The sequence below is a fragment of the Panthera onca genome, chromosome D3 (assembly GCF_046562875.1).
Source record: "Panthera onca isolate mPanOnc1 chromosome D3, mPanOnc1 haplotype 2, whole genome shotgun sequence".
NCBI classification, from domain to species: Eukaryota; Metazoa; Chordata; class Mammalia; order Carnivora; family Felidae; genus Panthera; species Panthera onca.
In genome coordinates, this window is record NC_138350.1 from 28108375 (window position 1) to 28340570 (window position 232196).

General features: G+C 50.3%; 8 protein-coding genes across 28 annotated transcripts; 3 read left to right on the forward strand and 5 right to left on the reverse strand.

Annotated features, from left to right (window-relative positions):
• Positions 1 to 7650: 7650 nt before the first annotated feature.
• Positions 7651 to 48741, reverse strand: LOC132665669 (kelch-like protein 22). The gene is made up of 7 exons (XM_060613020.2): positions 48654 to 48741; positions 41931 to 42196; positions 31817 to 31982; positions 26066 to 26784; positions 18816 to 19008; positions 11476 to 11709; positions 7651 to 8612 (listed from the first exon to the last, which is right to left on the reverse strand). Exons 2-7 carry the CDS (start codon positions 42155 to 42157, stop codon positions 8247 to 8249), a joined length of 1905 nt encoding a protein of 634 aa, XP_060469003.1. The 5' UTR covers positions 42158 to 42196; positions 48654 to 48741; the 3' UTR covers positions 7651 to 8246.
• Positions 48742 to 59974: 11233 nt separating this feature from the next.
• On the forward strand, positions 59975 to 127787 carry LOC132665670 (mediator of RNA polymerase II transcription subunit 15). Of its 5 annotated transcripts, XM_060613026.3 has the most exons (18): positions 59975 to 60138; positions 83382 to 83469; positions 97360 to 97411; positions 99155 to 99184; positions 100680 to 100892; positions 109451 to 109698; positions 110798 to 111124; positions 112202 to 112327; positions 114623 to 114747; positions 122729 to 122881; positions 122979 to 123106; positions 123325 to 123459; positions 123552 to 123615; positions 124493 to 124559; positions 125081 to 125241; positions 125340 to 125506; positions 125966 to 126064; positions 126750 to 127787. In XM_060613026.3, the coding sequence occupies exons 1-18, from the start codon at positions 60071 to 60073 to the stop codon at positions 126884 to 126886; spliced, it is 2388 nt and encodes a 795-aa protein (XP_060469009.1). In that variant the 5' UTR covers positions 59975 to 60070; the 3' UTR covers positions 126887 to 127787. The 5 variants fall into 5 exon arrangements, with proteins under 5 accessions (XP_060469009.1, XP_060469006.1, XP_060469005.1 ...); XM_060613022.3 differs by lacking the exon at positions 114623 to 114747 and having other exon boundaries at positions 59977 to 60138; positions 122745 to 122881; XM_060613023.3 differs by lacking the exons at positions 114623 to 114747; positions 125966 to 126064 and having other exon boundaries at positions 59976 to 60138; positions 122745 to 122881.
• A 713-nt stretch (positions 127788 to 128500) lies between these two features.
• On the reverse strand, positions 128501 to 134324 carry LOC144613864 (coiled-coil domain-containing protein 74B-like). 5 transcript variants are annotated; one of them, XM_078435510.2, is made up of 7 exons: positions 133966 to 134324; positions 132713 to 132754; positions 130402 to 130564; positions 129398 to 129575; positions 129241 to 129323; positions 129088 to 129159; positions 128501 to 128934 (listed from the first exon to the last, which is right to left on the reverse strand). In XM_078435510.2, the coding sequence occupies exons 1-7, from the start codon at positions 134213 to 134215 to the stop codon at positions 128796 to 128798; spliced, it is 927 nt and encodes a 308-aa protein (XP_078291636.2). In that variant the 5' UTR covers positions 134216 to 134324; the 3' UTR covers positions 128501 to 128795. The 5 variants fall into 5 exon arrangements, with proteins under 5 accessions (XP_078291636.2, XP_078291635.2, XP_078291634.2 ...); XM_078435509.2 differs by having other exon boundaries at positions 129398 to 129608; XM_078435511.2 differs by having other exon boundaries at positions 128808 to 128905; positions 129398 to 129608.
• A 15791-nt stretch (positions 134325 to 150115) lies between these two features.
• Positions 150116 to 173050, reverse strand: LOC132665673 (sphingomyelin phosphodiesterase 4). Of its 8 annotated transcripts, none has more exons than XM_060613036.2 (20): positions 172902 to 173050; positions 170543 to 170626; positions 169011 to 169097; positions 168012 to 168154; positions 167786 to 167861; positions 167085 to 167193; positions 166924 to 166976; positions 166271 to 166422; positions 164213 to 164345; positions 162589 to 162660; positions 159250 to 159336; positions 156541 to 156686; positions 155666 to 155756; positions 154940 to 155040; positions 154180 to 154343; positions 153478 to 153683; positions 152401 to 152634; positions 152047 to 152178; positions 151722 to 151850; positions 150116 to 151607 (listed from the first exon to the last, which is right to left on the reverse strand). In XM_060613036.2, exons 1-20 carry the CDS (start codon positions 172974 to 172976, stop codon positions 151278 to 151280), a joined length of 2604 nt encoding a protein of 867 aa, XP_060469019.1. In that variant the 5' UTR covers positions 172977 to 173050; the 3' UTR covers positions 150116 to 151277. The 8 variants fall into 8 exon arrangements, 7 of the variants coding, with proteins under 7 accessions (XP_060469019.1, XP_060469020.1, XP_060469023.1 ...); XM_060613037.3 differs by lacking the exon at positions 172902 to 173050 and adding an exon at positions 172660 to 172817; XM_060613040.2 differs by lacking the exon at positions 172902 to 173050 and adding an exon at positions 172314 to 172634.
• LOC132665675 (mitotic-spindle organizing protein 2B) lies at positions 173023 to 181477 on the forward strand. 2 transcript variants are annotated; one of them, XM_060613044.3, is made up of 4 exons: positions 173023 to 173490; positions 173843 to 174235; positions 174449 to 174597; positions 175516 to 177775. In XM_060613044.3, exons 2-4 carry the CDS (start codon positions 174072 to 174074, stop codon positions 175959 to 175961), a joined length of 759 nt encoding a protein of 252 aa, XP_060469027.1. In that variant the 5' UTR covers positions 173023 to 173490; positions 173843 to 174071; the 3' UTR covers positions 175962 to 177775. The 2 variants fall into 2 exon arrangements, with proteins under 2 accessions (XP_060469027.1, XP_078291621.1); XM_078435495.2 differs by lacking the exons at positions 173023 to 173490; positions 175516 to 177775 and adding an exon at positions 181217 to 181477 and having other exon boundaries at positions 173998 to 174235.
• A 1383-nt stretch (positions 181478 to 182860) lies between these two features.
• LOC144613862 (tubulin alpha-3 chain) lies at positions 182861 to 191404 on the reverse strand. The gene is made up of 5 exons (XM_078435494.1): positions 191312 to 191404; positions 187087 to 187309; positions 186057 to 186205; positions 185063 to 185743; positions 182861 to 183258 (listed from the first exon to the last, which is right to left on the reverse strand). The coding sequence occupies exons 1-5, from the start codon at positions 191312 to 191314 to the stop codon at positions 182962 to 182964; spliced, it is 1353 nt and encodes a 450-aa protein (XP_078291620.1). The 5' UTR covers positions 191315 to 191404; the 3' UTR covers positions 182861 to 182961.
• Positions 191405 to 194071: 2667 nt separating this feature from the next.
• Positions 194072 to 211238, reverse strand: LOC132664968 (leucine-rich repeat-containing protein 74B). The gene is given in 10 exon segments (XM_078435315.2): positions 194072 to 195978; positions 195980 to 196077; positions 198304 to 198399; positions 200430 to 200508; positions 201271 to 201386; positions 202373 to 202482; positions 207786 to 207992; positions 208921 to 209053; positions 209487 to 209629; positions 211010 to 211238. Coding segments are annotated over 10 exon segments (1251 nt in total). The 5' UTR covers positions 211224 to 211238; the 3' UTR covers positions 194072 to 195923.
• A 961-nt stretch (positions 211239 to 212199) lies between these two features.
• On the forward strand, positions 212200 to 221558 carry LOC144613863 (P2X purinoceptor 6-like). Of its 5 annotated transcripts, none has more exons than XM_078435497.2 (12): positions 212201 to 212543; positions 213279 to 213429; positions 214757 to 214828; positions 218446 to 218521; positions 218721 to 218814; positions 218898 to 218978; positions 219068 to 219209; positions 219304 to 219413; positions 220775 to 220868; positions 220958 to 221023; positions 221212 to 221289; positions 221378 to 221558. In XM_078435497.2, the coding sequence occupies exons 1-12, from the start codon at positions 212410 to 212412 to the stop codon at positions 221459 to 221461; spliced, it is 1182 nt and encodes a 393-aa protein (XP_078291623.1). In that variant the 5' UTR covers positions 212201 to 212409; the 3' UTR covers positions 221462 to 221558. The 5 variants fall into 5 exon arrangements, with proteins under 5 accessions (XP_078291624.1, XP_078291623.1, XP_078291622.1 ...); XM_078435496.2 differs by having other exon boundaries at positions 212202 to 212543; positions 218895 to 218978; XM_078435500.2 differs by having other exon boundaries at positions 212202 to 212465.
• Positions 221559 to 232196: the final 10638 nt, after the last annotated feature.

The following is a 232196-nucleotide window of genomic DNA, read 5'->3' on the forward strand; positions in this document are numbered from 1 at the left end:
TTCCCGCACCCCTCACCAGGCTTTTCCACCCACCCAGCCTGGCCGCAGGATGCATACATGCCCATCTTCAGGGGAGAGCCAGGTCTGCCAGCCTATCACCCTCCTGCCTTTTCTGCCAGTTCTGAGCCCAGGTTTCTGGGTGGGGAGCCTCCGTAGGTGTCCCTTGTGTAGGCGGCCTTGCCAGCTGGCCAGCTGGGATGGTGATGGCCCTGGAAGCACTGACCACTTTCTGCCCTGGCCACATGGCTCTGTGGCTAGGAGTCTGGTGTTAGGGCCACACTAAGCTGGATTTGATGCCTGTGTGACTTTGGGCACAGAACTTAACCTCTCTGACCTTCAGACTCCTTATTTATAGAAAGGGGCCCATGGATCTGGCTGGAGTATTCGGAAAGCACAAACTAAGAGCTCAGCCAAGGCTGTAGTCTGCTCTCCAGTCCATGCTGTGCAGGCTCCAGGAAGCCCCCTGAGTTCACCTAAGTTCACCCCCACCATGGGAGGCACCCAGGTCCCACCCCAGCAGAGCTAACACCCTCTACCCCAGCAAGGAGGGAGCCCCATGGGAATTCAGCAAGAGCATGAGGAGGAGCCTAAGGGATAGCTGCTTTTCCTTCTGGGACGGGTTGGCAGACAAGACAGGTGGCAAGCCCACCCTCTCAAGAACTTACAAAACTGAGATGAGGAGAAAAATGGCCTGGTGCAGGGGACAGTTCCCACACTCAAACTGTAAGTTGGTGAGACCCTCAGGAGCCAGGCTGCAGGTCGGGCCAGGCCCCTTAGCAAGCACGCCTTGCTTCGGGCTGCCCCCTCTAGAGATCACAGTCACTGTAAACAAAACTGCCATGATTCAAACCGTGTGATCTTGAACCCACAGCAAAGCACCCGTTTCAAAGAACTGAACTGCTTGCTCACTGTGCCAATGTCTGTCCTCATTCTCTCTCCAATCCAGCCTGGAGGCTCCTCTGCCCACCATCACCTGGAATCCCATACTCCCCTGCTTTCCACCTGCCCCGTGGACACCCCTCCTCTGGTTTCTGTCCCCCTCCTTGGCTTTGTCCTTACCTCTCCTCTGTCCACTCCCTCAGGATGCTCCCCTGGGTCACATCTAGATGAGGCACTGCAAATGCTCAGAGCCCTCTTTCCAGTGGGGCCCACCTCCCCAGACTGAACTCCTAGCCTCCCCCCAGAGGAGACTTCCCCATCTCAGGTAGCTCCATCCTTGCAGGTGGGGAGGCTGAAACCCCAGAGCACCCACTCTGTGGTGACTGAGACTCCACTCACAGCACACACCTGATTCATAGGGAACCATGCCGCTCTATTCTCCAAACTGGATCTAAGAAGGGATGAGCCACTTCTCCCTGCTCTGCCCAAGCCTTGTGAGAGCCCACCTCGCTCTCCCTGGTTTCTCCTGGATGACTTCCTAACTGGTTCTCCCTTTTACCCGCCTAAGTAAGCCCTGTTCATCTGCCACCTGGCAGCTGAACATGGTCAGATCCCACCCCTCCTGGGTGTAAAGCCCCTGGGGGCTCTCGTGTCCCTCAGAGAAAAAGACCCACTGTGGCCTGCCCATCCTCATTCTTCCTCTGCTTCTCCTCCACCATCCTCCTCCGAGGTTCTGCCCCGCCCCCATGGCTCTTTTCTGCACTTCCAACAAGCCCTTTGCACTTAGAGCCTTGCCCCAGGCACTGCAGGGCTCCACCTCCTCTCCTGCAAACCTCTGACTACTCATCACCTCCCCATGGGTCTCCCTAGATCACCCTAAAGAACACAGCGCTCCCCAACTGAACACCTCCTACCCAGCACTTGCTAAATATCAGATGACTTTCTGTAAGTCTCCTCCACTGCGAGGACAGTGACATTTGTCCTGGCTGCTGTATGGCTGCTCCAATCACAGTAGGTGCATGGGATTATACTGGCTGCCCATCCGCTCCCCTCTTCAGGTTCTCCTGCCTCTGGGGAAAAGGAACCGCGGGTGGGAGCCTTGGAAGGGTATTGAAAGAGATGGCCCAGACCCTGAGTGGACAGTGCCCAGAGTGGCCGTCCTTCCCATTAACCAGCTCCACACAAAATCAGTCTTCCCCTCTCCACCCCATGAGGGGGACACCACCACTAACCCCATTTGACAGGGTCAGAGTCAGGCTCAGAGAGGTTAAGCGATTTGTTCCCAGTCCACACAGGTGGGGAGAGGTGGCATCTGGCTCCGAAATTCAACTCCGGGCTCCGGGCTACTGAAACAGGCCGCCTCATGGGGAGGCGTCCAGGCAACCGGACATGGAGCGAAGGGCTCAGGCTCCCGACAGCTTGAGCCTGCCACCGGATCCCCCAGCACGGAGCCCCATCGGGGAAGGAGGACTGAGGCGGAGAGACAAGGCCGTCAGCGATCGCGCCCTCCCCCTCTCCAGGCACGGCCCCGCCCGCCACTGCCACTGCATTCCTGGGGCCGGGGAGGCCCGGGAGGCGGCGGCGGCGGCGGCGGCGGCGTCGATGTGAAGCAGATGGCGGGCCAGGCCGGCCCCCGCCCCGGAGGCGGGGCTCACAGTGGGGAGGGGTCTGTGCGCCGCGGGATCCGAGCTCGGAAACCCCGCGCGGCCCCCTTGCAGCCCCTTGTCTGCGGCGACTGCCAAGCCCCCGGACGCGGCCTCCCATAGCCCTGCGGCTCAGGGCCCCCCGACGGAACCCAGACCGGAGTCCCGAGGCCGCCTCTCCAGCTTCCCACCCGCGCGGCGCCCCCCAACTTGCACCAAGGCACCCCCATACGCCAGCTCCTTGATCCCGAGAGCGGAGTTGTTCTTGACCTCGCTGTGGCCCCTGACCGGCCGACCAAGTCCTCTGACCTCTGCGCCCACTCCTAGCGTCTGTCCTCCGCTCTTTTCCCTCCAGGCAAGATCTTCGGCCCGCCGCTTTTCCGCGGGGCCTGCCCATTGCCTGTCCCACGCTGGCTTCCCCAACCGACACCTCGTGGCGTCCCGTCTGCGCGGCCCTTCCGCGCACCCAGAATCCCCACCGGGATTTCCACATCTTTCCGACCGTGGTGCACGTCATTGTCTTTTTGAATCCCGCTTCTGGTCCACTCTGAGCGCAGGCTCCTCAGTGCGAGCTCCATCACCATCCTCCTCCCACCCGCGCCTGCCTCTAAGATACAAATCTGTCCTTCCGAGTCCTGCCAGCCTCAAGATGCGTCGGCTCCCACCTCTCAGGAGTGCTGCTCCATCTCCACTCGGCCCTCACCCTCCCTCCCGCCTCGAGCCACACTCGTGCCTGGGGCCTTTGCACTTTGCACATACTCTTCCATCTGCTTGGAATGCCCTTCCCCGACTTCTCCCTATGGCCTTCACAACCCGGCCCAAGGGTTCCTTTTTCAAGGTCTGAAATCTCAGACACCGTCTGTCACCCTTCGGGGCGCCTACTGCACTCCGTTCTCCCATCGACTGACTTCTCGTCTGGGGTATCCTCGGATGCACCGTTGTGGCCCGGTGCCCAGGCTCGGCCTGGAGAGGAGTCTGCGTCGGCGAGGGCGGCGAAAAGGTCTAGAGCGTTTAGCTTAGGAAGGTCCCGGGTGCCCCCTCCCCTCGGCCCCTAGCGTCCCCCTCGACCCCCTCCCCCAGCCAGGCCGGGCTCCTACCCGGGAGCACGGCACACGTTGCGGCCGCGCGGGTTCAGCTCCTGGGACGCCGCGGGGCCGGGCAGCAGCCAGAGCAGCAGCAGCAGCAGCAGCGGTGGCAGCAGCGGCGACGGCGGCCCCCCGGCTCCCCGGCGCCGCGCCGGCCCGGCCCCCCGGGGCCCTGCGCCCTCCATGCGGCGCGGGGCAGGCGCGGGGCGGGCGCGGGTGCGGCCGCAGCGAGAGCGGCCGGAAGCGGAGTGCGCGGCCGGGCGGGGGGCGGCAGGAGGGGCGCCGGGCCGGGCAGGAAATTCCACATCGGCTCCCTGATCCCGGGCCAGCCGCGGCCGGCCAGGCGGCAGCGCCCGCCCCGCGCGCCAGACCCCACCCTCCGGCCGCGCCACCGCCCCTCCGCGCGGCCCCCGCCCCCACGCGGCCGCTAGCAAACTTGGGGGCGAACTTGGAGGAGGCCCGCGGAGCTTTGAAAGAGGGAGGGGCCAGCGCGAGGGAGGGGGGGCGCCCAAGGAATCCCCTGTCCGCGAGCCTTTCCGCTCCCTCTCCAACCACCCACCAGAGAAGCTGCCCCTGCGCGTTCAATGCGCAGCCAGGCCCGGGGTGGGAAAGGGGGTGGGGATGAGGACGCAACTCACGGAAGCTCCCTCGTCCCCCAGGACCTCGGAACCGGCCGGGGGAGGGCGGCCCAAAGAGTGCCCGGGTCAAGGCCGCAAGCCGGCCTCTGCTCCCCGACGCAAAGCCCTTGTAGAGCTGGGTTGTTCTGTCGGCTCCTTCTGCTCACTTCGTGCAAACCTTGCAGAGGACAGCCGAACAGGATGCTTGAGGCCTATGGGTCAACTCGCTCTGGACTTGAGGCCTGGGCAACGGGTGTCTTCGTAGGTACGGACTGCACACGTACCTGGACGGTAGCATGGCCCAACAGTGGGCTCGGATAGAAGGTGGAGGTAAATGCAGGTGGGGGCAAAGGCAGAGGGAGGAGACGGGAGTATTCCAGGACTGAGACCCTGTAATCCTGTCCAGGGGTGAAAGGTGAGCCTGGTTGAAGAATTCTAGTTGAGAAGGCTATTGGATCACCAGCGGAAAAGTCCAAAAGATGGAGTCAAGGGTGGAGGCCTGGGGGTTCCTGCATCAGGAAGAATGGGGGTGACAGCATAGAACGGAGCAGGGGCAGTTGGGTGGAGGGGGTGAGTTGAGAGGAACAGGGCCTAGGGGGACAGGGAGGAAGAGGAAATCTGGGCCCAGGAAGCAGAGGGGTGGCCAGTGCTCTGGGGCACAGACCCAATCACAGGACCCATGGAACAGGAAAGGTAGACAGGCCTGGGGGTGGAATAAAAGGGGGGCATCCTGGTCCCAGCAAAGATGAGCTTGTCTTTTGCAGACTTGGGAGTTGGTGGGAGGACCTGTGCAGGAGGGGGCACCTGTCTTCTCTTGAAGAGCAGGCTGAATACAGACTCCCTGAGGAGGGAGAGGCAGTGTCCTTCCTCACTTATGTGGAGGTGATCCAAGTAGAAGGTGGCCCAAAGGAGGGACTTGGAAACATGGCCATTGGAAGGCCCAAGACTGTGGGCATCACCAAGCTGGCTGGAAGGGAGACCTGTCCAGGGCAGGTCAGAGGAGGGTGAGATGGGAAGAGCAGGGTAGGGAGCTTCAGGGGTTGGGGCCCTTCCCTCAGCCTTGCTGGTGAAGGAGGGAAGCCAGAGGCAGGTGAGCTGGGTGGACTGGAAGGGGAAGTTGCACCCCTGAGATCACAAACACTTCTTGGAGACAAGTAAACAGGCTGACCACTTGTGGGCAGCTCCGCCTGGGCACGGCCCTGACCTCAGAAGCACCCTCCCAGTGCTAGGGCCCTTCCCATGGAGGCCCCTGTAGCCTGCCAGCAACAGAGGCCAAAAGAGGCCCATGTGGCTGCAGGGTCTACCCAGCAGCTTGTGGTAGCCCAGCTCCTGGCTTTAGAGGCACAGGCCCCAGGGCTTTGGGCATTCACCCCAGCTGGGCTGAGTTCATGTACAGATATCTCAAACTCCATCCTCTTCTTTCCCTTCCCTCAGAACTGCTTGCCACCCCCAAATTCCCACCTCTGGGAAGGGCACCAGCTGGATGATGCCCCCAATCCATGCCATCAGCAAGACTTCATGAATGTTTCAAATCTCTACCTACCCATCAGTTTATGACCCAGAATAGTCTTTCTAATCACATCTGACTGCCCCCCACTGCCCGCAGAACTGTCCCTAGCCTCATCTCACTCAAGACCCACAGTCCCCTACATGTGTCCCATCATGGCCACCTCCTAGTCGATGCCAAATTCAGGTGTCAAGTGCAAAGCCCATGTCTGTCCCAGCCACCACATCCCTATCAGGAGATGGAGAAATGCGGGTGAGTGATCATCCCTATGGCTGGCCTGGTGCCCTGTGGAAGCTGTGGGTTCACAGGCACCCACAGACTAACAACCACACAAGACACACCATGGGGTCCAGAGCCTGGGCCTACCCATTCCAGCCAGGATGGCTTCCCTGGGGTACTTGAGAGGGTGAGGATTTTGCAGACAGAGAGGGATGAGCATTGAGCTGAGTGAAGGTATGAATGCTGGGCCTGAGAGCCTGCCAAGCTGGAGAGCCCAGGCTGCCTAGGTCCTCAGACAGGAGGTGGGGGGGTGGTGGGGGGTGGTGGTGGATAGCCATGAATGCCTCCACATGGGACAGTGGCAAGACTCCTTTCAGGACTTGCGTCTACCCCATCCCATGTTCCACAGGGCCTCACAGATCCTCCTTTCCTCCCCTGAAGAGCAGAGGTCTCTTATAAAGCTGTGGCCGCACCTTGATGGCTCTGGGTAGGGGGATGGAACCAGCAAGCCCGGGGGACAGCAGAGGGGGGTTGGCATTTCTGGTGCTTCTCCTTCCCAGAAACTCTGGGGTCTGTAGGAACTGCCTCCCTGGCCTGCAAGGTAGTGGCAGAGACAGGAAATGCTGGGTTCCTACTGTGAGCCCCTAAAGGAGCAGGGGAGAGGACACTGAAGGATGTGGCCATCCTGTCCCATTAGAAGTGACCCATTAGGGTCAACACTAGGATTGCCACCCGAAGCGTAAGGGCATGAGATCATGTTGTGGTCAGGGATTGGGGGCATATTTGCACAGGAGTACCCGAGCCCCAAGAGACAGCTATGAAGATCATACATATGGTGTTGAGCAGCACAGCAATTCCCACTGGCCTCACCCCACACCCCAAAGTCTTTAGGGTACCTGGATCCTACCCTCTTCCTTCCATCAAGTAGCACACACTGCCTCTCTGCTCTCTTCCATCCACGACAGGGTGCCAGCTGCCTCAGGCTCTGGGCAAGGCACCGGGGTACAGAAAGAAGCCCCAGTTGTCCCCATGCTCTGCCCGGGAGACTTGGGAAGTCACAGATCACCAGCAGGGTGTTGCTGGCAGGGAGGCCTGCCGTTGGGAGTTTGCAAGTACAGAAACTACAGCAGGAGGGAAGGATGTTCAGGTAGAAGCTCAGCTGTGGAGAAGCCAGGTTGGTGCTGGAAGCTCAGCCCATTCGCTGGTGGCCCAGAGAGGTTCCCATCCACTGTAGCAGCATGACCCTTGAGACGGTGTGCTAAGAACTCAGCTAGCTAGTGAACCTACAGGAAATGCAGCTCTCCCGTTCCTATCCCGGCCACACTCAGATCCAGCAAGCTGGGGGAAGCCTATCGTGACTGGGCTTCCCTCCCCAGGCATGGGGCAGTTTTCTCAATGTCAGGCTGGGCTTTACTTGGGGCCAAGAGATTGCTAATCGAGGTGGACCCAGGTTCAGAGAAGAGCACTTCACCAGAGAAGGTGCTCCAGCAGGCCAAGCGACCACTTGTCAGCAGACCAGGGTAGGTTTCCAGGTTTCCCAGTAACAGCCTCTCTAGCTGGGGGTGTACTGTGCTTCTCCCTCAGAGGGGGGCTCCTGGCTTCCCACTGCCACTCAGCAGCTCTGACCCTGGGAAGCCCGGTGGGGCAGGCTTGCACAGGCTATGAAAGGAGTGTGGCCATGGCCATAGAAAAACAATTCACACCTTTTGTAAGAGGATTTATTTCATTTGTCAACAACATAGGGTCAGAAAAGCCCAGCTGTAGGGGATCTTTTTTATTACTAGAACCAGTCTCGGGCAATTCTATGTATCTCTGTTCTCTCTCCAGGGAGCTTGCAATAGCTCAAACCCCCAGATGCCAGGCAGGCAACGGGCTCACTCCACCCCCTCCCTGCCCACGGAAGGGGGCGCAATGTGCCCGGGCCCCCTCACCCGTGAGGCCAGTTCCCAGGTCCCTTTGGAGAAGGGTGCCTTCTCAGCCCAGCAGGGACTAGAACCAGGGACTGGGGAGGCCAAGACAGCTGGTGACGCCACACCCTGTCCGAGCTGAGGAGGAGTGGGCCCAGTCAACTCCTCCAGAGAACCAGAGCCCTCTGTAAGCATTCCCCAACGTAGGGTAATTACAGCCACAGATCTGCAGAGCTCCCCAAATAACTGCTATGGGCCGGCAGGCAGGCTGGTGTGAAGGATAGGTGGCAGGAGCCAGCAAGCAGGCGGTGCCAGCAGGAAGGACCACTTGAGGACCCGCTGCCCTCAGAGCTCCTGCCACCTTCCCTCTGACACCAGGTGCCGGAGCCCTAGTCCTCACTCGAGTTGTCAAACTCCTCCCAGTCAGACACACTCATCACCTCGGAAGCAAAGTCCGGGTCGGCCTGGCTGCGGTCAGGGGTCCCACGAGGCGGCTCGAGGAGCAGGGAGCGGGGCAGGGTGAGCACACAGGCTGCCAGGCCCGAGATGGAGTTGTCCAGCTGCGGCCCCTCCTCCCAGCAGTCCTTCTCCACATCGTAGATGTGCACATAGCCTGTGCGGCTGCCACGGTTGTGAGAGCGGCCACCCAGCACGTAGATCCTGGTGTCCAGCACAGCGATGCCAGGCTCACCGTGTCCAGCTGGGAGCGGGCAGACGGACGACCACTGCCCAGACGTGCAGCTGTAGCAGGCCACCTGCAAAGCCAAGGTCAGAGTAAAGCTGGACACCTGCTGGGACAGAGCTGCCAGCCTGTCCTGGGCCAGCTGGGCAGGGCGGCACTCTCAGCCAGGCCCTGGATTCAGACCAAGGCTGAGGGATGCAGCCAGGCTATGTGTAAACCCGGCTCCCCTGGAGGAAGAATTTGGGGCCAGCGTCAAAATGTCCTGTCCATGGACCAGGCTCTGCCCTGCCTCCAGGGCCCTCAGCCAGCCTGTGGCCCCAGGTGTGTGGGCATCTCCCAGTTGGCACACTGGCATGCTGTTCTTCTCCAAGGTCTTGGGTTCTCTCCCCTCCATAAGACTGAAACTGACTGAGGACAGGGACCCTAAGTAACTGCCCCACAAAGTACCCAACACAGAGGGAAGTGCAGATAAAATGTGGAAATAGTTAACTTGATGACTAGAGATGACCATCAACGTTCTCATGTCTCCAAAATTACCCCAAACAGTAAACAAATACATGGGAAAATGTTCAACCTATTAATAATCCAAAAAATGTAAAATAGGAGTTAAATTTGTCCCTGACAACAGGCAGCCACTGGGGGAAGAAAAATCACAAGATCCAGTGCTAGCAAATGTGTAATGAAGCCATACTACTGCGCATTTGACACTCCACGACAGCTATTTGGCAATGTGTACTAAGAGCCACAAAAATCTTACTTTTTGACTTAATAATCACACTCGGTTCTCCAGCTGTGGTCGGCAGAAAAGTGACCCTCCAAAGATGTCTATGCCCTAAATCTCTAAAATCTGTGTTACTTTACATGGCAAAAGGGACTTTGCCAACGTGCTTAAGGGTTTGGATCTAGAGATGGGGAGGTTATCCTGGATATTGTGGGTGGACCCACCTAATTGCACAAGTCCTTGAAAGGAGAGGGGAGAAAGTCTAACACGAGAGAAGTCAAAGGACAACCTGCCATTGCTGGCTGAGGATGAAGCGGTCCCATGCCAGGGAATGCAGAGGCGACCAGAAGCCAAGAAGGACCTTTAGCCGACAGCCAGAAAAGAAACAGGGACCTCAGTTCTACAAACGCGGGTAACTGAATTCTGATAACCTGAGTGAGCAAGGAGCAGATTCTTCCCAAGGGCCTCTATAAAGGACAGATACCCTGATAACACCTGGATTTTAGCCCAGTGAGACCGCATCAGACTTAGGACCTACAAACTGTAAGAATACACTTGCTTATGTTGTTTTAAGTGATTAAGTTGGTGGTGATTTGTCATGGCAGCAATAGGAAACTAATCCACTATAGCCCAGGGGTTCTTACCACTCAAGACCTATTAAAACAGATTTGCTCAGGGGCACCTGAGTGGCTCAGTCAGTTAAGCATCTGACTTTGGCTCAGGTCATGATCTCACAGCTTGTGAGTTCGAGCCCTGCGTCGGGCTCTGTGCTAACGGCTCAGAGCCTGGAGCCTGCTTTGAATTCTGTGTCTCCCTCTCTCTCTTCCCCTCCCCGGCTTGCACTCTGTCTCTCTCAAAAAAAATAAATAAACATTAAAAATAAATAAATAAATAAATAAATAAAAACAGATTTGCTGAGCCCTGCCCCCAGAGTTTCCAATTCAGTGGGTCGGGCATGGGTCTGGCGTGGGTCCTGAGAACCTACATTGCTAACAAGTTCCCAGGTGATTGGATGCTGGTAGTCTGGGACCACGCTTTGAGAAGAATGGCTCTCACCTAAGGAAATAATCCAAAATACCTGAAAAGTTCTACAAAGCAAGTATTACTTATGTTACTTGAAATAGTTAAAACTTGAACCAATCCAAATGATGCATCAACGTGACAGAATTCTGCAGAGCCACTGAGGTAGAAGAGGTGGCTATGGAGATCAAGAATTAAACTGGAAAACAGCCATAACAAACTTTAGCCAGAAGCAGAATGGAATGCTCTTTACCTACAATTAGGTGGAAACTATGCACGGGTAGGACTAAAAAATAGTGGCACTGATCTGGATTATGGGTGCTTTTCCTCACCCTTATCCATTATTCAAACATTTTGCAAGGTGGTTATATTAATTTTATAATTAATGTTTTTAATAATAAAAACAAATGAAAGTACCCTGTACGATACTATAATGGTGGATACATGTCATTTTTCCAAACCCATAGAATGTACACCACCAAGAGTGAGCCCTAATGTAAACTTTGGACTTGGGGTAACAACACGTCACCGTAGGTTCACTGACTGTAACAAAGGTCTCACTCTGGTGGGGGATGTTGATAGTGAGGAGACCATGTGTGCGGGGGTGGGGGTATATGGGAAATCTCTGTACCTTCTGCTCAATTTTGCCAAGAATCTAAAACTGCTATAAAAAATAAAGTCTAGGGGTGCCAGGGCGGCTCAGTCATTAAGTGTCTGACTGGCTCAGGTCATGCTCTCACAGTTCATGGGTTCAAGCCCCACGTCGGGCTCTGTGCTCACAGCTTAGAGCCTGGAGCCTGCTTTGAGTTCTGTGTCTCCCTCTCTCTCTGCCCCTCCCCTGCTCAAACTCTGTCTCTCTCTCAAAAATAAGTAAACATAAAAAAAAAAAAAACGTCTATTGGGCACCTGGGTGGTTTTAAGTGTCCGACTCTTGATCTCAGCTCAGGTATGATCTCACAGTTCATGAATTCGAGCCCTGAGTCTGGCTCTGCACTAATAGCACAGAGCCTGCTTGGGATTCTGTCTCTCCCTCTCACTACCCCTTCCCCACATCCACTCTCTCTCTCAAAATACATAAACTTTAGTAAATAAAGTCTATTTTTTAAAAAGGCATACACATTACAATTAATTTTTCATCCATAACAATTAAAAGGGATGGGAATAATGTGTAGGTGGGCAGCCCAGCTCTGCTCACCTGATGCACGTCCCTCCTGTAGCCAGCATCATTGTTGCTGCCCCCAATCACATACAGCTTGTCCAGGAGAGTGGCCATGCCGTGCCAGGCCCGCCGCACAGGTCCGTCCGCCAGGCTGTGCCAGGTGTTGCTGTCTGGGTCATAGCAGTGTGTCTCCTTTAGGTAGTCCTCCCCTCTGCGGCCGCAGGTAATGTACATCTTCCCCTCCAGCGAGGCGCCCGCGTGGGCATACACCTGCTCAGGGCCACCAAGAGAACCGGGACAGTGGGAAGGGGGCAAGAGGGCCATGAGGGAGGGCAACCAGGAGCCCTTGCCAAGGCCACTCATACCCCCAAAGCTGCCCCATGCCTCATGGCATCCCAACTTCCACCTCACGTTCTGCAAGCATATTCCCTGATACAGTCCAAGTCATCCACCCCGACCTTACTCCAACAGGGGACAGTCTGTGGACCCAGAGGTAACTCTGAGTTTCTACAAGGTGGAGAATGGAATCTCTCTTTCCCTTGCCCCTAAAGGAGATGTCTGCATGGGGGGCCCAAAGCAGTCAAAGCACAGCTTTCAGAGCCAGACACAGGAGAATAGATAGCACTTCTGGGACTGCCTGACCCACGCTCAGTGCCCTCCACCTCCCCCCACAACCCCACACCCCCACTCCCAATGGCCAGCCAATCCTCCAGGACTGCTGACCCCACTTTCAAAATCTGTTCACAAATAATATATAATGACATGATGAGGAAAAAAGTGAGATGCAAAATCAACACCAAGAATAATGCCATTTTAGTGATACTTATGTGTGGAGGAGGAAAATACACCACCCTGCTTTTGATTTTGGTCTTCAGCCTTATGCATGCACCCTGGCAGAGGATCTCCTCCCTGCCCTGCCAGCTGGACTCCTCACACTGGTCCCTACCACATCCTCCTCTCTCCTACCCACTCACTCCACCCACCCTGAGCAAGGCCCTTCATGCTGGGCCCATGGGCCCCAAGGCAGAGCACTGTGTGTTTTAGGGGTAGAGGAGCCCCATGGGGTGTGGAAGCTCCAGAGTTGTGTTACAGAGCCAGTCACTAACATTCAGGTTGTGTGGAGACACAGTAAAGGGCTGGAGAGGTGGACAGGGTGGAGAACAGGGGAGAGAGCACTGGGCAGGACATATACCAAGGGTCTGGGTCTTCTCCCATCAGTGGTAGGGGTTGGGAGGTTTTGGTGCTTTTTTAAATTAAACTTTTCATTTTGAAGTGTAGATTCACATGTAGTTGTAAGAAATAATACAGACCATATGTACCCTTTACCCAGACTCCCCAGTAGTAAGAGCTAGTATAACTGTAGCACAATAAACACAACCAGGACACTTATGTTGACATAGTCAAGACACAGGACATTGCCACTTCCACTAGGATTTGCCAATTTGTAATCCTGTTGCCGATTTGTAATCACACCTATGTCCCTCGCCCCGATTTCTGGTTGTTAGCAATAAACCGATATAAATATTTGAGTACAAAATTTTCATTTCTCTGGGGAAAATACCCAAGATATTGGAAGTCAACTTTTTAAAGACACTGTGAAGTTCTTTCCCAGTGTAGCTGTGCCATTTTACATTCCCACCAGCAACGTATGAGAAACCTAGCTTCTCAGCATCCTTGCCAGCACTGGGTGTTGCCATTTTTTAGTCCTCTTTTTTAGTTTCTCTGATAGGTGGTTTTCTCACTATGAATTTAATTTGAGCTTCCCTAATGGCTAATGATGTTGCAAATCTTCTCATGTGCTTGTTTGCCATCTGTACATCCCCTCTGTACTTTTGCTGAAGTCCATTTTATCAATTTTTCTTTTTACGGCTCATCCTTTGGGAAAGGTCAAGTCCAAGTCCTTGTTGCCTAGCCCTAGATCCCAAAGATTTTCTTCTACTTCTCTACTTTCCCCCAATAAATATAGCTCTTTGTTTTACATATAAGCCCATAAGGCATTTGAGTTAATTTTTATATAAACTATGAGACTTGGGTTGATGTTCACTTTCTTTGCCTATGGATGTCCAACTGCTCCAGCATAATTTGTTGAAAGATTATCTTTCCTCCATTCAATTGCTTCTGCATCTTTGTCAAAATTCAGATGGGCATTTTGTGTGGGTCTATTGTGGGTTCTCCATTCTGTTCCACTGATCTATGTGTCTATCCCCCTGCCAATATCATGGTTGTGACTACCATAACTATGTAGTTAAGTGTTGAAATCAGGCAGATTGATTCTTCCCACTTTATTCTTTTACACAATGGAGGTATTCTAGGTCCCATATATTGATATGGGAAGAACTGACATCTTTATTATTTGAGTCCTCCAATCCATATACATGGTATGTCTCCCCACTCATTTACATCTTCTTTTATAACTTTCATTAGTATTTTATAATTTTCAGCATATCAATCCTGTAAGTGTTAAATATATACTTATGTATTTCATTTTTTTGAGCAATTGTAAATAGTATCATCTTCATAATTTCAGTGTCCACGTTTGTTGCTAGTACACAAAAATGCAATTGATTTAAAAAAATTTTTTAATCTTTATTTATTTTTGAGAGACAGAGAGAGAGAGAGACAGAAGGAGCGAGCGAGCATGAGCAGGGGAGGGGCAGAGAGAGGGGGAGACACAGAATCTGAAGCAGGCTCCAGGCTCTGAGCTGTGAACACAGAGCCTGACATGGCGCTTGAACTCACGGACTGCGAGATCATGACCTGAGCCAAAGATGGATGCCTAACTGACTAAGCCACCCAGGCACTGTGCAATTGATTTTTTTATGCTTATATCTTATATGCTTTTATCTTATATCTTGCAATTTTACTGATCTCACTTATTAGTGCTAGGATTTTTTTTTTTTTGTATATTCCTTTAGATTTTTGACAATTTATTGATTTGTAGGGTCAGTTTTATTTCTTTCTTTTCAAGCTGCATGCGTTTATTTTCTTTTCTTGCCATGTTTCCCTGGCTAGACCCTCCAGAACTATGATGAATAAGAGTGGTGAGAACAGACATCCTTGCCCTGCTCCCCAACTTAAGAAAAAAGCATTCAATTCAGTCTTTCACCATTAAACACACTACTAGCAGTAGGATTTTTATAGATGTTCTTCAGCAAGTCGAAGAAAAGCATCTCTATTCTAAGTTCCTGAGTTTAATCACGAATGGATGCAACATATTGTCAAATCCTTTTTCTGCTTTGACTGACATGTGATTTTTTAACATGGTCAAGTATGCGCTGATTAAATTTCAAATACGGAACTAGCCTCCCATCTCTGTAATCAATTCCATTTTGTCATGTATTTATTGGAGGGGGTTAATTGTATTAGCTAACATTCAGTGAAGGATATTATATGTATATGAGAGATATACGTATGAGAGATTTGAGAGATTTGTCTTTTTTTGGTACCATCTTTGTCTGGTTTTGCTATCGATATTAACCCCGTAACATAAATTGGGAAGTATTCCCTCCTTTTCCATTTTCTAGAAAAAAAAATTCATGCAGATTTGGTATTAGCTTTTCTTTCAATGTTTAGAATTCCTCAATACTACTAGGCCTGGACATTTCTTTCTGCGAAGTTTAATTTTCTTACCAGGTATAGGGCTATTCAAGTTATCTATTTACTTTTGAGTCAGTTGTGTTAGGTTGTATTTTGGGGGAATTAGTCCATTTCATCTGTAATCAAGTTTACATGTGTAGAGTTGTTCATAGTATCATCCCCCTTAACATCCTTTTGAAGTTTGCAGGGTTGTAATTATGTCCCGTTATATTCTTGATATTTTAAATTGTGTCTTCTCTTTCTTCTTTCTCAAACTTACTAGAGGTTTGTCAATTTTGTTGATCTTGTTAATAAGATGCCAGTTCTTTATTTTGTTGATTTTCTCTATGATTTTACTGCTTTTAACTTCTAATTTCTGTTCTTTGATATTTCTTTTCTTCTGCTTGGTTTGGCTTTATTTTGCTCCCCCCCCCCCAAATTCTTTTTTTTTTTTAATTTTTTTAACGTTTATTTATTTTTGAGACAGAGAGAGACAGAGCATGAACGGGGGAGGGTCAGAGAGAGAGGGAGACACAGAATCGGAAGCAGGCTCCAGGCTCTGAGCCGTCAGCCCAGAGCCCGACGTGGGGTTTGAACTCGTGGACCGCGAGATCGTGACCTGAGCTGAAGTCGGACGCTTAACCGACTGAGCCACCCAGGCGCCCCTCCCAAATTCTTAAGATAGGAGTTTGTATAAATGATTTGAGATTTACTTCTTCTCTAACATATGCTTTCAGTGCCACAAATTCCCCTCTCAGCACAGCTTTAGCTGGATGCCACAAATTTTGACATGCTGCCTTTCCATTTTCATTCACTTCAAGGTATTTTTATTATTCCCCTCTGACCCATGGATTATTTAGAAGTGTGTTGTTCAGTTTCCAATGATTTGGAGATTTCTGTTGGTGATTGCTAGTTTGAGTCTATTTGAGTAGGAGAACACACTGTAGGATTTCAATTTTTATACATTCATTGAAGTTTGCTTCCCATCGGTGTTACCAGCTGTCAGCGTCTTTACTTACAAGTATGAGATATATGAGGCAAAAAGAAAACCCAGGGAACACATTAGTGTGTGGTGTTGTCCTCAGTTCTTGAGATCTCTAGCTGAACTGCCTTCTCTCAACCATTCCGAGTCTTAAGTTTATGTATAATGCCCAGAGTTTTGAGTTGTACTTAGCACAGAGGAATCAAGAAGAATGTATCTACTCTATCTTCCTAGAAGTGTGAATTCTCTTGGAGGGGTTTTTTAAGTGAGTAGAGATCCCTGCAGAGATCTCCTTTTTCTCCTCTGGAACACAGGAAGGCAACACTCTGCCTGCTGCTGGGGCAGAGAGTTCATGGTCTGTTGGGGGCATGTCAGCAACCAGTTCTTAATGATGCCATGTTGGTGGGACTCAGCATTATGAGGATCCCTAAGAAACAGGTGAGAGGACATGACAAATGGATGGGGTTGTGTGACAGCTTTTTCCTCTCGGCCATTTGCTATGTCTGAATGTGGGTTCTGAGTTGGCAATGTGGACTGCATAGCTGCCTTCTCTGGGACCTGTGGGCCCCCTTTGCTCACAGGAGAAAATCCCCTGTTCTCTGGCAGGCTTCTCGTCTACCTCCTTGGCTGCCCCTCCACAACCTTCTCTTCATCCCTGCTCCTCTGAGCTCATCACAGCTGTTCATGTGCACACCATCATGTCCTGACAAATCCCCCACATTTCTATTTCCCCTGAGCTCACTTTTAATGCCAAACTGACATTTCCAATTGCAATATTTATCGTGTCCTAGATGAAACCTTTCCTTTTCTTTTTCATTCCCAAACTCATTTGTCTTCTTGGTCTGCGGCCTGGTCATCAGCACAGGTGCTCAAACCTGGCACCTGGGCATCTTCCATGATCTATCCCCTTTCATTCTCTAACATCTGATCCATCAGCAAGTCTGGTCAGTTTACTTCCAAACTACACCTCGAACCTGCCCATCTCCCTCCTTCCCCATAGCCTCCACCCTAGCACAAGCCACAGTGGCCCCTACGTGGACCACCTGATGGCTCAGGAGCTGCTCCCCTCTACCCTCATCCCTTCACAATCCCTCCTCATGCCAACCCTCTTTATTCAGAACTGGGAAGTCCCCCTCCTGGCCTGGGAGCTTCTTTTCCCTCTCCCAACAGCTGCTTCCTTTAGACCCTGGTCTAATCAACATCTTGCTTGGGTCTTCCCCAGTCTTTTCGGGTTAGTCCTGCCAAAGACCCCTCCCTGAGCAATGCTGAGCTCAATTCTCTCAATTTCCTTCAACACACTTAGCACAATAGACAGTTACTTTAATGATTTGTTTAGAGGTTAAAAGCAGTCTCTCTTAACATGGGCTGTGAGCGCCATGACCTGTGTGTGTGCGCGCGTGCGAAATCCTTTCTCATTTCTTATCACCACTGGATCCCCAGAACACGGTATATGGTAGGTGCTTAATAAAAAGTAGCTGAAATGAACAAACAGTACGAAGGAAGGAAGGAAGGAAGGAACACTGACATTCTGGGGAGAAGCAGGTTGAAGATCGAGGCTGCCCCTCTGTGGCCACATCGGAGAACTACAGCTTCACCAGGCAGCCCCAGACAAAGAACCCCTGGAGCCCCCCATTCCCACTCACTCCTTTCCAGAACAGAATTCAGGTGTCCATCAGGTCTCAATGACCCCCTGATCTTTCCCATACGAAATATTTTCCTTTTTCCAGAATGAGGATAGTGAGTACCCCACCAAAGGGGGCTTCCTTCCCCAAAGCTGAAGAGCAAGGAGCAGGCTAGCTTCCTACCTGGGAGAACTACAGTGGGAGACCCCAGTCTCAGAGGCCTCATGGGCCCTGGAAAAGAGCTGGGCCCATCAGGAAGACCCTCAGCCCCCTGAGGTCAAAATCTACCCTGAGGGAATTGGGAGAGAGGTGAGAGATAAAGAGGGGAGGTTTGGAAAGAGGTTCAGAAAGGCAGGAGCTCTTATGGCAGAGCCTGGGAAATAGCCCCATGTGTGTCCCCACACCATCCTCTGCCACTAGAGGGCTCAGAGATGCCCAAAAGTAGCCTGGGCCATAGAAGGTGCTCCCCGAGTTATAATGCCAATATGGGAAGGGTGCCTACCCCGCTCTGAGGTAGGACCCAAAACATGGGACCTGGATCACTGAGGCCTCTTCCTTACCCTAGGAACTTGTGCCTGGTTTTACAGCCAGGGTCCTAATATCCCAAGTCCATAAGATAAGACAGGCACATCCCTAAAACACCACCTTTGCACAATGACCATATTTTAAACATCTTCAAATCGGACCAAAGTACTATGCAGGATGCACATGATTTTAAAAAACAAATGAATAAATATGAAATACGACTTCTAAACTGGTTTTCTGGCTTTTCAAAGGCCCCACCCTCCAGGAGGCCTGTGTAAGTCTGAGGCTCCTGAGACCTCCTCTATGGTAGTGTCCCTTCTGTTTAACATTTTTGGACACGTCCCAGCTCAGCTCCACTGTCCTGAAGGACAGACAAGGGGAAGGCTTCTGTCTACATTTGAACTGCAGGGTTAAAGCAGCTTCCTGGGACAAGGTGGCGAGACCCTTGATGGGCAAGACAGAGGTGAAATTCTGGGGAATGGAGTCTGATGCGTGCTTCGGGAGGATCTCCCCGGGGGTGGCTGAACCTCAGGGGTCCCCCGCCCAATCACAGTGCAGAGTCTTTGGAGGTACCCACTGGGCCTAGTTCCCTGGCCTGGCCACACATTCACTCTGCACACCGTCTAAGGAAAGCAGACAGGAGAAGGCCCCACTTGGAGGGGCTTCCTTACCTCCCTCTTGAGCGGAGCCACGTAAGCCCAGGAGTTGGTGGTGGGATCATAACGCTCCACAGCATTCAGATCGTTATGGTAGTCGCGACCCGCCACCGCATAGATGTACCTGCCCACAACACACACACACAGGTCGGCGTGTTCCTGCTGCAGGGACTGGATCTGGAACCAGCGGTTGTGCCTTGGGTCATACCTTTTGAGGGAACATGAAGGCAGTGGATCATTGATAGGCCAGAAAGCCTGCCCAGCAGGCCCACACCTCCTGCTCCATCACTGTACCCCAGCTGCCCTCACACACCAGCACAGGCCTACCCACAGCCACACCAGCAGGCCGCTACATGCCTGAACACGGATATGTCCCCAGCATGGAGCCTGGAAAGCATGACCAGGAACTCGGGTTTCTGCCCATGATGCCATCATATTCTAGGGGTGACCTCATGGGGGGTTTCTAGCCCACCTATCTGTCCACCCCAGGCTGCCCCATCTCACCTATCCAGATCCATGGTCCCCACAGTCCCATCCCCATTGAAGAATGCCCATCCCTGGACAGGCACAACAGCCTCCCGGCCTATGGCCAATGCCAGCACTCCCTCCAGAGTCGTCTGCCAGCATCCTGTCACAGACCACACCTCCATCACTTCAGGTACCTCTCCTAAGCTGTCCTGTTGCCAGCTGGTGGAATGAGAGCCATCTCCCACATCTCTCTTTCTCCATCAACCTTTTTTTAAAGGTTTATTTATCATGAGAGAGCAAGAGAAAGCACAAATGGGGGAGGAGTAGAAAGAGAGGGAGAGAGAGAGAGCGAGATTGGGCGGGGGGAGGGGGGGATCTCAAGCAGGCTCCACACCATCAATGCAGAGTCCCACGTGGGACTCATAAACCACGAGATCATGACCTGGGCCAAGTCTGATGCTTAACCAACTAAGCCACCCAGGCACCCCGGGGATATGATTTTTTAAAAGGCTGATGGAGAGGGGTGCCTGGATGGCTCAGTCGGTTAAGTGTCTGACTTCAGCTCAAATCATGGAGATCAAGATCCGCACTGGGCTCTCTGCTGTCACCGCAGAGCCTGCTTTGGATCCTCTGTACCCCTCTCTGCCCATCGCCCACTCTCTCTCTCAAAAATAAACATTTTTTTAAAAAGTCGTATCCCCAAGCAACTTCATTCTGACCTGCTTTGTGTGGCTGCCCCCCTCCCATAGCCCCCCTGAGGTCGTGCTTCCCCTCATCTGCCTTTGAGGGGCCTCACATGCCCAACCCACGGGATCTCAATCACTCCAGGAGACAAGCTATCACCCCTCACTTCCTCCTCCTGCATGTCAGACCCACACTGCAAAGGCCTCCTAACCATCTCCAGCTGGCTGCTCACCGGTCCTGAACGGAACCCCACACTCCCTCTGCCCACCGATCCTACCCTCAGCAGCAAAGCCCCCACTCACACCAAAATCCTCACTAGCCTAGCAGCTGGGGAGGCCCTTACAGCCCAGTCCACACCAACCTTGCCAGCACTCAGCCCTGCCGCACTCCATGCCCTAGGCCTGGCACTCCGTGGGGCACACTGGCGAGTATGCTACTTGGGTCAATACAGACGATTACAGAACCTTGAGGGACCAGGACCCTGAGAGCCCAAGGGCCAAGCCCACTCTTCCCCTGACCTGCAACTGTCCCCTTCCCTTGGACATCCACTCAGGCACCAGCATCTTGAGTGCCTGCTTCTGAAGCCTCCTTGCTCAATAGCTCATGCATAATTACAGCCGCTTTCAGATAAGTGGTTATTTCTCCACAGAAAGACCAACCCCAAGAAGACAAGCTGAACTTCAACTGGCTCATTAGAGAGTGAGCAAAGTTTGCTTTGGTCTGGGTCTGTGCCCCACACTGGTTGGTGAAGAGATAAGTTTCATCCAGATGCGCTAGGCAGCTGCTTCTTCCTGCCTGCACCTTTTGGCCAGCTCTTCCCTGACAGACAGGAATGACAGGAAACAAGGTGCTCAGGGGTTGGGGCCAACAGGAGAGAAAGAACACGCATGTGGGTCACACAGACCCAGGATGGACAGCTGGTCTGCCCCATCCAGCTGGGTGTGTCTGGGCATTGATTTCCCTCCCTTGACATTCACTCAGTTTCCGCACCTGGCCAACAGGGGGATGCCACCTGCCTCCAAAAGCTATCGTGAGGGCTCAGAAAGGGACTTCGTTAAGACTGACTCAAGTCTGTATTCCTAGACTTCGCTGTAACTCAGGGATCAGTGAATTGAACAAAGATTACCATAGGTGAAATCATTCAGTCACTCTGCAAATATTCACCGGCGACCCAACATGGATCAGGCACGGTGCTCAGTGCTGCGAATCCAGAGGCAAACTCCAGACCAGGACCCTTCTTTCCATTGTAGATGGGAAGCAGGCTAAAGAGAACACGTAAGCAAGCACTCCATATAATGACAAACGCCACAAAGGACAAGAACTGAGGTACAGAGAGGGTGATCTACTCAGAGATCATAATCTATTGGGCAGAGGGGGCCGGGAGGTCAGAGCTCTCTCACGGGGACCAGGAAGGGCCTCCCAAGAAGGTGGCGGTTAAGAACTCAATGACGAGAGGCCCAGCCAGTTGAAGGTCCAGCTGGGGACCGGAGCCCAAGCCAGTCCAGGGGCTCGGCACTCGTGAGGCCCTGCCAACTGACTGGGATGGCGCTTCCCACTGCCTTTCCTGTGTACAACACTCATTCATGTACATGTTCCCCCAACCCCGTTTCTAGTTAAGTGCAAGTCAGCATCATCCACCAGAGTGAGACAAGCAAGACCCACCCGATGCTTCCGCTTGCTTCCTTCCGGCCCTCACAGCTGCCTCAGATGCATTCATTTGGATTTGCAGTTTCAGATTTAACACACACACACGCACGCAATACATACACACACCATACATCAGTAATTTAGACACAATCACAGTTGCTCTCATTTCTTATCTCCCCACTGTGTCCTGTATTCCACATTTCTTTCTTGATTTTCTACTTTGTCAGAATAAGTTCTCAAGTAATATTTTTTCTAATAAAAACTAGCTACAGAAGGATATAAACAGTTCTAGTCACTTTAAGGCAGAATTTAGATCACCCTACTGCAAACTCGGAAGCTCAAGCTACAGTGGATACAAAACGCTCTGGAGTCCTTGTTAAATTGAGCAGACCGTTTTTCTTCTGTATTTCCACAACTTAAGCATTCCCATGGCTATTTTTTTTTTTTAATGTTTATTTACTTCTGAGAGAAAGCATGTGCAAGAGCAGGGAGGGGCAAAGAGAAAGGGGAACAGAGGATCCGAAGTGGGCTCTATGTTGATAGCAGTGAGCCCAATGAAGGGCTCAAAACTTACAAACTGTGAGATCATGACCTGAGCTGAAGTTGGACACTCAATCGACTGACCCACCCAGGTGCCCCAACATTCCTATGACTTTTTTTTTTAATGTTTGTTTATTCTTTGAGAGAGAGAGAGAGAGAGAGAGAGCACGAGCATGAGCAGGGGAGGGGCAGAGAGAGGGAGACACAGAATCTGAAGCTGCTCCAGGCTCTGAGCTGTCAGCACAGAGACTGATGCGGGGCTCAAACTCACAAACCGTGAGATCATGACCTGAGCCGAAGTCAGATGCTTAACCAACTGAGCCACCCAGGCGCTCCAACATTCCTATGACTATTAATGAAGTCCCTTACAATCAAAGAAATGTTTAAAATATATTTTAAAATACAAACAGACATGGGAATGCCCCACGTTAAAAACAAGTGGCTATTCTAAGTAAGGTCAGAGGGCAAAAAGCCACTCCCAGGTAAGGCATATCAGTACAGGCTCTGCCCTCTCCCATCTGAAAGTAGGGTGTTCTTGGAAACCTTTCAGAAGTTGAAATGGCATAAAACAGAGCAATTACAATTAGTTTACATGGAAAAAAATTTGAGCATTCCCAGGCCCAAAAAATAACCGTTCTCAGGGCTTTTCTGATACCTGAAGTCACACCTTGCTAATGAATGCACAAAATAAATGGAGATAAAGCACAGATGCTTACAAATAGAGTTCAAAGCTATGGCCACTTGATGCTGAGATGCTGGGTGTCATTCCTGGGGAAGGCACTTGGAAGGGCCATCTCGCTAAGGGTGCAAGCTCCTCTATAAAGGCTCACTGCTAAACCAATGCTGAACATGATCTTCTCTTTTCGTCTTGTTTTTGTAAAAGTGAAAATCCTCTTTGGAATTCTACTGGTTAGTGAAAATAGGCACTAACATAGGTCTTTCATGAAAGCAAAGTGGAATAATGTGGACTTTTGAAAGCGGGGTGGGGGAGGGGTACAAATAAAATTTGCTCCAAGAGAGTTAACTTCCTATATGCAGCTCCTATACCAGTGTTCTGATATAATCTGTTAAATCCTCAAGCCTCAAAATGCAAACTCTAACTAACTGCAAATTTTGTCTTTTCATATTCTGAGAGTCTGTAGACCCTAAGGCTGGTAAATTAAGGAAGGGGAGAGGGAAGAGAACCTAACTCTTAGACCATTCAAATTAAGACCCATCTGGCAGTTTTAAAAGTCTATGAAGAGATTAAAGGAACTCTCACCCTATAGAGAGAACAGACACCAGGGCCCTCACCACCACCCCATCACCCCAGGCAGATACTGCATCCCAACCCTTCTGAGATACCTCCCCTTGCCAGGTAGGCCTCACCAACCCTACCTGCCACAGTGACCTAACCTTCTCACTGGAGTTTGAGGCCATGGTTATCAAACACTGGTGCTGATACTAGCATTTTCCAGAGTTTGGCTTGGGACTCAGAGCACATGTTCACCAATGGGGAATTTAGACTAGTCTTGAGTGCAACGGACATCAAAGCAGTAAAAGGGCAGACTAAGGGCAGGCAGTGGCCCCAACTGTTGCCGGCATGGCCCTCTGGGAAAGCCCCAGGGCTGGCCTCCCAGTGGGCATACAACCACCCCGTTGTATGCTAAAGGCTGGTGACCATAACACCCTGGAGAGGTCTGTTTTGTAGGTCTGTGGGTTGCCTCAGCAGGGAGATGTGGCTTTGGCCCTCCCACTGTGAAAGAAACAGGCCCCTAAAAAGGAAGCTTTGAGGCTTTTCAAGGGAAGGCTGAACCTGGTGCTGCCACACCCACTGTGGAGGTTATTCTGTTAGAGAGAAAATCAAAGTATTGTTTCCTCCTTTCTGTACTCAGCATGTCCTCCTGTTTAACCTCAACTGAGCTGCCAAGCTTTGCGTCTCATCAGTTTAACAAAGGTGATTTCTTCCCAGCAGAAGTGCTGGGGCCCTCATGGGGCATGGCCAGGCCAGATCCCACCTCCACCCCCAAAGATGGAAACATGAACATGAACTTGGTCAGTACCTCACAGCCATGGAAGCAGCTGGCAATCTCTCTCTCTGCAATGCCAGCTTTCCTTCAGCCTACAGAAGATGGAGACTTCCCACCTGCACCAAATCCCACGATATCAAGCCAAAGCACAGTGGAGGGGCCCTAGACACCTAATGGTAGCTGAGGCTATGGGGATCTGCGTTGGTTTCTTTGTTCTGCCCTCAAAAGTGGATTTGTGAGATCATAGCTCCATAGACTGACAGAGCTGGAAGCATCCTACAGACCATGACAGTCCACAAAACCCCCTCTTTTGGGTTTCTGTACTCAGTTCCAATGCGTGTTGGGGCAGGGCGGTGGCGGGGGGTAGGGGTGGGGGGAACCACAACACTTTCTGCACATTAATAAGCAATTCTTGGAACACCAACTGAGTCCTACAATTCAACTCAATTCTAACACTATCTATCTGGAGAAAGCATCAGATCCCACAGGCTAAGGGCTCAGTCTACAAGATGCCTCCCCACCCCACCTGTCCCCATTTCAGACACTACTCACAAGCTCAGGCTGTTTACTATGCTTCTGACCTACGAGCTACCAGCTGGAGGTTCCAATAACCCCCTCTGGCTCAGAATATCACTCTGAAGCACCAGGTTGTGCCTATGACCAACTGGCTATAAATCAGAGGTTCCCATGAACCCCTACTTGGGTTTCAATTAACCTGCTAGAGCGGCTCACAGAACTCAGAAAAACGTATTTACTAGATTACCTGTTTGTTATAAAAGGATATAAATCAGGAACAGCCATAGCCAGACAGGAAGAGATAGATAGAGCAAGGTCTGGGGAAAGAGTAGGGAGCTTCCTTGCCCCCTCCAGGTGTGCCAATCTCCCAGCACCTCCAACTCGGTGTTCACCAATCCCGAAGCTCTCCCAACCCCCTCTTTTGGGTTTTTATGGAGGCTTCACCATATAGGCACGATTGATTAAATCACTGGCCACTGGCGACTGACTCAGCCACCAGCCCTTCTGCCCTCCCCAAGGTCAGCGGGTAGGCCTGAAATTCCAACCCTCTAAACACAGGGCTGGTTCTCCCAGTAACCAGCACCCCCTTACACTTGGGGTCTTCCAAAGTCACCTCATTAACATAACACAAGACAAAATTAGCACTCTCCTCCCTTAGGAAATTCTGAGTTCTGGGAGCTGTGAACCAGAAACTGTGGATATAGACCTAACATATAGCAAAAACATATATAGTACATCACAATATCCCACTCCTTCTTGAAAAACTGCCTCCTCAGAGGACCTCGGGGGACCCCATGTCCGGCAACACCACTGACGACAGGGCAGGCAAGCGTGGTGAAACCTGGCACGAGGTTCAGCGATGCCTGTCTTTTGGGTCCCGTAGGCTGAGAACTGTACACTGCAGAAGAGGGAGGGACGACCGGAAGCCATCCTCCACCAACGCCTGTGCTTCAGAGGGCAGAGCTGCCTAGCAGAGGGAGCCCTGGACGATACATGTCAAAGCTGGAGAGGGCGAGATGGAAGGAGAAGCTGCCCTGCCCAGTGTTCCTGGCAACTAGGTCCCCTCCCTGTGTTTGGCCAGTCCAAGTGCACAATCACAACCTAGACCCTCACCAACAAGACAGTGGGTATGACCCATGGTGAGTGGGTTTGAGAGGAAAAGAACAGCGAAAGGAAGCATGCTGGGTCCCCTCTTCCTTGCCTCACCACAGCCCTCACTCTCCAAATTAACCTGGACTTTACTCCACAAAACAGACCTACCCGGACGAGCCACAAGATTAATTTAAAAGGCTACAGCCTCGGCCCTTGCAGACCCCACTCCATAAGCAGCCTCCTGGGCCCACAACTCCTGCACCACAGCGTCACCCACAGACCAAGTCTCAGCCAAGCACCCATGCCTACCTCCAGCACCGGGACTCGGCACGAAAGCCCTGGACATTGTTGTCCCCTCCGATCAGGTACACAAAGTTGTTGAGCACCGCAATGCCCTGGTTGGACATGCGGGGGGCCAGGGAGGCGGTAAAGTGCTTCCACTCTCCCAGCAGGGGGTTCAGGTACTTGGCCTGGTCACTCAGGACAGTGGATGGCGTGGAATGAATGCCCCCAAAGCCCACAACACACTGGAAGTCCGACCGCAGCTCTGTCTGAGGGCCCTGCAAGCTGGGCTGCAGGCTCTCATTGCGGTGGTACATGAGGGCATTGGCCACCGTGTCCCTCAGTGGGCTGGGGTCCAGCTTATCGTGCAGCCGCTGGAGGACCTCAGCTTCCATCAGGGGGAAACGCACGGTCTCAAGGAGCTTGGGGGGCTCGTGCAGTGAGATCTGGTCGGCCTGCACCTGCTCCAGGGTGTAATGGTAGAGCAGGGCACCCTCATACACTTCGGTCTCACAGGAGACCTCCAGGCGGTTGCTGCTAAGGAGGGAGTAGACCTTCTCCAGGGGAAGCTGGCGGTACTTGTCAGTCCGAGAGAAGGCCACAAAGTTTTTGAGGATGTAGGTGTCCAGCTGCTCAGTCAGACGGCTCAAGTCAAACAGCTCCGCCAGCCGGTAGACATCAAGGATGTTCTCTTCATCCACCCAGGACATGAGGAAATCACAGCAGAAATGGATGATTTCTGGGATCTGTGAAAAGAACAAGCCCCATTCAAGCCTGGGCTGGGAACAGTGTCTGAGTGAGGGAGACAGAGGATAACAGTGGACGCGAAGCTATTGTTTACAGCTGGCCCCCTTCCACCACCCCTGACCTTTCCCGAAGTGGAGGCCTGGCGCAGCTGCTCTCCCCCAATAGTAGAGATGATTGGGGCTCACTGCAGACTGACTGGGTTTAAACCTGGGCTTCAAAGAGATCTGTAGAACATTCTTAACCTCTCTGAGCCTCAGTTTCCTCATTTATAAGAGAAGCGATTAAAGTAGAGAGCAGTCCTGGATTAGAAGAATAAATATTGTTAAAACATCAATACTACCCAAAGCAATCTACACATTCAATCGATCCCAATCAAAACGCGCTGGCATTCTTCTCAAAGCTAGAACAATCCTAAAGTTTGTATGGAACCACAAGAAGATCCTGAATAGCCAAAGTGATACTGAAAAAGAAAACCAAAGCAGGAGGCATCACAAGCCCAGACTTTACCCTCTACTACAAAGCTGTAAACATCAAGACAGTATGGTATTGGTACAAAAACAGACACATACACCAATGGAATAGAATAGAGAACCCGGAATTAGACCCACAAATGTATGGCCAACTAATCTTTGACAAAGCAGGAAATAGCATCCAATGGAAAAAAGTCTCTTTAGCAAATGGTGCTGGGAGAACTGGACATGTAGAAGAATGAAACTAGATCACTTTCTTACACCATATACAAAAATAAACTCAAAATGGATGAAAGACCTAAATGTGAGACAGGAAACCTTCAAAACCCTAGAGGAGAAAGCAGGCAACAAACCTCTTTGACCTCAGCTGCAGCAATTTCTTACTTGACACATCTCCAAAGGCAAGGGAATTAAAAGCAAAAATGAACTATTGGGACCTCATCAAGATAAAAAGCTTCTGCACTGCAAAGGAAACAATCAACAAAACTAAAAGGCAACCAACGGAATGGGAAAAGATATTTTGCAAATAACATATCGGATAAAGGGCTAGTGTCCAAAATCTATAAAGAACTTACCAAACTCAACACCCAAAAAACAAATAATCCAGTAAAGAAATGGGCAGAAGACATGAATAGACACTTTTCCAAAGAAGACATCCAGATGGCCAACAGACACATGAAAAGATGCTCAATGTCACTCATCATCAGGGAAACACAAATCAAAGCCACACTGAGATACCACCTCACACCAGAGTGGCTAAAATTAACAACTCAGGAAACAATAGATGCTAGCGAGGAAATGGAGAAACAGGAACCCTCTTGCACTGTTGGTGGGAATGCAAACTGGTGCAGCTGCTCTGGAAAAGTGTGGAGGTTCCTGAAAAAATTAAAAATAGAACTACCCTATGACCCAGCAATAGCACTACTAGGAATTTACCCAAGGGATACAAGGGTGCTGATTTATAGGGGCACATGTACCCCAATGTTTATAGCAGTGCTTTCAACAATAGCCAAATTATGGAAAGAGCCTAAATGTTCATCAATCGATGAATGGATAAAGATGTGGTTTATATATATAATGGAATACTATTTGGCAATGAGAAAGAATGAAATCATGCCATTTGCAGCAACATGGATGGAACAGGAAGGTATTATGCTGAATGAAAAAGTCAGTCAGAAAAGGACAGATATCATATGTTTTCACTCATATGTGGATCTTAAGAAACTTAACAGAAGACCACGGGGGAAGGGAAGGGGAAAAAAATAGTTACAAACAGAGAGGGAGGGAGGCAAACTGCAAAAGACTCTTAAATACTGAGAACAAACTGAGGGTGGATGGGGGGGTGGGGGAGAGGGGAAAATGGGTGATGGGCATTGAGGAGGGCACTTGCTGGGATCAGCACTGGGTGTTGTATTTAAGCCAATTTGACAATAAATTATATTAAAAAAAATAAGAAAACCAAAAAAAAAATAATTAACTCAAAAAAAATAAAAATGAAAAAAAATAAAGTGGAGAGCAGTAAGTTGAAGATGAGATGGTACCCAGGAACTACCTGGCACAGAGTAAAACCTTTCAGATCAGAAGTACTGAATCTCCAGAGAATCAGGAAGCAGCACAGTGGCCACTGTATCAATTACCCCTGGTTTGGAAGGCACCTAGGACTCATGCCCCCCCTACCCAGGCTCTCTAGAAACATCCAGCTCTCTTGTCCTGCCACAACCCCCACAACTGCAGGCTCAGCCAAAGATGCAGGCCCAGGGAACCCACCCCCTTCCCCAGGAGATGGCCCTGAAGCACCCACGCGCTAAGAACTGCCAGCAGAGCGTTCCAGACGCTTGCCTAGCACCCATCCTGGGAATCCCACTAAGTTCTTAAAAGGCTGGGAGCCACCCTGACTGGGCAGAGGCCCGCATGACTCCAGCTAGCACAGGGGTCACAGGTGGCTGGCACCTGCCCGTGTCCAATCGTGCAGAAGAACGAATGAGACGGAAGGAGAGCGAGAGACAACACTGCTAAGGTGGGAGCTGAGAAGTGAGCCACAGGCTTAGAGGCCACCTGGTGATTAAACAACCAGAGCAAGGCAGGGCGGAGACAGAGGGGAGGGCTCTGGGGAAAGCTGCCCAAGCATCGCTAAGTTCTTTAGGAAAACAGGATTTTAGAATAGCCCTAAAAGCGGAAATGCCTTGAGGTGCTGGGTGGCTTAGTCGGTAAGCATCCGACTTTGGCTCAGGTCATGATCTCACAGTTCGTGAGTATGAGCCCCACATGGGGCTCTGTGCTGACAGTGTGGAGCCTAGAGCCCGCTTTGAGTTTTGTGTCTCCCTCTCTCTCTGCCCCTCCCCCACCCCCACTCACACTGTTTCTCTCTCTTTCTCTCTTTCAAAAATAAACATTAAAAAAAATTTTAATGTGAATATCTCACTTATCATCAACAAATTAACCATTGCACATACAATAATTCTGCTGGTATGTGAAGCTTATTAATAAACGTTTAAAATCTTTTTACCTTTATTTTTTTCACATTCACAAGATACTCAGTGCTTGCCAGGTCACAAGATGAGAGCTGAAGGAAAACCTGCCAAGTGCCAGGAATGCGTCTGCCCCACATGGAGCATTCCCACTGTGCTTTGTTAAGCCCTAAAAGTTCACTTGACCACCTGTTTTCTCCCTTGGCAGGCACTTCTGCTTTGCCTTGTCTTCCTAAAATACTACTTCTGATCTGTCACGGACCAGGACACTGAGGACCAGTTTCAGGATTGAAAGTGAGAGCAAACAGCTCTCAGTGGGTCGGAGAAGCAGCTCCTGAAGAATCCAGGGGCCATGTCATTGTCTCCTTTCCATCCTCATGGTCACAGCAGTGGACCCTCTGCTGGGGAAGCTCACAGAGGAATCACCCCAGGCTTGCCCAGTGCAGGAGCCCACAAGAGGCTCGGAGAAAGGAGTCCTTGCTAGAGGTTACCCAGTGGTGACAGTCTCACTGAGATTCAAATCCAAGTCTCTGGGGACACCACGAACAGTGTGATCCTGAATTAGTGCAAGGCACAGCGCAAGGGGAGAATGTGGTCACTGGCTACATGAACAAACAGGACCCTGGTGGGCCTATGGACTTGGAACTCTTATGCCAAGTCAAACTTGCTTTAAAAACCACATTGCAAGGCACTTGTTGGGATGAGCACTGGGTGTTATATGTAAGTGATGAATCACTAAATTCTACTCCTGAAACCATTACCACGCTGTATGTTAACTGGCTGGGATTTGAATAAAATTAAAAACAAAACAAAAAACAAAAAAACCCAAAAACACACAAATAAAAAACAAAAAACAAAACTGCAGGGGCACCAGGGATACTCAGTTGGTTGAGCATCTGACTCTTGATTTCGGCTCAGGTCATGATCCCAGAGTTGTGGGATCAAGCCCCTCATTGGGCTCCACATTTACAGTGCCTGTTTGGGATTCTCTTTCCTCTCTCTCTTCCCCTCCCACGTGCTTGTTCTCTCTCAAAATAAATGAGCATTAAAAAAAAAAAAAAAAAAGGAACATTGCATAGAATCCCAATATGTTAAAAATCAAATCCCCAAAAGCCAGGCTGCTCGAGGTGAAGCAGGGATGCCCATCCCGTGCTACCCCTCACAATGACCTCAGAGACACTAAAGTGCTCAGGAGCACTGGCTCTACCCACTCGTGGCATAGGAAGAGCTGTGGTCAAACCAACCCAACAAGTACGGGCCCCCCACCCGCCCATGTGTGAGTGAATGTGCAGGGAACTGCCGGGGCCCTGCCACGCAGGGTGGGGCCTCCTGACACCCCTAAACAGGTTGGTTTTCCAGAACTGCATTCTTTCTGATGGCCCCAAACATGCTCTGACCTGAGAAAAGGTCAGGATAATAAACTCACCATAGCATTTCATTTTCACTTTCAACAAATGTAAGGCGAGAAGTCTCTCCAGCCAGAGGAAACCATCTGATGATGGCTCCTGAGAGCAAAGGCACAGCCAGGCCCACCCCTGAGTGACTGTACCCACACTGCCGAGCTAATACAGCCTTCTAAAATATAAGTCACACTGTCAAAGCCTCAGAAAACTTTCGGCGTTCTGTAGGAAAACAACTATTCAAAGTTCAATGACAAAAAGGAAAGTGGTTTCAAACAGACTGACAAAGCCAAGTGGGGGGACGAGCAGAAAGGGCCTGGGCAACCATGGGAGCTCAGCTTTGTCAGACGCTGGGGCACGAAGGACATCACGTACCCACCTCAGGGTCGGCCCCCGTGTTTACATGCAAGATCTTCTGAGTGGCAGAGAGGCCAGGTAGAAGGAAAGTAACCAGCAGAAGAGCAGAGGGCAAAGGCAGAGAAGGAGCCTGGACCTGGAGGCATTTGGAGCAGCTATGCTTCAGCGCCCAGAACTGGCTGAGCCATGTACCACCCAAGAGCCTCTGCCCGACCTGTAGGCTCTTTTGCTGCCTGGCATCTTCGCCTGCTGATCCTCCTCATACCACTGCCCTGCAGATACCTGCAGAACACCCCTGGGTTTGGGTCTGCCTTGCTGGAGCGAGGGCAGCCTCACCTGCAGCTGGCAGGCAGCAACCAGCGTCTCCTGAACATTGCTCAGGCTGAGCTCCAACTCAGAGGTATAAATGAAATGCAGGATTTGGCACATGGCATTGTAGGACACGCCGTGGATCAGGACTTCTTCCTGCTCCATCTCCTTCAATCCTCCAGCAAACATCCCTCTGCAAAGTAAAAACATGAAACAGTGTTGTCGTATCAATGTATTATCAATCAGAATGCCAGCCCAGGCCGCAAAGAGTGAGAGCATCCAGAACAGGAGGCAGGCTGACCCAGCAGTGACGTGCAATAGAGTATCAGCTCACTCTGTGCTCTGGGCACTGATGCTTGCCACAGAAGGTGCCCACAAACTCCTGACCAAATTTGGACAGCCATCCTAGAAATCACCATCATGGGCTGCAAGGTGTCATGAATGAGCCTCTTAGGGACAGGGACAATGTCCAGCTTGCTTTCTGCTGTATCCATGATATACTTCCTGGATCACAGCAGCAGCCCAGGGCATGTCATGAAAGAATGGATGAATGGGAAACAATAAAACTCATTCCATTCAAAATATATTAACTGAGCGCCTAACTATACCAATCAGAGTCAAAGGTGTAACAGTCAAGTAAAGTGTAAGATTCCTACTTACATGGAGTTTGATGCTAGAGAGAACAGCAATTAAAGAACAAGGCATTTCTGAGTGAGGAAATGCTAGGAAGAAACACAACTGGGCATCTGATCTAGGAGCACCAAGCTGGGAGAGGGGAGCGGTGGAGAGTGATGAGGAGCAGAGACAGGCTAGCTCTCAGGAACCAAGATGGGGCTGGGTGGCACCTCACCAGCCAGCAGACAGCATTCCAGGTAGAGGAGACGGGTGCCAAAGTCCTGGAGCAAGGATGAGTTCAGTAAACAAGGCAGCCAGGCCAGGGCAAGGAAGAACTGAACAGGAAAAACAGGGCCAGGTCCTGCTTCCCCCAGGTCAAGACTGAGCCAGGATTAAAATCCAGGCACTGTCAGGGAACTTTACACAGGAGAGTGGTATGAGTAGACTTTGCAGGAGGGAGGGTTCCTGCAGGCCTGGGAAGGGCCCAGTGGCAGGGAGAATATGCTGAAGAACCAAATCTAGGAGAGCACTGGAAGAATCAGGGCCCTTGGCTGGGTTAGCTGGGCTGATGGGGACTTGGGAGGAATGGGGCCAGAGAGCACAGTTACCATCAGTGAGATGCCTCTGAGGCATCCCAGTGGGGAGCCACTTAATTAGTTGTTCAGAGGGAAGAAGGTTGGGGGAGAAAGGGGAGGCAGCAGGGCTGAAATATGACAGTCAGCAACATACAGAGGACAGAGTAGCTATTTTTTACCTTTTGTTTATTTTTCAACTAGGTAAATTATATGTGCAGTACATGACTTAAAATATACAACAGGGTGAAAGTCTCCCTCTAGCCCTTCCTCCTCTGCTCCAGGCCATCAGTTCCTCTTTCCAGGGCAGCACTATACCCAGAGACACTCCATGTATGCACCTTATATTCTACATCACGTTTTGACTTAGCAATGCATCTTGGAAATGGCTCCTTACTGGTATACATAGGGCTGCCCCTCTTCCTGTAAAGGCTATCATGGTTGATTTAACCCCCTGCTGCTGGGATATACCTGGGTTACTTCTAATCTCCCATTATTTCACCAGACAGATGGTCTTACATTTTGCTTAAGTGCTTGCCAGGATTCTTATGAAAGCAATTGCTGGGACACAGGGTTTATATATATTTATACTTTGATAATACTGCCTACATACTAACAATCTTCTAAGGGAGAAATCTTATAATGAACCAGACAGATAATCTTGTCAAGTGTTTAAGTGCCATTATTATTATTATTATTATTATTATTATTATTTCTCCTTCTCCTTCTCCTTCTCTTCTCCTTCTCCTTCTCCTTCTCCTTCTTCTTCTTTAATAAGCTCTACACCTAATATAGGGCTTGAACTCATGACCTCGAGATCAAGAGTCATGTGCTCTTCTGACTGAGACAGCCAGGTGCTCCTTAAAGTGTCATTTCTATATTCTTTCTGAACAGTCCAGATTCTTTGTCCATTTTCTATTAGACTCTGTCTTGTTAATTTGAAAAATCTGCCCTTTTTTGGATGAGTTGAAATTTTTTCTTCTACCTCAGATCTTTTGATTTTATGATGCCTTTTGTCATGGAGAAGTCTGTCTGTTTTGAATGCAAATTTCTCATTTTCTTTTTTTGCCTGTGAGTTTTATGCCAAACTTAAAACAGCTCTTCCCTATGAGGGAAAAACATCAAAAACATTTATCCAGGGGGCACCTGGGTAGCTCAGTCAAACATCTGACTTTGGCTCAGGTTATGATCTCACAGTTTGTGGGTTTGGGCCCCGCGTTGTGCTCTGAGCTGACAGCTGGGAGCCTGGAGCCTGCTTCCGATTCTGTGTCTCCCTCACTGCCCCTCTCCCATTTGTGCTCCCTCTCTTTCTGAAACAAACAAACAAACAAACATTTAAAAACAAAAAACAAAAAAAACCCAGGGGCACCTGGGTGGCTCAATCGGTTAAGCGTCCAACTTCTGCTCAGGTCATGATCTCGGAGCTCCTGACTTTGAGCCCCACATCAGGCTCTGTGCTAACAGCTCGGAGCCTGGAGCCTGCTTCTGTGTCTCCCTCTCTCTCTGCCCCTCCCCGGCTCACACTCTGTGTCTCCCTCTCAAAAATAAATAAACATAACAAAAATTTTAAAAACAGTCCAACTTTATGTTTTTCAAGAGGACTAACCCATCATCACCTTCCCCCACTTGGGATGCCATCTCTACCACATACAAAGTTTGTGGTAGGCTTGTGTCTGTGTTCAAACCTCTCATCTTTCCCAGTAACATTCCAACATTTCTTCAGGCACCAGGAGCCTGGATTACTGCAGCTCTGTTACATGCATTAACTAACGTAGGGTAGGGCCAGTCTCCTTTCATTACCTTCTCAACAATTTCCTGGCCTTGCTTGCTTTTGAAAATTTGGATTTTGGAATCAGTATGTGCAATTCCCGCCCCCATAAAGTCTCTTGATTTAAAAAAAAATTTTTTTTTATGTTGGGGCGCCTGGTTGGCTCAGTCGGCTGAATGTCTGTCTTCAGCTCAGGTCAAGATCTTATGGTTTGTGAGTTGGAGTCCAGCGTTGGGCTCTGTGCTGATAGCTCAGAGACCGGAGCCTGCTTCAGATTCTGTGTCTCCCTCTCTGCCCCTCCCCTACTCGTGCTCTTTCTCAAAAGTAAACATTAAAAAAATAAAATAAAAAATTTTTAATGTTTATTGACTTTGGGGGGGAGGGAGGGGCAGATAGAGAGAGGGACAGAGGATCTGAAACAGGCTCTGTGCTGATAGCAGAGAACCTGAGGCAGGGCATGAACTCACAAACTGAGATCATAACCTGAGCTGAAGTCAGATGCCCAACCAACTGAGCCACCAGGTGCCTCAAGTCTCTTGATGTTTTTATAGGGAATGCATTACACATCTAGACTCATACAGAGAGAGCTAGCATCTTTGTGATGGACACAATGGACTCTATCTCACAAGCCAGCCTCTGGGTCTCTTTGCAGGTCTTATAGGTCACCTGCTCACAGACTTGACACTCGCACGTTATGTCTAATTCCTAGATATTTTACTCCATGCATACACTCTCAGGGGGTGCTTTCCCACTCTGTGGTACCCTGACTCACTCTTTGGGGTATCCAAGCATTGCATGGACCTTGACTAGATCCTGAATGGGGAGGGGTGGGAGGAGACAGAAAACATTTTGAGGAAAACTAGGGAAATCTAAATATGAACATCAGATAAAATTATGGAATGACTGTAAATGTTCTTAGATTTATAATGGTACTAAAGATATACCAGAGAAGGCCCTTATTCTTAGAAGTGCAATAAAGTATTTCCAGTAAAACTGTCATATCTGCAACTTACTCTGAAGTGAATATGCAAAATGTTAACCAATGAATCTAAGCAAAGGTCACAGGTGTGTTCACTCCACTGATCTTGCAGCTTTTCTATAGGATTGATATCTTTCAAAACAAGAGTTAGGGGGGCGCCTGGGTGGCTTGGTCGGTTAAGCGTCCGACTTCAGCTCAGGTCATGATCTCACGGTCCGTGAGTTCGAGCCCCGCATCGGGCTCTGTGCTGACAGCTCAGAGCCTGGAGCCTGTTTCAGATTCTGTGTCTCCCTCTCTCTCTGTTCCTCACCTGTTCATGCTCTGTCTCTCTCTGTCTCAAAAATAAATAAACGTTAAAAAAAAAACAAAAAAAAAAAAACAAGAGTTAGGGAGGGAAAAAAAGGCCAAAAGAAAAATAAAATATGCAGGCACTCCTTCTGGTTTTGTTGTTTTTAACCAAAAATGGGTGCTTAATTCTTTATCATAGTCTTACCCCTTTTCTGTAACACTGAAATTATGTCAAAATAAAAACTTTAAAAGGGGAAAAACTTTTGAAATGATGTCCATACCTCATACCTATTAGGATGGCCCACTACCAAAAAAAAAAAAAAAAAAAAAACCCAAAAACAAAAACAAAAACAAAGTAACAAGTGTTGGTGAGAATACAGAGAAAATGGAACTCTTCTGCATTGTTGGAGGGAATGTTAAACTGATGGCAGCTGCTGTGGAAAACAGCATGACAATTCCTCAAAAAATTAAACATAGAATTAACATATGACCCAGCAATTCCACTTTTGGGTACATACCCAAAAGAACTGAAAGGAAGGTGTTAAGAAGGTATTTGTACATCCACATTCATAACAGCATCATTCACAATAGCCAAGAGGCAAAACAACCCAAGTATCCATTGAGAAATGAATGGATTAACAAAATGGTATATCCATACAATGAGACATTGTTCAGCCTTAAAGAGGAAGGAAATTCTGACACATGCTACAACGTGAATGAAACTTGAGATTATGCTAAGTGAAAGAAACCAGTCACAAAAGGACAAATACATAGGATTCCACTTATAAAAAGTTCTAGAGGGGTGCCTGGGTGGTTCAGTAAGTTAAGCATCAACTCTTGATTTTGGCTCAGGTCATGATCTCAAGGTTCATGGGGCTCCACGCTCAGTGCGGAGCCTGCTTGGGTTTCTCTCTCTCCCTTGCTCTCTGCCCCTCTCCCCGCTTGCATGTGTATGCACATGCACACATGAGCTCTCAAAATAAATGTTAAAAAAAAAAAAAAAAAAGTTCCTAGGGGCGCCTGGGTGGCGCAGCCGGTTAAGTGTCCGACTTCAGCCAGGTCACGATCTCGCGGTCCGTGAGTTCGAGCCCCGCGTCAGGCTCTGGGCTGATGGCTCGGAGCCTGGAGCCTGTTTCCGATTCTGTGTCTCCCTCTCTCTCTGCCCCTCCCCCGTTCATGCTCTGTCTCTCTCTGTCCCAAAAATAAATAAAAAACGTTGAAAAAAAAATTAAAAAAAAAAAAAAAAAAAAAAGTTCCTAGAAACAGAAAGTGAAATGGTAGGGCTGGGAGGAGGGTATGGAAAGTTGTTGTTTAATGGGTGCAGAATTTCAGTTTTGCGAGATGATACAGTTCTAGAGACCCCTTCCACAACAGTGTGAATACACTTAACACTATTCAGCTGTACTCTTAAAAACTCTGGGTGGCTCAGTTGGTTAAGCGTCTGACTTCAGCTCAGGTCATGATCTCTCAGTTCATGGGTTCAAGCCCCGCGTTGGGCTCTCTGCCGTCAGCTCAGAACCTGCTTCAGACAGTCTCCCTCTCTCTGCCCCTCCCCTGCTTGCACATACATGTGCATACTCTCTCTCTCTCTCTCTCAAAAATAAACATAAAAAAATGGTTAAGATGGTAAATCTTATCGTATATGCTTAAAATCACAGCAGGGGACCAACAAAATAAATGCAGGGCATGACCACCACAGAACACTGCAGAATCATAATGAGGGCTGCCTCTACTGCTAGGATACCATAACCAGATGTCCAGTAAGCTCCCTCTGATGTCCAGTGAGGAACATTCCCAACATGAGCTTGTTCAGGCCCCCAATCCCTGGTCCAAATCCTAGAGGCCCAAGTGTGTTTCAGAATTCAAAAGGCTTCGGGGCGCCTGGGTGGCTCAGTCGGTTGAGCGTCCGACTTCAGCTCAGGTCACGATCTCACGGTCCACGAGTTCGAGCCCCACGTCGGGCTCTGGGCTGATGGCTCAGAGCCTGGAGCTTGCTTCTGATTCTGTGTCTCCCTCTCTCTCTGCCCCTCCCCTGTTCATGCTGTGTCTCTCTCTGTCTCAAAAATAAATAAACGTTAAAAAAAAAAAATTTTTTTTTTAAATAAAAAAATAAAATAAAAAAAAAGAATTCAAAAGGCTTCAACTGGAAAAACACTGCACCCATGCCATGTATGATGTCACACCCCTGAAGGGCCTAGGTCAGTATCTCATATCCAAACTCCTTAATATTTCCAAGTATATTGAGTGGGATAAAAATAAAATAAAATTAGGGAGGGAGCCAAACCATAAGAGACTCTTAAAAACTGAGAATAAACTGAGGGTTGATGGGGGGTGGGAGGGAAGGGAAAGGAGGTGATGGGCACTGAGGAGAGCACCTGTTGGGATGAGCACTGGGTGTTGTATGGAAACCAATTTGACAATAAATTTCATATATTAAAAAAAAAAACAGACTGAGAATAAACTGAGGGTTGATGGGGGGTGGGAGCGAAGGGAAAGGGGGTGATGGGCACTGAGGAGAGCATCTGTTGGGATGAGCACTGGGTGTTGTATGGAAACCAATTTGACAATAAATTTCATATATTAAAAAAAAAAAACTGAGAATAAACTGAGAGTTGATGGGGGGTGGGAGGGAAGGGAAAGGGGGTGATGGGCACTGAGGAGAGCACTGTTGGGATGAGCACTGGGTGTTGTATGGAAACCAATTTGACAACAAATTTCATATTAAAAAATAAAATAAAATAAAATAAAATAAGCCTCCTATGAGTTTAGGGCAGGTTTTGTGGTTCAGTAAATTTATACCAAAATTAAAAAAAAAACAAAAACAAAAAACCTCATAGAAAAAATGGCAATGTGGGAGAACCCACCTTTCCCTATCCCCCACAAAATCAACCACTAGACAGCTACCAACTAACAAAAATAGCTCTAAAGAGACCCCCTGAACACATTTATGACATTTTGGCAATGTGGTACAACAACAAAAAAACAAAACAATTTGTCAATTTCAGGACCAGTATTTGCAAAAATAAACAGTGTACGGATGAATAGGAACTTTTGAAAATAGTTACCATGGGGGGTGAGGGGGAGGTGGGGAGATGATATGGAAGGAAGGGCAGGGGTAAAGTGGTGCTTTCAACTTTTTTCCCACATATTCAAAAAGTATTTTAGCTGTGGGAATGGATGCTGATGTCTGTGGAGGGCTACAGATAAGGTCCCCTTTGAGCGATTAAGGACGACTTGCATTATAAAAAAGATTCTCTGACATGGAAACAAAGCCTCCCTGGGCTAGGGTCTGCTGCTTTGCAAGTAACATTAGGGACAGTGGTGCTCTGGAGCTCTGTACTGAGGTCTCACTGAACACGTCATGCTGTCATTCACAAACAAGCTGAAGTTTTCTTGTGTGTTGGCTAATCTCTCCAATTTTGATACCTGTGTTATATAACTCTCTTTTTTAAAAATTTGGAAACTTCTGGGACGCCTGGGTGGCTCAGACGGTTGAGCATCCAACTTCAGCTCAGGTCATGATCTCGCAGTTTGTGAGTTCGAGCCCCGTGTCGGGCTCTGTGCTGACAGCTCAGAACCTGGAGTCTGCTTTGGGTTCTGTGTCTCCCTCACTCTCTGCCCCTCCCTGCTCGCACTCTCTTTCTCTCAAAAATAAATAAACGTTAAAAAAATTAAAAAAAAAAAAATAATAATTTGGAAACTTCCTTTCTCTTTATCTGCTATGAAAAAGCTTAAATGGCATTACAGTTTGTTCATAAAAGGGATAACTCCCCAGGATGTGTCTGGGCTTCATGCTTTCGTGGAAAACAGAACTTTCTGTTTCAGGCATGAAGTTCTATCAATACACACTTTGTAGAAAATCATCAGTTTTATTCAAATTTTCAAAATCACAGACATTGAGTTGACTGTCTTACAATTCACAGTATGAAAACAGGGAGGGATACATGACCCAGAGAGGCCACATACAGTACAGAACACTTGAGCCACCTGACACAGCCCAGGAGTAGATAGGGCAAAGCAGGAGAGGGTTACAGGAGCCAAAAGATTAGTACAGTGGACAGTTCTTACCACAAACCAAAAAACCAAGACCCAAGATCACGGTTTAGTCAATCCCTAAACCCTGCAGAGTGCATACCAAAGGAGGCTTCCTGTAGGGGGCGCCTCTTAAGAAAACTGCCATCCAGCTCTTTAACCCCAAGAGGTCAGCAGCCGCCTGCAGGGAGGAGCTAGCCCTGAGAGGCAGGGGCTGGGAAAAGGTGCAAGACAAGAAGAGCAAGCTCCCCAGAGGAAGATGCACCTCAGCTGGGCCTGGAAGATATCACTGCAGGGCAGGAAAGGCAGAGAAGGGCAGCACTGCTGAGTAACAGCAAAAACAGGGGCAAGAGAGCCTGCCCATGTCTGCCCTAGGCCACCACTGGTCATGTTCTGTATAAACTCTTTCGGGAAAACAGGAGGCCGACACTTATACCATGAAAAAATATTTCACTCAATCTGGGGCGCCCAGCTAGATCAGTCAGAGGAGCATGTGACTCTTGATCTCAGGGTCATGAGTTCAAGCCTCACATTGGAATAGAGATTACTTAAAAAACAAACAAACAAAAAAACCCAAGAACTATAACCAATACTTGAAGACGAAACAATCAGAATCAGAACTGGAATGGGAATCAGGCAGCCATGGCTGGGGCTCACTCCTGAGCCTCCTCTCACAAGCATCCAATGAGGGCAGTGGCACCAATTCTTCCCAATGTGCCAATGGCTGGGATGGGGTCATGCAGGAAGCCATGAGAAACCCCAAGGGACAAAGAATCCAGGGAGGAAGGAAGAAGGTCAGAGACTTAGGCCCTCAAGATGAGAAGGTGTGGGCCAGAAGGTCGACGGCCAGGGAAGGGGCACAAAAGGCACAATTCCTCACACCACATGGCTATGTGGACACTACATATACAGGACTGACCACTCAGCCTTGGTCTTGGCACCCGCTCGGGTGGGCTTCTAACCAGCCTTACAAGAACACCACTGGGGGAGGGGGGCACTAAAAGACTAAGGTATAAAGTGCCACAATGTCTTAAAAAAGGCGTGTATGGGGGCGCCTGGGTGGCTCAGTCAGTTAAGCACCTGACTCTTGATTCCGGCTTAGGTCATGATCCCAGGGTCATTAGATGGGGCCCTGTTGTCAGGCTCTGCACTGTGTGTGGAGCCTGCTTAAGATTCTCTCCCTCTCCCTCTCTCCTTCTCCCTCTCTCCCTCTCTCCCCCCTCACCCACCCCTCCCTACTGGCATGCACACGAGTGTACTCTCTCAAACAAAAGGGGGAGGCATGTATGTGTGTGTGTCTGTGTGTGTGAAGAGAAAGGAAATATGACAAAATGTCAACAACTGGTATTAAGATGTTCATAATATTCTTTCAACTTTTCCACAGATCTGAAATTTTTCAAAATGAAATATTGGGGAAACCAGAGTAAAATAGAACAAAAATGTGTTTTATACCAAGATATAGAAAATTCATTTTATAAAACACAACAAAGTCTAGCATTGACTTTTTAAAAAAACAGGAAGAAAGGGGGGCGCTTGGCTGGTTCAGTCAGAAAAGCATGCGACTCTTGACCTTGGGGTTGTGAGTTCGAGCCCCTTGTTGGGTATAGAGATTACTTAAAAATAAATAAAAGAGAAATAGGAAAAAAGAGAAGGTGCCCCAAAAACAAGACAGCTGGAAGAAGAACAGATTCAAAAACCCCTCAGTCCCACTCACTGTTGGGGAGTCATCACAACAAGCAGTGGGAGAAGCTCAGGGAGAAGCAAGGGACTTGGCAGCTTCTGGCTGGTCCCTCCCACCAGATCACTGTGGGTGCCAACACAATACCTAGTGGAGCCAGGACTACCTGTTACCTTGCTCGTAAGAACAGAACACGTGACGTAACTCACCTGAAGTAATCGCAGGACGCAGCCAGCAGGATTCGATGGGCCTCAATGTGTCTCCCCTCCACCACCAGGACCACATCAAAGAGGATGCCACTGTCCCGGAGAGCCAGCAGCCCCCGGAGCAGAGCCTGGGAGTGCTGTGCACTCCGGTAAGTGTTGTTGACACAATGAGGGTGTGAGGGCTGCACAGGCAACTTGCACAGCTGAGTGAACTCCTGCTCCTCTGCCATCCTGACCACCACACCAGACCTCACCACTGCGGCTGTCAGCTGGCAAGACAGAGGGGACACAGAATAAGCCAGGGAGGTAACACCACACAATACGCAGACTGGCCAGCTCTTCTCCCAAGTGGCACCTGCTGCTCCTGGCACTTTTGTTCCTCCCACCAGCACACCTGTGCTTCCTCTGTGGGTTTTTTTTTTCTTTTTAAACATTTATTCAGTTTTGAGAGATAGAGAGTGAGAGTGGGGGAGGGGAAGATACAGAGGGAGACACAGAATCCGAAGCAGGCTCCAGGCTCTGAGCTGTCAGCACAGAGCCCGACTCAAGCTGGGCTAGAACTCACCGACAGTTGAGATTGTGACCTGAGCCCAAGTCGGCCATTTAACTGAATGAGCCACACAGGTGCCCTGCCCCTGTGGTCTTAAACCCCTGAATTTCCTCTTCCCTCCCACTGCTCATCTGAACCTGGAGCCTCCTTCCTGATGACCTGCGTGTCCCTTCATCTCTAAGATTCTTCATTAAATTTTATCTCCTTTAGCATCTCTGGGAAACAAAAGGTTGTGGAAACAGACTGACCTTGGTTGGGGCCCTGGCCCTACCACAGATTCACTGCATGACCAACCTGAGTTCAGGATCCTCAAATGAAAAAAGGGAAATAAAATCACCCTTCCTGTTGGGAAAGTCTAAAACTGGTAAACAATGAATATAAAGCATCAGCACAGAACAGGTTCTCAAGAGCTCTTCCTCTCTGCCATTAAGAAAGAACAAACCTTGGGTGCCTGGTGGCTCAGTTGGTTAAGCGTTCAACTTTAGCTCAGGTCTTGATTTCAAAGTTCATAAGTTTGAGCTCCACATCAGGCTCTGTACTCACAGTGAGGAGCCTGCCTGGATCCTCTGTCTCCCTCTCTGTCTGCCCCTCCTGTGGGTATGCTCTCTCTCTTTCAAAAATAATAAACATTAAAAAAAAAGAGCCTGAGTATCACAGCCAGCTAAGCATCTGACTTCAGTTCAGATCATGATCTCAAGGTTCGTGAGTTTGGGCCTTGCTTCAGGCTCTCTGCTGCAGAGCCCGTTTAAGATCCTCCATCTCCTGGTCTCTCTGCCCCTCCCGCAGGTGTGCACCCTCTCTCTCTCTCAAAAATAAAGAAACATTTAAAATAAAATTAAACAAATGAATAGATAAATAAAAGAACAAAACTGGGGTGCCTGGCTGGCTCAGTCAGTAGAGCATGCAACTCTTTAATCTCGGGGTTGTGAGTTCAAGCCCCACATTGGGTACAGAGTTTACTTAAAAAAGAGAGAGAAAGAGAAAGAACAAAATTGGGTTTCATCATGTAGAATGGATGCATAAAAATGACAAGAGACCTGAGTGGTGACCAGGAGACCCAGAGAAGGGTCCAGGACTTGTCTTCTTTTACCAAGATTCTGAGTCAAGCACAGTAACTTCAACTAGACCTGCTGCATTCAAGATATCTGCATCATGTTTTTAATTCAAGGTTACTTTGTAATAATTGAGTCAGCATGTTCAAAACATGCACACAATATGAGTTGGAGCCTCAGAAACCCAGTCAGTAAAACAAACCTACCTCAAACACACTTGGGTCACTCACTCTGAGTTAGGGGATTACCCAGTCCTGCACTGCACTGTGGGACTGAGCTACGCACTCTCCAGGCCACAATACTGTCACACCCAGCCAGCAGGCAATAGCCCAAGGGGCACCTGCCTCACTGCCTGTGAACATCTGCCTCCCCCACCTACCACCATTCCACTATCCCCTCCCCCAAATTAGTTTCTTTTCCAATTCCCTTGGACTGTATCTTTAGGAGAAAAAATTATAGGGGTGCCTGGCTGACTCAGTGGGCAGAGCATGCAACTTTTAATCTCAGGGTTTTCAGTTCAAGCTCCACATTGGGCATGGAGTCTACTTAAAATTAAAAAGAGAGAGACAGAGAGAATAAAAAAGAAAAATAGATTCTACTATAAAACTTGCCAAAAGGAAGAGGCCTCCCTCCTCACTACTAGAGCTCAAGAGCACCCCTTGCTACTGCCTCCCCCTTCCCCTCCCCCTCTTCCCCACTCCACCTGATTGCTTTGGACTCATTGTTGTTTCCCATCCAACATATTCAATTCCCCTCTGTGCTGGCCCCCTCAATGTACCTCCTGGATTTGGGACCTTCACCCATCCACTTCTTCCTTCCCACCCCAGACTGGCTCATACACAGACAGCCGAGGCCAAGGGATATCCCCCACTAACCACTTCTGACCTGATATGGTGCTGCATGGCAATGCCCTCTTTTCTGATCTCTTCCCTTCAGCCAACACACTCTGTCCCAGCCCTCCCCCTCTTTCCCAAGAATCTCCCCTATATTCCCAGATGCAATACTCCAGTTTCTCTTCAGATCATATAAATCTTTTGCCTTTTAGCAAATGCACCTCCAGCTCAATGCCTAATCCAGCCAGCAGCCCTCTCCATTGGTCTAGTTTTCTTATTCACACAGCCACCATTTCCATGTCAGAAACCTCATGGTTTCAATGTTCTCTGATCTCTTTTCCTTTTTATACCTTGTGTCCTATCAGACCCTCTAGTTCTGATTCATTCTCTCCCATCTCAGACGCCCATCCACTTAGTCCTCCATGGCCACCACTCTGGGTCAGAGACCACAGTAGTGACACTCCAACTGGTTTGCTTCCTCCTGTCCCATCCTCCTGAGTTCCCCTGCTGAGGCTGCAGGGAGTCCCCAAATACCCAATGAGTATACCACCTGGCTTCTCAAGCACTAGCTCCCTACTGCCTTCTGCTTAGATCTCCCCGCTATCTGGCTCAAAATGTTCCTTCCCCTATACCATCACTAGCCCTAGGACCAAAAGGGACATGAGTCATCCTCTGAACACCTTCAGACTCCCACCTAGGCCTGTTTCTTTATAACCCCATATTGGTCAAGGTCTAGCTCAATCACTTCTCCCTCTGTCACTGTATCAAGAACATGACAGGTATGCTCCATCAATGCAGCTGTTCTAGCTACTCACCAGCTAAGGCTTTACCTCACCCACATCGCAGAACCCCATGGCTGTCTAATCACAGTCCTGCTAATCACAGGACTCTGGGCACTTAGCTCATCTCCAAGCCTCAGCTTCCTCCTCACTACCATGACCATTAGGGAGTCAAGAGGGCCTCCGTCTCTAGTGGTGGCAATGGCGACTGACTACTCCAACAGACATCAGTCCCCAGTGAGTCCCCACACTCTGTGAGCACATCAGCACTTCTGCCCCTTTGGGAAGGGATCAATGGTAGCTACACTTACTACAAGTCCAGAATACAGTACAATGAGAAGACTGCCTCCTTGGGTAAGCCAAGCACATTCACCAAGCACAATTAAGGAACTAAGCTAGGTGCTGAGTGCAGTGTGAAGAAAAATGAACCGACTTCCTGCTCTGAAGGAGCAAAGCTTGGAGCACAACACATTCACAGCCTTGTTCATATGCTAGCAAGCACTGGCCACGACCAAAATGTCAATCCTCAGAGGAACGGATGCTGCACACAGTGAGCTGACAGAACACTAGATATCAGTTAAAATGAGCAAACTAGAACTCATGCTATAGTCATGACCATGGAGAAATCTCAAAGCCGCACAGAGGAACAAGCACACCACAGAATATAGTACAGGAAGTTTGAAAACACCCAACAAAATGCCGTTCAATTTTACTTATAGATAGGTGTTATGGTATAAGATAGTATAGACACGTTAAAGGAATTCAGGATCATGATTATCTCCAGCACGGAAAAAGGGAATGTTTTCTTTCTTTAAAACAAACAAAAAACGAGTAAGACAAAACATCAGGATCTGATAGGGAGAGGCGGTGAGTAACTTTTCTGTCAGTATGAAATATTTAAAAATTACATTCTCTGGGGCGCCTGGGTGGCTCAGTCGGTTGGGCGTCCAACTTCGGCTCAGGTCATGATCTCACGGTTTGTGAGTTCGAGCCCCGCATCAGGCTCTGTGCTGACAGCTCAGAGCCTGGAGCCTGCTTTGGATTCTGTGTCTCCCTCTCTCTGCCCCTCCCCTGCTCACGGTCTGTCTCTGTCTCTCAAAATAAACAAATGGTAAAAAAATAATAATAATAAAAATAAAAATTACATTCCCAAACTTATTTTTAATATGTTCACATGATTCAAATTCAAAAGGCACAGAAAGGCATATTGTGAAACTTAAGTCTCCCTCCAAATTATGCCCCAACCAGATCCTCTCCCGGAAGAAAACTACTATTCTACCTTCCCTTCAGGGGGCATCTAGATTCGAAGGCAAATCTGTAAATCTACACCATTTCACCCTTTATTAACTTTTGCATATGAAAACTTAATATCCCTCCCACAGTCTATTGTATGGATAAAGCATATTTAACCAGTTCTTTTCAGAGAGACATCTGGGTTTCCTCCAATTGTTTGCTTTTGCAGTTACATACTGAAAATCCTTTAGATGTATGTGCCACACATGCAGCAGTGATCTGAGGAAAATGTTCTAGATACAGAACTGTTGGATCATATTAATTTTAATGTATATTTGTCATTGTAAGGCATATGGTCAAACTGCCCTCTATAGAGGTTATACTAACTTATTCTCCCACCAGCAAAGTATGAGAACCTGATTCCAACCACTGTCTTGCCCACCAACAGCATTTCTTTTCACTCTTTGTTGACTTAGATGAAAACATCATTTCAGGGGTGCCTGGAGTGGCTCTGTAGGTTAAGCACCCAACTTGGGCTCAGATGATCTAGCAGTTTGTGTGTTTGAGCCTCCAGTCAGGCTCTCTGCTGTCCTCTCTTCCCCTCTCTGCCCCTCCCCCACTTGTGTAAGCCCACAGGCGCTCTCACTCTCTCAAAAATAAACATTAAAAAAAGACAAAGAAAAACAGCATTCCATAATATAATTATACTTCAGTAATTGACAAAGCTTCAAAAAATAAAAAATTAGGTCAAATGCAACACTTCTTTTGGGATTCCTTTCCCATGTCATTCTTTATTTGAAATGTTCTTGGGCGCTCACTTGGTGTCACCTTCTTTTTCGATTCATTTTACAGAAGTTATTCTATCATGAAGCTCTTCCCTAGATTAAGTTCCCTCTGGCTCCAGAGCATTTCTGATTCTACTCATCACAAGCAAGGCCCCTCCATTTTGTGTTGTTCAAAGTTTTTGAGGTGAGTAGGAAGGAAGCTTTATGTCCCAAATTGAAAGATGTAAAATGCTTTTTTATGAACTCATGGATGAGAGTCAAAAGCATTTTCAAAGAATTTTCAACTCAATACCATTCAAAAAAAAATTTTTTTTAATGCTTATTTATTTTTGAGAGAGAGAGAGAGGGAGAGCGCGAGAGCGCCGGCCCACCAGCATGCGCCCGCACACACGAGCAGGAAAGGGGCAGGGAGAGTAGGAGACACAATTGGAAGGAAACAGGGTCCAGGCTCCAAGCTGTCAGCACAGAGCCCGACGTTGGGCTCGAACTCACAGAACTGTGAGATCATGACCTAAGCCCAAGTCGGATACTCAACCGACTGAGCCACCCAGGTGCCCCAACTCAACACCATTCATTGTGCAGGCACCCCTCAGGTCTCTGTAGAGCCCCAAAACAGCGTCTGCACTCAATGAACCCCAATCCTTAGCTGCATGAAGCAAGGTCTGCAATACAGGGAAAACGACAGTCGGGAAGAGGAGACGAGGGAGTGGGTAATAATTTCCAGAGTGTGGAGCTATCACAGAGGTGCCAACTGAGGTGCTCTCTGGCATAAGTCTTCCAGAAAGCTGAGTTGGGGCATCTTGGCGCGCCAAACCTACGGCCCAGGCCCGGCCCCACGGACGCCTAGCGCGAAAGGGACCCTGGGCATCAGGCGATGGCAACTCCGCGACTCCAGCCCACCCAGGCTTGGAAATAATTAGAACCCGCAGCCGACGCTTCGGGGCCTGAGATTTTGCAATGACAGCGCGATCTCCGGCTTTTCTTGGGAAACCTCGCCAGCCAGCGAGGTTGGACTCCCTCAGCTGCAACCCGCGGACCCCCGACCCTGGGCCTGGGTGTGCCGCTGAGGAAACTGAGGCAGGCAGGCCGAGGTCCAAGGTCACACCAGGTGGCAGCAGCCCAGCCCCGCCCCGCCCGCCTGTTGCAGAACCCGCCCGCGCGCAGCGCGGAGGGTCGTGGCTAGGAAGGCCCGCCGCAGGTGACAGGCCTTCCCGAGAGCTAGAAGGCCGGCGGGTCCCCGCCTACAAGCGGAGGCCGAGTACTTCTGCGAGCGCCAGCTCCCCACCCCGGGCCGCGCCCGGGGGTCCAGCCCGCCGCGCCCCCGCCACGTCAGGCCGAGGGCTAGCCTCAGGCCGCCACTCCCGCGCCTCCGGCCCGCGCCTGCCCCTGTGTTCCCGCGCCTCCCGAGCTGCTCACCCAGGCCCAGGGGCGCCCGCCGCCTACCACCCGCGCTCTCTGCCGCTTGGCCCGCCCTACCCGCGCTTCGCAGCTCACCTGGTGCCGCCGCAAGCCGAGGCCGCACTCGCGGGAGGCGGGGGCGGGGCGGGCGGGCGGCCGCAGGGCGGGGCCTCAGCGAGTCACATGGCCGCGCTGCGCAGGCGCCGACAGGGTGCGCACGGAGACCAGGGGGCGCCTCACTAGGGGGCTGGGGGAAGGGCGCCCGGCCGGGGCAGGAGGAGGGGCGCCGCCCCAAGCAGCTCTTGTGCGGTTGCGGCTCCGGTCTTGGCTCAGTGGAGAAGGGCTACAGCCGCCCGGGTGAACGTGCGTCTCTGCATCTGGCTTAACTCTTCACACCTAGTGGGGCTGAACAAATGAATAAGTGAATAAATAGAGCAATGCCTTTTGGGGAGGATCGCGCCCGTAAATCTATTTCCTCCTTTCTTCTCTCGTTTCATCTCTCTTTCGCTCTCATTTATTCATCCCTCACTCATTCATTCCTTCGATCCCTTCCCTCCTTTATTCCTTTTCTCCTCATTATCTCTCTCACTCATTCTCATTCAGTCCATCTCTCACTCATTGCTTCCTTCCCTCCTGGTCCCTTTAGGCCACAGTGCCCCTGTTGATCGCCTGCCCTCTGCTGGATCTTGGAGAGAAAAGATGAACACGGTCAGAGTGAACAGGTATTTTCCTGTTTACTAAGATTCTGGAGTAAGTCCAATTCCCATTCCAAAGACCCCAGCAGTCTGCCAGGAGGCTCTTGGCGTTCATTTTTCCACACCTCACCTACAAGAGGATCTTGTCCTCCGAAGCTCGTTTGTAATTGCCCTGTCCAGAGGTTCCAGCCAGCAGAGCCTCCTGATAGATAAAGTTGGGGGTGTTCCACACCGCTGTTGATGAGAGGTGTTATGGAGAGTGGTGGAGCTGTGGTGGAAGGATGTGGCTAGGGATGGCTCCTGGTTAAAAAGAAAGGTGTAGAGGAATGTAGAAGAGGAAGAGAGGCACTGTCCTGGCTGAGCCCACACAGCTGCCCAAGAGTCTAGACAAGGGTCAGGAGAGTAGGACCAGACTCCAGGACCGGAGGTTCCCAATAGGAGTGGACTTCTGGGAAGGCTTTCTGGAGGAGGTGACCCCCTAGCTACACAACAAATTAGAATTTGGGGGGAGTGGGAAAAGCATTCCAGAATGAGGAGTGTCAGCAGAGGCACGAAGATGAGATTCAGAGGAATGAATGGTCCAGAGGCCACCAGGAGTTTCTTACCTGAAGGTAAGACGAAAGCAGACACTACCTCTGGAGGTGCAGGTGGATGTGACTGGGAGGGCAGCCTTCAGCCAGGGATGGCAGATGCCAAGGTGGGTTGCAGACTCTGGACTAGAGGATGGGAGGAGGCCAAGTGTAAGGGCAGCAGTGAAGCTATAGCCTCAGATGGGCAGGGAGTGCAGACAGGTTGGCGCTGGCTGGAAACCCTGGAAGGACACAAGTTCTCCACTGCACATGAATGATGTGGGAGGAAGAGTGAGCCCAAGAGATGGTGCAGAACAATGAGGCTACCCACATCACAAGGACATTGGAGCAAGAGCAGGTTTGGGGGAAGACTAGGCTCACTTTGGCCCCAGGCAGGGTAAGGAAACTACACATGTCCAGCTAAGGACCTTTCAGCCTAGAGGTAAAGTCATGGACATATCATGCGCTTTAGCCAGAGGTGATACACCGAACTAGTATATGTGTGATGAAAGGAGAGTGAGTTGAAGACAGAGCATGAGGTACATTGATGTTCCAGGGGACACCCAGAAAGCAGGAACCCATAGAGGAGACAGGGGAAGAGTAATCTCAAAGGTCCAGGTGTGAGGGTGGCCCCAGAGGGGACAGGAGGCAAAGCCCCTGGATCTGCTACGGGGAGGCCTTTGGTGTGTTTACAGGATCCCTTCCCTTGGCGTGGCAGAAGCCAGCCTTCAGTGACTGAGGTGTGAAAGGAGGAGAGGACTGGGGGCGGGGGAAGACCGGAAGATGGCAGGGATGGGTCTGGCCTCTGACATGAGGACAGATGGGACCACAGCTTGAGAAGAGACTGAAGACAGCACCTTCAGGATGGAGGGAGGAGCTGGAGGGTAGAGAGAATGAGAATGAGTGAAGGGGAGCAGGCTAGGAGCAAAGTGGGATGCTGGCCAGGACTGAGAAGAGAGGACATTCCCAAGTCTTCTCAGAGCTAGAGCGACCATCATCTCAAAATGTACTCAGATCAGGGACTCCTGGATGGCTCAGTTGCTTAAGTGTCCAACTCTTACTTTTGGCTCAGGTCATGATCTTGTGGTTCTTGAGTTAGAGCCCCACATCGGGTACTCCACTGACAGTATGGAGCCTGCTTGGGATTCTTTCTCTCTCCCTCTCTCTGCCCCTTCCGCACTCTCTCTCTCTCTCTGTCAAAATAAATAAATAAAACTTAAAAGTTAAAAACAAAAAGATATTAGGAATTTCCAGTTAAGTGGAAATGGACATGAATGGAGAATACTCAAAAGAGGATAAACAAATCATTTAATGCCTGAGAGAATCATCAACATCAGTGAAAGAAAAAACAAAAACACAAATGATACAATAAATATATCAGTGAATTTTTTTTGCAACATATATAACAGACAAAAGATTATTATCCAGAATAAATAAGGAACTTCTAAAAATTGAGAATGAGAAAGTCAACCAGCCAGAAAAATAGTAAAAGATATTTACTAGAAACTCACAGAAAAAGAAGTCCCGGTGGCTATAAACAAAGGAAGTCAAGTTCAATTTCATTAATAATCAGGAAGTGCAAACAATACACCACGTTTTCATACATTGTTAATGAAAAAATTAATCTGACAGTTGTTAAAACAGTAAGGAAGACTATTCAGGAAGGCTATTGTAATAGGGGTATGTCAATAGGGAAAGAGATCAGGCTCCACCCTGAATACAGCAAAGAGAGCTGGGGATTTATAGCCAAAGAGCAGACTGAGAGGATCAGTAGATGTAAGAGTACTAAAATCAGGCATTAGGATAGGGAGATTCTTGCTAAACTGGCCCACCAGGGTTATCAGAGCTGGGGGATGAAGAACTTGACTAGATATCAAAGGTGGGGGTGCTCCCTAAACTGACTTAGTAGAATTCTTTGCTAAGGCTGAGCTAGGTAGGCCAAGGAGGCCAAGGCTGAGGCCTGGTTGAGAAGAGGGCTCAGAGAAGCCTGACTAAAGTTCGGTCAAGGAGAGTCTCTTTGTCAACATCAGCAAGGCAAATATAAAATAGGATGAGATCCAGTGTTGGTTGGTGTGGGTAAGAATACAAACATTGCTGGGGCGCCTGGGTGGCGCAGTCGGTTAAGCGTCCGACTTCAGCCAGGTCACGATCTCGCGGTCCGTGAGTTCGAGCCCCGCGTCAGGCTCTGGGCTGATGGCTCGGAGCCTGGAGCCTATTTCCGATTCTGTGTCTCCCTCTCTCTCTCTGCCCCTCCCCCGTTCATGCTCTGTCTCTCTCTGTCCCAAAAATAAAAATAAAAAAACGTTGAAAAAAAAAAAAAAAAAAGAATACAAACATTGCTGATAAGAATGTAAATCAGAATGACAAGTTTGGAGCACACGGTGGTTTTAAAATATATCTGCAAATTCTTTGACTCTCCTCCCTTCAAAAAGTAAAGCCCAAACTTCCTCTCCTTGAATATGGGCGGTACTTAGTGACTGCCTTCCAAGAAATGGAATGAGGCAGAAGAAAAAGCCTGTGGTTTTCAAGACCAGGTCTTGCAGCTTCTGTCTTGTTGAGCTTTTGCAGCTTCTGTCTTGTTGAGTCTGCAGCAAGTGAGCCACCATGTCCTGAAGACACTCAAGCACCCCTAAGAAGAGGCCTCCACAGAATGAACACCTCTGTCAAAGCCAGCTACTAGCTTGCTGAACATGAGTGAACTGTATTGGAGGTCGATCCTCCAGTCTCTCTGCCAGACTATAGTCTTCTGAAGTCCCGCATCTACCTGGAACTTCAAGGGAGACTGAGCCAGGACCTGGCTAACCTTCCCCAGAATTCCTGACCCCTAGGGGCGCCTGGGTGGCGCAGTCGGTTAAGCGTCCGACTTCAGCCAGGTCACGATCTCGCGGTCCGTGAGTTCGAGCCCCGCGTCAGGCTCTGGGCTGATGGCTCGGAGCCTGGAGCCTGTTTCCGATTCTGTGTCTCCCTCTCTCTCTCCCCCTCCCCGGTTCATGCTCTGTCTCTCTCTGTCCCAAAAATAAATAAAAAAAAAAAAAAAAAAAAAAAAGTTGAAAAAAAAAAAAAAAACTGAAGGGCGCCTGGGTGGCTCAATTAGCTGAGTGTCCAACTTCAGCTCAGGTCATGAACTCGTGGTTTGTGAGTTCGAGCCCCACATGGGGCTCTGTGCTGACAGCTCAGAGCCTGGAGCCTGCTTCGGATTCTGTGTCTCCCTCTTTCTCTGCCCCTCCCCTGCCCATGCTCTGTCTCTCTCTGTCTCTCAAAAATAAATAAATGTTAAAAAATTTTTAAAAAACCTGTGAAAGATAGTAAATGTTTATCACTGCTGTCATAAGCTGCTTGGCTGTGGAGTAATTTTTTATGCAGTAGCATTAGATAACTAATACCCTAAAACAATTGGCAGCAGCTATTACCATTTAAATAAAATGTAAAGCGGCTCTCTGCAACCAATGATTCCACTTCTGGGTGTCTGTATTGGAGAAATATCCCCAGAACGATGTAAGACAGCATGGCAGAGGATGTTTTCAATTGTGAAAAAGCAGAATCAAAGTGAATGTCCATCAATAAACTATGGTGCATTGGCACTGTGCAATGACCTATAGCAGGCGATCTAGAGGTGGTGATGTAGCAATAACTTTCAGTAAGTGACAAGGACAAATTGTGAAAAGATTCATATCCTAACATTTGTGCAGAAAACAACAAGAGCTTTGAGGATTAAAGCCATCCTAAACTTTAGCTCCTTGTCTCCATCAAGATGACTTCTTATTATGCCACACTGGGTGAACAGGACTTTATCCAGAAGGATGAGGTTGCAAATAACTGTATTGTTTCTTTCAGGAACTTCCTGAGAATCTATTTATCTGAACAATAGGCTATTCAACTAGCCCTAGCCACCATCAGAAGGAATAGTCCCATGTCAGTACAGCAGATAGCTCAATGTGTAGCAGATAGCTCAAGACAGGGTGCCTTCAAGACTTTTTACTCCTCAGGGCTGTTTCCAAACCCTCCTCTAGCTGTGCCCATCACCCCCAAACTATTATATATCAGGAGTTCTGCCCAATTCTACTCTGGCTCCAACACTAAAAGACCTGCCCCCACCAAGCCTTATAAATTCAGTTGACCTTGAAACAACTTGGATTGGAACTGCACAGGTCCACTTACACATGGACTTTTTACAGTAGAGTACTGTAAATGTACTTTCCTCTATGATTTTCTTTTAAATAAATAAATAAATATATTATTTATTTAAGTAGACTCCATGTCCATCGTGGGGCTTGAACTCACGACACATGCTCTACTAACTGAGGCAGCCAGGTGCCCCCTCTTACAATTTTCTTAATAATAGTTTCTTTTCTCTAGTCTACTTTGTTGTAAGAATACAGTATATAATAAGTATATAAAATAGGTGTTAACTGGCCATGTTATCAGTAAGAGTCCCAGCCAATAGTAGGCTATTAGTAGTTAAGTTTGGAGGACTTAGAAATGATTTCCAGATTTTCAGCTTCGTAGGAGTTGGCAACACTAACCTCTGAGTAGCTCAAGGGTCCGCTGTGTAAACATCCTGCCTTTGACCTCTTCCACCCACACAATTCCATTCTCTCACACACACACAATTAACAATAATTTCTTAATATCACCAAGTAGTCAAGGGATCACATTTCCCTATTATCCTATACACGTTCTTCTTTGTTGCTTTTTGAAGTTTATTTGAATCAAGATCCAAACGAGGATCTCATACTCATAGTTCATATAGTTGGGGTACCTCGAAAGTCTCCTTTAATCTTTGAGTTCCCTTTCATGTTGTATTTTTCTTCTTGTTGAAGAAACCAGGTCCTTTGATCCGTAGTTTCACCCAGACTGAATTTTGTAGTCTACAATGTGACAACCGCTGGTGGGCATGCAAAGTGCTTTCTTCTTGGAAAAAAGTAGAAAATTGTAAAAATTATGTGATAGGCACTTAAGGAAAATTCATGCTTCAAGGGGTACTGTGCATTGTGTAGAATACACCCTTCTCATTTATCGGATTCTAGTCTTTCCTTACCCTAGCTGATTTACAACTCTGTCCAATGTAGATAATAGCAAAGCAAAATAATTCTTGTCCGTAGACATGCAAATCATATCAGGTGGAGATTCAAATGGTTTCTCTCGCCCACTGCAGAAGAGGCCAGTTTTATCTCATTTACATATTCAGTGCAATATTCTCAAATACTAAAAAGCTGGTAATATATTACCAGCTTCCTCTTTCTTTCTTTCTTTCTTTCTTCCCTTCCTTCTTCCTTCCTTTCTTTCTTTCTTTCTTTCTTTCTTTCTTTCTTTCTTTCTTTCTTTCTTTCATGTAGCCACCACACCCAACATGGGGCTTGAACTCAGGACCCTGATCAAAAGTTGTATGCTTGGGGGGCGCCTGGGTGGCTCAGTCGGTTAAGCGGCCGACTTCAGCTCAGGTCATGATCTCGTGGTCCATGAGTTCAAGTCCCGCATCAGGCTCTGTGCTGACAGCTCAGAGCCTGGAGCCTTTTTCAGATTCTGTGTCTCCCTCTCTCTGACCCTCCCCCATTCATGCTCTGTCTCTCTCTGTCTCAAAAATAAACGTTAAAAAAAAATTTTCTTTAAAAGTTGTATGCTTGGCAGCTTAGGTGTCTCAGTCCTTTGAGAGTCCGACTCCGGCTCAGGTCATGACCTCATGGTTTGTGGGTTTGAGCCCTGCATCGGGCTCTCTGCATTCATCCAAGAGTCTGCTTCAGATCCTCTGTCTCCCTCTCTCCCTCTCTCTCAAAAATAAATAAACATTAAAAAACAAACAAACAAAAAAGACTTGCATGCTCTACCAACTGAGCCAGCCAGGTGCCCCTAACAGCTTTCTCTTCAATAAGTTAATATCTGCTTGAAAGTTATGATTTTACCTATTTAAAAAAAATATTCTTTAATATGTTTAATGCATGAATTTAGAGCTTACAAATGTATGTCCCCAGGACCCAGGACTCAGGTCTGGGCTGCGGAAATTTTCTGAAACACTAACAGAGATCTGTGCACAAAAATGTTTGTCACACATTATCTGTAATAGGAAATTAAACATCCACAATCTAAAGGTCCAAGAACAGGGGAATGACTAAGATGACAGATTTCATAGTCGGTATATGATACTATTACTAAAATTGTATTTTATACCGGTTACAGTTGATTGTTTATAGGTTTTCCCATGATGTAGTTTTATAATCTAAATTATAATTAGGGACGCCTGGGTGGGTCAGTTGGTTGACCCTGGGTGGGTCAGTTGGTTGAGTCCAGCTTTGGCTCAGGTCATGATCTCATGGTTCATGGGTTTGAGCCCTACGTCGGGCTTTGTGCTGGCAGAACAGAACCTGGAGCCTGCTTCAGATTCTGTATCTCCCTCTTTCTCTGCCCCTCCCCCACTTGCACTCTGTCTCCGTCTTTGTATCTCTCTCTCTCCCAAAAGTAAATAAACTTAAAAAAAGTTTTTTTAAAGAAAAAAACAATAAATAAATAAATTAATAATTAAAATTCCAATTGCTAAATATTTGTTAATCCTTGGGAGATGCTTATTCTACAATGTTAGGTTTACAGCACAGGATCAAAAGGCATCTACACCATGATTTGTTGTATTTTTTAAACTAATAGAGGGAGAGAGAAAGAGAGAAAAGGAAAATTTATCAAAATATAAATAATGGCTGCCTTTGATAGATGGGATTTATGTTTGGTCCTTTCTAAAGTTTTCATGTATTGTTTGTAGAAACAATAATCACCGCCACCTCCCCCCACCCCCATCCACATACAAAGAGGTGATTGGAGGCTCCAGGTTAACACAGTAGAGGGTGCTAGGGTGGAAAGAGGGGCAGCTGAGTACCTTCCATGGATTGAGCACCAAAACAAGGTGGGGAATCAGAGGGGTCCTCACATGAGGCTGAAGGGAGACAGAGACAAATGCTCAAAGATCATGTGCAAGGCTCCCTACAGGGAAGTTTCATCTGCCCCAGAAGCTTCCAGCTCCCAGTTCCTGCAGGGCCCAGGATCATATTCATAAAATGTGTGGCCAGTGACAGAATCCAGCAATGGCAAGGTAGCCTGCAGGAACCAGGAGGGCAGAGACTTTACCTTCAAGTGGTGTGGGATATTGGTCAAGGCTGAGAATGGCTTCAGCTTCCTCCATCATTTCCTTTTCAGGGTCTAAACTACCCACTTTCACACTGAGGTCCCCAGGGGGGTCTGCAGGTGCTGAGAGAGTACAGGTCCATTTCAGGATCCACCTTCCCATGGACTTCCTGTCTCCCTGAGGCTAGGTAGTCTATGGTTGTCTCTACCTCCTCTCCTTCCCTGGCCACGCATCCAGATTCTAACCAAAGACCACTGCCCTAGGAGTTACCACCTCTGGGCCACAAAGGAACAAGTAGAAATAGAGCTCTGGAGCAAACAGCAAAGGGGGTAGCACTTAATTTTATCCCAATGACAAACTCTTGACAAGCTCCCAGTCTCTGTCTGTGAATCTGTGTCTATCAGCCTTCCCAAAACAGAGTGCAGAAGGGGGAGAAATGTCAATGCTGATTTTGGTTAAACATGATAGGAAGTTCACTCTCTACTTTCAGAACCCTAGGGAGTCTCAGTCTCATTTGCCCAAGAATTTGACAGTCAGGACTGGCTTTACCAATGAGGTTATGAGGCCAATGTTTTCCATAAACTGATGAATGGAATGTGCAGGCCCAAGGACATGAAGAACAAATGCAGGGGTGGTTGAGGCACCTGGGTGGCTCAGTCGGTTGAGCGTCCCACTCTTGATTTTGGCTCAGGTCATAATCTCACAGTTTGTGGGATCGAGCCCTACATTGGGCTCTGCACTGACAGTGTGGAGCCTACTTGGGATTCTCTTACTCCCTCTCTCTCTCTCTCTGCCCCTCTCCTGCTCTCTCTCTCAAAATAAATAAATAAAATGCAGAGGTGCTTGGGTGGTTCAGTTAGTTAAGTGTCCACCTCTTTTTTTTTTTAATTTTTAATGTTTATTTTTGAGAGAGAGACAGACAGAGTATGAGCAGGGGAGGGGCAGAGAGAGACACACACACACAGAATTCAAAGCAGGCTGCAGGCTGTGAACTGTCAGCATGCGGGGCTTGAACTTGTGAACTGTGAGATCATGACCTGAGCTGAAGTCGGATGCTTAACTGATTGAGCCACCCAGGTGCCCCAAGTCCAACTCTCGTTCTAAGCTTAGGTTTTGATCTTGGGGTCATGAGTTCAAGCCCTATGTTGGGTTCTGCACTGGGCATGAAACATACTTAAAAAGAAAAAAATGCATTTGGAGCCCATATACAATATAGGATACACTGCAGTCATACCTTTCCAGTGGTGCACAGAAAAGTATTTAAATGTCAACTTAAAAATATGCAAGAGTGGGATACCTGGCTGGCTCAAACAGTAGAGCATGTGACTCTTGATTTCAGGGTCATAAGTTTAAGCCCTATGCTGAGTGTGAAGCCTACTTAAAAAAATTAAAATGTGTAAGAGAGTGGCGATGGTTGTCCAACCTCATGAATGTGTGAATAATACTAAAAAACACTGAATTATACACTTTAAAATGGTGAATTATATGGTATGTGAATTATGTCTCAATTTTTAAAAAGTGCTTATTTATTTTTGAGAGAGAGAGAGAGCACATGCGTGCACACTAGTGGGGGAGGGGCAGAGAGTGAGAGGGAGACAGAATCCTAAGCAGGCTACAGGCTCTGAGCTGGCAGCACGGAGCCTCATGCAGGGCCTAAACCCACAAACTGTGAGATCATGACCTGTGCCAAAGTCGGATGCTTAACCAACTGAGCCACCCAGGTGCTCCAAATTATATGTTTTTTAAAAATGTGCAAGAGGAAAACAAATGTGCAAGAGGGATATAGATAGGGTCATCAACTATGCCAGTTGGCCTAGATTCAGGGAGTTGCAGAGATGCAGGAATCTCAGAACTAAAGTCCACAGAGTCCTAGAGAAACCAGAACAAGTTGATCATCCTAAATACAGAGTTTTAAAACTTATTTTCAGGAGAATGAGCAAAAAAAGTTTGAAGATGTGAAAAGCTTTCTTATAGACTCAAGACCTGAAACCCTGTAGGCAAGAGGGGCCTTTCTGGGAAAACTGTCACGATTTCCTCTCTCAATTTCCACCCCACCCTAAGCTCCTGCCTGGGACACCCAGACAGGGGGTGTACCCAGCCTAGCCTGGGCCTGGCACTCAACAGGCAACAGTAGGTGCCAGCTCATACTCTCTGAGGCTCATGTTGGTGATTGTCCACTTGGCACTTGTGGACCATTTTGGCTCAGAATTTTTGCCACTTATCCTCCCTTCCCTTTGGCACTGACAAGGGCCACATATATCCTACCCAGCAGAACTTTTATCCTTCTAAAAGCGTCCTCAGGCCCTCTCACTCCCTTGCATCCTACCTCCAGCTCACTTGCCTCCACCCAACAAGTCTGTGTGATATCTGGCCACCAGCGAGGATCTGGACTGTGTTCTCCATGAACAGGACATGGCTCTTGGGCCAAGCAAGATTTCCCATGTCTAAAACTTAATAAATGTGATTTAGTTTAGGCTCCTTACATCCCCACCCCTTACAAAATACAGTGGGATATGAAATTCTGCAAGTCTAACAGAAGCAGTAACAAAAGTCTATCTGGTCACGCTTTGCATGTGGCGCTGCAAGGTAGTGGCAGGAAAGCAGAACCTGGATCATGTTGGCACAGTACTCGGCTCACAGTAGGTGCTGATAAATATTTGACAGATAAACAGTCTTTCCATTTCATCTGTAGACTGCTAGCAGCTCTGCCCAAAGGTGCGGATCTCATTGATTTGGTGAGACTAGCACGCAGTAGGGTCGCAAGAAATGCAGGTGGCCAGCGTGGGCCTGCTAAGGGCAGTATCAGGACTACTATGCAGCCATGTTTCCCGCACACCGGCTCTCGTCAGCCCAGAGCATGTGGGCTCAACGTCCCGCGCGACAGCCGCGCTGGGAGAGAGGCCAGCGATTTGGGGTACGCGGGATCGGGCGGGCGCCGAGAAGTTGCCCGGCTGGGCCTTGAAACTCCATTTCCCATAGGCCCTCGCGCGCGACTCCATTTCCCACAATCCCCGTTCGGCTTCCGGCGCGGCAGAGGCGCCTCCAACGGCTTCCGGGTTTAGGCCTGGCGCTGCGGTAGAGGCGGCGGCAGCGGCAGCGGCGGCAGAGCGGGACGCGGGCGGTGGGAGCGGAGGGACCGGCATGGACGTTTCGGGGCAGGAGACCGACTGGCGGAGCGCCGCCTTCCGGCAGAAGTTGGTCAGTCAAATGTGAGTAGGGGCCGGTCTAGAGGCCGAGATCCCCGGACCTTTCCCCCCTCAAGCCCCCCTGCGCGCGGAGGGCGAGGCCGAGCCCGACCCGTGGGAGACTTAGGGCGGCCGGACCCGCGGGGGCTTGGGGGTGCCGGGAGGCCGAAGGCGCCAGGGACTCGCGTGAGCCCCGCCAGGGCGCGGCCGAGCCTTCGGCTGTCCCTTCCGTTCTTCGCTGATACGGACTGTTCGTTAGCTTTCCTGGGGCCGAACTCTGCAAACCAGCGAGTCCTGGGTTATGAGTCATCGTCCTGAGCTTTCTCATTCGTCATTTGTGTGCTTTGGTTGCAGACTTTCCCCTGCTTTGAATCAACACTGAATTCGAAAAAGGAAAGGGGCAGCCCGTGGCGGCTTTAGCAGATCTGGGTGTTTTGTGATTCCTCTTTAAGAAAAGCGCATCAGAATGAGAGAAAGAAATTGGAAGAGGGTGGCTGGAGGATGACGTTCGGAGGCTAGGTGCTTGGGGCTGAGGGCGGTAGGGGATGGAGAATCTAGGGGTAACCTGCCTCCGCCGCCCCCCCAGTCCCGCCCCAGTGTGGATTTCTCGAGGGGTGGCAGGAAGAGGTTGTCAGGAAGCGACCTTTGGTTGGGAGGACGGAATGAAGAGCTGGGGTTAGTGCTTTGTCCCCAGTTTCAGCTGCTGAACCCCTCCATGCTGCCAGTGCGCCCTAGGCTTCACCACCGACTACTTGTTTCGTTTAGCAGTCTTTTGCTGAGCTTACTGGTGCGGTGATAGCCACAAATTTACCTGAGACAGCTTCTGCCCTCAGGGAACGCGCTACCACAAAGGAGTAGTTACAGTGCCGTCTTTCTTCTGGGAGGAATTGTCAGTTTGCGTGAGCAGACCAAGAGCAGTCTGTGGAGTAGGTAACGAATAAACTGAGCCCTAAAAAAACAAGTAGGAGTGTGAAAGGCCATCGTTCCAGGCTGAATAGTGGAGAAGTGTGAATGCTCACTGCATGGAGGACATTGCTGTAGGCTGGTTTCTGGAGTTTGAGGAGTAAGGAGGTTCAGGAGATGGTAATGGAATGAGGGTGAGCAGGTGCTGACATGTTAGTGGTGGGAGTGCTGTGCTAAGGAGTTGAGCCTGTATTTGGCATGTGGCCTGCTTTGAGGTAGTGAAATGCCAAAGTTGGGAAGATTCCCTGAGTCCCTGGAGATGGATCAAGAACAGAGGAGAGAGAGAGAGAGAGAGGCCAATTAGGCCATTATGAGTTTTGAACTCTTGGGGTTTGGGGACCTTTCATTTTTCATCCCTATATTCTTACTGCTAGATCACTGCCTGTCACGTTGCTCCATAAAATGGTTGTGGAATGACCTAGTCGGCAGGAGATTATAAAGGTCTGCAGTAGACAGTGGTGGAAACTGAAAGAGGAAGACCATTCCAGAGATAGGGGAGAGCAAGCATAGACAGTTCTTGATGACTAACTGGAGGGGGTGGAATGCAGCAGTGTGGAAGGAAGGAAGTGGGATGGAATGTTGGGAAGCCTCTTAGTACAGTGGAAGGCATAGGGACTGTAGAGTTAGTGGCTCTGGGCACTGCCATGGAGTAGTCTGGGGACAATTCTGCAGATATTGCAGAATCCGATAATATTGGGGTTTTTTTGTTTTTCGGCTTTTGGGGTTTTTTGGATGCCCTGGAGTTGTCTATAGCTGAAATCTTGATGGATGGTCCACTTCAGAGCTCCTGCAAGAAAAGCCCCCAGGGCAGTGATTTCTCTTTGGGGAGACCAAAGAACCAGAAGGATGAGTTGTCATCAAAGGAAATTGGGGAGGGTGGGGGGAGAGTCAGAGGTTAAGGAGGGCGATTGAAGAGTCTCTGGGTGTCAAGGACTGACTGACTGTATACTTCATAATTCAACTTCCTTCTGCTTCTAGGGAAGTTGGATTCTTTCTTTTCTTTTCCTTTCCTCCCTTCCCTTCCCTTCCCTTCCCTCCCCCTCCCCCTCCCCCTCCCCCTCCCCTCCCCTCCCCTCCCCTCCCCTTCCCTCTCCTCTCCTCCCCTCCCCTCCCCTTTCCTTTCCTTTCCTTTCCACCAGATAGCTGCTTGTGTGTTAGTTTTTCCCTAGTTGCCGTAACAAAATACCACAAATACAGTGGCTTAAAACAACACAAATTTATTACCTGGCAGTTTCTGTAGATCCGAGATCTAGGTGGACTCAGCTGAGTCTTCTGCTTAGGGTCTTACAGAGCTGAAATCAAGACGTTGGTTAGGTGTGCATTTTTTTCCCCCAGAGGCTCTGCAGTAGAATTTGCTTTTCAGGCTCATTCAGGTTGTTGGTCAGATTCAGTCTATGCAGTTGTAGGACTGAGGTGTTCTTGTGCCTTACTATTTGTTAGCCAGTGGTCAGTCTTTGTTCCTGGAAGCGGCCTGTATTCAGTCTCACACTTTGTATTTTGGCCCCCTCCATTAGGTGTGGGTTCTTCTACTGCATCTTTCTGACTTCAGCCAAGAAAATTCTCTAGTAAAGACTCAGATTAGATTGGAGCCGCTCAGATAATCCAGGGTGATGTTCCTATTTTAAAGTGCATAACTTTAATTATCTCTGTAAATATAACGTAGCGTGTTCATGGATTCCCCTGGACATCTTTGGGAGCCCTTCTGCTACCACTGCTGGGATGAGCAGTTTCAGAGGTTGTCTGCCTAGCATGATGTGGTGTTCTGAGTTCACAGATTTGTCTGTTTTATCTCTATGGTTCACTTTGAAAATCATGATTCTTGGTACCTTGATTTGTTGTGTTCATGGGTTTAATTCTGACTTCCTCTGGTGTTCATGCTGTTGGTTGAAGGTGGATATCTTGGGAAATGTTTTGAACCCGAGTAGTTTATAGATGAGTGAGGGAGTAAAGAAAGCATAGTGAAGAGCTGGGGAGTTTCAGCAGAAGGAGAAGCATCTGATAGCTCGTTCACTTTCTCCATCTTGCTCTTGAGTATCTACCAAGAGAACAGTGCTTCAGATCACAGGCCCAATAATCTAGTCTCTTGTCCATCATGAGAAAAAGCAGTTTTGAGTTGGGGCTGGTTAGGAGAGCCCTTGCAGAGACTCTGTAGTATAGCCTCTTCTTAGCCCTCCACCGCCTCTACCTCATTTGGGCCCATTCTGGACTGCACCTCCCCTTGCTCTCTGCTGCCCTGCTGAAAACCTTCTGTGACTTCTCTTAGCATTAATAAGACTCCAGGTGGCCTGGCCTAGCCACCTCTTCTCAAACCCCCCAGCTTGCTCCATTCTCTGTGGTTTTTCAGCTTCTTGAACATTCTAAGGTTTTTTTTTTTTTCTCTTTTTAAACAAGTTATTACCAAGTATTTAGGGTATTTGACAATGGGTAGACTCCCCCCCCCCCCCCCCCCTTATGACCAGTTTCTCTTCCTTTCCTTTAAATGTCTGCTTAAATAACAAATACTCCAGATCCTTCCCTGCCTACCTGGCCAAAGTGGGTCACCTCCTTCGATGTGTTGGATCTCAGCCCCTTGTAGTTTCTAGTGGGACCCCAGTCCTATGAAACATGGCACCTGGCAAATAAAACACTTGTTGAGATGTGCAAGAGTAAGTGTTTTCCTAGAGGCTGCGTGCGCCGCTCTCTCTACAGTGGTCTTCTTTACCTGTGCCAGTGTGCATTGTGAAGCTCTGGAAACCCCATTTTCTCTACTTGTTAGCCCAAATGACCATGCACAGGATACTTAACCTTTCTGGATCATCATCTTTATCTATGAAATGGCTGGAGTCCAGTCTGTCTTAACAGGGAAGGTGGAGGGAAAATAAAAAGACCTCCACCTGAGCCCTAGCAGATGCCTCCTCCTTAGGCTCTTGCAGGAGTAGGAGCCCTGGAAGGTGAAGGTGAAACCCCCAAGGCTGGTTATGGGAGTTGATGACACTTAAAGGAGCTCGTGGGGAGGGTAGTTGTGATGTTGTTGGTGAGTTCAGATCATTTCTTCATTGAACATCTACTGTCCCCGCAGCACTCCAGGAGAAGCCCCCCTTAGAGTTCTCAAGCTGGCCTTTGTGGACCTTGGGCCTTCCTGGGGGAATTATTGGATTAGTGTTGACCATGGGTCTGGTCTGTAGGATCCCAGAGAACAAGCATGTATTTGTAGTTGCCGGCACTGTGCCTGGAATGGAGTAGGTAAGCAGTGAATGAATGAAAGGACCTCGTCAATCACTTCTTCCGGTTCTTCTAAATTTTTCTTCCATCTTATTCTTGAGACTTTTTATGCCTCCCACTTCTTAGTACAGCATGTTGCACATATAGACATGAAATAAATAAATGTCTGTTGGGTTGAACAGATTGCAGAGGGGAGGAGATACGGGTGGTGGGGGAAGGGCAGCGTGTATCAGGGCTCTCTACTCAAGTGCCAGGAGATTAGGGAGCATGAAGCAGACTCAGGGCAGACAAGTCAGCCTCTGAAAGAGATTTGAGCTCCAAGTTGCGACCTAGGAGATGGAGAGCTTTCTGCCTGTACCATAAGGAGAAAGTTGAGTGCTATTTAGCCAGAAACGTAATAAAACAAAGCAAAACAAAACATAAGGAACAAAGAACAAACAACTGAACAGCAACTTCCAAGGTCCTGGAGAGGCCTTAGGAAGAAGGATGGGGAGTGCCCTGAAACTTGCATGTCTAGATTCTGCCTGTGGGTTATGTTTTATCCTCCAAGCAGAAGTGAGCGAGTCTTGGGTGAGCTTTTTCTGTGGCTTATTGCGTTCAGGCATCCCAACAGCCTGGTACCCTCCTGGTGCGATTCTGGCCCTTGTTTTCCAGTGGGGAAGCTCCTGAGCCCCTCTGCTTTCTTGATAGCCTGGTCGGTATCTCAACAACTGGGCTGGCTTGCAGGCTTCTATGTATAAGCCACCACTAAAATGTTCATTCCCTGAGGCCAGGGGCCCATCTGTCTGACCACCTTAAGACTTGCTGCCCCTGACAGCAATCAGGAAGTGATCGTGGAGCCATTGACTTCAAGAGTCTTGACCCTTGGCCCTACTGCCTCTAGACCAGGAGTGACAGTAACCTGAAGGGATGTGAGCCCTCATCTGCTCAGGGGTCCAGGGCTTCCTTAACAGCAGCAACACAGCAGCTGACATGAACCCCTGTTGCAGGAGGTGACCTATGTTAGCCCATTGACTTCATGCCTGCAGAGTCATTCGATGCACTTGTTACTCCTGTTTTTAAGGGGAAGAAACTGAGGTGTAGAGGAGAAGTCACTGCTGCTTATAGTTATGCTCTACATATTACAAATGAATGTTTGCTGAACCATGGCAGGACAGGAGAGGCAAACTGCCTTATAATCTGAAAGAGAGGTCATGCCTTTTTTAGGGGTAGAGGGGAGATGGCAGCTCTGCAAATTAACCCAAGCCAGTGCCAGTGGGCATCCGTTTTAGCAACTCCCTGTGAGTCAGTGCGACCCAAACAGTGGCGGAAGGGCCAGCCAGCAAGCCTCTGATGATCTTTGGCCTCCACACAGGCTGTAGCCAGCCTCCCAGGCTCACCAGCTCCCTTTTGTAAGAGATCCCACCCACCTGCCACACCTGCAGCCCTTAACATCCATTCCTGACCAGAAGTCTTCCGACTCTTACTACCATTTGTGACAAGGTGGGTGGTTAGCCCAGGCTCCATGTTTGGCATTCCCGGTGGTCACATGATCATCATGCCACTGTCATGCAGGGCAGGGGAGTACCCTTTAAAGCATTCCTCAGGGCAATAATGTTGGTTCCATACTAGAGGGCACATTTTTAAAGGAATTCTAATGAATTTTTAAGAATTCAAAATGGAATGTTTAAATCCAGAAACCAAGTAGTATAAAGACCCCATGCCCATGTACCCACATTCAGCTTCAGGCTCAGTCGGTTGAACGTTGACTCTTGAATTTGGCTCAGGTCATGATCCCAGGGTGATGGGATGGAGCCCCACATTGGGCTCTGCGCTGAGCATGGAGCCTGCTTAAGATTCTCTGTCTCCCCCTCTACCCCCTCCCCGGCTTGTATGCTCTCTCTCTCTCTCAAAAATAAATTAAAAAACAAAACCAAACCCTGAGGTCAAGAGTCACATGCTCTGCCCATTGAGCCAGCCAGGCGCCCCAAGTTGGAGAAAGTGAACCATGAACAGGAAGACACAGACAAACCGACATTCCTCACAAGCTGCTGCTGGAGGCACATAAATGAGGCCATTTTTCTGGAAGGCCATTTGGCAATACCGTTTATTCCCGTAAGCTTAAAATGTCTACTTCCTTAGGCATTTCCTCCAAGGCTATAGGGAGGAGAGTATTCAAAATCTGTTGGCAGTGAGGATGCTCATGCCCACATCAAGTCAGGAGTGGGACAGGGGAGATTAGCCAGCAGTGGAGCTGGATTAGATTTGTTGTGGGAGCTGGAGATGGCAGGTTCAGTGCTGCTGTTAAAAATGATATGGGAAGGGCACCTGAGTGGCTCAGGCAGTTAAGCTCCGACTTGGGCTCAGGTCACGATCTCACTGCATGTGGGTTTGAGGCCCGTGTAGGGCTCTGTGCTGACAGCTCAGAGCCTGGAGCCTGCTTCAGATTCTGTCTCCTGCTCTCTGCTCCTTCACCACTCATGCTCTGTTTCTCTCTCTCTCTCTCTCTCTCTCTCTCTCTCAAAAATAAACATTAAAACAATTTTTAAAAAATGACATGGGAGAGGGTGTCTGGGTGGCTCAGTTAAGCGTCAACTTTGGCTCAGGTCATGATCTCATGGTTTATGGGTTCGAGCCTCTGCTGTCAGCACAGAGCCCACTTCGGATCCTCTGTCCCCCTCTCTTCACCTTTCCTCCACTTGTGCGCTTGCGCTCTCTCTCAAAAATAAATAAACATTAAAATTGCTTAAAAAAAATGATATGAGACGGGGCGCCTGGGTGGTTCAGTTGGTTGAGTATCCGACTTCAGCTTAGGTCATGATCTCACAGTTTGAATTTGAGCTCTGCCTCGAGCTCTCTGCTGTAAGTGCAGAGGCCACTTTGGATCCTCTGTCCGCTCTCTCTCTGTCCCTTTCCTGCTCATTCATTTTCTCTTTCTATTTCTCTCCCTCTTCCTGTCACTCCCTCCCTCTCCCCCCCAATGAATAAACTTTATTAAAAAAAAAAAAAAAAGACATGGGAGGGGCACCTGGCTGGCTCAGTCGGTAGAACATGTGACTCTTGATCTTGGGGTTGTAAGTTTGAGTCCCACTTTGGGGTGCAGAGATTACTTAAAAATCTTTTTAAAAAAATGACACGAGAGATGTTCATAACCCAATGATACTGAGAACAGGTTAGCAAGCAGAACATGTGGTCCAGATGAAGTGCCCTGTGTGCACATGAGGAAGATGGAGCCATGGTCACAGATAGCTACCATAAGGTGGAAAGTCACATGTGTTCTGCCTTCAGTGTGGATGTCCTCCCTCATCTGGGCCCTGAGTGCCACCACAGCCTTCCTAAGACGCTTCTTTCCACCCCTTTTAAGAAGCATTCTCCTTTCAATCTGAAACTGTCCTTCCAGATGGCTTTCCCACCATGCTGGTATGAGAGGCCCAGCCAGATGCTCCCTCCTCCATGCCAGGCCCTCTGGTTTCATACTTCTCTGTTCTTTCTCTTCCCTATTGGAGGTTTGGCTTTGGCATCATCCCCTTCTCATGAGCCCTGATGGCTCAGACCATGGCAATTCTTACTTCCTCTTGAGTTTGTAGGGCCCGCACTGGGTGCACCCTGGCATGTACTAAACAGATTAACTCTTTTTTGCTATTTTTACACTCATCATTATTTTTTTTGCCTTGCCAACAGTATTATGAATTCCTAGAGTGTAGGATCTGGTCTTATACCTCTGCATCTCATTGAGCTCCTGGCATGATGCCTTGGCTTAGATAAGAGGTGCATAATAATCAGAGGTAGGATGGTGGAAAGCAGTGCTGGCTTCTCTTCTGATGGCCTTCCAGGGCTTTCTCTCCATCAGTGCTACCTAAACATTGAACCACTTCGCATTCTGAGCCTTTTTTTAAAAATCAAGACATTTATTTAAAGATGGAGAGTTCAGGGGCGCCTGGGTGGCTCAGTTGGTTAAGCATCTGACTTCGGCTCAGGTCATGATCTCGTGGTTTGTGGGTTCAGGCCCTGCGTCGGGCTCTGTGCTGACAGCTCAGAGCCTGGAGCCTGCTTCAGATTCTGTGTCTCCCCCTTTCTCTGCCCCTCCTATGCTCATGCTCTGTCTCTCTCTGTCTCTCAATAATAAACGTTAAAAAAAAAAAAAAATTAAAGATGGAGAGTCCAGGCGGTTAGTAGGTGGTTCTGTTTAACAGATAAACAAATGAGTATCCAATCCTGGAGAACAAAGAAGATACATTAGAAGCCCAGGCATAATAATCTTGAAACCTATACTGTGATGGAGATGCTCCCTTCCATTTTAATAACAAATCACTTGCTAACATGGTGAGGGTTAATAAAGATCACTGATTGAATGAGTTAAGTATCTTGAGGTGGCATAGCTGTTACTTAGAGCAGTGAGCCTTTGGAGAAGACATTTGACCTCTTGAAGTCCCTGTTCTCCTTACTTTGAGCTTTTTATTTTGAGAGTGTTTCAAACATGCAGAATTGTAAGGATAGTATAGAGTGCTTGGGTACACCCTTCCCTCAGGTTTACCCATTTTCTCATTTATACACATCTTGGAGCTCATGCTTGGTGAATAACAGCCAAGTTCTGTCTTGCTCCCTCCTCCTTCTGGACCCTGTTTTCTCTTTGCCCTTGGCCCCACAGTCTTCTCTAAGTTCCCCACCTGGGAATCTGCTGGAGGCGGGGGGGGGGGGGGGTGCGGATAGGGGTGGGTAGGGAATAGGAGTGACCCAGCTGCCTTTGAGCTGACCCACTCGCATCCAGTCCAGGAGAGGGACAGGCAGGTGGGCACATCCAGGCTAAGGGGCCTGGACCAGAACTCCCCCCTCTCCACACCTCCAGAGGCTCATCCTTCTTTTCTGCCCCCTCTCCCCTTTCTGACTCCCTCTCAATCCTCATCAGAGGTGATGTTTTATTGAGTGATCTGGCCACTGTGTGTGGCATGGAGCACCTGTTACAAAGAATGCCAGATTTGCTCTGAGAAGCCCTAATGGAACACTCTGTGCCCTCCAAAAGCCATGGGTCTGCTCTGATTCATGATGGAGGGATTCAGGCCTGTGAAAATGCAGAGCAAATCCTCACCAGGTGCTGTGTACTAGGAACTCAGGCTCAAGGCCAATCCAGTCCAACCTGGGGATGGGGTCAGGGCTTAGGAGCTCTGGTTGTCTCACATGGTGCCTCTCTATATTGAAGTATAACAAACCTACTTCAGTGAATGACACAAGGACACATCTTCAGCATGACGCTACCAGATGAATGTTCACACATGAAAACACCCCCTCAGCCCAGGTCTGCATCTGGAACAGGCCCAGCACCCAGCAGGCTCCCCCCTGTGCTTCAGCCAATGTGCCCCCACTCTTCTGGCTTCCCAGGCCAGGGAGACGTTTGTTCCTAAACTTCCCTGTCATTGGAGTCACACCATGTCTGGCTTCTTTCACTCAGCAGCTTCTTTCAATTAGCATGTCTGTGATGGATGATCAACCTTTTAGGTAGCCATTCTTACTTATGCCATGTGTCATCCATTGTGCAACTCTACCCCAGATCACTTTTCTGTTCTGTTCTACACTCGATGGACGTTGGGGTGCAGTCTGCCAGACAGTTTTCCCAGGTGGTATGTATCCATTTACTTTTCCCACCAGCCACGTGGGGTGTTCCCCTTGTCAGACATCCTTACCAACATCTGACATTGTCAAGGAACCTGCCTTTATAATAAGCATCCTTGTTGATTTTGAATGCATACTCAAATTTGAGACCCACTAGGTGCCACGACAGTGGGAATGGAGAGGATGATTTAGGAGGGAGAGACCCTATATGTAAGGAAGCTTTGAAATTTGGCAACTGTGTGTACATGCAGGAGGAAGGGGAGGAGAAAGACACAGATATGCACCCCTGAGGGAGATGGGCCCTGATTCTGTGCTGCTTCTGACAGGTGGGGTACAAGGTGATGGTGTATAGGGACACCTGGGTGGCTCAGTCAGTTAAGTGTCCAACTTCGGCTCAGGTCATAATCTCTCTGTTCATGGGTTCGAGCCCTGTGTCAGGCTCTGTGCTGACAGCTTAGAGCCTGGAGCCTGCTTGGGATTCTGTGTCTCCCTCTCTCTCTGCCTCTTCCCTGCTCGTGCTCTGTCTGTCTCTCTCTCAAAAATAAATAAACATTAAATAAATGAAAAAATTTAAGGTGATGGTGTGTGGAGTGTGTGGGGTGTCAACCCTTCCAAGGAGAGAGTCTAGCGGCCAGTGGGTGATGCAAGGAACAAACTTGGAAGAGCAGTTAGCTGCAGTTGTGAAGTGGGTGGGAGTGGCAGAGGAGGCCAGGCAGAAGGCTCTGGCGGTGGGTGTGGTGGGCAGAGGAGATGTGCGGAGAGACTGGGGTGGGGCGGTGTGGGCACGGGAAGCCAGTCCCAGCAGCTTGGGCCTGCCTCTGTCTCCTGTTTTGGTCATTGTGTTCAGGACTGATGGGTGCAGTACTTAATTCCCTTTCAGATAACATTGTAGAGGATTTCAAAACAGGAAGATGTTTTCCATACTCTCTCTACCCAGAGATGGCTATTGCTGACAGTTTAATTTTTTCTCTTCAGTCCTGCTTCTGTGGGTGTATGCTTTGATATGTATGTATTTTATTTATTTTTAAAATGTATTTATTTTTTAATTTTTTTAAATTTACATCCAAGTTAGCATATAGTGCAACAATGATTTCAGGAGTAGGTCCCTTAATGCCCCTTACCCATTTAGCCCATTCCCCCTCCCACAACACCTCCAGTAACCCTGTTTGTTCTCCATATTTAAGGGTCTCTTATGTTTTGTCCCCCTCCCTGTTTTTATATTATTTATGTTTCCCTTTATGTTCATCTTTTTTGTATTTTAAAGCCCTCCTATGAGTGAAGTCATATATTTGTCTTTCTCTGACTCATTTCACTTAACATAATACCCTCCAGTTCCATCCACGTAGTTGCAAATGGCAAGATTTCATTCTTTTTGATTGCCGAGTAATACTCCATTGTATATAGATACCACATCTTCTTTATCCATTCATCCATCGATGGACATTTGGGCTCTTTCCATACTTGGGCTATTGTTGATAGTGCTACTATAAACACTGGGGAGCGTGTGTCTCTTTGAAACAGCATACTTGGGGCACCTGGGTGGCTCAGTCGGTTAAGCGGCCGACTTCGGCTCAGGTCATGATCTCGCGGTCCGTGAGTTCGAGCCCCGCGTCGGGCTCTGTGCTGACAGCTCAGAGCCTGGAGCCTGTTTCCGATTCTGTGTCTCCCTCTCTCTGACCCTCCCCCGTTCACGCTCTGTCTCTCTCTGTCTCAAAAATAAATAAACATTAAAAAAAAAATTAAAAAAAAAAAAAAAAAGAAAAAAGAAAAAAAAACAGCATACTTGTATCCTTTGGATAAATACCTAGTAGTGCAATTGCTGGGTCGTAGGGTAGTTCTATTTTTAGTTTTTTGAGAAACCTCCATACTGTTTTCCAGAGTGGTTGCACCAGCTTGCATTCCCACCACCAATGCAAAAGAGATCCTCTTTCTCTGCATCCTCGCCAACATCTGTTGTTGCCTGAGTTGTTAATGTGAGCCATTCTGACAGGTGTGAGGTTGTATCTCATTGTGGTTTTGATTTGTATTTCCCTGATGATGAGTGATGTTGAGCCTTTTTTCATGTGTCGGTTGGCCATCTGGATGTCTTCTTTGGAGAAGTGTCTATGCATGTCTTTTTCCCATTTCTTCACTGGATTATTTGTTTTTTGGGTGTGGAATTTGGTAAGTTCTTTATAGATTTTGGATACTAACTCTACCTGATACGTCATTTGCAAATATCTTCTCCCATTCCGTCGGTTGCCTTTTAGTTTTGCTGATTGTTCTTTTGCTGTGCAGAAGCTTTTTATTTTGACGAGGTCCGAATAGTTCCTTTTTGCTTTTGTTTCCCTTGCCTCTGGATATATGTTGAATAAGAAGTTGCTGCAGCCGAGGTCAAAGAGGTTTTTGCCTGCTTTCTCCTTGAGGATGTTTATGGCTTTCTATCTTAGGTCTTTCATCCATTTTGAGTTTATTTTTGTGTATGGTGTGAGAAAGTGGCCCAGGTTCATTTTTCTGCATGTCGCTATCCAGTTTTCTTGGCACCACTTGCTGAAAAGACTGTCTTTATTCCATCGGATATTCTTTCATGCTTTGTCAAAGATTAGTTGGCCATACATTTGTGGTTCCATTTCTGTCTGGTTCTCTATTCTGTTCCATTGATCTGAGGGTCTGTTTTTGTGCCAAGATATGTATGTATTTTAAATATGTGAGTATATATGTGTGTGTGTGTGTGTGTGTATATATATATATATATACACACACACACACACCTCTGTTTGTTTATTTATACCTGTATATTTTTATACTTGAACTTTTTTTTTTTTAACTTTAATTTTTTTAAAATTTATACTTGAACTCTTGAGTTTGGTTTGAGTTTTGGCTTTTTCACAGCTCAGATTGTGTTCATCTCCTGGGGGTGACTCTGGCTGGGACCTGTGTGCTATGGCCCCATTTTATATGAGGCATGGACAACAGCAAAGCTTCTGGCCAATGGGACTCTTCCCGTGGTTGGGTTGTGAGGAACTGGACTGACCTCTGGTGTGGGAGATTTCTTAAGACATTTATTGGTTGCTGCCTTCTAGAGGGCCATGCTTCCCTAGGCTGAGGGGCACTGTGCAGCCAGGGTGACTCAGAGTGCATGGTCACTCCCTGTGTGACAGCCAAGATGGCCTCACAGTGAGGCAGTCTTGGGAGTAAGCCTTCTCCAAGCTCCTCTGCGCAGTCATCCTGCATGCTTGACATGAGCTTTTTATTTACTATCTTGTTAAAAGTTCCATTATGGCCTTTTCCAAATATTTGCAGAAGTAGAGATAGAAGAATGTTCTCTCAGGTACTTGGAGAGTTAGCAACATATGGCCAGTTTCACCCATCACTCTCCACCCACTTCTGGACTATTTTCAATCACATTCCAGACACCATATGATGTCAACTGCTAGTCCTTGAGTGCAGATCTGTAGACGATAGGGCTTTACTCTCCAAATACCACAAAATCATGTGAGATAAGCATTTTAATAAATTATTGGCTTGGCAGAGAGAATCCTCAGCACGTGGTTGCAGGCCTGGAGCCCAGAGGCCAGTGCCTGAACAGGGATCTCGAGGACTCTCCTGGACCTGTTGAGGCCAAACCAGCAGATTGGAGTAAATGACAAAGGTTGTAGGTCTTCTGAACTAGCTCAAATAACATGCTCTTTTCAGGGCAATGATATTCTCTCTAGGAGTAGTTCTTCTGTTGATCCAGTTCGTTGGGGATTGAGAAATCTTGAGGGCAGAATTTGGAGAGCTTGATCAAACAAACCAAGAGGAATGTGAGAAGAAAGTGCTTTCAGTCTCTTGTGTTTGTATGATTAAGAAATTTCTTTCTGCAAGACTAAAATATTCTTTCCTTACATGTAGGTGGCTGGCTAAATTCTGAAACACAGATTTTTATCTAGTTAGAAAACACTTTATATTTCTTCAAAAAGTCAGAGAACCGGAATGCAGAAGGATGGCAACAAAGAAAAGGAAGCAGTTGTATTCTGCTAATGGCTACCTGTGAGGTCAAGAAGGCCCACTCCCTGTTGAGGCCAGGTGTTTGCATTGGTTACTATTGGTGATTGAACAATTGGTGTCTAGTCATTGCCTGCCTCCTAGACGAAACCACCTGGGGCAGTAAACTGCTGCCACGGAACTGAGAGGAGAGGAGACCAAGAGAGGCACGGGAGGCTGCTCTGGAGCTTCCTAAGGACTTGGTGAAGGTTGAAGACCCAACCGAACAGTCCTGCGCTTTGGGGGTTGGGGTGGACAGGAAGGGGCTTTTTCAGCTGGATGGGAGGATGCAGGGGACTGCTTTGCTCAGGACTTCTCTGACTGAGGGGCTGTGGAATGTGTGGTAGGCTTTTTGGGATGCTCCTGGGGTCAAAATTGGCAATGAAGTGTGAGCATCATGTCTCCGTGTTGTCTGAGTCTGGAAGGATTAGAAAGGTGAAGGAGGACAAGGGGCGCCTGGGTGGCGCAGTCGGTTAAGCGTCCGACTTCAGCCAGGTCACGATCTCGCGGTCTGTGAGTTCGAGCCCCGCGTCAGGCTCTGGGCTGATGGCTCGGAGCCTGGAGCCTGTTTCAGATTCTGTGTCTCCCTCTCTCTCTGCCCCTCCCCCGTTCATGCTCTGTCTCTCTCTGTCCCAAAAATAAATAAAAAACGTTGAAAAAAAAAAAAAAAAAAAAAAAGAAAGAAAGGTGAAGGAGGGACGCCTGGGCGGCTCCGTTGGTTAAGTGTCCAACTCTTGATTTTCAGCTCAGGTCATGATCTCACAGTTTGTGTGTTCGAGCCCTGTGTTGCTACAATGTCAGCATACAGTTTGCTAGGGATTCTGTCTCTCTGCCCCTCCTGAACGCTCATGCTCTCTCTCAAAATAAATAAATGATGATAAAAAAAAGAAAGGTGGAGACCCCCCCCTTTTTTTTTTAAGTAATCTCTATGTCCCACATGGAGCTTGAACTCAAGAGTCACATGCTCTACCCACTGAGCCAAGCAGGTGGCCCGAGGAGACCCTTATTAACAGCTGGTGTTCACTAAGTATTTCTTTGTGGCAGAGTCTGTGGCACACTCTTTATGTGGATTTTGTCATTGAACTTTCAATTCTTATTTTATCAAATAATATATGCACACTCAGTTTTAGAAGTCAAGGAGTGGTAAAAGACAAGAAACCGTGGTGTGTCCCCACTCACTGAGTACTCCCCTGTGACTCTCTGCTCTTCCTTCTGGTATGTGCCCGTGATTCCGTGTAACGTGCATGTGCCTCTATCTCAGGTCATCACGTTTATGAGTTTCATAAATTATCTATTGACTTTCTCTGTAGCTCCCTTTACACAGCCATTATCTGTGCTTCTCCCTCATTCTGCCAGTATTTTACCTTCTGGGTAAATCCGTAAGGAATACTTACGTTTTATGCCTATACAAATGATATCCTACAGATGACCATTATTTTTTTTCTCCAGAATTAAATTGCCTTCTTAAAAATGTGCCCAGTTTTCTGTGTACCTGTGGCTGACTTTTCCTGTATCTTCCAGTCACCGCTCAGTACGGTCATCCCCATGCTCAGTGCTGCCAGGCTGTCTGTCAGCTCTGGCTTTTTCCCTGGACTTCCCTCTGGAGCTCTCATGGGCACAGGCCAGAGGCAGTGCTAGTCTCTTGAGCTGCACAGCTCCATTGTTGGGTTTCTTGTTTCCTGTATCCTGTGGTGTGTTCTTTTTGATTCACTCCCTCATCCCACTAGCTTCTAGAGAAAGAACTCAATTTCTGGAGGCCATGTCCATTTGGGTGCACATGGGCTTCTGGTTTGGAAATACTAAGTCAAGGATTGAGAAGTGCATCCCGCTGTTTTCTTGTTTCTCGTGCTGCTTGTGCGGGCCCAGCACTTCTCCCAGTGAGCTTCGAGGCGACTTGTCTCACTGCCACAACTCATGTCTGGTGCTTCAGGGAAAGTTCCTCCAAATCATGTTGTGTCACGTTCCTTCTTCTCCCTGTGTTCCCTCTGCCCCCCTGTGTCTGAATGTTGGCCCTTTGGTCATCTTGTAATTTATCTTTTATCTTCTATATCCATCTCTTTGTCCTTTTGCTGCGTTCTGTGGGAGATTTCAGTTTTATCTCTGACTTTTCATTGCTAACATGCTTTTAATCCTAAGAACTCTTTGCTTTGCTTTTTGTAACCTGACTTCCTGTTTTATAGACTCCTGTTCTTGTTAAATGGATGCAATGTCTTATCTTTGGATAGTAAAGATAGTTTCTTGGCATTTTTTCTCATGGGGTCTTCATCTGCCACGTAAGGGTGTCTTGGGAAGCCCTTGGTTGGTGGCTCACCTCAAGAGGACAGGGGTACCAGGAAGGCAGGCGGATGCTTTTAGCACGAGGGGCTTGTCCACTGGGAGCTTCCCCAGAGGTTCATGTAGCTTCAGGCTCTGTGTCTTTCCTCCAAAACATGGTCTTCTAAACACTGGGCTGTAGAGTGAAGGCCTGGGTGCTACACTGGAGGAAGCCACGGGTGGGCAGAAGGGAGACAGGTGGGCTTCAACAGTTAGTGTGGATCTAGACACTCAGTGGCCACATAGTTCACTTTTTTCATTATCCTCCCCTTGCCCTCTCACCTGGGTGGGTTGACCCCTCCCAGTCCAGTGACTCTTCTCCAGAGAATAAATCTCTGGTATCTGCTGGTGTGGGAATGGTTACCCAGCAGTGTGAAGTGGAGGAGGGGATGCGGGGAAGGCTTTCACACAGGAATCTTTCCATTTACCCTTGGTTCCTGAGTGCCTGGCACACCCTGTCCTGAGCTTTGCCAAGATCTGGAGCTGTCACTGGGTTGGCCCTCAGCCCTCCTCACTGTCACTTACTTAGGACTCTGCTTTCTTAGCTTGCCGTGTCTATCACCACTGGACCATCGGCTTTCTAGATTCTAAAATCCTGTTGTTGGAGCCATTACTCCTGTCCTTCCTGGCTTTGTGAGTTTGTGTTAAAGAAAAACAAAATCCTCCTTTATCGGTAGTTTTAGTGGGGTTTTAAGACGGAACAAAATTAGACGTGCAGGTTCAGTTCCTTATGCCAGCCTGGAGGTTCATATTTAATTTTATTTTTAAATGAAATTATTGCAGGGAACATGTTTATTTGCACTGTGGCTTAAGCTAGCTTAATTTAAGTCAAAACTGTGTTTCCTGCTCAGGACCAGTGTAGTGATTTGCTTTCCTTCTGGTCTGTCTTCACTTCCTGGCCCTTCTAGGGGTGGGCTCATAGGATTCCTCCTCTGAGGCAGGGCAGAAGGTTTGGGATAGGCCTCAACCATGGGCAATGCTTAGACCCAGCCGGCATTTAGAGAGGGTGGGACAGCTCTCTCTTGTGCTGGCCTGAGCTCTGCTTTACCAAACAGAGCATTCCTGGGCTGTGCCACAAGTGCTGGGAGCTTACCCCCACACATACACGACAATTGCATAGGCATGGGGTGAGGGTGGGGTGGGTGCTGTCCTGAGCACCTGATAGGGAAGCAGGGATGCCAGAGCCTTGCTTCTCTGGTATCAGCGGCGGACTTGAAGTGCCCAGGGTCTGGAGTATCAGGGGCACCTTTTCCTTATCTCTTTGGTAGATGGTTGGTAAAATTGTGGTAGGATTCTTTTTTAACTTGGCAAGATCTTTTTCCCTATATGGTGTCTGCTTTTGATGGTGTGCTTAGGAAAGCCTTCCTCATCCCAGTGTTATGTAAGTATTCTCCTGTTATCTTGAGCTTCGTAAGATTGGGGCTTTTACACAAACAGGGTGAAGGGTCACCCATGTAAACTGCAAGGTCCTAGGTAGTTGAACAGACTCTTTGCACATGCAGGTGCCACTTCATCTGGAGGCTTCTCTTGTAGGGTGGGGAGAGGCGGGGCTGGCAAAATTCCTGCCTTGTGAGAGGTCAGTTGCTTGATGGTTGTGTGGTTCTCAAATGAGGAGAGGTTTCCTCGGGGCAGAACAGAAGCCTCACACAGATAGATGGGCATCCTGTCCACCTGAAGCTAGGAGGGTGAGTGACTGAGAGAGGAAAGAACCTTCCTGCTTTAGACAGCAGCAGGAGACCAGACGGTCTCGCTCTTCTGTGAATGTGAGCACACGTTCAGCAATGGCAGAGGTGGTTGAGTCTGGAGAAGCGTGTGGCATTGAAGAGGGTGCTGTCAGGAGAGGTGGAAAGACCCTTGGGTGTGAACCAGGGCCCTTTGGAATGGAGCATGATGGGAGGGTCAGGCAGCCGGAGAGCAGGGAAGGCCGCTTAATGTTTCTCATCAGCACACCCACTCAAAGCCCCTTCCTGAGAAGTGTGCAGCTGCTGGGGCACACTTCCAGGTGGCTCGGCTTCAGTAGGAGAGCAGCTCTGCCTGAGGGAGACTGCTGTCATCTGCTAGGAAGGGAGCGACACCAGCATCATTGAACGTTGGAGGTATTTTGGGATGCAGTCTTACTGCGCAGTTAGGCAGACTGCTTTCTGATTTCTGTAACACACCCTAGTGCTTCCTGTGTGCCAAGTGCCTGACATCATTACTGTAATCCTCAGACCAGCCCCATGAGGTAAGGACACACCGCGTCTGTATCCAGATGCTGTATCCAGGGTCACCGGCTGGGGGGTGGAGTCGCAAGGGGCAGGCTGGAGCATTAAAACACTTGGAGCTTACATCCATGCATACCTTCCCAGGACACAGTTTGTAGTTTTTTTGCCTTATCCTGCACTGATTTGTGTTACAAAGAATATGAACCAACTCCAGTTGACAAATTGAGTTTCCCAATTTGGGGACAGAAAAAAATGTAGGCCGGATGCTGGACAGGAGCTGTGCAGGCTGTGCCAAGGCTGGGCCTGTCCTCACACCCTGACTCTTCTGTGCACCTGCCTTCATTCTAACCACAGCCCTTTCAGAGAGCTTCTTTATGAGGAGCATGTGTGTGTATGTGTGTGGGGGAGATGGAGTGCCTCTGCCAAGACCCGGAGCTGGCCAGTGGCCAGGTTGGAATTTGAGCCCCCAGTATGTGTGATTTCTGGGTGATTCTGGAGCCCAGGCCCTTCTTCCTCTGTCTGCTTCCTGCAGGTCCAGTGCCCAGCACTTCCACCCATCTTGGCACATACCTTTCCTGTCACCCTGGCTTCTGCTGCCTGGGTGTGCTTATTCGAGGATTGATTTCTCCTGTATCTGCCACACTGATTCTCAATTCTGTATATTGTGACCTGTCAAAATGCATGGCATTACCACTCCTTGTGTTAAAAATAGGCAGTTATGTGGTACTGATTACTGCCTGCTGCATACCAATCTCTGCTCTCAAGGTGTTCATAGGACAAGCAGGGCTGACCGACAGGGAGCTGACAGTTCCCACAGGAGCTGCCTCGGGTGTGGCCAGGGTGACCATGAGGTTTCTCTGAGGCAATGAGTGGGGGTGCCTCGGTAGGAGCATGGTTGGAGGGCCCAACAGGCAGGGCTGGGGGGATGGTTGGCAGTATACTTGGCAGCAGGGCTCTGGGGGGCTGAGGGAGTGGGCTCCACAGCTGTCTGCCTTGCTGGTAAGGAGCGAGGCCCTTGAGGCAGGTGGGGACAGAGCCTGGGTCACTTCCCACTCCCACTGGCAGTCATGTGGCTTGGGAAGCTGGCAGAGGTGGTAGGAGTGGGACCGGGAGACAGAAGCCTATGAAGAAGGACCACCAAAGGTACAGTGAGAGATGGGGTGAGGACTTGGATTTTAAGGAACAGAAGTCAGAATTAGGAAGTGAAGAGGGGGTTCCCAGGTTTCCAGTGTGGGCAATTGGTGGACATAGAGCTGAGGTTACAGGGTTTTTTTTGTTTTGTTTTTTTGTTTTTTGGTGTGTCACTGCCCTCTGCTCAGGCAGGGTCTGGACAGGAAGGGCCTCCTCTGACCTCCTGGTAGGGGAGTTCACAGGGCCTGTGGGGTGGATCAGGTCCTCCCCCAGGAAACTCTGGTCTAAACCAGATACCAGTTGAACCCTGACCAGGCCGACTGGTGTAGCCATGGCAAACAGGAGGAAGCTATACCAGGGGAGCTGTGGAGCCCAGCTTGAAAGGGGGGACTGCTTGCTCCTGAGCCAGTGTCAGTCCTCCATCCATCTCAGAGGCCTGGGCATGCCCAGGCAGTGGCCACCAGACAGGCCCCTCTGTTATGGTGCTGCCACCTTCCTGTCAGCCTCAGGGTTAGGAACGGCTGCCTTGGTATCAGAACTGGGGCAGGACCACCGATTCGGGTCCACCCTTGTGAGCTGATCCTAGTTTTGCTCCCTGACCTCCCCCAGCTGGGCAGGCCCTTGGCTTCCCCGCACTGACCTCAGGCTTGATCGTGTGTGGGTGGAGCTCACTAAGACTTGTTTGTTCTTCTAAGTTGTTTTCTCTGAGGCTGTAACCACCACTCTGTCTTTAGATCTATTTTCTTGTGTGCTAGTTTGACTTTATTGAGTGACAGTTGCTGGAAGGGGTATGTCTTCTGGAGACAGAGGCTGAGGAGTGGCCATCCAGGTTCAGCTGCTTCTGTAGGCATCGTGGGGACAGAGCACAGGGGGCTGTGGAGAGCAGCTGGTCCTGCATCTGCCTGGGGGCTGCCCTGAATGTGGGGCTGGGACCCACGGCAGCCTCATGCAGTGAACACGTTGGTCTTTGGTACAGAAGGAGGAAGGGACACCACCCTTAAGCACTGATGTGAGAAACTGTTCCCTGTGCAGTTAGAACCAGATAATGGACGGCAAGATGCTGAGCTGGCTGAAAAGGAAAGGACAGGGCCTCCTTGGGGAAAGCGTGGGGTGGTAACAGAGAGCAGAACTGCCTGGTTTCTTTTTTGCCTCATCTTCTATTCTGTGGAGCATGATCTGCAGACTAGAAACAGGAGCAAAAACATTTTAAAAAATATGGTTTGCAGAACTGAAAATAGTGCTCAGGGCCCTCTTCACTCTTTAGCCAACAAACATGCAGGGCCTGTTTGGACAGGTGTTGTGTGCAGCAGTGGAAACGACACGTACGTGACATGGGCCCATTGCTGCCTCGCAGAGCCCTGGCTCCCGGCTGAAGAGTGGCCTTCGTCCTTGGCTCCATAGCTGCTCAGCCCCTTTGGTGGACGTTTATTCTAGTTCTGTTTGCTCTTGTTAAGGTGTGTGTTCTAGCTTGTCAAGAGAGGCCTGTTACTGGCCTCCTGTCTTGATGATGCTCGTCAGGTTCTTTGAGTTACAGCCAATGACCACACTGTCCGTGTCCTCAGTGGTGTCGCCCTGACCAGGATGGGGCAGGGCTCCTCCCTCCGCACATCTGGGATCTGGTGCCTTTGGACCTGGCAAGGTCCCCCCCGCTTCAAAGCTATTAAGCTGTTGTCTGTGTCTTGTCTCTGTGGATGGTGCCAGGTGTCTTTGCTGCGGTCAGAGTGCACGGAGTTTGTGTGGGGCCTGTGAGTCTGCTGACTCCATTAAAAGTGGCCAGCCAGCAGCTTGGGAGAATTGCTTTCAGCCAGCCAGGAGCCTGCCTAAGCCCTTGGAGATTGCTTGTCTTGGGCACAGAGCCCATCTGCGTAATCGAGTCCCCCTCTCAGAGCCCTCAGCCCTTCCTCTGCCTTTCTGTGCTTCACACCTTGGTTTCTGGCTCCACCTTCTATCCATGGCCTCTCCACTTCTTCTCAGCCAGCCTCCAGCATGTTCCACTGACCAGCAAGTACCCTCTTGCTGTGTCTACTCCTCTCCCCTCACCTCCTGCGGCTCTGTGGCCCTCAGCCCTGGCAAGTCTCCATGGCAAGGTTTGCCTCACACTGCTATTGGAAGGTGGGGAAGGGAACAGGTATGGCCTTGGGGGCTTGGGGGCACAGGTGAGTTGTCCTTCTGAAAGCGGGTTTGCTCAGTCAGTTCTCTTGTTGGAAATGCTCAGTGACTTAGAGCCTAACTGGGTGACAACTCTTGATCTCCACATATGGATGCCTGCCTCATGCTGGCTCAGTCCTCTGAGCCTGCCACACTCACTTCCCCATGAGTTTGATCTCGTGTTGTCCTTCTGCATTGTTCCTTTTACTCCATTCTTGTGGCCCTGATCACATTGCCCCTCGTGCGTGTGTCTGCTCCATCCTGGCTGCCTTGTTAACAGGAACATGTTGTTGCTTCTTTGCCTCGGTGGAGGTTGGGGAAGCAGATGGGGGTAGGGACTCTGAACCCATGTGTTTAATGAGTTACCCAGCAGTGTAATGGGTCAGTGTCATTTTATGCTTCTTTTACACATTAATACAGATTTGTCCAAGTCTTAGAATCTAGCCTCCTTTCTGAATTTAAGGATCACAAACATGATCCTGCAGCTCCATTTGCATACTCTTCCAGTACCCTGGGGTTTGCTTGTTTGTGTGGAGCAGTCAGTAGGCTTTCTAGCACCACTGGACCGGGCGTGTTTATGTTTATTTTTATTATTTTTTTAATGTTTCATTTATTTTTGAGAGAGAGAGGGAACGTGCACGAGGGGGAGTGGGGGAGGGGAAGAGAGAGGGAGACACAGAATCTGAAGCAGGCTCCAGGCTCTGAGCTATCTGCACAGAGCCTGATGCGGGGCTCAAACTCATGAACCATGAGATTATGACCTGGGCTGAAGTTGGACGCTTAACCAACTGAGCCACTCAGGTGCCTCTGGATCAGGCTTTTTTTTAATTCTCCTGGGGTGAGTCTGCAGAGCCCTGACGTGCTCGTTCATGTGTTTATCAGCATGCCCAACGCTGGGAAAGAGGGCAGGCTCTGAGCAGATGGGCCAGTCCCTGGGACCCAAGCCTAACATGCCCCTTCCTTTCTAACAGACACACACAAATGTTTTCTTAGCTTTGTGTGTGTTCGGCAGGGTGTGTGCTGCCATTCACAGGGAGCTCAAGCTTAGCTGGTGTACGTGGCTCTATCCTAGCAGAGCATTAGCCGGTGAAAACCTATGATAGCATTCTGTCTCTGATTGGGCATGTTTTGGCAAATGTGTTTTTAAGTGTTTGCCACATTTGTGGGGTTTATTTCCTTTGTCCAACCCGGAGAACCTGCACGTCCCACGTACTTTGGGAGGAACTAAGAGTTGACTTTGTGTGCCTCCTTTGTTTTACAGAGGAGGAGACTGGAGCCAGGGCCCCACGGTTCTTAATGCCAAAGTTGAGTGGGGACCCAGGCCACTCAGAGGGTAGGAAATCGAGGGTGCTGGCTACTCAGCCATCTGAATACACTTGATTTTGTGTGGGTTGTGAGTGACTCCTAGGGCCTAGATCCTCTGGTTCTTTGTGCTGGAGGTAGCTGCTTTGCTTTGTGGTGTCTGCCTTTACTGTTTTTTCCTTCTCATGGCTCTGCCCTCTTACTCCCTTGCTCAGCTTGCTTGCCTTTTATCGCTGTGCTGAGAGTCCCTCCCTTGATGCCTCTCCTGGACCTTAGCTAGGCTGGTATGCCATGGGACAGTGCCTCTTCCGTCCAGGGGCAGTTGCTGTGCAGGGCCTGCTGGCCTGGAACCCTGCAGGAGCAGACTTATAGGCACATGTCAATATCTCTTCTTCTTCTTCTTCTGTGTTACAGTGAGGATGCCATGAGAAAAGCTGGTGTGGCCCACAGTAAATCCAGCAAGGATATGGAGAGCCATGTGTTCCTGAAGGCCAAGACCCGGGTAAGGCCTTGGTGGGTGCAGTCACCCTCCCTGGCAGCGAGGCTTAGGAAGGGGAGGGTGCAGGGCAGAATCTGGAAGCTATCTGCCTATGGAGTGGGGGCGGGGTGGTTGCTCACTGATTGACCGTGGGCACTGTCACCTTTACCGTCAGTATGCTGTCAGTCTTCCCACGTGTCCATGGTATACGGGCGGGGGGGTGGGGGGAGACATGCAGGATGTAGGCCTGGCCTGTGACTACAACCCCATTGCCAGTACCATCCATTCATGGTGGGCAGAGCCCAGCTCTTGTAGGGTGTTCAATGGGGTCCAGCTGTTCCTCTGAGTAAGAGTGCTCCCCATGGTGCTCAGCGAAGCTCCACAGGGCCCTGACACGTGGGCCCAGAAGAGTTCTTGTCATCTTTTGTTTAGTGCTAAAGGTGATGCTTGTGGAAGTTGAGGCCTTGAGCTAGGATCCAGGCCGAGGAATGTCACAGGTGGAATAGTTGGGGAGGATTTCCAATGTATGAGCTCTCGTCCTGGGCCAGGTGCCATGGGCTTCATGTGACTACCTCCTTTCAATAGAGTGTTCTCCCCAGGGCAGAGCTGTTTTTGTAGAAATGAAGCAGAACAGGAACAAGGAAGCCAGCGGCTTGTCTAGCGTTACCCAGCTTATGCGAGAAGGGGCTGATGCCCAGCCAGGGCTTTTGTTGCACCACTGCACCTGCCCTGCCTCCCTCTCAAATCCTGATTGTGCAGACCCTCAGCTGCACTGGGTCTGCGTTGAGCACTTTGTTCCTGAGTGTGGTATTGGGAGTTCTAGAACATCGTTTCATGTCAAGAATTAAAAGCAGATGCTGTTAGGGGGGCCTGGGTGGCTCAGTCGGTTGAGCGTCCAACTTTGGCTCAGGTCAGGATCTCGCAATTTGTGAGTTCGAGCCCCACGTCAGGCTCTGTGCTGACAGCTCAGAGCCTGGGGCCTATTTCAGATTCTGTGTCTCCCTCTCTCTGCCCCTTCCCCGCTCATGCTCTGCCTCTCTCTGTCTCTCAAAAATGAATAAACGTTAAAAAAATTAAAAAAAAAAAAGTAGATGCTGTTTGTGGCCCTCAGTGGGATACTGGTTTGGATAAACCAAGTTTTAAGACATAGAGATGTCAGTTCGGGAAATTTGGACATGGTCTGTGTGTTTAGATGAGGTGAATGTTTTTCGAAATGGAAAGATCAAGATTATCGGCTGGAGAAAGCAATTTCCAGAAGAGAAACCACCTGTATGATGTGTTTGTGACCACATGTAAGTGTAAGGAAGAGCTGAGCACTGAGATGTGGAGGGGTCTGCACTCTGGATATACATAATAAACATTTTCTTGGGACACCTGGGTGGCTCAGTTGGTTAAGCATCTGACTTTGGCACCTTTCGTGAGTTCGAGCCTCACATCAGGCTCTGTGCTGACAGCTCAGAGCCTGGAGCCTGCTTCAGATTCTGTGTCTCCCTCTCTCTCTGCCTGTTTGCCCGTGCATGCACGTGTGCGATCTCTCTCTCTCTCTCTCTCTCTCTCTCTCTCAATAACTAAACATTTAGAAAAATGTTTTTAAATAAATAAAAAATAAATAAAATCTTTAGAAAAAAACACACACATTTGTGTAGAAGCTTTCCTGTTGACATACCATTTTCATTTCTCTTGGGTAGATACTGAGGAGTAGAATTGCTGAATCATATGGTAATACTGCCAGGCTGTGGGTTTTGTTTTTTGTTTTTTGTTTTTTGTTTTTTTAAATAAAGATTTTATTTTGGGGGCACCTGGTTGTCTCAGTCAGTTTGTTAGGTGTCTGACTTCGGCTCAGGTCATGATCTCATGGTTCGTGGGTTTGGGCCCCATGTCAGGCTCTGTGCTGACAGTTCAAAGCCTGGAGCCTGCTTTGGATTCTGGTCTCCCTCTCTCTCTGCCCCTTCCCTACACATTCTCTGTCTCTGTCTCTGAAAAATAAATATTAAAAATTTTTTTAAATTTATTTTTAAGTAATCTCTGTACCCAATGTGGGGCTCAAACCCACAACCCTGAGATCAGGAATTTCATGCTCCACCTACTGAGCCAGCAAGGTGCCCCGCCAGACTTTTTGAAAGCAGTTGTGTCATTTTGCGTTCCCATCAACAGGGTATGAGATTCCAATACCTCCACTCCTTATCAACACTTGTTATTGTTTGTCTTTTTTTTATTATTATTATAGCTGTCATAATGAGTGTGAAGCAGTATCTCACAAAAATTGTGGTTTTGATTTGCATTTCCTGGTGACTAATGATATTGAGCATCTTTTCATGTGCTTGTTGGCCGTTTGTATATACTCTTAGGAGAATTGTTTATACAGATCCTTTGCTGATTTTATTTAATTTTATTTTTTTAATTAAAAAAAATTTTTTTTATTACGTTTCTTTATTTTTGAGAGGCAGAGAGAGAGAGAGAGAGTGGGGGAGGGGCAGAGAGAGAGGGAGACACAGAATCTGAAGCAGGCTCCAGGCTCTGAGCTGTCAGTGCAGAGCCTGATGCGGGGCTCGAACTCATGAACTGTGAGATCATGACCTGAGCCGAAGTCGGATGCTTAACCGACTGAGCCACCCAGGCGCCCCAATTTAAAAAAAATTTTTTTAACATTTATGTATTATTGAGAGAGAGAGAGAGAGAGAGAGAGCGAGCATGAGCACAGGAGGGGCAGAGAGAGGAGGAGACACAGAATCCGAAGCAGGCTCCAGGCTCTGAGCTGTCAGCACAGAGCCCAACATGGGGCTCGAATTCACAAACCGTGAGATCATGACCTGAGTCAAAGTCGGATGCTCAACTGTTTGAGCCACCCAGGTGCCCCATCCTTTGCCCATTTTAAAATTGACTTCTGGTGTTTTTTTTTAATTGATTGTTAGAGTTTTTATGTATTTTGGATCTAAGTTTCTTATTAGATGTAGAATTTGCAAATATTTGGGGGGATGGGGTGTTATTACTGGTCTTGTTTGTATTTTCTTTGCATTAAAAGATATTGATTAGGGTTTGTTGAACTATTTCAGCTTTTGAAATGCAGAACTTGTTGGTTCAGTATTGTTTGTTATCTATTGTTTGATAAGGAACTACCCAAAAGCTTAATGATCTAAGCAGTGAGTTATTTCTCCTGATTCTGCGGGTCAGCAGTCAGGGCAATTGGAATTGCCTGGCTGACCATTCTGCTGGTCTCCTGTGTGACCTCTCATACAGCTGTATTCAGCAGGCAGCTGTGCTGACCTGGAAGGTCCATAAAGGCTTTATTCACATTATCTGCACATTGGTTTTCCTGACATGGCCTCCACATGGTGTCTCCAGCAGTATGGCCTGGACTTCCTTACTACGTGGCAGCTAGCTTCTGAGGAGGAGGAAGTAGAAGCTGCCAGTCCTCACAAGTCCTAGAACCTCACTCAGATACAGGAGATCCTGAGGCCAGTGCCAATCCAGGGCAGTGGGAATTGCCTCTGTCTTTTGAAGTGAGCAGTGGCCTGTTTGTACAGGGAAGCCAGGGATTGTTGGTGGCCCTCTTGGAGATTGGCTGTCACAGATATTCTCTGATCATCTGAGGAATAAGCTTTCCATCCCAAAGGGGGTACCTGGCAGCACAAAAGCCCCCTCACCTTCTTAGCCTCTGCCTCACTGCAGCCCACACTCTGGATCTTAACAACAGCAGTCCATTTCCTTTGACCAAGCTTGTCCTAAATCCCTAACTCCAAGAGGAGGCCCCAGCTATTTGGAAGAGGTTTTTTGTTGTTGTTGTTTTTGTTTTTTTAACAGGTGTTGGAAATTTCCTGTCTTTTTTACAGAGACAGACCTGCTCCTTAGGCACTGTTGTCGAGTGGCCAGCTTTTTTCTACTGCTTAGGCTCCTCATAGAGCTGGCGCCAGTCAGTGCAGTGAGGCCCTTCTGTGAGGACTGGTCAGATGGCAGCCGGGGCACTCTTGTTACCTGCACCTCTGACCTGAGATTCCATTAGAACAACTGTGAAAGAATTGAAAAAGTGGAGACCCAGAGCAGAGAGAAGGATGAAGGAGAGTAATTTCTCTGTTTCTGGATTCTAGGAAGGGCTGGGAGGTGGAAGAGGCCACAGAGAAGGGACTGACCTTCCCTGGGAATCCTGACAAGCTGGCCGGTCCAGAGGTGTCCACCCTGAAGGGAACTGGGGCACTAATGGGCACCTCAGGTTGCCTAGTGTATCTCTCAAGGCAAGGAAAATCTTGAGTGCTCTCATTTAGAAGAAGTTACCAGGGACCCTTGGCTGGCTCAGTCAGAGGAGCACGTGACTCTTGATCTCCGGGTTGTGCGTTTGAGCCCCACGTTGGGTGTAGAGATGACTTACATAAATAAATACTTAAAAAAAATAAAAAGAATTCACCAAATTGCCTGGCATGGGCTCGTGCTTCTAGTGTGGATGTTAGCACCCCAAGTTAAAGCCCTGCCCATTCTATCATTGGCTGGATCCAGGTTTAATGGCCAGACTCCATTTGTTCCCTGTAAAGTGGTGTCCCCTTGCAAGGTTCACGTGTGAGCTCATGTGATCCCACATCAGCTCTATGATGCAAATATAGTACCACTGTCCCCAGTTTCAGAGAAGGAGTCTCTGGCATACAGATGCTAGTTAACTTATCTAGGAGGTCACAGATCTAGGTGAGGTAGAGCCAGGAATGGAGCCAGATGGTCTGGTGTCACCACACTCTTAGCCACTTCTCTTACTGCCTCCCATCCGTCAAGGCAAAAGATACCAAACAGCCACTTTAATTCCTTAACACCTTTAATTCCTACAGATGGGACTACTCTCTGCCTAAAGGAGGCTGATGGAAGCAAAAATAATTGTACCCGGGGATGGTGGGTTATTGTGATAGTTTCATCTCCAAACACTTGAACCAGCCTCTGAAGGTTTGGGGAAGATTGGCATCCACTGGATGAGAGCACAGTCAGGGGTCTGGGGACCTCTGTGTCGACACCTACAGCAGCAGCATGTAGAGATGCTTACTACGGCTGGGTGCAGTTCTGAACACTTGCTTGTTATTTGGTTGTTTTTAAATTAGTGTAAAAGTTAAACACTCATTTACTCACTTGCATTTAATATAGTATTATGCAAAAGTAGTCCGTGTTTCTGGTTTACAGTGTAGAAAGGACTAGTACAGAACTAAACCCCCACCGGGAGGCCAAAGTGAAATGCGGGGACCAGGGAGGCTGTGAGCATCAGAAGTGGGAAGCTACCTTAGGAGTAATCAAAGAGGAGGGCCTGAGCTGAACAGCCAACCAGCTGGAATAAATAGGGACGAGCACAGCCTGGGAAATAGAGTCAGGCCCAGTCACACTCCCAGCAAGAGAAGAGGAGGATGCCTATGTACATCTGATAAAAGGAGATGCTTTCCTGCCTTTAGCCTTTTTGAGGGACCTCACAAGCCCAGAGTCTGGCTTTGACTGAATCTGAATATACCTTCTGCTATCCATGGGCACCTGTTGGACTGCCCAAGAATTCAGGCATTAGAAGTGCTGCATCTTAGAGCTCAGAAAAGCACAATTGTGTACATTGAAAAATGTGAACACATGAAAAGACTAGCATTTTCTTCCTTCTTTCCCCCTTTTCCTCCTACCCTTCTTCCCTTCCCCTTTTGCTTCCTCCTTTCCCTCTTCCCTCCCCTCCTTTTCCCCTCCCTTCCCCCCCAGGCTCTACACCCAATGTGGAGCCTGAACTCATGACCCTGGGATCAAGAGTCGCATGCTCTACCAACTAAACCAGCCAGGTGCCCCAAGATAAACATTTTCTTAACAGCTACTGAGATCTGCTAGGAAAGCCTAGCTGGGTGTAGCTGGTTCATGAGGAAGGTCCTGTAGGCAGTGCTCCTTTACTCCATTCTGTCTAAATGCATGATAGTCAGGATTCCTGCACCATCCTTAGTAAACATATTTGTTCAGAAGCTTAACTGTCAATTTTGATTGTTTGATTTTCACCAGATATGTTTGCAATAGCATGTATTGAGGCACTGAGAGAAGTATTCTCTTGGTCTAGTCCGTGTGACATTTTTCTCCAGTTCACCTGTGAAGAAACTGAGATGTAGGGTGAGTCAGTGGTAGCATGGAGAGCTAGCTCATTTGCTTACTTGCTTTTTTTCTGTCTTATTTTTATTTTTTGGTCTGTCTGTATTTATTTTTTAAAGTAGTCTCCACACCCAATGTGGGGCTTGAGCTCATGACCCTAAAAGTGTTTATTTTTGAGAGGGAGAGAGAAATAGAGCGAGTGAGCACACATGTGAGCAGGGGAGGGGCATAGAGGGGGTTGGTACAGAGGCTCCGGAACAGGCTCCATGCTGACAATAGAGAGCCCAACATGGGGCTCAAACTCACAAACCATGAACCATGAGATCATGACTTGAGCCAAAGTCGGATGCTCAACCAACAAAGCCACCCAGGCACCCTTATTTATGTATGTATGTATGTATGTATGTATGTATGTATGTATTTTGAGAGATAGAGCAGGGGAGGGGCAAAATGAGAGAGAGAGAATCTCAAGCAGGGCTCAGTTTCAGGAACTGCAAGATCATGACCTGAGCTGGATGAAACCAGGAGTTAGACACTTAATCAACTGAACCACCCAGGTATCCCCTGTGTCTTATTTTTAAATTTAAGCTAGGTAAGGAGACCACTGGCATTTGTTTAATTTTTCACTTTTTGTACATCTAAAATATTTCAGAATGTATAAAAATAAAATGTTAAAATATATGACTCACAATGCAGTACTTATCAAAGGCTTCCTGTTGCCAAGAACACTGGCTCTGGAGCACCTGCTCTGGGATTTGATACACTTCTTGGTATCTGAGGAAAACTTTCAAACAGACATTGTAGAAGTGGACAGACTGATCCTGTGGAAACTCAAGGGATTCAGAATACCCAAAACAATTTTGGAAAAGAACACAGAAGACTCATACTTCTGAATTTAATTTAATTTACTTTTTAAAGTTTATTTATTTATTTTGGGGGGGGTGTGCACATGCGAGCGAGGGAGGGGAGGGGGGGAAGAGAGGGAGAGAGAATCCCAAGTGGACTCCATGTTTGTTGTCAGTGCAGAGCCCGACATGGGGCTCAACCCCATGGAATGGGAGATAATGACCAGAGCCAAAACCAAGAGTCAGACACTCAACTAACTGAGCTACCCAGGCAGCCCAATACTTCCAGATTTTAAAATGTACTACAAAGCTATAGTAATCAAGACCATGTCATACTAGCATAAGGATAAACTTACAAATCAATGAGGTAGAATTGAGAATCTGTAAGTAAGTCTTTGTGTTTACTGTTAATAGATTTTTTTTTTTTTTTTTTTTTTTTTTTTGGGACATGGGCACTGAAAGATTTCAGTGGGGAAAAACAGTCTTTTCAACAAATGGTGCTGGGACAACTAGATGACTGTATATGAAATATTGAGGTTGGGTCCCATCTTCACACCATACACAAAAATTAGAATGTGTGTGTGAAAGACTTAAATATAAGAGCTAAAACTATAAAACAGAAGAAAACTCAGGCATAAATCTTTGTGACCTTGGATTAGACCACAGTTCCTGACATGTGACACCAAAAGCACATGCAACAAAAGAAAATCTGTTAGTTTGACTCATCAAAATGAAAACTATTAGAAAAAAATTTAAAACTATTGTGCATCAAAGGACACTATCAAGGGAGTGAAAAGACAACACATGGAATGGGGGAAAATATTTGCAAATCATTTATCTGATAAGGGACTGGTATCCAGAGTATATAAAGAATTCCGTCAACTCTAACAAAAAAAACCTAATTCAAAGAAAAAAAAAGGTAAAGGACTTGAGTAGACATTTCTCCGGAGAAGATACACAAATGGCCAAGAAGTACATGAAAAGCTCCTCAGCATCATTAGTCAGAGGGAAATGGAAACCAAAACCGCAGTGAGATACCACTTCACACTCATGATGACTGGAGACATTGGGACCTCCTGCGTTGCTGGATGGAATGTGAAGTGGTGCAGTCACTGTGGAAAACTGTGATGATTCCTCAAAAAATTAAACAGTTACCAAATGTCGACAAAAGCTTGTACATAAGTATTCATAGCATTATTCATAATAGCCCAAAGTAGAAATAATCCAAATGTTTATCAGTTGATGGATGGATAGAGAAAAAGTGGTATCTCCATACAGTGAAATATTATTTGGCCATATAAAAAAATGGAATAACTGAAACATGCTATAACATAGGTGAGCCTATAGAAAGAGTGTATTAGTTTCCTGTAGCTGCTGTAACTAATTACCAGACTTTGGAGACTCCAGTCTCTGGGCTGTTGGCTTTGGCCTCTTGGCCTAAAACTCTGCCCTTGTGGTCATCTTTCCTTTTCTTAAGGAATAGCACATGTTTGCAGCTGAGTGATTTTATCAGGCTATTTTCTGCCTGTAGAATTTTGGGAGTCTGACACCCTTCTTTGATTTCTTCTAGTCTCTCTCCTTTTCAGGCCAACCTGGCACTGTTTTTGCTGGTGTAACACTCAAGTGCCTTCGTGGGTCTCCTGTATGTGTGACAAGATTCACCCCATTAGACCAGGGATTTCTCCACCGGTCTTTCCTGTATGATTTCTTCCCTGGCCTTGGCTTCTGTGAGATAATTGAGGGGATTCGTGAATCCTGTGCCCAGTCTCCTTGGCACTAGCAAAATTTGTGTCAAGCCACACCCTTGGCCTTTTCTCCAGAGCACACCTTCCTAACAGTGAATCTCCTCATTTTAGCAATTTGGGTAGCCTGGGAGTTTCCCAAACCACCAAGTCCAGGTTCCATTTTGCTTGATAGTTCTTCCCTCAGTTTCTTTCTCTTCTCGCATTTTACTCTGAGCAGCAAGAAGAAAGCAGGCCAGAACTTCAACATTTTGCTTGGAAGTCTTCTCAGCCGAATATCCAAATTTGTTGCTTACAAGTTCTGCCTTCCCCACAAGTAGGATACAGCTAAACTTCCTGTCACTAGCTAACAAGGATTCTCTGTTTCTCATTTCCTCTGAGTCCTCCCCAGAAACATCTTTCACATTCATCTACCAACATACTATTTTTGATGATAACGTGTCTTCTCCAAGATGATACAGAGCTTTCTCTGCCAGGTTCCTCACTTCCTTGTGAATCCTAAGTGGCAGAGTCATTGGCATGCGTGTTTGCCTGACTCACTCTTTTTTACCCCTTATTTCTTATAAACGGAGTATTAGATGGAAAGAGCCCAGGGTGCAGTGATTTCATTAGCAAGAATATGTCTGAGATGGTGCCATGTATTTGTATTTCCCCACGAGACAACAGCTGGTCAGGAGTTCAGAGAGTGACAGCCTGACTCTTCTCCTAAAAGTTCCCTATCCACTTATCACCTCATGTTCCACCATTTAACTGGGTATTGCAAAGTGGTAATTGTCCTTAATTCTGGCTTTCCTTACACATTTATTACAAGGAATTTTGCTGCGAAGAAGGGTTTTCTTTCATCAACCAGGGATCCTTGGTTGCTTGAAACACAGCCAATTCTGAACCCCCCAGGGATGCTTTCTAGTCCATTGTCCCTTTGTAACCCAAGGACTTGCTACCCTTGGTTCCCCCCCCCCCCCCACCCTGCCAGGGGGGATGTGATCAATAGGGCTTGGGAATGGGAATGAGGGTAGATTTTCTTCCTGTGACTATTAGGAGCTTGGGGCTGTGCATTTCGTGTATTTCAGTCCATTGCAGTGGTTCATTTTGATGCTTCTGTGTTCCCTTCCTCATGGAGGGGCAGCCCCCAAGCTCCCTCCTGTCCCTCTTAGGGCCCCTTATCATGACTTCTTTCATCTTTTGCAGCTTACTTGCGTCTTGGTCCCGGAATGGGCCGTTCCTCTATGGAGCCCTGGTTCCTTTTTGAGGCTGAAATGGTATTTAGAGCATGCCGTGTGGGCACTGGTGCTGATGGCTTCTGCACCTATTTGTGAAGAGAGCTAAGAAGTAATATGTTTTTGTGGTAACAGCGACAACCTCAAAAACCCCGTAATTTCACACTGATATTTCCCATTCCAGTTTAACCTTACAGGGTTTTACTTTCATTTTAAACATGTATCTTTTCTCTTAATGTGAACATCTTGGCTTCTAATATTAGCATAATTACTTGCTTTACTCTAAAATACTTTTGGGGGCGCCTGGCTGGTTCAGTCGGAGGAGCATGCAACTCTTGATCTCGGGGTTGTGAGTTTGACCCCCATGTTTGGGGTGTAGAGATTACTAAAAAAGTTTTAAAACTTCAAGATAAAATAAAATACCTTTGGAATAAACAGACTAATATTACCACTAATATTGGTAACATAATAACAAAATGTGGAATGAAGTTTAAGATTTCTTTGCAGCTCTGTTTGCCCTTAAAATGTATCCCTTACACTAAGGACATGCAGTTTTTTGTTTTGTTTGCTTTTTCTTTTTTAAAATGATCTCTCAAAAGGTTCTTTTCACTGTATGATTTTGACACCATCTTGATAGTTAACTCATATGTTTCAGTTTATTTTGAATTTTTAGGAATTGTACTTTTTCTTTTGGTTTAGTATTATCTTCAATTTGATTTTTTTTTTTAATGTACATGCTTCCAATGTGAAAACCATATAACAAGGTGTGAAGTCTCATTTCCAGCCCAATCCCTGATACCTCTGGGAGTAACTGTTAATCTTCGATTTTAGTTTATCCTTCCAACATTTCTTTTTGCAGATACAAGCATACATATGTATTCAGATTCCCCATGTCTTATACAAAAGGTAGTGTATAGCGTGTAGGGTGTGGTGTCTGGAATTTTATATGGAGCCTGTGTGTGTCCCTGCTCCTGCTGCTCCCTCCACATCCCTGTTGGGGAGACATCTTTTACCCTTGTCGTTTGGGCCTTCATGCTAGACTTGCATGGGTCAAGCTGGGGTTTGAACTGTATAAAGCTTTTCTCCCCACATTTCTTTTTTTTTTTTTTTTTTTTTTAAATTTTTTTTCAACGTTTTTAATTTATTTTTGGGACAGAGAGAGACAGAGCATGAACGGGGGAGGGGCAGAGAGAGAGGGAGACACAGAATCGGAAACAGGCTCCAGGCTCCGAGCCATCAGCCCAGAGCCTGACGCGGGGCTCGAACTCACAGACTGCGAGATCGTGACCTGGCTGAAGTCGGACGCTTAACCGACTGTGCCACCCAGGCGCCCCTCTCCCCACATTTCTATCTTCTCATTGGCAAACTGGACACCACGCACCTGCCTCAGTAGGTGGTTGGAAGAATTAAAAGCATTGATATATGTAAAGGTTTAGAGCTGTGCCTGGCACCACGTAAATGCCAGGGTATTAGCTGTTACTGCCTTGGTCTGGTAATACCCAGCCTCACGTGCAGCCCTGACACTTAGATTTTTGATGTTGAGCGGGACAGATCATAAAGACTGAGCGAATGTAAGGGACATCACACACTCTTCAGCCCTTTCTCTGTAATAGTCCTGGAGAGGTGGGGTGCTTTGGAGCAGAAGGGAGTAGTAGAATTTGAGAATTCTCACGCCGGGAAGGTCAGTCAGCACCTATGACTTAGGAGCCATGGGAGTAAAATAGCCCACCCTGGGGGACGTGAGCGGTGCAGTCTCAGACCCCAGGGTCTACTGAAGGAGGAACACTGGCAGCAGATGTGCAGCGCTCCACTCCTAGTGGTTCCTGGGTGGCCTGGCTTTGCGAGAAATTTGGAGATGTATTTAACCTGCAAGAAAACCTCTTGGCAGCCGCGTGACTGCTTTCTGTGCCCATGTCTACTGTGAGGTGGCCAGATCTGTGCCCCAGGCCTTCTCAGGCTGGTCTAGTCTGGTCCCCAGAGCCTCCACTCTACTCACTTGGCAGTGAGTGGGGTGGCCTTAGCCAGGAACAGACCACTCTGGCCATGCAGCTCTGGGCCAGGGACTGCAGTAGGGCTTTGAGTACCCAGTCCTGGTTCTGTATTCAAGGCTTTGGGGACATGCTCCTGAGCCCCATTTTTATTGTATCTTGTGTCTGAGTAAAGTATCTAGTTGCTTTTTCAACCTGCTTCCTCATTTTATCTTTTCTTTTTTAATACTTATTTTTGAGAGAAAGAGTGAGAGTGCATACAGGTGGGGGAGGGGCGGGGAGAGAGGGGAGACAGGATCTGAAGTGGGCTCTGTGTGGGCAGCTTCAGCACTGACGGCAACGAGCCCAATGCAGGGCTCGAACTCACAAACTGCGAGACCGTGACCAGAGCCAAAGTTGGACATTCAGCCGATTGAGCCACCCGGTCACCCTTTGTTTTATCTTTTATGGAAATAGATAAAACTCAGCAAGTTCTTTTAAGGTATCCCCAATTTAACAGATGGCCCAAGGCCCTAACAAGATGTCAGACATTGACCTGGCAACCTCCCAATTTTTGTCCCCTTGTACTTGGCCGCCTTACTTCCTGAGCTTCCTTCAGGCCCGCCACCTCCTTGCTCCCTGCTCACCACACTGCTGTCCTTCAAGGACCAGGTGATCCATAGGCAGGAGTTCCCGGCTCTAGGGGGGCTCCCTTTACCCTCGGCATATTGTCTTTCCTACTGGAAATTGGTGGGAGGAGTTGGAAATTGGGAGTGTTGACAACACCCGCTAAATGTCCCTTTGCTCCAGGAGAGGCTCACTGTCCCTCTCTTTGTACCTGCCCCCCTTTGCACGTTCTTATCCCAACTTTGCCTTTCCCCCAGGCCTTTTCCCCTCGTGTTTGCCTCTGCTGATTCCCCTGGCCAAAAAAGAGTGGTGGGGTGAAGTTTGGGGGTGAGTGAGGAGTAATGAAGATTTAGAAAGTGTGCTTATATTTTTTCATTCACCTGAGACCACTTTTCCCCAAAGGTGTTCTTAAGACAGTGGGTTTACTCTTGTGCCTGAGTTCACTGGCATGTGTTCCCAGGGTAGTACCTCCACAGGTGCTGCGCGCAGCTGGGTTCTGGGTTGTGTGGATGTCATCCCATCAGCCTGCTGTCTAGTGGCCTCTCTGTGTCACAGTGACTTAGGAGGGTCGTGCAAGCAGGATGGAGAATGAAGGCTTTGCCTTATTGGGGCTGCCTTGCCAGAGGAACGGGTATTTCAAGGAGGGGAAGGATGGGACAGCTTCGCTGAAATAAGAATTTAACTCAGACATTCCTTTGTTGACCACAGGACAAACTCACAGTAGTGATTTCCCCAAAACACCTGGGAGCGAGTGTCCTTAGTCGCAAAGAGGTCAATCAGTAGAAGGCAGGCTCTGCTGTGCAGTTCCAGAAACCCGGCAGCTGGCAAAAAGCGGGCCCTCGGCAGTGGCCTTCACCTGCCACCCTTGAGTGGCACTGTGCCTTCTCCCTTGCCTGTGCAGTAAATTCAGATTAACACAGCTTCTCTGAAAAGTGCAGCCAGGGGCGCACAGCCAGATTTGCATGCAAGCACGTCAGCAGTGAAAGAGCAACAGGCCGGGTATTAAAAGCGAAAGTACTTGGATACAAATAGTGCAAAGACAAAAGCGGCCTGCCTATGTCGACTGCTGATGTGCCTTGTGACCTCAAGCTGGCCCCTCATCCCCTCTGGACTTGCCGTCCCCCCTGTGAGAGGAGGGGCGCCTGAGCTGGCTGGCCGTCCTCTCCGTTGAGCCTTTGCAGCAGAGTGGAAGGAGCAGCGGTTTGACGCCTCTCGGTATCCCTCTTGGCTTTTTCTTTGTGCTTTTTGTTGGCCCGCCATAGCTGAGCATTGACAGCTCTTCTCTGAGAGATGGATTCCAGAGGAGGCCGCGCCAGGCGAGAGCCGGCAGCCTTTCAGGAAGAACCCTCAACTCAGTGACACAGCAGTGTAGGGGGTGGGAAGGGGCGTCACATGACTTCACTTCTTCACCTGGGATTAAACTGCTTCCTGTTTTTGCTTTTAGGACGAATACCTTTCTCTCGTGGCCAGGCTTATTATCCATTTTCGAGACATTCGTAAGTAAAATTTTACATTTCTGGGTGGTTTTGATTGCCAGGAGAGGCTGGCCCTTTCCTGGGGTGGTGGGGGCTTTCTTGGCCACAGTGCCTGAGGCAGAATGCCTGTGTAAAAAGCTCCTGCTTTCTGGGAAGTTCGACATTGCTTTGCATTTGATTCCGTCTCCCATCCTCTTCAGAGCTTCAACCTCAAAAATGCTGATTTTGGCATAATGGAAATGTTAGCCTCCAAGTGGTCTGGACTGCTATTTTTGCTTGTCCATTTAATCTTCTTTTTCAAAAGACTGTGGCTTTTGTCTCTAGGCAGTTCTTAAAGAAGCCAGGTTTACCCTGGAAAAGAAACTTCCTTCCCTAGGAGTTGGCTTTATTGGCCCATGGGGGTCTGACCCAAATGTGTGTTCCTGTCAGGCAGGAACTTCATAAGTCTTGCCTCTGGCTCCCTGCCCTGGTGAGGGTCGCCTGGTGCCTGCTGCCTTCCACCCGCTCTGCTTCCCAGGGTCCTGCTAGGGTCCTGTCAGCCCAGCCTGGCAGCAGCCATGGCTCTTTAAAAGTGTGTGTCCTCGCAGACTGGGCTCAGGGGTCTTGGTGGTCTTTTGTGTGTTATGCATAAGCATGGAGGACAGTGACTGTTCCTGGATGGTCACCATATCTAAAGTCTCTAAAGGAAACCAGGCTGGTTCAGCGCTCTGAGGTTTCAGCCAGCAGTGCCTCCTACCTGCCTGCAGTTGTGTGACCACAGGAGATGGGCTCCTCTTGACACAGCTTGTCTTTGCAGCACACAGTTGGCACGTCTAGTGGCTTCTCTTCGTGCTTGTAGAGGTGGCTATGGTGTTAGTAATCTCAGAAAAAAGGAGATGTTGTGAACCCCAGAGCCCCTGTGTGGCCCGTAGATTTTGCTTCTTTCCACACTTTTTCCCAGAATGGCCGGCCAGATGAACTTCACTTGATTCCACTTTCTTTGCTGTGTTTGGGAAGGCCCTCTGTTGTTTAGAACAAGCTGTTGGAACCAGAAGCCTGGGGAATGAGCAGTCTGGATGAGATGCCTTGGTCTGTCCTGGCAAGCGGCTCTGCTTGTCGGGACTGGGCTGGCCTGGCCTGTTTGGGAGGCAGCCTGGCATAGCAGCACACAGCCCTGGGGCCAGGCGTGTCCCTGGCCCACTCGCCCGCTCCTGCCTCACCCAGAGAGGGTAGCCCTGTTGCAGTGCTTTCCCCCTGGTGCTAGGGCCAGCTAGGTGGGGCTTTTAGCCAGCCTTGGCCAGACGCAGTTTCCTCATAGTAGAAAGTGGAGATGCTGTCTCCTCATCAGGGCAGGCTGAAAAAGGAGGTGTTGTGGAGGTCTGGATACCATTCTGGGCCCATTGTGGATCCCTACAGTTCTTGTGTTTGTTGCTCAGGGGCCCAGCTGAGACCCTGATCCCGGGAAGGATGGAGGACCAGAGTAGGCCCAGGGCAAGCTTCTACTGGGGGCGGGGGGGAGGGTGGAGGACAGTTCTCTGAGGCCCCAGGTTGACCATGGGCAGTTCTATACCTTCTTCCCTCAGACCCCCTTGAGTGTCAGCTCTGCCTGGAGTGGATACAGACATGCACACACAAACACACGTGTGCTCTGAGGTATCTTATCTTCTGTTTAGTTTCAGCAAATGACCTCTGGGCAAATGCCTACAAAGCTGGCTTACTGTGGAAATATGTGGTTATGTAAAATTTTGTTTACTTTGTTTTTTGTTTTTGTTTTCTTAAATACAGATAACAAAAAATCTCAAGCTTCCGTCAGTGGTAAGAGTTTTTCCTGTTTCAATTAAAGTTTTATCCCAACCTTGGGTTTGGGGGAGCAAGAATGCAGTTGTGGATGCTGCGTGGGTCTGGGTTAAGCTGTTATGAGAGGAGAAAATTCACAGAAAGAACTCTGGCTGGCCGTGAGAACTTTGAGCCACGCCCGCCCCTCCTCCATGCTTCCTCTTCCTAGCAGACTGCAGTCAGATGAGACCTTCCCATCCCATGTCACTCAAATACTGTTTTTGTCCAGCAAAAAGATGTTTAAAAACTCACACAATAATGGACACATTACCTAAAATGTTGAGCTCTCTGGAAGAAGACTATTATGGTATATCTAGTATAATAATCGGTAGTATATTTTTTAGAGAATAGCTATGAATTCACTTCCTTTACAAAGTTTCATGGGAACTGTATTGCGTCAGCCCTGGTCTTGCCGACTGAGCTGCCAGTGAAGGGGTTTAGCGAATCCATGATGGCCGACGGAGCTCTGATCTGTCACAAAGGGAGCCAGCCTGGCATGCTATTTGTCTTACTGCAGGCAGTACAGCTGTAAATGCTGGGTGCCCATGCTTGCCTCAGCCAAGCTGGCTGCACCTGTCTGTGTGGGCCCTGTTTCCCTGCTGGGCTACCCCTCCTGGCATGTGCAGTGATTCTCAGCCACCCAGGGCTAGATGGGATGAAGAGCATGTGGCCAGGAGAATGTCTCAGTTCTTGGCATCAGAGCATAGGGTTCTTTGGCATTCAGTTCTGCGCAGGCTGACCTGGCTGGGGCATACCTGTCTGTAGGTAGTTGTTTGCTGTGAGTCTATACTGTTCTGACAAGAGCCCTGGGCTCCTTGTTCCAGGTCATAGCATTGCTCACTGAGCTGAGTCCCCTGCCTACTGGCAAGCATCACTGTGCCTGGTGGCACTCTGTGGATTCTTCCTGCACGCCTCCCTCACACCTTAGCTTGTTTTAGTGTGGTGTCCTGAGAACTCCTTAGTGGGGTTTCTGCACAGACTTAGTAGAGGTGGACTTCTGGTGTGCAAGGAGACTTGTAATCTCCCTGGGAGAACATCTGTCTGTGCCCCCCCTCAGTTCTCTGGCCCCCAGGCTCTTTCTTACTGTGAAGAAGGGCCTGCTGTCCTTTGCTGTCTTTGGAGTTCCCAGCTGTGTCTCACCCAGCAGTAGGGGTATACAGCCAGGAGGGGTGGGGACTGCTATATACCTTAAAGGGCTTGTTTATCCCTCAACAATAGGACCCTGGCACAAGCCAGGCTAGGGTTTGAGATGTGCTCCCTGTTCAAGAGCAGTGACAGAGATACTGATATTTTGGCCCCTCCGCGGTTGGAGGCCTAGAGGCTCCCAGGACTCTGGCCTTTCACTGCTTGGGGCTTCGAGGGAGTTGTGCCTGGAGGTGGGAGGAAGTGTGTGCTCTGTGAGGCCTCATAACCTTCGGAGACTTGCGTTTCAGCAGGCACTTGGCTGAGACGCTGTGCCCTTGTGTTCCCACAGACCCTATGAATGCACTACAGAGCCTGACTGGTGGGCCTGCTGCGGGAGCAGCTGGAATCGGCATGCCTTCTCGGGGCCCAGGACAATCCCTGGGCGGGATGGGTGGCCTTGGCACCATGGGGCAGCCGATGCCCCTCTCAGGGCAGCCGCCCCCTGGCACCTCGGGGATGGCCCCCCACGGCATGGCTGTTGTGTCTACAGCAGCTCCACAGAGTGAGTACTGTGCTTCTCAGAGAATCTGCCACCTTCTTTGCAGGCGATGTACATTTTTATCCCTTTGCTTAGGATGGTATTGAGGAAAGCGTGGAGAAACTCCCCAAGTAGCTCTGTCTTTTTATCTTTGTTGTGTATGGAGAGAAAAAGTTCCAAAACTTTTTCAGACTATCAAAAGGGTTAAGTGACACTGAGGCCCTCCTCCTACCCCTGGGCAGGAGTGGAGGACTCAGAAGAGGTCGGGGTAGTCTGGGACTCCACCCGGGGGGATTGTGTTTTGTAGCTGAAATAGACACAGTTATGTCTCAGGCTGTTCTCAGCCACAAAGTGGTGCTTTCGGCACCCCACAACCCCCAGAAGACCTCCATCTCAAGAGCCATCCCTTCCAGTATTGCCCTTGCCCTCCTTCCCTGAAGGATGTACCTTGCCCTCCTGGCGCTTCTCTACAGAACACAGCCCCTTGTCCCCTCCATGCAGCTACTCCAGCTGGGAATGGGTGCGTAGTGCGGGTCTCCCTCCTCTTTCCAGGGCCTGTCTTGTTGGACGTTTGATTTTCATAACCAGTAATTCAGTATGCAGAGTGTACTTCAGTACTGCAAAGTGCTTTGTTAATTTTTTCCTTTTTTATTTTTGAAATAGTCTAAGAATCATAGGAAGTTGCAGAATGACACAGAGAGTGCCTGTGTGCCCTTCACCCAGCTTCCCCAATGCTGACATCTTAGTACATTGTCAAAACCAAGAAATGAATCTTGGGACAATGCTGCTAACTCAGGTGGCCTTTTTTCTGACATCTCCAGTTTTTACATGCATTCTTGCCCGCGAGCTTATGTGCGTGTAGTTCTATGAGACTTTATCATGTGTGATATCACTACCAGGGTCAGCATGCAAGGCTGTTCCATCACCAGTAGCAAGCTATTGTGTTATCTCTTAATAATCACACCCTTCCTCCAGCTTCAAGCCCTGGCAACCGCTGATCTGTTCCCTATCTCTATAGTTATGTCACTTCGCAAGTGTTACATCGATGGAATCGCACAATGTTTGACATTTTGAGACTGACTTTTTTCCCCTCAGCGTAATGCCTTTGAGATTCTCCCAAGTTGCCTCAGTAAGTCGTTCCTGTTCATTACTGAATTGTATTCCATGGACTGGGTGTACCACGGGTTGCTTATCCATTCACCCTTGAAGGGTGTTCAGGTTGTTTCCAGGTTTGGCTGTTGCAAATAAAGCTTCTGTGACCCTGATTCATGTACAGGTTGTGATGTGTCGATGTATTTTTCTCATGCATCACTCATAGTAACCCTCAAAGAGGGCAGTGTCCCTGCTTCTGCTTTGCCCACTAGAGCTGGGGTCGAGCCCAGGCTGCCTGACCCGAGCACCCCCATTCTTTGTTCAAGTTTCCTGTACGAGCATCACTTTGCTCTTCACAGATGCCATGTGGAGGCTCATTCTGCCCACTCTTGGACTGGAACCTTCCATCCCCAGACATCCCCTTCTTTCTTGGATCATTGTTCTGTTCCCCTTATTGACACCTTGCCATCTGACTCTTAGCTCTTTGCTTGATTCTTCTTCTCCAGCTTCCGTGTCCCCTCTTGTCTTGTCAGCATACCTGGTACGTACATGGGGCGGCTTATGGAAGGATGCTCAGGAGAAGTACTGGTTCTGACTCCTTTTTATATGTTACAGAGTGGTTGATTTCTTTTTATCACAGCTTACATTTTATAATAAAAAATCATTTTTAATGTGTAGGAGTTTAGAATGCTACCATTATTTGCCTTGCAGTTTCACTCCTAAGACTTTGTCAGTTCACTGGCAAAGTTTGGGTATCCTGCCCACACCCTCCCCAGTCTGACCTTGGCCCACATCCTGTTTTCAGCTTCAGAGGGACCTGGTCTTTCATGTGGGTTGATGTGATGTGAGTTCTCTACTTTCATGTCCTGCTGCTGCCTGTCAGCATCCCTCTCTCTCTGCCTTTGACCTCTTGTCTGCCTGGTCTACGCAAAATAGGTGTTGTGGCCCAATGGACATTTGTTAATTCCTTTCTCACAGTTTCTCCAAATGGCACTGTGTAGTTAAAGCAGCTTCAGGACAGGGCCTGGGTCAGAGATTTTGCGAGGATTCTCAAAGGATAGTCCAGAATACGCTGTGATAGTCTCCACGTGACCTGAATTAGTCATGGAAACAAACTGCTGACTGTAGGTGAGGCTGGGGGCTTGAGTACAGCATTAGAAGGGAGACAGACTTTTCACTCTGTACATTTTTGTTCCTCAGTGAATTTTATATCATATACCTGTAAAACCAGCTTTAAAAATGAGTCCTATTTCTGTCTGTTTGACAGACTGGATGCTGAGGAACCCTCGTCCTTCTAGACAACTAGATCCTAGATGCATTTTGGATTGTTGGGCCAGCAGAAGGTAGGGGAAGTTCTTTGCCCGGCCATGTCTTGGCCCACTGCAAGATTGGGGAAAGCAAGCCTCGCATCCCTCTGAGTAGTGGGATTTGTGCCGGACCCCTTGGCATCCCTAGTTCCCCCAGGAGCAAGGGCAGATTGGAGAATGCTCCCAGTTTAGCCCTGTGGCAATTGCAGATCAAGCATTGAGCACCACAAATAAAGACCAGAAGTCCTGAAAGGAAGAAGAGATACTATGAGGAGGAACAGAAACAATAAACAGATGTGGAGATGCTCAGGGACCACACACATAATAATTGTTAACTATGGGCTTGGCCTGATTAAAGAAATAAAGGATGGAATTCCAACTGAACAAGCACTGGGATACCTGGTGGAGTGATGAGGCAGCTTTGAAAAGGAACCAAGTAGGGGCGCCTGGGTGGCTCAGTCGGTTAAGTGTCTGACTTCGGCTCAGGTCATGATTTTGTGGCTTGTGAGTTTGAGCCCCGGGTTGGGCTCTGTGCTGGCAGCTCAGAGCCTGGAGCCTGCTTTGGATTCTGTGTCTCCCTCTCTCTGCCTCTTCCCTGGCTCACACACACACTCTCTCTCTCAAAAATAAATAAACATTAGAAAAATTTTTGAAAAGGAACCAAGTAGAACTTGTAGAAACAAAAGTAAAATTATTGAGGGGCGCCTGGGTGGCTCAGTTGGTTAGGCGCCTGACTTAGGCCCAGGTCATGATCTCGTGGTTCGTGAGTTCAAGCCCTGCATTGGGCTCTGTGCTGACAGCACAGAGCCTGGAACCTGCTTCGGATTCTGTGTTTCCCTCTCTCTCTGCCCCTCCCCCACTCACTCTCTGTATCTCCCTTTCTCTCTCAAAAATAAAAACATTTTAAAAATTAAAAAATGAAATTATTGAAACGAGAAGGTAGAGATGAATGAATAGCAGATTTTTTTTAAAGTTTGTGTGTGTGTGTGTGTGTGTGTGTGTGTGTGTGTGTGTATGTATGTATTTATTTTGAGAGAGAGAGGGAGAGAGGGAGTGCACACATGTGCAGGGGAGGGACACAAAGAGAGAATCCCAAGCAGGCTCTGTGCTGTGTGGGGCTTGATCCCACGAACTGAACCATGAGATCATGACCTGAGCTGAAATCAAGAGTCAGATGCTTAACAGACTGAGCCACCCAGGTGCTCCTGAGCAGCAGATTAGATACAACTGAAGAAAGAATTTGTGAACTAGAGACAACATTTGAAGAAATTACCTAGAATATAGCCCAGAGAAGAGGAAATAGAAAATAGGAGGGTAATGCGTCTGGGTGGCTCAGTTGGTTGAGTGTCTAACTTAAGCTCAACCCATGATCTCACAGTTCATAAGTTCGAGCCCCACATCAGGCTCACTGCTGTCAATGCAGAGGTTGCTTTGGGTCCTCTGTGCCCCACCTCTGCCCTTGCCCCCACTCACATGTACTTTCCCTCTCTCTCTCTCTCTCTCTCTCTCTCTCTCTCTCTCTCTCTCTCTCAAAAATGGATAAGCATTTATTTAAATAAAAGAAAGAAAGAAAATAGGACGGTGTGGGGCACCTGGGTTCCTCAGTCGGTTGAGTGCCTGACTTCAGCCACTTCAGATCCTCTGTCTCCTCTCTCTTTCTATCTTAAAAATAAATAAACATTTAAAAAGTACTAAGAAAATAGGAGGGTAAGAAATGCAGAGGATAAAATCAGAGTCTAACAACTAATAAAAGGACCAGATGGAGAGAGAACAGAAGCCAACCAGTATATGAGGAGAGATGGTAGCTGGAAAAGTCCTGCAGTCCTATGCAGGTTAAATAAGGCATCCATGCCTTAACCTGCTTGGGGAAAGCCACAAACACCATAGGCCAGAAGAGTATGTTAGAAATAGCCAGTTTCTAGAATGGAGCAAGACATAGACTCAGAGCACTTGGTGATGGTGTCACGAAGAAAGTAGGAAGTTGTTAGAGCCCTGGGGATAGAGCTGCTGACCACAGTTGTATGCCAGCAAAACTCCCAATGACTGGGGGGGAAGCAGACATTTTAGATAAACAAAGCTTAAGAGACCTTCACTGAAAGGTTTTTATTTGTTCACCATTTCCTCTTAACTCTCATACCATCTTTCTTGTGATGCGAGGTGTAAAATGGGAGAACAGACTTTTTTTTCATATAAGGTAGCAAGCGTGTGTGAATCTAAACCAGTGATTCTCATCCGTTTTGTACCCTGGAGGCTATTTGGCAATGTTTGGAGACATTTTGGATGTCACAACTGCGGGCGCACTCCTACCATGTAGCATAGAGGCTACAGATGCTGTTAAACCTCTCGTGCGGAGGACAGCCCCCCACAACATAGAATTGTCTATCCCAAAATGTCGGGAGGAACAAGGTTGAGAATCCTTGGTGTAAACAAAAATCACCTCTCTAAAATAATAATGCTTCCAGCTAACTCCATACAGACTTGCTGCATTCCAAGCACTGTTTTGAGGGTTTTACCTAGAACAGATTTTTAATTCTTCGTTCAGTGTAGGTACTATTATTGTCTCTTTTCCACAGCTAAGGAAACTGAGGCACAGAGCAGTGACAGAGTTGGTATTTGAGTCCAGGCAGTCCGGCTCAGAGGCTGTACCTCTAGTCATTATTCTGGCCTGCCTCCCCTTGCCCCCCTTTTTTAAAGTAGGCTTCACGTCCAACGTGGAGCCCAACACAGGGTTTGAACTCACAACCCTAAGATCAAGATCTGAGCTGAGATCCAGAGTCAAATGTTTAACTGACTAAGCCACCCAGGCACCCCTGTTCTGCTTCTTAATAGAAGTGTGCTGTGTGGGTGTAAAAAGATAAACAAGGACCATACTAAATGGAAGTCAGGAGGTGTATTGAGGATAAATACCAGGTCTATCAGTACCTGAAACCTACTTTTATTTTACTTTTGAGAAAGAGGGAAAGAGAGCGCACGCGCGCGAGAGAGCGCTCACGAGTAGGGGAGAGGGGCAGAGAGAGAGAGAATTTTGTTTTTTTAGAGAGAGAGAAAGAGCTTGTGTGCATGCAGGGGAGGTGGGGAGGGAGGGAGAGAGAGGGAGAAAGAGAAAATCCCAAGCAGGGTTCTAAGGTTCTTGTATTTGGTAATGAAGTTAAAAATATGGATAAATTTTAAGTTTGGAGTTAAGTATGGTAAGTTAAGTATGCCTGATGAAATTGAAAAAATAATTGCTTGAAAAAAAGGAAAAAGAGGGGCACCGTGGTGGCTCTGTTGGTTTAGCATCCAGCTCTTGATTTCAGCTCAGGTCATGATCTCATAGTTCGTGAGATCAAGCCCCGCATCAGACTCTGTGCTGACAGCATGGAGCCTGCTTGGGATTCTCTCTCTCCCTCTCTCTATGCCTCTTCCCCACACTCTCTGTCTCAAAATAAATAAACTTTTTTAAAAAAAGAAAAAAAAAGGAATTGCTGAAGCAGTATACATAGTTTGTACATTCCAAACCAGTAGGAAAAAATTGAGTAAGAAAAAAGTAAAAATCCAAACAACATGTAAAATTCAGCTCCAACCATCCAACAAAAATATAATTCAGGGGCTGCCTGGCTGGCTCAGTTGGTGGAGCATGTGACTCTTAATCTTGGGGTTGTGGGTTCAAGCCCAGCGTTGGGTGCAGAGAGTACTTTAAAATCTTTGAGGGGCGCCTGGGTGGCTCAGTCGGTTAAGTGGCCGACTTCGGCTCAGGTCATGATCTCGTGGTCCGTGAGTTCGAACCCCGCGTCAGGCTCTGTGCTGACAGCTCAGAGCCTGGAGCCTGTTTCAGATTCTGTGTCTCCCTCTCTCTGACCCGCCCCCGTTCATGCTCTGTCTCTCTCTGTCTCAAAAATAAATAAACGTTAAAAAAAAAATCTTTGAAAATGTATATATTTCAGAAAAGGAAAAAAACTTTGTCAGTTATACTTCAGTAAATCTGGAAAACAAAAATAGAGGGAAAGAAGCTTAAAAAAGGGAAGACAGACACAAATAAGTTGAGAAATACAAGTGATCACAATAAATGTGAATGGACAAAACTTTCCTGCTGAAAGATAGGAAATGTGAGATTGAATGTAAATGAAAGGCAGTGGTACAGCTCTAAGAATAAACCATAAAGCAAGCCTCACTCTACACTCCCACAGTATTGCTGGATATACATCAAACCAAAAAGAATTGGACATCTGTGGGGGCACCCGGCTAGCTCAGTCAGTGTAGCATGCAACTCTTGATCTCAGGGTCACGAGTTTGAGTCCCACCGTTGGACTGAGACTACTTAAATACATCTTTAAAAAAAAAAAAAAAGTTATAACAAAAAGATTTAAAACATTGTATACCAGTAAAATGGCTAAAATAACACTCTGAAATGCTGGCAAGGATGAGAAGAAACTGGATCACTCATACATTGCTAGTGGGGATGTAAAATGATATAGCTTCTTTAAAAGTTAAATGTACAGGGGTGCCTTAGGTGGCTCAGTCAGTTGAGCGTCTGACTCTTGGTTTCAGCTCAGGTCATGATCTCACAATTCGGGAGATCGAGCCCTGCGTCGGGCTCCGTACTGGCAGGGTGGAGCCTGCTTGGGATTCTCTCTCCCTCACTCTCTGCCTTTCCCCCACTCTTTCTCTCAAAATAGGTAAATAAACTTAAAAAGATTAATAATAAAAATTAAACATACAACTCTGCGGTCACACTCTTGGGCATCTATCCCAGAGACATGAAAACTTACCTTCCCGCAAAAACCTGTACACAAATGTACATGGTAGCAGTCACTCCCAAATGTCCTTTATGGTATGAATGGTTGAACAGAGATAGGTATACCATGGAATACGACTTGGCAGTAAAAAGGAAAGCAGTAATGATACTCGTTACATCCAGGATGATCTTCGGAGAATTATGTTGAATGAAAAAGCCAGTTATCCTGTATAGCCCCCACTTACATAACATTTTTGAAATGACAGAACATTAGAAATAGAGGACACCTTAGTGGTTGCCAGGGGTGCTGAAGTGGGTGGCATCACAAGGGATCCCTGTGGTGTTGGAACTGTTCAGTATCTTGACTTCGATGGTGACTGAATCTATCCTGGTGAGGAAATTGTGTAGAATTTAATGTACTCACCCACACAAATGAAAATGCATCCTGATTGTGTTATGTTATAATTTTCCAAAATGGTACCATCAGGGAAACTGGGCAAAGCATACAAAGGGTCTCTCTGGATTATTTCTATTTATTTATTTTTTAAATAACAACTTCATTGGGGTGCCTGGGTGGCTCAGTCGGTTAAGCATCCAACTTCGGCTTGGATCATGAACTCACCTTTTGTAGTTCAAGCCCTGCATCAGGCTCTCTGCTTTTAGTGCAGAGCCTGCGTCAGATCCTCTGTCTCCTCCTTTCTGCCACTACCCCGCCTGCACTGCACTGTCTCTCCAAAAATAAACATTAAAAAAAAAAGAAAACTTCATTGATATATAATTCACATATTTATGGTTTACCCATCTAAAGTGCAATATTCAGTGATCTTTAAGTATATTCACAGAGTTGTGCAACCATCACCACAGTCCATTTTAGAACATTTTCATCTCCCTAAAAGAAACTGCACCACAGAAAATCTTGTAGATGTTTGTTCATATCAGCATGACTCATAACCACCAAAAGGCTTAGAAGCAATGCCTATCAGCTGGTGGATAAGCAACATGTAGGAAATCCATACCATGGAATACTATATGGCAATAAAAAGAAATGAAACACTCATGCAACATGGGTGAACCTTGTAAATATTACCCTCAACAAAAGAATCCAGTCACAAAAGATCACATACTGTGAGATTCCATTGATAAGAAATGTCCAGAATAGGCACCTCCGTAGAGACAGAAAGTAGCTCAGTGGTTGCCAGAGGCTGGGCTTGTTGGCCCTTTTCTTTCCTCTATTATTGTACAGAAATTCCTAAGAAGGTCCGTAATCAACACAAATGCTGCCCGTCACATCTGTCTGTCTTTCCCAAATGGAGTGTTCAGCTCCAGCGGCTGTGGGCCCGCTGTGGGCGCAGTGGGCTGTCTCCCCGCCCTCCCTGTCCGCAGAGCTGCGATAACAGCGGCCTCTGCTCTGGCCTCCCCCGCCCTGGCCTCCCCCGCGTGCCCCGCCTGATTCACCACTCTGCCTCCAGCCCAGCTGCAGCTCCAGCAGGTGGCGCTGCAGCAGCAGCAGCAGCAGTTCCAGCAGCAGCAGGTGGCGCTGCAGCAGCAACAGCAACAGCAGCAGCAGCAGCAGCAGCAACAGCAACAGCAGCAGTTCCAGGCCCAGCAGAATGCCATGCAGCAGCAGTTCCAGGCGGTGGTACAGCAGCAGCAGCAGCAGCTCCAGCAGCAGCAGCAGCAACACCTGATTAAACTGCATCATCAAAACCAGCAGCAGGTACTAGGTGCCGGTGCTCAGCCTCTTCCCGTGGTCCTTGAGCCCTGGATGTGCGCCAACCACAGTGCTGGGTGCGGGGGTCCAGAGGCAGCTGCACATCCTTCTGATGCCTGGTGCCCGGGCTTCCTCCTCCGTCTGGGGGCTCCCCGCAGGGCCTGGTGCAGGGAGGAGGGATAGGCCCCAACTTCTTAGGAGGGTGCTGGGATCGCACAAGGAGGTCCTCTCTATTGGGCTTGGCGTCTGGCCGCGGGCCTACTGCGTGCCGGGGGTGGAGGGCTAGATCTGTGGAGGCTTCCGGGTGCAAGCGATTCATGTAAGAGTTAACTGAAGCAAGAAGTGAGAAGAACACTCCACAATGCAGGAATGCCTGAGCCGTCCTGTGAGCGTGTTTCTTTTGAGTACTTGCATGCCTCCTGTTTTGTCTCTTGAGTGTTTTGGTGCCTGGACGCAGCTCTAATCGAGCCTCATTTCTCTGTGGGGGGGTGGCAGTGTCACATTAGAAGCCCTGCTTATAAAGAAACTGTTTTCTTCCTCCCGTTGTTGGCAGGCAGCATCTAGACGTATTAAGCATCTAACGTCAGGTCTGCTCTTGATTGAGGGAGGGAAGGCCTGAGCGGATCTCTCCACTTTCCCACCCTCCCCAGGCCTTGGCTTGCTGCCTCCATTTCCCAGTGGCCACCCTCCTGGGTCTTGGAGGCCCCCTTCCCCAGAGCCAACTTTTCCCTCAGCCTCACTTTTTCTCCTCATCCTGAAAAGCATACACTGGCCATCTTCCCAAGGCTTGTAGTTTCCCACTCTAGTGACCAGACAAGCATCACTGGAGAGGCCTCAGGGATTTGCAGCCACCCGAGCATTTATCCCAGCTTCGATGGGGCCACACCTCTGTTACCCTTCCTAAACCCTCTGGATACTTCCCTTGAACCTTCGTTCTCTTAGGCTCAGGTGCAGCTGGTGTCTGGTGACCAGGGCACAGGCACATACTTGGGTGTGTCCTCGGTGTCCTGTGAGAGCAGCCCGGACAGGCTTCCTGGGGGCAAGGCTGACACAGGGCCCAGAGGCAGATGGATAACCGACCAAGTACTGCTTATTCTGCCCATAGATACAGCAGCAGCAGCAGCTACAGCGGATGGCACAGCTGCAGCTGCAGCAGCAGCAACAGCAGCAGCAGCAGCAAGCTTTGCAGGCCCAGCCGCCACTACAGCAGCCACCGATGCAGCAGCCCCAGCCTCCCCCTTCCCAGGCCCTGCCCCAGCAGCTGCAGCCGATGCACCACCCACAGCACCACCAGCCGCCACAACCCCAGCAGCCACCAGTTGCTCAGAACCAGCCATCGCAGCTCCAGGCGCAGTCACAGACCCAGCCTTTGGTGTCACAGGCTCCGGCCCTCCCTGGACAGATGCTGTATGCCCAGCCACAGCTGAAACTTGTGAGTACCCGTGGCCTTTGGTGGGCGTGTGGCCGGCAGCTGTTTCTGGGGCTTCTTTGGACATAGGTGGGGAAGGCCCCATGCTGGCTCCCGCATCCAGCTTGACAAGGGGGGAGTGCATTCCAAGAGCTGCTGTACCCTGCACAGAGGCACTGCCTCTGCTGGGCAACAGTTTTCTTCCAAGTAGCATGGCTGACTTCAGCAGTGGCCATGGCATTCTAAGACTGGGTGATCAGGTGGACAGCAGCACACATATTCTCACTGTGCGAGAGGGTGTGCGGCCTCATTGAGCATTCACTGTGGGTTTGCTAACTGCTTAGAATTACGTTTTGAGCGAAGATCCCTGTCATTACCAGATTTTTGAGGAAGGGGATTAATAGGAAATCATGTAATTGTCAGTCTTATTGTGCATCTCTGTACAAAGCATATCTAGTTGGTGACATTGACATGGAGGACACAGTATTATCATCAAGTCAGGCGGAGCTGTGTCAAGGGGCCATTTTAATAGTTTTTTTTTTGCTTACTCGTTTTCATGGCCTTTTCTGTTTTTCACTTATTGAGTGGAAAGGGATGGGCCATGTTGAACTGAGTGGCGGGCAGATAGGAGACCCACAGGGCCAAGCTGGAAGCTGGGGAGGATCTTGAGGAACAAAGTATGGTCACACTTGTCACCTGGGGACTAGCCCCTGGTTTCATAGGTGGGGCTCTTGTAGACCATCAGCATGCTTGGCCCAGAAGTCAAGCAGGCTGGGCTGTGCACTTGGCCTTGGGAGACATCGCTTTGCTTGCAGCAGTAAATGGTAGTGGTGGCTGTATGGTGACATTCCAGTTGGAGGGCCATGCTTCTCATCATAGTCAGAGGAGGTGGGGCTTGGCTCAGAGCCAGACTGGTGTGGGACATTTCTAATCAGCTATGGGATAAGGTAAAGCCAGTGAAGTGATACCACAGCCAGTGAAGTCGTGACAATCCCATCCCTTCTCATGATAAGCTGCAAGATTCAAAGCTCCCACCAACGTAGTAGGTGCTCCACCACGTGCCCGGATGGCTCCAAATCGCATTCTCCCTTCCTCCCTCAGGTCCGCGCTCCAATGGTGGTGCAGCAGCCGCAGGTGCAACAGGTGCAGCAGGTGCAGCCCCAGGTGCAGCAGCAGACAGCGGTGCCGACAGCTCAGGCTTCCCAGATAGTGGGTTCCGGAGTGCAGGTGAGGGCTTTTGGAACCCAGGTGAGGGCCTTTGGGGCCAGGGGCTTCTGTAGGCACTGGCAGGTGCATGTCCACCTGTGCATGGAGCTGGATTTCAGGCACTCTACAGTGAGGGTCCTGGTTGTTTGGATCATGGGCAGTCTAGGAGCCAGCCCACAGGGTCTTCAAGGTGGCCAGCCTGGCTTGGTGTTACCGGATTCCCCCCACCTCTCTTCAGACACCCTCATCTTCCCCCTTCCCTCCTCCTCTGAGAACACACGTTGGAGAGGGTAGCATTGTGGCCTCAACCTCTCCTCAGCTTGGAGTGCAGGGCTGGTGGCAGGTGTGCACTAGCATTCTGGACACGGAAGAGCACAAGTATGGTGGTGCCTGGCTCTAGTGGACTGCGTGGGTTTGTGCTGCAGCCCCTTGCCCAGCACTTTCCCAGTGCTTGCCCCCTGCGCTGAGAAGTGTAGCTGAGGCCCTTCATGCCCACCCTCTGTGTTTTGGATGTTGATGGGATGGAGTAGGCCTTGCCCAGCCTTTCCTGGTAGAGGCCAGATTCTTAATGGTGTTTGGGGTTAGAGATTGGGCCTCATGATTTTCCACAGATCCCCCATCCTGCTGGTGCCAGGGAGAAGAGGCATCTAGTCTGGGGCTTTGGTTCTGTCTCCACCTGGCAGTGGGAACACTGGCTCAGAAGAGAGTATTGGCTTTAGATAGAACAGACCTGTTAGGTGAAGTGCCACCTGCCCAGGTGCTGCCCTGAGCTGGGGTGCCACGCCACTGCCCCTGCTGTGCTCCTATCCTGCTCATTACCAGCGAGTCAGCCAAGCTCACTGTCAGGTGCACAGCACCACATGTTGAGCACTTCTGGGATGCTGCGTGTTCTGTCAGTGTCTGATGACATCTCACTGTGAGGGAGGCTCAAACTGGGTCCTGTCTGGTCTCAGCCACGTTGCTCCAGTCCATGGGAAGCTGCCTGAGAAGTGTGCGAGTAGAGGGACCTGAGGTGTTTGCACAGAGCTAAGACCTAAAGCAGATGTGTTCTCTGCACTCAATACCCTGCACTGAGCCCGTGGATAGGGCTGTTCTTCTGGTGGTTACTCTCCTCTCTGCTTCTGCTTGGGGAGGACCCAGCCCAGCCAGCGTGGGAGCTTGACTGTGGGCTCAGTCACCCATAGAGTAACCTTGATACTTTCTTTCCCCCTCATTGGAGTGCAGAGGGCTGCTAAGGCACAACTAAAGTAGGCCCAGGACTCTTCTTTTTCACTGGGGACACTGGGAAGATTGTGACACTGATTGATAGCTGGGGAGGAGGAAAGGGTCATTGCTTGAGTGTTTATGGGTGGGTTTGCTTTTATGAGGCACGTGCCTTCAAATTTATCAGGAGTGGTATCCACCTCCCTCCCATGCATCACAGATCAGATCTTCCCCACTTGCTATCTCTCTCTCTCAAAAAAAAAAAAAAAAAAAATCCTCAGTTAATGCTATTTTATGCTGTGTGATGTATATGTGTACGTACATACATGAATGCTTATTATAAACATATCCTGCTGTCCTTAATTGCCATCTTGTTTTTGGACCTTGAGATTATTTGCAGTTTTTTGCTGTTACTGATAATGTGTGTCCTGATGTGTGGTTCTGTGAAAGAAGTGCTGGCTTTGGGAGCCTGAGCACACAGTCCTCCATTCCTGTCTCTCAAGTCCGCCCTCTCAGAGCAGAAAAGAGATGTCCTGTGGCGCTCGCCAGTGCTGTGGCCCTGATGGATGGCTGAGACTCTTAACTTGGGGCGAAGTGTGGTAGTTGGTGTTTCAGGAAAATTAGTAAGCCCTGAGCCTTATACATCAGGTTCGGTTTTTTCTGACATTACTTGTGTAAATGAAAGGTGAGGGGCGCCTGGGTGTCTTGGTCGGTTAAGCGTCTGACTTCGGCTCAGGTCATGATCTCACAGTTCGTGGGTTCGACCCCCATGTCAGGCTGTATTCTGAAAGCCCAGAGCCTGAAGCCTGCTTCAAATTGTGTGTCTCCCTCTCTATCTGCCTCTCCCCCACTCTGTCTCTGTGTCTCTCAAAAATAAATAAACATTAAAAACAAAAACAAAATAATAATAAACTCTTTGGGGTGCCTGGGTGGCTCCCTGGATTCGCGATGCCAACACAGGCCTCCATGCTGTGAGCTTGAATACGTAGGCCAGGCTGCTCTCGACCCCCACAGCCCAGTGGGCACTCCTGTCTCAGGCTGCACGCCCCTTTCCACCCACCCATGCACTGTGTTTGTTGCAATCACCTTGTCTGTTATCCCTCTGACCTCAAGATGATCACTGCAGCCTTGGCCCAAGGTGTGAGGGAAGTAAGAGCCCAGTTCCCGTTCACCACCACCACCTCAGCTGCCGTCCATTCAAGTTCTACCGCTTTGGGTGGACAGCCTTCTCAGCACAGGTACTTATGGGGCAGTGCCCAGGGCCCCCGGAAAGCTCAGGGCCCTGTGAGTACCTTTGTGAGGCACATTGTAATCGTCAGTGACTTCCTTTGCTGTGGTCCTGGAAGTGCCTAACCAAGCTCACATGAGCCAAGCCCAGCTTCTGTTTCTTGAGGGCATAGGAGTAAACACCTGTGTTTATTTGCATTTCAATACTTTGGGTAGCTCTGGTATTTTCATTTGGTGGAGAAGATGGGAGCTAATTTTCTTACGTTAAAGTTTAAGGTTTTAGGGGTGCCCTGCTGGCTCAGTCAGTGGAGCATGTGACTCTTGATCTCAGGATCGTGAATTCGAGCCCCACATTGGGGATAGAGTTTACTTAACAAAAAAGAAATGAAGAAATTTAGTGTTTTAGATAGTTATGGTAGTGCCTCTTTTTGTGGTAACATAAAACTGAAGCTAAGCAGATAGTTTTGCTTTCTTGAGCTGTGCGGATAGTTACCAGCCATATGTATGTATTTACATTTAAACTAATAAAAATTACATTAAAGTAAAACTCCAGTTCCTTAAGTTGAAATTCAATTACATATCAAGTGCCTGGTGGCACCATGGGGAAGCCGGTGGCTATTATACTGGACAGCACAGATTGTAGATCAAGTCAAGCTTGTGGAAAGTTCTGTAGGACTGTGCTGTTCTAGAATTTCCTGTGTGGAGTGTAGAATTTACTACACACATTCCTTTCTAGGTATATAAAGACTTCTGTGTACATCACACGTTTTCAGAGATATGAATTCCTGGCTCTCCATTACTGTATGACATCTGGAATTCTTCCATGGTGTATTTGTTTGTTTAACAAATGGTCGCGATGTGCATTCTGTGGGCCAGGCCCTGTTCTGAGATTCTGAGAATAAAATGGTAAGGAGGTTCCCTCATCTTACGGGCTTTCCATTTTAGTGGGTTTGCTGTGAAAACTTCAGACTTGCCAAAACTGTAAGATTCCGTTTCTATCATAAGGCAGATAGATGCATCTCTAATCCTAGCAGACAATCCTGCCCTTCCCTGATGGCGCATGTGCAGACACTGCCATTGCTGCAAGTGAGGGAGGTAGTCTGTGCAGGGCACTGCCATCGTCTGTCTGGCCCTAGGCCCTGTACCATACTGCCACATGCCACAGAAACAATGGCACGAGCTTTCCTGAGATCATGGCCTTGCCATTTGGCAGCATGGTCTATCGTCACTCTTCCTGCCTCCTGACCCCTATGAGTCACCCCAGGTGTGCCAGTAGCAATTGCTCATTGACGAGTGTGAGTTCTTTGGCATCGGCCTCCCATTTGGTAGTTGTTGCATAACAGGAGGCAGAAGTAGCTAGAATCTGCTGGTAAAAAGGCCTTATGACAGAGCTTGCTAGAGGAACAGAAGTTGTGGGGCAGGAAAGTAGGCCTGTAACCTAGGTGGCATGGAGGGCTGGGCAGGGCAGAGCCCGGGCACAGCTCCTCGCGACCCAATGCTGCATAGGGTCCTCCACATGACTCTTGGCTCGGGGCTCCATCCCTTGGAGCATCAGGCACCTGCAGCCCCCAAGCCCTAGTACCTGCCCACATGCCACTATTGAGTGTCTCCCATCCTGGTTCCTTTGATTCTCAGCTCTTTGACCTAGAGCTGCTTGTTTTCCTTTCCCGCAGCCTCTCAGTCTCCATTGGGTTGACAGGTTGGGTTATTGGGTGTGGGGAAATGACCTTGGCATCAACATGCAGGGCTGACTTTTGTAAGACCAATAAAATCCCTAACGTTTTGAGTATGTGGTGTATGCCAGGCCTTGAATTACTTCTGTGTATGGACTTGTTCGTTCTCACTGCAGTGGGTCTCAGTTCACACATTTAGGAGAAGTCCTTGTAGTCACCCCTTCAGCAGTGGTAGGTGTCCACTTCTGTCTGGCCCTCTAACAGTGCTTGAAGCTGGAGGAGCCACTGCCACCTGCAAAACAGACCCAAGACGCTCAAATTAAATCCTCGGCCCAGGCTCCGCATCCTTCCCTCTTCCCACCCTGACCTCTCAGCAAGGTCCTGGCTTGCAGGCTCAAACCCACTCCCCCAGCCTCCTTCTTCCACCCCTGCAACAGTGGCAGACACATTGTGGGCATTTGGCCTGCCACAGACCTGGCTCCAGAATTGGTATGCAGCTGTTTTTGTGTCTGTGCCCTCCCAATCTAGTCCCTCCTGAGAAAAGCTAGTTTATTCCAGAAATGCATCATTACAGTGTAGCCAGAAGCCAACCCTGCCATCCAGCAGGCGCCCCAACTGAGCCCTCAGCAGCCACCAGCACCTTCAGACCTTGACACAATGTGCACAGTGCCTATCTGGTTTATTCTTTCCTTGCGGCAACAAATTGGGTTCAGGAAAACAAGCAGAATAGAAAGTCTGTTCTTCTGTCAGCCCTTCAGGAGACAGGGCTCTCTCATCTCAGCCTCTTCTTTGCCCCCCGACCCTGCACTGTGTCCCTTGACTGCATCTTCATATTGTGGGGGAGCACTTCATGATCCTGACAACAATGACAAAGCTGGATTCTGTGCTGGACACATGCTGGATGACATGCCTAGCACAGGAGTCCAGAGGGTACTTGGGATCCCTGGCAATGTAAGCAGATGGCGCCATAGTGGAGTCCATATTCCTCTTTACCCTGTAGAGTGACTCCTGGGGATGTGTCATGTACAGGGGCCAGGAGTATGGGGCAGTTCCAGGGATGTCCGGTGGGCATGGGTGGTCCCAGGAGGGTTAGAGTATATGGTGCCACCAGCCTCTCCACAGGTTATCTCATAGCACATAGCTCCCCAAACCAGTCTTTCTGCCCTGTAGCCCAGCAGCCTGGCCCTGCCGCCCACCTGTGCTCTGGCTGTGTCCCCTCTGCTTGAACTTTGCCTTCCCTTTCTACTCCCTTTGGGACATTGTGCAGGGTCCCTTCCCAGATACTTTTCCTTGCTCCTTAGGAAAGTAGATGATGCTGAGGTGCCTGGACTCCTCCACTAGTCATGTGACCTTGAGCAAGTCACTTCCCTCTGAACTCTCACTTACCATGTGTGACATGCATGTGACAGCAGGCAGGCACTCAGAGCTCCCTCCCCGAGCAGGTGCAGCACTAGTGTCCAATGGCGTGTGCTAGCTGCTGTGACAGACCTACCTGTGCCGCTTGCAGAACGTGCCTAGGGAGGGAAAATGCAGAGCTGGGTCAGCAGTTTTCCCTTCTGGAGGACTTGATACATCATTAATGGGACACAGCCATCTTGCTCCCCTCTGCCCCAGAAGCTGGCTAGACCAGATGTAAACCTGAAGACCTGGGGGGGTTCTATCTCATTAGCCACCTTGCTAGGCCATTTCTTTCCTTCCTCCCTCCCTCCCTTCCTCCCTCCCTCCCTCCCTTCCTCTCTCTCTTTCTTAAATTTTTTTTTTTTTAATTTTTTTTTTTTTAACGTTTATTTATTTTTGAGACAGAGAGAGACAGAGCATGAACAGGGGAGGAGCAGAGAGAGAGGGAGACACAGAATCGGAAACAGGCTCCAGGCTCTGAGCCATCAGCCCAGAGCCTGACGCGGGGCTCGAACTCACGGACCGCGAGATCGTGACCTGAGCCGAAGTCGGACGCCCAACGACTGAGCCACCCAGGCGCCCCTTAAATTTTTTTTTTTAACATTTATTCATTTTTGAGAGAGAGACAGAGCGCAAGTAGGGGGAGGGGCAGAGAGAAGGAGACACAGAATCCGAAGTAGGCTCCAGGCTCTGAGCTGTCAGTACAGAGCCCAACATGGGGCTCAAACTCACGGACTGTGAGATCATACCTGACTGAAGTCAGATACCTGACTGAGCCACCCAGGCGCCCTGCTAGGCCATTTCTTTCTTGACGGAGGCCTTTGCATAGCCCCTCATCCTGGGTGTGTCCGCGGGATTTAGGAGGCCTGGGAGCCTTGGGATAACCTGGAAGGCCTAAAGGCCTGGGAAAGGGAATATGCTGCCAACTGAATTAGGTATTTTTCCAGTGGAGTTGTCAGATGCAAAGAGATCTGGATTGGATATAGGGAGCCTAGGGGTTTCCTATGGCGGCCTGGAGTGTGGATGTGGGGAGCCTGAAGCTGGACACAGAGGCAGGCTCAGGAGAGGAAACGGAAGCACTGAGCTTGTGCCCCGGGCCCGGGCAGGCCTCTTTTCCCTGTGTCTTGTGGACTGTAATGCCCAGGGGAGCTGTGTGCAGTCAGTGGCTCCATGGAACCCAGAAGCAAACGGTGTGGGGAAAGTGTGACCTGTTTCCCCATGGTATGAGTGCTGAGGGTACCTTTTATTTTTTCAAACAACTTTTGAAAAATGTTTTTTTTAATTTAATTTATTTTTTTAATTTACATCCAAGTTAGTTAGCATATAGTGCAACAGTGATTTCAGGAGTAGATTCCTTAATGCCCCTTACCCATTTAGCCCATCCCCCCTCACACAACCACTCCAGTAACCCTCTGTTCTCCACATTTAAGAGTCTCTTAAATTTGTCCCCCTCCCTGTTGTTATATTATTTTTGCTTCCCTTCCCTTAAGTTCATCTGTTTTGTATCTTAAAGTCCTCTATGAGTGAAGTTATATGATATTTGTCTTTCTCTAATTTCGCTTAGCATAATACCCTCTAGTTCCATCCACGTAGTTGCAAATGGCAAGATTTCATTCTTTTTGATTGCCGGGTAATACTCCATTGTGTGCGTGTATATGTGTGTGTGTGTGTGTGTGTGTGTGTGTGTGTGTGTATGTGTGTGTGTGTACACACACACACCCCACATCTTTATCCATTCATCCATTGATGGACATTTGGGCTCTTTCCATACTTTCGCTATTGTTGATAGTGCTGCTGTAAACAAAAAGAGACCCTCTTTCTCTGCATCCTCACCAACATCTGTTGTTGCCTGCGTTGTTAATATTAGCCATTCTGACAGGTGTGAGGTGGTGTCTCGTTGTGGTTTTGATTTGTATTTCCCTGATGATGAGTGATGTGGAGCATTTTTTCATGTGTCGGTTGGCCATCTGAATGTCTTCTTTGGAGAAGTGTCTATTCATGTCTTTTGCCCATTTCTTCACTGGATTATTTGTTTTTTGGGTGTTGAGTTTTATAAGTTCTTTATAGATTTTGGATACTAACCCTTTAAATGATATGTCATTTGCAAATATCTTCTCCCATTCTGTCAGTTGCCTTTTAGTTTTGCTGATTGTTTCATTTGCTGTGCAGAAACTTTTTATTTTGATGAGGTCCCAATAGTTCATTTTTGCTTTTGTTTCCCTCGCCTCCGGAGACGTGTTGAGTAAGAAGTTGCTGCAGCAATGTTTATTTATTTTTGAGAAAAAGAACACAAGCAGGGGAGGGGCAGAGAGAGAGAGAGAGAGAGAGAGAGAGAGAGAGACAGAATCTGAAGCACGCTCTAAGCTCTGAGATGTCAGCATAGAGCCTAATGTGGGGCTCAAACCCACAAACCATGAGATCATGTCCTGAGCCAAATCAGATGCTTAACTGACTGAGCTACCCAGGCATCCCTATTTTTCTTTTAATGTTTTATTTATTTTTGAGAGAGAGCAAGAGCGAGCATGAGCACAAGCAGGGGAGGGGCAGAGAGAGAGGGAGAGAGGATCTGAAAAGGCAGAGACACCATTGAAGGGCTCAACCTCACGAACCATGAGATCATGACCTGAGCCAAAGTCAGACATTTAACTGACTGAGCTGCCCAGGTGCCTTTTAAAATACAGTTTCAGGGGCATCTGGGTGGCTCAGTCGGTTGGGCGTCCTACTTCAGCTCAGGTCATGATCTCACGTCTCATGGGTTTGAGCCCCGTCTCCAGCTCTGTGCTGACAGCTCAGAGCCTGGAGCCTGCTAAGGATTCTGTGGCTCCCTCTCTCTCTGCCCCTTCCCTGCTCATGCTCTGTCTCTCTCTCTTTTTCTCAAAAATAAGTAAACATTAAAAAAAATTTTTTTAAATATAGTTTCATACATTTAGGTGGGAAGTGAACTAGGCAGTGGCCTTCTCGTTGCGGTGGTTTTGCGCCAGCCGTGACACCCTGCAGATGCCTCATTTCCCTTCAGAGAAGCACCAGCTTTAGACTAAAGACAAGAGCCATATACCTTCTAGAAGGGACATGTGCTGGAGCAGAAGCTAAGGCTAAGGCTCCTCCCTGGGGCAGGTGGGGGCAGGAGAGGCCAGGGGAGTTTGAGCTACAGGCTGGAAGAGGGCATATGGCAAGAGGCAGTTTCAGGGAGTGCAGGGCAGTGTGTGGCAGTAGGTCCAGATGAGGAAAAGAGGAGGTAACAGCAGGGGCTTTGCAAGAAACCACTACAAGGAGAGTTCCCATACCTAGCAGGCCAGGCCCAGGGCCTTCTTCCTCTTGGCACCATCCATTTCTCTACCTGGGCTCTTCCAAAATGACCTGTTCACCTTCCTAGTCCTGGGAGTTTGTTGGCACCCGAGTGGATTCTAGAGCCTGTTTTCCACCGCTGGGCAGGGGCCATGCTGCTTGCCATGGGATTCAATGTATCCCAGCACTGTGAAGGCGAGTCCTGCCTAGGAGAAATCTGCTGCATTTGGTTCAGCTCAGCACACTAAGCTGCCCTAGGCCCCGTTTCTGATGTTGCTGACATCAGTGTGAATCACCTGGGACCATTTTGCTTCACTTGGCAGAGCAACTGGGCCCAGCAGCTGGAGGCCTGAGCTTGTGTGTTCCTGTCCCTCTGCTCCCAGGCCTGGGGCCTAGTCACAAGTGGTGGGATAGCTCATTCTGTTTGCAGATGTGCTGGTGGGCCAGTGGCTTGGGTTTGGTGCCGCTCTGACCCATCTGCGTTAGGAGTGTGATAATGTAGCTTCCGGGTCCCCTACCATACCAGCGTCCCATGTAGCTTCTCTGGCCTATACACCCTGTGGGAGGAGAACGATGTTTGACTCTAGGAGCTTTGTCTGGTATACTGGAAGAAAGGTCAGGGCCCCTTGCCCAGCCAGGAGAATGGGCAGGCAAGGAGGGCGGGCATCCTGTCTTCCTGGTGGGATCTGGGTTCTTCTAAATGCTTTTTCTTATTCCCTGATTCAAGGACCAAGAGACTAGCAACCCCCAGAGTGATCCTCACCCAGTCCCCCTAGCACTGTGGCAGAGGAGTGTGTGGGAGGGAGGCGTGGAGCTGTGGCCCCAGATGTCACCAGTGTCTGGAGTGCCCTGGGAGAAGTGCCAGATTTCATCTGCAGAACTGGATGGTCCAAGAGTTAGGGTTGGGGGTTGTGGGCTGGGCTACAGGAAGCAGGCTCTGAAGGGATGCTCAGGGGCTTGACTAGGGTGTGGAAGAAGCCACCACCTCCAATCCTTGGAAGCTCTGAAACTGGCAGGGCCTTTGGATTGGTCCTGGGCGAGGCAGCTCTCTGTGGGACTCACTCAAACGTCAGACCGAGGATCCTCAGGCCACCTGTGCTGGCAAGGGCTGACACAGGGGCCACTTTGCTCCCATTAAACCTGAGACACAGCCTCCCACTGTGGCCTGATGGCTGAGGGGGTTCATGGAAGCATGTAGGAAGACAGTCCCATTTGTCACAGAGCACATTCCTCACAGGCACACAGATGAGAGAATCACAGGCTGGGGAGGCCAGGCAGCACCATCCAAGGCCATAAGCTTCTCTGGCTCCCACACCTGTGAGGTAGAGACATAGGAATGTCCTGTCCCAGCTTAGAAGCCTGTAGACTTTATGGTCTCCCTGCCAAGGAGCAAGGGCTACCCAGCATGGCCTTTCGGCCAGCACTTCAGTGATCATGGACTTGTGTCCATCCTTGGGGTGGGGAGCTGTACCTATGTTTGTATTCACAGGGTAGGGCATCTGAAGGAAGGTGTGCGGGTGAAGCTGAGAGGGAGAGGGGGCTTGTTTGTGCAGATGGAATCTGTGGGCCTGGGGTGGGGGGAGGGAGCAAGGGTGCAGCAGGAGTGAGAGTGTGTGGCAGGCAAGAGCAGGCTGAGCCCCCTCCACTTCCAGGTCAGCCAGAACAGCCTCACCATGCTGTCCTCACCATCGCCGGGCCAGCAGGTGCAGACCCCGCAGTCGATGCCCCCTCCCCCCCAGCCGTCCCCGCAGCCTGGCCAGCCCAGCTCGCAGCCCAACTCCAACGTCAGGTAGGCCTGGCCGGGGTGGCCCTCCCTGCCTGGCTCCCAGGGCGGGCCCCACCTCGTGCCCCAGCTCACAGATGCATCTGCTTTTGCTTTGCTGCAGCTCCGGCCCTGCCCCTTCCCCCAGTAGCTTCCTGCCCAGCCCCTCACCGCAGCCCTCCCAGAGTCCAGTGACGGCACGCACCCCGCAGAACTTCAGTGTTCCCTCCCCGGGACCTTTAAACACCCCTGGTAAGTCAGGCCTGGGGTGGGTGTGTGATCCAGGGACCAGAGCCCATCATGTAACCCATACACAGCCCTGTGGGTTGAGGTGCTGAGATTCACCCCCTTACCCTCTGGAGGCCTCAGCTTGTAATGGGGTGGGTGAGCCCTAGATCCCCCACCTTGAGGGTTTGCAGAGAGCCCGGGCTTGTGGGCTGAAGCCGCATTCACCACATTGTGTTCTGCAGTGAATCCCAGCTCGGTCATGAGCCCAGCTGGCTCCAGCCAGGCTGAGGAGCAGCAGTACCTGGACAAGCTGAAGCAGCTCTCCAAGTACATCGAGCCCCTACGCCGTATGATCAACAAGATCGATAAAAATGAAGGTGCGGCTGGGCCAGGGCAGGGGTGCAGTGGAGGGGGCGGGTGGGATGCAAGTACCCCTGGCACGTGTCTTAGTAGCCTCTCTCTGTCCCAGACAGAAAAAAGGATCTGAGTAAGATGAAGAGCCTTCTGGACATTCTGACAGATCCCTCTAAGCGGTGAGTTTTGCCCCTGGTCCTGGGGGTAGGACAGTGGTGTGCCCATGTCTGGCAGCTTGGTTAGCCCAGCCTTGGACGGGCATTTGGTGGTGAGACGGAGTTTAAAGAAGGGGCCTCGGGCCTCCACAGGTGACTCCAAGCCCTTGGTCCCTTGCCTGTGCCAGTATCCAGCCCCTGCCCTGCCCCTGACTTCCCAGTGGCGTTGGGCAAATGACTGCATCTCATTTACTCCGTTGCAAAAGGAGTGACTATGGCTCACCCGGGTTGGCTGTGAAAATGAAACAAGACATCGCCTTGAGAAGCACTTGTAAGGCATTGGAGCCCTGGTTCACAACATGGCACACGTGCCCTGCCCCTACCTGCCAGCTGTGCTGCTCTGAACGCCAGAGACGGGCCAGCTCTGCAGAACTGTGCACATGGACTGGCCTTTGGGTTCTGTCCCTATTTCTGCATCAGTTTGGCTATGCTCCCTTCTAGAAGATCTTCTCTGTTCTATTTACTGTGCAAAATGCTAGAAACTGCAGAACTAGATGTATTGGAGCTGGGCAGCACTCAAGCCTCTAGGCTCGATCCCTCTTTGGGACTCTAGGGCCTGCGGCAGGGACCTGGCCTCTGTCTCTCCCCCTGACCCATCACCTTTATGCCCTCTTCTGATGAGCAGGACCGGACAGCTCCTGGACGTGGGACTATCTTGCCTTATACTCTGGGTCTAGGAATAGTTCAATGACTGGGGCTCCTGTGGAGGATTCTGGTGGCCAAGGCTGGTTCCATGCACACCAGGACAAGCTAGGCAGGGAGCGGTTGGGATGAGTGCTCAAGAGCCGCTGACACCTCATCCTTGAGCACCCAGAATCAGTCACATCCCCTCTCCCCATAGGTGCCCCCTGAAAACACTCCAGAAGTGTGAGATTGCCCTGGAGAAGCTCAAGAATGACATGGCAGTGGTGAGTGGGGCACCATGGCCTGGTGGTGTCCAAAGGGCCACAGGCATCTGTGGGGAGAATTCAGAACCACAAGCTGAGAGAAGCCTTCACAGTCAGGAGTGGGCAGAGGGGCCATGCTGCTCAGCCTGGGGACCTTGCCCAGGAGTCTTTTGCCAGGTCAGGTCTGCTGTGTGGAAGGAGAGTATATGTGGGAACATGGGAGAAGTCACCCTGTGGCTGTGGTCCTGGGGTGCTTTCTGCAGCCCCCAGGTGCATGGGCTTTCTTGTATGCCCATCTCCACCATCAGGCCTCCACCCAGCCCTGCCCAGCCCCAGTCCAAGCCCTGGGGGAAGGGAACTCTGGGGAAAGTCAAGGCTGCAGAAGGCAGGAGAATGTATCCAGGATCAGCCGTATTTGTCTCCAGGGGGCAGAGGTTGTGGGGAAGCCATAGCAGTCTGACTGTGAAGGATAAGGACTTCAGGGTCTGGAAAGCCTCCCCAAGAGTGGGCTGCTAACGTCCCCACTCCCCATCCTGTCACAGCCCACGCCCCCACCACCCCCGGTGCCGCCAACCAAGCAGCAGTACCTGTGCCAGCCACTCCTGGATGCCGTCCTGGCCAATATCCGCTCACCTGTCTTCAACCATTCCCTGTACCGTACATTCGTGCCAGCCATGACGGCCATCCACGGCCCACCCATTACGTACGTACGGTCCAGGGTTCAGCCTCGCGGTGGGTGGCGGGCCGTGGGCCACGGGCCACAGCCTAGTGTGGTGTGGTGACCATGGTGGTCTCTTCCAGGGCCCCGGTGGTATGCACTCGGAAGCGTAGGTTTGAAGACGATGAACGGCAGAGCATTCCTAACGTGCTCCAGGGGGAGGTGGCCAGATTAGACCCTAAGTTCTTGGTGAACTTGGACCCATCTCACTGCAGTAACAACGGCACCGTCCACCTGATATGCAAGTTGGGTGCGTACAGGGGAGGGCAGGGCTGGTGCTATGGGAGAGTGAGTCCCGAACTACAGCCCAAGGCCCTGGAGCAGGCCCAGCACAGGCCCGCATGATCCATGTGGACAGGCACTTGGCCTCCCACAAACAGGCATGCTCACACCACACCCTGAAGCCCACCATCCCTGTGTCCTCCTGGATCCTCACACATACCTGGCCCAGGAGGTGCTCTGAGGGCAGAGCCCTGAGCCCACAGAGTCTTACCTCTCACCGGCCTGCCGGGGAAGCCCCTCCCTCCCAACCAGTTACGGCTGTGCTTGCCTGAGGCCTTAGGGAGATGTGGAAGTGGGAATCAGAGTGACCTCCAGACTGCAGCAAGCCTCACCAGAACCTTTTGGGATATGAAGAGCCCTGTTTAGAGCAGGGCTATGAGGCAGGGCAGCCTGGGCCAGGTCACAGGCATAGACACATGTGTTGCAGATGACAAGGATCTCCCGAGCGTGCCGCCGCTGGAGCTCAGTGTGCCTGCCGACTACCCCGCCCAGAGCCCACTGTGGATTGACAGGCAGTGGCAGTACGGTGAGCCAAGAGGACAGCCTTGGGGAGGCCTCACGGCTGCCGTCTAGGGACCCTGGTAGGGGGCATCAGCTCAGGGCAACCGAGATTTGCTCTGTGCCCCGCAGCTGAGGCCCCTCCTCCCCTTTCTCTGCTGCCCCTTTGTGGGCAGGAGTGGGTTGCCCAGAAGTCACTTGGGAAGAAAGGGGTCCATCCTGTGTCTGCAGGGCGGTCACCTATAGTGAGAGAGAGGCGAGCAGGTCCAACCGCCTTTGTGGGCCTCTGCAAGGCTGTTACGGGAGTACAGAAGGAGCTTGGGCTTACGGAGACCCACCTGGGTGACATGGCTTCAAACCAGAGGCCCGGAGAGACCCCTGTTGATGGTGGCCAGTCCCCCTGCAGTGCAGAGCTGGTGCATAGGGCTGGGATCCCAAGGCTGTCCCTGAGAGAAAGCCCTGGGCTCCAGACCTGTTCACATTCCAGTTCTCCACTGACGCATGGGCCTGGGAGGGGACCGTGTTGGCCACCCCACTGTGTGCGGGAGATGGCATCCTGGTCATGTTGACTGGCTTCGATGCCCTAGACGCCAGCCCTGTGTCTGTGGGGTGGCCTTTCATAAAGAGTTGCTTGTGCAGCCCAGGGTCAGGCCCAGCACTGGCTGTCCCGGCGGAGGTCACAGCGGCACTCATGGCCCATTGCTCTGTTGCAGACGCCAACCCCTTCCTGCAGTCAGTGCACCGGTGCATGACCTCGAGGCTGCTGCAGCTCCCAGACAAGCACTCGGTCACAGCCCTGCTCAACACCTGGGCGCAGAGCATCCACCAGGCCTGCCTCTCCGCCGCCTAGCCACCCACCCACTGGGGACCACGGGGATAGCCGGCAGCCTTGTCGGGGCCACAGCGGACACGCACCTCACGTTGGACATTTCTAGGTGTTGGCTCCCTTAGAGAACCTGGGCTTAGATTAGCTTTCCTGCTTTTATCTTCTGCCTTGGGGACCTGCCAAACATTTTCCCATACTTGTACGTGACTGGGGCAGGTGGCTGTGGAGCTGGCTGCTTCGTGGTGGGGTTGGGACTCCCCCACCCCCACTCCCCCCCGGGAGTCGGACATGCCTCAGCCCTGTGTGCTCCTCCTTGGGCTGCTGTCCCCTTGGCTTCTCCAGGGCCCATGTCCTTCCTCAGCAGCCTGGGGGAGAACTCCAGGTCTCGTTAGAGCCCCTTGTGTGTGTGCCAGAAAACTTTTTGTTTCTGTAGGGGAACATGGAGAGCATAGGAAACCCTGAAAACACACACAGAATTCTCTGGTCACGGTTTTGGGTTCAGACCCTTCCACCATTGCCGTGGGGGGCACGCCACTGGGAAGCTCCTGGATCCAAGGGCCGCTGGCTGCGTCTCGGAAGGAAAGTCGGCCAGCAGGCAGTTGTGAATCCCCTGCCATCACCTGGGACTCATACCTCATGGCATTCTCCCTTTAAGCCATGGGGGTCTGCTCAGCACTGTGGGGGTGCCTAGGGAGCAGGGACACCTGAGTGGATCCTGTACCTGGCACCGTGCCCACTCACTGGGCACTTGGGCCTGTTCTTGGGTCAGGGCAGCATCCTCAGGACCTGGCGTCATCAGAGCTGCTCCAGAGAGTGAAAGCTCCCTGACAGGGCATCAGCCCTCTGGCAATGAGAGGTTTCCCCTTTTGTATGTGCACTACCGTGTCATCTGTGGTTCTTATAATAAATTTATTATTCCTGTGTTTGTTGTGAGTTTGTCACTGTGTCCCCTCCCACAAGTCTGGGACCACTATCCAGTGAGGTATGCTTTCAGGGCTGAGCCAGATTCCTCACCTTGGAGACGGCCGTGGATGCCCAGACCTTAGTTCACCCTTTTTTGACAGTATCAGTGCCTCATCCTGGTTTACCCCGAGGTTTCTGGCAAAGCTCCTGCTGCCCAAAGAAGAGGCAGAGATCAGCACTGAGGAAATGGCCAGTGGGGCCAGTAGCCCTGTCCTGCCAGGGGAGGGTCGACACTAAACTGACCACACCCATGAGACCTAGGAAGCTTCGGTTCTGGTGAGTAAGGGGGTGGTGAGGCTCTTGGGTGGGAATCTCAGGGTGGGGCCCCAGCGCCCTGGAGAGGACCATTCTCCCATGGCCGTGGCCCTCCACAGCAGAAGGCAGGCTCGGTAGGATGGCTCGTTAGCTGGGATTGTCAGTGTGGAGGCTGGACGGCGCTGTGGCAGGGGGGACGGGACTTGCCCTTGTGCCTGGAAGGCAGTCCCAGCCCAGCCAAGGGCCAGGAAACCCCCTGCACTCAAAGAAGGGTGCATGCTGTGCCTGCCCGTGGCGCAGGGCACCCACCAGGCCCTGGACAAGTCCTGGTGACTGCCCCAGTGGGCCCCTCCCACCGCAGGGAGCAGAGCTGGGGGCACAGGGCAGGGCAGCCATGTCAGAGAGCGGTGAGGGATGAGGTTCACAAGTGGAGAAACGAGCTTTATTTCCAGTCTTCAACAGGTAGGGTAATACTTATTTAATGTGTTTTTGTGTAAATGCAGAATAGCAAAATACTGAGCAAGAAAATAGTGTCTCGGTTCTGAGGGCAACCAAGTACTTTATCTGCCATGAACTTTGCTTATCTGGAATTTCGCGCGGCCTAAACGTGTTCGAATTCTTTTGAAGTGCTATCTAGAGAGGGTTAGCGTCTCCAGCTGTAGGGCACTGGCCTGGCCCTGACCTGGCATGCAGACGCCGACACGTGCCGCCCGCCTCAAAGGACAGAGCGGTGCAGCCGCCGGCGCTGCACCACCTGCAGCCTTTTCTGCCGCTCAGCAAAGTTACTCTTCAAGGTCTGCTTCAGCGCGGGCAGGATGGGGCGCTCTGCCACGGGCATAGGGCTCAGAATCAGGCTGGTAGGGCAGAGGGAGGTCACTACAGGTGCCCCCGGGAGCAGGAGCGGAGACTTGGCTGGCAGCAGGGCCCCAGGCAAGGCACTGAGCTGTCCCTGCCCCTTATGTACTGGGCTCAGGCCACCCCACCCTCCCCCTGCCGGTGGGACTCACCATTTCTTGGGGATGCCCTTGGTGGGGACCTTGGGGAGCTGCATGGCTCCCTGGTGAAGGGCCTCCTGGTCCCTGGTGAAAGAGGAGTCGGTAGTGAGCCCCAAAAGAGCAGACCTCACCGGGATGCGGTGGGGGCCACGCCGAATCACTCACTTGGGAGAGCTGGGGCCGGCCTCCTCAGATGCAGCCTTGGGCCTCCTCCGGTTCCCTTCCAGGAGGGCCTTGAGGTGCTGCAGCTGGAAGGCAGGGAGAAGAGGGGCAGTGGGCGGGGTCTGCGGAGGCACTGGGGTCCCCGCTGCCTGAGCCTCACCTCTTGGGCCTGCAGGAGGTTGGCGTTCCACAGCTGGCGGATGACCACTTCGCACTGCTGAAGCGTGGTGGGCTTGCGCAGGTGCAGGGGCAGATTCATCACGGGGGGCTGCTTGCCCTTGTGCTGGCTGCCTGCCACCCAGGGGGCTGCTGAACTGGACGTCTCCACTTCTTCATCTCTGGAACAGGCACTACAGCAGCCCAGAGCTAGCCTGCCAGGATTGGTCTAACCACCCGCCACCTCTCTTGAGGGCGGCATCCACACCAGTGTGCGGCTGGTGTGGGGAAGAAGGGTGTGTCTACACAGCCTCCTCGGGGTCTGGTTCCCTTCTGCTGACCAGGGTGCTCCAGACGCCAGGTGGCGGGGGTGGGGGGCCACTCTGGTGCCAGCTCTGACCTGGGCGTATCCCTTCCTCTCCCCTCAAGGTGCACTGAGGGTCAGATGTGGTTCAAGCTGTGTGACTGCCCTCAGTCCTGACCCCACACCCGTGGGGCTGGTTGAGAGGGACTCTCAGTAAGGACCGTGCAGAGAAGCAGGACCCCGTCCTGCTGGCTGAACTACCCAGGGGACAACAGGGTCTCTTCGGATGCAAAGTCCAGGTTCACTGCTGCTTTCCAGGAAGTCCCAGAAACAGGTGTCAACCCGGTCTTGCTCTGGCCTGCTGGCTCTGTGCCTTGCGGAGGCCAAGCACATTTCCCAGGGTGAGCCCAGGAACCCAACTTACTGTTGTTCTTTTGCTTGTTGTCTTGGTGAAAAGCAAACTAATATAAAGGCCAAGTTACTTGGTTCCATTTCTGTGAGAAATTAGTTTCTGGGCTGCTGTTGGCACCCTCGTGTGGGCTCAGGTCAGCACAGGGCATTGCCCGCCAGATGGGCCTGCCTGGAGTGAGTCTGCTTTCACTCTGGAGACTGACCCATTTGGAAGGGCAAGGCAGCTGGCTGCTTCCAGAATGTGAACCTACGAAATGCAACGCTGGGCCCACAGGGTACAGGTGAGCCCTTACTTGGCCTGCCCCTGCACCCCTGGAGCGTTGTCCCGCTTGCTGTTGTGAAACAGGGCAGCAGCTGGGGTCTTCTCTTCCAGGTCCGTCTTCGGAGGAATGTCAGTTTTTGAGTCTTGCTTCTTGGAGAAGCTGGGCCGGGGCCTGGCCTTTCCTTGAGAGTTGGCTGTAGATCAGACCCAGACAGGGCAGTCACTGTGGGTGGGCATCAAGAGCCAGGGCCCACGTCCTCCAGGATTGGCTGTGAGTGCCCAAGGAGCGCCTGCCCTCTGCCTCGGTTTCCTCCTTGTAAAGGAGAGATGGTAACAGAGTCCCCATTGTGGGGGCTGCCAGGTGACCCAAAAAGGGGGTCTGTGGGTGGTGCCTGCTGAACGCTCTAAAACTACTGCTGCTGTAGAAGCTGGCCTCCCCCTACTTGTACTGGGTCAGTCTCCCATGCCTCGGGGAAGTCCAGGGGTCAGGGTGGCCCCGCAGCTGTTCCCTGACTCTGAAACAGCACCCCATTTGGGGCAAAATGAAACTGTATGAGAGTTCTGGGACCCGGCCTGCACAGACTTCCTTTCCACGGACAAGGCCCACGGCCTGCCTAGGCCCTGCATGGAAGGGGCAAGGGCCACACCCGGGGAGGATGCCTGGCCTCTCAGGGAGGCCGAGTGCAGAGAAGGGGCTATTAGCTCCCCTCACTCTGCAGAGGACACCACAAGCCCAGAACGCTAGGCAGGGCTGTCCCACCTGTATCCACCTGCTTTCAGGTGTTTGTCGTGTTTGACAAGCAGGGCTTCTGCCAGGCTGCCCTTGGAAGACCACTTAGGAAGGCTCAGGGGCTCCTCTCTTTGTATGCAGGCAGGGTGTGCCTGCCACAGGACCTTGTGCCCCACGTTGATCTGACGTTCACTTCCTTTGTAGCCAACCCCGCTTTCGCTTTCGTAGTCTCCCTCTGGCCAATCCGTGGTCCTGTCACACCCCGCCTCGGCTCCTTCCTGCTGGTGTCAGCTGGCGGCCACCCTCTCTGGCTCCCTTCAGCTACTCCTTAACCCTTAAGTCCACAGAGCTTGGCAAAGGTGCAATCTGGTCAGCACCCCACACTGGCCATCGGGGCCCAGGGCCCCAGTGGGGCACGTGCCCCTCCCCTGACCCTGAGTTCACAGAGGGTGCTGGCATGCCACCTGACAAGGTCGAGTTTGAGACGGACTTGATGGACTGAAAGCTGGAATTGGAAGTGCTGCCTGTGGGAAGTGCACCGGGTTAGTCTGAGATGGTGGCAGCACCACCTTGGTCCCAGCTTTCCCGGACACTTCTGTGCCCCGCTGTTGGGAGGGGCCAGGCCACCCGTACCTTCCTCCTGGCCCTGCAGGCCTGTGTGTTTGTGTTTGTGCAGAGCCCTCCCCCCCACTCTGGTGAGGCAGAACCAAGGCCAAGGGGAAGGTGATTTCTGGAAGGGCCATCCAGAAAGCAGCGGGCTTGGGCCCGAAGAAGCAGGCCCTGAATGGGAGGATGGCCTCTTCTGATAGCCCACTGGGGACCCCCGACCCTGCAGGACTGGGACCATTAACAGGCCCTGCCACTTGCCCAGGATAGCTCACTGGAACTGCTCTGCTCCGCTCGAGGAGGGCCCACCACCACTGTTCCCATATTCCATGTCCCCTAGGAAGGGAGCCCCGGGACACCCCCAGACTGGGGCATACCAGGCTAACACCTCTCAGACCACCTCTTGATGTCAGACTTGGCCCCAAAGGTATGTGGGGGGAACAGGCCCAACACAGCCTGAGTCTCCCTGGGCTGGGCTGGAGGACAGGCAAAGAGAAAGGGGCTGTCACGATGAGGAAGGGCCTTAGACGAGTGACTGCAGGTCTCTCTGTCTCTACACTTGGTCACAGCAGACATGGCAGGGAGGATCCCCAGAAGGACTGTGCCCACAGCCGTCTGTGCCAGAGGCACAGGGCTGGGGGCTGCCATAGCAGCAACCCAAGTAAAAGAATCCAGCAGAGCCGCAAGGCTGGGGGCCCGGGGGTGGGGTGGTGGTGGCAGGGGTGGGGTCTCGGCAGCCCCACCCCAAGCTGCTCTTCCTGCTTCCTTACTGCAGACTTCAGGCCTTGGGATCCCCGAGAGCCCCACCTGCTGTGCTTGGGTGCACAGTCACCCACACCATGGCGGGGGGTGGGGGGCAGTGGTGTCTGTCCAGGTCCCCCAGGATTCCTCCCCACTGGGATAGTACATGGGCCAGTGCAGCTAGCTGGGTAGACACAAGCACTCTGGAGGGGCTACTCCTGACAGAAGTAATTTCCCATCAGGCACCCAAGGGCCTCAGTCTTACCTTTCTTTGGCTTTTGATTCATTATTAGCTTGTAATGGAGATCTGAAAGCAAGCATGTGCACTGGTCATTTTTGAAACTGCAGCCATTTGGGGAGAAGAGGTTTTGGCTTGCCCTGTGCACTCCCCGCTGAACCCCTGAGAGACCTCACACATGGCCTTAGCAGCCAGGACACTGCCCCATGGGCCAAGCCTTTACCCTGGGTGTCTTAGGGCCAGCAATGCCTCTAGCTGTTCCCTGAGCCAGAGCCCTTGGGTGAGAGCCTCGCCAGGAGTCCATTCCTCTGCCCATGACATCTATAGGGCACCCTCTGCTAGGTGGAGCCCCAAGCTCCAGAAGAACAGAGGTGAGTGAGTCAGGATGACCCAGTCCTCCAGGAGCCCCTAGTCATGGATGAGCAAATGTGGTCAGAGCAATGATCAAGTGACACCCAGAACGTGGGCTGGCCACATCCAGCCTGGGCATCAGGGAGGGACAGGGGTGAGACTCAAGACTCCTTATGTCAGGAGGAGGGAGTCCTGACATCATGGTGAGCCCTTGATCTAATAGCACTTCAGGTAAAGGCAACAGGAGAAAGGTGGGGAGAAACTGAGACAGGGCTAAGAATGTGGGGGGAGGAGTTCCAACTAGAGCATAAGGGAGAAGAGAGGACAGCAGTGTCCCACCGTGATAGGCCTTAAGTTCTGCTTCAGGCCTGGCCCATGGCGGTGAGGAGCCACCAGCGGGGCAAAGTTAGGAAGGACCTGCCCTGAGGAGACGCGGGGGCAGGGGGAGGTGTCCAAGGAGGGGCTGGATGGGAATGGCAAGTCGGCTCTCGATCTGTGTTTAGTTTGTGAAAATCACTGAGCTGTACACTCGCACTTTTTACTTCCATAAAAGTTTTTAGAACAGGCGGGCCCGACTTGCCTAGAGAGGAGACTGCGACCCGGCTTACTGTGGGAAACGCTACACAGCCAGACCACCCCACCAGATCACCAGATGGTGGGGCGGCCCCGTCGACCCCGCCCACGAAGACCCAGGTTTGGGGCCCGGGGGTGCGGAGGAGGCAGGGAGTCCGAGACCCACGTAGCAGGACCCGGGGTGGGGCTTGCTGCCCTGTGTCCTCCTTATACCCTGTTTAAGGGTTTCTAAACCTCGTGTTCTAGAGTCCACGAGTGTTTCGGTACTGGAGGCACCCGGGAGCGGCAGGTCTGCCTCTCCCTCGGGCCCCAGCCGCGGAAGACGCCTCACTCGCGGCCGCGGCGCCCGGACTCACCCTTGTTCTCCCGCTTGAGGTGCTCGATCTCCTCGTGGAGCTTGACCAGTGTCTCCGAGTGCTGCTGCTGCAGGAACTGCAGGCTCTTCTCCAGGTCCACGACCCGCTTCTGCGCCTCGATGAGCCCAACCTGCGTGCTGTGCTGCGCGGGCTGGAGGATGGCGGGCGGGCGCAGGCGCGACGTGCCCCGGGAGCCCGGGAGCCCCGAGCTGGGGGGCCGCTGCCCGGCCGCCGCCACCCCCGCGCTCATGTCGCCGCTGCCGCCGCCTCTGCCGCCGCCTCTGCGGTCGCTGCACTCCCACTTGGTGGCTCGACTGCCCCGGCCTGGTGCCGCGTCGCCATGGAAACGGGCGCGAGCGGGCGAGGGGGGCGGGGCGTGCGGCGGGGCGTCGTCCGTGATGCCCGAGAGACCACGCTGCTGGTGGGGGTGGGGCCTGCGTCAAGTTTGCCTGAGCTCGTACACCCTGACTTTGAAAGGCATCCTCTGAATTAAGGTCAGATAATCGTCCGCCTTTACAGTAGGTCTTACTGTCCAATTTTCTATGCTTGTTTATTTTAATAGTTCGCTTCTGGAATAGATGATATGGATTACATATTCAAAAATCCAAAGGTAGAGGACTTTCTGCTTTATGAAATGTGGACAGAATATATGAAACAGCCACCTGGAAACAACGAGAAGAACAAAAAGCAAAGTGGACGAAGGCAGCTCTTGAAAGAAGAGCTGCTTGGGGCGCCTGGGTGGTTCAGTTGGTTAAGTACCCAACTCTTGAGTCTGGCTCAAGTCACAACTGCGAGATGGAGACCCGTGTCAAGCTCTGCGCTCTCGAGAGCAAGGAGCCTGATTGGGTCCCTCTCTCTCCCTGTCTGTCTGTCTCTCTCTCCCTCTCTCCTCTCTCTCTGCTCCTCCTCCGCTTGCATGCTCTCTTTCTCTCAAAATAAATAAATACAACTATTTTTAAAAAGAAGAGCTGCTTTTTCCCTGAGCTCTCTCTTCTGGTCAGCCAGACCTCAAACAGGAAGCCACAGTCCTATTGGCCGCAGAAGGCAGGGGATGGAGTTTGGGAAGGACACTGCAGCTGGAAACTGAGGGGGCAACACAGTGAAGTTTGGAGCCTCTGCAGGTGAGGAGTTGAAAGCAATAAACTTCAAATATGTGGCTGGCCTGAACTGCCCACAGAATTCCAGGGATTCCAGGGAAAGAGAAAGAGCTGGAAGGCCAAAAGCTGAGAAGAGATTCATTTGCTGCTAGCTCCAGGGGAGACAGAATTTGGAGTCTGACAGAGGAGCTTGGTAAACGCCTCAGTTTTTCTTTTAAACCCCAAAAGGATCACACCTTGGTAATAAAGACTATGTTCTAGAAATAAGAGATTTGCCTTAGAACTAAGGGCAAAATCAGAAAATACCCACCCTCATAAAACTTAAAAGCCCAGCCTCCGCAAGGTTTTGGTGATGTTCCAATAATTCAACCCCCTGGAGAACAAAACTCAACACTCTTCAGAGAATTGTAATAGAACCCAGAGTCTCTGTGTCCTGTCATCCATGATGTCTGATATACAAGAAAAAATACCGGACATGCCAAGAAACAGACAAATGTGACTGAGTCACGAGAAAAAAAATCCAGATTCAGTCAATGGAAATAGATCTGCAAATAATACTAGATAAGAAAAGTTACAGGAAAGTATTTTATAATGAATATGATTAAAACCTACAGAAAAAGATGGCTATAGTGAGTGGAATCATAGAAAACATTTTAAATGATTGATAAAGCGTTAAAAATGAAAGGAAAAAAAAAGGAAATCCTACAACTACAAATGTACCTGGATTTCTGGTTTCCTGGTCCAGCCTTGGCAATCATCACTGCCATCCGCACAAAAGAGAAAGTCGCTGACAAGCTGAAAAATCAATGAACTCTTCTTAGATCCATCAGAGAACGGAGATCACAGGACAAACGGCTGCCCCCACGTTGGAGAGACAGAGAATCACAACCCACTGGAGCATCAATCTCTGTCTGAACCACTACCGGGGAGGAAAAGCTAAACTGTAATTGATGAATTGCTGGTGTGGCCAGTGTAGACAAGGGTTAAAGAGTTCAGGGGGCAGAGGTCCAATCTTAAGGGGCCCCGCACCTTTGTGAGTTTAACCTCCAGGAGCCCTACCAGATTCTCATGAGGAAGAAAGATGGAAAAATCCCCTTGTGGTCCCAACAGGAAGAGGGTGAGGCAGCCATTTTGAAGTATTGCCCAGAGCTTTCTGTTTCAGGGATTTCCCTCAAAACAAACTAAGACAGCCCCAAATGCCAAACCGGCTGGGATTTTAATAGAGCCTGACAGACCTGGAGGAAAAGAAATACCTAACTCTAGCCGCTTCTAGCCTTCCCCTCTCTCCACATCTTTCCACCACATCAGTGGGGGCCTGTGTAAAAATGGGATACAAGCGAAAGAATTGCCCATCTCAGACCTAATTTAAGAAGTGTCTAGGGGCATCTGTGTGGCTAAGTTGGTTAAGCATCTGACTCTTGATCTCAGCTTAGGTCTTGATCTCAGGTTCACGAGTTCAAGCCCTACATTGGGTCCCATGCTGGGCATGAAGTCTACTTTAAAAATAATAATAATAATAATAATAATAAGTTTCTAGGAAAACCCAAAGATAACAAGGAAGACAAATTGAGGGCACCGGAGGAATATTTTGCCTCTGACACCTATGGCTGCAACAAGCAATAAACGTGGACTAAACCCTGGCAAGATAAATAAAATCTCATGCTATAGGCCTGTTTACCTCAGTTTCTTCTACACAACACATCATATCGAAATTTCAACAAAAAATTACAAGGCATACTATGAGGTGCCTGGGTGGCTCAGCCAGTCAAGTGCCCAACTTCGGCTCAAGCCATGATCTCACAGTCCATGAGTTCAAGCCCCACACTGGGCTCTCTGCTGTCAGCGCAGAGCCTCCTTTGGATCCTCTATCTCCCTCTCTCTCTCTCTCTCTCTCTCTGCCCCTCCCCAGCTGGCTCGCTCTCTCTCAAAATTAATATACCTAAAAAAAATTACAAGATATACTAAAAGACAAAAAAAAAAAAAAAAAAACCCACATAGTCTGAAGGGACAGAACAAGCATCAGAGCTAGACTTGGATCTGGAGAGATGTTGGAATTATTGAATTGAAATTTTTATTTTTTCACATTTTATTTTATTTTATTTTTTATTTTAAAGAGAGAAAGAGAGTGCAAGCAGGGGAGAGGGGCAGAAGGAGAAAGAGAGGATCTTAAGCAGGCTCCATGCTTAGCGAGGAGCCTGACACGGGGCTTGATCCCATGACCTGAGCTGTAATCAACAGTCAGACTTCAACTGACTGAGCCACCCAGGCGCCCCATCAGGTTGGGAATTTTAAACAACTATGATGACTATGCTAATGGCTCTAATGGAAAAAGTGGACAATATGAAAGAATTGATGGATAATGTAAGCAAAGAGATGTAAACTCTAAGAAGGTAAAGGAAATGTGTGAAATCAAGAACGCTGTAACACAAGTGAAGAATGCCTTTGATGGGCTTATCAGCCGACTGGGCAAGGCCAAGGCAAGAATCAATGAGCTTGAAGTTATGTCAAGAGAAACTTCCAAAACTGAAATATGAAGAGAAGGATGAATGAAAATGACAGAACAGAATATCCACAAATCCCGTGACTGTTTCAAAAGGTGTAACATATGTAGAGTGAGAAGACCGGAAGGAGAAGAGAGAAAGGAACAAAAAATATTTACAGCAATAACGACTGATAATTTCAAAAATTAACGAAAGACAACAAATCACAGATCCAGGAAGCTCAGGGAACACCAGGCAGGAGAAACACGCACAAAAAATCTCCTCCTGGGCATATCACATTCTCATTGGAGAAAATTAAAGACAAAGGGAAAATCTGGAAAGAAACCAGAGGAGGAAAAAAGAAAAAGAGCTTTCATAGTAAGAAGTAAAGATAGAATCACATCGGATTTCTCCTCAGAAACCACACAAGCAAGAGAGTGAAGAGAGATATTCATGTTGAAAGAAAAAAGCCACAAACTTAGAGTACTGTATCTAGCTACATTTTCCTTCAAAAGTAAAGAAGAAATAATAAAGACCTTCTCAGACAAACAAAAATTGAGGAACCTCGTTGCCAGTAGCCCTGCTTTGTGAGAAATGTTAAAAGAAATTCTTCAGAAAGAAGAAAAATGACATAGGTCAGACACCAAGATCTACATTAAGAAAAGAGCATTAGAGAAGGAATAAATAACGGTAAAAAAAAATTGCTGTTTCATATTCTTAAAACTTAAAAAAATTGTGGGGCTCGAACTCACAACCCCAAGATAAAGAGTCACACGCTCCACCGACTGAATCAGCCAGGCACCCCTTCTTTTTCATATTCTTGTTTTTAAGTTTATTTATCTATTTTGAGAGAGAGGGAGAGAAAAGTGCAGGAGGGGCAGAGAGAGGGGGAGAGAGAGAATCCCAAGCAGGTTCTGCACTGTCAGCGCAGAGCCCCATGTGGGGCTCAAACTCACAAACCGTGAGATCATGACCTGAGCCAAAATCCAGAGTTGGATGTTTAACCGACTAAGCCACCCAGGCGCCCCATCATATTCTTAATTAATCTTACAGATAACAGTTTGTTTAAAATAACCATAGCAAAAAATAATAATCATCATAGCAACAATGCATTTGGTAATTATAGTTTATCAATAAGTGAATGACAGCAATGCTATCAGAGATGGGAGGGAGAAATCAGAAATATTCTAAGGTGAGGTGCTATGGTGTTATTCTAAAGAGAACTTGGATTCACTGTAAGTGTATACTCAAGGGCAAACACTTAAAATAATTTTAAATCAAAAGTATAATTGATATGCTAAGAGAAGAGAGAAATGGGATAATATAAAAGGTTCAGTTAAAGGGGTGCCTGGCTGGCTCAGTCAGAAGAGCATGCAACTCCTAATCTTGTTGGGATTGGGAGCTCAAGCCCCACGTAGAGATTACTGAAAAATAAACAAACTTAAAAAAAAAAAAGTCTGAGTTAAAGCCAGACAAGGTGGGAAAAGAGTGGAAGACAAAAAGAGAAACAAAGAGCAATAAATAGAAAACAGTAACAGGGGCGCCTGGGTGGCTCAGTCAGTTGAGCATCCGACTTCAGCTCAGGTCACGATCTTGCAGTTCGTGAGTTCGAGCCCCACGTCGGGCTCTGTGCTGACAGCTCAGAGCCTGGAGCCTGCTTCAGATTCTGTGTCTCCCTCTCTCTCTGCCCCTCCCCTGCTCATGCTCTCAAAAATGAATAAATGTAAAAAAAAAAAAAAAAATGGTGTCAGGAACCTGAGAAAAATCACTTCTTACTGAAGCAACATCACAGTTGACTGTTTAACATTACAGTTTTTTGACAAGGCAAAAGGAAAAGTCACTGTGGAATAGAGTTTTCATTCTCTGGCAAAGGAAATATGTACATTCTTCAGAAACAAATTTCTTTGGGACCCATATGGAGGGATTGAGCATTTTGGTGGCTTGGATACGAAACATTGAGTAGAATGGATGATGTTTTCTAGAATACTTTCCCATAGTGGCTGGGTGGCTCAGTCGGTTAAGTGTCTGATGACTCTTGATCTCAGTCCAGGTCATGATCTTGCAGTTAGTGAGTTTGAGCCCCACATGGGGCTCCGTGCTGATGGAGTGGAGCCTACTTGGGATTCTGTCTCTCCTTCTCTCTGCCCCTCCCCCACTGGTGCCTGCGTGCTCTCTCTCTCAAAATAAACATGAAAAAATGTCAAAAGAATAGGAAAAGAATACTTTCCTGAAGAGACAGGCAAGTCAGATGGATATTCATTTTATCATTTTTCCTTTTAAGTGTATATATTCCTTTAATAAAATTAAGAGATAATGAAGATCTTTTAAAATCTACTGTTACAGAAAGATTTCAGTCTTCGCTGCCACTATTCACAACGCCCCAGACATGAATACTACATATTGGGGCTCTTTTTTCTAGTAGTTACCTCCATAGCTTTCGGTGATGTGCTTTTGCTACGATTTTTTGAAGTTTATTTATTTTGAGAGAGAGAGAGAGAGACAGAGAGAATCCTAAGCAGGCTCTATGCTGTCAGCACAGAGCCCAATGTGGGGCTCGATCTCAGGAACTGTGAGATCATGACCTGAGCTGAAATCAAGAGTCAGCCACTTAACCGACTGAGCCACCCAGGCACCTTTACTATTTCTTGATTTACCAAAATGAGCCACACCCACCGGCTTCCTTTCCTGTTCTAATGAGTGAGGGTTTAACTCACTTCTATCACCAGTCCCACATTCTAATACAGTCCCATTATTATTCTTAGCTCCTCTCTTATTTATATTTGTAATCTTACATCTTTAGTTTTGGTTTTACCTCATTTTACAGCAAGCGAAGTGTGGCCGTGGGCTCGCGAAACCATGATGTTGTCAGTGCCTCTGTCTGGAACTCACCGGTCCTACTGTATTTCCCATCACCCTGAAGGACGGCGGGATGGACTTTTGAAGATTTGCTTCTGGTTTCAGCTGGGTGAAATCACTTGGTGGAGCTAGCGTAATGTCCCGGGAGATGCGGGATGTGCTTTGAAGCAGCCACTAATGTGTAGTGAAGTTTCTTTCCCCGAGGCAAAGATATCCAAAGACTTCAGGAATCAAGGGGTAGAAGTGGGAGGAGCTTGTTTCACTGTTACTGTTCTAATGACCTACCAGTAAAGTTTCAACTTCCCACCCCCACAGCTTTGGGTTCTGCTGGCTTAGAGGTCTTGCTTGGTTGCCACAGGTGGCAAGGGACACGCTGGTTCCACTGAACAGGAAGCTGAGACTGCCACCTGGTGACTTTGTCAGGCAAAAAGGGGGTTGCTGTACTGGTTGGGTGGCTGGGCTTGATTATCAAGCGTAAATCGGTTTGCTACTCCAGAATGGGGGCAAGGAGGAACACCTGCAACCCAGGAGATTCTCTTGGTAATCTTACCTAGGGCTCCCACATTCTGTGGTAAAAATGACGGAAAACTATAGCAACCTAAAACAGGCAGGACTAAGGGGCGACTGGGTGGCTCAGTCGGTTAAGCGTCCGATCCTTGGTTTTGGCTCAGGTCATGATCTTTCGGTTCAGGGGTTCTAGTCCCTCATTGGGCTCTGCGCTGGGAGCCTGCACACTCTCGCGCGCGCGCAAAATAAATAAGCCTGCTAGGAATTTACCCAAGGGATACGGGAGTGCTGATGCATAGGGGCACTCGTACCCCAATGTTTATAGCCGCACTTTCAACAATACCCAAATTACGGAAAGAGCCCAAATGTCCATCAACTGACAAATGGATAAAGAAGATGTGGTTTATATATACAATGGAATACTACTTGGCAATGAGAAAGAATGAAATCTGGCCATTTGTAGCAACATGGATGTAACTGGAGAGTGTTATGCTAACTGAAATAAGTCATACAGAGAAACACAGATACCGTATGTTTTCACTCATATGTGGATCCTGAGAAACTTAACAGAAGACAGTGGGGAGGGGAAGGGGGAAAAAAAGGTTGCAGAGAGGGAAGGAGGCAAACCATAAGAGACTTAAAAACTGCGAACAGGGGCGCCTGGGTGGCTCAGTCGGTTAAGCGGCTGACTTCGGCTCAGGTCATGATCTCACAGTCCGTGAGTTCGAGCCCCGCGTCGGGCTCTGTGCTGACAGCTCAGAGCCTGGAGCCCGTTTCAGATTCTGTGTCTCCCTCTCTCTCTGCCCCTCCCCTGTTCATGCTCTGTCTCTCTCTGTCTCAAAGATAAATAAACGTTAATTAAAAAAAAAAACAAAACTGCGAACAGCGGCGTCTGGGTGGCTCAGTCAGTTAAGTGTCAGACTTGGGCTCAGGTCATGATCTCGTGGTTCGTGAGTTCGAGCCCCACGTCGGGCTCTGTGCTGACAGCTCGGAGCCTGAAGCCTGCTTCGGATTCTGTGTCTCCGTCTCTCTCTGCCCGTCCCCCACTTGTGCATTGTCTCTCTATCAAAAATAAATACAATGTAAAAAAAAATTTAAAAACAACAACAACAAACTGAGGGTTGATGGGGGTGGAGGAGAGGGGAAAGTGGGTGATGGGCATTGAGGAGGGCACCTGTTGGGATGAGCACTGGGTGTTGTATGGAAACCAATTTGACAATAAATTATATATTTAAAAAAAGTATATTTCAGAAAACACTGAATTTATAAAAACAAATAAATAATAAAACAGGCAGAACCATTTAAAGCACAAAAACTTCCAGAATAAAGGGGCACCTGGGTGGCTCAGTGGGTTGAGCATCTAACTTCGGTTCAGGTCATGTTCTTGTGGCTCGTGAGTTCAAGCCCCACATCGGGCTCTCAGGCTCTCGGGCTCTCTGCTGTCAGTGCAGAGTCACTTTGGATCCTCTGTCCTCCTTTCGCTGCCCCTCCCCCGCTGAGCGCATGTGCGCTTTCTCCCACGCTCTCTCTCCCCAAAATAAATAAACATTAAAAAAATTTTTTTCAAGGATAAAGATCTAGGTCACCCCACCAGATTACCCGCCCCCCCCCCCCCCCAATATGACTGGCTGAGGTGCTTGCTGGGGACAAAGAGGAAGGGTGGTGGAAGAACACTCATCTTGTCATGTGACCAATCACAGCCGCGAGCACAGTTGTGGCCAAAGATGTCCTGTGTCTTACTTTGATATGGACTTTTGTACCTCATACTTATCTTTTTCTCCTCTCTCATTCTCATGCTACCAGGAAGTATTAATGTATAAATCATGGCTATTTCTGTAACTCAGTATTAGGCTACAGGATAGCAGAATCCGAATCAGGAAACAAAGGCACATTTATTCAGAGATGGACAAGGGGGAACTTTGGGTTTCTTCTTTCGGTTCGGCTGTCGGAAGGATAGCTGAATCATACAATGTGAAAGCATGGTGCTCCGAATACCTTTACTTGGAAGTTAAATGTTGAAAAGGAGGTGTTTGGATGCAAAGCTGAGCTGACCAAGGGGTAGATTGTGCTGCGCTGGTTGTGGTTAACCCGGCGCCAGCACCATTCATTTTTAAGGCTGAGAACTCTATTTTCCAGAATCCCCTTTCCCTTAGGGTTTTGGGATAGAGCCAGCCAGAGAGAGAAAGTTGTAGGAGGTTTGGAAGATGGAGGTGAATCAGTCACAGTCAAGTATGTGGGTAAACAAGAGATCCACACTGGCTTCCTGGAGCACTACCCCTTTCATCACTGAATTCTGAGATGGTCTGTGGAAGCTTCTTGGAGAATCTTGAGACCCACCCACCTTGGTGCTTCAGGCTGAGGTCTTTAGCATGAGCTTCTTTGCTCTTGCAGATAGCTTCCATTACCTCTGTTCTTTTGGCTCTTCCCACACTCACGGAAGTCCCTGATTCTTTTTTTTTTTTTTTAAGTTTATTTACTTATTGAGAGAGAGAGAGAGGGAGGGAGGGAGAGAATCCCAAGCAGGCTCCGTGCTGACACTGCAATGCAGGGCTTGATCCCATGAACCACGAGATCATGACCTGAGCTGAAATTAAGAGTCGGATGCTCAGCCAACCGAGTCACCCAGGTGCCCCTGATTGTAACAATTTTTTACACAACTTTTTTAGTTTTTAAGTAATCTCCACACCTAATATGGGGCTCAAATCCATGACCCCAAGATCAAGAGTCAAACACTCTTTCAGCTGAGCCACCCAGGTACCCCTACAATGTAATTTTAGAACTTTTTTGTTCTTTTAAAAGAAACCCTGTACCCATTAATGGTCACTCCTCACTGCCTCTCTTGGCCCCAGTCCTAAGCAACCAATAATCTACTTTCTGTCTCCATAGGTCTGCCTGTTCTGGACATTTCGTAGCAATAGAATTCACAATATGTGATCTTTTGCAAATGGCTTCTTTCACTTAATATAATGTTCTCAAGATTTACTCTTGGGCACCTGGCTGGCTCAGTCGGTAGAACATGTGACTCTTGATCTCGAGTTTGTGAGTTCAAGCCCCATTCTGGGCATAGAGTTTCCTAAATAAACAAGCAACCCAGTAAATAAATAGCTTTTAAAAAGATTTACTCATATTGTAAATATGAGTAATTGTAATTTACTCATATTGTAAATACTTCGTTCCTTTTTATGGCCAAATAGTATTCCATTGCATGGACATACAGCATTTGGTTTATCCCTTCATCACGTGGTGGACATTTGGGTTATTTCTACTTTGGGGCTATTGTAAATAATGCTGCCACGAACATTTGTGTATCTGTTTTTGTGTGGGCCTATGTTTTCAAAATTAAAAAATATTTTGTACTGAAAAACGATACTTTCCAAATGAAAAGACAATCTACAGAATGGGAGAAAATATTTCCAAGTCACATATTTGATAAAGTGCTTACATCTAGAATATGCAAAGAGTTCTTACAATTCAATGATAAAAAAGTTAATAATCCAAATTAAAAATGGGTGAAGGCCAGGGCACCTTGGTGGCTCAGTCGGTTAGGCATCCGACTTTGGCTCAGGTCATGATCTCGCAGCTTGTGAGTTCAAGCCCTGCATCAGGCTGTCTGCTATCAACACAGAGACTTCTTGGAATTCTCTGTCCCCCTCTCTCTGCCCCTCCTCCTCTCATGCTCTCTCTCTCTCAAAAATAAACATTTTTAAAAAATAAAAATGGATGAATGGATAAAGAAGTTGTGGTTTATATACACGATGGAATACTGCTTGGCAATGAGAAAGAATGAAATATGGCCATTTGTAGCAACGTGGATGGAACTGGAGAGTGTGATGCTAAGTGAAATAAGCCATACAGAGAAAGACAGATACCATATGTTTTCACTCTTATGCAGATCCTGAGAAACTTAACAGAAGACCAGGGGGGAGTGGCAGGGGGAAGCAGAAGTTACAGAGAGAGAAGGAGGCAGACCATAATAGACTCTTAAATACTGAGAAGAAACTGAGGGTTGATGGGGGCTGGGAGGGAGGGGAAAGGGGGTGATGGGCATTGAGGAGGGCACCTGTTGGGATGAGCACTGGGTGTTGTATGGAAACCAATCTGACAATAAATTTCATATTCAAAAAATAATAAAAAAAACAAAAAAAAAAATAAAAATAAAAATGGGTGAAGGAGTTCAACAGACATTTCTCCAAAGAAGATACACAAATGACCAATAAGCACAAGAAAAGATACTCAGCACCTGTTAGTAATCAGGGAAACGCAAACCAAAACCACAATAAGATACCGTTTCACAGTCACCAGGATGGCTGTCGCCAAAAAGACAAACACTACTAAGAGTTCATGATATGAGGCAGAGCTGGAACCCTCACAGGTTGCTGGTGAGAATGTAAAATGTTGCAACAGTGTTTGGCAATTCCTCAAAAAGTAAAGAGAAGGCTCAGCAATTCTGCTCCTAGGTACATAACCCAAGAGAATTGAAAATATAGGTTCCAGGGGAGCCTGGGAAGCTCAGTTAAGGGTCCAGCTCTTGATTTTGGCTCAGGTCATGATCTCACAGTCCGTGGGTTCGAGTCCCACGTTGGGCTCTGTGCTGACAGTGCAGAGCCTGCTTGGGATTCTCTCTCTCCTTCTCTCTCTGCCCCTCCCCCTGACTCTCTCTCTCTCACACACACAAAATAAACAAACATTAAAAAAAGAAATAAATGGGGCACCTAGGTGGCCCCGTCAATTACGCGTTTTACTTTGACTCAGGTCATGTGGTTCGTGGGTTCAAGCCCCACATCGGGCTCTCTGCTGTCAGCATGGAGCCCGCTTCGGATCCTCTGTCCCCTTCTCTCTGCCTGCCCTCCCCCCCCCCCCCCCCCGCTCTCTCTCTCTCAACAATAAATAAAAAACATAGTTCCATACAAAATGGATACATAAATGTTCATGGCAGCATTATTCACAATAAATAGCCCCAAAGGAGAAATAACCCAAGTGTCCACCAAGTGGTGAATGGATAAATAAAATGTAGTATATCCACACAATGGAATATTATTTGGCCATAAAACGGAACGAAGCACTCATATACACCACGATATGAGTAAATCCACTCTCCCTATTTTTTCTTTTGGCATTTGTACTTTGGGTGTCATACCTAAAACACTATTAACTAATGCAAAGTTATAAAGATTATTCCTCTGTTTTCTCCTAACAGGTTTTGTTTTTGTTTTTTTTTTTTTTTTTTGAGAGAGGGTACAAGCGAGTGAGGGACAAAGAGAGAGGGAGAGAGAGAATCCCACGAGGAACAGAGAAAGAGAGAAGCAGGGCTCACCCAAAGCGGGGCTCAAACTGACGACCTAAGTGATCATGACCTGAGCCACAGTCCGATCGATGTTTAACTGACTGAGCCACCCAGGCGCCGCTCTCCTCTTTTATACTTTCAGCTCCTCTATCTGGGTCTTTGATCCTCTCTCTGGCTCTAAGTTTTTGGACAGGACCCTTCCAGTGCAGTGATCGTGTTTTTCCCCCAGTGATTTTTGTTCAACCTTAGGCTGAAAAGCCCCTTCCCTGACCTCGATCCTTTCTACTCATGTACAAATTAACTTATCCAAGGCATTCATATTGTGATTCCTGAGGTGTTAGGGGCTGGATGTGTATATAATAGGTACAGTATTTGTCAAACAATCGTATTTATTGGGCAGCTGCTGTGTGCTTGCACGATGCCAGAGCTAGAAAGGTGAGTAAAATATGATAGTTGTCCTCAAGGAGCAAACACACAAGCTGGAGATTCATGCAGAAGTATTTATTTATTCAGTACTTTGTTTTATTTTAAGTAGGCTCCATGTCCAATGTGGGACTTGAACTCAGGACCCTGAGATTAAGAATCACATGCTCAGGGCGCCTGGGTGGCTCAGTCGGTTAAGGACCTGACTTCGGCTCAGGTCATGATCTCGTGGTCCGTGAGTTCAAGCCCCACATCGGGCTCCGTGCTGACAGCTCAGAGCCTGGAGCCTGCTTTGGATTCTGTGTCTCCCTCTCTCTCTGCCCCTCCCCCGCTTACACTCTGTCTCTCTCTCAAAAATAAACAAACACACACAAAAAAAAAAAAAAGTCATGTGCTCTACCGACTGAGCCAGCCAGGAGCCTCTGTTCAGCACCTTGAAGTGCCCAGCACCAAGCAAATAAGACATCCCTCTTTACTTTTATTTGCTGAATGGTGGCAATGAGTGCACAGGAGGGCACTAAATCCAGTCCAGGAGGAGGGGAAGTGGAGGAGGCAAGGTCTCTTAGAGGAAGTGATGACTGGCGGTCTTCCAGGATGGGTGGCAGTCGGCTGCTGAGGAAGGAAGGAGGCTAAGCCGACCTTCAGAGACGTGGCCCGAGGAGCAGAATGTACACTTCCTCAGTGGGCACCAAGCTGTGCGTGGGGAAAACAGCGCTCCTTCCACCCAGAGAGGGAGGGTGGAGGAAGCAAGTTCCGGGCCGTCTGAAGCCATCCCAGGCAGAAGGCTCGCTTCACCCACTTTACTGCATTGCCTAGAACACAGACCCTTAAATAAGACGTCAGATGCACAAACTCAGAGCCTCCCGGATGGTGTTCTGTACAGCAGAAGATGCAGACGTTCATTGTGGGAAGTCCACCGTTCTCCAGATGGTTTGGGGAGCTTTTCACCTGAGCATCACAAGAAATAAATTGAGTGCATGCCGGGAAATGCCATGTCTGCTGCACTCAGGCTGTGGGGGTGCTGCGTGGCAGGTCCTATAGGTCCAATTCTCCCTGAAGCGGCTGCTCTCCAGAAGCTGAACACAGCTAAAGGCAGGCTAAGGGAGGTGGCTGCAGATGTATAATGGTGCGGAGACCCAAAAGGGACGGTGAAAGCAGTTGAACGGTTGACAACTTCACCTTCCCCTACCGCCTGGTGCAGTAAGCGCTTGGCGCCCCCAAGGGCCCACCTTACTCTATGGCTGGAAGGCATTTGCTCCCTTCTCTGGCTTCTTTGCATTTTTCTGACCTCTTGGGGCAGCGGTGACTCACATGGATGTTAAAGTCAGTGGCTGTTCTCACAGCTGGAATATTGGTTGAGAGGGAGTAGGACTTCTTGATGGGGAGAGGAGAGGTTGGGAAACAATTTGATCTATTTCGGTCCGTAGATGTTTGAGAAACTTATGCTAGGAATTCTGGTTTGCAGAGTCCAAAAAAAAAAAAAAAAAAAAAAAAAGCTAGCGAAGTATTTAAAGTGAAAGCTACCCGAGTCACGTATCATCTGAGGGCTGCTCATGCAGAAGGTCTGATCTACTCTTCGACATCAGAGGGGAAGTACAGGTTCCTCCCAATTCCAGAGCCTCTGTCCTACGTCACCTATACCGAGCAATCAGAGCCTGAGTGAGCCACCTGGGGTCAGCGGTGGGGCCGGGTGAAGCCTCGGTGTCTGATGGATTTGGTCTTGAAAGGCAGTGGGGCCAGCATGGGCTCCTGGGAACAATGTCACCTGAGGGGTTGGCAAGTCTGAGGCGCGGGAGGCAGAGCAGAGCCTCCAGAGATCGTGCACCTGTGCTTCCTGTGCTGAATGCCACCAGAAGGGGTCGTGAGCTCTGAGGTGTCTGGATTTGGCCCTTTGGCAGCATTTGGGGTGGTGGTGGCTGGTGGCGGAGGCGTGAGGAATTGGAGGGCCAGGCCAGTTAGCAGGATGGGAAGCTCCAGGAGGCGGGAATGAATGGGCTGCGGGAAGCCCGTCTGAGCCCGAGCCAGGCCCTGCAGCCTCTGCCCTTGGATGTCACCTACCCTTCCAGTGTGCTGTGGACAGAACTGCTGCGGGCACTGCCCACCCGCGGTCCCCATTCCCCCAACTGTGACTCCAGGGCTCCTCCGCCTGTACCTCTGCCTCTGCTCTCGTCCCACGGCCCTTTCTCAACGCTGCAGCTCAGAGCTCTTTGCAAAGTAGCTCGGGGTCACAGTGAGGGTAAGGTCCCGTTGCCCTCACCTGGAGCAGCAGCCACGCCGGACCCCACTCTGCTCCCGCTCCTGAGGCGGGAGCCACCGAACGCTGTGGGCTGTCTGACCACGTGCCGCTGCTCCCCCAGGCCCCGACCGTTGGAACCATTCCCTTCCTTGACCTCACTGTTCGTTATGACTTCCGGACTCTGCATCTACTAAGTCCCAGGGAAACGGAGGGTCCTGTCTGTTCTCTCTGGGGAACACAGCGCCCACCCGGCACAGCGCAGGGTATACACAGCAGGTGGCTGTTTTACAGCTCATGGGTGAACGGGTGGAGTGTCTTGTTTTCGCATTTTAGGGTGTTGGAGAATGTTTTCAGGTGAAAGAAGGGCACAAGAGAAATGTGGATGAGGAAAGCCATGGGAAAGTGAAGGGTCACGGGGACACCCATCCTTGTGGGCAGGGTGGACACCGTCAGGGGGAGCTATGAGGGAGGTGTGCCGGGGAAACGGCGCCACTGAGACCTGACCCCACACCATCATCTCCGTGTGTTCGTATCGCTTTCCTTGACTGAATGAGTCTGGGAAAAAAAGTCACTCACTCATCTGTTCACGTCCAACTTGTAGAAATACGATCTTACTTCCATCGAATTTGACAAAAGTAACAATCCTGCCCAGGGACAGGAGGACATTAACACTCACGCCTGGCCAAGCACCCCAGAGGCACTCATGTGGGGCCGGAAGGTGCACGGTTCGGTTCCCAGCTGCACACACAACCCTCGGAGCTTCCGGGAGTCACAGGAAATTTGACTCACATCCTGGGGTTGCCAGCTTTTTGTATTAAGGCCACCCCTGGCGTGCTGAGTAGAAGGCAAAATTCTCCCAGCATAGGGGCCTCTGCGTGGCTCAGTTAAGTGACCCACTCTTGATTTTGGCTCAGGTCGTGATCTCGTGGTTCGTGGGTTCGAGCCCCACGTGGGGCTCTGTGCTGACAGCGTGGAGCCTGTTTGGGATTCTACTAAGTAAAAACTTAAAAAAAAATTCTCCCAGCTTAGATACAGTTCAGGGCCCATGCTGGCTGAGGCCAACTCTGGGCCTGGTTCCCGGAGCTCTCGGAGGCCTGCCCTCTCCCGTCATGGCCACTTAGGGGTTTATGGCTGCCTTGGTCTGTTGCTGCTGTAAACAAACCCACCGTCCCCCTGGGAAGGACAATGAATGGTGCCCTCAGTGGTCTCTGCCAACCCCAGCTGTTTGGGAGACCTGCGTGGAGGCTGAGCCCCGGGACCACAAGACTCGGGAGCAAAAACAGCTTTATTCAGATCTGTGGTCAGTTACAAACTTGGTTTGTTTTTTGGTCACAGGCCCCAGAATGCCATTATTCTGAGTTCACATCAAAACACAAAGCTCAACATTTAGTTTGGAAACTTAAAAAAACCCCAAAACACCCAAAACAAAGGTTTGGTTTCAAATCGTCGTTGAGATGTTCTCTCTGGTGCGTCCCCTGTAAGATGAATGCATGTGCTTGAGACCCTGTGGGGATGACTTTCGACAGAGAACATGAAATTGTTGTGTAGTATGAACATTCACATGTCATCAAAAAGTTAGTGTCTTTGCACTCGATTTTACCGAAGGTACAAACAATGCCTTTGACCATCTTTGGTTGCAGCACCAGACGATGCCCAACTCCCATGGCCCAGCCACATCCCCTCTGCCCATGGGACAGGCGAGCCTGTCCCGGATGAGGCAGTGACGCTGGGCTGCCACCAAGCAACGTGCTTAATGGCTTGGGGGCCAGGAGGGAGCCGGAGGTGAAGCACTGTCCCACTGAGCATCTGTGCTCCTGGAGGATCTTTTCTTCTAGAAAGTGGAGCTGTAGGGCCCAGCCCCAGAATTGCTGGCAATGCGTGAAGAATGACCCTCACTTTGCCAAATGCGATGGCAAAATCTAGGTTTAGAGTTAGGAATCAGAGAACCATCCTCTAACTTTCTCAGGAACCTCTAGGGTTTTGGAATCTTCTCTGGAACCAGACACTGAGGGACCGTCCCGCTGTCGGCAGGGAGAGGAAAGGCACACCACCTTGCCAACCTTAAGGATGGCGAGGCCCCTCCTGGGCAGCACTGCCTCCCAGGCCTCACACAGCTAGACCCTGGGGCGTCAGGTTGGAGAAAGGCCTGGAGGCCCATTTCACTGCAGGGCCTGTGGCTGAGGGAAGCAGGGAGGACCGAGTGGCTGGGTCCGGCCCCGTCCTGTGACACTAACAGGCCCTTTGATGTCACTCCCTTCCTTCCTTGCCAAGTCTGGACCACACCCTTCCGGTTTCATCTCCTCTTACGCGTCGCATGGCTCCGTGGCTGCAGGAAAGTGGCCCCCTAGCTCGGAGGTGGCCTCTCAGGCTCGAGGGAGAGGCTGTGTGGCCCTCTTGCTGGCGGCCCTGCATCGGCACCCGGCCTGAGGTCAGAGATGGTGCAGCTTGCTGCGCTCGGTGAGCAGCGTCATGGCCACAGCGTAGAGGAGGTAGCCCAGCACGAGGAGCAGGGCGCAAGGGAGGGGCCCGATACAGAACAGGGAGGCCACGAAGAAGGCCAGAAGCAGCGAGAGCAGCGTCCGGTAGCTGCCCAGGAAGCGCAGGCTGAGCCGAGGGCCCCGGGGACGGCGGGCCGCACACCCTCGTGCCACCGGGCTCAGCAGGTGCCTGTCCGCCAGCCCAGGCTCCGTGAGGTGGTATCGACAAAAGCTGCCGAGGAAGTCGGCACGGGAACACAGGGCTGCCATCGGGCCTGCAAACTGGGCAGAGACAGAGGCACAGGGAGTGGGCGCGGGCAGGGCCGCACGCTGCCCCGGCCTCTCCCCGAGGGTGGCAGGACCAGAGGCGGGGGCGGCCCTCCCGCGTGCACTCACCCTGCGGTTGATGGCGGAGGACAGCCGGAAGAGCACGCGGACCAGGCTGGCGATCTCATAGCTCCGGATGGGCTGCAGCTCTGAGTCACCCTGGTACTCGATGTCAAACCTTCGCAGCCCATTGATGATCTAGAAGCAGCAAAGGAGGCGAGCCCCGGGTGAAACCTGGGCCGCGCGAGCAGCCCTGCCAACACACCTCTGCGACGCCTCCCAAGTGCGGTCTCCGCTGCCGGGCCTGCCGGGGCAACAGGGCTCGGAGGCTCGGCCAGCGGGAGCCACGGCCACGCCGCCAGGAGAGCGGAGCCCTCCGGGGTGTGGCCCTTACCTGGTACCGGCCCAGGGGCGTGAGGATGAGCCCGTCCTCCCCCACGACGCAGTCTGGGAGCTGCTTCTTCCCATTCTCATCTTGAGTTGTCCCCAAGGCAAGCGTGAGCTGGGTGAGCTGAGCCTCGCTGAGCTGTGAGGGAGGAAGCCCCGTGAGGAGGCAGTGCCGCTTCCTGCTACCTGCCTTCACTCTCGGGGTGAAGGGAGGAGACTGGCCCCCCTGGGCCTCTAACGGCGCCAGCAAGGGGACCCAGACGTGACATTGTGGGCACGGGCTGTATCTCCCACGGGCTGGGCAGGGGATGAGGGCCGCGGGACCGAACGCCAGGAAGGGGACAGCTCCCCCGGCTCGTACTCGGAACATCTGGCACAGGTACTCCAGGGCCTTCTCCAGGTACTCGTCTGTCTTGCGGACACTGTCCTGCCCCATCTCGTCCAGGTCGTTGGCTGCGTAGGAGCCGTTCGTGTCTGTGGAGCAGAAGCCCAGCCACGACAGAAAGGGGCGGCCGGCCGTGCTCTCCCCGCACTGGTCAGAGATGGACTTGGCAGTCTGCTTGGCCTGCGTGATGAGCTGAGCCAGGCGCAAGACCTGCGGGGCATGGGGGCAGGTCAGCCAGCTCGGGTGGTGCCACCGGACGCCACCCAGCCACCAACAGGCTGGCAGGCAGACCTGGGGGCCCCCAGCAGGCCAGGAGGAGGCCAGGGTCTTTCAAGACTAAGACGTGCATATTCTACATTTGTGTGTGTGTGTGTGTGTGTGTGTGTTTATTTCCTGTGGAGAGACACAGAGGCAGACTGTGAGCAGGGAAGGGGCAGAGAGAGAGAGGGAGACACAGAATCCAAAGCAGGCTCCGGGCTCCAGTTGTCAGCACAGAGCCCGATGTGGGGCTCGAACTCAGGAGCCCTGAGATCATGACCTGAATGAACCAAAGTCAGACACTTAACTCACTGAGCCACCAGGTGCCCCCAAGACGCCCATATTCTTCAACGTTTTTTTTTTTTTTTTTTTTTTTTTTTTTATTTATTTTTGGGACAGAGAGAGACAGAGCATGAACGGGGGAGGGGCAGAGAGAGAGGGAGACACAGAATCCGAAACAGGCTCCAGGCTCCGAGCCATCAGCCCAGAGCCCGACGCGGGGCTCGAACTCACGGACCGCGAGATCGTGACCTGGCTGAAGTCGGACGCTTAACCGACTGCGCCACCCAGGCGCCCCTAAGACGCCCATATTCTAAATGTGAAAACTTTCTAGCAAGTGCTGCCTTTATCATCAGAAAAAACGTAGACCGCACTGAAAAAAGAAAAAAAGCCAAGATACAGCAGCGTCCACCAACACCCAACCTTCCTCCTTCCGTACAACACGTGTGCTCTCCCTGGCCCTGCTGTTGCCACGGCTTCGGGACGGCCGTGCGGCCTGGGGGAGCCCCAACTCACCAGCGTCCGGACCTCGGGCCCAAACATTGGGGTGTACTTGCAGTCCTGGCCCTCCAGGCTGTAAACGTGGCTCTTCACCTTGAAGGAGGCGTCTGTGACGGCTGGGGGCCACGAGGACAGGAAGCTGCCGGTGAAAGTGGGAGCTGTGAAGAGTCGGTGCTGGCGGTGTGGGATGACGAGTTCTGGCTCCAGGAACAGCTGTTCCCCTGGAAAGCAGAACCCGACTCTGGCTTCAGCTTCCATGGCACCAAACAGCCAGCAGCCGCTGGCTGGCTTCCTGGGTGCCGCTGAGGCTTCCGAGGGATAGGGACCGAGTGGCACAGGGGCCCAACTCCTAATGTTCCTGGAGCCCCCACCAGTCTCAACAGGAAGGCCGACATGCACAAAAGAAAACCAGAGAAGCTAACACCCGATAAAGCCATCTAAGACACGACACGGGCCAAGACTGCTTTCTGATGCCACCAAGAGTCACCAGGGAGACACAGCTCTGAGCTCTGCTTCCCCCGCCCAGCACCCCCACAGCTCCTGCCTGGCACGCGTGCCACAGGGAAGGCAGGATGCCGCTAGGCTCCGACGTCCACCCCGCCACCGTGTACCAGGAGTCCCCGTGGCACCTCTGCCAGCCCACCCCGAGCCCATGAGGCACATGCAGGGTCCGTGGGTCCCTCTCTAAGTGCTGCTTCCCTCTGGCTAAGGGCTTACCTTTCTGGATCATTTCAGCCAGGTTGGGCTGGGCAAAGACTTTGGCCACTCGGAATACCATGAGCGCGTTCTTGGGGCTGACCAGGTCGGTGCGGAGCGCGCGGCTCAGGAAGCCCACAAAAAGCTTGGTGTACATCAGCAGATTCTCCTGCACAAAGGGTGCCCTGGGGACCAGGCAGTGCATCAGGGCCCAGAACTCCCACTGGAGGCAGGACTACACCAGTCTATGCCCCCGCCTCACTAGCGCTCTCTTCCTTGGGTTCCAGGTTCTCCCCTGCCACGACCTCATCGTGGCCGAGGGACCAGGGGTGGGGGCGAGGGAGGAGGCACAAGGGAGGCAGGGAAGACCTAGGCCTCCTATAGACGGCACAATCCTCTGTAGGATGCGGCCCTTCCCGAGAGGGCCAAAGCCTCCGCAGCAGAGGCTGGCCTGGGCACCAGAAGGAGCACAAGGAAGGCAGTCGTGGAGAGGAGGCGCTGGCGGAGGCTGGGGGGTTGGCCGTGAGGGGGGGAGGGGAGGCGGTGGTGGCTGCTATGCAGAACGCTAGTAAAGACGGGTCGAGGGGTGCTTGGGGGCGAGTGCAAACATACATCTGAGGGGAGACAGTCAACGGCAAGGGGACAGCACAGAGGAGTCACCAGCTGTTTCTGTGGGAGATCAAGCCCAGGGCCCAGACAACAAAGCACAGTCAAGGAGGGAGGGGCCTGTGCCCCACCTGGAAGCAGGTCCCCCTAGGGAGGACAACGGGCCGGGGCTCACCATCTCTCCGACACACACCGGGCCTGGCAGTCGCTGCTCTGAGCCTGCTTCTCAGGTGCATACCTCCAGGGCTGTAGGTAGCTCAGCCACATCTCCAGGACCTGGTGGGACACGTGTGCCCTGAGGGCCTGGAGGCTGGCATTCTGCTGGGCTGTGGGGCTGGGGCTTTGGTCCAGATCCTTGGGTGGCCTGGAGCTCGGCTCCCGGCAGGCAGCTCAGGTGAGGAGGGGGTGATCCTAACCGTGGGGCTTCGGTTCTCCTGGAGGCGTTACCACGTTCTCTTCCCACCCGCCACTCCGAGAGGGAGCAGGAGGGAACTCCGCATCCCCTATGATGTTTCTTTTTTCATCTTTAATTAAAATGATTTTTTTAATCTGCAGATAGCTGACACACAACGTTACATGAATTTTAACCCTTGTGCCAGCCCTTCGGAAGCGAGTGTGGAACGTGTGGAACACAGGAGTGCTTTCCCCAGCTGAGGGAGCCTGTGCGGCTCAGTGGGGCTGGGAACCCACCCAGCGTGGACCCACTGGGTTCCAGGTCAGGGCAGACAGCTTTTCTGTACCTGGGGGTTGGCTCTGAAAACTCAAATGAGCAGAACAATGTGACCCACCAATGTGACCCTCTGCGGCAATAGCTGATTCCTTCCTGCATCCGCCCCACGGGACCTCCCTCATCAAGCACAGAGGGCAAAGACAAAGAAAGCAAGATGGGGCTGACACTCACGGCTCTGAAGGACGCATCCAGGGGCCAGTGGCCAAAGCAGTGCTGCAGGAAAAGGTAGAGTTTCTGCTGGACAAACCTCGGGACGGCGGCCCTGCAGGGGAGGGGAGGTGAGGAGAGGGTCCCCTCATAGGTGAGCCAAGTGGCTCCCGGTTCCAAGGGCCAGCTCTGCCGGGGTGAACACTGGGCACCCCTGAAGGTAAGGCCTCCTATTTTGGGCCCCATTTTTCACAAAGAAACCAAAGTTCAGAGAGATTAGGGAATGTCCCAAGGACACACAGCACACAAGCGGTTGACCTAGTATGGCTCCTGTGACCACCTCTGCTTGGGTCACCACACACAAGTCACCTGCTCTGCTGGACCCAGTTGGCCTAGGAGTCAGGCCACCATCCTGGCCCTTTTGACAGAAGGACTGGCGGAGCAGAGAAGAAGAGGAGGGGGAGGGTGCAGCATAGAGCTCAGTCTCCCATGATAAATGAGCCACTTTGCAGTGAAGGCACTCCCAGCCCATCGGCTTTCCTGGGCATTCTGAGTGCGGTCAATGTAGATCTTCCACTCTGCCCACACTGGGGAGGGGACAAGACAGGGCAACAAGATGGGGCCTCTTTCTGGCCAGCCTGGCTCTTTCTACTGAAGACGGCAGGCCTGGAAGGAAAGGCCGTGGCAGCCAGGCAGCCCCCACCCGCCTGTGGAGCCAGAGGAGGGGTCGGGAAACAGACCCCGGAGGGGTCAAGGTGATTTCCCACCTGCCCCACCCTGCAGACGCCTCACAGGCCGACCCCATGCCCTAAGGATAGGTTACTGTGGGCAACGAGTATGTGCAGTAGGAGGCAGTGGCAGCCAGGGACACGGGAGCCCTGTGCATGCCCTGTACCCACCGTTTGAACTCCTCCAGGGGACTGGTGGCGTGAGAGTGGGTGGAGGGAGAGACCTGCTCAGGCTTCAGGCTGTTGGAAAAGGCGTGCAGATGCTTTAGCAGCAGGCGCACCACCAACACGTGCTCCTCCGTGGGTGTGAACGACTCCTGAGGTTGAGGGGGAGCTGTGTCAGGACCCAGACTGGTCCCAGGGTGGGGCCCCCAGGCCTGGCCATGTATGTCCCGCCCAGGACCACTTCTCCCCGACAGGATGTGTGGGCCACCCACAGGGCCCTCCCTGGGCCTGGCACGCAGCAGATAGGCCTCGCATGCCAGCTCTGAGACCTGCTAAGAGCACGCAAGACAGGGCGGGACGGCTTTGCTAAAGCAGACCTGAATGCTTCCCTGTGTGCTTCCAACCCCTTCTTTTACCCTCTGTGGTTGACTCGGGTCATTGCTGCCCGGCCAAGTCCTCAGGGGTCCCCCCCAACTCCTGGCCAGCCAGAGGAGGAGCAGGGGGCGAGGCAGGCCAGTATCCCACCCTGGATCCGGACTCAGGGTCTCCTGCCTGCCTCCCAGGTATATAAAGACAGCTCGCTGGGGCCCATGGCTTCCCTTTTCAGGGAGAAACACTCCCAAATTCCTTCTCCTGCTGTAACCCTCACCCTTCCATCCACTTCCTGTCCTGGACACAGCCAGCTGGGGGCTTGGCGCAGGGTGGCCCTTCCTCCATTGCTAACAGCCCTGCCGTCAGCACAAGACAAGAGCGCTTTCTATCTTGTCAGGTGAAATTCTCATTCACAAGATTCAGGTAGGATCTTTAAGACCCAGCCCCGAGAGGAAAGCCTGTCTGCTGGCTCTTCTGTGACGGAATACAGGATGGAGTCTCCAGAGTGGCAGAGGATGGCACCGGCAGGATACGCTGCCTCCGGCTCCCAGCTCTGGGGTGCCCAGACGCGCTCCTCTCCCCACACTCACCCCCCAGGCCTCTGGGACCTCCACAACCTCGATAGAGCTTTTGGCAGCCTAGTCCAAATCCTGAGCAATGTTGAGGCTGGCACAAGCCGTGCCTCCTGGCACAGCCCGGGCACCCAGTCACAGCCCCACCACTGCCCGCGGCACTGCCTTCTCCGCTCTCCTTGCCATGGATCTGTCTCCACAGGCCTAGGCAACACACCACACGACTCGATATGACTGCGGGGGAAGCTACGGGGCTTCAGGAGGAGATTTTCTTCTGCTTATCTGTAAGCTTAAGCGATGAACTTGCATCATTTGAACAACAAAAAAAACGTAAGATATTTTCACAGTAACGGAGGATCAGAGGGCACTGTTGCCAGGCTGTAACTCCCCCCAGGAGCCTCCCCCTTTCTCATTCCTGGCCCCTCGCCGACCCACCCACCATCTCCCTAGCGGAGGACAGAGCGTTTGCACTGAACCGGGAAGCTCCTTGGGCTATCTTCCCTCTGGACAGAAGCCAAACCTTTCTTCTCACCGCCCCCCCCCCCCCCCCCCCCCCTTCGAGAGCCAAATCCCCACAGGAATCCAGCCACCGCTGCTGTAAGTGGGCCTCCTCCACCCGCATGGCCGTTAGGGACACTTTCCCAAAGCCAGTGGCATTTCTCACTGGGCCCAGCCCTTCTCAGCTCAGCAACCCTTCCCATGGTGGGTGGGGGGAGGGCTCTTACCCCTCCTGCTGTGCACATTTCTCCAGGGACGCTGCTCTTGGCCAAGTGAGCCCTTCCCCAACACATGCTGGAGTGGTACCATTTCTGTGCTAAACCCGCCCCTGCTGGCCCTTCTGGATCATTCTCTTCCCTCTTCCCTGTGGCTGCTGCTTCTGAGTGGGAACCCTGTGTGCACTCACCACCCCATCCCAGCAAACGTGATTTCTTACCGTGTGCTCAAATATCAGGTTAAATGTGGTGTGCTCCCACTGAGGGGGAACTGGACAGAACCCTGGCCTCGGGCATGGGATCTAGATGCATGCTTTCTGCCCAAACTTCCTGACATTCATCTCATGAATCCATGAACTACCAGACTCCATCTGCCCTCTAACAGCCTGTAGTCCTGCACTCCATCTACCGACCTCAAGACTTCAAATCCGTCCACACTGATCATCTCTGCCTAAAGCAGACCAGTCTCCGTGAGGCCCTCTCTGGCTCTCGCCTACCTCTGTGGGAGCACAAAAGTCCACAAGAGGCCAGGCCCCAGCATGCTCAAGGACCAACAGCCTCTCCAGGCTAGGGGACGAAGCCCTCGTCCTCCCTGCCCCTTGGCCTCACACAGGCTTGGGATTGACAGACCATGCCACCATGAGCCTTGGGCTTCCCTGGGCTCAGTCAGTTCCTAGGTACCAGGCCCGCAAAGCCAGGTGAGTCAGGCCACTGCGAAGGCCACACTGTTTCCGCTCCCTCAACCCAGGGCCAAGCACAGAAGCCACCAACTCCCAAGAGCCTACCACATTCCAACTGGCTTGGGGCTTGGCCAGGCAGATCTGGTGGCCCCACACCCCAAACCCGGGCTAGTCTACCAAGCTGAGGGCTGAGCCAGGCTAAAGACGGATGCCTGCCACCATCCCCAACACACACTGGCCTCACTCTGCTTGGAATTGGCCTGAATCACCCCAGTGGGTCCCCGGCCGGACCCTCGCTTTACCACTGCACTGCCATGCGCTCCATGGCTCACACCACAGGGCAGGGGTGAAACAAAACAATATGAGAGCGGCCAGTACTTGGTAGGCGTGGAGGGCCTGGAGGCTGGGTTGGGCAGGGCTGTGGAGGGCGCTGGAGACACTGAGTCGGTAGTGCAGAACCTCCAGCTGAGAGACAACAAAACAGAGAAGCCAAGAACAGGCAGGGAGGGCAGAGGACAGGGCAGGGGACAGGAGGGGAGAGACCGGGGAGGGGACAGCAGGGAGAGAAAGACAAAAGTGAGCCCAGAAGTAAGGAGAGAAAACAAAAAACAAAAACAAAAACAAAAGCACGTCAGTGACAATCCAAACAATCACAGCCCAGCAGCCTCAGACCAATGGGACACCACCCTCTCAGCCGCCCAGACGGAGCCCTTCCTGGTGGGCAGACTAGAGCCAGGCCCAAGGGGTGCTCTTCCACCTGCCAGGCAGAGGGACAGACAGACCCTCAAGGTCACTTGGGCAGCCTCCTTCATGTCTCTGGGGCCTGAAGTTCTCTCCAGCTCCCTGAGGTCAGCCTGACTCACTTTCCTTCCAGAGGGTCCTGCCCTCCCCCAACCCTGAATGCTCCGTGTGCAGTGTGTGCACACTGGAGCCCACCAGGATCCCAGGAGTCTTGCTGGGACACACTGATGGCCACCGAGGCCCTGAAGGCCCTGAGGCTCAGAAGAGAAATTTTTGAGGAGCTAGTTCCAGATGGAGACCTCTTTGCTCAAGAAAGAAAAATTTGTAACTTATTGGACTTCTCTGTGTTGTCCCAAGAAGAAATTTACCAAACTGATATATGATGAGATCAGTTCCTAGGTGTCAAAGATCCAATCAGCGACCCCTCCTGAATGGGGCTGATTCCCAGGGTGGCACAGAGGCAAGCAAGGTTTAGCTCACCAGGCCTGACACCTTCCACATCCCACATTCCCGAAATCGTTAAAGGTAACGTGAACACTCATGGGTTCGAATCCTGGGAGACCCACCTCTCGTACCTCACCAGGACTCCCCGACTCCAGACACACAGAGCCCTCCGTCAGTCCCGACGGGCCCCAGGAATCTGGTCATGGCCACACACACCCAGAGGCAGCTGGAACCCTGAGGCTGGGACAGCCTGGGCCATGGGGGATGACAGCAGAGCTGGCTTAAGCTGTCCACCCCCACCCCACCTCTGCCCTGCCCCGCTGCAGCGACAAGGCCTGCTAAAGCAGTCCCCTTTAGCCAAGCACAACCCAGAGCCGGCCCTGGCACACATCCTGCCCTGGGAGGGCCATGCCTCCCACCGCGTACCATGCTTCACACGGGAGAGGTCAGAACGCATGTGCCAGACCTTGAGGAGACAGGCACAGCCACAGACGCGCAGAGCAGGGGCAGGAAGCAGCACAGCAAGGAGGTGTCTGCCCTTCATGGCCTTCCTCTGGGCCAGACCCGGGCTCAGCGACAGCTCTCAGTGAGGAATCAGGGAGCACACGGTTCCCCTGTTGGGGGTCTGCCCAGCCTGCAGGAACACAGTGCAGGCCCCACAGTGTCCTGCAGGAATATGCGGTCTTTACCGACCATCTGACTCTCCTGAAGCCCTCCCTGCCCAGTAAGCTGAGGCAGAGCAGAGGCCCGGGCTGTAAGGAGCGAGCATACACTCTGGACCCAGGCTAGGCATGGAAGCACCATGGGACCTCTCAGAGCTGCGTTTCCTGCATCTTTCACATCAGGAAAACTGACCCCAAGGCTAGGATTTCCAAACGGCACAGCACAGGCCTGGGCAAATGGTAAGGAGCCTCAGGTGAAGCAGACCTCCATGGCTGTCCTTCTCCCCTTCCCACACACCAGGTTTTCTTAGGTTTTGCTTTCAGCCTCAATGGGAGGCAAAGACAAATAGGAAGCAAAACAAAACAAAACAAAACACCTCAATGGGTACCTGGTGGGGGCTTCCCAGTCGCCCCCTGACTACCAGTCATTCTGAGCAGCTCTCCCCCGCCCTGTGATCTGGCCAAGAGGAAGCAAACGTGAGGAAGAAGGGGAAGGCTCCCCTGCTCCGGCAGGGACGGCCCACCCTCCTCCCTCGTATAGGGCTCGGGATCCTCACAGGAGACAACCTAGAGGACCTCTGTGACTGGCAGATCTGCTAAAAATGACAGTGAATGTGCTCCCACTGGCTCAGAAGACAGAACGAGCAGATGGGAAGGCAATGCAGCAAAGCAGCCCCTGCCTCTGCAAAAGCCACATGCACAGGGGCTGAGTGAGCCCCCAGGGCCCTAGGGGGAAGCCTGGCCCCTGACCCCCGTGCACCAGCCAGGAACATGCAGCCAGTCCACTGTGGAAGCAGCAATGGCAGTGCAAGCACTTAGTAACGCGAGAGGCCCAAGACAGAGTTCTGGCTTTCCCTCTGTTCCCTGTGATGTCAAGGAGAGATTTGGGTCACTCTGCACTTTAAGAGAGCAGTGGTTGGGGGCTGCTCCCCAAATGGGTACTCAGAAGGGCAGCAGGGAAGCAGAACTGGTTGCCAACACTTTGCAGAACCACCACCACTTGCTGGAATCACAGAGGGAAGGTCACAGGCCACTCTCGTGAATTTTAGCCTATAGAGTGTTAATTCGTAAGGAATCTCTCAAGAATTCTGTCTGGCGTTGACAAAAGCAAAGTCTGAGGAGCAAACACAGAAGTGCACAGAAGCCACAGATCACACAGTTGGTTACAGGCCCCAGTTCGCACGTTTCAGGCTGTTTCATGGAGCGTGAACCTAGGTGCCCACCCTGCCTAATAAGAGGCGAACAGAGCTGTTGTACTCTGACGAGTCCAGTAGGCTGCCGGCCCTGGGAACGTCCCAGGGACACAGCTGCCTCCACGCCTCCGCAAATGAGCATGCTGCCCTGTGAGGGAAGAGAAGGGAAGAAGAGGAGGAGACAGGCCAGGCTGCATGCAGGGAGGCATCAGCTCCCACCCACTGCAGAAAGGGCTGCCTGCCAATGCTCTGGAGGAGGTGGAAGGCAGTATGGGCACCAAGGTGAGCGAAGTCGGCCGGGTGCCACCTCAGCAGGAAAGCAGGACACGCTGTGACAGCAGAGGGAACAGGCCCGGATGTGACTCCCAGAGGCATCCGCAGCTCTCCTGGCCCCAGAGCACGAGCACCACAACCTCAGCCATTCCGGCTGCCAGGGAGGGGGCTCTGGAAGTAGCATGGGGAGGACCCCAGAGAGGACAGGCCTCCAGCCCGCAGGGTGCAAGCCCACCACAGAATGAAACCCACCTGCCGTCCGGCATCAGAGTAAGGGGTGATGGTGAGTTTCTGCTTCCCACCATCCAGCCCTTGACAACGAGCTGAGATCAAGGACAAGAAGCAGCAGGTGGACCAGGCACACCAGGGCCAGAGCAGAGGGGATGAAAAAGTGTGGAACCTACCTTGGCGTGAGGGGACTGCATTTTTTGGTACATCTCCAAGGAATAATGATGAAGCCACATTTCAACAAAAACCTGCAAGAGAGCACTGGATGGTCAAATGGTTTCCATCTAAGGTATCACAGCCATTCCAAGGGCAGTTCTTTTCAACCAACGGTGTTGGGAAAACTGGATATCTACACGCAAAAGAATAAAGCTGGACCTTTACTTCACACCACGAATAATAAATAACTCAGAACGGATGAAAGGCATACATGTAAGAGCTAAGACTTAAAACTCTTAGCAAAAACTGTGGGCAGAAAGCTTCAGGACACTGGACTGGGCTATGATTTCTAGCTCTAAAAGCACAGGCAACAAAAGAAACCAGACAAATTGGACTTCATGAAAATTCAAAAATATTTTGCACGTCAGAAGACATTATCCACAGAAAAAGGTCACCCACAGGATGGGGGAAAGTATTTCCAAATCGTGTATGTGATAAACAATGGATACCCGGAATATAAAGACAACTCCTAAAACTCAACCACAAAAAAATAAAGCCACTCAATTAAAAAATGGGCAAAGGACTTGAATAGACACTTTGCCAAAGACGTACCAATGGCCGATAAGGACACGAATAGATACTCAAATCATCAACCATGAGGGAGGTGCAAATCAAAACCACAGGGAGACACCACCTCACATCCATGAGGATGGCTATACTAAAAGACAGAAAATGATGGGCCTTGGTAAGGTCGTGCACCGCTGACAGGAATATAAAATGGTACAGCCACTGTGGAAAATGGTATGGCGGCTCCTTAAAGTATTAAATAGAACTATCATATGACCCAGCAATTCCCCTTCAGGATATATACCCCAAAGAACCGAAATCAGAGTCTCCAAGAGATATTTGTACATCCATGTAGAAACAGCTATTCACCATAGCTAAAATGTGCTAACAACCCAAGTGGCCATCCATAGATGAACAGAAACACAAAAAGGGGAATATCCACATGACAGAACATTATTGAACTTTGGGGCACCTGTGTGGCTCAGTTGGTTAAGCATTGGACTCTTGATTTCGGCTCAGGTCATGATCTCACGAATCATGAGATCAAGCCCTGTGTCAGGCTCTGCGCTGAGAACGGGGCCTGCTTAAGATTCTCTCTTGCGCCCCCTCTGCCCCTTTCCCCTGCTCGTGTGCATGCGCTCTCTCCCTAAAATAAAACAAACAAACAAAACCAAACAACAACAACAAAAACGCTACTGGGGCAGGGGTTTAATATCCAAATGATGGTGATCACAGGAAACATCTCCAGCAACGTGGGAACAGGTTGAAAATGTCGAAGGCGGGGAAAGCTTTTACACGGATCCAATGGAAACTGAGCAGCGCTCATATTACCATGAGAAAGACAAAAGTCTTTGGAAAGGGGACGCTGGGATGAAAAATACTGCCAATGACATACAGGTTAGACACATGGGCACGTTTCTTCTAGTCTGACTTCCCACACGCCACAGCAGGAGAACACCAACAATTCAGAACCACTTTCAGGCTGAGGACAGTCTTTAGGCCTCTGCCCCTGGGGGTGGAAGGTGGCCAGGCAGTTTATTTTGAAACAGAAGATGAGAAGAGCCTCCTCGCGCTCACCTGAAGCAGAGTTTCTGACCTCCAGATCTCATGGGAGGCAGGGTCTGCATTCACAGATGTCTGATGAGAGATGTGTCGCTTTAGGAGGCTGGTGTGGTGGAGGCCATAAGAAGCGAAGGGCATGGTTGGTGTTCTGAGGGAGACACAGGAAAAGGCCTTCGTTAGGGGATCCTGCTGGCACAACCGGGGGCAATCTCAACATCAACATCACTGGCAACAGTAACCATTACCACTTGTTGAATCATAGAACGACCCCCAAATCCATACAAATCCATATCGATACACACAATCAACAGACAGGAAGAAAAGTCTTTCCTACCACAGAATGCCCACTGATAACTATAGGATGAAACCAGACAGCTATCATCTGGCAACCAACCAATTAATAACTGATTTGGCTGACGATCGTCAAGGGACACGAACACCACTGATAATTACAGAGTCTCAGTAGATCTTCCCAACAAATCCCTTTTGCTAATTAATTTAGGCACAAAGGACCCATTTAATTTTATGGTAGGAAAACCTGGCCAACACGCCCTTGGCCCAGCGATCAAGACAATGTTGCAAGCACACAGACTCCACGGGCTGCTGGGTCTAATCACTAGGAAATACCAGAGAACTTAAGATAAGGGCATTCTGCACACCTCCAGGCTGCACGCTTCAAAGGTGTTGAGGTCAGGAAACAGGGAAAGACTGAGAGAGTGTTCCAGACTGGAGGGGGACCAGAGCCAACCACACACAGAGAGTGACCCTCCCCCAGATCCCAGCCAGGTAGCAAACATTAGTGGGGTAGACAGTGCAGCCCGAATGGGGTTTGAGAATTAGATGGCAGCCGGGTAGCAATATCAATTCCCTGACTTGGATAGAAGTGCAGGAGGCTGTGTAGGAGAATGCACTGGCTCTTAGGAAATACACTCCAAGACATTAAGAGGGAACAGGCATTGTATTTATAACTTACTCAAATGGCTCAGAAAAAACACATACAGATAAAGAATGAAATGATTCAGAAACGTAGGTGAAGGACTTAAAAGTTTTTTGTTATTGTGGCAAGTTTTCTGTAAGTCTGAAATTCTATGTTAAAACAAGCCAACAAAATCGGGCCCAGAGAACAGCTGGGCAGCTGAAACCTGCCTCTGAGAGGGTGTGAACCTGGCCAGCCCTGGTCCTTCTTGGCCGCAGCATTACTGATGCCGGGGCAGCCTCTCCCCACCTCCGTGCCCCCACCTCCTCTTTTCAATCCCCCCTCCTTGGGCACATCTGTGCACACATGTGAGTTCTGGGTCACAGCACGGCACATGTCAGCAGATGTGGGGTGGGCCTGAACCTGCCTCCCAGGGAAGAAGGTACACCAGCAAGACTGAGGAGGGTGAGGAGCACAGCTGGCAGCTCCCAGGTCAGGAGCGTCTCCTGGGGAGAGGCGGCCAATGAGCCACTGGCTAAATGCACCCCGCCAAGGCCTCAGTTCACCCTCGAGTTGAGGCTGGCTCTACACTCCCGTCCTGCACGGTCTAGCCACAGCCCAGCCTTGGACTGGCACGAAAGGCTTTTTGCCCCAGGGCCTCTGGCTCAGGCCAAGACCTGGTCCTGCAGCCTACACACATTCTTCCTGTTCTTATTCCTCCACACGTCAGCCCTGCTGTGGCCTGCCCACAGCCCCTTTCTCTCCAGCACCACCTGCCTAGTGCCATCAATCGGCCCTGGCAACACACCGCTTCGGTGTGGGGCTTGGATGCACATGTGGGGAGGGCTGCTGTGGGCAGAACACAGCCCACTCCCAGACCAAAGCCAGCCCTCGTCCTTGTGGCCACAGGACCTAATCACTGAAAACCCACACAGATGTCCTCCTTTACCCTCCTCTCCAGTCTGGGCTAGGGTAGCTGGGGTTGAGATCTCAGGCATAAGAAAAGTTGGGACACCATGAACAAAGAGTGGCACTACTGTCCCTATGAGCAATGCCTGCTGACCAGACCACCCCCTCATGGAAGAACCAGGCCTTAAAGGCTAGCCACAGGGCTGGGCCACCCCAGGCCAAGGGCCAGGGCAACCAGAGAGCCTTACCTGGGAGCGGGTGAGGGGTTGGGCCCCCCAGGACTGGAGGAGAGTGCGGGGAGCACACTGCCTTCTGTGGGCAGGAACCATGACAGGTATCTGTCCACGAGGATGAAATAGGCACAGTCTGAAGTTCGTATGTGGAGAGTCCCAGGGAGTGGCTGGAAAAGCAAATCTGCATTGGTGTGTAGCTCTGGGTGCCACCCTGGCTGCTAACCCCAGCAACCGCAGGGCTCAAATCACTGCACATGAGCCCTGGGACATGGGCCATATCCCAAGGGCCCGAACGCAAGCACCGTGGGCAGTGCCAGGAGCAAAGTTCCCACCACAGGGGGCTAGACCCCACAGTCCTTTTCGGCACATGGGAAGATGATGTACAGCAAACTTCCTGGGCACCTCTGCCCTGCGCCCATGCCCAGTAAGCACTTCCTGTGGGAAGCCTTCCCGACTACCACTCGAGGCACCCAGGTCACCCCACATGACCTGTCAAATCCGCCCACCAGCCTGTCATCCTCACTAAGTGAGAATGGCCTGAAGGGCGAAGGCTGGAGGAGGATGCAAAGGAGGAGCTGGAGAGGGAAGAGAAAGAAAGTCCTAGGCCACAGCCCCCACCCTTCATGGGGGCTTTGGTAAAGAGCTGCTTAGGGGCATCCCTTTCGTACCTTTTGAGTGATGAGGCTCAAAGCAAAGAAGAACATGTAGTACTCGAACGGATCTGATGGCAGTGTCAGGGGGCAAACAGGCAGGGGTTGTTGGACCACCCTCAGCATTACGTCTTGGCCACCCATGGCCTCCCCACCCCTGGGGGACTGACAAAGGATACTGAGGGCCAGGTTCAGGCCGAGGCCCCCCGTCGGGGGGAACTGGACCTTGTTGTGGTACAGGGGGCTGTCGGGGAGCACGCGCTCCTGGATGGATGCCTTCACGGGGCCCTGCGGAGAGAGCGTGTTGGGCTTGTGGACAGGCTCTGGCAGGGCGCCCCATGCAGTGCAGCCTTTGGGAGGGGTGCGGTGGAGGCCACAGGCACTCAGACCCTGCCTGGGGGAGTGGTGCCGTCCTCTGGGTAGCACCAGAGCAAGAGGGCCTCCACTCAGAATTGTTCACGCCATCCTCAGGAACACCCGCAAACAGCAAGGGCAGCAGCTGTTTGAGTTTCTGAGCCTTGTCAAGCACTTGACGTTCCCCGTCTTCTTTGCTCCTCAAACCCCCTGAACAAGTCATCCCTTAATTCTGCCCCCTGGACCGGAGACTCAGAAAAACAGCAACTGGTCACAAGGCCCTGCCTGCCACTCAGCCAGGTACAAACCAGGAGTGTGGCGCCTTCCCCATGGGCAGAGTTTGGAATGATCTTTAAAAAAAGTAACCACTGAAGTTCTATGTGCCACGCCCCCTGGGCCCTGAGCAGACACCATGGTGCCGTGCCCACTGACGCAGCCCCTCAAGCCCTGCCCGCCTCCCCCACGGCCGCAGCCGCTGTGCAGGGTGCTCTGCCCGAGCACGGCTCTCACCCCACGGCTTACTTACAGGCAGGTAGGAAACCGGAAAGTCAAACTTATAGTCTTCGGCCTGGAGCTTATAAACCAACTTCATCATTGGGCCACTGGAGATGAAATTAAAACAACAAAAACAGGGCAATGAACTGCAAACCATCTTGCTTTGACGGTTTCTGAGTTTTGAGAAATTCAGTGCTTCAAGAATGGGACCACCATGAGAAAACACCCGGCCCCTCTCAGGTGACAAACCTACCTACCCGGGGTCTAGAAACTCCATTGCAATGCTGTACTCCACAGGGCTCACTCGCCCCTGTAAGCAGCGGAGGTTCCAGCCAACGAGGACACCGTCCAGGCTGCCGAAAATGCTCTCTACCAGCCACGGGAAGATGGCGTGCAGCTCCTGAAATGGGTGTGCAGGGGAGGCTGCGGGCAGGCTTGCTGAGGACCGGTGCCCACTGCCGGGCTCCATGCCACGTGAGCCTCCCACCCAGACCAGCCCCGTGCCACAAACTGCCACCTTGTTCATGGAGCGTGAACACATGAACTGGAAATTTCTGGAGTGACTGACCACCCCTGATGACATTCCTGTGATCATCGGTGAGAATCCCTGTCCAGGTCAGCTGCCTGGGCTTACGCTACTATTTGATAATTCTGGGTGTGATTTAAATGTATCTTTTCAGTATTTTCATCAGGGTTTCTCAACCTTTTTGAGCTGGATGCTTCCTTGTTGGGGCGGGGTTTGTCCTGTGCATTTGGGGATACTTATTAGCACACTTGGTCCCTACCCACTTGATGCCAGTAGCACCCTCCCCTGTGTGACAATCAAAAATGTCTCCAGACGGTGCTAAGAATCCCATGCAGGACAGAAGCACCTGTGGCTGAGAACCCCTGGCCTACATGCTGACATGTTTAAATGTGTCCATACACGCGACACTTACGATACTGGGTCAAGCCTCTGTCCAGGGCAATGCTCAGAGGTAGGAATCAGGGGCTTATATAAGAACATTTTTCAGGGGTGCCTGGTGGCTCAGTCGGTTAGGCATCTGGTTCTTGATTTCCACTCAGGTCATGATCTCACAGTTCACAGGATCAAGCCCTGCACAGGGCTCTGCCTGGACAGCACAGAGTCTGCTTGGGATATTCTTTCTGTCTCTCTATCTCTCTCTCTCTCTCAAAATAAATAAATAAACTTAAAAAAAAAAAAGTTTTTCAACGAGTAGGAGACATGCCCCAAGGAGATGCTAGCAGAGCTGTACCTTTGCTGGAAAATCCTCAATGACTTTAGCCAAGTCTTGGCACCGCTGTGCAAAAGGCTTATTTACAGAGTCAGCTTTCAGGCTAGCCTAGAAGATAGAACAAACCAAAAAGATCATGAGCATATTCACTTGGTGGCTTTTGCAGTTATCCTGGCTCGAATCAAAACAGAAATCCAAATGATAGGTAGGAGTCAGACATACCACCGGCCTGGTTCCCCGGCACCTCGTGCCTGTGTCAGTGGCCTAAAGGACACGACTAGGAGACGCCTTGGCTCTCTACATCGCCAACTCTCAGGCTTCTTCCCTGCACCCTCTGCCCCACTTATAGCAGAGAACTGCACATTTGCATGACCGAAGTGACTTCCACACAATCCATAAGCAGGGGGTCAGCTCCAGGGTCAGTCCCACAACCAGAAGAGGATGCTTATGCATAGGACACCCCTCAGAGACCACAGGGTACTCACTGAGTGTATACACGTGAACTGGAAATTTCCCATGTGATGACCCTCTGTGATGACCCCACTGTGATCATCAGTGAGGATGCCCAGCAAAATGAGAGTGACAGAAGGCCTCTTAACCAAGCTACCCTTTATTCAGTAGGTAACAAACCAACTAAACTCACTACCTTAAGAAACAAGGCAGGCAGGTGAGAAATGATAGCTTTAACCAAATGTTGACACTAATCATGAAGGTGATGGACAGGCTAGGAAACTCAGGACAAGAATGAAGGAAATCTACCCAAGGTCATGGGGTATGGATTCAGATCAGGAGAAAATATCAGAATGTGAACCAAGAGGGCTTTGCCCAAGGATACCTAAGGCCTTAGCCACCTCTAAATGAGGGTGGTGTCTCAGTCAGAGGTGGAAACCTGGGCTGTTGCAGCCACGCAGGGTGGGTAGGTTAGCAGCATGCCTGGTCTCTACCCAATCGATGCCAGAGGCACTGCATCTGTTGGCTCTAGAGGGTGCACCATGGAAGGATGTCCTTCTGAATAAATGTTTACGAGAAGTATCTTCTGGGACCTGAAATTAGGAATCCTCACCACTGATATCTGCCTCACACCTAACTTCTTGGTGTCATGTTTAATACTTAGAGTACAGTCCTGGTTGCCCCCAGCACAGCAGGGTCCCTGTCCCTCCATTATCCAGGGATGACAGTACGATTATTAGAATATCCCAGAAGTGTGTAAAGGTTTATAAGACATGAAAATTCTGATGTATATCCTTTCCCGTGCTCCTCCCCAGACCTCAGGAAGCAGTAAAAATGGCATGTGAATCAGCTTATCTTGTAGGTAAGAAGCTCCTCTTGTAGATAAGAAAAACAGGGCTCAGAGGTTGAGTAAACCCAAGGTCCTACACCATTAGGGGGCAGAGCCAAGTCTAAGGGTTCTAATCCCAAGTCCAACGTTCTTTTCCTCACATGCCCCTCAGAAAACCACCAGTGCAAAGTTCAAGTCAGTGGATAGGACTCTCAAGTCCCTCAGCTGTAGAACCATCATCTCACTGACCCTCACGTGGGCAACTGACACTTACCAGGAGGAAGCTGGGCTGCTGCAGGTGAGGGAACGCCATAGCAGCCTCCTGGGGAACGTTGAAAACGGCCACCTGAGGAAACCACTGTGAAAAAACCAAGGCGAAATCTCAACATCTGCCACACGACACTATACTACAGCACAGCCTGTGCTGCCAAGTTTCACGTTTTACAAAAACGCTGTTCTGATGCAGTACGTGGTGGCCAGCTTCAGAGCCAGGTTCGCAGTGGCGAATCTGTAAAGCTTGTACAGCACTTGCTGTGTGGCACGCCTGGTTCTAAGGACCCTCCACGCGTTTCCTCATTTAATACTCAGTGGTAGGCAGAATTTTAAAGATAGCCCTCCAAGAATCAACCAAATGCTCATGCAGGTCCTGTGAAGGAATTCTGCAGATACAATTGAAGTCTCAAGTGGGCGGACCCTAAGCAGTTCCCATTGCCAGCCAATAAGGAAATGGGGACCTTAGTTCTGCAGCCCGAAGGAAGTGGATTCTGCCAGCAACTTGAAGAAGCTTGGAAAGATTTTTCCTGAGAGCCTCTAGGTAACAGCAAAGCCAACCAACACCTTGATTTCAGTCTTGTGATATCCTAAGCACAGAATCCAGCCAAGCCCTCCTGGACTTGACTATAGAACTGTGAGATAATAAACGGACGCAGTCTTAAGCTGCTAAGTTTGTTAAGCAAGAACAGACTATACTTCCTCACAACAATCTGCTGGGCCAATACAGATAAAGAACTAGCAGCAGAGAGGAGGTAACTCACTTGCCCTCACTCAGCAGAGCCAAGACTCTAATATACTCATCTCCTAACACATCTCCCACAGAGACAGGTGGGTGAATCTCCCGAATGTCACCTGTGCTCTATGAGAATGAATGGAGGGGATGAGCAAGCTGGAGGAAGCTTTCAAACAAGCCATCAGAAAATCAGGAGCAACTCTTTAGATTCCCTTCTCTCTGACCACCCAGGTCAGAAACTGAAAATATCCAGACTTGAACAGGAAGGGAGCCTGCCGAGTCCCACTGATGATGGCTTTCCTGGCACAGCTGTGCCCACAGCAAGAGTAAAGGTGCTGAGGTGGCAAATGAAAGTGTATGTGGATGGAGAAAGACTAGATGCAAGGAGGCTGTGAGGCAGTGGAGTTGAAGGGAGATGTGCATCTCTGCTTCTTGGCAATATAAGCATCTTCCAGGTTTTCTTCAATTCTTGATATTAGCTATCAAATTCAGGTGTCTTTTTTAAATGGTTATTTATTTATTTAGAGAGAGCACATGAGCAGAGGAGGGGCAGAGAGAGAGAGAGAGAGAGAGAGAGAATCCCAAGCAAGCTCTGCACTTGAACCCATGAACAGCAAGACCGTGACCAGAGCCAAAACCACGAGTGATCAATCAATCAAGCCCAACCGAGCCATCCAGGCACCCGCTATCAAATTCAGTTTCAAGGAAAATGTAAACACTTTGCTCCTGAACCAAGTGGCCAGGAGAACACTGATTAAGATGACCAAAGCAGAAGGATCAAAGCAGCATAAAATCTTGGCCTGTTTGCAAAGGGCAGAGCTTTAGACATGATGGGGTGGAAGCACCTCCTTCTTAGACGAAGCCTGCATAGGCAGCAGCTTAAGAACTGAGGCCCAGAGGCACCAAAACAAGGAGTATTTCCAAGAGAGGGCAGTGTCTCGTCTGCCCTGTTCTCTAACGCTGCCACAGCCTGGCTGATCCATCACACCCTTGTCCGCTGTGTACCAAGTGTTCCCTTCATCCGCCACTTTACACCCACTTTCTTCAATGGCTGCTTCGGATCCTGTTGGAGTTTCTTCTCAGAGAGGCATCGCCAGTCATTCCAAGCGAATCACACTACTGCCAAGGCCTCCCTTTGGTTGCGCTCTGAGAAGCAGAGTATGTTCCCAGAGTATGCTCACAAGTATCCTGTTAAGTGAGCATGGGAGCTCCATATTACAGAAGACGAAACTGAGGCTCACAAAGGTCGGTCCACACAGGGAGGAAGTCAGGCGAGAATCCACACCCGGCTCTTCCTCCCACACAGCCTGTGGAGCCCAAGGCTCAACTTTCACTTGAACCTCTCCTTCCGCCAACCCGTCAACGAACGTTAACCAAGCACCCACCAGGACCGGGTGTGCGAGGCGCGCGAGAAGGTGGCACGAGTGCGCAGCCCAGGAAGACGGCATGAGCGCACAGCCGAGCCCTTGGCTTCCCAGCCTGCCCGCCCGGCCGGGGGCAGAGCTACCGGCGCCGGGCCTAAGGCCTGCGGCTCGCGTAGAAACGGAAATGACTTAGGCGGAGGTCCGGAAGGGGGGGGGGGAGGCGGAACGCGGGGGCCGTCCCGCACGCGGCCCCAACCACTCACCTGTGGGACCCATAAAGTCGCCCGCCTAAGGGACGGAGACCGCCATTCGGCTACCCGGCGCCGAAATGTCGTCATCAAGCTGCGCTTGGCGTCACGCCTCCCCTGGCCTGGCGGGAAACGCACCGCTACCTCTGCGAGCAGTTACCTCAAAGGGCGCGTGCGCAGAGTGAAGGCCGGCGGGGTTTATGGGTTACACCTCCGGATGCGCGTGTGCAGCGGGGGCAGCTGTGTCCCTTAGCCCAGAGTTCCGTGTGCCCTGGAAGGAGCGCGCGTGCGCCTGCTAAAGAGAAGCCGTTTATTAAGGTCCTGGAAGCGCGCCCTCTAATGGGGAACTGGAGCGGAAAAATCATACACTGTGCATTGACTGACCTTCTTACGATAGACGTTTATTGAGCGCCTTCAATATGCCAGGCACTGCCCTGGGTGCTGCTGCCCAAGCGAGAACGACCAATGCGGCCCGACTCTGATGGCCCAGAAACGGGTTTCTGAGGTCCGCCACGGCATCCCCTACGCCTAACACGTCTCCCTGTTGTGGGATCATTGAGTGCGACCCTCAAAAAAGAATTCTTGAGGTGATCCGTGCAACTTAGTAAGTTCATTTAGGTAGCACGATACAGGACTTGTGGGCCGAAAGAGCTGCATTTTTGCTGTATGAAGCTAGTGGTTATATGCTTAGTGTTCAGGGGGGAGAGGACGTGCAGGGAGTATAGATCATAAATGTCTTCTTGCAATTTCTACTCCTAAAACTACTGTCACAAGATTTCTCTGGTGCTTATCATTCAGTTCGGTATTAACTATCGATGAGACATACAGGCAGTCATGAGACCCTTTAAGAATGTAGCAACCAGTACTTATTTGATCCTTATCAAAACTATGCAGGCTATCAGCTTTCTGGGCTAAAGATGAACATTTTTCTGCTTTTATCCCTCATCATCCCGCAGGTAAATTTCTGCGGATCGAACGGCGGAGAGGAGACAAACCGGTTTGCGCCCTCTGCTGTAGGGCTGCGGGGCAGGCCAGGCGGTAGCGCTGCAGGGAGAGAAGCGACCGGCGGAGCCAGTAGAAGGCGCTGTGGGAGCTGCCGGAGGGGCCCGGCGGAGGCGGGGTCAGAGGAGGGAGCGCGGCGGGGCGGGGCGGGGCGGGGCGCTCGTCTTCCCGCTAGCCGGGTACATGGCGGCCCCGGGCGCGGGCCCCGGGCCGGGAGCACCCCCGGGGCTGGAGGCGGCCCTGCAGAAGCTCGCGCTGCGGCGGAAGAAGGTGCTGAGCGCCGAGGAGATGGAACTTTACGAGTTGGCGCAGGCGGCGGGTGGCGCCATAGACCCCGACGTGTTCAAGTGAGCGCGCGCGGGTGGGGAGTGCGCGCTCATCCTACCCCCCAGACACCCCGCTCCCCCGCCCGGGCCTCTGATCTGGAGGAGCCCCCCACCCCCACCCCGCCCTTTTCGGACCCCTTTGAGCGCCCAGAGTAGAGTTGGGGTCTTGAGGGAAGTGGCCTTCCTGAGCCTGGGCGAGGAAGGCTCACTGGCCACCGCGTGTGTTCTCTCCAGGATCCTGGTGGACCTGCTGAAGCTGAACGTGGCGCCCCTCGCTGTCTTCCAGATGCTCAAGTCCATGTGTGCTGGGCAGAGGCTGGCGAGCGAGCCCCAGGACCCTGTGGCCGTGTCTCTGCCCACATCGAGCGTCCCGGAGACCCGAGGTCAGAGCTGGGCCCGGTGCTCCCTGCCCCTGTGACTCAGGAGGCGGGTGGCAGAGGAGGCACGTGGGCGGTGCCAGACACAAGGTGGGCTTGGTCCTGAGTGGCCTGGCCTTACTGTGCGTCTTGTCCCAGGACCCACAGGGACTGCCCAAGGGCTCGCCTTTTGGTTTCCAGTCCCCAGTTTCGTTTCTTTGCTACCCTTTGCTACATATGCAAGTCCAGATCAGGTGGTCGCAAAGTGGGTGTCCAGGGTGGCCAGCAGGCTAAGCCTCATGTGGGATTCTGCCTCCTTCCTTGGGTAGAAATGCTTTCATTCCACAAACACGGGAACAAGGTGGCTTTGGTTCCTGTTCTCACGGTGTGTACAGCCTCCAGGAAAGTGTTCAGGGAGCGGGGCAGGCAGAGGTCTTACTGCCACCCCTTAGCCTATACCCCATCTGGGCCCAGGTGCTGCCCAGGAGTCTAGCCAGCTGAGCGTTCTTCCTCGGATTGCAGGACGGGTCATCATGGCAGCCCCTGGCTGCCCTAGACACGCAGGGTGCAGAGGCCTGAGTGGGCACCGCACTGGGCTCAAGTTTGAGGGGCCTCCTCACTCTCGAGAGGCATGACTGGGGGATAAGCAGGTGCCCATGACAAAGGTGTCACAGTGGAGCTCCAGCTGCATCCTCCTGGTGTGTCGCATCTGCTCCCAGTTTCAGAAACAACCTGAATGCTTGGCCAGAAGCATTCGGGCACTCACAGACATCCTGAGAAGGGGCCGATGTTCAGGTGGGGGGCAGGCTGGGTCCCTGTGGGAGGGAGTGCCAGGGCCCTGGGTACCCACGCCCCCTTTCCTGAGAGGCCCTGGGCACTGGAGCGCAGGCTTCCTTACTGATCCACGCTCTGTCTGCTCTCTTTGTGTCTCTCTCTGACCTCCAGAGGCCTCCTTTCTCTCTGCCAAGAGCTGTAGTCCCCCTGCAAGGCCCTCCTTTTCCTCGGCCCCGCGGCCTGCGGCCTCTCCGGTTCTGCTCCACGGCCCAGCTGCCACGCACTCGCCTCTCTCTCCAGGGCCCCCCGGTTCCCTCCGGTTCTCTTGCTGCCTGTTCTCTCCTTTTGCAGGTTGCGTTTACTGGTTTATCTCTGGGGGTTGGTGCTCTTTCTTGTTTCTGTGGAAACTGCTGTGGCCCCTATTCGAGAGTCAGAGCAACTTGGAGATGAACTGCCAGGGCAGGACCCTATGGGCCATCCCTGTTACACAGCTTAGGGATTGGGGACACAATATCAGATCTTGGTTTATTAGAGACCACTTGCAGTACTGCTGGAATGGGACCAACGCCCCCTGCCCCCAGAGGCCAATTCTGCCAGGTGTGACTTGTGCTCTGTAGAGGTGCCCTCACCCCGAGAGGAGGGCAACAGGCCGAGGGGCAGGAGAGCCTTTACTTTGCTGTAGAGAGGGAAGCCTTAGGTGTGAGAAACACCTTGGTTGCTTAGATGCTGTCACCTGACAGGTAGCCTAGAGGGTAAGATGTGATTGTCCTTTCCTGCCTGTTTCCTGAGCTGAGGGTACCTTCCAGGCATTGCCTGGTGTGGTGAGGCTGGAGGCCCAGAGCCAGGGGCGTGTGAGGGCCTGAGATCCCACAGATGCCCTGGCTGTGCTCTCCGTATCCTTTCCCACATCACCTACCTCGCTGTTCTAGGTGCCACCTGAAACTCGGCATGGGGAAGGGCCAAGGGGCAGGTCAGGGTAGAGCCAGTAGACTACAAGGCTGAGTTGAGGAATCAGTGGGGAGAGGGAGGGAGAAACTGGGAATGGAGCCCTCCTCTTTCAAGGGGGTGTTGCTGCTTGCTCACCCAGTGACTGGGTGCCAGGCTGGCTCTCAGCGCTGAGGGCTCAGGGGGGCTGTGAGATGGACAGGTCCCCCTTCCAGTTTGGGAGATGGCTAGATACACCAATGGTGACAGAGACAGGAGGAAGCCAGTGTAGCCAGCCTTGCTGGAGCAGCAAGGGTTACGCAGGCTCAGAGTCCTGTTGCCCTGCAGCCCTTTGAGGTAGGAGTAGTGGGGAGCGCTCCAGCCTGAGATGCGGGCCCAGGTCACTGGTGGGAGCAGGCCTGAGCTTGGAGGGGAGAGGTGGGAAAGGGAGGGCGGAGAGCCCAGAGGTGGAGTGGGTTTGCTTTGGTGCTCAGAGCACTGACATAGAGGGGCTCGGAGAGAGGTGGGGAAGAAGCCCCAAGCATAGGGACAGGAGTGGCGTGGAGTGCTGGGCCCCACAGGGTTTTCTCAAGTGCTTATGCCTTGGGTCTGCTGGGTTGGGCAGCCAGTGGCCAGGATATGAGGACATAGAGGTCCTGGGGAGATGCCCAGTGAGGGTAGAGGGCAGCCTGGAGAGGGGGTTGGTGGGGAGGCAGTGGAGGGGAGTGGGGCACATGAGGGGCCATGCCAGGAGTGTGCTGTGGCCAAGAGGCAGAGGCCATCAGAGATCAAGAGCTCTGAGGCCACATGTTGCAGAATCTGTCTGTCCACACAGACCTTGGGCAGAATCTGAGGTAGAAAAAAATGAGGAGAGTTGTCAGAGTGATCAGTTGGGGGACTGTGGTGGCCTAGGATCATGATGGGGGTTTGGGGCTGTTAGGGCTCGCTGGCCTTAGGTTTCCCACAGAATTGGGGTGGCAGCTGCTGCAGACCAGGGGCTGGAGGCCCGCCCAGGAGTTTGATCTGGTAAGCTGCAGCATGCACAGCATCCAGGTGGCCTGTGGGGACTGTCACTGACAAGCTCATCCATTCCTGGCTCTACTAGGCAGAACACGGGGAAACAGAAGACCCTAAGAGCACAAAGAGGGTAAATGCTTGTCATGATGAGGGTGTGGTCACCAAGGAAAAATAAAATTCGGTCGAGTGTTCTCTGCTGAGGTTTAGGGAAACTGTATGCTTTAAAAAGATGTTCCTCTGGAATGTGTAAGATGAAGTTTGGTATGCAGAAGCTGTGAGCCCTACACAGAGCTGCGCTGTCCAATACAGGAGCCATGGGCCCCCCAGGGCTTGCGGCTGAGACTCACTGCAAGTTTAAGTATACACCAGACACCCAGATGCCAGAGAACTGGAACAAAAAGAATACCTCACAAGTAATTCTCATATCGATTACATGCTGAAATGGTAATATTGCACATTTTAGGTTAATTAAAATACATGATTTACATTAGTTTCCTGTTTCTTTTTACTTTTTTTTTTTTTAACATTTATTTATTTTTGAGAGAGAGAGAGACAGAGCTCAACTGGGGGAGGGGCAGAGAGAGAGGGGGACACAGAATCCAAAGCAGGCTCCAGGCTCTGAGCTGTCAGCACAGAGCCCAACACAGGGCTCCACCCCCCAAACCATGAGATCGTGACCCGAGCCGAAGTCGGACACCTAACTGACTGAGCCCACCCGGCCCCTCCCCCACTTTTTACTTTTTAATGTTGCTACTGGAAAATGAGTTACATGTGGTTCACATCATATTTCTGTTGGGACAGCGCTGCTCCAGAACAATTGTACTTTGCCTGAAACACTGAGTCAGGGCTGTATGTACCGCATGTGTGCAGGAGAGGGTCACATCTCCTAAGAAGCACAGGCCCAGTTAAGGGTCAAAAGTGCATGTATGCATGTCCATGGTGCACATCAGTCTTTGTCATTATGTCTGTATGTGTTCTGGAAGCACTGATTAAGCCACTCCTGTGTGCTCAGCCAGAGAGGGCGGCAGGACTGGCTGGTGGGTGTAGACCTTCTGGTGGGCTCTCGAGTAGCAGTGATAGGTGGTCCTGGCTGCACGCTCACCCTGGCCACCAGACCTTGCCAGCCAGCCTTGAGGATATCAGGGCACTTGCTATGCTGCCTCACCCCCTTGTTCTTTTCCTTCCTCACACACACATCCAGTGTCCGCTTACGGCCCCTCACTAATATTTGACCGCAGGGGCCCCACCGGCCCATTTGAGCACGAGGGAGTGCTCCCACCATGCAGGAGAAAGGCCACTCCCGGGGAACATGGGCAAGATGGGAGCAGCTTCTCACATTCTGGGCTTTTTGTCAACCCTTGATCCCCCCGCACCTCTGCCAACAGAGCTTGCAGGGGATGGGGAGTTGGGATCACATGGGCCACACCAGAGTTAAATGGTTCAGTGGGTCCCGCTGGGGCGGGCCAGCTCCCCAGCTGCAGGGGGTGTGTTTAGGGTTGCCTTTGGGGTTTTGCTTCATCTGGGGTTGGGGGCGGTTCGGGCAGGTATTAGGGGTAGGAGGAGCACCAACTTTTTAACACCGAGAGCCAGGCTGTTTTTAACCTTCAGTGCTCATTGTCTTTGACACCCGTGAGGGCTCCTCAGGCATCGGGCCTGGGGGCATGTCACTGCCACCCACCCTAGCCTATAATCACCCTTGGCTCAGTCCTGCCCTCCAATCCATCGGACCCTAACTACCCCATTGCAGGGAGCTGGGGCAGGTAAGACCGGTTGCAGAAAGTCCCCTGCTGTGTCCAGGACAGAGCAGGTCTGTCCACTGACAGGTCCTCACACCATTCTCCTCAGACCAGAATGCCTCCCCAGCTCTGCAGGAGGCCTAAGTGGGTCTCTCCACTAACTGAGAGCATGTGATTCCTGAAGGTTCCAAGAATTGCAGAGCTCGATAAACGGTTAGATGGTTTTCTTAATGGCTCAAATTTACATTGGTGTCTTATTTCCAGGGTTTGTCAGCCTCATCAAGGTTAAAAATGAACATTATTTGCTATTTTCTCCTTTCCTCTCATCCTGGAGTTTCCAGAAGGGCCCTGGTCATTATACTGAGGGGGAGAGGAAATTCAGATATATGGCAGGGTGAAGAAAAGCTGCATTCAGACCCGGGCCCACGTCTGAGACCCACACTGCCATTTTGGGGGTGGCCTATGCTTGAGCTATATTTTCAGGTCCTTCAGGGGCCCTGGGCCTAGTCTGTAGGATGCCTAAGCATGCAGGAGTAGGCCAGGTGCTACAGATGAGTTATGCCAGTCTGGCCAGGCCTGGAGAGGGACATGGCCTCATAGCTGACCAGCAGGTTGGGAGCTGTAGAGTGGCGGGGCTCGTGCACTCACAGGAGACAGGATCCTTGCCCACTGACCAGTCAGCGGGAACCAGAATATCAGAATGTGTAACCGGAAAAAGGAAATGTGTGGTGATGGTTCTCTACTTTTGTTTTTTCCATGAACCACTGGCAGGCTGAGTTGGCCCAGCTTCACCCCACCACATGCCCTTGGCCCTCTGTAACGTGTTATTACATCTCCATTGAATCAAACCTGTGCAAGCCCAGGGAGGCAGGGCAGGGGAAAATCTGAGCTGTGGAATTCCAAGCAGTGGCACCATGGTAACCCTTTCCACCCCACTAGGCAGCAAAGACCCCCTGTTGTTCCCTGGGGAGGAGCTGTTCAGAAATGCTCTTAGGAAGGGCTGTCCTATCTCTGTAGGAGTCCTGGGGAGAAAGTAGTGTCAGAGAGGATGGAAAGGGAGTCTGATGTCTTGAAGAAGCCAGGATCTGCAGTGTCACAAATGTAGGTGCCTCCCCTTGTTCCAGGTGACAAATGGTGAACCAGGAGTGACTCAACATGCCCCCAAGAAATTCATGGTGTCTTTTCTCCAAAAACCCACATGTCCCCATTGCAGGCTGTTTATTTGACTAAGAACTGACATTAAGGTTGAGGGTCAAACATGGGACGCATCCCCTGGTCAGAGTCTGCAGGATGGACCCTGCCAGGCTGGAGCAGAGAGGAGCCCTGGCTGGGGAAGGCCCAGTGGGGAGGGACTGTGACCCAGGGGATGAGCCTGCTCCCTGGGCGCATTTTGTGCCTCCTGGTGTCCTCTCAGTCTTGTGAATGCTGTCAACATCCTGAATTCCTTTAGAATAAAGTTTGGCCCAAGTGTGATTACAGATCTTCCGGTCTTCACAGAAAGAGGGGAAGGTAAGTAAATTACAAGTCAAGGGATATCTGCACCAGTGGTCTCCATCTGAATGTGACTACCTGTGGTCAGGGCAAGCTTCCTCTGAGCAGTCAAGCCTCAGCATGAAGCCAGTCACAGGATCCTGGAGCTGAACTTGAGAGCAAGAGGCTTGACCAGCGAAAGTTTGCAAAATACTTTGAGGTAGTCAGGGAAACGCCTGAGGGAAAGATTCCAAGGTCCAAATGCAAAAGCCTGACTTCCATTCTTGATGGATGTGCTTCCAGCAGTTCAGCTGTGGGTGATCTGGAGCAGGGAGCGCCAGGGGAGGCTTCAAAGTGGTGGCCCTGGTGGCGAGCCCTCCTGTGCTGCTGGTGGTCGGGCGATTCCTTACACTCTCCAGGGCAGGAGTCAACCGGCTGAGCTCACCTTTCCCTAAATGGGCCTTGCGGACTTTCCCCATTGTTCCTCGTGCTACTTCTGTCCTAGGACCTATGCTCCAGGGCCTCTTGCACTCTGTCGAGGACTTCTCTTGGATGTGCCCTCTCCAGGTGGTCCTCAGCCTCAGGGCTCAGAGCTGAGAGGATCCCTGGCTGAAAGGTCGGACAGAGATGTACCAGACGTAATGTGCAAGGAACACAAATGTAGTAGGTGTGCCGACTGTGGAGTTTGCCCTGGTTCCTAACAATTGTGTTCTGCGTCCGCTCAGGGAGAAACAAAGGCAGCACGGCTCTGGGTGGAGGCCCAGCACTGGCAGAACGTGGCGGCCGGGAAGGATCCAGCCAAAGAATGCCCCGACAACCCAGTGCTACCAGGCTGCCGAAGGGGGGCGGGCCGGGGAAGAGCCCCACTCGGAGCAGCACCTGAGACGGGCAGACTTCTCACGCCACCCAGCTGTGGGCTCCACCAGCCTCCTAGCAGAGGCTACGTGTGGTTTCCTCCGGTTGGTAATAAAGCTTTGTGAAAAACCGAGGGTCCATCCAAGCTGTTTTCTATCACCTTTTGAATACATTAAGGCTCAAAGATTGAGAATCAGTTTTGCATTGTGGGCCTAGATGTACTGCAGCTGAACGTAACAACCAACTGACCTAAGCCAGTGGTTTCACCCTACTATACCTTATTTTCAGGTCATACAGAAAAATGTCTGTATGGTTGGCCCATGAACAAATGGGGGTCAGGGGCACCAACCCCTGCATAGTTGAAAATCCCAGCGTAACTTTTGACTCCCCAGAACTTAACTACCAACAGCCTACTGTTAGTAGGAAGCCTTACTGTTAATATACAGTCAACTAACACATCTTTTACGTATGTATTATAGACTGTATACATACACTATATATATCATATACTATTATATACTGTATTATACTCTAGGAAACTGGAGAAAAGAAAATCGTAAGAGAAATACATTCACAGTACCATGCTGTAAAAAATCCACATAGAAGTGACCTGCACAGTTCAAACTCTTGTTACTAAAACTTTTTTTTTTTAATTATTTTTTTTAACGTTTATTTATTTTTGAGACAGAGAGAGACAGAGCATGAATGGGGGAGGGTCAGAGAGAGAGGGAGACACAGAATCTGAAATAGGCTCCAGGCTCTGAGTGGTCAGCACAGAGCCTGACGCGGGGCTCGAACTCACGGACCGTGAGATCATGACCTGAGCTGAAGTCCGACGCTCAACTGACTGAGCCACCCAGGCGCCCCTACCAAAACTTTTATAAATGCACGTCAACATGTTTCGCTAAAGAGAAAGGTGCAGTGCTTTTGCCGAGACCATTCCCAGGGTAGAGCTGCAAGGGTCTGAGGGTGGAGTGGAAATGCTGTCTTACAGGTTACGTGCACAGTAAAGTCAAAGATGAACCGTAATCTAGAGCTCACCCTGTGACTGTGAATGCCATGGAGAATCCAATAAAACTCCAACACCCCCCCCCCCGCCCCTGCCGAATGTCCTCACCCTACACATTTGACCCACAGCATTAAGGACTTTGTGGACAGCCCCCTTCCATGGACCTCAGGTGTTCAAACTCCAGTTCCAAACTTACACATTAGTCACCATGTGCCATCAACAGAGAAACCTGAAAAATTGCAAATTCAATTGAAAGCCTAACTCAGTTTCGCTAGAATCTAGGAAATCTTTGTGCTTTGGAACCTCAATTTGGAAATAACTGTTTTCCCCAGGTCATGCAGATCATGTCAAGTATGCACTGGCTCCCTACAGATGTAGGTAGTGCTGTACACAACTCACAGTGCAGCCCAGGACAGCTTTCCACACGGCCTGACAGGCCTTGGGGTCCCACCCATCTGTGCAGTCGCATGAGTGCATCCCAAAGGGGCATCACAACAGACCGAAGTTTCATACAGAAACTTTAATTGGAAACAACTGAAAACCACCTGTGCTGCAGGGTGGCAAGAGAGAGAGGGAGAGAGGAATGCCTGCCAGCCATGTCCCCATTCAGTATTCTTCCCCTTCTTCAGCCTCTGCTTCCACGGAATCCACACCCACCTCTTCATAATCTTTCTCCAGAGCTGCCAGGTCCTCCCGGGCCTCGGAGAACTCCCCTTCCTCCATGCCTTCCCCCACGTACCAGTGCACAAAGGCTCGCTTTGCATACATGAGGTCAAACTTATGGTCTAGGCGGGCCCAGGCCTCGGCAATGGCGGTAGTGTTGCTCAGCATGCACACGGCCCGCTGCACCCTGGCCAGGTCCCCTCCGGGAACGACAGTCGGGGGTTGGTAGTTGATGCCCACCTGCCAGAGAAGGGGAAGAAAACAGTCTGTGAAACTTGTGTCAAACCCAGAAGTGGTAGCTGCTTTCATGGAAACAAAAGACATGCAGGTGCCTTCTTTGTGCCCGGCAAGGTGTCAGGTGAGCAGGGTGCTGGTTTCCAGACCAGCAAAACTGGGGAAAGGAGCCCTGGCTCCCGGCTCAGTCCCAAGTTGCCTGAAGGGCTGTGTCCCAGCAACTGAGACCTGTGACAGGTGCTCAGGCAACAGGGCTGTTTCTTCTAAAAGGGGACACTGCTTTGTATTCCTCATGTTATTTTCCCCATAGGCTTCTACAAGATGGGGATTCATTTCTGGAGCTGAAACCTTTTCCACTCGATTCAGAGTACTATGGTTGTTATCACCAGGGGAGATCGTACCCCCGGTCTCCTACCAAATGAGCCAGCCTGTGCATAACAGGGCGACAGGCACACCCTCAGGTCCTAGGACTGTTGCTACTACTGCAACAGGAGGTGGCCTATGTGTGTGCTAAGTAGGAGAAAGGGGGTGATATTCGAGGGCTGGGTCCAAAAGGGGAGGCATTCTAAGTTTCCAAACCAGGAGACAACACGACCAGAGGTTTGGGCAGGGATACACAGGGTCAGTTAGAGCTGGGGTCGGCAAACTTTGTCTATAAAGAGCAAGACAGGGACGCCTGGGTGGCTCAGTTGGTTAAGGTGTGCAACTTCAGCTCAGGTCGTGATCTCACGGCCTGAGTTCGAGCCCCGCGTCGGGCTCTGTGCTGACAGCTCGGAACCTGGAGCCTGTTTCAGATTCTGTGCCTCCCTCTCGCTCTGACCCTCCCCCCGTTCATGCTCTGTCTCTCTCTGTCTCAACAATAAAAATAAACGTTAACAAAAAAAAGAGCAAGACAGCACATATTCTAGGCTGGGTGGGCCACATGGTCTCTGTCACAATTGCTTAATTCTCTCTTTGGAGCACAAAAGCAGCCACAACGAGACACCAATGAACAGGTGTGGGTGTGTCCACATAAAACTCTACATGGCTGGTCTGCCAACTGTGCCGATCCCCTGAACCCAGAATAGGAAGGGCTAGTGAAGGACCCGCTGCAGCAAGCCCACCAGAAGCAGTAAGGTCTGAGCCAGCTAGGCGGCATGGAAAGCAAGGCAGAGGGAAGCACATTTTCCCAGATGGAAAGCATCGACAGTTTAGCGTCCAAGTACTGGACAAAGCTGAAGAGCTACAGCAAGTTTCCTATTCTGTATCAGATGGAAGACTGGCACAAACTGTGTTGGAGGCAGCCTCTGTCCAAACTTGCCAATCTTACTAACAGAGAAAGGAGTATGTTGCCATTTCTTCCGAAAACATCCATGACCATTTTTCGTTAAATCAAATGCTGCATGGGACATTTAGGTTTGGTTTAATTTCCTTATGCCTGAAGAATGACGTGGGATTTAGGAACACTGATGTTTATAGTGATACCCCGATTTCAAATATCCACATAAATTGTCAAAATGCCCTTGAAAATTGCTACATTTCTAAGTCCAAACTATTTTTCCCACACTAATTCTTTCACCCAGAAGCGGCAACAAAAATCCTTCCCCAAACTTTCTGTTCTGTTAAAAAAGAAAATTCTCACACAGATACACAATGTGATAACTCAGGAAGGGAGTTCAAATGGCACCACTGAATAAATTATCACTCTGGCTCACTAATTTGTGACCAAGGGGCTGGCTGCCATGGAACAGGGCATCCCCTACAAAGGGCATGCTGTGCTTGGTCGGCTGCCTGCTGACCGGGAACACCAGTCAACATCACCCAGTCCTACCTTAAATCCAGTTGGGCACCAATCCACAAACTGGATGGTGCGCTTGGTCTTGATGGTGGCGATGGCTGCGTTGACATCTTTCGGGACCACGTCCCCCCTGTACAACATGCAGCAGGCCATATACTTGCCGTGCCGAGGGTCACACTTGACCATCTGGTTAGCCGGCTCAAAACAGGCATTGGTGATCTCGGCCACAGACAGCTGCTCGTGGTACGCCTTCTCCGCTGAGATGACCGGGGCGTAGGTGGCCAGGGGGAAGTGGATGCGGGGGTAGGGGACCAGGTTGGTCTGGAATTCCGTCAAGTCCACGTTCAGGGCCCCATCGAATCGCAGGGAGGCCGTGATGGAGGACACGATCTGCCCGATCAGGCGATTAAGGTTGGTGTACGTGGGCCGCTCGATATCCAGGTTGCGCCGGCATATGTCGTAGATGGCTTCGTTGTCCACCATGAAGGCACAGTCAGAATGCTCCAGGGTCGTGTGGGTGGTCAGGATGGAGTTGTAGGGCTCCACCACGGCCGTGGACACCTGGGGGGCCGGGTAGATGGCAAACTCCAGCTTGGACTTCTTGCCGTAGTCCACCGACAGCCGCTCCATGAGCAGGGACGCAAACCCAGAGCCGGTGCCGCCCCCGAAACTGTGGAAGATGAGGAAGCCCTGCAGCCCCGTGCACAGATCCGCCTGAGAGAAACCAGAGACCGCGAGTCAGTGCCCGCGGAAGCCACACCGCCGACCTCCAACAAGCCACGCTCACTTCTTTGCCCCTGCGGGATGATCACACATTCAAATCGTCCACAGCGCACGTGCAGGACGCTCAGGAGCAAAGCAAGGCAGACGTTAGAGATGTACGGACGCACTGAAGCCACACGTGAAGGGAAACGTGGACTCAAGATTCTGGCCTGGGGTTTTGCCAGAGCGACCTCCTGGTCGCAATCCCTGCATACCCTCCCGTCCGGGGCAACGTCCACAGGAAGCCTTCTCGGCACCCCCTTACCAGTTTTCGGATCCGGTCCAGGACCAGGTCGACGATCTCCCTGCCGATGGTATAATGGCCTCTGGCGTAATTGTTGGCTGCGTCCTCCTTCCCGGTGATCAGCTGCTCTGGGTGGAAGAGCTGCCTGTAGGTCCCTGTGCGCACCTCATCTACAAAGAGGACACGTGGGCCGCAGGGCTTCAAGCCCGTTGTTAACTCACCAGGAGGGGTGGGTTTGGGGACCGTCGGGATCTACCAAGCACGTGCCGTTCCTCGCGGTCGGCAGCATCAGGGTCTCGTAGAAAACGTCTCTGCGTAACACGCAGACCACAGCAGCAATCTATGGCTCAGCAGGTAAAGTCAAGTGGAGGTACAAAGTCCAATCTGACTGGTCCTCAAAGGAGGGAAACCACTCACACCCGCACACAGGTGACTCTGCACGTGCATACATATGTCCTCCTACCCACAGCTACCTCAAAGAGTGTAACTAAAAAATCGCTTACATGCTAGACAGTCACCAGGTCAGCATGACTTTGGCCGGCCAGTCCCATCAGGGCACCCTCTGTGGCCTGCCTCTCACAGGCTTTAGGGTGACATCCTGTCTTCCCCTGGGTGGCCACTGAAAGGTGCTCTCTCCTTGCAGCTCTCCCTGGCAACCACTTCAGCCTTCTAATCTGGAGGAAGCCAACGAATGTTCTCTACTTACCTTTCTGTCAGATGCAGGTCAAGATTCTCACGCAGCAGCATCTTGGTGTGCGCAGCGTTAAGGAGGGACCAGTGCCTGGGCACCCCGCAGGTGGAGTCTACACAACCACCTGCCTGGGGCTGAGGCGGCCACGAGTGAATCTATTACCAGCCTATGTTTTTCCTGTACGTTAGGTTCTCCTAACTTAGGAGCCTCAGTTTCTCACCCGATGTAGCCACAGGCGTGTACTTGTACACCCCGTCCTTTCTGCAGAAAGGATTCAAAGGAGCACAGGGGGCATGGAGGGGGCTTCAGGGAGGCTCTCCCACTCTCCCGGGAAAGCCGCCCAAGTGCCCGAGCACCTACCGACCACGGTGGGCTCCAGGTCCACAAACACCGCTCTGGGCACATGCTTGCCAGCCCCAGTCTCGCTGAAGAACGTGTTGAACGAGTCATCCCCACCACCGATGGTTTTGTCACTTGGCATCTGACCATCGGGCTGAATTCCATGTTCAAGGCAGTACAGTTCCCAGCAGGCATTGCCGATCTGGACACCTGCCTGCCCCACGTGGATAGAGATGCACTCGCGCTGGGAACCAGAACACAAACGTTGAGATCCCCTTGTCTTCAAGGGAACCAACACTATATGGCATGGAAACCATATTAACACACACATCTATATGTACTTCACGTCGTCTATGGCTTTCCCAGACCTTTCCCAGAAGGCTTATGTGACCCTTTTCAAGTCCCTATGAAAACTGAGGTGCTCTAAACCACCCGAGCTACTAAGTGCCGGACTTAGCCCCTACACAAAAGCGTTTGCTACCATACACGTAATGTCAATGGTAAACGCCACACCGTACAGTCACATACAGCCACAGTCACCATACAGCCACAGTTATTCTCTAAAGAATATAGCTACTAGTTTCTGATGGTGTCCTGTCCAAAGAGAATGTAACAACTAATAGATCAGGGAAGGAAGAGTGGACTTGGACACAGGTCACCATGGCCCAGGTGCCAGTGGTCACCATATGTGTGTCATCCATCTACCCATCTACAGCTACCCTCTATTTTCTCCACCCAGGGCTGTGCTCAGGGAGGCTGACCCATCTGGACTGCATGAAAGGGGCTTCCTTGCACCTGGCTTCTGGTTGCATTAGCCAAGGCAGGCATCAGCAAGAGACTGCGAGGTTAGAGGACAGTGTGGTCAGGGTGCTCACTTCCTGGCTCCCACCCTGCCGGACTGCCATGGGCTCCCTGAGTGTGTTTATCAAGGCCACAAACTTTCAGCAGTCAGTGTTCTTTATAAAGCCACCTTCTCAACTTCTAGTAACCACTCCCTTCACCTCAAGGCTAGGAGTTAATGGCAACCAGGCATCACAAATGGTAGGACACTACACTGTCCTTTGGTGGTTTCCTTAGACTCAAAGTACCTATTTTTTGACTGTATCATATCTTTCCCGCCATAAACATAACTGTACAGTCATTAATCATTTGTTCTATTTTAGACACCGTATCCTCACAAATACATAGAGGAGATCAAATAAAATTCAAGGTGTCCCACCTACCCTAAATCCTAATATACAATACCAAGAACTTGAAGTCCTGTTTTTAAGTTTGGCAGGTAATTTTTTTTTCTTATTTTTAAGGTTTGTTTATTATGGAGAGACAGCACAAGCAGGGGAGGGACAGAGAGAGGAGGAGACAGAATCCGAAGGAGGCTCCAGGCTCTGAGCTGTCAGCACAGAGTCCGACACGGGGCTCGAACCACAGACCGTGAGATCATGACCCGAGCTGAAGTCGGACGCTTAACCGCCTGAGCCAGGTGCCCCTGAAGTCCCGTTTTTGGTTTTGTTTTTTTTTTTTTAACTTTTTTTTATTTTTTATTTTTTTTTTATTTTTGGGACAGAGAGAGACAGAGCATGAACGGGGGAGGGGCAGAGAGAGAGGGAGACACAGATTCGGAAACAGGCTCCAGGCTCCGAGCCATCAGCCCAGAGCCTGACGCGGGGCTCGAACTCACGGACCGCGAGATCGTGACCTGGCTGAAGTCGGACGCTTAACCGACTGCGCCACCCAGGCGCCCCTGAAGTCCCGTTTTTTATTACACAAACACCAACTCTCCAATTAGGGGCATAGAGATTCACGTAACACCACAATACCCTAAGAATCCCTCCCAGAAGGAACTATTATTCACTTGCAGAAAGAACTTCTCCAATGACAAGGAATGCACTCCTTCAGAGAAGAAATTCATCAACACTCTGGGAAGTCTTTTGGAATCCACACAATCACACCATTTACAGATCAGTATTATTCATTTTGCCTTACTTATATCCAGGCAGCCTATGCTTCACAGGATGCCTGATTTAGTTTTCTACGGACTCAGCCCTAGTATGATCACAGTAAGCTCTATACCCTGAGAAAATCCCTCAGTTTTTTCTTTTACAAAATGGGGGCTGGTGTGCTACATGATCTGCAAGGCCACTTCCATCTGATTATCCAATGAAACTAATGAAAAGCAGTCAGAAAAATCATTCCTAGCTTTCAATAGAAAGCCATTCAAAATTCATCACCAACCTCACCTGGATCATTAAAATTTTACCTTACTTTACTCAGCCTTATCTTCATCCTCTTTCTTTTCAAGCTCCGGTCCAACTGCTCTCTTCATATTCTTGGCAGATTGCTTTGTTCCCTACATACCCAGAAGCTTCAGCTTCCAGACAGCAAATGCGCAGACCTTTCTGCTCTCTTCCTCCTGTCAATTGTTTCTACTGATCCCCTACCCGCTAACAGTCCTCAAAGTAATCACCGGCCTTCTCAGGCCACTAGAGATCCACAGACCTCTTCAGGGTAATTGGAAATTAAAGCGATTTCACAGTAGGACTACTGAGATAACCAGCCCTTTTCACCGTGTTCACATTTCACCGTGTTCACTGATGGTGCATAATCAAACAGTGGGTAAAACTGGGGTGCTTGGGTGCCTCAGTCAATTAAGCATCCAACTTCAGCTCAGGTCATGATCTTACCATTTATGAGTTTAAGCCCCGCACTGGGCTCCGCACTGACAGTGCAGAGCCTGCCTGGGATTCTCTCATGCTCTCTCAAAACAATAAACTTAAAAAAAAAGGGGGGGGGGGGTAAAACTGTTAATGCCCTAGTACAAATCAAGGTAGTGGCACCAAACTATACCAGTGTTCGTTAGATTCTTCACCCTTATGCACTCACGGTAAAAAGACCAAAAAAAAAAAAAAAAAAAAAAAAAGTCAATTTCATTTCAGAATATTCATGATGAAGCAAAAAATGATTATTTTATAAAACATCCACCCTCAAGTACTGTGACAAAACGGAAAGTATCCATAAAGCTCTTGTGCACCTGCTGAAATACAGCTGTTTTAAGAAATAGCACTTGTGTGCTTTCAGTTGCCAACTGAACTAGCTTTTTTCACAGAATGTTATTTTCCTTGCAAGAGCCGACAAACTATGGCTATTGCAACTTGGATATCTGGTGTTTATGTCAGCATGTTGTCTTAAAGTAAATAAATATTTTTAAAATTTCTAACATGGCAAACGACTACGGAGATAACCCACATAAACAAAGGCTTTTTGGAGTCCTACTTTGTTACACTGTAGAGATGTCCATGGAGTGCCTGGGTGGCTAAGATGGTTAAGCGTGACTCTTGCTTCCCCATCAGGTCATGATCTCATGGTTTGTGAGTTTGAGCTCACTGGGCTGGCAGTGCAGAGCCTGCTTGGGATTCTCTCTCTCCCTCTCCCTCGCCCCTCCGCCACTTGCACTCTTTCTCTCTCTCTCTCAAATAAACTCTATAAAAAAAGAAATACTGTAGGGGCACCTGGGTGGCTCAGTCAGTTAAGTGTTGGACTTCAGCTCAGGTCATGATCTCATATCACATGAGTTCGAACGCCACGTTGGGCTCTGTGCTGACAGCTTAGAACCTGGAGCCTGCTTCGGATTCTGTGTCTCCCTCTCTCTCTGCCCCTCCCCCACTTGTGCTGTGTGTATGTCTCTCTCTCTCAAAAATAAACATACGTTAACATACATACATACATATATACATACATACATACTGTAGGGATGTCCTGGGACCCCAACGTTTGAGAACCACCTTCCAGGCCTCAGGAACCCAACATAACGGCTGTCCTCAGAGACTGAGTCAAGGCCACCCAACAAGTCAAGGTCACCCAGCTTCCAACCTGGCTCATAAAGTTACAATTTTCGAGGAGACATCTGCACCTGCCGACCCCCCTTCATCCGGGACATTACCACGACGCAGGTTGCCGCTGCCCTCAGGGTTCGCACACCCAGAGAACAAGCGAGAGGACTATCATCTGTTCGTCCGGGCAGCCCTGGGCCTCCCGTGCCCCCCCAGCCCCCTCTTCCCCCGATCTCCCCCCCGCCCCCCCCCCCCGCCACACCACACACACACACACACACACACACACACACACACACACAGCCCCGGCCCTAGGATTTGTCGCAGTCTTGCCCCACCCAGGGGCCTCATGTGGCGGGCTTCATCCTCCCTCCTGCCTGGGCCTCTATGACCCGAGAGTGGCCAGGGGGGGACCTCACCATGGTGAGTTCAGCTGCTGCCCAACGCCGTTACCAGACCTCAACCGCTGCCACAGACGCCACGCGCCCAACTGCCGCTGCTGCGCTGTGCACACGGCCCGGGATTGGCCCGCCGCTGCCCAGGTGCCCATTGGTCCTCAGTGCCTCGGGGCGGACCTAGGCCTGGAATCCCGCTTCTGATTGGACGTTACTTGACTTGCGGAGTATGGTGCTTTCTGATTGGATATGGCTTTGGCGGGAAGGCTGTGGCCTAGCCAAAGCAGAGCATTCTGATGCATCCTGGGATGTTAGGTGGGAGTGGTCACGGATTTCTCTGCGTGGGACATAGCACATTTTCGTGCACGTAAGGCCTCAATGTGCGCGTGGCTTCACGCCAAGCTTGTGCCGCCTTCTTGCTTGGAGGCCCAGGCCCACTCACCTGTCTGCTCGTGATTCCGGTCTTTGCAAACGAGACACCCTCTCAAGGCCTGCCCACCATCTACCTGTAACTAATGCAAAGGAGAGCTGCTCTCCCGTGCTTCGCAAGCCAATAAAAGACTTGCACCAAGTTTTTGCCTTGAAGATAGGCTATTGGTTGGTGTGGCACCACCCAGGAGAACGTAAAACCGGTGTTCAACGTCCCGAACTCCCTGATGGCTTATAAACGAGGGGTTTTACGGGGAAATTTGGGGGCGGGGGGGGCGGGGGGGGGGGTCTCCTGAGAAGGTGGACGCTGTTGATTGGAGGCTTATGAAGTCATGTTCACAGATGTTACTTTGTTACTTCAAGTGGCTTCATCTGGTCCGCGGAGGTGTGTTCTATGTCAAGAGACTTGAGATAGACTAACAACTAACAAGATGGATGCCAGCTTCATACCCAAAATCTGCACCCAGCTTTCTTGTCCACCCTTTTTCCGGTGCAGAAAGGCCTTTGCCATCCAGCGCCCGGGAACCAGGCAGGATTTGATTACTTCTTTAATCTGGGGATTTCTGAGTTTCTGGGGACAAGGGAGTTGGAGGGTATACCCCAGGCTCCCCCCGCCAAGGCTGGGTTGGAGTGCAGTGTCCATTTTGGGGAACTTTGGTACAATCACCTGATTCTTCCATTCTGTAAAGACTGACTTAACTTTCTTTGGGATCCACTGTGTGTTTATTTCTGAGAAAAGCAGGGTAAAAGGAATTCTGGCATAACCCCAAACTTATCACCAGAATGCAACATCCTTTCTGGTGATTCCCTAGAGCATGTTGGAGCAGACCCTTAACTTATTACAGATGAGCGGGGACCTCTGCCCCTGCAGTGGAACACAACAGGGAGAGGAGCTGGAAGTTTTCTGTAGGCCTTGGGAACATTTGGATAGTATGATTCGGTCGGCCCTTAGAAAGACAGCTTTGGCAGCAGGGAGGAGGGAGATGGAAGGAGGTCAACGGAGAGCCAGGGAAACCAGGAGAAACCCTCCCTGCTTCTTCCCTCCAAGAGAGTGAATCCTTCTATCTTAGGTCACCTGCCATAACAGAACACCATGGACCGGGTAGCATAAGTAACAGAAGTTTATTTTCTGGCGGTTCTAAAGGCTAGAAGAGTAATGCAAGGTCAAGTTCTGGAAGGGTTGGTTTCTAGCGAGGGCTCTCTTCCTGATTGCAAAAGGCTCCCTTCTTGCTGTGTCTGCCTATAGGGGTGGGAGGAGGGGGCAAGCTCTCGGTGTCTCTTCTTATAAGGACACTAATCCTATCAGATCAGGGTCCCACCTTTATGACCTCATTTAACCTTAATTGCCTCCTATTTCCAAATATAGTCACATTGGGGGTTAGGGCTTCAACGTAGGAATTTGGCAGGGGGACCCAATTCAGTCTATAGCACCCTCCTCCACCCTCACGGCTCCAATCATTCCACATACGTAACTGAATTGCAGCCTGTATCACATTTTAAAGTACTATTTATTTTTTCTGGTTTTAAAAGTGACACATATTCAGAGTAGAAAGTGTAGGAAATGAAGAATAACATAAGGAAAATAAAAATCATCCCCAAACCCACAACTTATAGCTAAACACTATTAATATGTCAAGGTGTTCTTAGTTTCTTTTTCCCCTGTGTATATACTTATACATGGGTTTTACAAAATTGGATCCAACAATATGATTTTTTGTTTTAGTAACAACTTTCTTGAGATATAATCCACATACCATACAATTCACTCATTGTTTTAAAAATATGTTTTTTGTTTGTAAGTAATCTCTACACCCAATGTGGGGCTCAAACCCACAACCCTGAAATCAAATCACATGCTCTACCAACTGAGCCAGCCAGGTACCCCACAACTCACCCACTTAAAGTGGTGTACAATCCAGTGGTTTGCAGTATATTCACAGAGTTGTGCAACCATCACCACAATCCATTTGAAAAGTTAGAGAAGGTGACTTATTTAAGTTTATTTATTTATTTATTTATTTATTTAGAGAGAGCATGAGTGGTGGAGGGGTGGAGAGAGAGAGAGAGAGAGAGAGAGAATCACAAGCAGGCTTCACACTGTAAGCGGGGAGCCTGAAGCAGGGCTCAAACCCACAAACCGTGAGATCAGGACCTGAGCCAAAATCAAGAGTTGGATGCATAACCGAGTGAGCCACCCAGGCGCCCCATCACAATCCATTTTAGAACATTTTTATCATCTCCAAAAACACCCATGCTCTTTCGCTACCAACCTCCAGTCCCTCCCATCTCCCTAGCCCTAGGCAACTTCTTTTAAATTTTATTTTAGAGCGAGAGAGAGAGAGTGAGAGAGAGAGAGAGAGAGAGCGAGAGAGCAGGAGCAGAGCAAGTGAGTGAGAGAATCCCAAGAAGCCTCCATGCTCAGCATGGAGACACAGGACACAGGACTCAATCCCCTGGGATCACAATCAGCTGAAATCAAGAGTCAGATGTTCGACCCACTGAGCCACACAGGCGCCCCAGCCCTAGGCAACTTCTAATCTACTTTCTGTCTTGGTAGATTTACCTATTCTGGACATTTCCTATAAACGGAATCATACAATATGTGGTCTTTTGTGAATGGCTTCTTTCACAGCATCATGTTTTCAAGGTTCATTCATGTTGTAGCATGACACATTCCTCCTGTTACATGATACATGCCTGTGGTAGCATGATCCTTCACTCCTGTTTCTTGTAAACAGCTTTATTGAGATACAGTTCACATACTCTACAATTCATCTGTTTAAAATGTCCAATTACTTTTGGTATATTCACAGAGTTGTGCAGCCATTACCACAAGCAAGTTTAGAATGCTATCATCACCTCAAATTTCATTTCTTTTTACGGCCAAATAATATTCCATTGTATGGGCATACCATTTTTATTTTATTTTTTAATGTTTATTTTATTCATTTTGAGAGAAAGAAAGAGCAAGGGAGAGAGGGAGAGAGAGACTCCGAGGCAGGCTCTGCTCCACCAACGCACAGCACAGAGCCTGATGCAGGGCTCCATCCCAAGGTTCGTGAGCTCATGACCTAAGCCGAAATCAAAAGCCGGTTGCTCACCTGACTGAGCCACCCAGGTGCCCCTATACCATATTTTATTTACCCATTCATCAGTTGGTGGACATTTGTACTTCGTGGATATTATGAATAAAGCTGCTGTGAACACATGTTTTCATTTCTCTATGACACGAATTGCTGGGTCTGTGATAAACTACAGGTTCAACTTTTTAAGGAACTGCCAGACAAACCATGTGATTTTTTTTTCAATCCTGATTTTCTCACTTAACATTAACCATGTGCTTTTTCATAAACTGTTAACGTGTTCAATGTTTTTTGAACGCTTGGCTTTTAATGATTGCAGAGTTCCAATTCTTAGTTAATCAGTCCCCTGTTATTGGGCATCTAGATTATTTCCAATTTTCATATTATAAACAGCCTTTCAGTGAGCATTTTTGGGCATCAATATTTTTTTGTGAAACATTTAAAAATACTTATTTACTTTTGTGTGTGTGTGAGAGAGAGAGAGAGGGAGAGCACGAGTGAGGGAGGAGCAGAGAGGGAGGGAGACACAATCTGAAGCAGGCTCCAGGCTCTGAGCTTTTAGCACAGAGCCCGATGCGGGGCTCAAACGCATGAACCTACTGAGCCACTCAGGCACCCCTGGGCATCAATATTTTTATGCATCTCTGGTTATTTCTGAAGAGCAGATTAGTCAGACCATTGAATCAAAGGACATAGGCAGTTTTAAGGCTCTTGGTACATAAAACCTTCCAAAAACGTTGTGTCAGTTTGCGCTCTGGCAAGTTGAGTTTGGGAATGCCAGTCACACACCACCTTATATTTTCATGGTCTCTTGAAGTCACCAAGGCAGGAACTTTGGAGATCTTTGACCCCATACCCAGCTCAACATGTAGCACACAGCACAAGTTCATGTTACGGAAATTAGTGTGAGCAAAGGAAGGCCCACACTCTGCATTAACAGAGGCCATGGGATGGAGAGGAGGGTACGATTGTCTGAGTCATCATGAAGACAGGCTCCACAGGACTTACCACCCAGCTGACATGGGACTCACTGCAGACTCAAGTGGTAATAAAGCATCATGAGGCCAAGAACCCTCCATATTGAAGTTGAAGTGGCCAATGTGAGAGGAAGCCACATACCGCAGTCACTTAGGGACAGACGCCAGTAGGGACGGGGTGTAGACTGGAGGCAAGTCTTTTGTACTCCACTCTGTGGGCAGCAGTCTTTATATGGAGTGCTGGAAGAATTACCTTCACTGAGATAGCGAGGTCATCAAACTCTCTGTCCACTTGGATATCCTGAGGAGAAACCCATTACAAGGCAGTACATTACCACCTTCTGAGAACTTTGCTGGTTTTTGCTGGTACACACAAGGTTTTGGAGAAAATCCTTAGGGCAGCTTCTCTCCTATGGATGACAATGTCATCAGTCCCCAAACTATTAAAATAGGGAAGGGAAGGGGCTCCGGGGGGCTCCTTGGAGTCTGTGATTTCTTGACCTGCGGGTCGGTTGCATAGGTCTGTGCTGTTTGTGGAAATTCACACCCCAATCCATGTGCACTTTTCAGCATAAACGTTATTCCTCAAAAACAAATGTAAAGGCACGGGGAGTGAGGGGAAGGATACTAGCACCAATAGTGTCTTTCTCTACATAGGCCTTTTCTGTGGGGTCTGCTATCTCATCCCATCTTCACAATGACTCTGGGTGGGAGATTTTAGCCCCATTTCACAGAAAGACCAGGCTGAGCCCTGGGAATGGTTTTACATGAACTGTAAGGATTTAGAAGTATTTCCCTTACAGTTATTTATTTTTGAGAGACAGAGAGACAGAGCGCAAGCAGTGGATGGGCAGAGAGAGAAGGAGACATGGAATCCGAAGCAGGCTCCAGGCTCTGAGCTGTCAGCCCAGAGCCCGACGCGGGGCTCGAACTCACAAACTGTGAGATCATGACCTGAGCCGAAGTTGGACGCTCAACCAGCTGAGCATTTCGGGTGCCCCGAAGTATTTCCCTTAAAACTGAGAAGATCTAGGCTAGGGAGATTAGACTAATAACAGTTAAGGAATAGGAAAATGGAACATTGCATCTAGACAGGTGTTGCTCTCCAATTCAGAAGATCCCATGTTGATGGACTCAGGATTTGGTCCCAGGCCTGATTCCAAAGTCTGTGGTGTTTCTGTTATGCTAAAAGCTTCTGTTAATAACCATACATTATATTGAATAAGCATGTATTTTTGCAGAACAGTTTCATATAGAATTCCTTTTTTTTTTTTTTTTTTTTTTTTTTTTTTTTTAATGATGGAATCCAGTGCTGACAGGAATTCTCGCAGAGCAAGAGGAACATGGTCAAGGCATGCTACTCTCTGGCTTTGGAGCTGTAGAAACTCGGCAGGCAGAAGGAATCAATAAGCAGTAAGAAGAAGGAAGCATCAGTTGTCCCAAGCCTGAAGGATTGGAACTGTAAAAACGTTTCTGGAAAGACTTTGACACAAATCTGGTTTTAAATAAATGAGGGTTAGAATAAGCAGTGATTTGTGACTAGACTTCAGCTTAATAACTGGTGTTTGGGGATTCTCTCCTTAATGTTTAACTGCTTATATAATTTTCTCTATATATTTTTAAGTTTATTTATTTTGAGAGAGAGAGTGCGAGCGAGCAGGGGAGGGAAAGACAGAGGGAGAGAGAGAGAATCCCAAGCAGGCTCCCTCCTTTCAGTGCAGAGACCAACATGGGGCTTGATCTCATGAACCATGAGATCATGACCTGAACCAAAAGCAAGAGTCAGACACTTAACCAACTGAGCCGCCCAGGTGCCCTGAATTTTCTATATTTAAAAGGCACAATTGAGACGCCTCGGTGGCTCAGTTGGTTGAGCATTTGACTCTTGATTTCAGCTCAGGTCAGGATCTCAGGGTCGTGGGATTGAGCCCTGCATCAGGCTCCATGCTTAGCATGGAGCCTGCCTAAGATTCTCTCTCTGTCTCTGTCTCTCTGTCTCTCTCTCTCTCTCATTCTCTCTCTCTCTCTCTCTCTCTCTCTCTCTCTCTCATTCTCTCTCTCTCCCTTTGCCCCTCTCCCCTAAAAATAAAAAACAAAAAACAAAACCCACAACTGAATGAAAAGGAGTCTTAATCTCCCTCAAAGCCACATGAGTGAATCTTCCAGCACCAATATCCACCTGCAGGCAGAACAGGCCAGGGGGTGAGGTGGGTAAGTACTGAACCTTCAAATCCAAACATCAGTGAACAGCGAGCTAAGTGTCCTCTGAGGCAATTCTCTCTCAGCCAATGAAGAACCCAGGCATGAGCCAGAGATGAGACCGCAACGGTATCCCCCAGTCAGGAGTGGAAATAAAGCCACAGTGGCATTGTGACCCTCCATTGAGGCCTGGGGTGGAACTCAGACTTAGCCACACTAAGTATCTGAGCAGGACATGCTGTTTCTCTAATCCCTACTTTCTTCCTCTAAATGAGAACTCGTGGGGCTGTTGGAAGGATCACAGATGAGATTTATGAAAAGCTCTTACAGAGAAATCCAGCAGTTCCAGGGAGGACCCTGGATTATCCCGGACAGACTTTAGAACTCCAAAGCAGCCTTCACCTCGCATGGGATTCCTGGACATCTGAGAAACACACACACAATTGAGAAAAACTGAGCCCAGGGAAGCTGGAGGTGGAGCAAGTCCAAAGGGAGGGAAGGATTCTTCATCTCTGATGACAAGTGCCTCAGGACAGCCCCACTGTCTCAGCTCAGAATTTGTCTCCACTGACAAAACACCCTGGGTGAGGCGGTGAGGCTGGGGAAGAGGGGAAGGGAGTACGCACTGGCTGAGCGCCCACCATGTGCCCAAATCTGTGCCAGGTGCCAAAGATACGGACACACAAGGCACAGCTCTGCCTTTAAGGAATTCACCCATCACGGGGAGGAGAGGAAAAGGAAACATCATGAAAATGCAGTGTGATAAGTGCAATGAGAGTGTACATCAACTCTTCTGGGGAGGTGAAGTTTACGCACCCGCACTGAGCTTTACGGGTGAGGCGGGCAGAGCTGGGTATTTCAGCAAGAGCAGGAGGAGCAAAACAAAGGGGAGAAATTGCATCATGTGCAGAAAATTCAGAGCAGCTTGGGGTGAGCGAATGAACTTCAGCGGTGGAAGGCAGAGGGGCTGTGGCAGAGCCCAGAGCCCAATGTGCGGTGAATGACATACTACTAACCTTGGATTTATCCAGAGGGGAGCCGTTGACAGGTTTAAAGCAAGGAGGGGACGGGAGCATGTTTCTGCTTTAGAAAGATCAACTGACAGGGGCGCCTGGGTGGCGCAGTCGGTTGAGCGTCCGACTTCAGCCAGGTCACGATCTCGCGGTCCGTGAGTTCGAGCCCCGCGTCAGGCTCTGGGCTGATGGCTCGGAGCCTGGAGCCTGTTTCCGATTCTGTGTCTCCCTCTCTCTGCCCCTCCCCCGTTCATGCTCTGTCTCTCTCTGTCCCAAAAATAAATAAAAAACGTTGAAAAAAAAAATTAAAAAAAAAAAAAAAAAAAGAAAGATCAACTGGCAGGTGAGAAGGAAGGACCAGAGATGGGAAATTCACAGGTCAACGGAACTTGAGGGGAAGTGAGAAGGAAGAGCAGGCAGCCCCAGCACCCTGCAGGAAGTAAGATGAAGGTTGGAAGGCAAGGAAAAGAGAGGGAGGAGTGAGTACTGGGCGCCTACTTCTGACTCAGTGAGGAGCCCCCCTCCCCCACCACCAAGAGGCAGCCCTTAGAGAGAGAGGATGCCTTCGGGTTGTGCTTTATGCCCATGGGACATCCAGGGGATGGTCCGGCAGGTGGCTGTAAATGGGGATCCAGAGCTTAAGAGAGGTCTGGGCTGCAGGGGGGAGCGTGGATGGGAGTGCTTCGGGGGGCTCTTCTTCTTCTTCTTTTTTAATGTTTATGAGAGAGAGAGAGAGAGAGAGAGAGAGAGAGAGCGCACGCATGGGCAGGGGAGGCACAGAGAGAGGAGACAGAAGATCTAAAGTGTGCTCTGCACTGACAGTAGAGACTGATGCGGGGCTTGAACTCATGAACCATGAGATCATGACCTGAGCCAAAGTCTGATGCTTAACCGACTGAGCCACCCAGATGCCCACAGGGGGCTCTTCTGCCAGTTGATGGAGCTGAGAGCCAGGCAGGGCTGGATGCCACCCAGGACCTGTCCTCTGAGCACAGTGGCCCTCTTGGGCTTCACGTTCCATTGCACCCTCCCTTTTCCTACCCAACTGGCAATGCTGAAGAAAGGGAAACCCCATCTGTCACACAAGGCCTCAAGTAGGTCTGAGCATAGCCAACGGTACACCTGGGCTGACCCAGTGAGCTGAGAAGGAGCAAGGACAGTCGGGAGGTGGAGGTGACACTGCTGGGGGTTGGGGGGAGAAGGATGGACGAGGGAGGAGTCGGAAGAAGTGCCGGGGTCAGGTCAGAGATGGGTGAGGGAATGGCAAGGGAAAGAAGTGGTCATAGGAGGAAGCCAGGAGGTCCCCTCCCTCATCTGGGCTCTAGAAATTTCGTACCCTGCTGCCACTGGAGTGGGGAGATGAGGCAGGGGAGGGATGGATCTGTGTGGACACATACAGGCAGGTCTATGCTGGGGCCTGCCCCATCAGGCTAGCACTCACAACAAGAATCCTCAGTGTCTGGTTGACCCGGAGGCCCAGGCCCAGGCTCAGGGCTCCCACTGCAGAGATGCGGTTGTTGCTGCAACAGAAAGACATATGCATTTTGCTACCTTCCGAGCAGCTGTGTAGAGCCAGATGGTCCCAGGGTCCAAGCTGGTGTTGCTGGTGCATCCACCTGCTTGGGCTTCATGTTCCAGCCTCCACTGATGCCCCAGGGACCCTGGGAAGGTCAGTATGTAAAAGCTGGATAACAGCCCTGGTTCCCAGTGTTGAGGGAGATCACTCAGCAAGCACACCTGGAGCATCCCTCCCCTACTTTCCCCTCCTTTACCGCCCCCCCCCCCACGACCCTGGGATCATGACCTGAGCCAAAGTTGAGTTGGACACGCAAACAACTGAGCCACCCAGGCACCCCTCCTCCCCTTCTCAAGTGAAGATGTTTTACATATATGTTTTCACTAGCAGCCCCCACCTATCCGTCAGGAATTATGAGCTCCAAGGTACAAACAAGTGCTGAACTTGAGGGGCACCCGGCTGGCTCAGTCGATAGAGCCCGTGACTCTTGATCTTGAGGTCATGAGTTTGAACTCTTGTAGGGTGTAGAGATTACTTAAATAATTTTTTTTCAAACTTAAAAAAAAAAAAAAACCCAGTGCTAAACTTGAGTGAGAAGGAGGGAGCTGGGTGCTCTTGGATTGTGTCTCAAGCCCCATCGTGGGTAAACTGTGGTAGGCTTGGGTGTTGCTAAGGTGGTAAACAGCAACAGGATCATGGAGTCCCTGGTCCCTCAGGTGGCTATGGATCTGGAGACTGTGACACAGGGCCACCCTGTGTGCCTCACCTCATGTTGAGCTCTTCCAACACATTGTTGGTCTTAAGTGCCTCACCCACTGCAGATGCTCCAGGATCTCCAAAGCCATTGTATGAGATGTCCAGGACTCTCAGGAAGATGTTTGCCTAGAATGCAAAAGAGTGAAGCCAGGAGACCACCTGTGAAGTGGGGAAAGCCAGGGGTCACAGCCTCAGAGCCCGGGAGGCCCAGGGTGCAAAAAAGCACGGGCTGAGAGCAGAAGGTCAGAGGTTCCTGGTAAGAGTCTTGTGGCTTGGATGACGGTGACCGGGAGAACCAAATGACTGGAAGCACAGCACCAAGGGTGGTTGTGGGTGTGGATGATCCTCAGAGACTGAGAGGCCCACCGCTCAGCAGCAGACCCCAGGGACACAGTGGTCTGGTTCCATGACTGCTGGGGGCGGGGGGGGGGGGAGGCTCAAGGGTAGGTCCTCTGAGGCACAGAGCAGAATGACAGAGGGACTCTGGTGAAGGGCTTTTGGGGGGCTGTGATGGGGAGAAGAGCAGGAGCTTGTGGGTGCACTGGGAGGACAGAGCCTGACCCACCACCCTGTGGGCCAGGATCCCCAGGTCAGCCCCTGAGGAGGGGGGCAAGGCAGCTGCTGCTGTTCCCTGAGGAGGGCCCCACAAAGCTAGCCAGCACCAGGGGCATCCTGACAGGGGCTAGGAGCCATGCATTCCCGAGGCTTATGAACCACAACATCGAAGGAAGCAGGTGGGATGTTTAAGAGTATGTGCTGGGACGCAGGGTGCAGGGCTGTCATCTCAGGGAAGCATCTGCATGTGCCCATAGCAGGCATGTGTCACCAGACTGCACGATGTCCCCCACCAGCCATATGTCTGTAATAAATGGAGAAGGTGTGCAACATTGAACTGCAGACCCTTGAGTAAGTGACATGAGAGTGAGCACGGTATTTTGGAGTCACGAAATGGGGCTGGGACAATTAAAATCACCAAACAAAATATTCTTTAAGCTCTGCTTGAAGGATCCAAGGGTCATTTCTGAAGAGCTGCAAAGATAGGAAGCTGGCACCTGGGAGACTGTCCCCACAGGCCAGGCCAGAGGGCAGATGGGTGACAGAGGTGTTCATACCTCCAGTGCCCTGGCAAAGGCTACAGCTCCTGGTCCTCGAAGGTGATTCCAGTTTATATTAAGCTCGGTGAGTCCAGTATTTTCTGCCAGGGCTGGTCCAAGCATCTCCCCTTCGGAAACACCAAGACAGGCCTTATTCACTCTGTTCTTTCCCTCAAAAAATAATACTGATGACCGCTGTGTGCCAGGGTCTCCGCTTGGCACAACAGTCACCAAGTTGAACCCTATATGGGCCTGCTCTGTCCTAAAAGAATTCACATTTAATGGGGGAGAAGCAGTTGACCCTTGAATAGCACAGGGGTTAGGGGTGCCAACCCCTGTGCAGCCAAAAATCTGCATATAACTTTGACCGCCCCCCCAAACCTCAACTACTAACAGCCCACTGCTATTGGATTTTAGAAAGAAGACTTTATCGAGAATGTAAAGTGTTGATTAACACATATTTTGTATGTTATACCTATTATATGCTGTATTCTTACAATAAAGTAACCTGAAGAAAATATTATTATTATTTTTAAAAATTTGTTTAATGTTCATTTATTTTTGAGAGAGAGAGACAGAGCGTGAGCAGTGGAAGGACAGAGAGAGAGAGAGGGAGACACAGAATCAGAAGCAGGCTCCAGGCTCTGAGCTGGCAACACAGAGCCCAACGCGGGGCTTAAACTCACAAACTGAGAGATCATGACCTGAGCTGAAGTCAGACGCTTAACCGACTGAGCCACCCAGGCACCCCAATATTATTATTATTATTTTTAAATGTTTATTTATTTTTGAGAGACACAGAGAGAGAGCGGGGGAGGGGCAGAAAGAGAGGGAGACACAGATACTGAAGCAGGCTCCAGGCTCTGAACGGTCAGCACCGAGCCCCACATGGGGCTTGAGCTCGCAAACGGTGAGATCATGTGCCAAAGTCAGATGCTCAACCGACTGAGCCACCCAGGCGCCCCACCTGAAGAAAATATTAAGAAAATTATGTGGGGCACCTGGGTGGCTCAGTAGGTCGAACATCCAACTCTTGCTTTTGGCTCAGGTCATGATCTCATGGTTTGTGAGATCAAGCCCAGTGTCAGGCTCTGTGCTGACAGTATGGAGCCTGCTTGGGATTCTCTCTCTCCCCACTCTCTGCTCCTCCCCCGCTTATGCACGTGCTTGCTCGCTCTCTCTCTCTCTCAAAATAAATAAATAAAACTTAAAAAAAGAAGGAAAATCATAAGAGGAAATACACTTATAATACTAGACTGTATTTATTTAAAAAATTGTGTATAAGTGGACCCATGCAGTCAAACCCATGTTGTTCAAATGTAAATACAACTTAATGGGATGTGAGTTATTATAGACTACAAATGGGGATGTGTGGGAACAGCGTGGGGACTTACTCCCTTTTGAGGAGGGTCAGGAAAGTGAGGAAAAAGGAGATAATCTTGAAGACTGAGGGACTCACCAGGTGTGTGTGCATGCACAGTGGAGAACAGACATGGGAAAGAGCAAATGTGTAGAGGCATGTGGGAGCACAGAGCACCTGAGGAAATTCCCACAGGCCTGGTGGGTGGGGGGAAGCCAGTGAAATGAGGTAGCAATGATGGACCCTGGAAAGATACTGAGAGGCCATCAATGCTGGACCAAGACTTTTGGGCACAAACTGATTAGTAGGCAGGGAGGGCTTTAAGAAATGACAAGGCTGGGCTCCTTAGTGGCAGGTGTAGGGTATGGACTGGGGTAGGCAGGGGCAGGGTTACAACCCAGGAAACCAGTTGGAAGGCTTGTGCCATAGTCTGTAGGCAAAAGGTGATGAGGCTGGTGCAGCTGTGTGCAAAGGAGACGCTTGTGGTGGAGAAAGGAAAGAGGGAGCAGTGCAGGGTAAGAAACCCCAAGAGATTTTTAGCTTATAAAATGCAGAGAAGCCCCAGCCACCCATCATGCTCTCCACTCTGTCAGCATTCAGCCAGTCTGACCTGCTCCCATGCCTCTGGGCTGTCCCCCTGTGTAGAACTGTTGACCCCCTTCTTCACCTGGATAACAGCTCCTCGTCCTTCTAACCTGGGTTCATGACATCAGGAAGCCTTGCTTACCCAGCTGGGCTAGGCTGCCTCAGGCCCCAGGTCCACTATGCTTCTACCCTTCCAGGCTCTGATCTAATGACCTCTCTTTGCCTGGCCAGTCTTTCCCATCAGCCTAGGAGTCCCTCAAGGATCTGAATTTGACTCCTCTCCATGGTCTCAGCCCCTCCTCTTGCAGGTTTAGTGAGGCTAGTTTGAAGAAATGCACGGAAGAAAAACAGATGCACTAATTAAGCAGAACTAGCCTGCTTGGGGGGTGCCTGGCTGGCTCAGTCAGTAGAGCATGCAACTCTTGATCTAGGAGTTGTGAGTTCAAGCCCCACCTTAGGTGTAGAAGTTACTTAAACATGGGATATTTTTTAAGTTTATCTATTTATTTTGAGAGAGGGAGAGAGTGAGCAGGGGAGGGGCAGAAAGAGAGGGAAAGAGAGAATTTGAAGCAGGCTCCACACTCTCAGCTCAGAGCCCAACTCAGGGGTCAATCCCACAAACCGTGAGATCGTGACCTATGCCAAAATCAAGAGTCAGAAGCACAACCTACTGAACCAACCATGAGCCCCAAAAGTAAAATCTCGAAAAAAGAAAGAAAGAGAGAGGAGAGACAGAAAAGAAAAGAAAAGAAAAGAAAAGAAAAGAAAAGAAAGACAGAGACAGGAAGAAAGACAGGAAGAAAGAAAAAAGAAAGGCAGAAAGAAAGGCAGAAAGAAAGGCAGAAAGAAAGAGGGACACCTGGGTGGCTCAGTCCAGTAAGCATCCAACTTCGGCTCAGGTCATGATCTCACAGTTGGTGGGTTCAAGCCCCGCATCAGGTTCTGTGCTGACCGTGCAGAGCCTGGAGCCTGCTTCTGTGTCTCCCTCTCTCTCTCTGCCCCTCCCCTGCTTGCGCTCTGTCTGTCTCTCAAAAATAAATAAAAATGTTAAAAATTTTTAAAAGAAAGGAAGAAAGAAAGAAAGAAAGAAAGAAAGAAAGAAAGAAAAAGAAAGAAAGCCAGCCAGCCTACTCCAGTAGGACCCACTGGAGCAAGATGCTTTGGCACCTTGGAGAGCTCCCTGCAAGGCTGCTAGGACTCCCAGTGATGCCTTCCTGAGCTAGGACTCTGGATTCCACACTCGCACTGGGTCTGACACGGCGGGTTCTCAGATACAGACACTTCTAGGGCTGAGAAGAGAGTGGTGGTCCGCACTTTGTAGGGAAACCCTTCTTTCTGAACAACTAGAGGGTGAGGAGATTCTCCAACATGCATGATTGGCCTCTTGAAATTCCAATACTTGGTCTTCATGACCTCTGTAGCCAACTATGAGGCAGGGGCTACCTTCGCCATGGGTCAGATCGGGAGATTGAGACCTAAGCTCTTCACCCCTCAAGGGAGTTGAGATCCCCACAGATCCCCATTTAGGGAAACAAAATGGTCCTGCTGAGTTTGTCCTTTTCCAAGATGAAGACCTCCGTACTCCATATTTGTGCAGGCTTCACAGAGCTTTAGCTTCCGGCCCCTACTATCCTGGCTGTCTCTCTGGTGCTTACCTTTTCACTGTGAAGATCTGGGAGACATCTATACTTAGTTTTTTGGAAGTCTGAAATAAACTTCTCTCCCTGTTTTCAAGTTTTTGAAACTTGAAAAAAAAAACTTTCAAGTTTTTGAGAGAGAGAGAGAGAGAGAGAGAGTAGGGGAGGGGCAGAGAGAGAGGGAGACAGAAGATCTGAAGTGGGCTCTGTGCTGACAGCAGAGAGCCCAATGCAAGGCTTGAACTCACAAACCACGAGATCATGACCTGAGGTGAAGTCAGACACTTAACTGACTGATCCACCCAGGCAGCCCTGAACTTCTTTTTTTTTTTTTTTTTTTTTTTTTTAATTTTTTTTCAACGTTTTTTATTTATTTTTGGGACAGAGAGAGACAGAGCATGAACGGGGGAGGGGCAGAGAGAGAGGGAGACACAGAATCGGAAACAAGCTCCAGGATCCGAGCCATCAGCCCAGAGCCTGACGCGGGGCTCGAACTCACGGACCGCAAGATCGTGACCTGGCTGAAGTCGGACGCTCAACCGACTGCGCCACCCAGGCGCCCCCTGAACTTCTCTTTTAATTTCACAGACTTATCATGATAATTCTCTTAGAAGGGAGGCACCTGGGTGGCTTCGTCAGTTAAAGCGACTGACTTCAGCTCAGGTCATGATCTAACAGTTTGTGGATTCGAGCCCCATATTGGGCTCTGTGCTGACAGCTCAGAGCCTGGAGCCTGCTTCAGATCCTGTGTCTCCTCTCTGCCTCTCTCTCTGTCTCTCTGTCTCTCTCCCCACACACACCCCCTTGTGTTCTCTCTCTCTCTCTCTCAAAACAAGATAATTTTCTTAGAAGGTAAATGGCTCTCTGGCAGTTAAATTCTAAGGCTGATTCTCAAAGGCCAAGGCTGGTACCATTCCTACCCTAAGCAGCTTGAGACAGAAAAGTGATTCCAAAACTTTCTTGATCAGATAAATCTCCTGGGGTACCCATTAAAATGTGGATGCATGGGCATCCCCCCACCAAGATTCTGGTTCAGCAGGCTCAGGGCCCAGGAATTTGTATTCCTAACCCAGGGTCCTGAGTGATTCCTGTAACTGGCTGGAGTGCTTGAGGACAGACAGGTAGAAGTGCATGCTCCTGGCAAAGCTGATAGCCTGTGCAAAGGCCCCGGGACATGAGAGAAAGTGGTGAGATCAAGAAATCCCATCAAAGTGGATGTACCGTGAAGACGGTACTTGAAATAAAATCTTCATGCCTTTTGCCAAGATTTGTAGGCCTGAAGCTCTCCACTGCCTCTTCAACTCACAGCTTGGCCCCTCTCTCCTGGCTCACTAGCCCAGTCACACCGGTGTCTATCAGTCTGGGAAATAAGCCTGCATGTTTACTGTTCCTCTGCTTTAAATGCTCTCTCTCTCTGGCCTTGCTATTGCTGATTCCTTCCCACCCTGCGCATTTCAGCTTAAATGTCATCTCACAGAGCCCTCCCCAACCACCTGTCTATAGCATTCTTCTCTAAAATCATTCCTTTTGTTTATTTTGTGGCACCAATAATTGTAGAGAATTATCTAGTTAACGTGTGTTCCTTGAGGCCAGGGACTTTGTTTTGTTCACAACTGGGTCCCTAGTGGCTAAATTAGCACCCAGCACATGCAGCAGCAGCAGGCCATGACTTCCGTGGAATGGATTAAGGGTTCTGTGTGGAAGGACAGGGAGAGGGGTAGGCTAAAGTGGAACATGGGAAATGGGAGCCAGAGTATGAATGTTCAGAATGGTCCTGCCAACCTTCACCCACCCCTGCCCCAGGAAGATGGGCTCAAGTGCCCCCATGGTGACCCTGGTCAGATGTTACCTGCTTGGTCATTCAGCTGGTTATAGCTCAAGTCCAGGGATTTCAGGCCTGTGTGGGCCAGCAGGAGTTCAGCAAGGTACGGGGCTGCCTGCTCGTCTAGGCCATTTCCTGCCAGCTGTATCTTCTGCATGGTTGGGTTCACCATGAGGGCAGCACAGACAGCCTGGGCTCCCACTGCTCCCAGCTGGTTCTCCGACAGGTCCACATCTAGGGGTCAGCACCACTTCTCAATCAGTGGGATCCAAAGCCCGGCACCACCCTCTTCCGCCTTCCTCTATCCCCCAAACCTCCAGACCTGAGGCGGCAGAAGGGGCTTTGCAGCTGGACCATCCTGGGTCGCATGGTGACTCTGCCACTCACCAGCTGCATCTCCCCAGGCCCCCAGGCAGCTTCTCTGATGCCCACACCCACCCCACGCGTCCACAAGCTTCTTTGTCAAGGGGTTAAAACCGCCTACTTCATGGTGCTGTGCAGGATGCCTGCGATGGAGATCCAGTCACCCTGTTGATGATTCATGCCTGGCAGTGATATAATACACCCACAGAAGTCTTCACTGATGCATTTCTGGGAACTGGCAATGACGGCCCAGGTGGCCATGCTTGGAGCATGTCACATATGCAGTTTCATTTAATACTCAGTACAACTCCAAGGGCTAAGTAGTATTGTTGGGGCCATTTCACAGATTGAAAAGTAAGGCTCAGCAAGGGTGAATGGCTTGCCCAGGGTCATCCCTGGTAGAAGGTGGCTCATCGGTGGTAGAGGTGGCGTTTGCATCCAGCCCCACTTCATTCCCACCCAGCCCTCCACCCTCTCACACTGTCCACCCCTTGGCTCTCTGTTGGAGGACCCTTTCACCCTGCATTTAGGCAATGGGAGGCCACCATATGGAGGGGGAGGTGCTGGCCAGCCAAGGAGGGGAGTGGGGAGTAGGCAATCAGGAGAGGAGTAGCATCCAGCATTGGGGGCACCACAGAGATTCGAACTCCACCCCCATCAGCCCCACCCTGTGTTAAGACCCCTGCACCAGCAACACCAACAGGCCCCAAGTGAGAAGGCCCAGCTATGGGGGGGAGCCCACACTCCTCAGGAAAGGGAGGACTCAAATGTGCCCACCAGCCCCAAACTCAGCACTTACCACAAATGCTGCTGCTTTTGCTTAGGGCACCTGCCAGGGCCTCTGCACCGGCCCCACAGAGCCCATTGTCTCGAAGGTCCAGCCGCTTGACATAGGGATTGGAGTTCAGTGCGAAAGCCAGAGCCCGGGCACCCTTGGACAAAGAGGGGCCTGAGGGGCCTGGTCTTTCCTAGGGGTGAAGGCCTCAGACACAGCTAGCCACTACCCTGGCTTGTTTCCGGGGCTCAGCCCACCTGGTGCCCTCCAACTGGAAGGCTCTCTCTTTCCCACATGCCCAGGGGACACCTGCTTCTCTTTTAGGCTTCACCCAGATCTCACTTCCTGGAGCCTTCCCTGACTGCCCCCCCCCAGCAGGTTAGAGGTCCCCTGCAGGCCCCTCAACCCTTACACTGAATTCTGTCATAGCCTTGATCCTACCTGTCACCCAGATACAGGGGATGGGACGTGCCTGGCACATAGCAAAGTTGGGGAGTGTGCAGTATGGGTTCAAGAAGGGGCCACTCCATGGCTGCTGCCTCTGAGGTCCTTTTACTCCAAGCCTGGCCCCGGGGTTTCCCCAAGGTTACCTGGGGCCCCAGGCCACGGTGCCGCAGGTTCAGCTCTGGGGCGCTCCCTTGGCGCAGAAAGCAGGAGGCGGGCACAACTCTATGGGCCTGGCAAGACCTCAGGTAGAGGGTGTCCTTGACCAGTTCTCCAGGCCCATGGATGCCTGATAGGAGACAGGGAGATGATGAATGTAGATCCCTCTCTACACACAGTAGCCTCCTCCCCCCGCCCTCTGTCACCATCCGGTCTGTGTTTCCCTCTAGAAGCATTTCTTCCTCTGCTAGTAGAGACTGAGGCTCAGAGAAAGCAAATCCTTTCCCTAAAGTCACGCAGAAAGTAATAGCTAATCTGAGTAGAGCCAGGATCAGGACCCTGCCTGTCTGATGCCAAAGTGCATGCTATGTGTTTTCCACTGGGTTGCAGAACACGTATGTTTTGTGAACATTTTATGGGGGAAGAAACTGAAACAATTCTGTTTTATACATTCATTAGCTTAGTTGTTCCTGGGGGTTGGGAAAACCCAGCCCTGATCCCATTTCTGGGTAGGACACCCCCTCTTACACTGTTTGGTGGAGTTTTTACATTTTAACATCACTTTGGGGGTGTTTTCTTTCTTTCTTTCTTTCTTTCTTTCTTTCTTTCTTTCTTTCTTTCTTTCTTTCAAAGTTCATTTATTTATTTTTAAGAGAGAGAGAGAGAGAGAGCAGCAGAGAGGCAAAGAGAGAGGGAAAGAGAGAATCCCAAGCAGGCTCTACCCTGTCAGCTCAGAGCGTGACTTGGGGCTCAATCCCACAAACTGTGAGGTCATGAGCTGAGCCGAAATCAAGAGTCCGAAGCTTAATAACCAACGGAGCCAGTCAGGCACCCCTCTTTTTTTTTTTTTTTTTTTTTTAAGATTTTCTTTTTAAGTAATTTCTACACCCAAGATGGGACTCGAACTCACAACCCTAAGATCAAGAGTCCCCCACTCCACCTACTGAGCCAGCCAGGTGCCCCTGGAGGTGTTTTCTTTTTTTTTTTTCTTCCTTCTTTCCTTTCCTTTCCTTTCTTTCTTAAGCTTATTTCTTTCTTTTGAGATCTTTCTTTCTTTCTTTCTTTCTGAAGTTTATTTATTTATTTTGAGAGAGACAGAGACAGTGTGAGTGGGGGAGGAGTAGAGAGAGAGGGAGAGAGTGAGAGAGAATCCCAAGCAGGCTCCACACTGTCAGCACAGCGCGTGATGCGGGCCTCAAGCTCAAACTCATGAAACCATGAGATCGGGACCTGAGCGGAAATCAAGAGTGGGACACTTAACTGACTTCGCCACCCAAGCGCCCCTGGAGGCGTTTTCTAAAGATGGAACTCCTGATGCCGCCAGGAGCATTGTGGGGAGGGCACAGGACTGGAGAGACCACAGGCTGTCCTGAAGGTGTCGCACGGAGGGGTGCGCTCCCTGCTGGACAGGGGTCCCCTGCCTACTTGGCCCCAGCCTGCCCTCTGCAACCCTGCGGGATAAGCTCCCAGTTGAGGAGAAAGGCCTGCCCCCATCCCTGCCCGGGAGCACCTTCCGTCTCCTGGTCGGAGTCTGAATCAACTTCCGAACGCTCCTCGGCCTCCGGGGCTCCTGCAACATGCCCAGCGGCCGCTGTCGCCGTCGCCGCCGCCGCCTCCTCCTCCTCCTCCTCCTCCTCCTCCTCCTCCTCCTCCTCCTCCTCCTCCTCCTCCTCGCCTTCATTCTCCCCAGGCCTCTTGTAGGGACCCCTCATAGTTACGCCCATTTCTCAGTGGCAGCAATGAGGCGGAGACTGCACCGCACAGCAACTCGAGCCCTTCCCCGGGGATGTGGGCGGACCCTCCGGCTGCGCCGACCAATTGGATATGCCGTGCAGCGAACAGGCGTCCGCTGCAGCCAATAGGAACGCTCCCCTCCCGGCAGCCGTCGTCTGGGCAACCCAGGTGTTGTGAGTTGCTATAGAAACCGTCGCTGGCCTGGGTAGACCTTTAGCCTGCTGACAAGCTGAGCGGATGAGAGAGTGCTCCACGGTTTCAGCATCGGTCCCCCTTCCCCGCCTTCCACGGACTGGGGAACGTGGCTGACTCCAGAGTCTGTGCCTTAGTCCCTGCGCTCTGCGGGCGCACGGCACGAGAAAGCCTGGGGAGCCTTGCAAAGCCCCATCACCCTCCTCTCTGGAGCCAGAGTCACGCTCTCACCGTATGGCTGCCAGTTCTCTCTCATGCTCTAGCGTCTCATATGCTATTTCCTCCACCAGGAACATTCCTCTCCAAGTTTCCTTGTTGAACTTCAGAATCTGCAAGCGTCACTTCAGAGATCACTTTTTCCTGAAGTTTTTCTTCCTTTCTTTTTTTCTTTTATTAATTGTTTTGACGTTTACTTATTTTGGAGAGACAGAGAGAGACAGCGTGAGCAGGGGAGGGGCAGAGAAAGAGGGAGACACAGAATCTGAAGCAGGTTCCAGGCTCTGAGCTGTCAGCACAGAGCCCGACGCGGGGCTTGAACTCACAAACCACAAGATCATGACCTGAGCCCAAGCCGGACGCTTAACCGACTAAGCCACCCAGGCGCCCCTTTCCTGAAGTTTTTCTTGACCCCTCCTCTGGGCTCCTGCAGTCCTCATGCTGCCCTCTCACAGTACCTATGACACTTGTCTTTTCCTCCTCCTTCCCTCCCCCAAGGAAGTGAGGCCAGAGGGCAGGTTGCAGGGGCTGCTCCTCTCTGCCTGGCCCTGGGCCCCTGCAGAGGGAGAGGGTGGCAGGCCCTGGGCAGCTGGTGGTTGGGATTAAACCCAGGGCTGAGGGGTGGAGGCTGGAACCTGTCCCCAGTGGAAGTGTCCCTTTAATAGCTGCTGGCTCGCCGGCTTGGACGCCTGCTTTACCTCCTATTCAGCTGTGGCTCCAGCTGCTGTGCTGACTCATGTGCCCCAGCAGACAGCGGGAGCTGGAAGCATGGGCTCCCCGGGGGCCCTGGCGGGCTCGGGGCTTCTGGATTACAAAACGGAGAAGTATGTGATAACCAGGAACTGGCGGGTGGGCGCCCTGCAGAGGTTGCTGCAGCTCGGGGTCATGGCCTACGTGGTGGGGTAAGAGAATGGCTCCTGGGCCACACTGGCTGGAGGGATAATGTCTCTTAGTCCTGGGCTGAGGGTTGAGGGTTTGACTCTTCAGGGGCTGAGCTGGTGGTAGCAGAGGGGAGCAGGTGGGAACAGGGGAGGAAGTAGGCAGAAGGGAGGATCTTTGTCTGTCTGGAGGTCAGTGGATACGAGAGCAAGCTGTGTGCTTGTGTACTCCTTCCTGTGTGTCCACCTGCCTCCTCTCCTGTGCCTTGTTGCCAGGCCCATATTGAGCTCTGCACACAGAGCAAGATGGGCCCCCACCCATACCCAGGAGGCCCCTGGTGGGGTAGGAAGTAGCTCCTGATGTCTGGGAGAGCTGCAGCACTAAGGTCCCCGATAGAGACCACCAATTTTAGCTGGGTCGGGGGAGACTTTAAGGAGGAGTTGGGCCTAGCCAGGACAGGAGGAGGATGTTGGCTGGTGAAGGAGGAGAGGTGATGGGCATCTCCAAGCCCATGGGTGCCATGAAAGGCACTGGCTCTCTGATCATGGTTGGAGCTTCTGATCTGTGCAGGGTGTTTGGGGTGGAAAATGAGGCTGGAGGGGAGCTAGGGGAGCTAGCTAGGTGTTTGGGGTGGAAAATGAGGCTGAATCCTGGGTTGGGAGCCTGCAGGGTGTATGAGGAGAGAGGCTGAGAGGGTGGGTCCCACTTGCTTACCATGGGCCAGGGACGTGCCACACTGCCCATCAATTCTTCCTAAGGTGGGCTCTCCTCGCCAAAAAAGGCTACCAGGAGCGAGACCTGGACCCCCAGATTTCCGTCATCACCAAACTCAAAGGGGTTTCTGTGACCCAGATCGAGGAGCTGGGTAACCGACTGTGGGATGTGGCAGACTTCGTGAAGCCACCACAGGTAGGTGCCGTGGTTCTGCCGCTAGGCAGTGACACCTCTGATACCACCCTTGCAGAGAATGTGTGTGAGAGAGGCATGTGATGCCAGAGCAGGGTGCTGGCACCGTCATAGGGCCGGGCTTGGGAAGAGCCTTACAGAGGAGTGGTGCCTGGATAGGGCTTTCTGGGATGTGTAAGGCGTGTCTAGGAGGACAAGGGGACAGACCAGGAAGCCAGGCCAGAGGGACAGCCTTTACAGAGGCTGTGCTTAGAAGAGTGGAAAGTTTAGGAACTCAAGGCTTGAGCTTGAGGGTGGGGCAGGAGAAGCTTGGGGAACCAGGGCCTTGAGCTTCCTGAATGCTCCCCTCCCTGACCTGGGACACTCCTCCTCTGGCCCTCCCACGAGGCATTTCTGGCTCCTCCCTTTACCCAGATTGCCCACAGCCTCAGTTTCTACCTTTATCCTGCCAATGCCAAAACTGTAACCCCAGTGACCACCTGCCTCTAGCACAGCTGCCTCCTGGGTACACACCCACCACGTCCATAGAAAAATCATCTCCCTCTCCCAGTGTGGCCTCTCTTCATCCAATGAGGGCCAAAGCTGGACCTGTCCCTCCCTCTGACCATCCCATCTCCTAGTAGTTTTCACTGCTGCCTGTGTCATACCTGTATGAGGCCGTGACCTTCTAGTGGGTAGTGGGTCCCCGGATGCACTCTACCCAGCAGCCAGCCTGCGCTATCCTATATGTTATCAATCAGAGCTTGACAACCCTTGTTTCCACCCTGGGGAGACTTCCTTTCCATAGTGGTGGCCACCGAGTCCCTCCAGATCATGACCGCTGTCACACCTGCTGCCTTCTCTCTTTCCTGGGTGTGCATTGCCCCAAACTTTCAGAACTCACACACACGGCACTTGGATGCCAGCCACCCTGCCTGTCCTTAGCCACCGTTTGCCCAGGCAGAGTTCACCGCCTGCTCCACTGGCCCCTGACCATGTGTGCAACGAGGGGCCTGCCTCCCCACTAGCCTGGGCAGGCTCCTGGTCCAACTCAGCTCTGGATCTTCAGTGCCTGGAAGCAGGAGGCAATTGGAAAATTCTGGTTGAAGGAATGAATACAAACATGGAAGATACACTTGTCTCAAGGAGGCAGCTGTGGGCTTAGAAAAGGCCAGAAACCCAGCTGGCCTCTCTTCTCTATTTCAACTTGCCTCACTGGAGGCGCTCTCCTGGGGCAGAGTTGATGACTTGATGGGGCCAGGACCCCTTTCCCCACAAGCCAAGCTGCCAGCTTCTGGCCTCTCTCTTTTGGAGAGGGAAGCAGAGACTGACTCTGACACTTGCTTTCTAGGGAGAGAATGTGTTCTTCTTGGTGACCAATTTTCTTGTGACGCCAGAACAAGTTCAGGACAGATGTCCAGAGGTAAGGTTGCTCAGGAGCTTCCCAGCAGGTCCCTAGTTCCTCTGCCAGACCTGGGTCACCAGCCATGTCCTCCTCTCGCCTTCCCAGGTAACTGAGGGCTTAGTATATATATGCTACTGTATCCCAGGCACTGAGCGAAAACCTTTTAGTGAATCATTCCATTTAGTCTTCACAAATACCTTGCCTGGTAGGAATCACTAATGATCCAGGAGCACCTGGATGGCTCAGTCCGTTAAGCGTCCTACTTCGGCTCAGGTTATGATCTCACAGTTTGTGAGTTCGAGCCCCACGTCAGGCTCTGTGCTGACAGCTCAGAGCCTGGAGCCTGCTTCAGATCCTGTGTCTCCCTCTCTGCCTCTCCCCCGTTCACACTCTGCGTGTGTATGTCTCTGTCTCTGTCTCTGTCTCTCTCTCTCAAAAATAAATAAGCATTTACAAAAAATTTTAAAAAAGGAATTACTATGATCCCATTTAAGATGAGAATCTCAGTAAGGTAGAGTCACATGTTCAAGGCCGCCCAGTCTCTGGTTCTCCAAGCAGTCTTCTGGAGTCTTCCACTGTAGCCCCCTGTGAGATATCCAGGCCCCTTCCCTTCCTGGTCCCACCTCTGGGCACCTTCCAGTTTGTCAGAACTGGGTATAAGACTCAGGTGAGCTCTAATAGAGCCCTTCCTCTCTTGTATGCACAGACTCTATTAATGTGTCCCAAGTCAGCTTCCATTTTTGTGGGCAAACACGAAAACACCAGCTTATGCCGACCTCCGGGTCACTTATGATCTCTGGGCATTAAAAAAATTTTTTTTAACGTTTTATTTATTTTTGAGAGAGAGAGAAAGACAGAGTGCGAGTGGGGGAGGGGCAGAGAGAGAAGGAGACACAGAATCTGAAGCAGGCTCCAGGCTCTGAGCTGTCAGCACAGAGCCCGATGCGGGGCTTGAACTCACGGACCGCGAGTTCATGACCTGAGCTCCACTCAGACACTTAACCGACTGAGCCACTCAGGTGTCCCGGGCATTTTTTACAACTGTGGTCACACCAGAGTCGCTCACCCTATTCTTGTCTATTTCTCATCCAGAATTGCAGGTTTTCCACCTAAAATCTCCCCATTGTCCCTTGCCTAAGGGTGACCCATGGATCCAGCATCTGTCACAGTGCACAGTGCTCTTCTCTCCAGTTACGGGTTTTTTTTCCCTCAAATTTGTGTGTGTGTGTGTGTGTGTGTGTGTGATAAAATACATGTAACATAAAATTTACCATCTTACCCATTAAAAAATTTTTTTTGTTTACTTTTGAGAGAGAGAGAGAGAGAGAGAGAGAGAGAGCAAGCAGGGGAGGGGCAGAGAGAGAGAGAAAGAGAGAGAGAGAATCCCAAACAGGCTCCATGCTGTCAGCTCAGAGCCCAACGTAGGGCTTGAATTCAAACCTCGAGACCATGACCTGAGCTGAAACCAAGAGTCGGACACTTAACTGACTGAGCCACCCAGGTGCCCCGCATCTTAGCCATTTTTAAGTGTATGGTTCTCCAATTGTGGATTTTGTTTGAGCAGTTGGGACTCAGGACATAGCCTTGGAAGCCTACTTCCATGGTAACAGCTTTTTAAAATCACCTCTAACACGGGACACCTGGGTGGCTCAGTCGGTTAAGCATCGACGACTCTTGGTTTCGGCCCACGTCATGATCTCACAGTTTGTGAGTTTGAGTCCTGCATTGGGCTCCATGCTGACAGTGAGGAGCCTGCTTGTGATTCTCTCTCTCCCTCTCTCTCTGCCCCTCCGCTGATTGCTCGCTCTCTCAAAGTAAATAAACTTAAACAAAAAATTTTTAAATCACATCTAACATTTAATTGCTTGCAGGGCTGGAGAGTAACTGTGTGGTCACCTGTCCCCTGTGTCCTGATTGTTGGTGCCACCACAGTTGCTGGAGGCATCACATGTCCTAGGTTGGCTCTGTCCACAAAGGATGTGAAGCATGTGCACAAAGGACGTGCTTACACACGGCAAACATACACGATGTCCTTCATTTTCTAAATGCTCAGAAGACATCTAATTAATGTTCAGGTTGTAGTCTGTCCTGAAAATTTCCTGAAGCCATCATTCTGTGTTTTCTGGATCCGTGTGATTTGCCTCATGTCCCAGCTTCTAGGTCTTCCTATGAAACTACTGGAGCTGGGAAGTAATCAGATCTGACAACATGGCTTCTGGAGACTCACCAGAGATCCCGCCAGCTCTTCTCGGCGGTCCTGGTCATCCGGTCCTTCCCGACATATTGGCTGTGCTCCTTGGAGACTCACAGCCTTTAGCAAACAACTGCTGAGCCTCTTGGGGGCCAGGCCTGATGCTGGGCTTGCAAGACTCCACCCCCTTTTATCTCAAGGAGCTCCTGCACAGGCAGCCCAGCCAAGGTGGCAGGTCCCGTGATGGGGGCAGAGGCTGCAGCTGCAGACCCAGGGAGGCATGTCTGCCAGCTCAGGGCCTCAGGAAGGGTTTCCCACAGAACTCAAGGCTCAAGTGGGATCTTGAGACTGTCCAGGCAGAGGGAGCTGTATGAGCAAAGGCCCCAAGCTATGTGAGATGAGGCACCTCCAGGGTCACCTGCTGCTGAGTGGGGTTGGAGCCTAGATTTGGATTCGGGTGGCAAGGGGGTAGCCCAAGACCTCAGGGGCCCTGTGAACTCTGTGAAAGAGCTAAACTTGATCACAGAAGCATGGCAGAACTAGGGATGGTCTCTGCTGAATGAATGAGGCAGATGATGCAGAGAGCGGCCCCGTGGTGGTTATCACGAGGTTCGATTGGAGGAGACGGTGGCCCAGCCAGGGTGGAGGGGAGGGGCGGACTCGGGACACAGGAGGCCCCACTCTGTCCTCTGCCCACGTATCACGGTCCCAACCCCACACAGTCCCACTGTCTCATTTGGCTTGGAGTCCCCAAGTCCTTCTTGCCACCCTGGCACACCGCTCCTCCTCCTGCTCCTGAGCCAGGTAACCTGGACAATGGTGCTCACTGTCAGCCTGGGGCAGAACTGTGTCTGAGAGTGTGCCTTCCTCTTTGGGGGGGTGTAGGACCCCCAGAAAGTTTGCTAGTCCCCCCTTCTGACTGATCGCCAGAACGCTGTGACTGTGTCCTGTTTTACCGAAGAATAAGTAGGGGAGGGACTAGCCTATGGTCCCTCAGCAAGTGTGTGTGGTCCTGCCACTTCCCTACCCAGCCCCCTCCAACTAGGTCCCTGCCCTTTGTTCACCGTGCCCCACCCCTCCACTCTGGCATGAACTAGCCCTTCCCAGAGTCCCTTCACCTTCCCTGTTCTGTTGTCTGAGGTGGACCAGAGGATCTGGGCCTCCGGCCAGGAGAGAGCTATCAGGAAGGAAGGAGGCTTGCTCTGCCTTGGAATACAGCACCTGCATCCCTATCTGGCGGGGGGTGGGGGGTGGGGGTGCTTGCCACCTTCCTCCTCCAACCACCTCCTTTTATTTTTACCCTCCAGCTTTGCCATGTGCCCCCAAACTCAGGGACCTCTATGCAGCTAAGGCAGGGAGGGCTGTGTCCCTGCAGACTGCAAGACTGGGTCACAGAGGGGAAACAGTCCCCGAGCCCTTGGCAACTTTGCTTTCCCCACCTCAGCACCCTTCCATCCCGCTGGCTAACTGCTGGGCTGATGAGGACTGTCCGGAAGGGGAGACGGGGACACACAGCCACGGTCGGTAACTGTGGGCCCTGTCTTCCATGGGCTCCCCTGGGTGGGGGCTCCAGGGCCCGGGCTGGGACCCTGGGTGGTTCTTGAGGGCAGGCCTGGTGGTGCCTCTGCATCTCTCCTTCCTGTCAGTGGCCCCCTGCCCTGTCTCATCCCCTGGCCCTGTGGAGATTTGAGGGCCTGGTGTTTGTTTTGTATTCTCAAGGCATAAAAACGGGCCAATGTGTGGAATTCAACGGGACGCACAGGACCTGTGAGATCCAGGGCTGGTGCCCTGTGGAGAGCGGCACTGTGCCCATGTAAGTCTCTCCACCCACCCCCACCCACCTCCAGGACAAGGCCCCAGAACCCAGGAGTCTGCCCTTCACTTCTTTACCAGCAGGAAGCCCCTACTGGTCCAGGCAGAGAACTTCACCTTGTTCATCAAGAACACCGTCACCTTCAGCAAGTTCAACTTCTCCAAGTAAGTGTGGGTGTGTCCTGCTGGCCCCAGACCCTCCTTGTGTCCTGTCTTACCTGACCGTCTGTCCCATCCCCCACCCCCACCCCCAGGTCCAATGCCTTAGACACCTGGGACGCCACTTATTTCAAGCGCTGTCGCTACGACTCACGCTACAGCCCTTACTGCCCTGTGTTCCGCATTGGGGATCTCGTGGCTGCAGCTGGAGGGGTCTTTGAGGACCTGGCATTGCTGGTGGGTCCATGGGGGGAAGAGTTCCAGGAAGGCTCAGGGAGAGGGTCCCAGGGCCTGCGTGCTGGTGAAGCAGCGAGCAATGTGCTGTGTGCAGGGAGGTGCTGTGGGCGTCCGAGTCCACTGGGATTGTGACCTGGATGCTGGGGGCTCCGACTGTCGGCCCCACTACTCCTTCCAGCTGCAGGAGAGGAGCTACAACTTCAGGTGCGGGCCCTACTGCCCTCCTGCTGTTCCTTAGCCAGGTCCCCCCACTGTCCTGTGGCAACCAGGACTGGCCACACCCTGGCCCAGCTCTCTGGAGATTCCATTGTGTGTGTGAGGAGGGCCCCAGGGGCAGGAGGGGTGTTCTAAGCTCTGGTCCCCCAGCACAGGCTCTGTCCAGCCTCCCTCCTGATCCCATCCCCCTTCTGTTCCCTGGGACTCCTCACACACACCCCCCCCCCGCCAGCCCCTCTCCCACCCCACCCTGCTTCTAGCACCTCCCTCCTTGGCTGGGGGGGGGTTCTTTTTTACTTTTCCCTTAGGTCTTATCTCAAAAATTTCAAAAACCTACATAAAAATGCAAAGCCATATACCCTCTATCTGGGTTCACTAGGGTTTTTTTGGTTTTGGTTTTATTTTTTATCATTTTGCCACATTTGCTTTCTCTCTCCCTCTCTAGAACGAGCTGGATATAGTTAGATAGATTTCAAAGGGAAGCATTTTAAAGTAAGTGGCAGACATCTGACACTCTTCCTCTCAACACTGTCCCGAGAATGAGGACCTTACCCACGTGACCACGGTACCACAGTCACACTCAATAAATTTAACATTGGCGGAGTAAATAGAATATTTAAATTTCTCCAACCATGCCAATAATAGTCCTCTATCTTTTTATTTTCCGATCCAGGATGCTTTCAGGGATCTTGTGTTGCATTTATTGTCATGTCTTTGAGTCTCCTAAACAGATCTCCCTGAACCTGCCGGGAATCCTTGTCACTTCCTGTCACCTGGTCATTGTCACACATACACGCACACAGCCCCCAGGCCTAGAGACCATGTCCCTTGACATTGCTCACTGGGCTTTTCCTGGCCTGGCTTCCTTGACCTCCCCGGCCCTTTGCAATGATGAGGGGCTGGCTCCCTACCCACATTCTGCTTCCTGCACCTCTGTGCTCTTACCTGTCCTACTTTCTCTGTCTAGAACACTCCTTCCTGACCCCTGGAAGACCAGCCTCAAAGTATCCCTTGTAGAAAGCCTTTCCCACCCAGTTTCTAGGGGTAGCGAGTTCCCCCTCGCCCTTTGGACTCACACAGCCCAGATCTTGCCTCCCTACCTGCCCCCTCCCCCAGTAATAGTGTCTATGTAGGGATCCTGCTGTCCCCTCTGTCCCCTCAGCAGGCAGGGAGCTTCTACGGGGCAGGTCCCAGGTTGCCTTTTCCCTGGGTCCTCAGCAATGGCACAGGGAGAGACAGCTGGGGATGGGGGTTTTTAGAATCAATGGATGGGTAAGAAGGAGGCCTGGGAGGACCAGCCCAGCCCAGGAGTGGCAGCAGAGCAAGCCACCAGACTTTCCTACCCTCAGGACAGCCACTCACTGGTGGAAAGCCTCAGGTGTGGAGGCTCGGAGTCTGCTCAAGCTCTATGGGATCCGCTTCGACATCCTTGTCACTGGGCAGGTAGGAGGTGTTGGGTGAAGGCAATGGGTGGTAGGAGTAGGAGGGGGAGACGGTCATAGCTCTAGAGGCTCAGCCCAGGTCGGTCTCAGGCAGGGAAGTTCGGCCTCATCCCCACGACCATCACTCTGGGCACCGGAGCAGCTTGGCTGGGTGTGGTGAGTCTGACTAACGTGGGCTCCCTTTGGTTGCAACTGCGTGCCCAGGCCTGCCCAAGTGCATACCTGAGCCCCACCCCCCGCCCCCACTCCTCTCCCGTGCATAATGTTGTCTTGTGGCGAGGGCCGGGGAGGTGGTTGAAGGGCAAGCTGAGGGCCAGGGCACCGGTCTGCCCTGCCTTTCCCAGATCACCTTCTTCTGTGATCTGCTGCTGTTGTATGTGGACGAAGAAGCCCATTTCTACTGGAGGACCAAGTATGAGGAGGTGAGCCACGGACCCGTCCAGATCCTTGGGTTCTGTTACACTTTGGAGGATGTTGGTCAGAGCCCTGATATGATGTTCTCATTTGCAGGCAAAGGCTCCGAAGGTGACCACCAACCCCGAGCAGACAGAACCAGCTTCTGCACCCCCGTGCATGGCTGCCCAGGAGTCTTAGAGGGGACCCAGTCTGGGAGCCAGACACCGACACCAGAGTGACCATGCCGAGGCTCCGGTCTCCCACTCACTGGCCTGTTCCTGAGGCCTGTAGCTGTTCCCTGCTGGTTGTGGGGTGGGGGTGGGGGCCCACCTTGGGGACCTCCTGGACAAAGCCCCAGCAGGAGTAGGTATGGGGGAGGGGAGAATTCCACCCTTCCACTCCCAGACAGACTGTCTCTCCCCTGACTCCAGCTCTAGCAGGATGCTGCCTGGGGGAGCCAGAGAAGCCAGTTTCGTATAGAGACCTGCAGCAGAACAGGAGCCACAGAGAAGGGGAGCCCCTGGGATACCCACATGACAGGGCAATGGTCCAGTGGGGCTCCTGCTGTGTCTAGGTCTAAAGAACTCTCTCCCAGCCTCCATCACCAGTGTTTTCAGAGGTGGCCTACTCACCAGCTGTCAGCACTGACCCTCCCACTGGCAATGGCGGACTCCAGCCCTCCTCCCCCTACCTACACCCCATCTTAGGTAGAACCCCTCCCTCTCAGCTGTGCCCCGCTGGGGTCTGTGCAACTGGAGTCTAAAGCAAGGTAGAGAGAAGCCTGACAAGAGGGGTCAGCTGCTCCCATGTTGGGTTGCCTGAGGTGGGTTCTTACCCAACTCTGGGCCTCATCCATGGAATGAGGGGTGTGTAGGAAGATAATCCAACCCCCTGGCACCCCAGGCAAGGGCACAGGCACCCTTTGGTCTCACACCTGCCCAGCTTATGAGCATCAGCTCCTTCTTGGTAGTAGCCCTTGGGGTGTGGAGGGTTGGGATGGGGAGGAGAAGGTGAAGAGGTTGAGTTAGTGGTCACTGGATCCTTTGGGATCTTCTATATGCCTCCTCATTAACCCCCCAGCCCTGGAACCTGCTCACTGGAGCCATGGGGTTAGGGAAGCTGTCCATCTGCTACCCAAGGTTATATCTAAGAACCTGTCAGGGCATCTGCACGTCCCAAAGGACACAAAGACCCCCAGCGGGCTGGCCTGGTATCTTTCAGGGTCTGAGTCCTGCCTGCTGGAGAAATCCCCCACCCCCCACAGCCCCATATCAGTAGGGGAGGAACAAGGGCTGTAGGAGCCAAACTCCTTCCTGCTCCCAGGGCAGAGGCAAGGATTTGGGAGTACCCACCCCAGGGAGGCAAGGGGCTTCTTTCTCATGGGTCCCTGGTGACCAGGGGTGTGCTGGCAGTTTGGCGGTGGAGCAACAAAGGCCAGCTGGGGAAGACCAGGGCTGGCGCTCAGGCTGAACTAGCATCTGGGAGGCACCTGGAGCCCCAGCAAAGCCTCAGGGTCTCTGCTGCTTCTCAGTCCCCAGAGCAACGTCCATGGGGAGGCAGGTTCAGAAGAGCCAGGGTGAGAGAACGTGGCTCTGAGGTGTGTTTATTGGAGTTGGGGTCACATGTACCTGGTTGTCCTCAGGGCCCAACGAAAGCTGCCATAGCTGCAGAAAGTCAAGGAGTAAAGCCTGCCAAAACCAGCAGCTTCCTGTGTAGTCCTTACAATGTAAGCAGCCTTAGCATTTCCCCAGAAGACTCCTGGGGTGCTTCTAGGCTGCACTGGGATGGCAGGGAGGAAACCCAAAGCCCAGCCAGGGACCTCCCTGAGTGGAGAAAGAATTCAGTGTTCAGGGAGGCCAAGGCAGCTAGAAACCATGGTGCTGACAATGGACAGGAGAGAGCTGCACAGAAAGAGCTCTGTGGATGCCAACAGAGAGTCCCACTTGAGTCTACAGTGGGGCACCACTCACTACTCAAGTGTGAGGGACTCCTCAGCTCACATTTGTCATGATGGTAAGGTCTCCTAACTCACATAGCCCTGAAGGGGGTCCTCAGTGGTGGGGTTCAAAGAGGCCTACGTTGGGGTGCCTGGGTGGCTCAGGTGGTTAAGGGTCCAACTTTGGTTCAGGTCATGAGCTCATGGTTCATGAGTTCGATCCTCACTTTGGGCTCTGTGCTGTCAGTGCAGAGCCTGCTTCAGATCCTCTGTTTCCCTCTCTCTGACCCTCCCCTGCTCTTGCATGCACTCTCTCTCTCAAAAATAAACATTAAAAGAGGCCTATACTAAACGCTGTTTGGAACTCACCTAAAGCTTAAAAACAAGCCTCAAAAGGAGCAAATTGTTTCTATATATTTAATAGCACCCCAGAGAAAAAGCCTAAAAAATATTTAAGGGAATACCAAAAAGAACAAACAAAAACAGAAAAACCCTAGTGCCCAACAATTTAAAATTCACAATATCAATCTAAATTTACAGGTATAAACATACATGCGTGTGGGCGCACATGTGCATGCACATACACACAGTATGTGACCATATGAAAAGAAAAAATAATCGATACAAACAGACCCACAGACCCATAAATGACAGATGACAGAACTAGTAGACAAGGACATTAAAATAGCTATTATGTATCCAGATGCTTAGGAAGGTAGAAGAAAAAATGAGGAATGATATAAAAATCACCTAAATTGAACTGTTAATGATAAAAAAAAAAAAAAGAAAGAATGCCTGAAGTGAAAAAATACACTGGATGGAATTAACAGCTGGAAGAGATTGGAGGATGACAGAAAAGTACCGGAATAGGGGCATCTGGGTAGCTCAGTTGGTTGAGCATCCGATTTTGGCTCTGGACATGATCTCACAGTTCGTGAGTTCAAGCCCCGTGTAGGGCTCTGTGCTGACAGCTCAGAGCCTGGAGCCTGCCTCAGATTCTGTTGTGTCCCTGTCTCTGCATCCCCCCTGCTCTGTCACTCTCTGTCTCTCAAAAATAAGTAAAACATTAAAAAAAAAACTTTTTTAAAGAGGCAAAGTAAAGACTTTTTCACACATCAAAAACTGAGGGAATTAATAATCAGCAGATCACTACTACAAGAAATATTAAGGGAATTACACCAGACAGAAGGAAAACACTAGATGGAACATTGGAACTACACAAAGGAATGAAGAACACCAAAACTGCTGAATATGTGGGCAAACATAGAAGACTTTTTATTATATTTTAAAAATATAATTGAATGTTAGGGGCGCCTGGTGGCTCAGTCAGTCAAGCATCTGATTTCGGCTCAGGTCATGATCTCAGTTTGTGAGTTTGAGCCCCACATCAAGCTCTCTGCTGTCAGTACATAGCACACTTTGGACCCTCTGTCCACCTTTCTCCCTGACCCTCCCCAGCTTGAGTGCATGCACATGCACTCTCTCAAAAACAAACAAAATTTTTAAATGAAAATAAAAAATATATACAATTGAATGTTAAAGCAAAAACAATGATTTATTATGGGGCTCATAGCTCACATAAAATTAAAATACCACCAGGGCACCTGGGTGGCTCATTTGGTTGAGTGTCCAACTCTTGGTTTTGGCTCAGGTTATGATCTCACAGTTTGAGTTCAAGCCCCACATCGGGCTCTGCGTTCACAGTGTGGGGCCTGCTTATGATTCTCTTTCCCTCTCTCTATTCCCCTCCCATGTACTCTCGTGCTCTCTCTCTCTCTCAAAATAAATAAATAAACTTAAAAACATAAAATAAGATAAAACCAACAGTGGCACAAATGGAAGTATACTGCTGGGACATGGTATAGTATCACTTGAAAGCAGACTGAAATAGACTGGAAATGTGCTCTATAATTCCCAAAGCAACCACAAAAAGATAAAATGAAGTGGTATAGCCACAAAGCTAATAAAAAAAAAGATAAAATGGAATTATAAAAATCCAAAGAGGTAGGAAAAAAAGAGGGAAGGGGGAACAAACAGGAGATAAACAGAAAACAAACAATAACCTGGCAGATTAAAACCCAACCATACTAATCATCACATTAAACATCGTTGCAAATTAAATGAAAATACCTAATTAACAGGCATATTGTCAGAGAAAAAAATAAGACCTAACTATAAGCTAAGTACGAGAAGCCCAGAGATAGGTCAGAGAGTAAAGGATGGAAAACAATATGCCAGGCTAAGGCTAAACCACAGGCAAGCTAGAATGGCTGCATGAACAGTGAAGTTTTCATTTCACTTTATTTTCTGATGACACTGGCTTATTAGCAATACAGGCTGGCCTTGGTCTGCCAGAAGGGAGCTGGGATGGATTGGATGGGCACCCATCAGGCATTTCTTCAAGCAGGTTTAGAGGAAACACGCCCTGGATGAGGCTGAGCAGCAGGGCTGGGAGGAGTGCACAGGCACATGGCAGGGCAGGATGGCTCTCAGGCACACAGGGATGAGGTGACAAGCCTGGAGTCTCCTACTTAGCCACTCATCCCCCACTTCTCCAGGAGCACCAAAGTGGGCTCTAACCCACTGCTGGGTGTATTAGTGAGACCTCAGAGTCTCGAAGTTCTTGGCATTCTCCTTGGTGAAGGGGGGGGGGGGGGGCTGCCTGAGCAATACCTGGTTGAGAGCACCTGGCCTGCAAGGAAGCCCAGGTGGAAAAGGGCATGCAGCACGATAGTGAGCAGGGTGCGATAGCACAAGCCAGGACCAATACTGTTGCTTTCAAAGCAAAGAATTTTTCTAAGGAAAGATGGTCGTCTCATAATGATATAGCGACCAATTCAACAGGAAGACATAACAATCCATAATGGTTATGTATCATTAGAGTCACAGCTTCTCCATACAGAGCTTCAAAATATACAAAGACAAACAGAGGGGAAAGGTGAAATAGACAATCTGCAATAGAAGATTTCAACATTCTCTCATAACTGACTGAACTAGATGGAAATCAGTCAGGGTAGGGAAGATCGGCAAACACTATCAACTACATGGAGCTAAATTACATTAGAGGACACTCCACCCAACACAGCAGAATACATTCTCCTCATATGCACAGGGAACATTTGCCAGACAGACCATATTCTCCACCAACCATAAGACAAGTCTAAATAAATTCCAAATAATTCAAGTAAGAGTTTGATCGGTAGTGGGAGGGGAGAGTGGACCCCAAATCCCTGAGAAGCCCTGCTCCTGCCACAATCGCCACACCCCTGGAACAGCAAGGCCAAGACCCTCAGCCGCCTCCACCCCCAGAACTCCTGACAGCAAGCCCAGATCATTTCAAGCATGGGTATTATTTCTCCATCATCTAATTATGATCACATTACAGTTCAGAAATCTCAAACTACTTCAAGTTGTTTCTAACTTCCTAACTCAGCACTGTAATCAACTAACTTTTAGAACTAACAGTCTGAAGCCTAAAATTTCTGCTTCTGGTCTTGTTTTTAATAAGTGAAAGACAAGGGGCTAGATCATGGCTGATATTCTAATTCTGATTCCAAACTGCAATACTGAGCCAGAAAAAAATTACCTTTAGAGGCAGGGACAAATTCTCCAGAAGGTACTCAACTTTGCGTTGAGGCTCAGGGATTTTAAACAAAATGTCTGCTGCTAGGATTCCTATTCTGTTTTATTATTATTATAATTTTAAATGTTTATTTATTATTAAATAATATATATTTATATTTATTTATATATTATATAAACATTATTTATATTAAATATAAACATTTATAAACATATTTAAATGTTTATAAATGTATATAATATATAATTATATGTAATTATATAAAATATAATATAAAAATTATAAAAGTATAAATTTATAAATTACATTAAATTATATTAAATATGAACATATTTACATGTTTATTTTGAGAGACCACAAGCGGGGGAGGGGCAGGGAGGGAGGGAGAGAGAATCCCACACAGGCTCTGTGCTGCCAGCTCTGAGACAGAGTTGGGGCTTGAACTCACTAATCAGGGGATCATGACCTAAGCCAAAACTAGAAGTCGACACTTAACCAACTGAGCTATCCAGGCGCCCCCCCCCCCCCCCAGGATTCCTATTAAAATCATTTTCAGACATAAACTCTTCTAACAAAGAGAAAGTACCTAAAATGGCCAACATTTTCTCAATGTAAGTTCTTTTGGGTTATATTTACACTAACTTGTCACCACCTCCCCCTCCCCAGAAGTTTCCTAACTTAGTTGACTCAACTAAGTACTATAAACTTTAAAAATCAAATTTTAGGCATTTCAACTTCAGAAGACCCTATCGTATCAAGCAACAATGACAGAATAGCTCTTCTGAAAGTATTAATCATGGTGTTTTTCTTCTTTAAGACAAAGCCTCTGCTAATAATAGCTCTTAAAAATGATGAAATGCACAAATATCTTCTAATCCTGAAGCTTCCTTTTATCTGTCTGGCAATAGAAGATAGCTTTCCTTTACACTTAGAAAAATTCACCTCTACAAATAATTTTTTTGAGCAGTTTTATTTCATGCTGTACAATGACCAATAGGAGAGGCCTCAAAACCAGAGGCTTTACAGAGGAAGAATGCAGAGGTCAGTATGAATTATTATACAATGAATTATATAGTTTATATATATACAGTTATATGTGTGTATATATAATATGTACAGGATTATTCTGGCTGCTCTCCACATAAGACTCCTCTTAGGCACCACTTGTTTTGGAAGTACGCAATGACAGAGGTGTTGGTTGGGTTCCACTGATGTGTAAACTATTAATGGGTTAACTCAACAACTACCTAGTAGATCTATGAGCTGAGGATATAAAAATGCACAAATTAAAGGCAGAAGCTTAGTCTGCTGTGGGAAGACAGAAATTCTCACATATTGCTGATAAAAGGGGATCTGACAAGATCTACAAAACCACAGTCATCCACTTCTGGCATCCCAAATACACCTACACCAGTCAAAACAGCACAGGCACAGATTACTCATTGCAGTTTCATGTATAGAAGACTGGGGAAAAAAATCCAAGTATTCAGAGACGCTGAACAGGCTGAAAAATCTACAACCACACATGAGAGTACTATGTGGCAGTAAAGTACAAAGCAAATCTTTGTATGCTGACTCGGAGGGCACTGGATTTTTCATACAATGAAAAAACGTGGTGCAAGAGTGTATACTGTGTGCTATTTTTGGTGCAAGAAGGGGTGATATATACATATCTATTCCTGTTCGATTCCTTTGGCTCTAAGAAAATTCTAAGTATAAACCAACCAAAAAAATGTATGTATGTATGTATATAAAATGTATGTATGTATGTATACATATAAAAAAAGTACATATATATATATATATATATATATATATATATATATATATATATATTCAAATACATACATACCAAACCCTATCTAATGGAGGAAGCAAGATTTTTCAGCATATACCGTTTTCTATCATTCTTATTTCAATACGTTGTAAATAATGCCTATCTATATAAGTGCCCTGGTCAGCCCACAAAGTAACAGGGGCAATTAGGAGAGAATTCGAGCACAACACTTGGTGTTGCTTAGGGAAGTATGAGCGAAGGGTAACGGTGGCAGGCGCTAACCCCAGACCCACAAGCTCTGGACTTGATCCCGGGTAGTACCAGCATCCTGGCGCTGCTAAGTCGGGGCACCCCTGCACCCCACTGCCACCTAGGTCTGTCCCTCAAGCTTCCCCCTGGCCCCCCGCCCCAGGCTGCCCGCCGTACCATGGTGGTCGCCTTCTGGTCGCACTGCGGTATCACCTCCTCTCAGAGTAAAGACGCGCTCAACTGCTGCCTGCCAAGCCGCGTGCCGCGTCCTCATTGGCTCTCTGCCCACGCGATTACCATTGGCTCCGACTGCTTCAGGGGGCGGGTCCCAGGATCGGACCTCAGTTGCCATTTCTTGACCTGCAAAATAGCTTTTGATTGGTTGCCACTTTGGGCGGGAAGTGGCGACTTTCATCCCTTTGGACGGAAAGTGGCGACCTGATGGTGGGGATGCAGTGGCTGAGCGTCTTTTGCAGCATTGATAGGATGCTGCAGGGCTGACCCCCGCTGAGCGACTGTGAAGGGGCAGTCTCAGGGCGCCCCCGATTAGGAGTGGAGGCCACACTACATAGCTTACACCACCCGAGCCCCATATGTTCATCTGTAAAATGTAGTTGTACTACATCTTCCTTTTTACCTGTACACGGATATTGGAGGTGACAAGGGCTGATGATGATAAAAAGGGTTTGGCAGACTTAAGTTTGAGCAAATACATGTATGGACTATTTCTTTAGCAGACTTTTGCTGGTGCTGATGTTAGTATCCTGGGCTGGTAAGAATTTTTAAGTCCTGGGTTTGTCGGGGCAGATATAACAGGATTTCTGCAAGAAGTGGACGTGATGTGGACCACCGGACAGGTTCCCTGAAGGAAGCGGCTGAAAAACTCTTGAACAGAGGGAAGGATTGTTTTTGCCTTCCAGGAGACTTAGGTTTATCACGGTCTCAAAGAAAGTATCGCGAGTTTTCCAAGCAGCAAAGAGGACTAGGGGGTGGGCAAAGCAGGCGTGGAGACAGGGAGATCTGAGAGTTGTAAGATTCAGCCAGGAGCCTGTGCTGTAGCAAAGAGGGTGACACTGGAGGTTCTGGGTGTGGCCAGCGTGACTGTGGCCAGACTAAGGAGTCTGGCTTTAACTGGTGGGTAGGAAGCCAGCCACAGCTACAGATTGGATTGGCTATTTAGGGGGTGCATAAGGCATCAGGAGGAGGATGGGGGCAAGGAGACCCCACATTGCAGAAAGCCAAAGAATTGCTCACCCATGCACCCACACAGCTTGGTGAAACGATACACAGAATTTGAAAGGTTCCTGGAAGGGAGGCTGATGCCCTCAGTTCACTACCACATTACTGCTGCTGGTCCATGGGAGAGCCAGAGTTTACCCTATGGAGGAAAAGAACCCCTTGTCTTGGCTCTTCTAAGCACAACCTGAGTGAACTGGAATTCTCATATAGAAGGCAGGATTAAAAAAGAGTTAAATATCAAGAATATAAATAAATGCAAAGTATATATAACCTATAAACTTAATTACATTATAATAATGTATAGATATAATGTAAAAAATTTCGAAAACACAGATGCAAAATGCAGATTTCTTTTTTGCCCTGCCTACCACTTCTAGGTCAATGGAGGTACGATGTAATGTTCACAGTAGCAGTTCAAATGGTCTAGGTTTGAGCAACACCTCCCACCATGCATTCAGTGGGAACAACTCTTCAGCTCTCCACTTCTCCTTTGCTCTGGCAGATTTCAGAGACAGTGTGGTCTGGAGGTGAGAAGAATTAGAGAGTTGAGAAGCCCAACGTGGTGTATTGCATTGATTATGGAGGGACACCTGGCAGACGTAGTCAGTGGAACATGTGACTTGATTTCGGGGTCATGAATTCAAGCCCCACATTGGGCATGATGCCTTATATATAATATGTAGATATGACCTGATAAATAAGGGCAAAAGCCACCCACGTGGGGTCAACAGGTAGCTCCCTCAATATCTGAGCTCCCATTCCCCTTTGGAGAAGTGAGACACAAAGAGTTGTTTTGATCAAAGGTGCAGTTTCAGTATACCCACACAAAGGAAAAGTCATAAGATTTATTGTTACTTACAGATCCCAGAAGTGAGGGTGCATTGAGTGGTGGCAGGGCGGGGGTGTGGGGTGGGGAAAGGCAAGTCCTCTGTCCAAGGTCACAAAACAGCAGGAGATAGAGAGCAGGGTAGCTGTTCTTTAGAGTGGAGGTCACTAACTTTTCCTGGACTTAACTCTAAGTGGATATTTTATTTATTTATTTATTTATTTATTTATTTATTTATTTATTTATTTAAATATTTTGTTTTTAAGTAATCTCTACACCCAACGTGGGGCTCGAACTCACAACCTTGAGATCAAGAGTCAAGTGCTCTATGGACTGAGCCAGCCAGGTGCCCCTCTAAGTGGATATATTTTTAAAAAAAATTTTTTAAACGTTTATGTATTTTGAGAGAGAGAGAAGAGTGTGAGCGGGGGAAGAGCAGAGAGAGAGGGAGAGACAATATCCCAAGCAGGCTTCATGCCGCCAGTGCAGAACCCAACATGGGGCTTGATCCTGCAAGATCATGACCTGAACCAAAATCAAGTCAGATGCTTAACCCACTGAGCCACCCAGGCGCCCTTAAAATTATTTTATTTTATTTTATTTTATTTTATTTTATTTTATTTTATTTTATTTTATTTTTTAAGTTCATTTATTTTGAGAGAGACAGAGAGAGAGCACATATAGGGGAGGGGCAGAGAGAGAGGGAGACAGAAGATCTGAAGCAGGCTCTGTGCTGACAACAGAAAGCCGGGTGTGGGGCTCGAACTCAAAAACCGTGAGATTATGACCTGAGCTGAAGTCTGACTGAACCACCCAGGTGCCCCTAAATTTTTTTATTTGAGAGAGAGAGTGCACGAGTGCACGAGTGGAGGAGAGGAGAAGAGGGGGAGAGAGAGAGAGAGAGAGAGAGAGAGAGAGAGAGAGAGAGAATACTAAAGAGGCTTCACACTTGGTGCAGCGACCGACTTGAGGCCCAATCCCATGACCCCAGGATCATGACCTGAGCTGAAACCCAGTTCGTCACTCAATTGACTGAGTCACCCAGGCGCCCCTTGTGGATATTTTAAAAGGTGCAGGAAGAGGAGGAGCTAAAGCTGGAACTTACAACAGGTATCCTAAACTCAAGTCCTTACCCAGTTGTCCAGACTCTGGGTTGTGAACAGGGTTATCCTGCCTAAGCAGCCACTGAGAATAGCGTTGTTTTCGTCATCACAGTAGGGCAGCTAACTGGGGCTTCCGGGAAATGGTGTTTGGAAAAATAGACTGGAGACTCTTCTCAGGGAAGAGTGGGTACCAGGAACCAGGGTCAATTTGGGGCAGAGA

Bases quoted from the DNA above. Each gene is read 5' to 3' on its own strand.
- LOC132665669 (XM_060613020.2), bottom strand. From the start codon at position 42,157: ATGGCAGAGGAGCAGGAGTTCACTCAGCTGTGCAAGTTGCCTGTGCAG. The intron at 19,009-26,065 runs GTAGGCATGGGT...TTCCCTCAAAAG, and splicing joins GCCGAGTCCCGGTGCTGGAG to GTATGACCCAAGGCACAACC. The intron at 11,710-18,815 runs GTAAGGAAGCCC...GGCCCTGAGCAG, and splicing joins TGGCTCCGCTCAAGAGGGAG to GTGTATGCCCACGCGGGCGC.
- LOC132665670 (XM_060613026.3), top strand. From the start codon at position 60,071: ATGGACGTTTCGGGGCAGGAGACCGACTGGCGGAGCGCCGCCTTCCGG. The intron at 123,107-123,324 runs GTAAGTCAGGCC...TGTGTTCTGCAG, and splicing joins GGGACCTTTAAACACCCCTG to TGAATCCCAGCTCGGTCATG. The intron at 123,616-124,492 runs GTGAGTTTTGCC...CTCTCCCCATAG, and splicing joins CTGACAGATCCCTCTAAGCG to GTGCCCCCTGAAAACACTCC.
- LOC144613864 (XM_078435507.2), bottom strand. From the start codon at position 134,215: ATGAGCGCGGGGGTGGCGGCGGCCGGGCAGCGGCCCCCCAGCTCGGGG. The intron at 129,588-130,401 runs GTAAGGGCTCAC...GGGCTGCTGTAG, and splicing joins GGGGTGCAGGGGCAGGCCAA to TGCCTGTTCCAGAGATGAAG. The intron at 129,160-129,240 runs GTGAGTGATTCG...CTCTTTCACCAG, and splicing joins GCCGGCCCCAGCTCTCCCAA to GGACCAGGAGGCCCTTCACC.
- LOC132665673 (XM_060613035.2), bottom strand. From the start codon at position 172,257: ATGGATCAGCCAGGCTGTGGCAGCGTTAGAGAACAGGGCAGACGAGAC. The intron at 152,635-153,477 runs GTGAGTTGGGGC...CATGCCCCGCAG, and splicing joins GGCCCGAGGTCCGGACGCTG to GTCTTGCGCCTGGCTCAGCT. The intron at 151,608-151,721 runs GTGAGTGCACGC...GTCTCTGCCCAG, and splicing joins CCTCCGCCATCAACCGCAGG to TTTGCAGGCCCGATGGCAGC.
- LOC132665675 (XM_060613044.3), top strand. From the start codon at position 174,072: ATGGCGGCCCCGGGCGCGGGCCCCGGGCCGGGAGCACCCCCGGGGCTG. The intron at 174,236-174,448 runs GTGAGCGCGCGC...TGTTCTCTCCAG, and splicing joins ATAGACCCCGACGTGTTCAA to GATCCTGGTGGACCTGCTGA. The intron at 174,598-175,515 runs GTCAGAGCTGGG...TCTGACCTCCAG, and splicing joins GAGCGTCCCGGAGACCCGAG to AGGCCTCCTTTCTCTCTGCC.
- LOC144613862 (XM_078435494.1), bottom strand. The intron at 186,206-187,086 runs GTAGGTGCTCGG...TCCTCTTTGTAG, and splicing joins CCTGGAGCCCACCGTGGTCG to ATGAGGTGCGCACAGGGACC. The intron at 183,259-185,062 runs GTAGGACTGGGT...CTTCTCTGGCAG, and splicing joins GGTGCCCAACTGGATTTAAG to GTGGGCATCAACTACCAACC.
- LOC144613863 (XM_078435496.2), top strand. From the start codon at position 212,410: ATGGGCTCCCCGGGGGCCCTGGCGGGCTCGGGGCTTCTGGATTACAAA. The intron at 212,544-213,278 runs GTAAGAGAATGG...ATTCTTCCTAAG, and splicing joins GTCATGGCCTACGTGGTGGG to GTGGGCTCTCCTCGCCAAAA. The intron at 218,522-218,720 runs GTCGGTAACTGT...TGTATTCTCAAG, and splicing joins GACGGGGACACACAGCCACG to GCATAAAAACGGGCCAATGT.